Below are 288,358 nucleotides of genomic sequence, written 5' to 3'. Positions count from 1 at the left end.
GTGACTTCCACTCACAGAGTTACATCTGTATTTCGTGGATCTCTTTGCTAGCCTTATTTCTGTGGAATCTCAGAACAGATATTTCGGATCCCTTTGAAGGCTATAGGGCCAAAGGAAATATCCTCCGATAACAAAGAGAAAGAAGCTTTCTGAGAAACTTCTTTGTGTTCTGTGAAAACATCTCACAGAGTTACAGCTTTTCCCTCAAGAAGCCTTTCGCTAAGACAGTTCTTGTGGAATTGGCAAAGTGATATTTGGAAGCCCATATATGGCTATGGTGAAAAAGGAAATATCCTCAGATGAAATATGGAAAGAAGCTTTCTGAGAAACTGCTTAGTGTTCTGGTAATTCATCTCACAGAGTTACATCTGTATTTCGTGGATCTCTTTTCTAGCCTTATGTCTGTGGAATCTGAGAACAGATATTTCGGATCCCTTTGAAGGCTATAGGGCCAAAGGAAATATCCTCCGATAACAAAGAGAAAGAAGCTTTCTGAGAAACTTCTTTGTGTCCTGTGAAATCATCTCACAGAGTTACAGCTTTCCCCTCAAGAAGCCTTTCGTTAAGACAGTTCTTGTGGAATTGGCAAAGTGATATTTGGAAGCCCTTAGAGGGCTATGGGGAAAAAGGAAATATCCTCAGATGAAATCTGGAAAGAAGCTTTCTGAGAAACTGCTTAGTGTTCTGTTAATTCTCCTCACAGAGTTACATTTGTATTTCGTGGATTTCTTTGCTAGCCTTATTTCTGTGGAATCTCAGAACAGATATTTCGGATCCCTTTGAAGACTATAGGGCCAAAGGAAATATCCTCCGATAACAAAGAGAAAGAAGCTTTCTGAGAAACTTCTTTGTGTTCTGTGAAATCATCTCACAGAGTTACAGCTTTCCCCTCAAGAAGCCTTTCGCTAAGACAGTTCTTGTGGAAATGGCAAAGTGATATTTGGAAGCCCATAGAGGGCTATGGTGAAAAAGGAAATAGCCTCAGATGAAATCTGGAAAGAATCTTTCTGAGAAACTTCTCTGTGATGTGTGACTTCTGCTCACAGAGTTACATCTGTATTTCGTGGATCTCTTTGCTCGCCTTATTTCTGTGGAATCTGAGAACAGATATTTCGGATCCCATTGAAGACTGTAGGGCCAAAGGAAATATCCTCCGATAACAAAGAGAAAGAAGCTTTCTGAGAAACTTCTTTGTGTTCTGTGAAATCATCTCACAGAGTTACAGCTTTCTCCTCAAGAAGCCTTTCGCTAAGACAGTTCTTGTGGAATTGGCAAAGTGATATTTGGAAGCCCATAGAGGGCTATGTTGAAAAAGATCATATCCTCAAATGCAATCTGGAAAGAAGCTTTCTGAGGAACTGCTCTGTGATGTGTGACTTCCACTCACAGAGTTACATCTGTATTTCGTGGATCTCTTTGCTAGCCTTATGTCTGTGGAATCTCAGAACAGATATTTCGGATCCCTTTGAAGACTATAGGGCCAAAGGAAATATCCTCCGATAACAAAGAGAAAGAAGCTTTCTGAGAAACTTCTTTGTGTTCTGTGAAATCATCTCACAGAGTTACAGCTTTACCCTCAAGAAGCCTTTCGCTAAGACAGTTCTTGTGGAATTGGCAAAGTGATATTTGGAAGCCCATAGAGGACTATGGTGAAAAAGGAAATATCCGCAGATGAAATCTGGAAAGAAGCTATCTGAGAAACTGCTCTGCGATGTGTGACGTCCACTCACAGAGTTACATCGGTATTTAATGGATCTCTTTGCTAGCCTTATGTCTGTGGAATCTGAGAAGAGATACTTCCGATTCCTTTGAAGAGTATAGAGCCAAAGGAAATATCCTCCGATAACAAAGAAAAAGAAGCTTTCTGAGAAACTTCTTTGTGTTCTGTGAAATCATCTCACAGAGTTACAGCTTTCCCCTCAAAAAGCCTTTCGCTAAGACAGTTCTTGTGGAATTGGCAAAGTGATATTTGGAAGCCCATAGAGGGCTACGGTGAAAAAGGTAATATCCTCAGATGCAATCTGGAAAGAAGCTTTCTGAGAAACTGCTCTGTGATGTGTGACTTCCACTCACAGAGTTACATCTGTATTTCGTGGATCTCTTTGCTAGCCTTATTTCTGTGGAATCTGAGAACAGATATTTCGGATACCTTTGAACGCTATAGGGCCAAAGGAAATATCCTCCGACAACAAAGAGAAAGATGCTTTCTGAGAAACTTCTTTGTGTTCTGTGAAATCATCTCACAGAGTTACAGCTTTCCCCTCAAGAAGCCTTTCACTAAGACAGTTCTTGTGGAATTGGCAAAGTGATATTTGGAAGCCCATAGAGGGCTATGGTGAAAAAGGAAATATCCTCAGATGAAATCTGGAAAGAAGCTTTCTGAGAAACTGCTTAGTGTTCTGTAAAATCATCTCAGAGAGTTACATCTGCATTTCGTGGATCTCTTTGCTAGCCTTATTTCTGTGGAATCTGAGAACAGATATTTCGGATCCCTTTGAAGGCTATAGGGCCAAAGGAAATATCCTCCGATAACAAAGAGAAAGAAGCTTTCTGAGAAACTTCTTTGTGTTCTGTGAAAACATCTCACAGAGTTACAGCTTTCCCCTCAAGAAGCCTTTCGCTAAAACAGTTCTTGTGGAATTGGCAAAGTGATATTTGGAAGCCCTTAGAGGGCTATGGTGAAAAAGGAAATATCCTCAGATGAAATCTGGAAAGAAGCTTTCTGAGAAACTGCTCTGTGTTGTGTGACTTCCACTCACAGAGTTACATCTGTATTTCGTGGATCTCTTTGCTAGCCTTATTTCTGTGGAATCTGAGAAGAGATATTTTGGAATCCTTTGAAGACTATAGGGCCAAATGAAATAACCTCCGATAACAAAGAGAAAGAAGCTTTCTGAGAAACTTCTTTGTGTTCTGTGAAATCATCTCACAGAGTTACAGCTTTCTCCTCAAGAAGCCTTTCGCTAAGACAGTTCTTGTGGAATTGGCAAAGTGATATTTGGACGCCCATAGAGGGCTATGGTGAAAAAGGTCATATCCTCAAATGCAATCTGGAAAGAAGCTTTCTGAGGAACTGCTCTGTGATGTGTGACTTCCACTCACAGAGTTACATCTGTATTTCGTGGGTCTCTTTGCTAGCCTTATTTCTGTGGAATCTCAGAACAGATATTTCGGATCCCTTTGAAGACTATAGGGCCAAAGGAAATAGCCTCCGATAACAAAGAGAAAGAAGCTTTCTGAGAAACTTCTTTGTGTTCTGTGAAATCATCTCACAGAGTTACAGCTTTCCCCTCAAGAAGCCTTTCGCTAAGACAGTTCTTGTGGAATTGGCAAAGTGATATTTGGAAGCCCATAGAGGGCTACGGTGAAAAAGGTAATATCCTCAGATGCAATTTGGAAAGAAGCTTTCTGAGAAACTGCTCTGTGATGTGTGACTTCCACTCACAGAGTTTCATCTGAATTTCGTGGATCTCTTTGCTAGCCTTATTTCTGTGGAATCTGAGAACAGATATTTCGGATCCCTTTGAAGACTATAGGGCCAAAGGAAATATCCTCCGACAACAAAGAGAAAGAAGCTTTCTGAGAAACTTCTTTGTGTTCTGTGAAATCATCTCACAGAGTTACAGCTTTCCCCTCAAGAAGCCATTCACTAAGACAGTTCTTGTGAAATTGGCAAAGTGATATTTGGAAGCCCATAGAGGGATATGGTGAAAAAGGAAATATCCTCAGATGAAATCTGGAAAGAAGCTTTCTGAGAAACTGCTCTGTGATGTGTGACTTCCACTCACAGAGTTACATCTGTATTTCGTGGATCTCTTTGCTAGCCTTATTTCTGTGGAATCTGAGAAGAGATATTTCGGATCCCTTTGAAGACTATAGGGCCAAAGGAAATATCCTCCGATAACAAAGAGAAAGAAACTTTCTGAGAAACGTCTTTGTGTTCTGTGAAATCCTCTCACAGAGTTACAGCTTTCCCCTCAAGAAGCCTTTCGCTAAGACAGTTCTTGTGGAATTGAAAAAGTGATATTTGGAAGCCCATAGAGGGCTATGGTGAAAAAGGAAATATCCTCAGATGAAATCTGGAGAGAAGGTTTCTGAGAAACTGCTCTGTGATGTGTGACGTCCGCTCACAGAGTTACATCTGTATTTCGTGGATGTCTTTACTAGCCTTATTTCTGTGTAATCTGAGAAGAGATATTTTGGATTCCTTTGAAGACTATAGGGCCAAATGAAATAACTTCCGATAACAAAGAGAAAGAAGCTTTCTGAGAAACTTCCAGGTTTTCTGTGAAATCATCTCACAGAGTTACAGCTTTCCCCTCAAGAAGCCTTTCGCGAAGACAGTTTTTGTGGAATTGGCAAAAAGATATTTGGAAGCCCATAGAGGGCTATGGTGAAAAAGGAAATATCCTCACATGAAATCGGGAAAGAAGCTTTCTGAGAAACTGCTTAGTGTTCTGTTATTTAATCTCACAGAGTTACATCTATATTTCGTGGATCTCTTTGCTAGCCTTATCTGCGGAATCTGAGAACAGATATTTCGGATCCCTTTGAAGACTATAGGGTCAAAGGAAATATCCTCCAATAACAAAGAGAAAGAAGCTTTCTGAGAAACTTCTTTTTGTTCTGTGAAATCATCTCACAGACATACAGCTTTCCCCTCAAGAAGCCTTTCGCTAAGACAGTTCTTTTGGAATTGGCAAAGTGATATTTGGAAGCCCTTAGAGGGCTATGGTGAAAAAGGAAATATCCTCAGATGAAATCTGGAAAGAAGCTTTCTGAGAAACTGCTCTGTGATGTGTGACTTCCACTCACAGTGTTACATCTGTATTTCGTGGATCCATTTGCTAGCCTTATTTCTGTGGAATTTGAGAACAGATATTTCGGATCCCTTTGAAGACTATAGGGCCAAAGGAAATATCCTCCGATAACAAAGAGAAAGAAGCTTTCTGAGAAACTTCTTTCTGTTCTGTGAAATCATCTCACAGAGTTACAGCTTTCTCCTCAAGAAGCCTTTGGCTAAGACAGTTCTTGTGGAATTGGCAAAGGGATATTTGGAAGCCCATAGAGGGCTATGGTGAAAAAGGAAATATCCTCAGATGAAATCTGGAAAGAAGCTTTCTGAGAAACTGCTCTGTGATGTGTGACTTCCACTCACAGAGTTACATCTGTATTTCGTGGGTCTCTTTGCTAGCCTTATTTCTGTGGAATCTCAGAACAGATATTTCGGATCCCTTTGAAGACTATAGGGCCAAAGGAAATAGCCTCCGATAACAAAGAGAAAGAAGCTTTCTGAGAAACTTCTTTGTGTTCTGTGAAATCATCTCACAGAGTTACAGCTTTCCCCTCAAGAAGCCTTTCGCTAAGACAGTTCTTGTGGAATTGGCAAAGTGATATTTGGAAGCCCATAGAGGGCTACGGTGAAAAAGGTAATATCCTCAGATGCAATTTGGAAAGAAGCTTTCTGAGAAACTGCTCTGTGATGTGTGACTTCCACTCACAGAGTTTCATCTGAATTTCGTGGATCTCTTTGCTAGCCTTATTTCTGTGGAATCTGAGAACAGATATTTCGGATCCCTTTGAAGACTATAGGGCCAAAGGAAATATCCTCCGACAACAAAGAGAAAGAAGCTTTCTGAGAAACTTCTTTGTGTTCTGTGAAATCATCTCACAGAGTTACAGCTTTCCCCTCAAGAAGCCATTCACTAAGACAGTTCTTGTGAAATTGGCAAAGTGATATTTGGAAGCCCATAGAGGGATATGGTGAAAAAGGAAATATCCTCAGATGAAATCTGGAAAGAAGCTTTCTGAGAAACTGCTCTGTGATGTGTGACTTCCACTCACAGAGTTACATCTGTATTTCGTGGATCTCTTTGCTAGCCTTATTTCTGTGGAATCTGAGAAGAGATATTTCGGATCCCTTTGAAGACTATAGGGCCAAAGGAAATATCCTCCGATAACAAAGAGAAAGAAACTTTCTGAGAAACGTCTTTGTGTTCTGTGAAATCCTCTCACAGAGTTACAGCTTTCCCCTCAAGAAGCCTTTCGCTAAGACAGTTCTTGTGGAATTGAAAAAGTGATATTTGGAAGCCCATAGAGGGCTATGGTGAAAAAGGAAATATCCTCAGATGAAATCTGGAGAGAAGGTTTCTGAGAAACTGCTCTGTGATGTGTGACGTCCGCTCACAGAGTTACATCTGTATTTCGTGGATGTCTTTACTAGCCTTATTTCTGTGTAATCTGAGAAGAGATATTTTGGATTCCTTTGAAGACTATAGGGCCAAATGAAATAACTTCCGATAACAAAGAGAAAGAAGCTTTCTGAGAAACTTCCAGGTTTTCTGTGAAATCATCTCACAGAGTTACAGCTTTCCCCTCAAGAAGCCTTTCGCGAAGACAGTTTTTGTGGAATTGGCAAAAAGATATTTGGAAGCCCATAGAGGGCTATGGTGAAAAAGGAAATATCCTCACATGAAATCGGGAAAGAAGCTTTCTGAGAAACTGCTTAGTGTTCTGTTATTTAATCTCACAGAGTTACATCTATATTTCGTGGATCTCTTTGCTAGCCTTATCTGCGGAATCTGAGAACAGATATTTCGGATCCCTTTGAAGACTATAGGGTCAAAGGAAATATCCTCCAATAAGAAAGAGAAAGAAGCTTTCTGAGAAACTTCTTTTTGTTCTGTGAAATCATCTCACAGACATACAGCTTTCCCCTCAAGAAGCCTTTCGCTAAGACAGTTCTTTTGGAATTGGCAAAGTGATATTTGGAAGCCCTTAGAGGGCTATGGTGAAAAAGGAAATATCCTCAGATGAAATCTGGAAAGAAGCTTTCTGAGAAACTGCTCTGTGATGTGTGACTTCCACTCACAGTGTTACATCTGTATTTCGTGGATCCATTTGCTAGCCTTATTTCTGTGGAATTTGAGAACAGATATTTCGGATCCCTTTGAAGACTATAGGGCCAAAGGAAATATCCTCCGATAACAAAGAGAAAGAAGCTTTCTGAGAAACTTCTTTCTGTTCTGTGAAATCATCTCACAGAGTTACAGCTTTCTCCTCAAGAAGCCTTTGGCTAAGACAGTTCTTGTGGAATTGGCAAAGGGATATTTGGAAGCCCATAGAGGGCTATGGTGAAAAAGGAAATATCCTCAGATGAAATCTGGAAAGAAGCTTTCTGAGAAACTGCTCTGTGATGTGTGACTTCCACTCACAGAGTTACATCTGTATTTCTTGGATCTCTTTGCTAGCCTTATTTCTGTGGAATCTGAGAACAGATATTTCGGATCCCTTTGAAGACTACAGGGCCAAAGGAAATATCCTCCGATAACAAAGAGAAAAAAGCTTTCTACGAAACTTCTTTGTGTTCTGCGAAATCATCTCACAGAGTTACAGCTTTCCCCTCAAGAAGCCTTTCGCTAAGACAGTTCTTGTGGAATTGTCAAAGTGATATTTGGAAGCACTTAGAGGGCTATGGTGAAAAAGGAAATATCCTCAGATGAAATCTGGAAAGAAGCTTTCTGAGAAACTGCTCTGTGATGTATGACTTACACTCACAGAGTTACATCTGTATTTCGTGGATCCATTTGCTAGCCTTATTTCTGTGGAATTTGAGAACAGATATTTCGGATCCCTTTGAAGACTATAGGGCCAAAAGAAATATCCTCCGATAACAAAGAGAAAGAAGCTTTCTGAGAAACTTCTTTGTGTTCTGTGAAATCATCTCACAGAGTTACAGCGTTCCCCGTAAGAAGCCTTTCGTTAAGACAGTTCTTGTGGAATTGGCAAAGTGATATTTGGAAGCCCATAGAAGGCTATGGTGAAAAAGGAAATATCCTCAGATGAAACCTGGAAAGAAGCTTTCTGAGGAAACTGCTCTGTGATGTGTGACGTCCACTCACAGAGTTACATTTGTATTTCATGGATCTCTTTGCTAGCCTTATTTCTGTGGAATCTGAGAAGAGATATTTCCGATTCCTTTGAAGACTACAGGGCCAAAGGAAATATCCTATGATAACAAAGAGAAAAAAGATTTCTGAGAAACTGCTTAGTGTTCTGTGAAATCATCTCACAGAGTTACACCTTTCCCCTCAAGAAGCCTTTCGCTAAGACAGTTTTTGTGGATTTTGCAAAGTGATATTTGGAAGCCCATAGAGGGCTATGGTGAAAAAGGAAATATCCTCAGATGAAATCTGGAAAGAAGCTTTCTGAGAAACTGCTTAGTGTTCTGTTAATTCGTCTCACAGTGTTACATCTGTATTTCGTGGATCTCTTTGCTAGCCTTATTTCTGTGAAATCTGAGAACAGATATTTCGGATCCCTTTGAAGACTGTAGGGCCAAAGGAAATATCCTCCGATAACAAAGAGAAAGAAGCTTTCTGAGAAACTTCTTTGTGTTCTGTGAAATCATCTCACAGAGTTACAGCTTTCCCCTCAAGAAGCCTTTCGCTAAGACAGTTCTTGTGGAATTGGCAAAGTGATATTTTGGGAGCCCATAGATGGCTATGGTGAAAAAGGATATATCCTCAGATGAAATATGGAAAGAAGCTTTCTGAGAAACTGCTTAGTGTTCTGGTAATTCATCTCACAGAGTTACATCTGTATTTCGTAGATCTCTTTTTTAGCCTTATTTCTGTGGAATCTGAGAACAGATATTTCGGATCCCTTTGAAGGATATAGGGCCAAAGGAAATATCCTCCGATAACAAAGAGAAAGAAGCTTTCTGAGAAACTTCTTTGTGTCCTGTGAAATCATCTCACAGAGTTACAGCTTTCCCCTCAAGAAGCCTTTCGTTAAGACAGTTCTTGTGGAATTGGCAAAGTGATATTTGGAAGCCCTTAGAGGGCTATGGTGAAAAAGGAAATATCCTCAGATGAAATCTGGAAAGAAGCTTTCTGAGAAACTGCTCTGTGATGTGTGACTTCCTCTCACAGAGTTACATCTGTATTTCGTGGATCTCTTTGCTAGCCTTATTTCTGTGGAATTTGAGAACAGATATTTCGGATCCCTTTGAAGACTATAGGGCCAAAGGAAATATCCTCCGATAACAAAGAGAAAGAAGCTTTCTGAGAAACTTCGTTCTGTTCTGTGAAATCATCTCACAGAGTTATAACTTTTCCCTCTAGAAGCCTTTCGCTAAGACAGTTCTTGTGGAATTGGCAAAGTGATATTCGGAACCCCTAGAGGGCTAAGGTGAAAAAGAAAATATCCACAGATGAACTCTGGAAAGAAGCTTTCTGAAAAACTGCTTAGTGTTCTGTTAATTCATCTCACAGTGTTATATCTGTATTTCGTGGATCTCTTTGCTAGCCTTATTTCTGTGGAATCTGAGAACAGATATTTCGGATCCCTTTGAAGACTATAGGGCCAAAGGAAATATCCTCCGATAACAAAGAGAAAGAAGCTTTCTGAGAAACTTCTTTGTGTTCTGTGAAAACATCTCACAGAGTTACAGCTTTCCTCTCAAGAAGCCTTTCGCTAAGACAGTTCTTGTGGAATTGGCAAAGTGATATTTGGAAGCCCTTAGAGGGCTATGGTGAAAAAGGAAATATCCTCAGATGAAATCTGGAAAGAGGCTTTCTGAGAAACTGCTCTGTGTTGTGTGACTTCCACTCACAGAGTTACATCTGTATTTCGTGGATCTCTTTGCTAGCCTTATTTCTGAGGAATCTGAGAAGAGATATTTCGGATCCCTTTGAAGACTATAGGGCCAAAGGAAATATCCTCCGATAACAAAGAGAAAGGAGCTTTGTTAGAAACTTCTTTGTTTTCTGTGAAATCATCTCACACAGTTACAGCTTTCCCCTCAAGAAGCCTTTCGCTAAGACAGTTCTTGTGGAATTGGCAAAGTGATATTTGGAAGCCCATAGAGGGCTATGGTGAAAAAGGAAATATCCTCAGATGAAATCTGTAAAGAAGCTTTCTGAGAAACTGCTTAGTGTTCTGTTAATTCATCTCACAGAGTTACATGTGTATTTCGTGGATCTCTTTGCTAGCCTTATTCCGCTGGAATCTGAGAACAGATATTAAGTATCCCTTTGAAGACTACAGGGCCAAAGGAAATATCCTCCGATAACAAAGAGAAAGAAGCTTTCTGAGTAAATTCTTTGTGTTCTGTGAAATCATCTCACAGTGTTACAGCTTTCCCCTCAAGAAGACTTTCACTAAGACAGTTCTTGTGGAATTGGCAAAGGGATATTTGGAAGCCCATAGAGGGCTATGGTGAAAAAGGATATATCCTCAGATGAAATCTGGAAGGAAGCTTTCTGAGAAACTGCTTAGTGTTCTGTTAATTCACCTCACAGAGTTACATTTCTGTTTCGTGGATTTCTTTGCTAGCCTTATTTCTGTGGAATCTCAGAACAGATATTTCGGATCCCTTTGAAGACTATAGGGCCAAAGGAAATATCCTCCGATAACAAAGAGAAAGAAGCTTTCTGAGAAACTTCTTTGTGTTCTGTGAAATCATCTCACAGAGTTACAGCTTTCCCCTCAAGAAGCCTTTCGCTAAGACAGTTCTTGTGGAATTGGCAAAGTGATATTTGGAAGCCCCTAGAGGGCTATGGTGAAAAACGAAATATCCGCAGATGAAATCTGGAAAGAATCTTTCTGAGAAACTTCTCTGTGATGTGTGACTTCTGCTCACATAGTTACATCTGTATTTCGTGGATCTCTTTGCTCGCCTTATTTCTGTGGAATCTGAGAACAGATATTTCGGATCCCATTGAATGCTATAGGGCCAAAGGAAATATCCTCCGACAATAAAGAGAAAGAAGCTTTCTGAGAAACTTCTTTGTGTTCTGTGAAATCATCTCACAGAGTTACAGCTTTCCCCTCAAGAAGCCTTTCACTAAGACAGTTATTGAGGAATTGGCAAAGGGATATTTGGAAGCCCATAGAGGGCTATGGTGAAAAAGGAAATATCCTCAGATGAAATCTGGAAAGAAGCTTTCTGAGAAACTGCTTAGTGTTCTGTAAAATCATCTCAGAGAGTTACATCTGCATTTCGTGGATCTCTTTGCTAGCCTTATTTCTGTGGAATCTGAGAACAGATATTTCGGATCCCTTTGAAGGCTATAGGGCCAAAGGAAATATCCTCCGATAACAAAGAGAAAGAAGCTTTCTGAGAAACTTCTTTGTGTTCTGTGAAAACATCTCACAGAGTTACAGCTTTTCCCTCAAGAAGCCTTTCGCTAAGACAGTTCTTGTGGAATTGGCAAAGTGATATTTGGAAGCCCATAGAGGGCTATGGTGAAAAAGGAAATATCCTCAGATGAAATATGGAAAGAAGCTTTCTGAGAAACTGCTTAGTGTTCTGGTAATTCATCTCACAGAGTTACATCTGTATTTCGTGGATCTCTTTTCTAGCCTTATGTCTGTGGAATCTGAGAACAGATATTTCGGATCCCTTTGAAGGCTATAGGGCCAAAGGAAATATCCTCCGATAACAAAGAGAAAGAAGCTTTCTGAGAAACTTCTTTGTGTCCTGTGAAATCATCTCACAGAGTTACAGCTTTCCCCTCAAGAAGCCTTTCGTTAAGACAGTTCTTGTGGAATTGGCAAAGTGATATTTGGAAGCCCTTAGAGGGCTATGGTGAAAAAGGAAATATCCTCAGATGAAATCTGGAAAGAAGCTTTCTGAGAAACTGCTTAGTGTTCTGTTAATTCTCCTCACAGAGTTACATTTGTATTTCGTGGATTTCTTTGCTAGCCTTATTTCTGTGGAATCTCAGAACAGATATTTCGGATCCCTTTGAAGACTATAGGGCCAAAGGAAATATCCTCCGATAACAAAGAGAAAGAAGCTTTCTGAGAAACTTCTTTGTGTTCTGTGAAATCATCTCACAGAGTTACAGCTTTCCCCTCAAGAAGCCTTTAGCTAAGACAGTTCTTGTGGAAATGGCAAAGTGATATTTGGAAGCCCATAGAGGGCTATGGTGAAAAAGGAAATATCCTCAGATGAAATCTGGAAAGAATCTTTCTGAGAAACTTCTCTGTGATGTGTGACTTCTGCTCACAGAGTTACATCTATATTTCGTGGATCTCTTTGCTCGCCTTATTTCTGTGGAATCTGAGAACAGATATTTCGGATCCCATTGAAGACTGTAGGGCCAAAGGAAATATCCTCCGATAACAAAGAGAAAGAAGCTTTCTGAGAAACTTCTTTGTGTTCTGTGAAATCATCTCACAGAGTTACAGCTTTCTCCTCAAGAAGCCTTTCGCTAAGACAGTTCTTGTGGAATTGGCAAAGTGATATTTGGAAGCCCATAGAGGGCTATGGTGAAAAAGGTCATATCCTCAAATGCAATCTGGAAAGAAGCTTTCTGAGGAACTGCTCTGTGATGTGTGACTTCCACTCACAGAGTTACATCTGTATTTCGTGGATCTCTTTGCTAGCCTTATTTCTGTGGAATCTCAGAACAGATATTTCGGATCCCTTTGAAGACTATAGGGCCAAAGGAAATATCCTCCGATAACAAAGAGAAAGAAGCTTTCTGAGAAACTTCTTTGTGTTCTGTGAAATCATCTCTCAGAGTTACAACTTTCCCCTCAAGAAGCCTTTCGCTAAGACGGTTCTTGTGGAATTGGCAAAGTGATATTTGGAAGCCCATAGAGGGCTATGGTGAAAAAGGAAATATCCGCAGATGAAATCTGGAAAGAAGCTTTCTGAGAAACTGCTCTGCGATGTGTGACGTGCACTCACAGAGTTACATCGGTATTTAATGGATCTCTTTGCTAGCCTTATGTCTGTGGAATCTGAGAAGAGATACTTCCGATTCCTTTGAAGAGTATAGAGCCAAAGGAAATATCCTCCGATAACAAAGAGAAAGAAGCTTTCTGAGAAACTTCTTTGTGTTCTGTGAAATCATCTCACAGAGTTACAGCTTTCCCCTCAAAAAGCCTTCCGCTAAGACAGTTCTTGTGGAATTGGCAAAGTGATATTTGGAAGCCCATAGAGGGCTACGGTGAAAAAGGTAATATCCTCAGATGCAATCTGGAAAGAAGCTTTCTGAGAAACTGCTCTGTGATGTGTGACTTCCACTCACAGAGTTACATCTGTATTTCGTGGATCTCTTTGCTAGCCTTATTTCTGTGGAATCTGAGAACAGATATTTCGGATACCTTTGAATGCTATAGGGCCAAAGGAAATATCCTCCGACAACAAAGAGAAAGATGCTTTCTGAGAAACTTCTTTGTGTTCTGTGAAATCATCTCACAGAGATACAGCTTTCCCCTCAAGAAGCCTTTCACTAAGACAGTTCTTGTGGAATTGGCAAAGTGATATTTGGAAGCCCATAGAGGGCTATGGTGAAAAAGGAAATATCCTCAGATGAAATCTGGAAAGAAGCTTACTGAGAAACTGCTTAGTGTTCTGTAAAATCATCTCAGAGAGTTACATCTCTATTTCGTGGATCTCTTTGCTAGCCTTATTTCTGTGGAATCTGAGAACAGATATTTCGCATCCCTTTGAAGGCTATAGGGCCAAAGGAAATATCCTCCGATAACAAAGAGAAAGAAGCTTTCTGAGAAACTTCTTTGTGTTCTGTGAAAACATCTCACAGAGTTACAGCTTTCCCCTCAAGAAGCCTTTCGCTAAGACAGTTCTTGTGGAATTGGCAAAGTGATATTTGGAAGCCCATAGAGGGCTATGGTGAAAAAGGAAATATCCTCAGATGAAATCTGGAAAGAAGCTTTCTGAGAAACTGCTCTGTGTTGTGTGACTTCCACTCACAGAGTTACATCTGTATTTCGTGGATCTCTTTGCTAGCCTTATTTCTGTGGAATCTGAGAAGAGATATTTTGGAATCCTTTGAAGACTATAGGGCCAAATGAAATAACCTCCGATAACAAAGAGAAAGAAGCTTTCTGAGAAACTTCCTAGTGTTCTGTGAAATCATCTCACAGAGTTACAGCTTTCCCCTCAAGAAGCCTTTCGCGAAGACAGTTTTTGTGGAATTGGCAAAATGATATTTGGAAGCCCTTAGAGGGCTATGGTGAAAAAGGAAATATCCTCAGATGAAATCGGGAAAGAAGCTTTCTGAGAAACTGCTTAGTGTTCTGTTATTTCATCTCACAGAGTTACATCTGTATTTCGTGGATCCATTTGCTAGCCTTATTTCTGTGGAATTTGAGAACAGATATTTCGGATCCCTTTGAAGTCTATAGGGTCAAAGGAAATATCCTCCGATAACAAAGAGAAAGAATCTTTCTGAGAAACTTCTTTGTGATCTGTGAAATCATCTCACAGAGTTACAGCTTTCCCCTCAAGAAGCCTTTCGCTAAGAGAGTTCTTTTGGAATTGGCAAAGTGATATTTGGAAGCCCATAGAGGTCTATGATGAAAAAGGAAATATCCTCAGATGAAATTTGGAAAGAAGCTTTCTGAGAAACTACTCTGTGATGTGTGACTTCCACTCACAGTGTTACATCTGTATTTCTTGGATCTCTTTGCTAGCCTTATTTCTGGGGAATCTGAGAACAGATATTTCAGATCCCTTTGAAGACTATAGGGCCAAAGGAAATATCCTCCGATAACAAAGAGAAAGAAGCTTTCTGAGAAACTTCTTTCTGTTCTGTGAAATCATCTCACAGAGTTACAGCTTTCTCCTCAAGAAGCCTTTGGCTAAGACAGTTCTTGTGGAATTGGCAAAGGGATATTTGGAAGCCCATAGAGGGCTATGGTGAAAAAGGAAATATCCTCAGATGAAATCTGGAAAGAAGCTTTCTGAGAAACTGCTCTGTGATGTGTGACTTCCACTCACAGAGTTACATCTGTATTTCTTGGATCTCTTTGCTAGCCTTATTTCTGTGGAATCTGAGAACAGATATTTCGGATCCCTTTGAAGACTACAGGGCCAAAGGAAATATCCTCCGATAACAAAGAGAAAAAAGCTTTCTGCGAAACTTCTTTGTGTTCTGTGAAATCATCTCACAGAGTTACAGCTTTCCCCTCAAGAAGCCTTTCGCTAAGACAGTTCTTGTGGAATTGGCAAAGTGATATTTGGAAGCCCATAGAGGGCTATGGTGAAAAAGGATATATCCTCAGATGAAATTTGGAAAGAAGCTTTCTGAGAAACTGCTTAGTGTTCTGTTAATTCATCTCACAGAATTACATCTGTATTTCGTGGAACTCTTTGCTAGCCTTATTTCTGTGGAATCTGAGAACAGATATTTCGGATCCCTTTGAAGACTATAGGGCCAAAGGAAATATCCTCCGATAACAAAGAGAAAGAAGCTTTCTGAGAAACTTCTTTGTGTCCTGTGAAATCATCTCACAGAGTTACAGCCTTCCCCTCAAGAAGCCTTTCGTTAAGACAGTTCTTGTGGAATTGGCAAAGTGATATTTGGAAGCACTTAGAGGGCTATGGTGAAAAAGGAAATATCCTCAGATGAAATCTGGAAAGAAGCTTTCTGAGAAACTGCTCTGTGATGTATGACTTACACTCACAGAGTTACATCTGTATTTCGTGGATCCATTTGCTAGCCTTATTTCTGTGGAATTTGAGAATAGATATTTCGGATCCCTTTGAAGACTATAGGGCCAAAAGAAATATCCTCCGATAACAAAGAGAAAGAAGCTTTCTGAGAAACTTCTTTGTGTTCTGTGAAATCATCTCACAGAGTTACAGCGTTCCCCGTAAGAAGCCTTTCGTTAAGACAGTTCTTGTGGAATTGGCAAAGTGATATTTGGAAGCCCATAGAAGGCTATGGTGAAAAAGGAAATATCCTCAGGTGAAATCTGGAAAGAAGCTTTCTGAGGAAACTGCTCTGTGATGTGTGACGTCCACTCACAGAGTTACGTTTGTATTTCATGGATCTCTTTGCTAGCCTTATTTCTGTGGAACCTGAGAAGAGATATTTCCGATTCCATTGAAGACTACAGGGCCAAAGGAAATATCCTCCGATAACAAAGAGAAAGAAGATTTCTGAGAAACTGCTTAGTGTTCTGTGAAATCATCTCACAGAGTTACACCTTTCCCCTCAAGAAGCCTTTCGCTAAGACAGTTTTTGTGGATTTTGCAAAGTGATATTTGGAAGCCCATAGAGGGCTATGGTGAAAAAGGAAATATCCTCAGATGAAATCTGGAAAGAAGCTTTCTGAGAAACTGCTTAGTGTTCTGTTAATTCGTCTCACAGTGTTACATCTGTATTTCGTGGATCTCTTTGCTAGCCTTATTTCTGTGAAATCTGAGAACAGATATTTCGGATCCCTTTGAAGACTGTAGGGCCAAAGGAAATATCCTCCGATAACAAAGAGAAAGAAGCTTTCTGAGAAACTTCTTTGGGTTCTGTGAAATCATCTCACAGAGTTACAGCTTTCCCCTCAAGAAGCCTTTCGCTAAGACAGTTCTTGTGGAATTGGCAAAGTGATATTTTGGGAGCCCATAGAGGGCTATGGTGAAAAAGGATATATCCTCAGATGAAATATGGAAAGAATCTTTCTGAGAAACTGCTTAGTGTTCTGGTAATTCATCTCACAGAGTTACATCTGTATTTCGTAGATCTCTTTTTTAGCCTTATTTCTGTGGAATCTGAGAACAGATATTTCGGATCCCTTTGAAGGATATAGGGCCAAAGGAAATATCCTCCGATAACAAAGAGAAAGAAGGTTTCTGAGAAACTTCTTTGTGTCCTGTGAAATCATCTCACAGAGTTACAGCTTTCCCCTCAAGAAGCCTTTCGTTAAAACAGTTCTTGTGGAATTGGCAAATGATATTTGGAAGCCCTTAGAGGGCTATGGTGAAAAAGGAAATATCCTCAGATGAAATCTGGAAAGAAGCTTTCTGAGAAACTGCTCTGTGATGTGTGACTTCCTCTCACAGAGTTACATCTGTATTTCGTGGATCTCTTTGCTAGCCTTATTTCTGTGGAATTTGAGAACAGATATTTCGGATCCCTTTGAAGACTATAGGGCCAAAGGAAATAGCCTCCGATAACAAAGAGAAAGAAGCTTTCTGAGAAACTTCGTTCTGTTCTGTGAAATCATCTCACAGAGTTATAACTTTTCCCTCTAGAAGCCTTTCGCTAAGACAGTTCTTGTGGAATTGGCAATGTGATATTTGGAAGCCCTTAGAGGGCTATGGTGAAAAAGGAAATATCCTCAGATGAAATCTGGAAAGAAGCTTTCTGAGAAACTGCTTAGTGTTCTGTTAATTCATCTCAGAGAGTTCCCTCTGTATTTCGTGGATCTCTTTGCTAGCATTATTTCTGTGGAATCTGAGAACCGATATTTTGGATCCCTTTGAAGATTATAGGGCCAAACGAAATATCCTCAGATAGCAAAGAGAAAGAAGCTTTCTGAGAAACTTCTCTGTGTTCTGTGAAATCATCTCACAGGGTTACAGCTTTCCCCTAAAGAAGCCTTTCGCTAAGACAGTTTTTGTGGAATTGGCAAAGTGATATTTGGAAGCCCATAGAGGTCTATGGTGAAAAAGGAAATATCCTCAGATGAAATCTAGAAAGAAGCTTTCTGAGAAACTGCTCTGTGATTTGTGACTTCTTCTCACAGAGTTTCATCTGTATTTCGTGGATCTCTTTGCTAGCCTTATATCTGTGGAATCTGAGAACAGGTATTATGGATCCCTTTGAAGACTGTAAGGGCTAAAGGAAATATCCTCCGATAACAAAGAGAAAGAAGCTTACTGAGAAACTTCTTTGTGTTCTGTGAAATCATCTCAGAGATTTACAGCATTCCCCTCAAGAAGCCTTTCGCTAAGACAATTCTTGTGGAATTGGCGAAGTGATATTTGGAAGCCCATAGAGGGCTATGATGAAAAAGGAAATATCCTCAGATGATATCTGGAAAGAAACTTTCCGATAAATTTCTCTGTGGTGTCTGACTTCCACTCACTGAGTTACATCTGTATTTCGTGGATGTCTTTGCTAGCCTTATTTCTGTGGAATCTGAGAACAGATATTTCGGATCCCTTAGAAGACTATAGGGCCAAAGGAAATATCGTCCTATAACATAAAGAAAGAAGCTTTCTGAGAAACTTCTTTGTGTTCTGTGAAATCATCTCACAGAGTTACAACTTTTCATTCAAGAAGCCTTTGGCTAAGACAGTTCGTGTGGAATTGGCAAAGTGATATTTGGAAGCCCATAGAGGGCTATGGTGAAAAAGGAAATATCCTCAGATGAAATCAGAAAGAAGCTTTCTGAGAAACTGCTCTCTGATGTGTGACTTCCACTCACAGTGTTACATCTGTATTTATTGGATCTCTTTGCTAGCCTTATTTCTGGAGAATCTGAGAATAGATATTTCGGATCCCTTTGAAGACTATAGGGCCTAAGGAAATATCCTCCGATAACAAAGAGAAAGAAGCTTTCTGAGAAACTTCTTTGTGTTCTGTGAAATCATCTCACAGAGTTACAACTTTTCGCTCAAGAAGCCTTTGGCTAACACTGTTCTTGTGGAATTGGCAATGTGATATTTGGAAGCCCATGGAGGGCTATGGTGAAAAAGGAAATATCCTCAGATGAAATCTGGAAAGAACCTTTCTGAGAAACTGCTCTGTGTTGTGTGACTTCCACTCACAGAGTTACATCTGTATTTCGTGGATCTCTTTGCTAGCCTTATTTCTGTGGAATCTGAGAACAGATAATTCGGATACCTTTGAAGACTATAGGGCCAAAGGAAATAGCCTCCGGTAACAAAGAGAAAGAAGCTTTCTGAGAAACTTCTTTGTGTTCTGTGAAATCATCTCACAGAGTTACAGCTTTCACCTTAAGAAGCCATTCGCTAAGACAGTTCTTGTGGAATTGGCAAAGTGATATTTGGAAGCCCATAAGGGGCTATGGGGAAAAAGGAAATATCCTCAGATGAAATCTGGAAAGAAGCTTTCTGAGAAACTGCTCTGTGATTTGTGACTTCTTCTCACAGAGTTACATCTGTATTTCGTGGATCTCTTTGCTAGCCTTATATCTGTGGAATCTGAGAACAGGTATTATGGATCCCTTTGAAGACTGTAAGGGCTAAAGGAAATATCCTCCGATAACAAAGAGAAAGAAGCTTACTGAGAAACTTCTTTGTGTTCTGTGAAATCATCTCAGAGATTTACAGCATTCCCCTCAAGAAGCCTTTCGCTAAGACAATTCTTGTGGAATTGGCGAAGTGATATTTGGAAGCCCATAGAGGGCTATGATGAAAAAGGAAATATCCTCAGATGATATCTGGAAAGAAACTTTCCGATAAATTTCTCTGTGGTGTCTGACTTCCACTCACTGAGTTACATCTGTATTTCGTGGATGTCTTTGCTAGCCTTATTTCTGTGGAATCTGAGAACAGATATTTCGGATCCCTTAGAAGACTATAGGGCCAAAGGAAATATCGTCCTATAACATAAAGAAAGAAGCTTTCTGAGAAACTTCTTTGTGTTCTGTGAAATCATCTCACAGAGTTACAACTTTTCATTCAAGAAGCCTTTGGCTAAGACAGTTCGTGTGGAATTGGCAAAGTGATATTTGGAAGGATATAGAGGGCTATGGTGAAAAAGGAAATATCCTCAGATGAAATCTGCAAAGAAGGTTTCTGAGAAACTGCTCTTGATGTGTGACTTCCACTCACAGAGTTACATCTTTATTTCGTGGATCTCTTTGCTAGCCGTATTTCTGTGGACTCTAAGAACAGATAATTCGGATCCCTTTGAAGACTATAGGGCCAAAGGAAATATCCTCCGATAACAAAGAGAAAGAAGCTTTCTGAGAAACTTCTTAGTGTTCTGTGAAATCATCTCACAGAGTTACAGCTTTCCCCTCAAGAAGCCTTTCGCTAAGACAGTTCTTGTGGAATGGCAAAGTGATATTTGGAAGCCCATAGAGGTCTATGGTGAAAAAGGAAATATCCTCTGATGAAATCTGGAAAGAAGCTTTCTGAGAAACTGCTCTGTGATTTGTGACTTCTGCTCACAGAGTTACATCTGTATTTCGTGGATCTCTTTGCTAGCCTTATTTCTTTGGAATCTGAGAACAGGTATTACGGATCCCTTTGATGACTGTTAGGGCCAAAGGAAATATCCTCCGAAAACAAAGAGAAAGAAGCTTTCTGAGAAACTTCTTTGTGTTCTGTGAAATCATTTCACAGATTTACAGCATTCCCCTCAAGACGCCTTTCGCTAAGACAGTTCTTGTGGAATTGGCAAAGTGATATTTGGAAGCCCATAGAGGGCTATGGTGAAAAATGAAATATCCTCAGATGAAATCTGGAAGGAAGCTTTCTGATCAACTGCTTAGTGTTCTGTAAAATCATCTTAGAGAGTTACATCTGCATTTCGTGGATCTCTTTGCTAGCCTTATTTCTGTGGAATCTGAGAACATATATTTCGGATCCCTTTGAAGGCTATAGCGCCAAAGGAAATATCCTCCGATAACAAAGAGAAAGAAGCTTTCTGAGAAACTTCTTTGTGTTCTGTGAAATCATCTCACAGAGTTACAGCTTTCCCCTCAAGAAGCCTTTCGCTAAGACAGTTCTTGTGGAAATGGCAAAGTGATATTTGGAAGCTCATAGAGGGCTATGGTGAAAAAGGAAATATCCTCAGAGGAAATATGGAAAGAAGCTTTCTGAGAAACTGCTCTGTGATGTGTGACTTCCACTAACAGAGTTACATCTGTATTTCATGGATCTCTTTGCTAGCCGTATTTCTGTGGAATCTGAGAAGAGGTAATTCGGATCCCTTTGAAGACTATAGGGCCAAAGGAAATATCCTCCTATAACAAAGAGAAAGAAGCTTTCTGAGAAACTTCTTTGTGTTCTGTGAAATCATCTGACAGAGTTACAGCTTTCCCCTCAAGAAGCCTTTCGCTAAGACAGTTCTTGTGGAATTGGCAAAGTGATATTTGGAAGCCCATAGAGGGCTACGGTGAAAAAGGAAATATCCTCAGATGAAATCAGAAAGAAGCTTTCTGAGAAACTGCTCTCTGATGTGTGACTTCCACTCACAGTGTTACATCTGTATTTATTGGATCTCTTTGCTAGCCTTATTTCTGGGGAATCTGAGAATAGATATTTCGGATCCCTTTGAAGACTACAGGGCCTAAGGAAATATCCTCCGATAACAAAGAGAAAGAAGCTTTCTGAGAAACTTCTTTGTGTTCTGTGAAATCATCTCACAGAGTTACAACTTTTCGCTCAAGAAGCCTTTGGCTAACACAGTTCTTGTGGAATTGGCAATGTGATATTTGGAAGCCCATAGAGGGCTATGGTGAAAAAGGAAATATCCTCAGATGAAATCTGGAAAGAAGCTTTCTGAGAAACTGCTCTGTGTTGTGTGACTTCCACTCACAGAGTTACATCTGTATTTCGTGGATCTCTTTGCTAGCCTTATTTCTGTGGAATCTGAGAACAGATATTTCGGATACCTTTGAAGACTATAGGGCCAAAGGAAATAGCCTCCGGTAACAAAGAGAAAGAAGCTTTCTGAGAAACTTCTTTGTGTTCTGTGAAATCATCTCACAGAGTTACAGCTTTCACCTTAAGAAGCCTTTCGCTAAGACAGTTCTTGTGGAATTGGCAAAGTGATATTTGGAAGCCCATAAGGAGCTATGTGGAAAAAGGAAATATCCTCAGATGAAATCTGGAAAGAAGCTTTCTGAGAAACTGCTTAGTGTTCTGTTAATTAATCTCAGAGAGTTACATCTGTATTTCGTAGATCTCTTTGCTAGCCTTATTTCTGTGGAATCTGAGAGCAGATATTTTGGATCCCTTTGAAGACTACAGGGCCAAAGGAAATATCCTCCGATAACAAAGAGAAAAAAGCTTTCTGAGAAACTTCTTTGTGTTCTGTGAAATCATCTCACAGAGTTACAGCTTTCCCCTCAAGAAGCCTTTCCCTAAGACAGTTCTTGTGGAATTGGCAAAGTGATATTTGGAAGCCCATAGAGGGCTATGGTGAAAAAGGATATATCCTCAGATGAAATTTGGAAAGAAGCTTTCTGAGAAACTGCTTAGTGTTCTGTTAATTCATCTCACAGAGTTACATCTGTATTTCGTGGATCTCTTTGCTAGCCTTATTTCTGTGGAATCTGAGAACAGATATTTCGGATCCCGTTGAAGACTATAGGGCCAAACGAAATATCCTCCGATAACAAAGAGAAAGAAGCTTTCTGAGAAACTTCTTTGTGTCCTGTGAAATCATCTCACAGAGTTACAGCCTTCCCCTCAAGAAGCCTTTCGTTAACACAGTTCTTGTGGAATTGGCAAAGTGATATTTGGAAGCCCTTAGAGGGCTATGGTGAAAAAGGAAATATCCTCAGATGAAATCTGGAAAGAAGCTTTCTGAGAAACTGCTCTGTGATGTATGACTTTCACTCACAGAGTTACATCTGTATTTCGTGGATCCATTTGCTAGCCTTATTTCTGTGGAATTTGAGAACAGATATTTCGGATCCCTTTGAAGACTATAGGGCCAAAGGAAATATCCTCCGATAACAAAGAGAAAGAAGCTTTCTGAGAAACTTCTTTGTGTTCTGTGAAATCATCTCACAGAGTTACAGCGTTCCCCGTAAGAAGCCTTTCGTTAAGACAGTTCTTGTGGAATTGGCAAAGTGATATTTGGAAGCCCATAGAGGGCTATGGTGAAAACGGAAATATCCTCAGATGAAATCTGGAAAGAAGCTTTCTGAGGAAACTGCTCTGTGATGTGTGACTTCCACTCACAGAGTTACATTTGTATTTCATGGATCTCTTTGCTAGCCTTATTTCTGTGGAATCTGAGAAGAGATATTTCGGATCCCTTTGAAGACTATAGGGCCAAAGGAAATATCCTCCGATAACAAAGAGAAAGAAGCTTTGTGAGAAACTTCTTTGTGTTCTGTGAAATCATCTCACAGAGTTACAGCTTTCCCCTCAAGAAGCCTTTCGCTAAGACAGCTCTTGTGGAATTGGCAAAGTGATATTTGGAAGCCCACAGAGGGCTATGGTGAAAAAGGATATATCCTCAGATGAAATATGGAAAGAAGCTTTCTGAGAAACTGCTTAGTGTTCTCGTAATTCATCTCACAGAGTTACATCTGTATTTCGTGGATCTCTTTTCTAGCCTTATTTCTGTGGAATCTGAGAACAGATATTTCGGATCCCTTTGAAGGCTATAGGGCCAAAGGAAATATCCTCCGATAACAAAGAGAAAGAAGCTTTCTGAGAAACTTCTTTGTGTCCTGTGAAATCATCTCACAGAGTTACAGCTTTCCCCTCAAGAAGCCTTTCGCTAAGACAGTTCTTGTGGAATTGGCAAAGTGATATTTGGAAGCCCTTAGAGGGCTATGGTGAAAAAGGAAATATCCTCAGATGAAATCTGGAAAGAAGCTTTCTGAGAAACTGCTCTGTGATGTGTGACTTCCACTCATAGAGTTACATCTGTATTTCGTGGATCTCTTTGCTAGCCTTATTTCTGTGGAATTTGAGAACAGATATTTCGGATCCCATTGAAGACTAGAGGGCCAAAGGAAATATCCTCCGATAACAAAGAGAAAGAAGCTTTCTGAGAAACTTCGTTCTGTTCTGTGAAATCATCTCACAGAGTTATAACTTTTCCCCCTAGAAGTCTTTCGCTAAGACAGTTCTTGTGGAATAGGCAATGTGATATTTGGAAGCCCATAGAGGGCTATGGTGAAAAAGGAAATATCCTCAGATGAAATCTGGAAAGAAGCTTTCTGAGAAACTGCTTAGTGTTCTGTTAATTCATCTCAGAGAGTTCCCTCTGTATTTCGTGGATCTCTTTGCTAGCCTTATTTCTGTGGAATCTGAGAGCCGATATTTTGGATCCCTTTGAAGACTATAGGGCCAAAGGAAATATCCTCCGATAGCAAAAGAGAAAGAAGCTTTCTGAGAAACTTCTCTGTGTTCGGTGAAATCATCTCACAGGGTTACACCTTTCCCCTGAAGAAGCCTTTCGCTAAGACAGTTCTTGTGGAATTGGCAAAGTGATATTTGGAACCCCTAGAGGGCTAAGGTGAAAAAGAAAATATCCACAGATGTAATCTGGAAAGAAGCTTTCTGAAAAACTGCTTAGTGTTCTGTTAATTCATCTCACAGACTTACATCGGTATTTCGTGGATCTCTTTGCTGGCCTTATTTCTGTGGAATCTGAGTACAGATATTTCGGATCCCTTTGAAGACTATAGGGCCAAAGGAAATATCCTCCGATAACAAAGAGAAAGAAGCTTTCTGAGAAACTTCTTTGTGTTCTGTGAAATCATCGGACAGAGTTACAGCTTTCCCCTCAAGAAGCCTTTCGCTAAGACAGTTCTTGTGGAATTGGCAAAGTGATATTTGGAAGCCCATAGAGGGCTAGGGTGAAAAAGGAAATATCCTCAGATGAAATCTGGAAAGAAGCTTTCTGAGAAACTGTTCTGTGATGTGTGACTTCCACTCACAGAGTTACATCTGTATTTCGTAGATCTCTTTGCTAGCCTTATTTCTGTGGAATCTGAGAAGAGATATTTCGGATCCCTTTGAAGACTATAGGTCCAAAGGAAATATCCTCCGATAACAAAGAGAAAGAAGATTTCTGAGAAACTTCTTTGTGTTCTGTGAAATCATCTCACAGAGTTACAGCTTTCCCTCAAAAAGCCTTTCGCTAAGCCAGTTCTTGTGTAATTGGCATAGTGATATTTGGAAGCCCATGGAGGGCTATGGTGAAAATGGAAATATACTCAGATAAAATCTGGAAAGAAGTTTTCTGAGAAACTGCTCTGTGATGTGTGACTTCCACTCACATAGTTACATCTCTATTTTGTGGATCTCTTTGCTAGCCTTATTTCTGTGGAATCTGAGAACAGATATTTCGGATCCTTTTGAAGACTATAGGGCCAAAAGAAATATCCTCCGATAACAAAGAGAAAGAAGCTTTCTGAGAAACTTCTTTGTGTTCTGTGAAATCATCTCACAGAGTTACAGCTTTCCCCTCAAGAAGCCTTTCGCTAAGACAGTTCTTGTGGAATTGGCAAAGTTATATTTGGAAGCCCATAGAAGGCTACGGTGAAAAAGGAAATATCCTCAGATGAAATCTGGAAAGAAGGTTTGTGAGAAACTGCTCAATGTTCTGTTAATTCATCTCACAGAGTTACATCTGTATTTCGTGGATCTCTTTGCTAGCCTTATTTCTGAGGAATCTGAGAATAGATATTTCAGATTCCTTTGAAGACTATAGGGCCAAAGGAAATATCCTCCGATAACAAAGAGAAAGAAGCTTTCTGAGAAACTTCTTTGTGTTGTGTGAAATCATGTGACAGAATTACAGCTTTCCCCTCAAGAAGCCTTTCGCTAAGACAGTTCTTGGGGAATTGGCAAAGTGATATTTGGAAGCCCATAGAGGGCTATGGTGAAAAAGGAAATATCCTCAGATGAAATCTGGAAAGAAGCTTTCTGAGAAACTGCTTAGTGTTCCGCAAATTCATCTCAGAGAGTTACATCTGTATTTCGTGGATCTCTTTGCTAGCCTTATTTCTGTGGAATCTGATAAGAGATATTTCGGTCCGTTTGAAGACTATAGGGCCAAAGGAAATATCCTCCGATAACAAAGAGAAAGAAGCTCTCTGAGAAACTTCTTTGTGTTCTGTGAAAACATCTCACAGAGTGACAGCTTTCCCCTCAAGAAGCCTTTCGCTAAGACAGTTCTTGTGGAATTGGCAAAGTGATATTTGGAAGCCCGAAAGGGGCTATGGTGAAAAAGGAAATATCCTCAGATGAAATCTGGAAAGTAGCTTTCTGAGAAACTGCTCTGTGCTGTGTGACTTCCACTGACCGAATTACATCTGTATTTCGTGGATCTCTTTGCTAGCCTTATTTCTGTGGAATCTAGGAGCAGATATTTCGGATCCCTTTGAAGACTATAGGGCCAAAGGAAATATCCTACGATAACAAAGAGAAAGAAGCTTTCAGAGAAACTTCTTTGTGTTCTGTGAAATCATCTCACAGAGTTACAACTTTCCCCTCAAGAAGCATTTCGCTAAGACAGTTCTTGTGGAATTGGCAAAGTGATATTTGGAAGCCCGAAAGGGGCTATGGTGAAAAAAGAAATATCCTCAGATGAAATCTGGAAAGTAGCTTTCTGAGAAACTGCTCTGTGCTGTGTGACTTCCACTGACCGAATTACATCTGTATTTCGTGGATCTCTTTACTAGCCTTATTTCTGTGGAATCTGAGAACAGATATTTCGGATCCCATTGAAAACTATATGGCCAAAGGAAATATCCTCCGATAACAAATAGAAAGAAGCTTTCTGAGAAACTTCTTTGTGTTCTGTGAAATCATCTCACAGAGTTACAGGTTTCCCCTCAAGAAGCCTTTGGCTAAGACAGTTCTTGTGGAATTGGCAAAGTGATATTTGGAAGCCCATAGAGGGCTATGGTGAAAAAGGAAATATCCTCAGATGAAATCTGGAAAGAAGCTTTCTGAGAAACTGCTTAGTGTTCTGTTAATTCAGCTCACAGAGTTACATCTGTATTTCGTGGATCTCTTTGCTAGCCTTATTTCTGTGGAATCTGAGAAGAGATATTTCGGATCCCTTTGAAGACTATAGTGCCAAAGGAAATATCCTCCAATAACACAGAGAAAGAAGCTTTCTGAGAAACTTCTTTGTGTTCTGTGAAATCATCTCACAGAGTTACAGCTTTCCTCTCAAGAAGTCTTTCGCTGAAACAGTTCTTGTGGAATTGGCAAAGTGATATTTGGAAGCCCATAGAGGGCTATGGTGAAAAAGGAAATATCCTCAGATGAAATCTGGAAAGAAGCTTTCTGAGAAACTGCTCTGTGATGTGTGACTTCCACTCACAGAGTTACATCTGTATTTCGTGGATCTCTTTGCTAGCTTTATTTCTGTGAAATCTGAGAAGAGATATTTCGTTTCCCTTTGAAGACTATAGGGCCAAAGGAAATATCCTCCGATAAGAAAGAGAAAGAAGCTTCCTGAGAAACTTCTTTGTGTTCTGTGAAATCATCTCACAGAGTTACAGCTTTCCCTCAAGAAACCTTTCGCTAACACAGTTCTTGTGGAATTGGCAAAGTGATATTTGGAAACCCATAGAGGGCTATGGTGAAAAAGGAAGTATCCTCAGATGAAATCTGGAAAGAACCTTTCTGAGAAACCACTTAGTGTTCTGTTAATTCATCTCACAGAGTTACATCTGCGTTTCGTGGATCTCTTTGCTAGCCTTATTTCTGTGGAATCTGAGAACAGATATTTCGGATCCCTTTGATGACTATAGGGCCAAAGGAAATATCCTCCGATTACAAAGAGAAAGAAACTTTCTGAGAAACTTCTTTGTGTTCTGTGAAATCAACTCACAGAGTTACAGCTTTACCTTCAAGAAGCCTTTCGCTAAGACAGTTCTTGTGGAATTGGCAAAGTGATATTTGGAACCCCTAGAGGGCTATGGTGAAAAAGGAAATATCCTCAGATGAAATCTGGAAAGAAGCTTTGTGAGAAACTGCTTAGTGTTCTGTTAATTCATCTCACAGAGTTACATCTGTATTTTGTGGATCTCTTTGCTAGCCTTATTTCTGTGGAATCTGACAACAGATATTTTTGATCCCTTTGAAGACTATAGGGCCAAAGGAAATATCCTCCGATAACAAAGAGAAAGAAGCTTTCTGAGAAACTTCTTTGTGTTCTGTGAAATCATCTCACAGAGTTACATCTTTCCCCTCAAGAAGCCTTTCGCTAAGACAGTTCTTGTGAAATTGGCAAAGTGATATTTGGAAGCCCCTGGAGGGCTACGGTGGAAAAGGAAATATCCTCAGATGAAATCTGGAAAGAAGCTTTTTGAGAAACTGCTTAGTGTTCTGTTAATTAATCTCACAGAGTTAAATCTGTATTTCGTGGATCTCTTTGCTAGCCTTATTTCTGTGGAATCTCAGAATAGATATTTCGGATCCCTTTGAAGACTATAGGGCCAAAGAAAATATCCTCCGATAACAAAGAGAAAGAAGCTTTCGACAAACTTCTTTGTGTTCCGTGAAATCATCTCACAGAGTTACAGCTTTCCCCTCAAGAAGCCTTTCGCTAAGACAGTTCTTGTGGAATTGGCAAAGTGATATTTGGAAGCCCATAGAGGGCTATGGTGAAAAAGGAAATATCCTCAGATGAAATCTGGAAAGAAGCTTTCTGAGAAACTGCTCTGTGCTTTGTGACTTCCACAGACAGAGTTACATCTGTATTTCGTGGATCTCTTTGCTAGCCTTATTTCTGTGGAATCTGACAACAGATATTTCGGATCCCTTTGAAGACTATAGGGCCAAAGGAAATATCCTCCGATAACAAAGAGAAAGAAGCTTTCTGAGAAACTTCTTTGTGTTCTGTGAAATCATCTTACAGAGTTACAGCTTTCCCCTCAAAAAGCCTTTCGCTAAGACAGTTCTTGTGGAATTGGCAAAGTGATATTTGGAAGCCCTTAGAGGACTATGGTGAAAAAGGAAATATCCTCAGATGAAATATGGACAGAAGCTTTCTGAGAAACTGCTCTGTGATGTGTGACTTCCACTCACAGAGTTACATCTGTATTTCGTGGATCCCTTTGCTAGCCTTATTTCTGTGGAATCTGAGAACAGATATTTCGGATCCCTTTGAAGACTATAGGGCCAAAGAAAATATCCTCCGATAACAAAGAGTAAGAAGCTTTCTGAGAAACTTCTTTGTGTTCTGTGAAATCATCTCACAGAGTTACAGCTTTCCCCTCAAGAAGCCTTTCGCTAAGACAGTTCTTGTGGAATTGGCAAAGTGATATTTGGAAGCCCTTAGAGGGGTATGGTGAAAAAGGAAATATCCTCAGATGAAATCTGGAAAGAAGCTTTCTGAGAAACTGCTCTGTGATGTGTGACTTCCATTCACAAAGGTACATCTGTATTTCGTGGATCTCTTTGCTAGTCTTTTTTCTGTGGAAACTGAGAACAGATATTGCGGATCCCTTTGAAGACTATATGGCCAAAGGAAATATCCTCCGATAACAAAGAGAAAGAAGCTTTCTGAGAAACTTCTTTGTGTTCTGTGAAATCATCCCACAGAGTTACAACTTTCGCCTCAAGAAGTCTTTCGCTAAGACAGTTCTTGTGGAATTGGCAAAGTGATATTTGGAAGCCCATAGAGGGCTACGGTGAAAAAGGAAATATCCTCAGATGAAATCTGGAAAGAAGCTTTTTGAGAAACTGCTTAGTGTTCTGTTAATTCAACTCACAGAGTTTCATCTGTATTTCGTGGATTTCTTTGCTAGCCTTATTTCTGTGGAATCTGAGAACAGATATTTCGGATCCCTTTGAAGACTATAGGGTCAAAGGAAATATCCTCCGATAACAAAGAGAAGGAAACTATCTGAGAAATTTCTTTGTGTTCTGTGAAATCATCTTACAGAGTTACAGCTTTCCCTTCAAGAAGCCTTTCGCTAAGACAGTTATTGTGGAATTGGCAAAGTGGTATTTGGAAGCCCATAGAGGGCTATGGTAAAAAAGGAAATATCCACAGATGAAATCTGGAAAGAAGCTTTGTGAGAAACTGCTTAGTGTTCTGTTAATTCATCTCACAGAGTTACATCTGTATTACTTGGATCTCCTTGCTAGCCTTATTTCTGTGGAATCTGAGAACAGATATTTCGGATCCCTTTGAAGTCTATAGGGCCAAAGGAAATATCCTCCGATAACAAAGAGAAAGAAGCTTTCTGAGAAACTTCTTTGTGTTCTCTGAAATCATCTCACAGAGTTACAGCTTTCCCCTCAAGAAGCCTTTCGCTAAGACAGTTCTTGTGGAATTGGCAAAGTGATATTTGGAAGCCCATAGAGGGCTATGGTGAAAAAGGAAATATCCTCAGATGAAATCTGGAAAGAAGCTTTCTGAGAAACTTCACTGTGGTGTGTGACTTCCACTCACAGAGTTACATCTGTATTTCGTGGATCTCTTTGCTAGCCTTATTTCTGTGGAATCTGAGAACAGATATGTCGGATCCCTTTGAAGACTATAGGGCCAAAGGATATATCCTCCAATAACAAAGAGAAAGAAGCTTTCTGAGAAACTTCTTTGTGTTCTGTGAAATCATCTCACAGAGTTACAGCTTTCCAATCAAGGAGCCTTTCGCTAAGACAGTTCTTGTGGAATTGGCAAAGTGATATTTGGAAGCCCATAGAGGGCTATGGTGAAAAAGGAAATATCCTCAGATGAAATCTGGAAAGAAGCTTTTTGAGAAACTGCTTAGTGTTCTGTTAATTAATCTCACAGAGTTACATCTGTATTTCGTGGATCTCTTTGCTAGCGTTATTTCTGTGGAATCTGAGAATAGATATTTCGGATCCCTTTGAAGACAATAGGGCCAAAGGAAATATCCTCCAATAACAAAGAGAAAGAAGCTTTCGAGAAACTTCTTTGTGTTCTGTGAAAACATCAAACAGAGTTACAGCTTTCCCCTCAAGAAGCCTTTGGCTAAGACAGTTCTTGTGGAATTGGCAAAGTGATATTTGGAGGCCCATAGAGGGCTATGGTGAAAAAGGAAATATCCTCAGATGAAATCTGGAAAGAAGCTTTCTGAGAAACTGCTCTGTGATGTGTGACTTCCATTCACAAAGGTACATCTGTATTTCGTGGATCTCTTTGCTGGTCTTATTTCTGTGGAATCTGAGAACAGACATTGCGGATCCCTTTGAAGAATATAGGGCCAAACGAAATATCCTCCGATATCAAAGAGAAAGAAGCTTTCTGAGAAACTTCTTTGTGTTCTGTGAAATCATCTCACAGAGTTACAGCTTTCGCCTCAAGAAGCCTTTCGCTAAGACAGTTCTTGTGGAATTTGCAAAGTGATATTTGGAATCCCATAGAGGACTACGGTGAAAAAGGGAATATCCTCAGATGAAATCTGGAAAGAAGCTTTTTGAGAAACTGCTTAGTGTTCCGTTAATTCATCTCACAGAGTTACATCTGTATTTCGTGGATTTCTTTGCTAGCCTTATTTCTGTGGAATCTGAGAACAGATATTTCGGATCCCTTTGAAGACTATAGGGCCAAAGGAAATATCCTCCGATAAGAAAGAGAAAGAAGCTTTCTGAGAAACTTCTTTGTGTTCTGTGAAATCATCTCACAGAGTTACAGCTTTCCCCTTAAGAAGCCTTTCGCTAAGACAGTTCTTGTGGAATTGGCAAAGTGATATTTGGAAGCCCATAGAGAGCTATGTTGAAAAAGGAAATATCCTCAGATGAAATCTGGAAAGAAGCTTTCTGAGAAACTTCTTTGTGGTGTGTGACTTCCACACACAGAGTTACATCTGTATTTCGTGGATCTCTTTGCTAGCCTTATTTCTGTGGAATCTGAGAACAGATATTTCGGATCCCTTTGAAGACTATAGGGCCCAAGGCAATATCCTCCGATAACAAAGAGAAAGAAGCTTTCTGAGAAACTTCTTTGTGTTCTGTGAAATCATCTCACCGAGTTACAGCTTTCCCCTCAAGAAGCCTTTCACTAACACAGTTCTTGTGGAATTGGCAAAGGGATATTTGGAAGCCCATAGAGGCCTATGGTGAAAAAGGAAATATACTCAGATGGAATCTGGAAAGAAGCTTTCTGAGAAAGTGCTTAGTGTTCTGTTAATTCATCTCACAGAGTTACATCTATATTTCGTGGATCTCTTTGCTAGCCTTATTTCTGTGGAATCTGAGAACAGATATTTCGGATACCTTTGAAGACTATAGGACCAAGGAAATATCCTCCGATAACAAAGACAAAGAAGCTTTCTGAGAAAATTCTTGGTGTTCTGTGAAATCAACTCACAGAGTTACAGCTATTCCCTCTAGAAGCCTTTCGCTAAGACAGTTCTTGTGGAATTGGCAAAGGGATATTTGGGAGCCCATAGAGGCCTATGGTGAAAAAGGAAATATCCTCAGATGAAATCTGGAAAGAAGCTTTCTGAGAAACTGGTTAGTGTTCTGTTAATTCATCTCACAGAGTTACATCTGTATTTCGTGGATCTCTTTGCTAGCCTTATTTCTGTGGAATCTGAGAACAGATATTTCCGATCCCTTTGAAGAATAAAGGGCCAAAGGAAATATCCTCCGATAACAAAGAGAAAGAAGCTTTCTGAGAAACTTCTTTGTGTTCTGTGAAATCATCTTACAGAGTTACAGCTTTCCCCTCAAGAAGCCTTTCACTAAGACTGTTCTTGTGGAATTGGCAAAGGGATATTTGGAAGCCCGTAGAGGGCTATGGTGAAAAAGGAAATATCCTCAGATGGAATCTGGAAAGAAGCTTTCTGAGAAACTGGTTAGTGTTCCGTTAATTCATCTCACAGAGTTACATCTGTATTTCGTGTATCTCTTTGCTAGCCTTATTTCTGTGGAATCTGAGAACAGATATTTCGGATCCCTTTGAAGACTATAGGACCAAAGGAAATATCCTCCGATAACAAAGAGAAAGAAGCTTTCTGAGAAACTTCTTTGTGTTCTGTGAAATGATCTCACAGAGTTACAGCTTTCCCCTCAAGAAGCCTTTCGCTAAGACAGTTCTTGTGGAATTGGCAAAGTGATATTTGGAAGCCCATAGAGGGCTATGGTGAAAAAGGAAATATCCTCAGATGAAATCTGGAGAGATGCTATCTGAGAAACTGCTCTGTGATGTGTGACTTTCACTCACAGAGTTACATATCTATTTCGTGGATCTCTTTGCTAGCCTTATTTCTGTGGAATCTGAGAACAGATATTTCGAATCCCATTGAAGACTATAGGGCCCAAGGAAAAATCCTCCGATAACAAAGAGAAAGAAGCTTTCTGAGAAACTTCTTTGTGTTCTGTGAAATCATCTCACAGAGTTACAGCTTTCCCCTCAAGAAGCCTTTCGCTAAGACAGTTCTTGTGGAATTGGCAAAGTGATATTTGGAAGACCATAGAGGGCTATGGTGAAAAAGGAAATATCCTCAGATGAAATCTGGAAAGAAGCTTTCTGAGAAACTGCTTAGTGTTCTGTTAATTCACCTCACAGAGTTACATCTGTATTTCGTGGATCTCTTTGCTAGCCTTATTTCTGTGGAATCTGAGAACAGATATTTCGGATCCCTTCGAAGACTATAGGGCCAAAGGAAATATCCACCGATAACAAAGAGAAAGAAGCTTTCTGAGAAACTTCTTTGTGTTCTGTGAAATCATCTCACAGAGTTACAGCTTTCCCCTCAAGAAGCCTTTCGCTAAGACAGTTCTTGTGGAATTGGCAAAGGGATATTTGGAAGCCCATAGAGGCCTATGGTGAAAAAGGAAGTATCCTCAGATGGAGTCTGGAAAGAAGCTTTCTGAGAAACTGCTTAGTGTTCTGTTAATTCATCTCACAGAGTTACATCTCTATTTCGAGGATCTCTTTGCTAGCCTTATTTCTGTGGAATCTGAGAACAGATATTTCGGATCCCTTTGAAGACAATAGGGCCAAAGGAAATATCCTCCGATAACAAAGAGAAAGAAGCTTTCTGAGAAACTTCTTTGTGTTCTGTGAAATCATCTCACAGAGTTACAGCTTTCCCCTCAAGAAGCCTTTCGCTAAGACTGTTCTTGTGGAATTGGCAATGTGATATTTGGAAGCCCCTAGAGGGTTATGGTGAGAAACGATATATCCTCAGATGAAATCTGGAAAGGAGCTTTCTGAGAAACTGTTTAGTGTTCTGTTTATTCATCTCACAGAGTTACAGCTGTATTTCGTGGATTTCTTTGCTAGCCTTATTTCTGTGGAATCTGAGAACAGATATTTCGGATCCCTTTGAAGACTATAGGGCCAAAGGAAATATCCTCCGATAACAAAGAGAAAGAAGCTTTCTGAGAAACTTCTTTGTGTTCTGTGAAATCATCTCACAGAGTTACAGCTTTCCCCTCAAGAAGCCTTTCGCTAAGACTGTTCTTGTGGAATTGGAAAAGTGATATTTGGAAGCCCCCAGAGGGTTATGGTGAGAAACGAAATATCCTCAGATGAAATCTGGAAAGGAGCTTTCTGAGAAACTGTTTAGTGTTCTGTTAATTCATCTCACAGAGTTACAGCTGTATTTCGTGGATCTCTTTGCTAGCCTTATTTCTGTGGAATCTGAGAACAGATATTTCGGATCCCTTTGAAGACTATAGGGCCAAAGGATATATCCTCCGATAACAAAGAGAAAGAAGCTTTCTGAGAAACTTCTTTGTGTTCTGTGAAATCATCTCACAGAGTTACAGCTTTCCCCTCAAGAAGCCTTTCGCTAAGACAGTTCTTGTGGAATTGGCAAAGGGATATTTGGAAGCCCATGGAGGCCTAGGGTGAAAAAGGAAATATCCTGAGATGAAATCTGGAAAGAAGCTTTCTGAGAAACTGTTTAGTGTTCTGGTAATTCATCTCACAGAGTTACATCTGTATTTCCTGGATCTCTTTGCTAGCCTTATTTCTCTGGAATCTGAGAACAGATATTTCGGATCCCTTTGAAGACTATAGGGCAAAAGGAAATATCCTCCGATAACAAAGAGAAAGAAGCTTTCTGAGAAACTTCTTTGTGTTCTGTGAAATCATCTCACAGAGTTACAGCTTTCCCCTCAAGAAGCCTTTCGCTATGACAGTTCTTGTGGAATTGGCAAAGTGATATTTGGAAGCCCATAGAGGGTTTTGGTGAAAAAGGAAATATCCTCAGATGAAATCTGGAAAGAAGCTTTCTGAGAAACTGCTTAGTGTTCTGTTAATTCATCTCACAGAGTTACATCTGTATTTCGTGGATCTCTTTGCTAGCCTTATTTCTATGGAATCTGAGAACAGATATTTCGGATCCCTCTGAAGACTATAGGGCCAAAGGAAATATCCTCCGATAAGAAAGAGAAAGAAGCTTTCTGAGAAACTTCTTTGTGTTCTGTGAAATCATCTCACAGAGTTACAGCTTCCCCTCAAGAAGCCTTTCGCTAAGACAGTTCTTGTGGAATTGGCAAAGTGATATTTGGAAGCCCATAGAGGTCTACGTTGAAAAAGGAGATATCCTCAGATGAAGTCTGAAAAGAAGCTTTCTGAGAAACTGCACTGTGATGTGTGACTTCCACTCACAGAGTTACATCTGTATTTCGTGGATCTCTTTGCTAGCCTTATTTCTGTGGAATCTGAGAACAGATATTTCGGATCCCTTTGAAGGCTATAGGGCCCAAGGAAATATCCTCCGGTAACAAAGAGAAAGAAGCTTTCTGAAAAACTGCTTTGTGTTCTGTGAAATCATCTCACAGATTAACAGCTTTCCCCTCAAGAAGCCTTTCGCTAAGACAGTTTTGTGGAATTGGCAAAGAGAGATTTGGAAGCCCATAGAGGGCTATGGTGAAAAAGGAAATATCCTCAGATGAAATCTGGAAAGAAGCTTTCTCAGAAACTGCTCTGTGATGTGTGACTTCCACTCAAAGAGTTACATCTGTATTTCGTGGATCTCTTTCCTAGCCTTATTTCTGTGGAATCTGAGAACAGATATTTCGGATCCCTTTGAAGACTATAGGGCCAAAGGAAATATCCTCCGATAACAAAGAGACAGAAGCTTTCTGAGAAACTTCTTTGTGGTCTGTGAAATCATCTCACAGAGTTACAGCTTTCCCCTCAAGAAGCCTTTCGCTAAGACAGTTCTTGTGGAATTGGCAAAGGGATATTTGGAAGCCCATAGAGGGCTATGGTGAAAAAGGAAATATCCTCAGATGAAATCTGGAAAGAAGCTTTCTGAGAAACTGACTAGTGTTCTGTTAATTCATGTCACAGAGTTACATCTGTATTTCGTGGATCTCTTTGCTAGCCTTATTTCTGTGGAATCTGAGAACAGATATTTCGGATCCCTTTGAAGACTATAGGGCCAAAGGAAATATCCTCCGATAACAAAGAGAAAGAAGCTTTCTGAGAAACATCTTTGTGTTCTGTGAAATCATCTCACAGAGTTACAGCTTCCCCCTCAAGAAGCCTTTCGCTAAGACAGTTCTTGTGGAATTGGCAAAGTGATATTTGGAAGCCCATAGAGGGTTATGGTGAAAAAGGAAATATCCTCAGATGAAATCTGGAAAGAAGCTTTCTGAGAAACTGCTTAGTGTTCTGTTAATTCATCTCACAGAGTTACATCTGTATTTCGTGGATCTCTTTGCTAGCCTTATTTCTGTGGAATCTGAGAACAGATATTTCGGATCCCTTTGAAGACTATAGGGCCAAAGGAAATATCCTCCGATAACAAAGAGAAAGAAGCTTTCTGAGAAACTTCTTTGTGTTCTGTGAAATCGTCTCATAGAGTTACAGCTTTCCCCTCAAGAAGCCTTTCGCTAAGACAGTTCTTGTGGAATTGGCAAAGGGATATTTGGAAGGCCATAGAGGCCTACGGTGAAAAAGGAAATATCCTCAGATGCAATCTGGAAAGAAGCTTGCTTAGAAACTGCTTAGTGTTCTGTTAATTCATCTCACAGTGTTACATCTGTATTTCGTGGATGTCTTTGCTAGCCTTATTTCTGTGGAATCTGAGAACAGATATTTCGGAACGCTTTGAAGACAATAGGGCCAAAGGAAATATCCTGCGATAACAAAGAGAAAGAAGCTTTCTGAGAAACTGCTCTGTGATGTGTGACTTCCAATCACAGAGTTACATCTGTATTTCGTGGATCTCTTTGCTAGCCTTATTTCTGTGGAATCTGAGAACAGATATTTCGGTTCCCCTGGAAGAGTATAGGGCCAAAGGAAATATCCTCCAATAACAAAGAGAAAGAAGCTTTCTGAGAAACTTCTTTGTGTTCTGTGAAATCATCTCACAGAGTTACAGCTTTCCCCTCAAGAAACCTTTCGCTAAGACAGTTCGTGTGGAATTGGCAAAGGGATATTTGGGAGCCCATAGAGGCCTATGGTGAAAAAGGAAATATATTCAGATGAAATCTGGAAAGAAGCTTTCTGAGAAAGTGCTTAGTGTTCTGTTAATTCATCTCACAGAGTTACATCTCTATTTCGTGAATCTTTGCTAGCCTTATTTCTGTGGAATCTCAGAACAGATATTTCGGACCCTTTGAAGACTCTAGGGCCAAAGGAAATATCCTCCGATAACAAAGAGAAAGAAGCTTTCTGAGAAACTTCTTTGTGTTCTGTGAAATCATCTCACAGAGTTACAGCTTTCCCCTCAAGAAGCCTTTCGCTAAGACTGTTCTTGTGGAATTGGAAAAGTGATATTTGGAAGCCCCTAGAGGGTTATGGTGAGAAACGAAATATCCTAAGATGAAATCTGGAAAGGAGCTTTCTGAGAAACTGTTTAGTGTTCTGTTAATTCATCTCACAGAGTTACAGCTGTATTTCGTGGATCTCTTTGCTAGCCTTATTTCTGTGGAATCTGAGAACAGATATTTCGGATCCCTTTGAAGACTATAGGGCCAAAGGAAATATCCTACGATAACAAAGAGAAAGAAGCTTTCTGAGAAACTTCTTTGTGTTCTGTGAAATCATCTCACAGAGTTACAGCTTTCCCCTCAAGAAGCCTTTCGCTAAGACAGTTCTTGTGGAATTGGCAAAGGGGTATTTGGAAGCCCATGGAGGCCTAGGGTGAAAAAGGAAATATCCTGAGATGAAATCTGGAAAGAAGCTTTCTGAGAAACTGTTTAGTGTTCTGGTAATTCATCTCACAGAGTTACATCTGTATTTCCTGGATCTCTTTGCTAGCCTTATTTCTCTGGAATCTGAGAACAGATATTTCGGATCCCTTTGAAGACTATAGGGCAAAAGGAAATATCCTCCGATAACAAAGAGAAAGAAGCTTTCTGAGAAACTTCTTTGTGTTCTGTGAAATCATCTCACAGAGTTACAGCTTTCCCCTCAAGAAGCCTTTCGCTATGACAGTTCTTGTGGAATTGGCAAAGTGATATTAGGAAGCCCATAGAGGGTTTTGGTGAAAAAGGAAATATCCTCAGATGAAATCTGGAAAGAAGCTTTCTGAGAAACTGCTTAGTGTTCTGTTAATTCATCTCACAGAGTTACATCTGTATTTCGTGGATCTCTTTGCTAGCCTTATTTCTGTGGAATCTGAGAACAGATATTTCGGATCCCTCTGAAGACTATAGGGCCAAAGGAAATATCCTCCGATAAGAAAGAGAAAGAAGCTTTCTGAGAAACTTCTTTGTGTTCTGTGAAATCATCTCACAGAGTTACAGCTTCCCCTCAAGAAGCCTTTCGCTAAGACAGTTCTTGTGGAATTGGCAAAGTGATATTTGGAAGCCCATAGAGGTCTACGTTGAAAAAGGAGATATCCTCAGATGAAATCTGAAAAGAAGATTTCTGAGAAACTGCTCTGTGATGTGTGACTTCCACTCACAGAGTTACATCTGTATTTCGTGGATCTCTTTGCTAGCCTTATTTCTGTGGAATCTGAGAACAGATATTTCGGATCCCTTTGAAGACTATAGGGCCCAAGGAAATATCCTCCGGTAACAAAGAGAAAGAAGCTTTCTGAAAAACTGCTTTGTGTTCTGTGAAATCATCTCACAGATTAACAGCTTTCCCCTCAAGAAGCCTTTCGCTAAGACAGTTTTGTGGAATTGGCAAAGAGAGATTTGGAAGCCCATAGTGGGCTATGGTGAAAAAGGAAATATCCTCAGATGAAATCTGGAAAGAAGCTTTCTCAGAAACTGCTCTGTGATGTGTGACTTCCACTCAAAGAGTTACATCTGTATTTCGTGGATCTCTTTCCTAGCCTTATTTCTGTGGAATCTGAGAACAGATATTTCGGATCCCTTTGAAGACTATAGGGCCAAAGGAAATATCCTCCGATAACAAAGAGACAGAAGCTTTCTGAGAAACTTCTTTGTGGTCTGTGAAATCATCTCACAGAGTTACAGCTTTCCCCTCAAGAAGCCTTTCGCTAAGACAGTTCTTGTGGAATTGGCAAAGGGATATTTGGAGCCCTTAGAGGCCTATGGTGAAAAAGGAAATATCCTCACATGAAATCTGGAAAGAAGCTTTCTGAGAAACTGCTCTGTGATGGGTGACTTCCACTCACAGTGTTCCATCTGTATTTCGTGGATCTCTTTGCTAGCCTTATTTCTGTGGAATCTGAGAACAGATATTTCGGATCCCTTTGAAGACTATAGGGCCAAAGGAAATATCCTCCGATAACAAAGAGAAAGAAGCTTTCTGAGAAACTTCTTTGTGTTCTGTGAAATCATCTCACAGAGTTACAGCTTCCCCCTCAAGAAGCCTTTCGCTAAGACAGTTCTTGTGGAATTGGCAAAGTGATATTTGGAAGCCCATAGAGGGTTATGGTGAAAAAGGAAATATCCTCAGATGAAATCTGGAAAGAAGCTTTCTGAGAAACTGCTTAGTGTTCTGTTAATTCATCTCACAGAGTTACATCTGTATTTCGTGGATCTCTTTGCTAGCCTTATTTCTGTGGAATCTGAGAACAGATATTTCGGATCCCTTCGAAGACTATAGGGCCAAAGGAAATATCCTCCGATAACAAAGAGAAAGAAGCTTTCTGAGAAACTTCTTTGTGTTCTGTGAAATCGTCTCATAGAGTTACAGCTTTCCCCTCAAGAAGCCTTTCGCTAAGACAGTTCTTGTGGAATTGGCAAAGGGATATTTGGAAGGCCATAGAGGCCTACGGTGAAAAAGGAAATATCCTCAGATGAAATCTGGAAAGAAGCTTGCTTAGAAACTGCTTAGTGTTCTGTTAATTCATCTCACAGTGTTACATCTGTATTTCGTGGATGTCTTTGCTAGCCTTATTTCTGTGGAATCTGAGAACAGATATTTCGGATCGCTTTGAAGACAATAGGGCCAAAGGAAATATCCTGCGATAACAAAGAGAAAGAAGCTTTCTGAGAAACTGCTCTGTGATGTGTGACTTCCAATCACAGAGTTACATCTGTATTTCGTGGATCTCTTTGCTAGCCTTATTTCTGTGGAATCTGAGAACAGATATTTCGGTTCCCCTGGAAGAGTATAGGGCCAAAGGAAATATCCTCCAATAACAAAGAGAAAGAAGCTTTCTGAGAAACTTCTTTGTGTTCTGTGAAATCATCTCACAGAGTTACAGCTTTCCCCTCAAGAAACCTTTCGCTAAGACAGTTCGTGTGGAATTGGCAAAGGGATATTTGGGAGCCCATAGAGGCCTATGGTGAAAAAGGAAATATATTCAGATGAAATCTGGAAAGAAGCTTTCTGAGAAAGTGCTTAGTGTTCTGTTAATTCATCTCACAGAGTTACATCTCTATTTCGTGAATCTTTGCTAGCCTTATTTCTGTGGAATCTCAGAACAGATATTTCGGATCCCTTTGAAGACTCTAGGGCCAAAGGAAATATCCTCCGATAACAAAGAGAAAGAAGCTTTCTGAGAAACTTCTTTGTGTTCTGTGAAATCATCTCACAGAGTTACAGCTTTCCCCTCAAGAAGCCTTTCGCTAAGACTGTTCTTGTGGAATTGGAATAGTGATATTTGGAAGCCCCTAGAGGGTTATGGTGAGAAACGAAATATCCTCAGATGAAATCTGGAAAGGAGCTTTCTGAGAAACTGTTTAGTGTTCTGTTAATTCATCTCACAGAGTTACAGCTGTATTTCGTGGATCTCTTTGCTAGCCTTATTTCTGTGGAATCTGAGAACAGATATTTCGGATCCCTTTGAAGACTATAGGGCCAAAGGAAATATCCTCCAATAACAAAGAGAAAGAAGCTTTCTGAGAAACTTCTTTGTGTTCTGTGAAATCATCTCACAGAGTTACAGCTTTCCCCTCAAGAAGCCTTTCGCTAAGACAGTTCTTGTGGAATTGGCAAAGGGGTATTTGGAAGCCCATGGAGGCCTAGGGTGAAAAAGGAAATATCCTGAGATGAAATCTGGAAAGAAGCTTTCTGAGAAACTGTTTAGTGTTCTGGTAATTCATCTCACAGAGTTACATCTGTATTTCCTGGATCTCTTTGCTAGCCTTATTTCTCTGGAATCTGAGAACAGATATTTCGGATCCCTTTGAAGACTATAGGGCAAAAGGAAATATCCTCCGATAACAAAGAGAAAGAAGCTTTCTGAGAAACTTCTTTGTGTTCTGTGAAATCATCTCACAGAGTTACAGCTTTCCCCTCAAGAAGCCTTTCGCTATGACAGTTCTTGTGGAATTGGCAAAGTGATATTTGGAAGCCCATAGAGGGTTTTAGTGAAAAAGGAAATATCCTCAGATGAAATCTGGAAAGAAGCTTTCTGAGAAACTGCTTAGTGTTCTGTTAATTCATCTCACAGAGTTACATCTGTATTTCGTGGAACTCTTTGCTAGCCTTATTTCTGTGGAATCTGAGAACAGATATTTCGGATCCCTCTGAAGACTATAGGGCCAAAGGAAATATCCTCCGATAAGAAAGAGAAAGAAGCTTTCTGAGAAACTTCTTTGTGTTCTGTGAAATCATCTCACAGAGTTACAGCTTCCCCTCAAGAAGCCTTTCGCTAAGACAGTTCTTGTGGAATTGGCAGAGTGATATTTGGAAGCCCATAGAGGTCTACGTTGAAAAAGGAGATATCCTCAGATGAAATCTGAAAAGAAGCTTTCTGAGAAACTGCTCTGTGATGTGTGACTTCCACTCACAGAGTTACATCTGTATTTCGTGGATCTCTTTGCTAGCCTTATTTCTGTGGAATCTGAGAACAGATATTTCGGATCCCTTTGAAGACTATAGGGACCAAGGAAATATCCTCCGGTAACAAAGAGAAAGAAGCTTTCTGAAAAACTGCTTTGTGTTCTGTGAAATCATCTCACAGATTAACAGCTTTCCCCTCAAGAAGCCTTTCCCTAAGACAGTTTTGTGGAATTGGCAAAGTGAGATTTGGAAGCCCATAGAGGGCTATGGTGAAAAAGGAAATATCCTCAGATGAAATCTGGAAAGAAGCTTTCTCAGAAACTGCTCTGTGATGTGTGACTTCCACTCAAAGAGTTACATCTGTATTTCGTGGATCTCTTTCCTAGCCTTATTTCTGTGGAATCTGAGAACAGATATTTCGGATCCCTTTGAAGACTATAGGGCCAAAGGAAATATCCTCCGATAACAAAGAGACAGAAGCTTTCTGAGAAACTTCTTTGTGGTCTGTGAAATCATCTCACAGAGTTACAGCTTTCCCCTCAAGAAGCCTTTCGCTAAGACAGTTCTTGTGGAATTGGCAAAGGGATATTTGGAAGCCCTTAGAGGGCTATGGTGAAAAAGGAAATATCCTCAGATGAAATCTGGAAAGAAGCTTTCTGAGAAACTGCCTAGTGTTCTGTTAATTCATGTCACATAGTTACATCTGTATTTCGTGGATCTCTTTGCTAGCCTTATTTCTGTGGAATATGAGAACAGATATTTCGGATCCCTTTGAAGACTATAGGGCCAAAGGAAATATCCTCCGATAACAAAGAGAAAGAAGCTTTCTGAGAAACTTCTTTGTGTTCTGTGAAATCGTCTCATAGAGTTACAGCTTTCCCCTCAAGAAGCCTTTCGCTAAGACAGTTCTTGTGGAATTGGCAAAGGGATATTTGGAAGGCAATAGAGGCCTACGGTGAAAAAGGAAATATCCTCAGATGAAATCTGGAAAGAAGCTTGCTTAGAAACTGCTTAGTGTTCTGTTAATTCATCTCACAGTGTTACATCTGTATTTCGTGGATGTCTTTGCTAGCCTTATTTCTGTGGATTCTGAGAACAGATATTTCGGATCGCTTTGAAGACAATAGGGCCAAAGGTAATATCCTGCGATAACAAAGAGAAAGAAGCTTTCTGAGAAACTGCTCTGTGATGTGTGACTTCCAATCACAGAGTTACATCTGTATTTCGTGGATCTCTTTGCTAGCCTTATTTCTGTGGAATCTGAGAACAGATATTTCGGTTCCCCTGGAAGAGTATAGGGCCAAAGGAAATATCCTCCAATAACAAAGAGAAAGAAGCTTTCTGAGAAACTTCTTTGTGTTCTGTGAAATCATCTCACAGAGTTACAGCTTTCCCCTCAAGAAACCTTTCGCTAAGACAGTTCTTGTGGAATTGGCAAAGGGATATTTGGGAGCCCATAGAGGCCTATGGTGAAAAAGGAAATATATTCGGATGAAATCTGGAAAGAAGCTTTCTGAGAAAGTGCTTAGTGTTCTGTTAATTCATCTCACAGTGTTACATCTCTATTTCGTGAATCTTTGCTAGCCTTATTTCTGTGGAATCTGAGAACAGATATTTCGGATCCCTTTGAAGACTCTAGGGCCAAAGGAAATATCCTCCGATAACAAAGAGAAAGAAGCTTTCTGAGAAACTTCTTTGTGTTCTGTGAAATCATCTCACAGAGTTACAGCTTTCCCCTCAAGAATCCTTTCGCTATGACAGTTCTTGTGGAATTGGCAAAGTGATATTTGGAAGCCCATTGAGGGTTATGGTGAAAAAGGAAATAACCTCAGATGAAATCTGGAAAGAAGCTTTCTGAGAAACTGCTTAGTGTTCTGTTAATTCATCTCACAGAGTTACAGCTGTATTTCGTGGATCTCTTTCTAGCCTTATTTCTGTGGAATCTGAGAACAGATATTTCGGATCCTTTTGAAGACTATAGGGCCAAAGGAAATATCCTCCGATAACAAAGAGAAAGAAGCTTTCTGTGAAACTTCTTTGTGGTCTGTGAAATCATCTCACAGAGTTACAGCTTTCCCCTCAAGAAGCCTTTCGCTAAGACAGTTCTTGTGGAATTGGCAAAGTGATATTTGGAAGCCCATAGAGGCCTACGGTGAAAAAGGAAATATCCTCAGATGAAATCTGGAAAGAAGCTTTCTGAGAATCTGCTTAGTGTTCTTCTAATTCATCTCACAGAGTTACATCTGTATTTCGTGGATCTCTTTGGTAGCCTTATTTCTGTGGAATCTGAGAACAGATATTTCGGATCCCTTTGAAGACTATAGGGCCAAAGGAAATATCCTCCGATAACAGAGAGAAAGAAGCTTTCTGAGAAACTTCTTTGTGTTCTGTGAAATCATCTCACAGAGTTACAGCTTTCCCCTCAAGAAGCCTTTCGCTAAGACAGTTCTTGTGGAATTGGCAAAGGGATACTTTGAAGCCCATAGAGGCCTAGGGTGAAAAAGGAAATATCCTCAGAGGAAATCTGGAAAGAAGCTTTCTGAGAAACTGCTCTGTGATGTGTGACTTCCACTCACAGAGTTACATCTGTATTTCGTGGATCTCTTTGCTAGCCTTATTTCTGTGGAATCTGAGAACAGATATTTCGGATCCCTTTGAAGACTATAGGGCAAAAGGAAATATCCTCCGATAACAACGAGAAAGAAGCTTTCTGAGAAACTTCTTTGTGTTCTGTGAAATCATCTCACAGAGTTACAGCTTTCCCCTCAAGAAGCCTTTCGCTAAGACAGTTCTTGTGGAATTGGCAAAGTGATATTTGGAAGCCCTTAGAGTGTTATGGTGAAAAAGGAAATATCCTCAGATGAAATCTGGAAAGGAGCTTTCTGAGAAACTGCTTAGTGTTCTGTTAATTCATCTCACAGAGTTACAGCTGTATTTCGTGGATCTCTTTGCGAGCCTCATTTCTGTGGATTCTGAGAACAGATATTTCGGATCCCTTTGAAGACTATAGGGCCAAAGGAAATATCCTCCGATAACAAAGAGAAAGAAGCTTTCTGAGAAACTTCTTTGTGTTCTGTGAAATCATCTCACAGAGTTACAGCTTTCCCCTCAAGAAGCCTTTCGCTAAGACTGTTCTTGTGGAATTGGAAAAGTGATATTTGGAAGCCCCTAGAGGGTTATGGTGAGAAACGAAATATCCTCAGATGAAATCTGGAAAGGAGCTTTCTGAGAAACTGTTTAGTGTTCTGTTAATTCATCTCACAGAGTTACAGCTGTATTTCGTGGATCTCTTTGCTAGCCTTATTTCTGTGGAATCTGAGAACAGATATTTCGGATCCCTTTGAAGACTATAGGGCCAAAGGAAATATCCTCCGATAACAAAGAGAAAGAAGCTTTCTGAGAAACTTCTTTGTGTTCTGTGAAATCATCTCACAGAGTTACAGCTTTCCCCTCAAGAAGCCTTTCGCTAAGACAGTTCTTGTGGAATTGGCAAAGGGGTATTTGGAAGCCCATGGAGGCCTAGGGTGAAAAAGGAAATATCCTGAGATGAAATCTGGAAAGAAGCTTTCTGAGAAACTGTTTAGTGTTCTGGTAATTCATCTCACAGAGTTACATCTGTATTTCCTGGATTTCTTTGCTAGCCTTATTTCTCTGGAATCTGAGAACAGATATTTCGGATCCCTTTGAAGACTATAGGGCAAAAGGAAATATCCTCCGATAACAAAGAGAAAGAAGCTTTCTGAGAAACTTCTTTGTGTTCTGTGAAATCATCTCACAGAGTTACAGCTTTCCCCTCAAGAAGCCTTTCGCTATGACAGTTCTTGTGGAATTGGCAAAGTGATATTTGGAAGCCCATAGAGGGTTTTGGTGAAAAAGGAAATATCCTCAGATGAAATCTGGAAAGAAGCTTTCTGAGAAACTGCTTAGTGTTCTGTTAATTCATCTCACAGAGTTACATCTGTATTTCGTGGATCTCTTTGCTAGCCTTATTTCTGTGGAATCTGAGAACAGATATTTCGGATCCCTCTGAAGACTATAGGGCCAAAGGAAATATCCTCCGATAAGAAAGAGAAAGAAGCTTTCTGAGAAACTTCTTTGTGTTTTGTGAAATCATCTCACAGAGTTACAGCTTCCCCTCAAGAAGCCTTTCGCTAAGACAGTTCTTGTGGAATTGGCAAAGTGATATTTGGAAGCCCATAGAGGTCTACGTTGAAAAAGGAGATATCCTCAGATGAAATCTGAAAAGAAGCTTTCTGAGAAACTGCTCTGTGATGTGTGACTTCCACTCACAGCGTTACATCTGTATTTCGTGGATCTCTTTGCTAGCCTTATTTCTGTGGAATCTGAGAACAGATATTTCGGATCCCTTTGAAGACTATAGGGCCCAAGGAAATATCCTCCGGTAACAAAGAGAAAGAAGCTTTCTGAAAAACTGCTTTGTGTTCTGTGAAATCATCTCACAGATTAACAGCTTTCCCCTCAAGAAGCCTTTCGCTAAGACAGTTTTGTGGAATTGGCAAAGTGAGATTTGGAAGCCCATAGAGGGCTATGGTGAAAAAGGAAATATCCTCAGATGAAATCTGGAAAGAAGCTTTCTCAGAAACTGCTCTGTGATGTGTGACTTCCACTCAAAGAGTTACATCTGTATTTCGTGGATCTCTTTCCTAGCCTTATTTCTGTGGAATCTGAGAACAGATATTTCGGATCCCTTTGAAGACTATAGGGCCAAAGGAAATATCCTCCGATAACAAAGAGACAGAAGCTTTCTGAGAAACTTCTTTGTGGTCTGTGAAATCATCTCACAGAGTTACAGCTTTCCCCTCAAGAAGCCTTTCGCTAAGACAGTTCTTGTGGAATTGGCAAAGGGATATTTGGAAGCCCATAGAGGGCTATGGTGAAAAAGGAAATATCCTCAGATGAAATCTGGAAAGAAGCTTTCTGAGAAACTGCGCTGTGATCTGTGACTTCCACTCACAGAGTTACATCTGTATTTCGTGGATCTCTTTGCTAGCCTTATTTCTGTGGAATCTGAGAACAGATATTTCGGATCCCTTTGAAGACTATAGGGCAAAGGAAATATCCACCGATAACAAATAGAAAGAAGCATTCTGAGAAACTTCTTTGTGTTCTGTGAAATCATCTCACAGAGTTACAGCTTTCCCCTCAAGAAGCCTTTCGCTAAGGCAGTTCTTGTGGAATTGGCAAAGTGATATTTGGAAGCCCATAGAGGGCTATGGTGAAAAAGGAAATATCCTCAGATGAAATCTGGAAAGAAGCTTTCTGAGAAACTGCTTAGTGTTCTGTTAATTCATCTCACAGAGTTACATCTGTATTTCGTGGATCTCTTTGCTAGCCTTATTTCTGTGGAATCTGGGAACAGATATTTCGGATCCCTTTGAAGACTATAGCGCAAAAGGAAATATCCTCCGATAACAAAGAGAAAGATGCTTTCTGAGAAACTTCTTTGTGTTCTGTGAAATCATCTCACAGAGTTACAGCTTTCCCCTCAAGAAGCCTTTCGCTAAGACAGTTCTTGTGGAATTGGCAAAGTGATATTTGGAAGCCCATAGAGGCCTACGGTGAAAAAGGAAATATCCTCAGATGAAATCTGGAAAGAAGCTTTCTCAGAATCTGCTTAGTGTTCTTCTAATTCATCTCACAGAGTTACATCTGTATTTCGTGGATCTCTTTGCTAGCCTTATTTCTGTGGAATCTGAGAACAGATATTTTGGATCCCTTTGAAGACTATAGGGCCAAAGGAAATATCCTCCGATAACAGAGAGAAAGAAGCTTTCTGAGAAACTTCTTTGTGTTCTGTGAAATCATCTCACAGAGTTACAGCTTTCCCCTCAAGAAGCCTTTCGCTAAGACAGTTCTTGTGGAATTGGCAAAGGGATATTTTGAAGCCCATAGAGGCCTATGGTGAAAAAGGAAATATCCTCAGATGAAATCTGGAAAGAAGCTTTCTGAGAAACTGCTTAGTTTTCTGTTAATTCATCTCACGGAGTTACATCTGTATTTCGTGGATCTCTTTGCTAGCCTTATTTCTGTGGAATCTGAGAACAGATATTTCGGATCCCTTTGAAGACTATAGGGCCAAAGGAAATATCCTCCGATAACAAAGAGAAAGAAGCCTTCTGAGAAACTTCTTTGTGTTCTGTGAAATCATCTCACAGAGTTACAGCTTTCCCCTCAAGAAGCCTTTCGCTAAGACAGTTCTTGTGGAATTGGCAAAGTGATATTTGGAAGCCCATAGAGGGCAATGGTGAAAAAGGAAATATCCTCAGATGAAATCTGGAAAGAAGCTTTCTGAGAAACTGCTCTGTGATGTGTGACTTCCACTCACAGAGTTACATCTGTATTTCGTGGATCTCTTTGCTAGCCTTATTTCTGTGGAATCTGAGAACAGATATTTCGGATCCCTTTGAAGACTATAGGGCAAAAGGAAATATCCTCCGATAACAAAGAGAAAGAAGCTTTCTGAGAAACTTGTTTGTGTTCTGTGAAATCATCTCACAGAGTTACAGCTTTCCCCTCAAGAAGCCTTTCGCTAAGACAGTTCTTGTGGAATTGGCAAAGTGATATTTGGAAGCCCTTAGAGTGTTATGGTGAAAAAGGAAATATCCTCAGATGAAATCTGGAAAGGAGCTTTCTGAGAAACTGCTTAGTGTTCTGTTAATTCATCTCACAGAGTTACAGCTGTATTTCGTGGATCTCTTTGCGAGCCTCATTTCTGTGGATTCTGAGAACAGATATTTCGGATCCCTTTGAAGACTATAGGGCCAAAGGAAATATCCTCCGATAACAAAGCGATAGAAGCTTTCTGAGAAACTTCTTTGTGTTCTGTGAAATCATCTCACAGAGTTACAGCTTTCCCCTCAAGAAGCCTTTCGCTAAGACAGTTCTTGTGGAATTGGCAAAGGGATATTTGGAAGCCCATAGAGGCCTATGGTGGAAAAGGAAATATCCTCAGGTGGAATCTGGAAAGAAGATTTCTGAGAAACTGGTTAGTGTTCTGTTAATTCATTTCACAGAGTTACATCTGTATTTCGCGAATCTCTTTGCTCGTCTTATTTCTGTGGAATCTGAGAACAGATATTTCGGATCCCTTTGAAGACTATAGGACCAAAGGGAATATCCTCCGAAAACAAAGAGAAAGAAGCTTTCTGAGAAACTTCTTTGTGTTCTGTGAAATCATCTCACAGAGTTACAGCTTCCCCTCAAGAAGCCTTTCGCTAAGACAGTTCTTGTGGAATTGGCAAAGTGATATTTGGAAGCCCATAGAGGTCTACGGTGAAAAAGGAGATATCCTCAGATGAAATCTGAAAAGAAGCTTTCTGAGAAACTGCTCTGTGATTTGTGACGTCCACTCACAGAGATACATCTGTATTTCGTGGATCTCTTTGCTAGCCTTATTTCTGTGGAATCTGAGAACAGATATTTCGGATCCCTTTAAAGACTATAGGGCCAAAGGAAATATCCTCGGATAACAAAGAGAAAGAAGCTTTCTGAGAAACTTCTTTGTGTTCTTTGAAATCATCTCACAGAGTTACAGCTTTCCCCTCAAGAAGCCTTTCGCTAAGACAGTTCTTGTGGAATTGGCAAAGTGATATTTGGGAGCCCATAGAGGCCTACGGTGAAAAAGGAAATATATTCAGATGAAATCTGGAAAGAAGCTTTTTGAGAAACTGCTTAGTGTTCTGTTAATTCATCTCACAGAGTTACATCTGTATTTCGTGGATCTCTTTGCTAGCCTTATTTCTGTGGAATCTGAGAACAGATATTTCGGATCCCATTGAAGACTATAGGGCCAAAGGAAATTTCCTCCGATAACAAAGAGAAAGAAGCTTTCTGAGAAACTTCTTTGTGTTCTGTGAAATCATCTCACAGAGTTACAGCGTTACCCTCAAGAAGCCTTTCGCTAAGACAGTTCTTGTGGAATTGGCAAAGTGATATTTGGAAGCCCATAGAGGGCTATGGTGATAAAGGAAATACCCTCAGATGAAATCTGAAAAGAAGCTTTCTGGGAAACTGCCCTGTGATGTGTGACTTCCACTCACAGAGTTACATCTGTATTTCGTGGATCTCTTTGCTAGCCTTATTTCTGTGGAATCTGAGAACAGATATTTCTGATCCCTTTGAAGACTATTGGGCCAAAGGAAATATCCTCCGATAACAAAGAGAAAGAAGCTTCCTGAGAAACTTCTTTGTGATCTGTGAAATCATCTCACAGAGTTACAGCTTTCCCCTCAAGAAGCCTTTCGCTAAGACAGTTCTTGTGGAATTGGCAAACTGATATTTGGAAGCCCATTGAGGGCTATGGTGAAAAAGGAAATATCCTCTGATGAAATCTGGAAAGAAGCTTTCTGAGAAACTGCTCTGTGATGTGTGACTTCCACTCACAGAGTTACAACTCTATTTCGTGGATCTCTTTGCTAGCCTTATTTCTGTGGAATCTGAGAACAGATATTTCGGATCCGTTGGAAGACTATAGGGCCCAAGGAAATATCCTCCGATAACAAAGAGAAAAAAGCTTTCAAAGAAACTTCTTTGTGTTCTGTGAAATCATCTCACAGAGTTACAGCTTTCCCCTCAAGAAGCCTTTCGCTAAGACAGTTCTTGTGGAATTGGCAAACGGATATTTGGAAGCCCATGGAGGGTTATGGTGAAAAAGGAAACATCCTCAGATGAAATCTGGAAAGAAGCTTTCTGAGAAACTTCTTTGTGTTCTGTGAAATCATCACACAGAGTTACAGCTTTCCCCACAAGAAGCCTTTCGCTAATACAGTTCTTGTGGAATAGGCAACGTGATATTTGGAAGCCCATAGAGGACTATGGTGAAGAAGGAAATATCCTCAGATGAATTCTGGAAAGAAGCTTTCTGAGAAACTGCTTAGTGTTCTGTTAATTCATCTCACAGATTTACACCTGTATTTCGCGGATCTCTTTGCTAGCCTTATTTCTGTGGAATCTGAGAACAGATATTTCGGATCGCCTTAAAGACTATAGGGCCAAAGGAAATATCCTCCGATAACAAAGAGAAAGAAGCTTTCTGAGAAACTTCTTTGTGTTCTTTGAAATCATCTCACAGAGTTACAGCTTTCCCCTCAAGAAGCCTTTTGCTAAGACAATTCTTGTGGAATTGGCAAAGTGATATTTGGGAGCCCATAGAGGCCTACGGTGAAAAAGGAAATATATTCAGATGAAATCTGGAAAGAAGCTTTCTGAGAAACTGCTTAGTGTTCTGTTAATTCATCTCACAGAGTTACATCTGTATTTCGTGGATCTCTTTGCTAGCCTTATTTCTGTGGAATCTGAGAACAGATATTTCGGATCCCATTGAAGACTATAGGGCCAAAGGAAATTTCCTCCGATAACAAAGAGAAAGAAGCTTTCTGAGAAACTTCTTTGTGTTCTGTGAAATCATCTCACAGAGTTGCAGCGTTACCCTCAAGAAGCCTTTCGCTAAGACAGTTCTTGTGGAATTGGCAAAGTGATATTTGGAAGCCCATAGAGGGCTATGGTGACAAAGGAAATACCCTCAGATGAAATCTGGAAAGAAGCTTTTTGGGAAACTGCCCTGTGATGTGTGACTTCCACTCACAGAGTTACATCTGTATTTCGTGGATCTCTTTGCTAGCCTTATTTCTGTGGAATCTGAGAACAGATATTTCTGATCCCTTTGAAGACTATTGGGCCAAAGGAAATATCCTCCGATAACAAAGAGAAAGAAGCTTCCTGAGAAACTTCTTTGTGTTCTGTGAAATCTTCTCACAGAGTTACAGCTTTCCCCTCAAGAAGCCTTTCGCTAAGACAGTTCTTGTGTAATTGGCAAAGTGATATTTGGAAGCCCATTGAGGGCTATGGTGAAAAAGGAAATATCCTCTGATGAAATCTGGAAAGAAGCTTTCTGAGAAACTGCTCTGTGATGTGTGACTTACACTCACAGAGTTACATCTCTATTTCGTGGATCTCTTTGCTAGCCTTATTTCTGTGGAATCTGAGAACAGATATTTCGGATCCGTTGGAAGACTATAGGGCCCAAGGAAATATCCTCCGATAACAAAGAGAAAAAAGCTTTCAAAGAAACTTCTTTGTGTTCTGTGAAATCATCTCACAGAGTTACAGCTTTCCCCTCAAGAAGCCTTTCGCTAAGACAGTTCTTGTGGAATTTGCAAAGGGATATTTGGAAGCCCATGGAGGGTTATGGTGAAAAAGGAAACATCCTCAGATGAAATCTGGAAAGAAGCTTTCTGAGAAACTTCTTTGTGTTCTGTGAAATCATCACACAGAGTTACAGCTTTCCCCACAAGAAGCCTTTCGCTAATACAGTTCTTGTGGAATAGGCAAAGTGATATTTGGAAGCCCATAGAGGGCTATGGTGAAGAAGGAAATATCCTCAGATGAATTCTGGAAAGAAGCTTTCTGAGAAACTGCTTAGTGTTCTGTTAATTCATGTCACAGAGTTACATCTGTATTTCGTGTATCTCTTTGCTAGCCTTATTTCTGTGGAATCTGAGAAAAGATATTTCGGATCGCTTTGAAGACTATAGGGCCAAAGGAAATATCCTCCGATAACAAAGAGAAAGAAGCTTTCTGAGAAACTTCTTTGTGTTCTGTGAAATCATCTCACAGAGTTACAGCTGTCCCCTCAAGAAGCCTTTCGCTAAGACAGTTCTTGTGGAATTGGCAAAGGGATATTTGGGAACCCATAGATGCCTATGGTGAAAAAGGAAATATATTCAGATGAAATCTGGAAAGAAACTTTCTGAGAAACTGCTTAGTGTTCTGTTAATTCATCTCACAGTGTTACATCTCTTTTTCGTGGATCTCTTTGCTAGCCTTATTTCTGTGGAATCTGAGAACAGATATTTCGGATCCTTTTGAAGACTATAGGGCCAAAGGAAATATCCTCCAATAACAAAGAGAAAGAAGCTTTCTGAGAAACTTCTTTGTGTTCTGTGAAATCATCTCACAGAGTTACAGCTTTCCCCTCAAGAAGCCTTTCGCTAAGACATTTCTTGTGGAATTGGCAAAGAGATATTTGGAAGAACATAGAGGGCTATGGTGAAAAAGGAAATATCCTCAGATGAAATCTGGAAAGAAGCTTTCTGAGAAACTGCCCTGTGATGTGTGACTTCCACTCACAGAGTTAAATCTGTATTTCGTGGATCTCTTTGTTAGCCTTATTTCTGTGGAATCTGAGAACAGATATTTCGGATCCCTTTGAAGACTATAGGGCCCAAGGAAATATCCTCCGATAACAAAGAGAAAGAAGCTTTCTGAGAAACTTCTTTGTGTTCTGTGAAATCATCTCACAGAGTTACAGCTTTCCCCTCAAGAAGCCTTTCGCTAAGAAAGTTCTTGTGGAATTGGCAAAGTCATATTTGGAAGCCCATAGAGGGTAATGGTGAAAAAGGAAATATCCTCAGATGAAATCTGGAAAGAAGCTTTCTGAGAAACTGCTTAGTGTTCTGTTAATTCATCTCACAGAGTTACAGCTGTATTTCCTGGATCTCTTTGCTACCCTTATTTCTGTGGAATCTGAGAACAGATATTTCGGATCCCTTTGAAGACTATAGGGCCAAAGGAAATATCCTCCGATAACAAAGAGAAAGAAGCTTCCTGAGAAACTTCTTTGTGTTCTGTGAAATCATCTCACAGAGTTACAGCTTTCCCCTCAAGAAGCCTTTCGCTAAGACAGTTCTTGTGGAATTGGCAAACTGATATTTGGAAGCCCTTTGAGGGCTATGGTGAAAAAGGAAATATCCTCTGATGAAATCTGGAAAGAAGCTTTCTGAGAAACTGCGCTGTGATGTGTGACTTCCACTCACAGAGTTACATCTGTATTTCGTGGATCTCTTTGCTAGCCTTATTTCTGTGGAATCTGAGAACAGATATTTCGGATCCCATTGAAGACTATAGGGCCAAAGGAAATTTCCTCCGATAACAAAGAGAAAGAAGCTTTCTGAGAAACTTCTTTGTGTTCTGTGAAATCATCTCACAGAGTTGCAGCGTTACCCTCAAGAAGCCTTTCGCTAAGACAGTTCTTGTGGAATTGGCAAAGTGATATTTGGAAGCCCATAGAGGGCTATGGTGACAAGGGAAATACCCTCAGATGAAATCTGGAAAGAAGCTTTTTGGGAAACTGCCCTGTGATGTGTGACTTCCACTCACAGAGTTACATCTGTATTTCGTGGATCTCTTTGCTAGCCTTATTTCTGTGGAATCTGAGAACAGATATTTCTGATCCCTTTGAAGACTATTGGGCCAAAGGAAATATCCTCCGATAACAAAGAGAAAGAAGCTTCCTGAGAAACTTCTTTGTGTTCTGTGAAATCATCTCACAGAGTTACAGCTTTCCCCTCAAGAAGCCTTTCGCTAAGACAGTTCTTGTGTAATTGGCAAAGTGATATTTGGAAGCCCATTGAGGGCTATGGTGAAAAAGGAAATATCCTCTGATGAAATCTGGAAAGAAGCTTTCTGAGAAACTGCTCTGTGATGTGTGACTTACACTCACAGAGTTACATCTCTATTTCGTGGATCTCTTTGCTAGCCTTATTTCTGTGGAATCTGAGAACAGATATTTCGGATCCGTTGGAAGACTATAGGGCCCAAGGAAATATCCTCCGATAACAAAGAGAAAAAAGCTTTCAAAGAAACTTCTTTGTGTTCTGTGAAATCATCTCACAGAGTTACAGCTTTCCCCTCAAGAAGCCTTTCGCTAAGACAGTTCTTGTGGAATTGGCAAAGGGATATTTGGAAGCCCATGGAGGGTTATGGTGAAAAAGGAAACATCCTCAGATGAAATCTGGAAAGAAGCTTTCTGAGAAACTTCTTTGTGTTCTGTGAAATCATCACACAGAGTTACAGCTTTCCCCACAAGAAGCCTTTCGCTAATACAGTTCTTGTGGAATAGGCAAAGTGATATTTGGAAGCCCATAGAGGGCTATGGTGAAGAAGGAAATATCCTCAGATGAATTCTGGAAAGAAGCTTTCTGAGAAACTGCTTAGTGTTCTGTTAATTCATGTCACAGAGTTACATCTGTATTTCGTGTATCTCTTTGCTAGCCTTATTTCTGTGGAATCTGAGAAAAGATATTTCGGATCGCTTTGAAGACTATAGGGCCAAAGGAAATATCCTCCGATAACAAAGAGAAAGAAGCTTTCTGAGAAACTTCTTTGTGTTCTGTGAAATCATCTCACAGAGTTACAGCTGTCCCCTCAAGAAGCCTTTCGCTAAGACAGTTCTTGTGGAATTGGCAAAGGGATATTTGGGAGCCCATAGATGCCTATGGTGAAAAAGGAAATATATTCAGATGAAATCTGGAAAGAAACTTTCTGAGAAACTGCTTAGTGATCTGTTAATTCATCTCACAGTGTTACATCTCTTTTTCGTGGATCTCTTTGCTAGCCTTATTTCTGTGGAATCTGAGAACAGATATTTCGGATCCTTTTGAAGACTATAGGGCCAAAGGAAATATCCTCCAATAACAAAGAGAAAGAAGCTTTCTGAGAAACTTCTTTGTGTTCTGTGAAATCATCTCACAGAGTTACAGCTTTCCCCTCAAGAAGCCTTTCGCTAAGACAGTTCTTGTGGAATTGGCAAAGAGATATTTGGAAGAACATAGAGGGCTATGGTGAAAAAGGAAATATCCTCAGATGAAATCTGGAAAGAAGCTTTCTGAGAAACTGCCCTGTGATGTGTGACTTCCACTCACAGAGTTAAATCTGTATTTCGTGGATCTCTTTGTTAGCCTTATTTCTGTGGAATCTGAGAACAGATATTTCGGATCCCTTTGAAGACTATAGGGCCCAAGGAAATATCCTCCGATAACAAAGAGAAAGAAGCTTTCTGAGAAACTTCTTTGTGTTCTGTGAAATCATCTCACAGAGTTACAGCTTTCCCCTCAAGAAGCCTTTCGCTAAGAAAGTTCTTGTGGAATTGGCAAAGTCATATTTGGAAGCCCTTAGAGGGTAATGGTGAAAAAGGAAATATCCTCAGATGAAATCTGGAAAGAAGCTTTCTGAGAAACTGCTTAGTGTTCTGTTAATTCATCTCATAGAGTTACAGCTGTATTTCCTGGATCTCTTTGCTACCCTTATTTCTGTGGAATCTGAGAACAGATATTTCGGATCCCTTTGAAGACTATAGGGCCAAAGGAAATATCCTCCGATAACAAAGAGAAAGAAGCTTCCTGAGAAACTTCTTTGTGTTCTGTGAAATCATCTCACAGAGTTACAGCTTTCCCCTCAAGAAGCCTTTCGCTAAGACAGTTCTTGTGGAATTGGCAAAGTGATATTTGGAAGCCCATTGAGGGCTAAGGTGAAAAAGGAAATATCCTCTGATGAAATCTGGAAAGAAGCTTTCTGAGAAACTGCTCTGTGATGTGTGACTTCCACTCACAGAGTTACATCTGTATTTCGTGGATCTCTTTGCTAGCCTTATTTCTGTGGAATCTGAGAACAGATATTTCGGATCCCTTTGAAGACTATACGGCCAAATGAAATATCCTCGGATAAAAAAGAGAAAGTAGCTTTCTGAGAAACTTCTTTGTGTTCTGTGAAATCATCTCACAGAGTTACAGCTTTCCCCTCAAGAAGCCTTTCGCTAAGACAGTTCTTGTGGAATTGGCAAAGTGATATTTGGGAGCCCATAGAGGCCTACGGTGAAAAAGAAAATATATTCAGATGAAATCTGGAAAGAAGCTTTCTGAGAAACTGCTTAGTGTTCTGTTAATTCATCTCACAGAGTTACATCTCTATTTCGTGGATCTCTTTGCTAGCCTTATTTCTGTGGAATCTGAGAACAGATATTTCGGATCCCTTTGAAGACTATAGGGCCAAAGGAAATTTCCTCCGATAACAAAGAGAAAGAAGCTTTCTGAGAAACTTCTTTGTGTTCTGTGGAATCATCTCACAGAGTTACAGCTTTACCCCCAAGAAGCCTTTCGCTAAGACAGTTCTTGTGGAATTGGCAAAGTGATATTTGGAAGCCCATAGAGGGCTATGGTGACAAAGGAAATACCCTCAGATGAAATCTGGAAAGAAGCTTTCTGGGAAACTGCCCTGTGATGTGTGACTTCCACTCACAGAGTTACATCTGTATTTCGTGAATCTCTTTGCTAGCCTTATTTCTGTGGAATCTGAGAACAGATAATTCTGATCCCTTTGAAGACTATTGGGCCAAAGGAAATATCCTCCGATAACAAAGAGAAAGAAGCTTCCTGAGAAACTTCTTTGTGTTCCGTGAAATCATCTCACAGAGTTACAGCTTTCCCCTCAAGAAGCCTTTCGCTAAGACAGTTCTTGTGGAATTGGCAAACTGATATTTGGAAGCCCATTGAGGGCTATGGTGAAAAAGGAAATATCCTCTGATGAAATCTGGAAAGAAGCTTTCTGAGAAACTGCGCTGTGATGTGTGACTTCCACTCACAGAGTTACATCTGTATTTCGTGGATCTCTTTGCTAGCCTTATTTCTGTGGAATCTGAGAACAGATATTTCGGATCCGTTGGAAGACTATAGGGCCCAAGGAAATATCCTCCGACAACAAAGAGAAAATAGCTTTCAAAGAAACTTCTTTGTGTTCTGTGAAATCATCTCACAGAGTTACAGCTTTCCCCGCAAGAAGCCTTTCGCTAAGACAGTTCTTGTGGAATTGGCAAAGGGATATTTGGAAGCCCATAGATGCCTATGGTGAAAAAGGAAATATCCTCAGGTGGAATCTGGAAAGAAGCTTTCTGAGAAACTGGTTAGTGTTCTGTTAATTCATTTCACAGTGTTACATCTGTATTTCGCGAATCTCTTTGCTAGTGTTATTTCTGTGGAATCTGACAACAGATATTTCGGATCCCTTTGAAGACTATAGGACCAAAGTGAATATCCACCGAAAACAAAGAGAAAGAAGCTTTCTGAGAAACTTCTGTGTGTTCTGTGAAATCATCTCACAGAGTTACAGCTTCCCCTCAAGAAGCCTTTCGCTAAGACAGTTCTTGTGGAATTGGCAAAGTGATATTTGGAAGCCAATAGAGGGCTATGGTGAAAAAGGAGATATCCTCAGATGAAATCTGAAAAGAAGCTTTCTGAGAAACTGCTCTGTGATGTGTGACTTCCACTCACAGAGTTACATCTGTATTTTGTGGATGTCTTTGCGAGCCTTATTTCTGTGGAATCTGAGAACAGATATTTCGGATCGCTTTAAAGACAATAGGGCCAAAGGAAATATCCTCCGATAACAAAGAGAAGGAAGCTTTCTGAGAAACTTCTTTGTGTTCTGTGAAATCATCTCACAGAGTTACAACTTTCCCCTCAAGAAGCCTTTCGCTAAGACAGTTCTTGTGGTATTGGCAAAGTGATATTTGGAAGCCCATAAAGGACTATGGTGAAAAAGGAAATATCCTGAGATGAAATCTGGAAATAAGCTTTCTGAGAAACTGCTTAGTGTTCTGTTAATTCATCTCACAGAGTTTCATGTGTATTTCGTGGATCTCTTTGCTAGCCTTATTTCTGTGGAATCTGAGAACAGATATATCGGATACCTTTGAAGACTATAGGGCCAAAGGAAATATCCTCCGATAACAAAGAGAAAGAAGCTTTCTGAGAAACTTCTTGGTGTTCTGTGAAATCATCTCACACAGTTACAGCATTCCCCTCAAGAAGCCTTTCGCTAAGACAGTTCTTGTGGAATTGGCAAAGGGATATTTGGGAGCCCGTAGAGGCCTATGGTGAAAAAGGAAATATCCTCAGATAAAATCGGGAAAGTAGCTTTCTGAGAAACTGCTTAGTGTTCTGTTAATTCATCTCACAGTGTTACAGCTGTATTTCGTGGATCTCTTTGCTAGCCTTATTTCTGTGGAATCTGAGAACAGATATTTCGGATCCCTTTGAAGACTATAGGGCCAAAGAAAATATCCTCTGATAACAAAGAGAAAGAAGCTTTCTGAGAAACTTCTTTGTGTTCTGTGAAATCATCTCACAGAGTTACAGCTTTCCCCTCAAGAAGCCTTTCGCTAAGACAGTTCTTGTGGAATTGGCAAAGTGATATTTGGAAGCCCATAGAGGGCTATGGTGAAAAAGGAAATATCCTCAGATGAAATCTGGAAAGAAGCTTTCTGAGAAACTGCTTAGTGTTCTGTTAATTCATCTCACAGAATTACATCTGTATTTCGTGGATCTCTTTGCTAGCCTTATTTCTGTGGAATGTGAGAACAGATATTTCGGATCCCTTTGAAGACTATAGGGCCAAAGGAAATATCCTCCGATAACAAAGAGAAAGAAGCTTTCTGAGAAACTTCTTTGTGTTCTGTGAAATCATCTCACCGAGTTACAGCTTTCCCCTCAAGAAGCCTTTCGCTAAGACAGTTCTTGTGGAATTGGCAAAGTGATATTTGGAACCCCTTAGAGGGCTATGGTGAAAAAGGAAATATCCTCAGATGAAATCTGGAAAGAAGCTTTCTGAGAAACTGCTTAGTGTTCTGTTAATTCATCTCACAGAGTTACATCTGTATTTCGTGGATCTCTTTGCTAGCCTTATTTCTGTGGAATCTGAGAACAGATATTTCGGATCACTTTGAAGAATATAGGGCCAAAGGAAATATCCTCCGATAACAAAGAGAAAGAAGCTTTCTGAGAAACTTCTTTGTGTTCTGTGAAATCATCTCACAGAGTTACAGCTTTCCCCTCAAGAAGCCTTTCGCTAAGACAGTTCTTGTGGAATTGGCAAAGGGATATTTGGAAGCCCATACAGGCCTATGGTGAATAAGGAAATATCCTCAGATGGAATCTGGAAAGAAGCTTTCTGAGAAACTGGTTAGTGTTCTGTTAATTCATCTCACAGAGTTACATCTCTATTTCGAGGATCTCTTTGCTAGCCTTATTTCTGTGGAATCTGAGAACAGATATTTCGGAACCCTTTGAAGACTATAGGGCCAAAGGACATATCCTCCGATAACAAAGAGAAAGAAGCTTTCTGAGAAACATCTTTGTGTTCTGTGAAATCATCTCACAGAGTCACACCTTTCCCCTCAAGAAGCCTGGCGCTAAGACAGTTCTTGTGGAATTGGCAAAGTGATATTTGGAAGTCCATAGAGGGTTATGGTGAAAAAGGAAATATCCTCAGATGAAATCTGGAAAGAAGCTTTCTGATAAACTGCTTAGTGTTCTGTTAATTCATCTCACAGTGTTACATCTCTACTTCGTGGATCTCTTTGCTAGCCTTATTTCTGTGGAATCTGAGAATAGATATTTCGGATCCCTTTGAAGACTATAGGGCCAAAGGAAATATCCTCCGATAACAAAGAGAAAGAAGCTTTCTGAGAAACTTCTTTGTGTTCTGTGAAATCATCTCACAGAGTTACAGCTTTCCCCTCAAGAAGCCTTTCGCTAAGACAGTTCTTGTGGAATTGGCAAAGTGATGTTTGGAAGCCCATAGAGGGCTATGGTGACAAAGGTAATATCCTCAGATGAAATCTGGAAAGACGCTTTCTGAGAAACTGCCCTGTGATGTGTGACTTCCACTCACAGAGTTACATCTGTATTTCGTGGATCTCTTTGCTAGCCTTATTTCTGTGGAATCTGAGAAGAGATATTTCGGATCCCTTTGAAGACTATAGGGCCAAAGGAAATATCCTCCGATAACAAAGAGAAAGAAGCTTTCTGAGAAACTTCTTTGTGTTCTGTGAAATCATCTCACAGAGTTACAGCTTTCCCCTCAAGAAGCCTTTCGCTAAGACAGTTCTTGTGGAATTGGCAAAGTGATATTTGGAAGCCCATGGAGGGTTATGGTGAAAAAGGAAACATCCTCAGATGAAATCTGGAAAGAATCTTTCTGAGAAACTGCTTAGTGTTCTGTTAATTCATCTAACAGAGTTACATCTGTATTTCGTGGATCTCTTTGCTAGCCTTATTTCTGTGGAATCTGAGAACAGATATTTCGGATCCCTTTGAAGACTATAGGGCCAAAGGAAATATCCTCCGATAACAAAGAGAAAGAAGCTTTCTGAGTAACTTCTTTGTGTTCTGTGAAATCATCTCACAGAGTTACAGCTTTCCCCACAAGAAGCCTTTCGCTAATACAGTTCTTGTGGAATAGGCACAGTGATATTTGGAAGCCCATAGAGGGCTATGGTGAAGAAGGAAATATCCTCAGATGAATTCTGGAAAGAAGCTTTCTGAGAAACTGCTTAGTGTTCTGTTAATTCATGTCACAGAGTTACATCTGTATTTCGTGGATCTCTTTGCTAGCCTTATTTCTGTGGAATCTGAGAAAAGATATTTCGGATCGCTTTGAAGACTATAGGGCCAAAGGAAATATCCTCCGATAACAAAGAGAAAGAAGCTTTCTGAGAAACTTCTTTGTGTTCTGTGAAATCATCTCACAGAGTTACAGCTTTCCCCTCAAGAAGCCTTTCGCTAAGACAGTTCTTGTGGAATTGGCAAAGTGATATTTGGAAGCCCATAGAGGGCTATGGTGAAAAAGGAAATATCCTCAGATGAAATCTGGAAAGAAGCTTTCTGAGAAACTGCCCTGTGATGTGTGACTTCCACTCACAGAGTTAAATCTGTATTTCCTGGATCTCTTTGCTAGCCTTATTTCTGTGGAATCTGAGAACAGATATTTCGGATCCCTTTGAAGAATATAGGGCCAAAGGAAATATCCTCCGATAACAAAGAGAAAGAAGCTTTCTGAGAAACTTCTTTGTGTTCTGTGAAATCATCTCACAGAGTTACAGCTTTCCCCTCAAGAAGCCTTTCGCTAAGACAGTTCTTCTGGAATTGGCAAAGGGATATTTGGAAGCCCATAGAGGCCTAGGGTGAAAAACGATATATCCTCAGATGAAATCTGGAAAGAAGCTTTCTGAGAAACTGCTTAGTGTTCTGTTAATTCATCTCACAGAGTTACAGCTGTGTTTCGTGGATCTCTTTGCTAGCCTTATTTATGTGGAATCTGAGAACAGATATTTCGGATCCCTTTGAAGACTCTAGGGCCAAAGGAAATATCCTCCGATAACAAAGAGAAAGAAGCTTTCTGAGAAACTTCTTTGTGTTCTGTGAAATCATCTCACAGAGTTACAACTTTCCCCTCAAGAAGCCTTTCGCTAAGACAGTTCTTGTGGTATTGGCAAAGTGATATTTGGAAGCCCATAAAGGACTATGGTGAAAAAGGAAATATCCTGAGATGAAATCTGGAAATAAGCTTTCTGAGAAACTGCTTAGTGTTCTGTTAATTCATCTCACAGAGTTTCATGTGTATTTCGTGGATCTCTTTGCTAGCCTTATTTCTGTGGAATCTGAGGACAGATATATCGGATACCTTTGAAGACTATAGGGCCAAAGGAAATATCCTCCGATAACAAAGAGAAAGAAGCTTTCTGAGAAACTTCTTGGTGTTCTGTGAAATCATCTCACACAGTTACAGCATTCCCCTCAAGAAGCCTTTCGCTAAGACAGTTCTTGTGGAATTGGCAAAGGGATATTTGGGAGCCCGTAGAGGCCTATGGTGAAAAAGGAAATATCCTCAGATAAAATCGGGAAAGTAGCTTTCTGAGAAACTGCTTAGTGTTCTGTTAATTCATCTCACAGTGTTACAGCTGTATTTCGTGGATCTCTTTGCTAGCCTTATTTCTGTGGAATCTGAGAACAGATATTTCGGATCCCTTTGAAGACTATAGGGCCAAAGAAAATATCCTCTGATAACAAAGAGAAAGAAGCTTTCTGAGAAACTTCTTTGTGTTCTGTGAAATCATCTCACAGAGTTACAGCTTTCCCCTCAAGAAGCCTTTCGCTAAGACAGTTCTTGTGGAATTGGCAAAGTGATATTTGGAAGCCCATAGAGGGCTATGGTGAAAAAGGAAATATCCTCAGATGAAATCTGGAAAGAAGCTTTCTGAGAAACTGCTTAGTGTTCTGTTAATTCATCTCACAGAATTACATCTGTATTTCGTGGATCTCTTTGCTAGCCTTATTTCTGTGGAATGTGAGAACAGATATTTCGGATCCCTTTGAAGACTATAGGGCCAAAGGAAATATCCTCCGATAACAAAGAGAAAGAAGCTTTCTGAGAAACTTCTTTGTGTTCTGTGAAATCATCTCACCGAGTTACAGCTTTCCCCTCAAGAAGCCTTTCGCTAAGACAGTTCTTGTGGAATTGGCAAAGTGATATTTGGAACCCCTTAGAGGGCTATGGTGAAAAAGGAAATATCCTCAGATGAAATCTGGAAAGAAGCTTTCTGAGAAACTGCTTAGTGTTCTGTTAATTCATCTCACAGAGTTACATCTGTATTTCGTGGATCTCTTTGCTAGCCTTATTTCTGTGGAATCTGAGAACAGATATTTCGGATCACTTTGAAGAATATAGGGCCAAAGGAAATATCCTCCGATAACAAAGAGAAAGAAGCTTTCTGAGAAACTTCTTTGTGTTCTGTGAAATCATCTCACAGAGTTACAGCTTTCCCCTCAAGAAGCCTTTCGCTAAGACAGTTCTTGTGGAATTGGCAAAGGGATATTTGGAAGCCCATACAGGCCTATGGTGAATAAGGAAATATCCTCAGATGGAATCTGGAAAGAAGCTTTCTGAGAAACTGGTTAGTGTTCTGTTAATTCATCTCACAGAGTTACATCTCTATTTCGAGGATCTCTTTGCTAGCCTTATTTCTGTGGAATCTGAGAACAGATATTTCGGAACCCTTTGAAGACTATAGGGCCAAAGGACATATCCTCCGATAACAAAGAGAAAGAAGCTTTCTGAGAAACATCTTTGTGTTCTGTGAAATCATCTCACAGAGTCACACCTTTCCCCTCAAGAAGCCTGGCGCTAAGACAGTTCTTGTGGAATTGGCAAAGTGATATTTGGAAGTCCATAGAGGGTTATGGTGAAAAAGGAAATATCCTCAGATGAAATCTGGAAAGAAGCTTTCTGATAAACTGCTTAGTGTTCTGTTAATTCATCTCACAGTGTTACATCTCTACTTCGTGGATCTCTTTGCTAGCCTTATTTCTGTGGAATCTGAGAATAGATATTTCGGATCCCTTTGAAGACTATAGGGCCAAAGGAAATATCCTCCGATAACAAAGAGAAAGAAGCTTTCTGAGAAACTTCTTTGTGTTCTGTGAAATCATCTCACAGAGTTACAGCTTTCCCCTCAAGAAGCCTTTCGCTAAGACAGTTCTTGTGGAATTGGCAAAGTGATGTTTGGAAGCCCATAGAGGGCTATGGTGACAAAGGTAATATCCTCAGATGAAATCTGGAAAGACGCTTTCTGAGAAACTGCCCTGTGATGTGTGACTTCCACTCACAGAGTTACATCTGTATTTCGTGGATCTCTTTGCTAGCCTTATTTCTGTGGAATCTGAGAAGAGATATTTCGGATCCCTTTGAAGACTATAGGGCCAAAGGAAATATCCTCCGATAACAAAGAGAAAGAAGCTTTCTGAGAAACTTCTTTGTGTTCTGTGAAATCATCTCACAGAGTTACAGCTTTCCCCTCAAGAAGCCTTTCGCTAAGACAGTTCTTGTGGAATTGGCAAAGTGATATTTGGAAGCCCATGGAGGGTTATGGTGAAAAAGGAAACATCCTCAGATGAAATCTGGAAAGAATCTTTCTGAGAAACTGCTTAGTGTTCTGTTAATTCATCTAACAGAGTTACATCTGTATTTCGTGGATCTCTTTGCTAGCCTTATTTCTGTGGAATCTGAGAACAGATATTTCGGATCCCTTTGAAGACTATAGGGCCAAAGGAAATATCCTCCGATAACAAAGAGAAAGAAGCTTTCTGAGTAACTTCTTTGTGTTCTGTGAAATCATCTCACAGAGTTACAGCTTTCCCCACAAGAAGCCTTTCGCTAATACAGTTCTTGTGGAATAGGCACAGTGATATTTGGAAGCCCATAGAGGGCTATGGTGAAGAAGGAAATATCCTCAGATGAATTCTGGAAAGAAGCTTTCTGAGAAACTGCTTAGTGTTCTGTTAATTCATGTCACAGAGTTACATCTGTATTTCGTGGATCTCTTTGCTAGCCTTATTTCTGTGGAATCTGAGAAAAGATATTTCGGATCGCTTTGAAGACTATAGGGCCAAAGGAAATATCCTCCGATAACAAAGAGAAAGAAGCTTTCTGAGAAACTTCTTTGTGTTCTGTGAAATCATCTCACAGAGTTACAGCTTTCCCCTCAAGAAGCCTTTCGCTAAGACAGTTCTTGTGGAATTGGCAAAGTGATATTTGGAAGCCCATAGAGGGCTATGGTGAAAAAGGAAATATCCTCAGATGAAATCTGGAAAGAAGCTTTCTGAGAAACTGCCCTGTGATGTGTGACTTCCACTCACAGAGTTAAATCTGTATTTCCTGGATCTCTTTGCTAGCCTTATTTCTGTGGAATCTGAGAACAGATATTTCGGATCCCTTTGAAGAATATAGGGCCAAAGGAAATATCCTCCGATAACAAAGAGAAAGAAGCTTTCTGAGAAACTTCTTTGTGTTCTGTGAAATCATCTCACAGAGTTACAGCTTTCCCCTCAAGAAGCCTTTCGCTAAGACAGTTCTTCTGGAATTGGCAAAGGGATATTTGGAAGCCCATAGAGGCCTAGGGTGAAAAACGATATATCCTCAGATGAAATCTGGAAAGAAGCTTTCTGAGAAACTGCTTAGTGTTCTGTTAATTCATCTCACAGAGTTACAGCTGTGTTTCGTGGATCTCTTTGCTAGCCTTATTTATGTGGAATCTGAGAACAGATATTTCGGATCCCTTTGAAGACTCTAGGGCCAAAGGAAATATCCTCCGATAACAAAGAGAAAGAAGCTTTCTGAGAAACTTCTTTGTGTTCTGTGAAATCATCTCACAGAGTTACAGCTTTCCCCTCAAGAAGCCTTTCGTTAAGACAGTTCTTGTGGAATTGGCAAAGTGATATTTGGAAGCCCATAGAGGGCTATGGTGAAAAAGGAAATATCCTCAGATGAAATCTGGAAAGAAGCTTTCTGAGAAACTGCTTAGGGTTCTGTTAATTCATCTCACAGAGTTACATCTGTATTTCGTGGATCTCTTTGCTAGCCGTATTTCTGTGGAATCTGAGAACAGATATTTCGGATCCCTTTGAAGACTATAGGGTCAAAGGAATTATCCTCCAATAACAAAGAGAAAGAAGCTTTCTGAGAAACTTCCTTGTGTTCTGTGAAATCATCTCACAGAGTTGCAGCTTTCCCCTCAAGAAGCCTTTCGCTAAGACAGTTCTTGTGGAATTGGCAAAGGGATATTTGGGAGCCCATAGAGGCCTAAGGTGAAAAAGGAAATATATACAGATGAAATCTGGAAAGAGGCTTTCTGAGAAACTGCTTAGTGTTCTGTTAATTCATCTCACAGAGTTACATCTCTATTTCGTGGATCTCTTTGCTAGCCTTATTTCTGTGGAATCTGACCAAAGATATTTCGGATCCCTTTTAAGACTATAGGGCCAAAGGAAATATCCTCCGATAACAAAGAGAAAGAAGCTTTCTGAGATACTAGTTTGTGTTCTGTGAAATCATCTCACAGAGTTACAGCTTTACCCTCAAGAAGCCTTTCGCTAAGACACTTCTTGTGGAATTGGCAAAGTGATATTTGGAAGCCCATAGAGGGCTATGGTGACAAAGGAAATATCCTCAGATGAAATCTGGAAAGAAGCTTTCTGGGAAACTGCCCTGTGATGTGTGACTTCCACTCACAGAGTTACATCTGTATTTCGTGGATCTCTTTGCTAGCCTTATTTCTGTGGAATCTGAGAACAGATATTTCTGATCCCTTTGAAGACTATAGGGCCAAAGGAAATATCCTGCGATAACAAAGAGAAAGAAGCTTTCTGAGAAACTTCTTTGTGTTCTGTGAAATCATCTCACAGAGTTACAGCTTTCCCCTCCAGAAGCCTTTCGCTAAGACAGTTCTTGTGGAATTGGCAAAGTGATATTTGGAAGCCCATAGAGGGTTATGGTGAAAAATGAAATATCCTCATATGAAATCTGGAAAGAAGCTTTCTGAGAAACTGCTTAGTGTTCTGTTAATTCATCTCACAGAGTTACAGCTGTGTTTCGTGGATGTCTTTGCTAGCCTTATTTCTGTGGAATCTGAGAACAGATATTTCGGATCCCTTTGAAGACTATAGCGCTAAAGGAAATAACCTCCGATAACAAAGAGAAAGAAGCTTTCTGAGAAACTTCTTTGTGTTCTGTGAAATCATCTCACAGAGTTACAGCTTTCCCCTCCAGAAGCCTTTCGGGTAAGACAGTTCCTGTAGAATTGGCAAAGGGATATTTGGAAGCCCTTAGAGGCCTATGGTGAAAAAGGAAATATCCTCAGATGAAATCTGGAAAGAAGCTTTCTGAGAAACTGCTCTGTGATGTGTGACTTCCACTCACAGAGTTACATCTGTATTTCGTGGATCTCTTTGCTAGCCTTATTTCTGTGGAATCTGAGAACAGATATTTCGGATCCCTTTGAAGACTATAGGGCCAAAGGAAATATCCTCCGATAACAAAGAGAAAGAAGCTTTCAGAGAAAATTCTTTGTGTTCTGTGAAATCATCTCACAGAGTTACAGCTCTCCCCTCAAGAACCCCTTCGCTAAGACAGTTCTTGTGGAATTGGCAAAGGGATATTTGGGAGCCCATAGAGGCCTATGGTGAAAAAGGAAATATGCTCAGATGAAATCTGGAAAGAAGCTTTCTGAGAAACTGCTCTGTGATGTGTGACTTCCACTCACAGAGTTACATCTGTATTTCGTGGATCTCTTTGCTAGCCTTATTTCTGTGGAATCTGAGAACAGATATTTCGGATCCCTTTGAAGACTATAGGGCAAAAGGAAATATCCTCCGATAACAAAGAGAAAGAAGCTTTCTGAGAAACTTCTTTCTGTTCTGTGAAATCATCTCACAGAGTTACAGCTTTCCCCTCAAGAAGCCTTTCGCTAAGACAGTTCTTGTGGAATTGGCAAAGGGATATTTGGAAGCTCATAGAGGCCTATGGTGAAAAAGGAAATATCCTCAGATGGAATGTGGAAAGAAGCTTTCTGAGAAACTGCTTAGTGTTCTGTTAATTCATCTCGCAGATTTACATCTGTATTTCGCGGATCTCTTTGCTAGCCTTATTTCTGTGGAATCTGAGAACAGATATTTCGGATCCCTTTGAAGACTATAGGACCAAAGGGAATATCCTCCGATAACAAAGAGAAAGAAGCTTTCTGAGAAACTTCTTTGTGTTCTGTGAAATCATCTCACAGAGTTGCAGCTTCCCCTCAAGAAGCCTTTCGCTAAGACAGTTCTTGTGGAATTGACAAAGTGATATTTGGAAGCTCATAGAGGGCTATGGTGAAAAAGGAGATATCCTCAGATGAAATTTGAAAAGAAGGTTTCTGAGAAACTGCTCTGTGATGTGTGACTTCCACTCACAGAGTTACACCCGTATCTCGTGGATCTCTTTGCTAGCCTTATTTCTGTGGAATCTGAGAACAGATATTTCGGATCACTTTGAAGACTATAGGGCCAAAGAAAATATCCTCCGATAACAAAGAGAAAGAAGCTTTCTGAGAAACTTCTTTGTGTTCTGTGAAATCATCTCACAGAGTTACAGCTTTCCCCTCAAGAAGCCTTTCGCTAAGACAGTTCTTGTGGAATTGGCAAAGGGATATTTGGAAGCCCATAGAGGGCTATGGTGAAAAAGGAAATATCCTCAGATGAAATCTGGAAAGAAGCTTTCTGAGAAACTGCTTAGTGTTCTGTTAATTCATCTCACAGAATTACATCTGTATTTCGTGGATCTCTTTGCTAGCCTTATTTCTGTGGAATCTGAGAACAGATATTTCGGATCCCTTTGAAGACTATAGGGCCAAAGGAAATATCCTCCGATAACAAAGAGAAAGAAGCTTTCTGAGAAACTTCTTTGTGTTCTGTGAAATCATCTCACAGAGTTACAGCTTTCCCCTCAAGAAGCCTTTCGCTAAGACAGTTCTTGTGGAATTGGCAAAGGGATATTTGGAAGCCCATACAGGACTATGGTGAATAAGGAAATATCCTCAGATGGAATCTGGAAAGAAGCTTTCTGAGAAACTGGTTAGTGTTCTGTTAATTCATCTCACAGAGTTACATCTCTATTTCGAGGATCTCTTTGCTAGCCTTATTTCTGTGGAATCTGAGAAAAGATATTTCGGATCCCTTTGAAGACTATAGGACCAAAGGGAATATCCTCCGATAACAAAGAGAAAGAAGCTTTCTGAGAAACGTCTTTGTGTTCTGTGAAATCATCTCACCGAGTTACAGCTTTCCCCTCAAGAAGCCTTTCGCTAAGACAGTTCTTGTGGCATTGGCAAAGTGATATTTGGAAGCCCATAGAGGCCTACGGTGAAAAAGGAAATATCCTCAGATGAAATCTGGAAAGAAGCTTTCTCAGAAACTCCTCTGTGATGTGTGACTTCCACTCACACAGTTACATCTGTATTTCGTGGATCTCTTTGCTAGCCTTATTTCTGTGGAATCTGAGAATAGATATTTCGGATCCCATTGAAGACTACAGGGCCAAAGGAAATATCCTCCGATAACAAAGAGAAAGAAGCTTTCTGAGAAACTTCTTTGTGTTCTGTGAAATCATCTCACAGAGTTACAGCTTTCCCCTCAAGAAGCCTTTCGCTAAGACAGTTCTTCTGGAATTGGCAAAGTGATATTTGGAAGCCCTTAGAGGGCTATGGTGAAAAACGAAATATCCTCAGATGAAATCTGGAAAGAAACTTTCTGAGAAACTGCTCTGTGATGTGTGACTTCCACTCACAGAGTTACATCTGTATTTCGTGGATCTCTTTGCTAGCCTTATTTCTGTGGAATCTGAGAACAGATATTTCGGATCCCTTTGAAGACTATAGGGCCAAAGGAAATATCCTCCGATAACAAAGAGAAAGAAGCTTTCTGAGAAACTTCTTTGTGTTCTGTGAAATCATCTCACAGAGTTACAGCTTTCCCCTCAAGAACCCTTTCGCTAAGACAGTTCTTGTGGAATTGGCAAAGGGATATTTGGGAGCCCATAGAGGCCTATGGTGAAAAAGGAAATATGCTCAGATGAAATCTGGAAAGAAGCTTTCTGAGAAACTGCTTAGTGTTCTGTCGATTCATCTCACAGAGTTACATCTGTATTTCGTGGATCTCTTTGCTAGCGTTATTTCTGTGGAATCTGAGAACAGATATTTCGGATCCCTTTGAAGACTATAGGGCCAAAGGAAATATCCTCCGATAACAAAGAGAAAGAAGCTTTCTGAGAAACTTCTTTGTGTTCTGTGAAATCATCTCACAGAGTTACAGCTTTCCCCTCAACAAGCCTTTCGCTAAGACAGTTCTTGTGGAATTGGCAAAGGGATATTTGGAAGCTCATAGAGGCCTATGGTGAAAAAGGAAATATCCTCAGATGGAATCTGGAAAGAAGCTTTCTGAGAAACTGCTTAGTGTTCTGTTAATTCATCTCACAGATTTACATCTGTATTTCGCGGATCTCTTTGCTAGCCTTATTTCTGTGGAATCTGAGAACAGATATTTCGGATCTCTTTGAAGACTATAGGGCCAAAGGAAATATCCTCCGATAACAAAGAGAAAGAAGCTTTCTGAGAAACTTCTTTGTGTTCTGTGAAATCATCTCACAGAGTTACAGCTTTCCCCTCAAGAAGCCTTTCGCTAAGACAGTTCTTGTGGAATTGGCAAAGGGATATTTGGAAGCCCATAGAGGACTACGGTGAAAAAGGAAATATCCTCAGATGAAATCTGGAAAGAAGCTTTCTGAGAAACTGCTTAGTGTTCTGTTAATTCATCTCACAGAGTTACTTCTGTATTTCGTGGATCTCTTTGCTAGCCTTATTTCTGTGGAATCTGAGAACAGATATTTCGGATCGCTTTGAAGACTATAGGGCCAAAGGAAATATCCTCCGATAACAAAGAGAAAGAAGCTTTCTGAGAAACTTCTTTCTGTTCTGTGAAATCATCTCACAGAGTTACAGCTTTCCCCTCAAGAAGCCTTTCGCTAAGACAGTTCTTGTGGAATTGGCAAAGTGATATTTGGAAGCCCATAGAGGGCTATGGTGAAAAAGGAACTATCCTCAGATGAAATCTGGAAAGAAGCTTTCTGAGAAACTGCTCTGTGATGTGTGACTTCCACTCACAGAGTTACATCTGTATTTCGTGGATCTCTTTGCTAGCCTTATTTCTGTGGAATCTGAGAACAGATATTTCGGATCCCTTTGAAGACTATAGTGTCAAAGGAAATATCCTCCAATAACAAAGAGAAAGAAGCTTTCTGAGAAACTCCTTTGTGTTCTGTGAAATCATCTCACAGAGTTTCAGCTTTCCCCTCAAGAAGCCTTTCGCTAAGACAGTTCTTGTGGAATTGGCAAAGGGATATTTGGGAGCCCATAGAGGCCTAAGGTGAAAAAGGAAATATATTCAGATGAAATCTGGAAAGAGGCTTTCTGAGAAACTGCTTAGTGTTCTGTTAATTCATCTCACAGAGTTACATCTCTATTTCGTGGATCTCTTTGCTAGCCTTATTTCTGTGGAATCTGACCAAAGATATTTCGGATCCGTTTTAAGACTATAGGGCCAAAGGAAATATCCTCCGATAACAAAGAGAAAGAAGCTTTCTGAGAAACTACTTTGTGTTCTGTGAAATCATCTCACAGAGTTACAGCTTTACCCTCAAGAAGCCTTTCGCTAAGACAGTTCTTGTGGAATTGGCAAAGTGATATTTGGAAGCCCCTAGAGGGCTATGTTGACAAAGGAAATATCCTCAGATGAAATCTGGAAAGAAGCTTTCTGGGAAACTGCCCTGTGATGTGTGACTTCCACTCACAGAGTTACATCTGTATTTCGTGGATCTCTTTGCTAGCCTTATTTCTGTGGAATCTGAGAACAGATATTTCTGATCCCTTTGAAGACTATAGCGCTAAAGGAAATATCCTCCGATAACAAAGAGAAAGAAGCTTTCTGAGAAACTTCTTTGTGTTCTGTGAAATCATCTCACAGAGTTACAGCTTTCCCCTCCAGAAGCCTTTCGCTAAGACAGTTCTTGAGGAATTGGCAAAGGGATATTTGGAAGCCCTTAGAGGCCTATGGTGAAAAAGGAAATATCCTCAGATGAAATCTGGAAAGAAGCTTTCTGAGAAACTGCTCTGTGATGTGTGACTTCCACTCACAGAGTTACATCTGTATTTCGTGGATCTCTTTGCTAGCCTTATTTCTGTGGAATCTGAGAACAGATATTTCGGATCCCTTTGAAGACTATAGGGCCAAAGGAAATATCCTCCGATAACAAAGAGAAAGACGCTTTCTGAGAAACTTCTTTGTCTTCTGTGAAATCATCTCACAGCGTTACAGCTCTCCCCTCAAGAACCCTTTCGCTAAGACAGTTCTTGTGGAATTGGCAAAGGGATATTTGGAAGCCCTTAGAGGGCTATGGTGAAAAAGGAAATATCCTCAGATGAAATCTGGAAAGAAACTTTCTGAGAAACTGCTCTGTGATGTGTGACTTCCACTCACAGAGTTACATCTGTATTTCGTGGATCTCTTTGCTAGCCTTATTTCTGTGGAATCTGAGAACAGATATTTCGGATCCCTTTGAAGACTATAGGGCCAAAGGAAATATCCTCCGATAACAAAGAGAAAGAAGCTTTCTGAGAAACTTCTTTGTGTTCTGTGAAATCATCTCACAGAGTTACAGCTTTCCCCTCAAGAACCCTTTCGCTAAGACAGTTCTTGTGGAATTGGCAAAGGGATATTTGGGAGCCCATAGAGGCCTATGGTGAAAAAGGAAATATGCTCAGATGAAATCTGGAAAGAAGCTTTCTGAGAAACTGCTTAGTGTTCTGTTAATTCATCTCACAGAGTTACATCTGTATTTCGTGGATCTCTTTGCTAGCGTTATTTCTGTGGAATCTGAGAACAGATATTTCGGATCCCTTTGAAGACTATAGGGCCAAAGGAAATATCCTCCGATAACAAAGAGAAAGAAGCTTTCTGAGAAACTTCTTTGTGTTCTGTGAAATCATCTCACAGAGTTACAGCTTTCCCCTCAAGAAGCCTTTCGCTAAGACAGTTCTTGTGGAATTGGCAAAGGGATATTTGGAAGCTCATAGAGGCCTATGGTGAAAAAGGAAATATCCTCAGATGGAATCTGGAAAGAAGCTTTCTGAGAAACTGCTTAGTGTTCTGTTAATTCATCTCACAGAGTTACAGCTGTGTTTCGTGGATCTCTTTGCTAGCCTTATTTATGTGGAATCTGAGAACAGATATTTCGGATCCCTTTGAAGACTCTAGGGCCAAAGGAAATATCCTCCGATAACAAAGAGAAAGAAGCTTTCTGAGAAACTTCTTTGTGTTCTGTGAAATCATCTCACAGAGTTACAACTTTCCCCTCAAGAAGCCTTTCGCTAAGACAGTTCTTGTGGTATTGGCAAAGTGATATTTGGAAGCCCATAAAGGACTATGGTGAAAAAGGAAATATCCTGAGATGAAATCTGGAAATAAGCTTTCTGAGAAACTGCTTAGTGTTCTGTTAATTCATCTCACAGAGTTTCATGTGTATTTCGTGGATCTCTTTGCTAGCCTTATTTCTGTGGAATCTGAGAACAGATATATCGGATACCTTTGAAGACTATAGGGCCAAAGGAAATATCCTCCGATAACAAAGAGAAAGAAGCTTTCTGAGAAACTTCTTGGTGTTCTGTGAAATCATCTCACACAGTTACAGCATTCCCCTCAAGAAGCCTTTCGCTAAGACAGTTCTTGTGGAATTGGCAAAGGGATATTTGGGAGCCCGTAGAGGCCTATGGTGAAAAAGGAAATATCCTCAGATAAAATCGGGAAAGTAGCTTTCTGAGAAACTGCTTAGTGTTCTGTTAATTCATCTCACAGTGTTACAGCTGTATTTCGTGGATCTCTTTGCTAGCCTTATTTCTGTGGAATCTGAGAACAGATATTTCGGATCCCTTTGAAGACTATAGGGCCAAAGAAAATATCCTCTGATAACAAAGAGAAAGAAGCTTTCTGAGAAACTTCTTTGTGTTCTGTGAAATCATCTCACAGAGTTACAGCTTTCCCCTCAAGAAGCCTTTCGCTAAGACAGTTCTTGTGGAATTGGCAAAGTGATATTTGGAAGCCCATAGAGGGCTATGGTGAAAAAGGAAATATCCTCAGATGAAATCTGGAAAGAAGCTTTCTGAGAAACTGCTTAGTGTTCTGTTAATTCATCTCACAGAATTACATCTGTATTTCGTGGATCTCTTTGCTAGCCTTATTTCTGTGGAATGTGAGAACAGATATTTCGGATCCCTTTGAAGACTATAGGGCCAAAGGAAATATCCTCCGATAACAAAGAGAAAGAAGCTTTCTGAGAAACTTCTTTGTGTTCTGTGAAATCATCTCACCGAGTTACAGCTTTCCCCTCAAGAAGCCTTTCGCTAAGACAGTTCTTGTGGAATTGGCAAAGTGATATTTGGAACCCCTTAGAGGGCTATGGTGAAAAAGGAAATATCCTCAGATGAAATCTGGAAAGAAGCTTTCTGAGAAACTGCTTAGTGTTCTGTTAATTCATCTCACAGAGTTACATCTGTATTTCGTGGATCTCTTTGCTAGCCTTATTTCTGTGGAATCTGAGAACAGATATTTCGGATCACTTTGAAGAATATAGGGCCAAAGGAAATATCCTCCGATAACAAAGAGAAAGAAGCTTTCTGAGAAACTTCTTTGTGTTCTGTGAAATCATCTCACAGAGTTACAGCTTTCCCCTCAAGAAGCCTTTCGCTAAGACAGTTCTTGTGGAATTGGCAAAGGGATATTTGGAAGCCCATACAGGCCTATGGTGAATAAGGAAATATCCTCAGATGGAATCTGGAAAGAAGCTTTCTGAGAAACTGGTTAGTGTTCTGTTAATTCATCTCACAGAGTTACATCTCTATTTCGAGGATCTCTTTGCTAGCCTTATTTCTGTGGAATCTGAGAACAGATATTTCGGAACCCTTTGAAGACTATAGGGCCAAAGGACATATCCTCCGATAACAAAGAGAAAGAAGCTTTCTGAGAAACATCTTTGTGTTCTGTGAAATCATCTCACAGAGTCACACCTTTCCCCTCAAGAAGCCTGGCGCTAAGACAGTTCTTGTGGAATTGGCAAAGTGATATTTGGAAGTCCATAGAGGGTTATGGTGAAAAAGGAAATATCCTCAGATGAAATCTGGAAAGAAGCTTTCTGATAAACTGCTTAGTGTTCTGTTAATTCATCTCACAGTGTTACATCTCTACTTCGTGGATCTCTTTGCTAGCCTTATTTCTGTGGAATCTGAGAATAGATATTTCGGATCCCTTTGAAGACTATAGGGCCAAAGGAAATATCCTCCGATAACAAAGAGAAAGAAGCTTTCTGAGAAACTTCTTTGTGTTCTGTGAAATCATCTCACAGAGTTACAGCTTTCCCCTCAAGAAGCCTTTCGCTAAGACAGTTCTTGTGGAATTGGCAAAGTGATGTTTGGAAGCCCATAGAGGGCTATGGTGACAAAGGTAATATCCTCAGATGAAATCTGGAAAGACGCTTTCTGAGAAACTGCCCTGTGATGTGTGACTTCCACTCACAGAGTTACATCTGTATTTCGTGGATCTCTTTGCTAGCCTTATTTCTGTGGAATCTGAGAAGAGATATTTCGGATCCCTTTGAAGACTATAGGGCCAAAGGAAATATCCTCCGATAACAAAGAGAAAGAAGCTTTCTGAGAAACTTCTTTGTGTTCTGTGAAATCATCTCACAGAGTTACAGCTTTCCCCTCAAGAAGCCTTTCGCTAAGACAGTTCTTGTGGAATTGGCAAAGTGATATTTGGAAGCCCATGGAGGGTTATGGTGAAAAAGGAAACATCCTCAGATGAAATCTGGAAAGAATCTTTCTGAGAAACTGCTTAGTGTTCTGTTAATTCATCTAACAGAGTTACATCTGTATTTCGTGGATCTCTTTGCTAGCCTTATTTCTGTGGAATCTGAGAACAGATATTTCGGATCCCTTTGAAGACTATAGGGCCAAAGGAAATATCCTCCGATAACAAAGAGAAAGAAGCTTTCTGAGTAACTTCTTTGTGTTCTGTGAAATCATCTCACAGAGTTACAGCTTTCCCCACAAGAAGCCTTTCGCTAATACAGTTCTTGTGGAATAGGCACAGTGATATTTGGAAGCCCATAGAGGGCTATGGTGAAGAAGGAAATATCCTCAGATGAATTCTGGAAAGAAGCTTTCTGAGAAACTGCTTAGTGTTCTGTTAATTCATGTCACAGAGTTACATCTGTATTTCGTGGATCTCTTTGCTAGCCTTATTTCTGTGGAATCTGAGAAAAGATATTTCGGATCGCTTTGAAGACTATAGGGCCAAAGGAAATATCCTCCGATAACAAAGAGAAAGAAGCTTTCTGAGAAACTTCTTTGTGTTCTGTGAAATCATCTCACAGAGTTACAGCTTTCCCCTCAAGAAGCCTTTCGCTAAGACAGTTCTTGTGGAATTGGCAAAGTGATATTTGGAAGCCCATAGAGGGCTATGGTGAAAAAGGAAATATCCTCAGATGAAATCTGGAAAGAAGCTTTCTGAGAAACTGCCCTGTGATGTGTGACTTCCACTCACAGAGTTAAATCTGTATTTCCTGGATCTCTTTGCTAGCCTTATTTCTGTGGAATCTGAGAACAGATATTTCGGATCCCTTTGAAGAATATAGGGCCAAAGGAAATATCCTCCGATAACAAAGAGAAAGAAGCTTTCTGAGAAACTTCTTTGTGTTCTGTGAAATCATCTCACAGAGTTACAGCTTTCCCCTCAAGAAGCCTTTCGCTAAGACAGTTCTTCTGGAATTGGCAAAGGGATATTTGGAAGCCCATAGAGGCCTAGGGTGAAAAACGATATATCCTCAGATGAAATCTGGAAAGAAGCTTTCTGAGAAACTGCTTAGTGTTCTGTTAATTCATCTCACAGAGTTACAGCTGTGTTTCGTGGATCTCTTTGCTAGCCTTATTTATGTGGAATCTGAGAACAGATATTTCGGATCCCTTTGAAGACTCTAGGGCCAAAGGAAATATCCTCCGATAACAAAGAGAAAGAAGCTTTCTGAGAAACTTCTTTGTGTTCTGTGAAATCATCTCACAGAGTTACAGCTTTCCCCTCAAGAAGCCTTTCGTTAAGACAGTTCTTGTGGAATTGGCAAAGTGATATTTGGAAGCCCATAGAGGGCTATGGTGAAAAAGGAAATATCCTCAGATGAAATCTGGAAAGAAGCTTTCTGAGAAACTGCTTAGGGTTCTGTTAATTCATCTCACAGAGTTACATCTGTATTTCGTGGATCTCTTTGCTAGCCGTATTTCTGTGGAATCTGAGAACAGATATTTCGGATCCCTTTGAAGACTATAGGGTCAAAGGAATTATCCTCCAATAACAAAGAGAAAGAAGCTTTCTGAGAAACTTCCTTGTGTTCTGTGAAATCATCTCACAGAGTTGCAGCTTTCCCCTCAAGAAGCCTTTCGCTAATACAGTTCTTGTGGAATTGGCAAAGGGATATTTGGGAGCCCATAGAGGCCTAAGGTGAAAAAGGAAATATATACAGATGAAATCTGGAAAGAGGCTTTCTGAGAAACTGCTTAGTGTTCTGTTAATTCATCTCACAGAGTTACATCTCTATTTCGTGGATCTCTTTGCTAGCCTTATTTCTGTGGAATCTGACCAAAGATATTTCGGATCCCTTTTAAGACTATAGGGCCAAAGGAAATATCCTCCGATAACAAAGAGAAAGAAGCTTTCTGAGATACTAGTTTGTGTTCTGTGAAATCATCTCACAGAGTTACAGCTTTACCCTCAAGAAGCCTTTCGCTAAGACACTTCTTGTGGAATTGGCAAAGTGATATTTGGAAGCCCATAGAGGGCTATGGTGACAAAGGAAATATCCTCAGATGAAATCTGGAAAGAAGCTTTCTGGGAAACTGCCCTGTGATGTGTGACTTCCACTCACAGAGTTACATCTGTATTTCGTGGATCTCTTTGCTAGCCTTATTTCTGTGGAATCTGAGAACAGATATTTCTGATCCCTTTGAAGACTATAGGGCCAAAGGAAATATCCTGCGATAACAAAGAGAAAGAAGCTTTCTGAGAAACTTCTTTGTGTTCTGTGAAATCATCTCACAGAGTTACAGCTTTCCCCTCCAGAAGCCTTTCGCTAAGACAGTTCTTGTGGAATTGGCAAAGTGATATTTGGAAGCCCATAGAGGGTTATGGTGAAAAATGAAATATCCTCATATGAAATCTGGAAAGAAGCTTTCTGAGAAACTGCTTAGTGTTCTGTTAATTCATCTCACAGAGTTACAGCTGTGTTTCGTGGATGTCTTTGCTAGCCTTATTTCTGTGGAATCTGAGAACAGATATTTCGGATCCCTTTGAAGACTATAGCGCTAAAGGAAATAACCTCCGATAACAAAGAGAAAGAAGCTTTCTGAGAAACTTCTTTGTGTTCTGTGAAATCATCTCACAGAGTTACAGCTTTCCCCTCCAGAAGCCTTTCGGGTAAGACAGTTCCTGTAGAATTGGCAAAGGGATATTTGGAAGCCCTTAGAGGCCTATGGTGAAAAAGGAAATATCCTCAGATGAAATCTGGAAAGAAGCTTTCTGAGAAACTGCTCTGTGATGTGTGACTTCCACTCACAGAGTTACATCTGTATTTCGTGGATCTCTTTGCTAGCCTTATTTCTGTGGAATCTGAGAACAGATATTTCGGATCCCTTTGAAGACTATAGGGCCAAAGGAAATATCCTCCGATAACAAAGAGAAAGAAGCTTTCAGAGAAAATTCTTTGTGTTCTGTGAAATCATCTCACAGAGTTACAGCTCTCCCCTCAAGAACCCCTTCGCTAAGACAGTTCTTGTGGAATTGGCAAAGGGATATTTGGGAGCCCATAGAGGCCTATGGTGAAAAAGGAAATATGCTCAGATGAAATCTGGAAAGAAGCTTTCTGAGAAACTGCTCTGTGATGTGTGACTTCCACTCACAGAGTTACATCTGTATTTCGTGGATCTCTTTGCTAGCCTTATTTCTGTGGAATCTGAGAACAGATATTTCGGATCCCTTTGAAGACTATAGGGCAAAAGGAAATATCCTCCGATAACAAAGAGAAAGAAGCTTTCTGAGAAACTTCTTTCTGTTCTGTGAAATCATCTCACAGAGTTACAGCTTTCCCCTCAAGAAGCCTTTCGCTAAGACAGTTCTTGTGGAATTGGCAAAGGGATATTTGGAAGCTCATAGAGGCCTATGGTGAAAAAGGAAATATCCTCAGATGGAATGTGGAAAGAAGCTTTCTGAGAAACTGCTTAGTGTTCTGTTAATTCATCTCGCAGATTTACATCTGTATTTCGCGGATCTCTTTGCTAGCCTTATTTCTGTGGAATCTGAGAACAGATATTTCGGATCCCTTTGAAGACTATAGGACCAAAGGGAATATCCTCCGATAACAAAGAGAAAGAAGCTTTCTGAGAAACTTCTTTGTGTTCTGTGAAATCATCTCACAGAGTTGCAGCTTCCCCTCAAGAAGCCTTTCGCTAAGACAGTTCTTGTGGAATTGACAAAGTGATATTTGGAAGCTCATAGAGGGCTATGGTGAAAAAGGAGATATCCTCAGATGAAATTTGAAAAGAAGGTTTCTGAGAAACTGCTCTGTGATGTGTGACTTCCACTCACAGAGTTACACCCGTATCTCGTGGATCTCTTTGCTAGCCTTATTTCTGTGGAATCTGAGAACAGATATTTCGGATCACTTTGAAGACTATAGGGCCAAAGAAAATATCCTCCGATAACAAAGAGAAAGAAGCTTTCTGAGAAACTTCTTTGTGTTCTGTGAAATCATCTCACAGAGTTACAGCTTTCCCCTCAAGAAGCCTTTCGCTAAGACAGTTCTTGTGGAATTGGCAAAGGGATATTTGGAAGCCCATAGAGGGCTATGGTGAAAAAGGAAATATCCTCAGATGAAATCTGGAAAGAAGCTTTCTGAGAAACTGCTTAGTGTTCTGTTAATTCATCTCACAGAATTACATCTGTATTTCGTGGATCTCTTTGCTAGCCTTATTTCTGTGGAATCTGAGAACAGATATTTCGGATCCCTTTGAAGACTATAGGGCCAAAGGAAATATCCTCCGATAACAAAGAGAAAGAAGCTTTCTGAGAAACTTCTTTGTGTTCTGTGAAATCATCTCACAGAGTTACAGCTTTCCCCTCAAGAAGCCTTTCGCTAAGACAGTTCTTGTGGAATTGGCAAAGGGATATTTGGAAGCCCATACAGGACTATGGTGAATAAGGAAATATCCTCAGATGGAATCTGGAAAGAAGCTTTCTGAGAAACTGGTTAGTGTTCTGTTAATTCATCTCACAGAGTTACATCTCTATTTCGAGGATCTCTTTGCTAGCCTTATTTCTGTGGAATCTGAGAAAAGATATTTCGGATCCCTTTGAAGACTATAGGACCAAAGGGAATATCCTCCGATAACAAAGAGAAAGAAGCTTTCTGAGAAACGTCTTTGTGTTCTGTGAAATCATCTCACCGAGTTACAGCTTTCCCCTCAAGAAGCCTTTCGCTAAGACAGTTCTTGTGGCATTGGCAAAGTGATATTTGGAAGCCCATAGAGGCCTACGGTGAAAAAGGAAATATCCTCAGATGAAATCTGGAAAGAAGCTTTCTCAGAAACTCCTCTGTGATGTGTGACTTCCACTCACACAGTTACATCTGTATTTCGTGGATCTCTTTGCTAGCCTTATTTCTGTGGAATCTGAGAATAGATATTTCGGATCCCATTGAAGACTACAGGGCCAAAGGAAATATCCTCCGATAACAAAGAGAAAGAAGCTTTCTGAGAAACTTCTTTGTGTTCTGTGAAATCATCTCACAGAGTTACAGCTTTCCCCTCAAGAAGCCTTTCGCTAAGACAGTTCTTCTGGAATTGGCAAAGTGATATTTGGAAGCCCTTAGAGGGCTATGGTGAAAAACGAAATATCCTCAGATGAAATCTGGAAAGAAACTTTCTGAGAAACTGCTCTGTGATGTGTGACTTCCACTCACAGAGTTACATCTGTATTTCGTGGATCTCTTTGCTAGCCTTATTTCTGTGGAATCTGAGAACAGATATTTCGGATCCCTTTGAAGACTATAGGGCCAAAGGAAATATCCTCCGATAACAAAGAGAAAGAAGCTTTCTGAGAAACTTCTTTGTGTTCTGTGAAATCATCTCACAGAGTTACAGCTTTCCCCTCAAGAACCCTTTCGCTAAGACAGTTCTTGTGGAATTGGCAAAGGGATATTTGGGAGCCCATAGAGGCCTATGGTGAAAAAGGAAATATGCTCAGATGAAATCTGGAAAGAAGCTTTCTGAGAAACTGCTTAGTGTTCTGTCGATTCATCTCACAGAGTTACATCTGTATTTCGTGGATCTCTTTGCTAGCGTTATTTCTGTGGAATCTGAGAACAGATATTTCGGATCCCTTTGAAGACTATAGGGCCAAAGGAAATATCCTCCGATAACAAAGAGAAAGAAGCTTTCTGAGAAACTTCTTTGTGTTCTGTGAAATCATCTCACAGAGTTACAGCTTTCCCCTCAACAAGCCTTTCGCTAAGACAGTTCTTGTGGAATTGGCAAAGGGATATTTGGAAGCTCATAGAGGCCTATGGTGAAAAAGGAAATATCCTCAGATGGAATCTGGAAAGAAGCTTTCTGAGAAACTGCTTAGTGTTCTGTTAATTCATCTCACAGATTTACATCTGTATTTCGCGGATCTCTTTGCTAGCCTTATTTCTGTGGAATCTGAGAACAGATATTTCGGATCTCTTTGAAGACTATAGGGCCAAAGGAAATATCCTCCGATAACAAAGAGAAAGAAGCTTTCTGAGAAACTTCTTTGTGTTCTGTGAAATCATCTCACAGAGTTACAGCTTTCCCCTCAAGAAGCCTTTCGCTAAGACAGTTCTTGTGGAATTGGCAAAGGGATATTTGGAAGCCCATAGAGGACTACGGTGAAAAAGGAAATATCCTCAGATGAAATCTGGAAAGAAGCTTTCTGAGAAACTGCTTAGTGTTCTGTTAATTCATCTCACAGAGTTACTTCTGTATTTCGTGGATCTCTTTGCTAGCCTTATTTCTGTGGAATCTGAGAACAGATATTTCGGATCGCTTTGAAGACTATAGGGCCAAAGGAAATATCCTCCGATAACAAAGAGAAAGAAGCTTTCTGAGAAACTTCTTTCTGTTCTGTGAAATCATCTCACAGAGTTACAGCTTTCCCCTCAAGAAGCCTTTCGCTAAGACAGTTCTTGTGGAATTGGCAAAGTGATATTTGGAAGCCCATAGAGGGCTATGGTGAAAAAGGAACTATCCTCAGATGAAATCTGGAAAGAAGCTTTCTGAGAAACTGCTCTGTGATGTGTGACTTCCACTCACAGAGTTACATCTGTATTTCGTGGATCTCTTTGCTAGCCTTATTTCTGTGGAATCTGAGAACAGATATTTCGGATCCCTTTGAAGACTATAGTGTCAAAGGAAATATCCTCCAATAACAAAGAGAAAGAAGCTTTCTGAGAAACTCCTTTGTGTTCTGTGAAATCATCTCACAGAGTTTCAGCTTTCCCCTCAAGAAGCCTTTCGCTAAGACAGTTCTTGTGGAATTGGCAAAGGGATATTTGGGAGCCCATAGAGGCCTAAGGTGAAAAAGGAAATATATTCAGATGAAATCTGGAAAGAGGCTTTCTGAGAAACTGCTTAGTGTTCTGTTAATTCATCTCACAGAGTTACATCTCTATTTCGTGGATCTCTTTGCTAGCCTTATTTCTGTGGAATCTGACCAAAGATATTTCGGATCCGTTTTAAGACTATAGGGCCAAAGGAAATATCCTCCGATAACAAAGAGAAAGAAGCTTTCTGAGAAACTACTTTGTGTTCTGTGAAATCATCTCACAGAGTTACAGCTTTACCCTCAAGAAGCCTTTCGCTAAGACAGTTCTTGTGGAATTGGCAAAGTGATATTTGGAAGCCCCTAGAGGGCTATGTTGACAAAGGAAATATCCTCAGATGAAATCTGGAAAGAAGCTTTCTGGGAAACTGCCCTGTGATGTGTGACTTCCACTCACAGAGTTACATCTGTATTTCGTGGATCTCTTTGCTAGCCTTATTTCTGTGGAATCTGAGAACAGATATTTCTGATCCCTTTGAAGACTATAGCGCTAAAGGAAATATCCTCCGATAACAAAGAGAAAGAAGCTTTCTGAGAAACTTCTTTGTGTTCTGTGAAATCATCTCACAGAGTTACAGCTTTCCCCTCCAGAAGCCTTTCGCTAAGACAGTTCTTGAGGAATTGGCAAAGGGATATTTGGAAGCCCTTAGAGGCCTATGGTGAAAAAGGAAATATCCTCAGATGAAATCTGGAAAGAAGCTTTCTGAGAAACTGCTCTGTGATGTGTGACTTCCACTCACAGAGTTACATCTGTATTTCGTGGATCTCTTTGCTAGCCTTATTTCTGTGGAATCTGAGAACAGATATTTCGGATCCCTTTGAAGACTATAGGGCCAAAGGAAATATCCTCCGATAACAAAGAGAAAGAAGCTTTCTGAGAAACTTCTTTGTCTTCTGTGAAATCATCTCACAGCGTTACAGCTCTCCCCTCAAGAACCCTTTCGCTAAGACAGTTCTTGTGGAATTGGCAAAGGGATATTTGGAAGCCCTTAGAGGGCTATGGTGAAAAAGGAAATATCCTCAGATGAAATCTGGAAAGAAACTTTCTGAGAAACTGCTCTGTGATGTGTGACTTCCACTCACAGAGTTACATCTGTATTTCGTGGATCTCTTTGCTAGCCTTATTTCTGTGGAATCTGAGAACAGATATTTCGGATCCCTTTGAAGACTATAGGGCCAAAGGAAATATCCTCCGATAACAAAGAGAAAGAAGCTTTCTGAGAAACTTCTTTGTGTTCTGTGAAATCATCTCACAGAGTTACAGCTTTCCCCTCAAGAACCCTTTCGCTAAGACAGTTCTTGTGGAATTGGCAAAGGGATATTTGGGAGCCCATAGAGGCCTATGGTGAAAAAGGAAATATGCTCAGATGAAATCTGGAAAGAAGCTTTCTGAGAAACTGCTTAGTGTTCTGTTAATTCATCTCACAGAGTTACATCTGTATTTCGTGGATCTCTTTGCTAGCGTTATTTCTGTGGAATCTGAGAACAGATATTTCGGATCCCTTTGAAGACTATAGGGCCAAAGGAAATATCCTCCGATAACAAAGAGAAAGAAGCTTTCTGAGAAACTTCTTTGTGTTCTGTGAAATCATCTCACAGAGTTACAGCTTTCCCCTCAAGAAGCCTTTCGCTAAGACAGTTCTTGTGGAATTGGCAAAGGGATATTTGGAAGCTCATAGAGGCCTATGGTGAAAAAGGAAATATCCTCAGATGGAATCTGGAAAGAAGCTTTCTGAGAAACTGCTTAGTGTTCTGTTAATTCATCTCACAGATTTACATCTGTATTTCGCGGATCTCTTTGCTAGCCTTATTTCTGTGGAATCTGAGAACAGATATTTCGGATCTCTTTGAAGACTATAGGGCCAAAGGAAATATCCTCCGATAACAAAGAGAAAGAAGCTTTCTGAGAAACTTCTTTGTGTTCTGTGAAATCATCTCACAGAGTTACAGCTTTCCCCTCAGGAAGCCTTTCGCTAAGACAGTTCTTGTGGAATTGGCAAAGGGATATTTGGAAGCCCATAGAGGACTACGGTGAAAAAGGAAATATCCTCAGATGAAATCTGGAAAGAAGCTTTCTGAGAAACTGCTTAGTGTTCTGTTAATTCATCTCACAGAGTTACTTCTGTATTTCGTGGATCTCTTTGCTAGCCTTATTTCTGTGGAATCTGAGAACAGATATTTCGGATCGCTTTGAAGACTATAGGGCCAAAGGAAATATCCTCCGATAACAAAGAGAAAGAAGCTTTCTGAGAAACTTCTTTCTGTTCTGTGAAATCATCTCACAGAGTTACAGCTTTCCCCTCAAGAAGCCTTTCGCTAAGACAGTTCTTGTGGAATTGGCAAAGTGATATTTGGAAGCCCATAGAGGGCTATGGTGAAAAAGGAAATATCCTCAGATGAAATCTGGAAAGAAGCTTTCTGAGAAACTGCTCTGTGATGTGTGACTTCCACTCACAGAGTTACATCTGTATTTCGTGGATCTCTTTGCTAGCCTTATTTCTGTGGAATCTGAGAACAGATATTTCGGATCCCTTTGAAGACTATAGGGTCAAAGGAAATATCCTCCAATAACAAAGAGAAAGAAGCTTTCTGAGAAACTCCTTTGTGTTCTGTGAAATCATCTCACAGAGTTTCAGCTTTCCCCTCAAGAAGCCTTTCGCTAAGACAGTTCTTGTGGAATTGGCAAAGGGATATTTGGGAGCCCATAGAGGCCTAAGGTGAAAAAGGAAATATATTCAGATGAAATCTGGAAAGAGGCTTTCTGAGAAACTGCTTAGTGTTCTGTTAATTCATCTCACAGAGTTACATCTCTATTTCGTGGATCTCTTTGCTAGCCTTATTTCTGTGGAATCTGACCAAAGATATTTCGGATCCGTTTTAAGACTATAGGGCCAAAGGAAATATCCTCCGATAACAAAGAGAAAGATGCTTTCTGAGAAACTACTTTGTGTTCTGTGAAATCATCTCACAGAGTTACAGCTTTACCCTCAAGAAGCCTTTCGCTAAGACAGTTCTTGTGGAATTGGCAAAGTGATATTTGGAAGCCCATAGAGGGCTATGTTGACAAAGGAAATATCCTCAGATGAAATCTGGAAAGAAGCTTTCTGGGAAACTGCCCTGTGATGTGTGACTTCCACTCACAGAGTTAAATCTGTATTTCGTGGATCTCTTTGCTAGCCTTATTTCTGTGGAATCTGAGAACAGATATTTCGGATCCCTTTGAAGAATATAGGGCCAAAGGAAATATCCTCCGATAACAAAGAGAAAGAAGCTTTCTGAGAAACTTCTTTGTGTTCTGTGAAATCATCTCACAGAGTTACAGCTTTCCCCTCAAGAAGCCTTTCGCTAAGACAGTTCTTCTGGAATTGGCAAAGGGATATTTGGAAGCCCATAGAGGCCTAGGGTGAAAAACGATATATCCTCAGATGAAATCTGGAAAGAAGCTTTCTGAGAAACTGCTTAGTGTTCTGTTAATTCATCTCACAGAGTTACAGCTGTGTTTCGTGGATCTCTTTGCTAGCCTTATTTATGTGGAATCTGAGAACAGATATTTCGGATCCCTTTGAAGACTCTAGGGCCAAAGGAAATATCCTCCGATAACAAAGAGAAAGAAGCTTTCTGAGAAACTTCTTTGTGTTCTGTGAAATCATCTCACAGAGTTACAGCTTTCCCCTCAAGAAGCCTTTCGTTAAGACAGTTCTTGTGGAATTGGCAAAGTGATATTTGGAAGCCCATAGAGGGCTATGGTGAAAAAGGAAATATCCTCAGATGAAATCTGGAAAGAAGCTTTCTGAGAAACTGCTTAGGGTTCTGTTAATTCATCTCACAGAGTTACATCGGTATTTCGTGGATCTCTTTGCTAGCCTTATTTCTGTGGAATCTGAGAACAGATATTTCGGATCGCTTTGAAGACTATAGGGCCAAAGGAAATATCCTCGGATAACAAAGAGAAAGAAGCTTTCTGAGAAACTTCTTTGTGTTCTGTGAAATCATCTCACAGAGTTCCAGCTTTCCCCTCAAGAAGCCTTTGGCTAAGACAGTTCTTGTGGAATTGGCAAAGTGATATTTGGAAGCCCATAGAGGGCTATGGTGAAAAAGGAATTATCCTCAGATGAAATCTGGAAAGAAGCTTTCTGAGAAACTGCTCTGTGATGTGTGACTTCCACTCACAGAGTTACATCTGTATTTCGTGGATCTCTTTGCTAGCCTTATTTCTGTGGAATCTGAGAACAGATATTTCGGATCCCTTTGAAGACTATAGGGTCAAAGGAAATATCCTCCAATAACAAAGAGAAAGAAGCTTTCTGAGAAACTTCTTTGTGTTCTGTGAAATCATCTCACAGAGTTACAGCTTTCCCCTCAAGAAGCCTTTCTCTAAGACAGTTCTTGTGGAATTGGCAAAGGGATATTGGGAAGCCCATAGAGGGTTATGGTGAAAAAGGAAATATCCTCATATGAAATCTGGAAAGAAGCTTTCTGAGAAACTGCTTAGTTTTCTGTTAATTCATCTCACAGAGTTACAGCTGTGTTTCGTGGATCTCTTTGCTAGCCTTATTTCTGTGGAATCTGAGAACAGATATTTCGGATCCCTTTGAAGACTATACCGCTAAAGGAAATAACCTCCGATAACAAAGAGAAAGAAGCTTTCTGAGAAACTTCTTTGTGTTCTGTGAAATCATCTCACAGAGTTACAGCTTTCCCCTCCAGAACCCTTTCGCTAAGACAGTTCTTGTGGAATTGGCAAAGGGATATTTGGAGCCCTTAGAGGCCTATGGTGAAAAAGGAAATATCCTCACATGAAATCTGGAAAGAAGCTTTCTGAGAAACTGCTCTGTGATGTGTGACTTCCACTCACAGAGTTACATCTGTATTTCGTGGATCTCTTTGCTAGCCTTATTTCTGTGGAATCTGAGAACAGATATTTCGGATCCCTTTGAAGACTATAGGGTCAAAGGAAATATCCTCCGATAACAAAGAGAAAGAAGCTTTCTGAGAAACTTCTTTGTGTTCTGTGAAATCATCTCACAGAGTTACAGCTCTCCCCTCAAGAACCCCTTCGCTAACACAGTTCTTGTGGAATTGGCAAAGGGATATTTGGGAGCCCATAGAGGCCTATGGTGAAAAAGGAAATATGCTCAGATGAAATCTGGAAAGAAGCTTTCTGAGAAACTGCTCTGTGATGTGTGACTTCCACTCACAGAGTTACATCTGTATTTCGTGGATCTCTTTGCTAGCCTTATTTCTGTGGAATCTGAGAACAGATATTTCGGATCCCTTTGAAGACTATAGGGCAAAAGGAAATATCCTCCGATAACAAAGAGAAAGAAGCTTTCTGAGAAACTTCTTTGTGTTCTGTGAAATCATCTCACAGAGTTACAGCTTTCCCCTCAAGAAGCCTTTCGCTAAGACAGTTCTTGTGGAATTGGCAAAGGGATATTTGGGAGCCCATAGAGGCCTAAGGTGAAAAAGGAAATATATACAAATGAAATCTGGAAAGAGGCTTTCTGAGAAACTGCTTAGTGTTCTGTTAATTCATCTCACAGAGTTACATCTCTATTTCGTGGATCTCTTTGCTAGCCTTATTTCTGTGGAATCTGACCAAAGATATTTCGGATCCCTTTTAAGACTATAGGGCCAAAGGAAATATCCTCCGATAACAAAGAGAAAGAAGCTTTCTGAGAAACTACTTTGTGTTCTGTGAAATCATCTCACAGAGTTACAGCTTTACCCTCAAGAAGCCTTTCGCTAAGACACTTCTTGTGGAATTGGCAAAGTGATATTTGGAAGCCCATAGAGGGCTATGGTGACAAAGGAAATATCCTCAGATGAAATCTGGAAAGAAGCTTTCTGGGAAACTGCCCTGTGATGTGTGACTTCCACTCACAGAGTTACATCTGTATTACGTGGATCTCTTTGCTAGCCTTATTTCTGTGGAATCTGAGAACAGATATTTCTGATCCCTTTGAAGACTATAGGGCCAAAGGAAATATCCTGCGATAACAAAGAGAAAGAAGCTTTCTGAGAAACTTCTTTGTGTTCTGTGAAATCATCTCACAGAGTTACAGCTTTCCCCTCAAGAAGCCTTTCGCTAAGACAGTTCTTGTGGAATTGGCAAAGTGATATTTGGAAGCCCATAGAGGGTTATGGTGAAAAAGGAAATATCCTCATATGAAATCTGGAAAGAAGCTTTCTGAGAAACTGCTTAGTGTTCTGTTAATTCATCTCACAGAGTTACAGCTGTGTTTCGTGGATCTCTTTGCTAGCCTTATTTCTGTGGAATCTGAGAACAGATATTTCGGATCCCTTTGAAGACTATAGCGCTAAAGGAAATAACCTCCGATAAAAAGAGAAAGAAGCTTTCTGAGAAACTTCTTTGTGTTCTGTGAAATCATCTCACAGAGTTCCAGCTTTCCCCTCCAGAAGCCTTTCGCTAAGACAGTTCTTGTGGAATTGGCAAAGGGATATTTGGAAGCCCTTAGAGGCCTATGGTGAAAAAGGAAATATCCTCACATGAAATCTGGAAAGAAGCTTTCTGAGAAACTGCTCTGTGATATGTGACTTCCACTCACAGAGTTACATCTGTATTTCGTGGATCTCTTTGCTAGCCTTATTTCTGTGGAATCTGAGAACAGATATTTCGGATCCCTTTGAAGACTATAGGGCCAAAGGAAATATCCTCCGATAACAAAGAGAAAGAAGCTTTCTGAGAAACTTCTTTGTGTTCTGTGAAATCATCTCACAGAGTTACAGCTCTCCCCTCAAGAACCCCTTCGCTAACACAGTTCTTGTGGAATTGGCAAAGGGATATTTGGGAGCCCATAGAGGCCTATGGTGAAAAAGGAAATATGCTCAGATGAAATCTGGAAAGAAGCTTTCTGAGAAACTGCTCTGTGATGTGTGACTTCCACTCACAGAGTTACATCTGTATTTCGTGGATCTCTTTGCTAGCCTTATTTCTGTGGAATCTGAGAACAGATATTTCGGATCCCTTTGAAGACTATAGGGCAAAAGGAAATATCCTCCGATAACAAAGAGAAAGAAGCTTTCTGAGAAACTTCTTTGTGTTCTGTGAAATCATCTCACAGAGTTACAGCTTTCCCCACAAGAAGCCTTTCGCTAAGACAGTTCTTGTGGAATAGGCAAAGTGATATTTGGAAGCCCATAGAGGGCTATGGTGAAGAAGGAAATATCCTCAGATGAATTCTGGAAAGAAGCTTTCTGAGAAACTGCTTAGTGTTCTGTTAATTCATGTCACAGAGTTACATCTGTATTTCGTGGATCTCTTTGCTAGCCTTATTTCTGTGGAATCTGAGAAAAGATATTTCGGATCGCTTTGAAGACTATAGGGCCAAAGGAAATATCCTCCGATAACAAAGAGAAAGAAGCTTTCTGAGAAACTTCTTTGTGTTCTGTGAAATCATCTCACAGAGTTACAGCTTTCCCCTCAAGAAGCCTTTCGCTAAGACAGTTCTTGTGGAATTGGCAAAGTGATATTTGGAAGCCCATAGAGGGCTATGGTGAAAAAGGAAATATCCTCAGATGAAATCTGGAAAGAAGCTTTCTGAGAAACTGCCCTGTGATGTGTGACTTCCACTCACAGAGTTAAATCTGTATTTCGTGGATCTCTTTGCTAGCCTTATTTCTGTGGAATCTGAGAACAGATATTTCGGATCCCTTTGAAGAATATAGGGCCAAAGGAAATATCCTCCGATAACAAAGAGAAAGAAGCTTTCTGAGAAACTTCTTTGTGTTCTGTGAAATCATCTCACAGAGTTACAGCTTTCCCCTCAAGAAGCCTTTCGCTAAGACAGTTCTTCTGGAATTGGCAAAGGGATATTTGGAAGCCCATAGAGGCCTAGGGTGAAAAACGATATATCCTCAGATGAAATCTGGAAAGAAGCTTTCTGAGAAACTGCTTAGTGTTCTGTTAATTCATCTCACAGAGTTACAGCTGTGTTTCGTGGATCTCTTTGCTAGCCTTATTTCTGTGGAATCTGAGAACAGATATTTCGGATCCCTTTGAAGACTCTAGGGCCAAAGGAAATATCCTCCGATAACAAAGAGAAAGAAGCTTTCTGAGAAACTTCTTTGTGTTCTGTGAAATCATCTCACAGAGTTACAGCTTTCCCCTCAAGAAGCCTTTCGTTAAGACATTTCTTGTGGAATTGGCAAAGTGATATTTGGAAGCCCATAGAGGGCTATGGTGAAAAAGGAAATATCCTCAGATGAAATCTGGAAAGAAGCTTTCTGAGAAACTGCTTAGGGTTCTGTTAATTCATCTCACAGAGTTACATCGGTATTTCGTGGATCTCTTTGCTAGCCTTATTTCTGTGGAATCTGAGAACAGATATTTCGGATCGCTTTGAAGACTATAGGGCCAAAGGAAATATCCTCGGATAACAAAGAGAAAGAAGCTTTCTGAGAAACTTCTTTGTGTTCTGTGAAATCATCTCACAGAGTTACAGCTTTCCCCTCAAGAAGCCTTTCGCTAAGACAGTTCTTGTGGAATTGGCAAAGTGATATTTGGAAGCCCATAGAGGGCTATGGTGAAAAAGGAATTATCCTCAGATGAAATCTGGAAAGAAGCTTTCTGAGAAACTGCTCTGTGATGTGTGACTTCCACTCACAGAGTTACATCTGTATTTCGTGGATCTCTTTGCTAGCCTTATTTCTGTGGAATCTGAGAACAGATATTTCGGATCCCTTTGAAGACTATAGGGTCAAAGGAAATATCCTCCAATAACAAAGAGAAAGAAGCTTTCTGAGAAACTTCTTTGTGTTCTGTGAAATCATCTCACAGAGTTACAGCTTTCCCCTCAAGAAGCCTTTCGCTAAGACAGTTCTTGTGGATTTGGCAAAGGGATATTTGGAAGCCCATAGAGGGTTATGGTGAAAAAGGAAATATCCTCATATGAAATCTGGAAAGAAGCTTTCTGAGAAACTGCTTAGTTTTCTGTTAATTCATCTCACAGAGTTACAGCTGTGTTTCGTGGATCTCTTTGCTAGCCTTATTTCTGTGGAATCTGAGAACAGATATTTCGGATCCCTTTGAAGACTATAGCGCTAAAGGAAATAACCTCCGATAACAAAGAGAAAGAAGCTTTCTGAGAAACTTCTTTGTGTTCTGTGAAATCATCTCACAGAGTTACAGCTTTCCCCTCCAGAAGCCTTTCGCTAAGACAGTTCTTGTGGAATTGGCAAAGGGATATTTGGAGCCCTTAGAGGCCTATGGTGAAAAAGGAAATATCCTCACATGAAATCTGGAAAGAAGCTTTCTGAGAAACTGCTCTGTGATGTGTGACTTCCACTCACAGAGTTACATCTGTATTTCGTGGATCTCTTTGCTAGCCTTATTTCTGTGGAATCTGAGAACAGATATTTCGGATCCCTTTGAAGACTATAGGGCCAAAGGAAATATATTCCGATAACAAAGAGAAAGAAGCTTTCTGAGAAACTTCTTTGTGTTCTGTGAAATCATCTCACAGAGTTACAGCTCTCCGCTCAAGAACCCCTTCGCTAACACAGTTCTTGTGGAATTGGCAAAGGGATATTTGGGAGCCCATAAGGCCTATGGTGAAAAAGGAAATATGCTCAGATGAAATCTGGAAAGAAGCTTTCTGAGAAACTGCTCTGTGATGTGTGACTTCCACTCACAGAGTTACATCTGTATTTCGTGGATCTCTTTGCTAGCCTTATTTCTGTGGAATCTGAGAACAGATATTTCGGATCCCTTTGAAGACTATAGGGCAAAAGGAAATATCCTCCGATAACAAAGAGAAAGAAGCTTTCTGAGAAACTTCTTTGTGTTCTGTGAAATCATCTCACAGAGTTACAGCTTTCCCCTCAAGAAGCCTTTCGCTAAGACAGTTCTTGTGGAATTGGCAAAGGGATATTTGGGAGCACATAGAGGCCTAAGGTGAAAAAGGAAATATATACAGATGAAATCTGGAAAGAGGCTTTCTGAGAAACTGCTTAGTGTTCTGTTAATTCATCTCACAGAGTTACATCTCTATTTCGTGGATCTCTTTGCTAGCCTTATTTCTGTGGAATCTGACCAAAGATATTTCGGATCCCTTTTAAGACTATAGGGCCAAAGGAAATATCCTCCGATAACAAAGAGAAAGAAGCTTTCTGAGAAACTACTTTGTGTTCTGTGAAATCATCTCACAGAGTTACAGCTCTCCCCTCAAGAACCCCTTCGCTAACACAGTTCTTGTGGAATTGGCAAAGGGATATTTGGGAGCCCATAGAGGCCTATGGTGAAAAAGGAAATATGCTCAGATGAAATCTGGAAAGAAGCTTTCTGAGAAACTGCTCTGTGATGTGTGACTTCCACTCACAGAGTTACATCTGTATTTCGTGGATCTCTTTGCTAGCCTTATTTCTGTGGAATCTGAGAACAGATATTTCGGATCCCTTTGAAGACTATAGGGCAAAAGGAAATATCCTCCGATAACAAAGAGAAAGAAGCTTTCTGAGAAACTTCTTTGTGTTCTGTGAAATCATCTCACAGAGTTACAGCTTTCCCCACAAGAAGCCTTTCGCTAAGACAGTTCTTGTGGAATAGGCAAAGTGATATTTGGAAGCCCATAGAGGGCTATGGTGAAGAAGGAAATATCCTCAGATGAATTCTGGAAAGAAGCTTTCTGAGAAACTGCTTAGTGTTCTGTTAATTCATGTCACAGAGTTACATCTGTATTTCGTGGATCTCTTTGCTAGCCTTATTTCTGTGGAATCTGAGAAAAGATATTTCGGATCGCTTTGAAGACTATAGGGCCAAAGGAAATATCCTCCGATAACAAAGAGAAAGAAGCTTTCTGAGAAACTTCTTTGTGTTCTGTGAAATCATCTCACAGAGTTACAGCTTTCCCCTCAAGAAGCCTTTCGCTAAGGCAGTTCTTGTGGAATTGGCAAAGTGATATTTGGAAGCCCATAGAGGGCTATGGTGAAAAAGGAAATATCCTCAGATGAAATCTGGAAAGAAGCTTTCTGAGAAACTGCCCTGTGATGTGTGACTTCCACTCACAGAGTTAAATCTGTATTTCGTGGATCTCTTTGCTAGCCTTATTTCTGTGGAATCTGAGAACAGATATTTCGGATCCCTTTGAAGAATATAGGGCCAAAGGAAATATCCTCCGATAACAAAGAGAAAGAAGCTTTCTGAGAAACTTCTTTGTGTTCTGTGAAATCATCTCACAGAGTTACAGCTTTCCCCTCAAGAAGCCTTTCGCTAAGACAGTTCTTCTGGAATTGGCAAAGGGATATTTGGAAGCCCATAGAGGCCTAGGGTGAAAAACGATATATCCTCAGATGAAATCTGGAAAGAAGCTTTCTGAGAAACTGCTTAGTGTTCTGTTAATTCATCTCACAGAGTTACAGCTGTGTTTCGTGGATCTCTTTGCTAGCCTTATTTCTGTGGAATCTGAGAACAGATATTTCGGATCCCTTTGAAGACTCTAGGGCCAAAGGAAATATCCTCCGATAACAAAGAGAAAGAAGCTTTCTGAGAAACTTCTTTGTGTTCTGTGAAATCATCTCACAGAGTTACAGCTTTCCCCTCAAGAAGCCTTTCGTTAAGACAGTTCTTGTGGAATTGGCAAAGTGATATTTGGAAGCCCATAGAGGGCTATGGTGAAAAAGGAAATATCCTCAGATGAAATCTGGAAAGAAGCTTTCTGAGAAACTGCTTAGGGTTCTGTTAATTCATCTCACAGAGTTACATCGGTATTTCGTGGATCTCTTTGCTAGCCTTATTTCTGTGGAATCTGAGAACAGATATTTCGGATCGCTTTGAAGACTATAGGGCCAAAGGAAATATCCTCGGATAACAAAGAGAAAGAAGCTTTCTGAGAAACTTCTTTGTGTTCTGTGAAATCATCTCACAGAGTTACAGCTTTCCCCTCAAGAAGCCTTTCGCTAAGACAGTTCTTGTGGAATTGGCAAAGTGATATTTGGAAGCCCATAGAGGGCTATGGTGAAAAAGGAATTATCCTCAGATGAAATCTGGAAAGAAGCTTTCTGAGAAACTGCTCTGTGATGTGTGACTTCCACTCACAGAGTTACATCTGTATTTCGTGGATCTCTTTGCTAGCCTTATTTCTGTGGAATCTGAGAACAGATATTTCGGATCCCTTTGAAGACTATAGGGTCAAAGGAAATATCCTCCAATAACAAATAGAAAGAAGCTTTCTGAGAAACTTCTTTGTGTTCTGTGAAATCATCTCACAGAGTTACAGCTTTCCCCTCAAGAAGCCTTTCGCTAAGACAGTTCTTGTGGATTTGGCAAAGGGATATTTGGAAGCCCATAGAGGGTTATGGTGAAAAAGGAAATATCCTCATATGAAATCTGGAAAGAAGCTTTCTGAGAAACTGCTTAGTTTTCTGTTAATTCATCTCACAGAGTTACAGCTGTGTTTCGTGGATCTCTTTGCTAGCCTTATTTCTGTGGAATCTGAGAACAGATATTTCGGATCCCTTTGAAGACTATAGCGCTAAAGGAAATAACCTCCGATAACAAAGAGAAAGAAGCTTTCTGAGAAACTTCTTTGTGTTCTGTGAAATCATCTCACAGAGTTACAGCTTTCCCCTCCAGAAGCCTTTCGCTAAGACAGTTCTTGTGGAATTGGCAAAGGGATATTTGGAGCCCTTAGAGGCCTATGGTGAAAAAGGAAATATCCTCACATGAAATCTGGAAAGAAGCTTTCTGAGAAACTGCTCTGTGATGGGTGACTTCCACTCACAGTGTTCCATCTGTATTTCGTGGATCTCTTTGCTAGCCTTATTTCTGTGGAATCTGAGAACAGATATTTCGGATCCCTTTGAAGACTATAGGGCCAAAGGAAATATCCTCCGATAACAAAGAGAAAGAAGCTTTCTGAGAAACTTCTTTGTGTTCTGTGAAATCATCTCACAGAGTTACAGCTCTCCCCTCAAGAACCCCTTCGCTAACACAGTTCTTGTGGAATTGGCAAAGGGATATTTGGGAGCCCATAGAGGCCTATGGTGAAAAAGGAAATATGCTCAGATGAAATCTGGAAAGAAGCTTTCTGAGAAACTGCTCTGTGATGTGTGACTTCCACTCACAGAATTACATCTGTATTTCGTGGATCTCTTTGCTAGCCTTATTTCTGTGGAATCTGAGAATAGATATTTCGGATCCCTTTGAAGACTATAGGGCAAAAGGAAATATCCTCCGATAACAAAGAGAAAGAAGCTTTCTGAGAAACTTCTTTGTGTTCTGTGAAATCATCTCACAGAGTTACAGCTTTCCCCTCAAGAAGCCTTTCGCTAAGACAGTTCTTGTGGAATTGGCAAAGGGATATTTGGGAGCCCATAGAGGCCTAAGGTGAAAAAGGAAATATATACAGATGAAATCTGGAAAGAGGCTTTCTGAGAAACTGCTTAGTGTTCTGTTATTTCATCTCACAGAGTTACATCTCTATTTCGTGGATCTCTTTGCTAGCCTTATTTCTGTGGAATCTGACCAAAGATATTTCGGATCCCTTTTAAGACTATAGGGCCAAAGGAAATATCCTCCGATAACAAAGAGAAAGAAGCTTTCTGAGAAACTACTTTGTGTTCTGTGAAATCATCTCACAGAGTTACAGCTCTCCCCTCAAGAACCCCTTCGCTAACACAGTTCTTGTGGAATTGGCAAAGGGATATTTGGGAGCCCATAGAGGCCTATGGTGAAAAAGGAAATATGCTCAGATGAAATCTGGAAAGAAGCTTTCTGAGAAACTGCTCTGTGATGTGTGACTTCCACTCACAGAGTTACATCTGTATTTCGTGGATCTCTTTGCTAGCCTTATTTCTGTGGAATCTGAGAACAGATATTTCGGATCCCTTTGAAGACTATAGGGCAAAAGGAAATATCCTCCGATAACAAAGAGAAAGAAGCTTTCTGAGAAACTTCTTTGTGTTCTGTGAAATCATCTCACAGAGTTACAGCTTTCCCCACAAGAAGCCTTTCGCTAAGACAGTTCTTGTGGAATAGGCAAAGTGATATTTGGAAGCCCATAGAGGGCTATGGTGAAGAAGGAAATATCCTCAGATGAATTCTGGAAAGAAGCTTTCTGAGAAACTGCTTAGTGTTCTGTTAATTCATGTCACAGAGTTACATCTGTATTTCGTGGATCTCTTTGCTAGCCTTATTTCTGTGGAATCTGAGAAAAGATATTTCGGATCGCTTTGAAGACTATAGGGCCAAAGGAAATATCCTCCGATAACAAAGAGAAAGAAGCTTTCTGAGAAACTTCTTTGTGTTCTGTGAAATCATCTCACAGAGTTACAGCTTTCCCCTCAAGAAGCCTTTCGCTAAGACAGTTCTTCTGGAATTGGCAAAGGGATATTTGGAAGCCCATAGAGGCCTAGGTTGAAAAACGATATATCCTCAGATGAAATCTGGAAAGAAGCTTTCTGAGAAACTGCTTAGTGTTCTGTTAATTCATCTCACAGAGTTACAGCTGTGTTTCGTGGATCTCTTTGCTAGCCTTATTTCTGTGGAATCTGAGAACAGATATTTCGGATCCCTTTGAAGACTCTAGGGCCAAAGGAAATATCCTCCGATAACAAAGAGAAAGAAGCTTTCTGAGAAACTTCTTTGTGTTCTGTGAAATCATCTCACAGAGTTACAGCTTTCCCCTCAAGAAGCCTTTCGTTAAGACAGTTCTTGTGGAATTGGCAAAGTGATATTTGGAAGCCCATAGAGGGCTATGGTGAAAAAGGAAATATCCTCAGATGAAATCTGGAAAGAAGCTTTCTGAGAAACTGCTTAGGGTTCTGTTAATTCATCTCACAGAGTTACATCGGTATTTCGTGGATCTCTTTGCTAGCCTTATTTCTGTGGAATCTGAGAACAGATATTTCGGATCGCTTTGAAGACTATAGGGCCAAAGGAAATATCCTCGGATAACAAAGAGAAAGAAGCTTTCTGAGAAACTTCTTTGTGTTCTGTGAAATCATCTCACAGCGTTACAGCTTTCCCCTCAAGAAGCCTTTCGCTAAGACAGTTCTTGTGGAATTGGCAAAGTGATATTTGGAAGCCCATAGAGGGCTATGGTGAAAAAGGAATAATCCTCAGATGAAATCTGGAAAGAAGCTTTCTGAGAAACTGCTCTGTGATGTGTGACTTCCACTCACAGAGTTACATCTGTATTTCGTGGATCTCTTTGCTAGCCTTATTTCTGTGGAATCTGAGAACAGATATTTCGGATCCCTTTGAAGACTATAGGGTCAAAGGAAATATCCTCCAATAACAAAGAGAAAGAAGCTTTCTGAGAAACTTCTTTGTGTTCTGTGAAATCATCTCACAGAGTTACAGCTTTCCCCTCAAGAAGCCTTTCGCTAAGACAGTTCTTGTGGATTTGGCAAAGGGATATTTGGAAGCCCATAGAGGGTTATGGTGAAAAAGGAAATATCCTCATATGAAATCTGGAAAGAAGCTTTCTGAGAAACTGCTTAGTTTTCTGTTAATTCATCTCACAGAGTTACAGCTGTGTTTCGTGGATCTCTTTGCTAGCCTTATTTCTGTGGAATCTGAGAACAGATATTTCGGATCCCTTTGAAGACTATAGCGCTAAAGGAAATAACCTCCGATAACAAAGAGAAAGAAGCTTTCTGAGAAACTTCTTTGTGTTCTGTGAAATCATCTCACAGAGTTACAGCTTTCCCCTCCAGAAGCCTTTCGCTAAGACAGTTCTTGTGGAATTGGCAAAGGGATATTTGGAGCCCTTAGAGGCCTATGGTGAAAAAGGAAATATCCTCACATGAAATCTGGAAAGAAGCTTTCTGAGAAACTGCTCTGTGATGTGTGACTTCCACTCACAGAGTTCCATCTGTATTTCGTGGATCTCTTTGCTAGCCTTATTTCTGTGGAATCTGAGAACAGATATTTCGGATCCCTTTGAAGACTATAGGGCCAAAGGAAATATCCTCCGATAACAAAGAGAAAGAAGCTTTCTGAGAAACTTCTTTGTGTTCTGTGAAATCATCTCGCAGAGTTACAGCTCTCCCCTCAAGAACCCCTTCGCTAACACAGTTCTTGTGGAATTGGCAAAGGGATATTTGGGAGCCCATAGAGGCCTATGGTGAAAAAGGAAATATGCTCAGATGAAATCTGGAAAGAAGCTTTCTGAGAAACTGCTCTGTGATGTGTGACTTCCACTCACAGAGTTACATCTGTATTTCGTGGATCTCTTTGGTAGCCTTATTTCTGTGGAATCTGAGAACAGATATTTCGGATCCCTTTGAAGACTGTAGGGCAAAAGGAAATATCCTCCGATAACAAAGAGAAAGAAGCTTTCTGAGAAACTTCTTTGTGTTCTGTGAAATCATCTCACAGAGTTACAGCTTTCCCCTCAAGAAGCCTTTCGCTAAGACAGTTCTTGTGGAATTGGCAAAGGGATATTTGGGAGCCCATAGAGGCCTAAGGTGAAAAAGGAAATATATACAGATGAAATCTGGAAAGAGGCTTTCTGAGAAACTGCTTAGTGTTCTGTTAATTCATCTCACAGAGTTACATCTCTATTTCATGGATCTCTTTGCTAGCCTTATTTCTGTGGAATCTGACCAAAGATATTTCGGATCCCTTTTAAGACTATAGGGCCAAAGGAAATATCCTCCGATAACAAAGAGAAAGAAGCTTTCTGAGAAACTACTTAGTGTTCTGTGAAATCATCTCACAGAGTTACAGCTTTACCCTCAAGAAGCCTTTCGCTAAGACACTTCTTGTGGAATTGGCAAAGTGATATTTGGAAGCCCATAGAGGGCTATGGTGACAAAGGAAATATCCTCAGATGAAATCTGGAAAGAAGCTTTCTGGGAAACTGCCCTGTGATGTGTGACTTCCACTCACAGAGTTACATCTGTATTACGTGGATCTCTTTGCTAGCCTTATTTCTGTGGAATCTGAGAACAGATATTTCTGATCCCTTTGAAGACTATAGGGCCAAAGGAAATATCCTGCGATAACAAAGAGAAAGAAGCTTTCTGAGAAACTTCTTTGTGTTCTGTGAAATCATCTCACAGAGTTACAGCTTTCCCCTCAAGAAGCCTTTCGCTAAGACAGTTCTTGTGGAATTGGCAAAGTGATATTTGGAAGCCCATAGAGGGTTATGGTGAAAAAGGAAATATCCTCATATGAAATCTGGAAAGAAGCTTTCTGAGAAACTGCTTAGTGTTCTGTTAATTCATCTCACAGAGTTACAGCTGTGTTTCGTGGATCTCTTTGCTAGCCTTATTTCTGTGGAATCTGAGAACAGATATTTCGGATCCCTTTGAAGACTATAGCGCTAAAGGAAATAACCTCCGATAACAAAGAGAAAGAAGCTTTCTGAGAAACTTCTTTGTGTTCTGTGAAATCATCTCACAGAGTTACAGCTTTCCCCTCCAGAAGCCTTTCGCTAAGACAGTTCTTGTGGAATTGGCAAAGGGATATTTGGAAGCCCTTAGAGGCCTATGGTGAAAAAGGAAATATCCTCACATGAAATCTGGAAAGAAGCTTTCTGAGAAACTGCTCTGTGATGTCTGACTTCCACTCACAGAGTTACATCTGTATTTCGTGGATCTCTTTGCTAGCCTTATTTCTGTGGAATCTGAGAACAGATATTTCGGATCCCTTTGAAGACTATAGGGCCAAAGGAAATATCCTCCGATAACAAAGAGAAAGAAGCTTTCTGAGAAACTTCTTTGTGTTCTGTGAAATCATCTCACAGAGTTACAGCTTTCCCCTCAAGAAGCCTTTCGCTAAGACAGTTCTTGTGGAATTGGCAAAGGGATATTTGGAAGCTCATAGAGGCCTATGGTGAAAAAGGAAATATCCTCAGATGGAATCTGGAAAGAAGCTTTCTGAGAAACTGCTTAGTGTTCTGTTAATTCATCTCGTAGATTTACATCTGTATTTCGCGGATCTCTTTGCTAGCCTTATTTCTGTGGAATCTGAGAACAGATATTTCGGATCCCTTTGAAGACTATAGGACCAAAGGGAATATCCTCCGATAACAAAGAGAAAGAAGCTTTCTGAGAAACTTCTTTGTGTTCTGTGAAATCATCTCACAGAGTTACAGCTTTCCCCTCAAGAAGCCTTTCGCTAAGACAGTTCTTGTGGAATTGGCAAAGGGATATTTGGAAGCCCATAGAGGCCTATGGTGAAAAAGGAAATATCCTCAGATGGAATCTGGAAAGAAGCTTTCTGAGAAACTGGTTAGTGTTCTGTTAATTCATCTCACAGAGTTACATCTGTATTTCGTGGATCTCTTTGCTAGCCTTATTTCTGTGGAATCTGAGAACAGATATTTCGGATCCCTTTGAAGACTATAGGACCAAAGGGAATATCCTCCGATAACAAAGAGAAAGAAGCTTTCTGAGAAACTTCTTTGTGTTCTGTGAAATCATCTCACAGAGTTACAGCTTCCCCTCAAGAAGCCTTTCGCTAAGACAGCTCTTGTGGAATTGACAAAGTGATATTTGGAAGCTCATAGAGCGCTATGGTGAAAAAGGAGATATCCTCAGATGAAATTTGAAAAGAAGCTTTCTGAGAAACTGCTCTGTGATGTGTGACTTCCACTCACAGAGTTACACCCGTATTTCGTGGATCTCTTTGCTAGCCTTATTTCTGTGGAATCTGAGAACAGATATTTCGGATCACTTTGAAGACTATAGGGCCAAAGAATATATCCTCCGATAACAAAGAGAAAGAAGCTTTCTGAGAAACTTCTTTGTGTTCTGTGAAATCATCTCACAGAGTTACAGCTTTCCCCTCAAGAAGCCTTTCGCTAAGACAGTTCTTGTGGAATTGGCAAAGGGATATTTGGAAGCCCATAGAGGGCTATGGTGAAAAAGGAAATACCCTCAGATGAAATCTGGAAAGAAGCTTTCTGAGAAACTGCTTATGGTTCTGTTAATTCATCTCACAGAATTACATCTGTATTTCGTGGATCTCTTTGCTAGCCTTATTTCTGTGGAATCTGAGAACAGATATTTCGGATCCCTTTGAAGACTATAGGGCCAAAGGAAATATCCTCCGATAACAAAGAGAAAGAAGCTTTCTGAGAAACTTCTTTGTGTTCTGTGAAATCATCTCACCGAGTTACAGCTTTCCCCTCAAGCAGCCTTTCGCTAAGACAGTTCTTGTGGAATTGGCAAAGTGATATTTGGAAGCCCATAGAGGGCTATGGTGAAAAAGGAAATATCCTCAGATGAAATCTGGAAAGAAGCTTTCTGAGAAACTGCTTAGTGTTCTGTTAATTCATCTCACAGAGTTACATCTGTATTTCGTGGATCTCTTTGCTAGCCTTATTTCTGTGGAATCTGAGAACAGATATTTCGGATCCCTTTGAAGAATATAGGGCCAAAGGAAATATCCTCCGATAACAAAGAGAAAGAAGCTTTCTGAGAAACTTCTTTGTGTTCTGTGAAATCATCTCACAGAGTTACAGCTTTCCCCTCAAGAAGCCTTTCGCTAAGACAGTTCTTGTGGAATTGGCAAAGTGATATTTGGAAGCCCATAGAGGGTTATGGTGAAAAAGGAAATATCCTCATATGAAATCTGGAAAGAAGCTTTCTGAGAAACTGCATAGTGTTCTGTTAATTCATCTCACAGAGTTACAGCTGTGTTTCGTGGATCTCTTTGCTAGCCTTATTTCTGTGGAATCTGAGAACAGATATTTCGGATCCCTTTGAAGACTATAGCGCTAAAGGAAATAACCTCCGATAACAAAGAGAAAGAAGCTTTCTGAGAAACTTCTTTGTGTTCTGTGAAATCATCTCACAGAGTTACAGCTTTCCCCTCCAGAAGCCTTTCGCTAAGACAGTTCTTGTGGAATTGGCAAAGGGATATTTGGAAGCCCTTAGAGGCCTATGGTGAAAAAGGAAATATCCTCACATGAAATCTGGAAAGAAGCTTTCTGAGAAACTGCTCTGTGATGTCTGACTTCCACTCACAGAGTTACATCTGTATTTCGTGGATCTCTTTGCTAGCCTTATTTCTGTGGAATCTGAGAACAGATATTTCGGATCCCTTTGAAGACTATAGGGCCAAAGGAAATATCCTCCGATAACAAAGAGAAAGAAGCTTTCTGAGAAACTTCTTTGTGTTCTGTGAAATCATCTCACAGAGTTACAGCTTTCCCCTCAAGAAGCCTTTCGCTAAGACAGTTCTTGTGGAATTGGCAAAGGGATATTTGGAAGCTCATAGAGGCCTATGGTGAAAAAGGAAATATCCTCAGATGGAATCTGGAAAGAAGCTTTCTGAGAAACTGCTTAGTGTTCTGTTAATTCATCTCGTAGATTTACATCTGTATTTCGCGGATCTCTTTGCTAGCCTTATTTCTGTGGAATCTGAGAACAGATATTTCGGATCCCTTTGAAGACTATAGGACCAAAGGGAATATCCTCCGATAACAAAGAGAAAGAAGCTTTCTGAGAAACTTCTTTGTGTTCTGTGAAATCATCTCACAGAGTTACAGCTTTCCCCTCAAGAAGCCTTTCGCTAAGACAGTTCTTGTGGAATTGGCAAAGGGATATTTGGAAGCCCATAGAGGCCTATGGTGAAAAAGGAAATATCCTCAGATGGAATCTGGAAAGAAGCTTTCTGAGAAACTGGTTAGTGTTCTGTTAATTCATCTCACAGAGTTACATCTGTATTTCGTGGATCTCTTTGCTAGCCTTATTTCTGTGGAATCTGAGAACAGATATTTCGGATCCCTTTGAAGACTATAGGACCAAAGGGAATATCCTCCGATAACAAAGAGAAAGAAGCTTTCTGAGAAACTTCTTTGTGTTCTGTGAAATCATCTCACAGAGTTACAGCTTCCCCTCAAGAAGCCTTTCGCTAAGACAGCTCTTGTGGAATTGACAAAGTGATATTTGGAAGCTCATAGAGCGCTATGGTGAAAAAGGAGATATCCTCAGATGAAATTTGAAAAGAAGCTTTCTGAGAAACTGCTCTGTGATGTGTGACTTCCACTCACAGAGTTACACCCGTATTTCGTGGATCTCTTTGCTAGCCTTATTTCTGTGGAATCTGAGAACAGATATTTCGGATCACTTTGAAGACTATAGGGCCAAAGAAAATATCCTCCGATAACAAAGAGAAAGAAGCTTTCTGAGAAACTTCTTTGTGTTCTGTGAAATCATCTCACAGAGTTACAGCTTCCCCTCAAGCAGCCTTTCGCTAAGACAGTTCTTGTGGAATTGGCAAAGTGATATTTGGAAGCCCATAGAGGGCTATGGTGAAAAAGGAAATATCCTCATATGAAATCTGGAAAGAAGCTTTCTGAGAAACTGCTTAGTGTTCTGTTAATTCATCTCACAGAGTTACATCTGTATTTCGTGGATCTCTTTGCTAGCCTTATTTCTGTGGAATCTGAGAACAGATATTTCGGATCCCTTTGAAGAATATAGGGCCAAAGGAAATATCCTCCGATAACAAAGAGAAAGAAGCTTTCTGAGAAACTTCTTTGTGTTCTGTGAAATCATCTCACAGAGTTACAGCTTTCCCCTCAAGAAGCCTTTCGCTAAGACAGTTCTTGTGGAATTGGCAAAGGGATATTTGGAAGCCCATACAGGCCTATGGTGAATAAGGAAATATCCTCAGATGGAATCTGGAAAGAAGCTTTCTGAGAAACTGGTTAGTGTTCTGTTAATTCATCTCACAGAGTTACATCTCTATTTCGAGGATCTCTTTCTAGCCTTATTTCTGTGGAATCTGAGAAAAGATATTTCGGATCCCTTTGAAGACTATAGAACCAAAGGGAATATCCTCCGATAACAAAGAGAAAGAAGCTTTCTGAGAAACGTCTTTGTGTTCTGTGAAATCATCTCACCGAGTTACAGCTTTCCCCTCAAGAAGCCTTTCGCTAAGACAGTTCTTGTGGCATTGGCAAGGTGATATTTGGAAGCCCATAGAGGCCTACGGTGAAAAAGGAAATATCCTCAGATGAAATCTGGAAAGAAGCTTTCTCAGAAACTGCTCTGTGATGTGTGACTTCCACTCACACAGTTACATCTGTATTTCGTGGATCTCTTTGCTAGCCTTATTTCTGTGGAATCTGAGAACAGATATTTCGGATACCTTTGAAGACTATAGGGCCAAAGGAAATATCCTCCGATAAAAAAGAGAAAGAAGCTTTCTGAGAAACTTCTTTCTGTTCTGTGAAATCATCTGACAGAGTTACAGCTTTCCCCTCAAGAAGCCTTTCGCTAAGACAGTTCTTGTGGAATTGGCAAAGTGATATTTGGAAGCCCATTGAGGGCTATGGTGAAAGAGGAAATATCCTCAGATGAAATCTGGAAAGAAGCTTTCTGAGAAACTGCTCTGTGATGTGTGGCTTCCACTCACAGAGTTACATCTGTATTTCGTGGATCTCTTTGCTAGACTTATTTCTGTGGAATCTGAGAATAGATATTTCGGATCCCATTGAAGACTACAGGGCCAAAGGAAATATCCTCCGATAACAAAGAGAAAGAAGCTTTCTGAGAAACTTCTTTGTGTTCTGTGAAATCATCTCACAGAGTTACAGCTTTCCCCTCAAGAAGCCTTTCGCTAAGACAGTTCTTGTGGAATTGGCAAAGTGATATGTGGAAGCCCTTAGAGGGCTATGGTGAAAAAGGAAATATCCTCAGATGAAATCTGGAAAGAAACTTTCTGAGAAACTGCTCTGTGATGTGTGACTTCCACTCACAGAGTTACATCTGTATTTCGTGGATCTCTTTGCTAGCCTTATTTCTGTGGAATCTGAGAACAGATATTTCGGATCCCTTTGAAGACTATAGGGCCAAAGGAAATATCCTCCGATAACAAAGAGAAAGAAGCTTTCTGAGAAACTTCTTTGTGTTCTGTGAAATCATCTCACAGAGTTACAGCTTTCCCCTCAAGAACCCTTTCGCTAAGACAGTTCTTGTGGAATTGGCAAAGGGATATTTGGGAGCCCATAGAGGCCTATGGTGAAAAAGGAAATATGCTCAGATGAAATCTGGAAAGAAGCTTTCTGAGAAACTGCTTAGTGTTCTGTTAATTCATCTCACAGAGTTACATCTGTATTTCGTGGATCTCTTTGCTAGCGTTATTTCTGTGGAATCTGAGAACAGATATTTCGGATCCCTTTGAAGACTATAGGGCCAAAGGAAATATCCTCCGATAACAAAGAGAAAGAAGCTCTCTGAGAAACTTCTTTGTGTTCTGTGAAATCATCTCACAGAGTTACAGCTTTCCCCTCAAGAAGCCTTTCGCTAAGACAGTTCTTGTGGAATTGGCAAAGGGATATTTGGAAGCTCATAGAGGCCTATGGTGAAAAAGGAAATATCCTCAGATGGAATCTGGAAAGAAGCTTTCTGAGAAACTGCTTAGTGTTCTGTTAATTCATCTCACAGATTTACATCTGTATTTCGCGGATCTCTTTGCTAGCCTTATTTCTGTGGAATCTGAGAACAGATATTTCGGATCTCTTTGAAGACTATAGGGCCAAAGGAAATATCCTCCGATAACAAAGAGAAAGAAGCTTTCTGAGAAACTTCTTTGTGTTCTGTGAAATCATCTCACAGAGTTACAGCTTTCCCCTCAAGAAGCCTTTCGCTAAGACAGTTCTTGTGGAATTGGCAAAGTGATATTTGGAAGCCCATAGAGGGCTATGGTGAAAAAGGAAATATCCTCAGATGAAATCTGGAAAGAAGCTTTCTGAGAAACTGCTCTGTGATGTGTGACTTCCACTCAAAGAGTTACATCTGTACTTCGTGGATCTCTTTGCTAGCCTTATTTCTGTGGAATCTGAGAACAGATATTTCGGATCCCTTTGAAGACTATAGGGCCAAAGGAAATATCCTCCGATAACAAAGAGAAAGAAGCTTTCTGAGAAACTTCTTTGTGTTCTGTGAAATCATCTCACAGAGTTACAGCTTTCCCCTCAAGAAGCCTTTGGCTAAGACAGTTCTTGTGGAATTGGCAAAGTGATATTTGGAAGCCCATAGAGGGCTATGGTGAAAAAGCAAATATCCTCAGATGAAATCTGGAAAGAAGCTTTCTGAGAAACTGCTCTGTGATGTGTGACTTCCACTCACAGAGTTACATCTGTATTTCATGGATCTCTTTGCTAGCCTTATTTCTCTGGAATCTGAGACCAGATATTTCGGATCCCTTTGAAGACTATAGGGCCAAAGGAAATATCCTCCGATAACAAAGAGAAAGAAGCTTTCTGAGAAACTTCTTTGTGTTCTTGAAATCATCTCACAGAGTTACAGCTTTCCTATCAAGAAGCCTTTCGCTAAGACAGTTCTTGTGGAATTGGCAAAGTGATATTTGGAAGCCCATAGAGGGCTATGGTGAAAAAGGAAATATCCTCAGATGATATCTGGAAAGAAGCTTTCTGAGAAACTGCTCTGTGATGTGTGACTTCCACTCACAGAGTTACATCTGTATTTCGTGGATTTCTTTGTTAGACTTATTTCTGTGGAATCTGAGAATAGATATTTCGGATCCCATTGAAGACTACAGGGCCAAAGGAAATATCCTCCGATAACAAAGAGAAAGAAGCTTTCTGAGAAACTTCTTTGTTTTCTGTGAAATCATCTCACAGAGTTACAGCTTTCCCCTCAAGAAGCCTTTCGCTAAGACAGTTCTTGTGGAATTGGCAAAGTGATATTTGGAAGCCCTTAGAGGGCTATGGTGAAAAAGGAAATATCCTCAGATGAAATCTGGAAAGAAACTTTCTGAGAAACTGCTCTGTGATGTGTGACTTCCACTCACAGAGTTACATCTGTATTTCGTGGATCTCTTTGCTAGCCTTATTTCTGTGGAATCTGAGAACAGATATTTCGGATCCCTTTGATGACTATAGGGCCAAAGGAAATATCCTCCGATAACAAAGAGAAAGAAGCTTTCTGAGAAACTTCTTTGTGTTCTGTGAAATCATCTCACAGAGTTACAGCTTTCCCCTCAAGAACCCTTTCGGTAAGACAGTTCTTGTGGAATTGACAAAGGGATATTTGGGAGCCCATAGAGGCCTATGGTGAAAAAGGAAATATGCTCAGATGAAATCTGGAAAGAAGCTTTCTGCGAAACTGCTTAGTGTTCTGTTAATTCATCTCACAGAGTTACATCTGTATTTCGTTGATCTCTTTGCTAGCGTTATTTCTGTGGAATCTGAGAACAGATATTTCGGATCCCTTTGAAGACTATGGGGCCAAAGGAAATATCCTCCGATAACAAAGAGAAAGAAGCTTTCTGAGAAACTTCTTTGTGTTCTGTGAAATCATCTCACAGAGTTACAGCTTTCCCCTCAAGAAGACTTTCGCTAAGACAGTTCTTGTGGCATTGGCAAAGTGATATTTGGAAGCCCATAGAGGGCTGTGGTGAAAAAGGAAATATCCTCAGATGAAATCTGGAAAGAAGCTTTCTCAGAAACTGCTCTGTGATGTGTGACTTCCACTCACACAGTTACGTCTGTATTTCGTGGATTTCTTTGCTAGCCTTATTTCTGTGGAATCTGAGAACAGATATTTCGGATACCCTTGAAGACTATAGGGCCAAAGGAAATATCCTCTGATAACAAAGAGAAAGAAGCTTTCTGAGAAACTTCTTTGTGTTCTGTGAAATCATCTCACAGAGTTACAGCTTTCCCCTCAAGAAGCCTTTCGCTAAGACAGTTCTTTTGGAATTGGCAAAGTGATGTTTGGAAGTCCATAGAGGGTTATGGTGAAAAAGGAAATATCCTCAGATGAAATATGGAAAGAAGCTTTCTGAGAAACTGCTTAGTGTTCTGTTAATTCATCTCACAGAGTTACATATCTATTTCATGTATCTCTTTGCTAGCCTTATTTCTGTGGAATCTGAGAACAAATATTTCGGATCCCTTTGAAGACTATAGGGACAAAGGAAATATCCTCCGATAACAAAGAGAAAGAAGCTTTCTGAGGAACTTCTTTGTGTTCTGTGAAATCATCTCACAGAGTTACAGCTTCCTGCTCAAGAAGCCTTTCGCTAAGACAGTTCTTGTGGAATTGGCAAGGTGATATTTGGAAGCCCATAGAGGCCTATGGTGAAAAAGGAAATATCCTCAGATGAAATCTGGAAAGAAGCTTTCTGAGAAACTGCTTAGTGTTCTGTTAATTCATCTCACAGAGTTACATCTGTATTTCGTGGATCTCTTTGCTAGCCTTATTTCTGTGGAATCTGAGAACAGATATTTCGGATCGCTTTGAAGACTATAGGGCCAAAGGAAATATCCTCCGATTACAAAGAGAAAGAAGCTTTCTGAGAAACTTCTTTGTGTTCTGTGAAATCATCTCACAGAGTTACAGCTTTCCCCTCAAGAAGCCTTTCGCTAAGACAGTTCTTGTGGAATTGGCAAAGTGATATTTGGAAGCCCACAGAGGGCTATGGTGAAAAAGGAAATAACCTCAGATGAAATCTGGAAAGAAGCTTTCTGAGAAACTGCTCTGTGATGTGTGACTTCCACTCAAAGAGTTACATCTGTACTTCGTGGATCTCTTTGCTAGCCTTATTTCTGTGGAATCTGAGAACAGATATTTCGGATCCCTTTGAAGACTATAGGGCCAAAGGAAATATCCTCCGATAACAATGAGAAAGAAGCTTTCTGAGAAACTTCTTTGTGTTCTGTGAAATCATCTCACAGAGTTACAGCTTTCCCCTCAAGAAGCCTTTCGCTAAGACAGTTCTTGTGGAATTGGCAAAGTGATATTTGGAAGCCCATAGAGGGCTATGGTAAAAAAGGAAATATCCTCAGATGAAATCTGGAAAGAAGCTTTCTGAGAAACTGCTCTGTGATGTGTGACTTCCACTCACAGAGTTACATCTGTATTTCGTGGATCTCTTTGCTAGCCTTATTTCTGTGGATTCTGAGAACAGATACGTCGGATCCCTTTGAAGACTATAGGACCAAAGGAAATATCCTCCGATAACAAAGAGAAAGAAGCTTTTTGAGAAACTTCTTTGTGTTCTGTGAAATCATCTCACAGAGTTACAGCTTTCCCCTCAAGAAGCCTTTCGCTAAGACAGTTCTTGTGGAATTGGCAAAGGGATATTTGGAAGCCCATAGAGGGCTATGGTGAAAAAGGAAATATCCTCAGATGAAATCTGGAAAGAAGGTTTCTGAGAAACTGCTTAGTGTTCTGTTAATTCATCTCACAGAGTTACATCTGTATTTCGTGGATCTCTTTTCTAGCCTTATTTCTGTGGAATCTGAGAACAGATATTTCGGATCCCTTTGAAGACTATAGGGCCAAAGGAAATATCCTCCGATAACAAAGAGAAAGAACCTTTCTGAGAAACTTCTTTGTGTTCTGTGAAATCATCTCACAGAGTTACAGCTTTCCCCTCAAGAAGCCTTTCGCTAAGACAGTTCTTGTGGAATTGGCAAAGTGATATTTGGAAGCCCATAGAGGGCTATGGTGAAAAAGGAAATATCCTCAGATGAAATCTGGAAAGAAGCTTTCTGAGAAACTGCTTAGTGTTCTGTTAATTCATCTCACAGAGTTACATCTGTATTTCGTGGATCTCTTTGCTAGCCTTATTTCTGTGGAATCTGAGAACAGATATTTCGGATCCCTTTGAAGACTATAGGGCCAAAGGAAATATCCTCCGATAACAAAGAGAAATAAGCTTTCTGAGAAACTTCTTTGTGTTCTGTGTAATCATCTCACAGAGTTACAGCTTTCCCCTCAAGAAGCCTTTCGCTAAGACAGTTCTTGTGGAATTGGCAAAGTGATATTTGGAAGCCCATAGAGGGCTATGGTGAAAAAGGAAATATCCTCAGATGAAATCTGGAAAGAAGCTTTCTGAGAAACTGCTCTGTGATGTGTGACTTCCACTCACAGAGTTACATCTGTGTTTCGTGGATCTCTTTGCTAGCCTTATTTCTGTGGTATCTGAGAACAGATATTTCGGATCCCTTTGAAGACTATAGGGCCAAAGGAAATATCCTCCGATAACAAAGAGAAAGAAGCTTTCTTAGAAACTTCTTTGTGTTCTGTGAAATCATCTCACAGAGTTCTAGCTTTCCCCTCAAGAAGCCTTTCGCTAAGACAGTTCTTGTGGAATTGGCAAAGTGATATTAGGAAGTCCATAGAGGGTTATGGTGAAAAAGGAAATATCCTGAGATGAAATCTGGGAAGAAGCTTTCTGAGAAACTGCTTAGTGTTCTGTTAATTCATCTCACAGTGTTACATCTCTATTTCGTTGATCTCTTTGCTAGCCTTATATCTGTGTAATCTGAGAATAGATATTTCGGATCCCTTTGAAGACTATAGGGCCAAAGAAAATATCCTCCGATAAGAAAGAGAAAGAAGCTTTCTGAGAAACTTCTTTGTGTTCTGTGAAATCATCTCGCATAGTTACAGCTTTCCCCTCAAGAAGCCTTTCGCTAAGACAGTTCTTGTGGAATTGGCAAAGGGATATTTGGAAGCCCATAGAGGCCTATGGAGAAAAAGGAAATATCCTTAGATGAAATCTGGAAAGAAGCTTTCTGAGAAACTGCTTAGTGTTCTGTTAATTCATCTCACAGAGTTACATCTGTATTTCGCGGATCTCTTTGCTAGCCTTATTTCTGTGGAATCTGAGAACAGATATTTCGGATCCCTTTGAAGACTATAGGGCCAAAGGAAATATCCTCCGATAACAAAGAGGAAGAAGCTTTCTGAGAAACTTCTTTGTGTTTGTGAAATCATCTCACAGAGCTACAGCTTTCCCCTCAGGAAGCCTTTCGCTAAGACAGTTCTTGTGGAATTGGCAAAGGGATATTTGGAAGCCCAGAGAGGGCTATGGTGAAAAAGGAAATATCCTCAGATGAAATCTGGAAAGAAGCTTTCTGAGAAACTGCTTAGTGTTCTGTTAATTCATCTCACAGAGTTACATCTGTATTTCGTGGATCTCTTTGCTAGCCTTATTTCTGTGGAATCTGAGAACAGATATTTCGGATCCCTTTGAAGACTATAGGGCCAAAGGAAATATCCTCCGATAACAAAGAGAAAGAAGCTTTCTGAGAAACTTCTTTGTGTTCTGTGAAATCATCTCACATAGTTACAGCTTTCCCCTCAAGAAGCCTTTCGCTAAGACAGTTCTTGTGGAATTGGCAAAGGGATATTTGGAAGCCCATAGAGGCCTATGGTGAAAAAGGAAATATCCTCAGATGAAATCTGGAAAGAAGCTTTCTGAGAAACTGCTTAGTGTTCTGTTAATTCATCTCACAGAGTTACATCTGTATTTCGCGGATCTCTTTGCTAGCCTTATTTCTGTGGAATCTGAGAACAGATATTTCGGATCCCTTTGAAGACTATAGGGCCAAAGGAAATATCCTCCGATAACAAAGAGAAAGAAGCTTTCTGAGAAACTTCTTTGTGTTCTGTGAAATCATCTCACAGAGTTACAGCTTTCCCCTCAAGAAGCCTTTCGCTAAGACAGTTCTTGTGGAATTGGCAAAGGGATATTTGGAAGCCCATAGAGGCCTATGGTGAAAAAGGAAATATCCTCAGATGAAATCTGGAAAGAAGCTTTCTGAGAAACTGCTTAGTGTTCTGTTAATTCATCTCACAGAGTTACATCTGTATTTCGTGGATCTCTTTGCTAGCCTTATTTCTGTGGAATCTGAGAACAGATATTTCGGATCCCTTTGAAGACTATAGGGCCAAAGAAATATCCTCAGATAACAAAGAGAAAGAAGCTTTCTGAGAAACTTCTTTGTGTTCTGTGAAATCATCTCACAGAGTTACTGCTTTCCCCTCAAGAAGCCTTTCGCTAAGACAGTTCTTGTGGAATTGGCAAAGTGATATTTGGAAGCCCATAGAGGGCTATGGTGAAAAAGGAAATATCCTCAGATGGAATCTGGAAAGACGCTTTCTGTGAAACTGCTTAGAGTTCTGTTAATTCATCTAACAGAGTTACATCTGTATTTCGTGGATCTCTTTGCTAGCCTTATTTCTGTGGAATCTGAGAACAGATATTTCGGATCCCTTTGAAGACTATACGGCCAAAGGAAATATCCTCCGATAACAAAGAGAAAGAAGCTTTCTGAGAAACTTCTTTGTGTTCTGTGAAATCATCTCACAGAGTTACAGCTTTCCCCTCAAGAAGCCTTTCGCTAAGACAGTTCTTGTGGAATTGGCAAAGTGATATTTGGAAGCCCATAGAGGGCTATGGTGAAAAAGGAAATATCCTCAGATGAAATCTGGAAAGAAGCTTTCTGAGAAACTGCTCTGTGATGTGTGACTTCCACTCACAGAGTTACATCTGTGTTTCGTGGATCTCTTTGCTAGCCTTATTTCTGTGGTATCTGAGAACAGATATTTCGGATCCCTTTGAAGACTATAGGGCCAAAGGAAATATCCTCCGATAACAAAGAGAAAGAAGCTTTCTTAGAAACTTCTTTGTGTTCTGTGAAATCATCTCACAGAGTTCTAGCTTTCCCCTCAAGAAGCCTTTCGCTAAGACAGTTCTTGTGGAATTGGCAAAGTGATATTAGGAAGTCCATAGAGGGTTATGGTGAAAAAGGAAATATCCTGAGATGAAATCTGGGAAGAAGCTTTCTGAGAAACTGCTTAGTGTTCTGTTAATTCATCTCACAGTGTTACATCTCTATTTCGTTGATCTCTTTGCTAGCCTTATATCTGGGTAATCTGAGAATAGATATTTCGGATCCCTTTGAAGACTATAGGGCCAAAGAAAATATCCTCCGATAAGAAAGAGAAAGAAGCTTTCTGAGAAACTTCTTTGTGTTCTGTGAAATCATCTCACATAGTTACAGCTTTCCCCTCAAGAAGCCTTTCGCTAAGACAGTTCTTGTGGAATTGGCAAAGGGATATTTGGAAGCCCATAGAGGCCTATGGAGAAAAAGGAAATATCCTTAGATGAAATCTGGAAAGAAGCTTTCTGAGAAACTGCTTAGTGTTCTGTTAATTCATCTCACAGAGTTACATCTGTATTTCGCGGATCTCTTTGCTAGCCTTATTTCTGTGGAATCTGAGAACAGATATTTCGGATCCCTTTGAAGACTATAGGGCCAAAGGAAATATCCTCCGATAACAAAGAGGAAGAAGCTTTCTGAGAAACTTCTTTGTGTTTGTGAAATCATCTCACAGAGCTACAGCTTTCCCCTCAGGAAGCCTTTCGCTAAGACAGTTCTTGTGGAATTGGCAAAGGGATATTTGGAAGCCCAGAGAGGGCTATGGTGAAAAAGGAAATATCCTCAGATGAAATCTGGAAAGAAGCTTTCTGAGAATCTGCTTAGTGTTCTGTTAATTCATCTCACAGAGTTACATCTGTATTTCGTGGATCTCTTTGCTAGCCTTATTTCTGTGGAATCTGAGAACAGATATTTCGGATCCCTTTGAAGACTATAGGGCCAAAGGAAATATCCTCCGATAACAAAGAGAAAGAAGCTTTCTGAGAAACTTCTTTGTGTTCTGTGAAATCATCTCACATAGTTACAGCTTTCCCCTCAAGAAGCCTTTCGCTAAGACAGTTCTTGTGGAATTGGCAAAGGGATATTTGGAAGCCCATAGAGGCCTATGGTGAAAAAGGAAATATCCTCAGATGAAATCTGGAAAGAAGCTTTCTGAGAAACTGCTTAGTGTTCTGTTAATTCATCTCACAGAGTTACATCTGTATTTCGCGGATCTCTTTGCTAGCCTTATTTCTGTGGAATCTGAGAACAGATATTTCGGATCCCTTTGAAGACTATAGGGCCAAAGGAAATATCCTCCGATAACAAAGAGAAAGAAGCTTTCTGAGAAACTTCTTTGTGTTCTGTGAAATCATCTCACAGAGTTACAGCTTTCCCCTCAAGAAGCCTTTCGCTAAGACAGTTCTTGTGGAATTGGCAAAGGGATATTTGGAAGTCCATAGAGGCCTATGGTGAAAAAGGAAATATCCTCAGATGAAATCTGGAAAGAAGCTTTCTGAGAAACTGCTTAGAGTTCTGTTAATTCATCTCACAGAGTTACATCTGTATTTCGTGGATCTCTTTGCTAGCCTTATTTCTGTGGAATCTGAGAACAGATATTTCGGATCCCTTTGAAGACTATAGGGCCAAAGAAATATCCTCACATAACAAAGAGAAAGAAGCTTTCTGAGAAACTTCTTTGTGTTCTGTGAAATCATCTCACAGAGTTACAGCTTTCCCCTCAAGAAGCCTTTCGCTAAGACAGTTCTTGTGGAATTGGCAAAGTGATATTTGGAAGCCCATAGAGGGCTATGGTGAAAAAGGAAATATCCTCAGATGGAATCTGGAAAGACGCTTTCTGAGAAACTGCTTAGAGTTCTGTTAATTCATCTCACAGAGTTACATCTGTATTTCGTGGATCTCTTTGCTAGCCTTATTTCTGTGGAATCTGAGAACAGATATTTCGGATCCCTTTGAAGACTATAGGGCCAAAGGAAATATCCTCCGATAACAAAGAGAAAGAAGCTTTCTGAGAAACTTCTTTGTGTTCTGTGAAATCATCTCACAGAGTTACAGCATTCCCCTCAAGAAGCCTTTCGCTAAGACAGTTCTTGTGGAATTGGCAAAGGGATATTTGGGAGCCCATTGTGGCCTATGGTGAAAAAGGAAATATCGTTAGATGAAATCTGGAAAGAAGCTTTCTGAGAAACTGCTTAGTGTTCTGTTAATTCATCTCACAGAGTTACATCTGTATTTCGCGCATCTCTTTGCTAGCCTTATTTCTGTGGAATCTGAGAACAGATATTTCGGATCCCTTTGAAGACTATAATGCCAAAGGAAATATCCTCCGATAACAAAGAAAAAGAAGCTTTCTGAGAAACTTCTTTGTGTTCTGTGAAATCATCTCACAGAGTTACAGCTTTCCCCTCAAGAAGCCTTTCGCTAAGACAGTTCTTGTGGAATTGGCAAAGGGATATTTGGAAGCCCAGAGAGGGCTATGGTGAAAAAGGAAATATCCTCAGATGAAATCTGGAAAGAAGATTTCTGAGAAACTGCTTAGTGTTCTGTTAATTCATCTCACAGAGTTACATCTGTATTTCGTGGATCTCTTTGCTAGCCTTATTTCTGTGGAATCTGAGAACAGATATTTCGGATCCCTTTGAAGACTATAGGGCCAAAGGAAATATCCTCCGATAACAAAGAGAAAGAAGCTTTCTGAGAAACTTCTTTGTGTTTGTGAAATCATCTCACAGAGCTACAGCTTTCCCCTCAGGAAGCCTTTCGCTAAGACAGTTCTTGTGGAATTGGCAAAGGGATATTTGGAAGCCCAGAGAGGGCTATGGTGAAAAAGGAAATATCCTCAGATGAAATCTGGAAAGAAGCTTTCTGAGAAACTGCTTAGTGTTCTGTTAATTCATCTCACAGAATTACATCTGTATTTCGTGGATCTCTTTGCTAGCCTTATTTCTGTGGAATCTGAGAACAGATATTTCGGATCCCTTTGAAGACTATAGGGCCAAAGGAAATATCCTCCGATAACAAAGAGAAAGAAGCTTTCTGAGAAACTTCTTTGTGTTCTGTGAAATCATCTCCAAGAGTTACAGCTTTCCCCTCAAGAAGCCTTTTGCTAAGACAGTTCTTTTGGAATTGGCAAAGGGATATTTGGAAGCCCATAGAGGCCTATGGTGAAAAAGGAAATATGCTCAGATGGAATCTGGAAAGAAGCTTTCTGAGAAACATGTTCGTGTTCTGTTAATTCATCTCACAGAGTTACATCTGTATTTCGTGGATCTCTTTGCTAGCCTTATTTCTGTGGAATCTAAGAACAGATATTTCGGATCCCTTTGAAGACTATAGGAGCAAAGGGAATATCCTCCGATAACAAAGAGAAAGAAGCTTTCTGAGAAATTTCTTTGTGTTCTGTGAAATCACCTCACAGAGTTACAGCTTTCCCCTCAAGAAGCCCTTCGCTAGGACAGTTCTTGTGGAATTGGCAAAGTGATATTTGGAAGCCCATAGAGGGCTATGGTGAAAAAGGAAATATCCTCAGATGAAATCTGGAAAGAAGCTTTCTGAGAAACTGCTCTGTGATGTGTGAATTCCACTCACAGAGTTACATCTGTATTTCGTGGATCTCTCTGCTAGCCTTATTTCTGTGGAATCTGAGAACAGATATTTCAGATACCTTTGAAGACTATAGGGCCAAAGGAAATATCCTCCGATAACAAAGAGAAAGAAGCTTTCTGAGAAACTTCTTGGTGTTCTGTGAAATCATCTCACAGAGTTACAGATTTCCCCTCAAGAGCCTTTCGCTAAGACAGTTCTTGTGGAATTGGCAAAGGGATATTTGGGAGCCCATAGAGGCCGATGGTGAAAAAGGAAATATACTCAGATGAAATCTGGAAAGAAGCTTTCTGAGAAACTGCTTAGTGTTCTGTTAATTCGTCTCACAGAGTTACATCTGTATTTCGTGGATCTCTTTGCTAGCCTTATTTCTGTGGAATCTGAGAACAGATTTTTCGGATCCCTTTGAAGACTATAGGGCCAAAGGAAATATCCTCCGATAACAAAGAGAAAGAAGCTTTCTGAGAAACTTCTTTGTGTTCTGTGAAATCATCTCACAGAGTTACAGCTTTCCCCTCAAGAAGCCTTTCGCTATGACAGTTCTTGTGCAATTGGCCAAGTGATATTTGGAAGCCCATAGAGGGCTATGGTGAAAAAGGAAATATCCTCAGATGAAATCTGGAAAGAAGCTTTCAGAGAAACTGGTTAGTGTTCTCTTAATTCATCTCACAGAGTTACATCTCTATTTCGTGGATCTCTTTGCTAGCCTTATTTCTGTGGAATCTGAGAACAGATATTTCGGATACCTTTGAAGACTATAGGGCCAAAGGAAATATCCTCCGATAACAAAGGGAAAGAAGGTTTCTGAGAAACTTCTTTGTGTTCTGTGAAATCATCTCACAGAGTTACAGCTTTCCCCTCAAGAAGCCTTTCGCTAAGACAGTTCTTGTGGAATTGGCAAAGGGATATTTGGAAGCCCAGAGAGGGCTATGGTGAAAAAGGAAATATCCTCAGATGAAATCTGGAATGAAGCTTTCTGAGAAACTGCTTAGTGTTCTGTTAATTCATCTCACAGAGTTACATCTGTATTTCGTGGATCTCTTTGCTAGCCTTATTTCTGTGGAATCTGAGAACAGATATTTCGGATCCCTTTGAAGACTATAGGGCCAAAGGAAATATCCTCCGATAACAAAGAGAAAGAAGCTTTCTGAGAAACTTCTTTGTGTTCTGTGAAATCATCTCACAGAGTTACAGCTTTCCCCTCAAGAAGCCTTTCGCTAAGACAGTTCTTGTGGAATTGGCCAAGTGATATTTGGAAACCCATAGAGGGCTATGGTGAAAAAGGAAATATCCTCAGATGAAATCTGGAAAGAAGCTTTCAGAGAAACTGGTTAGTGTTCTCTTAATTCATCTCACAGAGTTACATCTCTATTTCGTGGATCTCTTTGCTAGCCTTATTTCTGTGGAATCTGAGAACAGATATTTCGGATACCTTTGAAGACTATAGGGCCAAAGGAAATATCCTCTGATAACAAAGAGAAAGAAGCTTTCTGAGAAACTTCTTTGTGTTCTGTGAAATCATCTCACAGAGTTACAGCTTTCCCCTCAAGAAGCCTTTCGCTAATACAGTTCTTGTGGAATTGGCAAAGGGATATTTGGGAGCCCATTGAGGCCTATGGTGAAAAAGGAAATATCCTTAGATGAAATCTGGAAAGAAGCTTTCTGAGAAACTGCTCTGTGATGTGTGACTTCCACTCACAGAGTTACATCTGTATTTCGTGGATCTCTTTGCTAGCCTTATTTCTGTGGAATCTGAGAACAGATATTTCGGATCCCTTTGAAAACTATAGGGCCAAAGAAATATCCTCCGATAACAAAGAGAAAGAAGCTTTCTGAGAAACTTCTTTGTGTTCTGTGAAATCATCTCACAGAGTTACAGCTTTCCCCACAAGAAGCCTTTCGATAAGACAGTTCTTGTGGAATTGGCAAAGTGATATTTGGAAGCCCATAGAGGGCTACGGTGAAAAAGGAAATATCCTCAGATGGAATCTGGAAAGAAGCTTTCTGAGAAACTGGTTGGTGTTCCGTTAATTCATCTCACAGAGTTACATCTGTATTTCGTGGATCTCTCTGCTAGCTTTATTTCTGTGGAATCTGAGAACAGATATTTCGGATCCCTTTGAAGACTGTAGGGCCAAAGGAAATATCCTCCGATAACAAAGAGAAAGAAGCTTTCTGAGAAACTTCTTTGTGTTCTGTGAAATCATTTCACAGAGTTACATCTTTCCCCTCAAGAAGCCTTTCGCTAAGACAGTTCTTGTGGAATTGGCAAGGTGATATTTGGAAGCCCATAGAGGGCTATGGTGAAAAAGGAAATATCCTCAGATGAAATCTGGAAAGAAGCTTTCTGAGAAACTGGTCTGTGATGTGTGACTTCCACTCACGGAGTTACATCTGTATTTCGTGGATCCCTTTGCTAGCCTTATTTCTGTGGAATCTGAGAACAGATATTTCGGATCCCTTTGAAGACTATAGGGCCAAATGAAATATCCTCCGATAACAAAGAGAAAGAAGCTGTCTGAGAAACTGCTTTGTGTTCTGTGAAATCATCTCACAGAGTTACAGCTTTCCCCTCAAGAAGCCTTTCGCTAAGACAGTTCTTGTGGAATTGGCAAAGGGATATTTGGAAGCCCATAGAGGCCTATGGTGAAAAAGGAAATATCCTCAGATGAAATCTGGAAAGAAGCTTTCTGAGAAACTGCTTAGTGTTCTGTTAATTCATCTCACAGAGTTACATCTGTATTTCGTGGATCTCTTTGCTAGCCTTATTTCTGTGGAATCTGAGAACAGATATTTCGGATCCCTTTGAAGACTATAGGGCCAAAGGAAATATCCTCCGATAACAAAGAGAAAGAAGCTTTCTGAGAAACTTCTTTGTGTTCTGTGAAATCATCTCAAAGAGTTACAGCTTTCCCCTCAAGAAGCCTTTCGTTAAGACAGTTCTTGTGGAATTGGCAAAGTGATATTTGGAAGCCCTTAGAGGGCTATGGTGAAAAAGGAAATATCCTCAGATGAAATCTGGAAAGAAGCTTTCTGAGAAACTGCTTAGTGTTCTGTTAATTCATCTCACAGAGTTACATCTCTATTTCGAGGATCTCTTTGCTAGCCTTATTTCTGTGGAATCTGAGAACAGATATTTCGGATCCCTTTGAAGACTATAGGACCAAAGGGATTATCCTCCGATAACAAAGAGAAAGAAGCTTTCTGAGAAACTTCTTTGTGTTCTGTGAAATCATCTCACAGAGTTACAGCTTTCCCCTCAAGAAGCCTTTCACTAAGACAGTTCTTGTGGAATTGGCAAAGGGATATTTGGAAGCCCATAGAGGGCTATGGTGAAAAAGGAATTATCCTCAGATGGAATCTGGAAAGAAGCTTTCTGAGAAACTGGTTGGTGTTCCGTTAATTCATCTCACAGAGTTACATCTGTATTTCGTGGATCTCTTTGCTAGCCTTATTTCTGTGGAATCTGAGAACAGATATTTCGGATCCCTTTGAAGACTGTAGGGCCAAAGGAAATATCCTCCGATAACAAAGAGAAAGAAGCTTTCTGAGAAACTTCTTTGTGTTCTGTGAAATCATCTCACAGAGTTACATCTTTCCCCTCCTGAAGCCTTTCGCTAAGACAGTTCTTGTGGAATTGGCAAGGTGATATTTGGAAGCCCATAGAGGGCTATGGTGAAAAAGAAAATATCCTCAGATGAAATCTGGAAAGAAGCTTTCTGAGAAACTGGTCTGTGATGTGTGACTTCCACTCACAGAGTTACATCTGTATTTCGTGGATCCCTTTGCTAGCCTTATTTCTGTGGAATCTGAGAACAGATATTTCGGATCCCTTTGAAGACTATAGGGCCAAAGGAAATATCCTCCGATAACAAAGAGAAAGAAGCTTTCTGAGAAACTTCTTTGTGTTCTGTGAAATCATCTCACAGAGTTGCAGCTTTCCCCTCAAGAAGCCTTTAGCTAAGACAGTTCTTGTGGAATTGGCAAAGGGATATTTGGAAGCCCATAGTGGCCTATGGTGAAAAACGAAATATCCTCAGATGAAATCTGGAAAGAAGATTTCTGAGAAACTGCTTAGTGTTCTGTTAATTCATCTCACAGAGTTACATCTGTATTTCGTGGATCTCTTTGCTAGCCTTATTTCTGTGGAATCTGAGAACAGATATTTCGGATCCCTTTGAAGACTATAGGGCCAAAGGAAATATCCTCCGATAACAAAGAGAAAGAAGCTTTCTGAGAAACTTCTTTGTGTTCTGTGAAATCATCTCAAAGAGTTACAGCTCTCCCCTCAAGAAGCCTTTCGTTAAGACAGTTCTTGTGGAATTGGCAAAGTGATATTTGGAAGCCCATAGAGGGCTATGGTGAAAAAGGAAATATCCTCAGATGAAATCTGGAAAGAAGCTTTCTGAGAAACTGCTTAGTGTTCTGTTAATTCGTCTCACAGAGTTACATCTCTATTTCGTGGATCTCTTTGCTAGCCTTATTTCTGTGGAATCTGAGAACAGATATTTCCGATCCCTTTGAAGACTATAGGGCAAAAGGAAATATCCTCCGATAACAAAGAGAAAGAAGCTTTCTGAGAAACTTCTTTGTGTTCTGTGAAATCATCTCACAGAGTTACAGCTTTCCCCTCAAGAAGCCTTTCGCTAAGACAGTTCTTGTGGAATTGGCAAAGTGATATTTGGAAGCCCATAGAGGGCTATGGTGAAAAAGGAAATATCCTCAGGAGAAATCTGGAAAGAAGCTTTCTGAGAAACTGCTTAGTGTTCTGTTAATTCATCTCACAGAGTTACAGCTGTATTTCGTGGATCTCTTTGCTAGCCTTATTTCTGTGGAATCTGAGAACAGATATTTCGGATCCCTTTGAAGTCTATAGGGCCAAAGGAAATATCCTCCGATAACAAAGAGAAAGAAGCTTTCTGAGAAACTTCTTTGTGTTCTGTGAAATCATCTCACAGAGTTACAGCTTTCCCCTCAAGAAGCCTTTTGCTAAGACAGTTCTTGTGGAATTGGCAAAGGGTTATTCGAAAGCCCATACAGGCCTATAGTGAAAAAGGAAATATCCTCCGATGGAATCTGGAAAGAAGCTTTCTGAGAAACTGGTTAGTGTTCTGTTAATTCATCTCACAGAGTTACATCTCTATTTCGAGGATCTCTTTGCTAGCCTTATTTCTGTGGAATCTGAGAAGAGATATTTCGGATCCCTTTGAAGACTATAGGACCAAAGGGAATATCCTCCGATAACAAAGAGAAAGAAGCTTTCTGAGAAACTTCTTTGTGTTCTGTGAAATCATCTCACAGAGTTACAGCTTTCCCCTCAAGAAGCCTTTCGCTAAGACAGTTCCTGTGGAATTGGCAAAGTGATATTTGGAAGCCCATAGAGGGCTATGGTGAAAAAGGAAATATCCTCAGATGAAATCTGGAAAGAAGCTTTCTGAGAAACTGCTCTGTGATGTGTGACTTCCACTCACAGAGTTACATCTGTATTTCGTGGATCTCTTTGCTAGCCTTATTTCTGTGGAATCTGAGAACAGATATTTCGGATCGCTTTGAAGACTATAGGGCCAAAGGAAATATCCTCCGATAACAAAGAGAAAGAAGCTTTCTGAGAAACTTCTTTGTGTTCTGTGAAATCATCTCACAGAGATACAGCTTTCCCCTCAAGAAGCCTTTCGCTAAGACAGTTTTTGTGGAATTGGCAAAGTGATATTAGGAAGCCCATAGAGGGCTATGGTGAAAAAGGAAATATCCTCAGATGAAATCTGGAAAGAAGCTTTCTGAGAAACTGCTCTGTGATGTGTGACTTCCACTCACAGAGTTACATCTGTATTTCGTGGATCTCTTTGCTAGCCTTATTTCTGTGGAATCTGAGTACAGATATTTCGGATCCCTTTGAAGACTATAGGGCCAAAGGAAATATCCTCCGATAAAAAAGAGAAAGAAGCTTCCTGAGAAACTTGTTTGTGTTCTGTGAAATCATCTCACAGAGTTACAGCTTTCCCCTCAAGAAGCCTTTCGCTAAGACAGTTCTTGTGGAATTGGCAAAGTGATATTTGGAAGCCCATAGAGGGCTATGGTGAAAAAGGAAATATCCTCAGATGAAATCTGGAAAGAAGCTTTCTGAGAAACTGGTCTGTCATGTGTGACTTCCACTCACAGAGTTACATCTGTATTTCGTGGATCTCTTTGCTAGCCTTATTTCTGTGGAATCTGAGAACAGATATTTCGGATCCCTTTGAAGACTATAGGGCCAAAGGAAATATCCTCCGATAACAAAGAGAAAGAAGCTTTCTGAGAAACTTCTTTGTGTTCTGTGAAATCATCTCACAGAGTTACAGCTTTCCCCTCAAGAAGCCTTTCGCTAAGGCAGTTCTTGTGGAATTGGCAAAGTGATATTTGGAAGCCCATAGAGGGCTATGGTGAAAAAGGAAATATCCTCAGATGAAATCTGGAAAGAAGCTTTTTGAGAAACTGCTTAGTGTTCTGTTAATTCATCTCACAGAGTTACATCTGTATTTCGTGGTTCTCTTTGCTAGCCTTATTTCTGTGGAATCTGAGAACAGATATTTAGGATCCCTTTGAAGACTAAAGCGCAAAAGGAAATGTCCTCCGATAACAAAGAAAAAGAAGCTTTCTGAGAAACTTCTTTGTGTTCTGTGAAATCATCTCACAGAGTTACAGCTTTCCCCTCAAGAAGCCTTTAGCTAAGACAGTTCTTGTGGAATTGGCAAAGTGATATTTGGAAGCCCATAGTGGGTTATGGTGAAAAAGGAAATATCCTCAGATGAAATCTGGAAAGAAGCTTTCTGAGAAACTGCTTAGTGTTCTGTTAATTCATCTCACAGAGTTACAGCTGTATTTCGTGGATCTCTTTGTTAGCCTTAATTCTGTGGAATCTGAGAACAGATATTTCGGATCCCTTTGAAGACTATAGGGCCAAAGGAAATATCCTCCGATAACAAAGAGAAAGAAGCTTTCTGAGAAACTTCTTTGTGTTCTGTGAAATCATCTCACAGAGTTACAGCTTTCCCCTCAAGAAGCCTTTCGCTAAGACAGTTCTTGTGGAATTGGCAAAGGGATATTTGGAAGCCCATAGAGGCCTAGGGTGAAAAAGGAAATATCCTCAGATGAAATCTGGAAAGAAGCTTTCTGAGAAACTGGTTCGTGTTCTGTTAATTCATCTCACAGAGTTACATCTGTATTTCGTGGATCTCTTTGCTAGCCTTATTTCTGTGGAATCTGAGAACAGATATTTCGGATCCCTTTGAAGACTATAGGGCAAAAGGAAATATCCTCCGATAACAAAGAGAAAGAAGCTTTCTGAGAAACTTCTTTGTGATCTGTGAAATCATCTCACAGAGTTACAGCTTTCCCCTCAAGAAGCCTTTCGCTAAGACAGTTCTTGTGGAATTGGCAAAGTGATATTTGGAAGCTGATAGAGGGCTATGGTGAAAAAGGAAATATCCTCAGATGAAATCTGGAAAGAAGTTTCTGAGAAACTGCTCTGTGATGTGTGACTTCCACTCACAGAGTTACATCTGTATTTCGTGGATCTCTTTGCTGGCCTTATTTCTGTGGAATCTGAGAACATATATTTCGGATCCCTTTGAAGACTATAGGACCAAAGGGAATATCCTCCGATAACAAAGAGAAAGAAGCTTTCTGAGAAACTTCTTTGTGTTCTGTGAAATCATCTCACAGAGTTAGAGCTTTCCCCTCAAGAAGCCTTTCGCTAAGACAGTTCTTGTGGAATTGGCAAAGGGATATTTGGAGGCCATAGAGGGCTATGGTGAAAAAGGAAATATCCTCAGATGGAATCTGGAAAGAAGCTTTCAGAGAAACTGGTTAGTGTTCTGTTAATTCATCTCACAGAGTTACATCTCTATTTCGTGGATCTCTTTGCTAGCCTTATTTCTGTGGAATCTAAGAACAGATATTTCGGATCCCTTTGAAGACTATAGGACCAAAGGGAATATCCTCCGATAACAAAGAGAAAGAAGCTTTCTGAGAAACTTCTTTGTGTTCTGTGAAATCATCTCACAGAGTAGCAGCTTTCCCCTCAAGAAGCCTTTCGCTAAGACAGTTCTTGTGGAATTGGCAAAGTGATATTTGGAAGCCCATAGAGGCCTATGGTAAAAAAGGAAATATCCTTAGATGGAATCTGGAAAGAAGCTTTCTGAGAAACTGCTCTATGATGTGTGACTTCCACTCACAGAGTTACATCTGTATTTCGTGGATCTCTTTGTTAGCCTTATTTCTGTGGAATCTGAGAATAGATATTTCGGATCCCATTGAAGACTACTGGGCCAAAGGAAATATCCTCCGATAACAAAGAGAAAGAAGCTTTCTGAGAAACTTCATTGTGTTCTGTGAAATCATCTCACAGAGTTACAGCTTTCCCCTCAAGAAGCCTTTCGCTAAGACAGTTCTTGTGGAATTGGCAAAGTGATATTTGGAAGCCCAAGAGGGCTATGGTGAAAAAGGAAATATCCTCAGATGAAATCTGGAAAGAAGCTTTCTGAGAAACTGCTCTGTGATGTGTGACTTCCACTCACAGAGTTACATCTGTATTTCGTGGATCTCTTTGCTAGCCTTATTTCTGTGGAATCTGAGAACAGATATTTCGGATCCCTTTGAAGACTATAGGGCCAAAGGAAATATCCTCCGATAACAAAGAGAAAGAAGCTTTCTGAGAAACTTCTTTGTGTTCTGTGAAATCATCTCACAGAGTTACAGCTTTCCCCTCAAGAAGCCTTTCGCTAAGACAGTTCTTGTGGAATTGGCAAAGTGATATTTGGAAGCCCATAGAGGGCTATGGTGAAAAAGGAAATATCCTCAGATGAAATCTGGAAAGAAGCTTTCTGAGAAACTGCTCTGTGATGTGTGACTTCCACTCACAGAGTTACATCTGTATTTCGTGGATCTCTTTGCTAGCCTTATTTCTGTGGAATCTGAGAACAGATATTTCGGATCCCTTTGAAGTCTATAGGGCCAAAGGAAATATCCTCCGATAACAAAGAGAAAGAAGCTTTCTGAGAAACTTATTTGTGTTCTGTGAAATCATCTCACAGAGTTACAGCTTTCCTATCAAGAAGCCTTTCGCTAAGACAGTTCTTGTGGAATTGGCAAAGGGATATTTGGAAGCCCATAGACGGTTATGGTGAAAAAGGAAATATCCTCAGATGAAATCTGGAAAGAAGCTTTCTGAGAAACTGCTTAGTGTTCTGTTAATTCATCTCACAGAGTTACAGCTGTATTTCGTGGATCTCTTTGCTAGCCTTATTTCTGTGGAATCTGAGAACAGATATTTCGGATCCCTTTGAAGACTATAGGGCCAAAGAAATATCCTCCGATAACAAAGAGAAAGAATCTTTCTGAGAAACTTCTTTGTGTTCTGTGAAATCATCTCACAGAGTTACAGCTTTCCCCTCAAGAAGCCTTTCGCTAAGACAGTTCTTGTGGAATTGGCAAAGTGATATTTGGAAGCCCATAGAGGGCTATGGTGAAAAAGGAAATATCCTCAGATGGAATCTGGAAAGACGCTTTCTGAGAAACTGCTTAGAGTTCTGTTAATTCATCTCACAGAGTTACATCTGTATTTCGTGGATCTCTTTGCTAGCCTTATTTCTGTGGAATCTGAGAACAGATATTTCGGATCCCTTTGAAGACTATAGGGCCAAAGGAAATATCCTCCGATAACAAAGAGAAAGAAGCTTTCTGAGAAACTTCTTTGTGTTCTGTGAAATCATCTCACAGAGTTACAGCTTTCCCCTCCAGAAGCCTTTCGCTAAGACAGTTCTTGTGGAATTGGCCAAGTGATATTTGGAAACCCATAGAGGGCTATGGTGAAAAAGGAAATATCCTCAGATGAAATCTGGAAAGAAGCTTTCAGAGAAACTGGTTAGTGTTCTCTTAATTCATCTCACAGAGTTACATCTCTATTTAGTGGATCTCTTTGCTAGCCTTATTTCTGTGGAATCTGAGAACAGATATTTCGGATCCCTTTGAAGACTATAGGGCCAAAGGACATATCCTCCGATAACAAAGAGAAAGAAGCTTTCTGAGAAACTTCTTTGTGTTCTGTGAAATCATCTCACAGAGTTACAGCTTTCCACTCAAGAAGACTTTCGCTAAGACAGTTCTTGCGGAATTGGCAAAGGGATATTTGGAAGCCCATAGAGGCCTATGGTGAAAAAGGAAATATGCTCAGATGGAATCTGGAAAGAAGCTTTCTGAGAAACTGGTTCGTGTTCTGTTAATTCATCTCACAGAGTTACATCTGTATTTCGTGGATCTCTTTGCTAGCCTTATTTTTGTGGAATCTGAGAACAGATATTTCGGATCCCTTTGAAGACTATAGGAGCAAAGGGAATATCCTCCGATAACAAAGAGAAAGAAGCTTTCTGAGAAACTTCTTTGTGTTCTGTGAAATCACCTCACAGAGTTACAGCTTTCCCCTCAAGAAGCCTTTCGCTAAGACAGTTCTTGTGGAATTGGCAAAGTGATATTTGGAAGCCCATAGAGGGCTATGGTGAAAAAGGAAATATCCTCAGATGAAATCTGGAAAGAAGCTTTCTGAGAAACTGCTCTGTGATGTGTGAATTCCACTCACAGAGTTACATCTGTATTTCGTGGATCTCTTTGCTAGCCTTATTTCTGTGGAATTTGAGAACAGATATTTCAGATACCTTTGAAGACTATAGGGCCAAAGGAAATATCCTCCGATAACAAAGAGAAAGAAGCTTTCTGAGAAACTTCTTGGTGTTCTGTGAAATCATCTCACAGAGTTACAGCTTTCCCCTCAAGAGCCTTTCGCTAAGACAGTTCTCGTGGAATTGGCAAAGGGATATTTGGGAGCCCATAGAGGCCGATGGTGAAAAAGGAAATATCCTCAGATGAAATCTGGAAAGAAGCTTTCTGAGAAACTGCTTAGTGTTCTGTTAATTCGTCTCACAGAGTTACATCTGTATTTCGTGGATCTCTTTGCTAGCCTTATTTCTGTGGAATCTGAGAACAGATATTTCGGATCCCTTTGAAGACTATAGGGCCAAAGGAAATATCCTCCGATAACAAAGAGAAAGAAGCTTTCTGAGAAACTTCTTTGTGTTCTGTGAAATCATCTCACAGAGTTACAGCTTTCCCCTCAAGAAGCCTTTCACTAAGACAGTTCTTGTGTAATTGGCAAAGGGATATTTGGAAGCCCATAGAGGGCTACGGTGAAAAAGGAAATATCCTCAGATGGAATCAGGAAAGACGCTTTCTGAGAAACTGCTTAGTGTTCTGTTAATTCATCTCACAGAGTTACATCTGTATTTCGTGGATCTCTTTGCTAGCCTTATTTCTGTGGAATCTGAGAACAGATATTTCGGATCCCTTTGAAGACTATAGGGCCAAAGGAAATATCCTCCGATAACAAAGAGAAAGAAGCTTTCTGTGAAACTTCTTTGTGTTCTGTGAAATCATCTCACAGAGTTACAGCTTTCCCCTCAAGAAGCCTTTCGCTAAGACAGTTCTTGTGGAATTGGCCAAGTGATATTTGGAAGCCCATAGAGGGCTATGGTGAAAAGGAAATATCCTCAGATGAAATCTGGAAAGAAGCTTTCAGAGAAACTGGTTAGTGTTCTCTTAATTCATCTCACAGAGTTACATCTCTATTTCGTGGATCTCTTTGCTAGCCTTATTTCTGTGGAATCTGAGAACAGATATTTCGGATCCCTTTGAAGACTGTAGGGCCAAAGGAAATATCCTCCGATAACAAAGAGAAAGAAGCCTTCTGAGAAACTTCTTCGTGTTCTGTGAAATCATCTCACAGAGTTACATCTTTCCCCTCAAGAAGCCTTTCGCTAAGACAGTTCTTGTGGAATTGGCAAGGTGATATTTGGAAGCCCTTAGAGGGCTATGGTGAAAAACGAAATATCCTCAGATGAAATCTGGAAAGAAGCTTTCTGAGAAACTGGTCTGTGATGTGTGACTTCCACTCACAGAGTTACATCTGTATTTCGTGGATCCCTTTGCTAGCCTTATTTCTGTGGAATCTGAGAACAGATATTTCGGATCCCTTTGAAGACTATAGGGCCAAAGGAAATGTCCTCCGATAACAAAGAGAAAGAAGCTTTCTGAGAAACTTCTTCGTGTTCTGTGAAATCATCTCACAGAGTTACAGCTTTCCCCTCAAGAAGCCTTTCGCTAAGACAGTTCTTGTGGAATTGGCAAAGTGATATTAGGAAGTCCATAGAGGCCTATGGTGAAAAAGGAAACATCCTGACATGAAATCTGGAAAGAAGCTTTCTGAGAAACTGCTTAGTGTTCTGTTAATTCATCTCACAGTGTTACATATCTATTTCGTTGATCTCTTTGCTAGCCTTATATCTGTGGAATCTGAGAATAGATATTTCGGATCCCTTTGAAGACTATAGGGCCAAAGAAAATATCCTCCGATAACAAAGAGAAAGAAGCTTTCTGAGAAACTTCTTTGTGTTCTGTGAAATCATCTCACATAGTTACAGCTTTCCCCTCAAGAAGCCTTTCGCTAAGACAGTTCTTGTGGAATTGGCAAAGGGATATTTGGAAGCCCAGAGAGGCCTATGGTGAAAAAGGAAATATCCTCAGATGAAATCTGGAAAGAAGCTTTCTGAGAAACTGCTAAGTGTTCTGTTAATTCATCTCACAGAGTTACATCTGTATTTCGTGGATCTCTTTGCTAGCCTTATTTCTGTGGAATCTGAGAAAAGATATTTCGGATCCCTTTGAAGACTATAGGGCCAAAGAAATATCCTCCGATAACAAAGAGAAAGAAGCTTTCTGAGAAACTTCTTTGTGTTCTGTGAAATCATCTCACAGAGTTACAGCTTTCCCCACAAGAAGCCTTTCGATAAGACAGTTCTTGTGGAATTGGCATAGTGATATTTGGAAGCCCATAGAGGGCTACGGTGAAAAAGGAAATATCCTCAGATGGAATCAGGAAAGACGCTTTCTGAGAAACTGCTTAGTGTTCTGTTAATTCATCTCACAGAGTTACATCTGTATTTCGTGGATCTCTTTGCTAGCCTTATTTCTGTGGAATCTGAGAACAGATATTTCGGATCCCTTTGAAGACTATAGGGCCAAAGGAAATATCCTCCGATAACAAAGAGAAAGAAGCTTTCTGAGAAACTTCTTTGTGTTCTGTGAAATCATCTCACAGAGTTACAGCTTTCCCCTCAAGAAGCCTTTCGCTAAGACAGTTCTTGTGGAATTGGAAAAGTGATATTTGGAAGCCCATAGAGGGCTATGGTGAAAAAGGAAATATCCTCAGATGAAATCTGGAAAGAAGCTTTCAGAGAAACTGGTTAGTGTTCTCTTAATTCATCTCACAGTGTTACATCTCTATTTCGTGGATCTCTTTGCTAGCCTTATTTCTGTGGAATCTGAGAACAGATATTTCGGATCCCTTTGAAGACTAGAGGGCCAAAGGAAATATCCTCCGATAACAAAGGGAAAGAAGCTTTCTGAGAAACTTCTTTGTGTTCTGTGAAATCATCTCACAGAGTTACAGCTTTCCCCTCAAGACGCCTTTCGCTAAGACAGTTCTTGTGGAATTGGCAAAGGGATATTTGGAAGCCCATAGAGGGCTATGGTGAAAAAGGATATATCCTCAGATGAAATCTGGAAAGAAGCTTTCTGAGAAACTGCTTAGTGTTCTGTTAATTCATCTCACAGAGTTACAGCTGTATTTCGTGGATCTCTTTGCTAGCCTTATTTCTGTGGAATCTGAGAACAGATATTTCGGATCCCTTTGAAGACTATAGGGCCAAAGGAAATATCCTCCGATAACAAAGAGAAAGAAGCTTTCTGAGAAACTTCTTTGTGTTCTGTGAAATCATCTCACAGTGTTACAGCTTTCCCCTCAAGAAGCCTTTTGCTAAGACAGTTCTTGTGGAATTGGCAAAGGGTTATTCGAAAGCCCATACAGGCCTATAGTGAAAAAGGAAATATCCTCCGATGGAATCTGGAAAGAAGCTTTCTGAGAAACTGGTTAGTGATCTGTTAATTCATCTCACAGAGTTACATCTCTATTTCGAGGATCTCTTTGCTAGCCTTATTTCTGTGGAATCTGAGAACAGATATTTCGGATCCCTTTGAAGACTATAGGACCAAAGGGAATATCCTCCGATAACAAAGAGAAAGAAGCTTTCTGAGAAACTTCTTTGTGTTCTGTGAAATCATCTCACAGAGTTACAGCTTTCCCCTCAGGAAGCCTTTCGCTAAGACAGTTCCTGTGGAATTGGCAAAGTGATATTTGGAAGCCCATAGAGGGCTATGGTGAAAAAGGAAATATCCTCAGATGAAATCTGGAAAGAAGCTTTCTGAGAAACTGCTCTGTGATGTGTGACTTCCACTCACAGAGTTACATCTGTATTTCGTGGATCTCTTTGCTAGCCTTATTTCTGTGGAATCTGAGAACAGATATTTCGGATCCCTTTGAAGACTATAGGGCTAAAGGAAATATCCTCCGATAACAAAGAGAAAGAAGCTTTCTGAGAAACTTCTTTGTGTTCTGTGAAATCATCTCACAGAGTTACAGCTTTCCTATCAAGAAGCCTTTCGCTAAGACAGTTCTTGTGGAATTGGCAAAGTGATATTTGGAAGCCCATAGAGGGTTATGGTGAAAAAGGAAATATCCTCAGATGAAATCTGGAAAGAAGCTTTCTGAGAAACTGCTTAGTGTTCTGTTAATTCATCTCACAGAGTTACAGCTGTATTTCGTGGATCTCTTTGCTAGCCTTATTTCTGTGGAATCTGAGAACAGATATTTCGGATCCCTTTGAAGACTATAGGGCCAAAGGAAATATCCTCCGATAACAAAGAGAAAGAAGCTTTCTGAGAAACTTCTTTGTGTTCTGTGAAATCATCTCACAGAGTTACAGCTTTCCCCTCAAGAAGCCTTTCGCTAAGGCAGTTCTTGTGGAATTGGCAAAGTGATATTTGGAAGCCCCTAGAGGGCTATGGTGAAAAAGGAAATATCCTCAGATGAAATCTGGAAAGAAGCTTTTTGAGAAACTGCTTAGTGTTCTGTTAATTCATCTCACAGAGTTACATCTGTATTTCGTGGTTCTCTTTGCTAGCCTTATTTCTGTGGAATCTGAGAACAGATATTTAGGATCCCTTTGAAGACTATAGCGCAAAAGGAAATCCCCGATAACAAAGAGAAAGAAGCTTTCTGAGAAACTTCTTTGTGTTCTGTGAAATCATCTCACAGAGTTACAGCTTTACCCTCAAGAAGCCTTTGGCTAAGACAGTTCTTGTGGAATTGGCAAAGGGATATTTGGAAGCTCATAGAGGCCTATGGTGAAAAAGGAAATATCCTCAGACGGAATCTGGAAAGAAGCTTTCTGAGAAACTGGTTGGTGTTCTGTTAATTCATCTCACAGAGTTACATCTGTATTTCGCGGATCTCTTTGCTAGCCTTATTTCTGTGGAATCTGAGAACATATATTTCGGATCCCTTTGAAGACTATAGGACCAAAGGGAATATCCTCCGATAACAAAGAGAAAGAAGCTTTCTGAGAAACTTCTTTGTGTTCTGTGAAATCATCTCACAGAGTTAGAGCTTTCCCCTCAAGAAGCCTTTCGCTAAGACAGTTCTTGTGGAATTGGCAAAGGGATATTTGGAAGCCCATAGAGGGCTATGGTGAAAAAGGAAATATCCTCAGATGGAATCTGGAAAGAAGCTTTCAGAGAAACTGGTTGGTGTTCCGTTAATTCATCTCACAGAGTTACATCTGTATTTCGTGGATCTCTTTGCTAGCCTTATTTCTGTGGAATCTGAGAACAGATATTTCGGATTCCTTTGAAGACTGTAGGGCCAAAGGAAATATCCTCCGATAACAAAGAGAAAGAAGCTTTCTGAGAAACTTCTTTGTGTTCTGTGAAATCATCTCACAGAGTTACATCTTTCCCCTCAAGAAGCCTTTCGCTAAGACAGTTCTTGTGGAATTGGCAAGGTGATATTTGGAAGCCCATAGAGGGCTATGGTGAAAAAGGAAATATCCTCAGATGAAATCTGGAAAGAAGCTTTCTGAGAAACTGGTCTGTGATGTGTGACTTCCACTCACAGAGTTACATCTGTATTTCGTGGATCCCTTTGCTAGCCTTATTTCTGTGGAATCTGAGAACAGATATTTCGGATCCCTTTGAAGACTATAGGGCCAAAGGAAATATCCTCCGATAACAAAGAGAAAGAAGCTTTCTGAGAAACTTCTTTGTGTTCTGTGAAATCATCTCACAGAGTTACAGCTTTCCCCTCAAGAAGCCTTTCGCTAAGACAGTTCTTGTGGAATTGGCAAAGGGATATTTGGAAGCCCATAGAGGGCTATGGTGAAAAAGGAGATATCCTCAGATGAAATCTGGAAAGAAGCTTTCTGAGAAACTGCTTAGTGTTCTGTTAATTCATCTCACAGAGTTACATCTCTATTTCGAGGATCTCTTTGCTAGCCTTATTTCTGTGGAATCTGAGAACAGATATTTCGGATCCCTTTGAAGACTATAGGACCAAAGGGAATATCCTCCGATAACAAAGAGAAAGAAGCTTTCTGAGAAACTTCTTTGTGTTCTGTGAAATCATCTCACAGAGTTACAGCTTTCCCCTCAAGAAGACTTTCGCTAAGACAGTTCCTGTGGAATTGGCAAAGTGATATTTGGAAGCCCATAGAGGGCTATGGTGAAAAAGGAAATATCCTCAGATGAAATCTGGAAAGAAGCTTTCTGAGAAACTGCTCTGTGATGTGTGACTTCCACTCACAGAGTTACATCTGTATTTCGTGGATCTCTTTGCTAGCCTTATTTCTGTGGAATCTGAGTACAGATATTTCGGATCCCTTTGAAGACTATAGGGCCAAAGGAAATATCCTCCGATAACAAAGAGAAAGAAGCTTCCTGAGAAACTTGTTTGTGTTCTGTGAAATCATCTCACAGAGTTACAGCTTTCCCCTCAAGAAGCCTTTCGCTAAGACAGTTCTTGTGGAATTGGCAAAGTGATATTTGGAAGCCCATAGAGGGCTATGGTGAAAAAGGAAATATCCTCAGATGAAATCTGGAAAGAAGCTTTCTGAGAAACTGCTTAGTGTTCTGTTAATTCATCTCACAGAGTTACATCTGTATTTCGTGGATCTCTTTGCTAGCCTTATTTCTGTGGAATCTGAGAACAGATATTTCGGATCCCTTTGAAGACTATAGGGCCAAAGGAAATATCCTCCGATAACAAAGAGAAAGAAGCTTTCTGAGAGACTTCTTTGTGTTCTGTGAAATCATCTCACAGAGTTACAGCTTTCCCCTCAAGAAGCCTTTCGCTAAGACAGTTCTTGCGGAATTGGCAAAGGGATATTTGGAAGCCCATAGAGGCCGATGGTGAAAAAGGAAATATGCTCAGATGGAATCTGGAAAGAAGCTTTCTGAGAAACTGGTTCGTGTTCTGTTAATTCATCTCACAGAGTTACATCTGTATTTCGTGGATCTCTTTGCTAGCCTTATTTCTGTGGAATCTAAGAACAGATATTTCGGATCCCTTTGAAGACTATAGGAGCAAAGGGAATATCCTCCGATAACAAAGAGAAAGAAGCTTTCTGAGAAACTTCTTTGTGTTCTGTGAAATCACCTCACAGAGTTACAGCTTTCCCCTCAAGAAGCCTTTCGCTAAGACAATTCTTGTGGAATTGGCAAAGTGATATTTGGAAGCCCATAGAGGGCTATGGTGAAAAAGGAAATATCCTCAGATGAAATCTGGAAAGAAGCTTTCTGAGAAACTGCTCTGTGATGTGTGAATTCCAAACACAGAGTTACATCTGTATTTCGTGGATCTCTTTGCTAGCCTTATTTCTGTGGAATCTGAGAACAGATATTTCAGATACCTTTGAAGACTATAGGGCCAAAGGAAATATCCTCCGATAACAAAGAGAAAGAAGCTTTCTGAGAAACTACTTGGTGTTCTGTGAAATCATCTGACAGAGTTACAGATTTCCCCTCAAGAGCCTTTCGCTAAGACAGTTCTTGTGGAATTGGCAAAGGGATATTTGGGAGCCCATAGAGGCCGATGGTGAAAAAGGAAATATCCTCAGATGAAATCTGGAAAGAAGCTTTCTGAGAAACTGCTTAGTGTTCTGTTAATTCGTCTCACAGAGTTACATCTGTATTTCGTGGATCTCTTTGCTAGCCTTATTTCTGTGGAATCTGAGAACAGATATTTCGGATCCCGTTGAAGACTATAGGGCCAAAGGAAATATCCTCCGATAACAAAGAGAAAGAAGCTTTCTGAGAAACTTCTTTGTGTTCTGTGAAATCATCTCACAGAGTTACAGCTTTCCCCTCAAGAAGCCTTTCACTAAGACAGTTCTTGTGGAATTGGCAAAGGGATATTTGGAAGCCCATAGAGGGCTATGGTGAAAAAGGAATTATCCTCAGATGGAATCTGGAAAGAAGCTTTCTGAGAAACTGGTTGGTGTTCCGTTAATTCATCTCACAGAGTTACATCTGTATTTCGTGGATCTCTTTGCTAGCCTTATTTCTGTGGAATCTGAGAACAGATATTTCGGATCCCTTTGAAGACTGTAGGGCCAAAGGAAATATCCTCCGATAACAAAGAGAAAGAAGCCTTCTGAGAAACTTCTTTGTGTTCTGTGAAATCATCTCACAGAGTTACATCTTTCCCCTCAAGAAGCCTTTCGCTAAGACAGTTCTTGTGGAATTGGCAAGGTGATATTTGGAAGCCCTTAGAGGGCTATGGTGAAAAACGAAATATCCTCAGATGAAATCTGGAAAGAAGCTTTCTGAGAAACTGCTCTGTGATGTGTGACTTCCACTCACAGAGTTACATCTGTATTTCGATGATCTCTTTGCTAGCCTTATTTCTGTGGTATCTGAGAACAGATATTTCGGATCCCTTTGAAGACTATAGGGCCAAAGGAAATATCCTCCGATAACAAAGAGAAAGAAGCTTTCTGAGAAACTTCTTTGTGTTCTGTGAAATCATCTCACAGAGTTCCAGCTTTCCCCTCAAGAAGCCTTTGGCTAAGACAGTTCTTGTGGAATTGGCAAAGTGATATTAGGAAGTCCATAGAGGGTTATGGTGAAAAAGGAATCATCCTGACATGAAATCTGGAAAGAAGCTTTCTGAGAAACTGCTTAGTGTTCTGTTAATTCATCTCACAGTGTTACATCTCTATTTCGTTGATCTCTTTGCTAGCCTTATATCTGTGGAATCTGAGAATAGATATTTCGGATCCCTTTGAAGACTATAGGGCCAAAGGAAATATCCTCCGATAACAAAGAGAAAGAAGCTTTCTGAGAAACTTCTTTGTGTTCTGTGAAATCATCTCACAGAGTTACAGCTTTCCCCTCAAGAAGTCTTTCACTAAGACAGTTCTTGTGGAATTGGCAAAGGCATATTTGGAAGCCCATAGAGGGCTATGGTGAAAAAGGAATTATCCTCAGATGGAATCTGGAAAGAAGCTTTCTGAGAAACTGGTTGGTGTTCCGTTAATTCATCTCACAGAGTTACATCTGTATTTCGTGGATCTCTTTGCTAGCCTTATTTCTGTGGAATCTGAGAACAGATATTTCGGATCCCTTTGAAGACTGTAGGGCCAAAGGAAATATCCTCCGATAACAAAGAGAAAGAAGCCTTCTGAGAAACTTCTTTGTGTTCTGTGAAATCATCTCACAGCGTTACATCTTTCACCTCAAGAAGCCTTTCGCTAAGACAGTTCTTGTGGAATTGGCAAGGTGATATTTGGAAGCCCTTAGAGGGCTACGGTGAAAAGCGAAATATCCTCATATGAAATCTCGAAAGAAGCTTTCTGAGAAACTGGTCTGTGATGTGTGACTTCCAGTCCCAGAGTTACATCTGTATTTCGTGGATCCCTTTGCTAGCCTTATTTCTGTGGAATCTGAGAACAGATATTTCGGATCCCTTTGAAGACTATAGGGCCAAAGGAAATATCCTCCGATAACAAAGAGAAAGAAGCTTTCTGAGAAACTTCTTTGTGTTCTGTGAAATCATCTCACAGAGTTACAGCTTTCCCCTCAAGAAGCCTTTCGCTAAGACAGTTCTTGTGGAATTGGCAAAGGGATATTTGGAAGCCCAGAGAGGGCTATGGTGAAAAAGGAAATATCCTCAGATGAAATCTGGAAAGAAGCTTTCTGAGAAACTGCTTAGTGTTCTGTTAATTCATCTCACAGAGTTACATCTGTATTTCGTGGATCTCTTTGCTAGCCTTATTTCTGTGGAATCTGAGAACAGATATTTCGGATCCCTTTGAAGACTATAGGGCCAAAGGAAATATCCTCCGATAACAAAGAGAAAGAAGCTTTCTGAGAAACTTCTTTGTGTTCTGTGAAATCATCTCACAGAGTTACAGCTTTCCCCTCAAGAAGCCTTTCGCTAGGACAGTTCTTGTGGATTTGGCAAAGTGATATTTGGAAGCCCTAGAGGGCTATGGTGAAAAAGGAAATATCCTCAGATGAAATCTGGAAAGAAGCTTTCTGAGAAACTGCTCTGTGATGTGTGACTTCCACTCACAGAGTTACATCTGTATTTCGTGGATCTCTTTGCTAGCCTTATTTCTGTGGTATCTGAGAACAGATATTTCGGATCCCTTTGAAGACTATAGGGCCAAAGGAAATATCCTCCGATAACAAAGAGAAAGAAGCTTTCTGAGAAACTTCTTTGTGTTCTGTGAAATCATCTCACAGAGTTACAGCATTCCCCTCAAGAACCCTTTCGCTAATACAGTTCTTGTGGAATTGGCAAAGGGATATTTGGGAGCCCATTCAGGCCTATGGTGAAAAAGGAAATATCCTTAGATGAAATCTGGAAAGAAGCTTTCTGAGAAACTGCTTAGTGTTCTGTTAATTCATCTCACAGAGTTACATCTGTATTTCGCGGATCTCTTTGCTAGCCTTATTTCTGTGGAATCTGAGAACAGATATTTCGGATCCCTTTGAAGACTATAGGGTCAAAGGAAATATCCTCCGATAACAAAGAGAAAGAAGCTTTCTGAGAAACTTCTTTGTGTTCTGTGAAATCATCTCACAGAGTTAGAGCTTTCCCCTCAAGAAGCCTTTCGCTAAGACAGTTCTTGTGGAATTGGCAAAGGGATATTTGCAAGCCCAGAGAGGGCTATGGTGAAAAAGGAAATATCCTCAGATGAAATCTGGAAAGAAGCTTTCTGAGAAACTGCTTAGTGTTCTGTTAATTCATCTCACAGAGTTACATCTGTATTTCGTGGATCTCTTTGCTAGCCTTATTTCTGTGGAATCTCAGAACAGATATTTCGGATCCCTTTGAAGACTATAGGGCCAAAGGAAATATCCTCCGATAACAAAGAGAAAGAAGCTTTCTGAGAAACTTCTTTGTGTTCTGTGAAATCATCTCACAGAGTTACAGCTTTCCCCTCAAGAAGCCTTTCGCTAAGACAGTTCTTGTGGATTTCGCAAAGTGATATTTGGAAGCCCTTAGAGGGCTATGGTGAAAAAGGAAATATCCTCAGATGAAATCTGGAAAGAAGCTTTCTGAGAAACTGCTTAGTGTTCTGTTAATTCATCTCACAGAGTTACATCTGTATTTCGTGGATCTCTTTGCTAGCCTTATTTCTGTGGAATCTCAGAACAGATATTTCGGATCCCTTTGAAGACTATAGGGCCAAAGGAAATATCCTCCGATAACAAAGAGAAAGAAGCTTTTTGAGAAACTTCTTTGTGTTCTGTGAAATCATCTCACAGAGTTACAGCTTTCCCCTCAAGAAGCCTTTCGCTAAGACAGTTCTTGCGGAATTGGCAAAGGGATATTTGGAAGCCCATAGAGGCCTATGGTGAAAAAGGAAATATGCTCAGATGGAATCTGGAAAGAAGCTTTCTGAGAAACTGGTTCGTGTTCTGTTAATTCATCTCACAGAGTTACATCTGTATTTCGTGGATCTCTTTGCTAGCCTTATTTCTGTGGAATCTGAGAACAGATATTTCGGATCCCTTTGAAGACTATAGGAGCAAAGGGAATATCCTCCGATAACAAAGAGAAAGAAGCTTTCTGAGAAACTTCTTTGTGTTCTGTGAAATCACCTCACAGAGTTACAGCTTTCCCCTCAAGAAGCCTTTCGCTAAGACAGTTCTTGTGGAATTGGCAAAGTGATATTTGGAAGCCCATAGAAGGCTATGGTGAAAAAGGAAATATCCTCAGATGAAATCTGGAAAGAAGCTTTCTGAGAAACTGCTCTGTGATGTGTGAATTCCACTCACAGAGTTACATCTGTATTTCGTGGATCTCTTTGCTAGCCTTATTTCTGTGGAATCTGAGAACAGATATTTCGGATCTCTTTGAAGAGTATAGGGCCAAAGGAAATATCCTCCGATAACAAAGAGAAAGAAGCTTTCTGAGAAACTTCTTTGTGTTCTGTGAAATCATCTCACAGAGTTACAGCTTTCCCCTCAAGAAGCCTTTCACTAAGACAGTTCTTGTGGAATTGGCAAAGGGATATTTGGAAGCCCATAGAGGGCTATGGTGAAAAAGGAATTATCCTCAGATGGAATCTGGAAGGAAGATTTCTGAGAAACTGGTTGGTGTTCCGTTAATTCATCTCACAGAGTTACATCTGTATTTCGTGGATCTCTTTGCTAGCCTTATTTCTGTGGAATCTGAGAACAGATATTTCGGATCCCTTTGAAGAGTATAGGGCCAAAGGAAATATCCTCCGATAACAAAGAGAAAGAAGCTTTCTGAGAAACTTCTTTGTGTTCTGTGAAATCATCTCACAGAGTTACAGCTTTCCCCTCAAGAAGCCTTTCACTAAGACAGTTCTTGTGGAATTGGCAAAGGGATATTTGGAAGCCCATAGAGGGCTATGGTGAAAAAGGAATTATCCTCAGATGGAATCTGGAAGGAAGATTTCTGAGAAACTGGTTGGTGTTCCGTTAATTCATCTCACAGAGTTACATCTGTATTTCGTGGATCTCTTTGCTAGCCTTATTTCTGTGGAATCTGAGAACAGATATTTCGGATCCCTTTGAAGACTGTAGGGCCAAAGGAAATATCCTCCGATAACAAAGAGAAAGAATATTTCTGAGAAACTTCTTTGAGTTCTTTGAAATCATCTCACAGAGTTACATCTTTCCCCTCAAGAAGCCTTTCGCTAAGACAGTTCTTGTGGAATTGGCAAGGTGATATTTGGAAGCCCAGAGAGGGCTATGGTGAAAAAGGAAATATCCTCAGATGAAATCTGGAAAGAAGCTTTCTGAGAAACTGCTTAGTGTTCTGTTAATTCATCTCACAGAGTTACATCTGTATTTCGTGGATCTCTTTTCTAGCCTTATTTCTGTGGAATCTGAGAACAGATATTTCGGATCCCTTTGAAGACTATAGGGCCAAAGGAAATATCCTCCGATAACAAAGAGAAAGAAGCTTTCTGAGAAACTTCTTTGTGTTCTGTGAAATCACCTCACAGAGATACAGCTTTCCCCTCAAGAAGCCTTTCGCTAACACAGTTCTTGTGGAATTGGCAAAGTGATATTTGGAAGCCCATAGAGGGCTATGGTGAAAAAGGAAATATCCTCAGATGAAATCTGGAAAGAAGCTTTCTGAGAAACTGCTCTGTGATGTGTGAATTCCACTCACAGAATAACATCTGTATTTCGTGGATCTCTTTGCTAGCCTTATTTCTGTGGAATCTGAGAACAGATATTTCAGATACCTTTGAAGACTAAAGGGCCAAAGGAAATATCCTCCGATAAAAAAGAGAAAGAAGCTTTCTGAGAAACTTCTTGGTGTTCTGTGAAATCATCTCACAGAGTTACAGCTTTCCCCTCAAGAGCCTTTCGCTAAGACAGTTCTTGTGGAATTGGCAAAGGGATATTTGGGAGCCCATAGAGGCCGATGGTGAAAAAGGAAATATCCTCAGATGAAATCTGGAAAGAAGCTTTCTGAGAAACTGCTTAGTGTTCTGTTAATTCGTCTCACAGAGTTACATCTGTATTTCGTGGATCTCTTTGCTAGCCTTATTTCTGTGGAATCTGAGAACAGATATTTCGGATCCCTTTGAAGACTATAGGGCCAAAGGAAATATCCTCCGATAACAAAGAGAAAGAAGCTTTCTGAGAAACTTCTTTGTGTTCTGTGAAATCATCTCACAGAGTTACAGCTTTCCCCTCAAGAAGCCTTTCACTAAGACAGTTCTTGTGGAATTGGCAAAGGGATATTTGGAAGCCCATAGAGGGCTATGGCGAAAAAGGAATTATCTTCAGATGGAATCTGGAAAGAAGCTTTCTGAGAAACTGGTTGGTCTTCCGTTAATTCATCTCACAGAGTTACATCTGTATTTCGTGGATCTCTTTGCTAGCCTTATTTCTGTGGAATCTGAGAACAGATATTTCGGATCCCTTTGAAGACTGTAGGGCCAAAGGAAATATCCTCCGATAACAAAGAGAAAGAAGCTTTCTGAGAAACTTCTTTGTGTTCTGTGAAATCATCTCACAGAGTTACATCTTTCCCCTCAAGAAGCCTTTCGCTAAGACAGTTCTTGTGGAATTGGCAAGGTGATATTTGGAAGCCCATAGAGGGCTATGGTGAAAAAGGAAATATCCTCAGATGAAATCTGGAAAGAAGCTTTCTGAGAAACTGGTCTGTGAAGTGTGACTTCCACTCACAGAGTTACATCTGTATTTCGTGGATCCCTTTGCTAGCCTTATTTCTGTGGAATCTGAGAACAGATATTTCGGATCCCTTTGAAGACTATAGGGCCAAAGGAAATATCCTCCGATAACAAAGAGAAAGAAGCTTTCTGAGAAACTTCTTTGTGTTCTGTGAAATCATCTCACAGAGTTACAGCTTTCCCCTCAAGAAGCCTTTCGCTAAGACAGTTCTTGTGGAATTGGCAAAGGGATATTTGGAAGCCCATAGAGGCCTATGGTGAAAAAGGAAATATCCTCAGATGAAATCTGGAAATAAGCTTTCTGAGAAACTGCTTAGTGTTCTGTTAATTCATCTCACAGAGTTACATCTGTATTTCGTGGATCTCTTTGCTAGCCTTATTTCTGTGGAATCTGAGAACAGATATTTCGGATCCCTTTGAAGACTATAGGGCCAAAGGAAATATCCTCCGATAACAAAGAGAAAGAAGCTTTCTGAGAAACTTCTTTGTGTTCTGTGAAATCATCTCAAAGAGTTACAGCTTTCCCCTGAAGAAGCCTTTCGTTAAGACAGTTCTCGTGGAATTGGCAAAGTGATATTTGGAAGCCCATAGAGGGCTATGGTGAAAAAGGAAATATCCTCAGATGAAATCTGGAAAGAAGCTTTCTGAGAAACTGCTCTGTGATGTGTGACTTCCACTCAGAGAGTTACATCTGTATTTCGTGAATCTCTTTGCTAGCCTTATTTCTGTGGAATCTGAGTACAGATATTTCGGATCCCTTTGAAGACTATAGGGCCAAAGGAAATATCCTCCGATAACAAAGAGAAAGAAGCTTTCTGAGAAACTTCTTTGTGTTCTGTGAAATCATCTCACAGAGTTACAGCTTTCCCCTCAAGAAGCCTTTCGCTAAGACAGTTCTTGTGGAATTGGCAAAGTGATATTTGGAAGCCCATAGAGGGCTATGGTGAAAAAGGAAATATCCTCAGATGAAATCTGGAAAGAAGCTTTCTGAGAAACTGCTCTGTGATGTGTGACTTCCACTCACAGAGTTACATCTGTATTTCGTGGAACTCTTTGCTAGCCTTATTTCTGTGGAATCTGAGAACAGATATTTCGGATCCCTTTGAAGACTATAGGTCCAAAGGAAATATCCTCCGATAACAAAGAGAAAGAAGCTTTCTGAGAAACTTCTTTGTGTTCTGTGAAATCATCTCACAGAGTTACAGCTTTCCCCTCAAGAAGCCTTTCGCTAAGACAGTTCTTGTGGAATTGGCAAAGTGATATTTGGAAGCCCATAGAGGGTTATGGTGAAAAAGGAAATATCCTCAGATGAAATCTGGAAAGAAGCTTTCTGAGAAACTGCTTAGTGTTCTGTTAATTCATCTCACAGAGTTACAGCTGTATTTCGTGGATCTCTTTGCTAGCCTTATTTCTGTGGAATCTGAGAACTGATATTTCGGATCCCTTTGAAGACTATAGGGCCAAAGGAAATATCCTCCGATAACAAAGAGAAAGAAGCTTTCTGAGAAACTTCTTTGTGTCCTGTGAAATCATCTCACAGAGTTACAGCTTTCCCCTCAAGAAGCCTTTCACTAAGGCAGTTCTTGTGGAATTGGCAAAGTGATATTTGGAAGCCCATAGAGGGCTACGGTGAAAAAGGAAATATCCTCAGATGAAATCTGGAAAGAAGCTTTTTGAGAAACTGCTTAGTGTTCTGTTAATTCATCTCACAGAGTTACATCTGTATTTCGTGGTTCTCTTTGCTAGCCTTATTTCTGTGGAATCTGAGAACAGATATTTAGGATCCCTTTGAAGACTATAGCGCAAAAGGAAATGTCCTCCGATAACAAAGAGAAAGAAGCTTTCTGAGAAACTTCTTTGTGTTCTGTGAAATCATCTCACAGAGTTACAGCTTTCCCCTCAAGAAGCCTTTAGCTAAGACAGTTCTTGTGGAATTGGCAAAGTGATATTTGGAAGCCCATAGTGGGTTATGGTGAAAAAGGAAATATCCTCAGATGAAATCTGGAAAGAAGCTTTCTGAGTAACTGCTTAGTGTTCTGTTAATTCATCTCACAGAGTTACAGCTGTATTTCGTGGATCTCTTTGCTAGCCTTATTTCTGTGGAATCTGAGAACAGATATTTCGGATCCCTTTGAAGACTATAGGGCCAAAGGGAATATCCTCCGATAACAAAGAGAAAGAAGCTTTCTGAGAAACTTCTTTGTGTTCTGTGAAATCATCTCACAGAGTTACAGCTTTCCCCTCAAGAAGCCTTTCGCTAAGACAGTTCTTGTGGAATTGGCAAAGTGATATTTGGAAGCCCATAGAGGGCTATGGTGAAAAAGGAAATATCCTCAGATGAAATCTGGAAAGAAGCTTTCTGAGAAACTGCTTAGTGTTCTGTTAATTCATCTCACAGAGTTACATCTGTATTTCGTGGATCTCTTTGCTAGCTTATTTCTGTGGAATCTGAGAACATATATTTCGGATCCCTTTGAAGACTATAGGACCAAAGGGAATATCCTCCGATAACAAAGAGAAAGAAGCTTTCTGAGAAACTTCTTTGTGTTCTCTGAAATCATCTCACAGAGTTACAGCTTTCCCCTCAAGAAGCCTTTCGCTAAGACAGTTCTTGTGGAATTGGCAAAGTGATATTTGGAAGCTGATAAAGGGCTATGGTGAAAAAGGAAATATCCTCAGATGAAATCTGGAAAGAAGTTTCTGAGAAACTGCTCTGTGATGTGTGACTTCCACTCACAGAGTTACATCTGTATTTCGTGGATCTCTTTGCTAGCCTTATTTCTGTGGAATCTGAGAACAGATATTTCGGATCCATTTGAAGACTATAGGGCCCAAGGAAATATCCTCCGATAACAAAGAGAAAGAAGCTTTCTGAGAAACTTCTTTGTGTTCTGTGAAATCATCTCACAGAGTTACAGCTTTCCCCTCAAGAAGCCTTTCGCCATGACAGTTCTTGTGGAATTGGCAAAGGGATATTTGCAAGCTCATAGAGGCCTATGGTGAAAAAGGAAATATCCTCAGATGGAATCTGGAAAGAAGCTTTCTGAGAAACTGGTTGGTGTTCTGTTAATTCATCTCACAGAGTTACATCTGTATTTCGCGGATCTCTTTGCTAGCCTTATTTCTGTGGAATCTGAGAACATATATTTCGGATCCCTTTGAAGACTATAGGACTAAAGGGAATATCCTCCGATAACAAAGAGAAAGAAGCTTTCTGAGAAACTTCTTTGTGTTCTGTGAAATCATCTCACAGAGTTAGAGCTTTCCCCTCAAGAAGCCTTTCGCTAAGACAGTTCTTGTGGAATTGGCAAAGGGATATTTGGAAGCCCATAGAGGGCTATGGTGAAAAAGGAAATATCCTCAGATGGAATCTGGAAAGAAGCTTTCAGAGAAACTGCTTAGTGTTCTGTTAATTCATCTCACAGAGTTACATCTCTATTTCGTGGATCTCTTTGCTAGCCTTATTTCTGTGGAATCTAAGAACAGATATTTCGGATCCCTTTGAAGACTATAGGACCAAAGGGAATATCCTCCGATAACAAAGAGAAAGAAGCTTTCTGAGAAACTTCTTTGTGTTCTGTGAAATCATCTCACAGAGTAGCAGCTTTCCCCTCAAGAAGCCTTTCGCTAAGACAGTTCTTGTGGAATTGGCAAAGTGATATTTGGAAGCCCGTAGAGGCCTATGGTAAAAAAGGAAATATCCTCAGATGGAATCTGGAAAGAAGCTTTCTGAGAAACTGCTCTATGATGTGTGACTTCCACTCACAGAGTTACATCTGTATTTCGTGGATCTCTTTGCTAGCCTTATTTCTGTGGAATCTGAGAACAGATATTTCGGATCCCTTTGAAGACTATAGGGCCAAAGGAAATATCCTCCGATAACAAAGAGAAAGAAGCTTTCTGAGAAACTTCTTTGTGTTCTGTGAAATCATCTCACAGAGTTACAGCTTTCCCCTCAAGAAGCCTTTCGCTAAGACAGTTCTTGTGGAATTGGAAAAGGGATATTTGGAAGCCCATAGAGGCCTAGGGTGAAAAAGGAAATATCCTCAGATGAAATCTGGAAAGAAGTTTTCTGAGAAACTGGTTCGTGTTCTGTTAATTCATCTCAGAGTTACATCTGTATTTCGTGGATCTCTTTGCTAGCCTTATTTCTGTGGAATCTGAGAACAGATATTTCGGATCCCTTTGAAGACTATAGGGCAAAAGGAAATATCCTCCGATAACAAAGAGAAAGAAGCTTTCTGGGAAACTTCTTTGTGTTCTGTGAAATCATCTCACAGAGTTACAGCTTTCCCCTCAAGAAGCCTTTCGCTAAGACAGTTCTTGTGGAATTGGCAAAGTGATATTTGGAAGCTGATAGAGGGCTATGGTGAAAAAGGAAATATCCTCAGATGAAATCTGGAAAGAAGCTTTCTGAGAAACTGCTCTGTGATGTGTGAGTTCTACTCACAGAGTTACATCTGTATTTCGTGGATCCCTTTGCTAGCCTTATTTCTGTGGAATCTGAGAACAGATATTTCGGATCCCTTTGAAGACTATAGGGCCAAAGGAAATATCCTCCGATAACAAAGGGAAAGAAGCTTTCTGAGAAACTTCTTTGTGTTCTGTGAAATTATCTCACAGAGTTACAGCTTTCCTATCAAGAAGCCTTTCGCTAAGACAGTTCTTGTGGAACTGGCAAAGTGATATTTGGAAGCCCATAGAGGGTTATGGTGAAAAAGGAAATATCCTCAGATGAAATCTGGAAAGAAGCTTTCTGAGAAACTGCTTAGTGTTCTGTTAATTCATCTCACAGAGTTACATCTGTATTTCGTGGATCTCTTTGCTAGCCTTATTTCTGTGGAATCTGAGAACAGATATTTCGGATCCCTTTGAAGACTATAGGGCCAAAGGAAATATCCTCCGATAACAAAGAGAAAGAAGCTTTCTGAGAAACTTCTTTGTGTTCTGTGAAATCATCTCACAGAGTTACAGCTTTCCTATCAAGAAGCCTTTCGCTAAGGCAGTTCTTGTGGAATTGGCAAAGTGATATTTGGAAGCCCATAGAGGGCTATGGTGAAAAAGGAAATATCCTCAGATGAAATCTGGAAAGAAGCTTTTTGAGAAACTGCTTAGTGTTCTGTTAATTCATCTCACAGAGTTACATCTGTATTTCGTGGTTCTCTTTGCTAGCCTTATTTCTGTGGAATCTGAGAACAGATATTTAGGATCCCTTTGAAGACTATAGCGCAAAAGGAAATGTCCTCCGATAACAAAGAGAAAGAAGCTTTCTGAGAAACTTCTTTGTGTTCTGTGAAATCATCTCACAGAGTTACAGCTTTCCCCTCAAGAAGCCTTTAGCTAAGACAGTTCTTGTGGAATTGGCAAAGTGATATTTGGAAGCCCATAGTGGGTTATGGTGAAAAAGGAAATATCCTCAGATGAAATCTGGAAAGAAGCTTTCTGAGTAACTGCTTAGTGTTCTGTTAATTCATCTCACAGAGTTACAGCTGTATTTCGTGGATCTCTTTGCTAGCCTTATTTCTGTGGAATCTGAGAACAGATATTTCGGATCCCTTTGAAGACTATAGGGCCAAAGGAAATATCCTCCGATAACAAAGAGAAAGAAGCATTCTGAGAAACTTCTTTGTGTTCTGTGAAATCATCTCACAGAGTTACAGCTTTCCCCTCAAGAAGCCTTTCGCTAAGACAGTTCTTGTGGAATTGGCAAAGGGATATTTGGAAGCCCATAGAGGCCTAGGGTGAAAAAGGAAATATCCTCAGATGAAATCTGGAAAGAAGTTTTCTGAGAAACTGGTTCGTGTTCTGTTAATTCATCTCAGAGTTACATCTGTATTTCGTGGATCTCTTTGCTAGCCTTATTTCTGTGGAATCTGAGAACAGATATTTCGGATCCCTTTGAAGACTATAGGGCAAAAGGAAATATCCTCCGATAACAAAGAGAAAGAAGCTTTCTGGGAAACTTCTTTGTGTTCTGTGAAATCATCTCACAGAGTTACAGCTTTCCCCTCAAGAAGCCTTTCGCTAAGACAGTTCTTGTGGAATTGGCAAAGTGATATTTGGAAGCTGATAGAGGGCTATGGTGAAAAAGGAAATATCCTCAGATGAAATCTGGAAAGAAGCTTTCTGAGAAACTGCTCTGTGATGTGTGAGTTCCACTCACAGAGTTACATCTGTATTTCGTGGATCCCTTTGCTAGCCTTATTTCTGTGGAATCTGAGAACAGATATTTCGGATCCCTTTGAAGACTATAGGGCCAAAGGAAATATCCTCCGATAACAAAGGGAAAGAAGCTTTCTGAGAAACTTCTTTGTGTTCTGTGAAATTATCTCACAGAGTTACAGCTTTCCTATCAAGAAGCCTTTCGCTAAGACAGTTCTTGTGGAACTGGCAAAGTGATATTTGGAAGCCCATAGAGGGTTATGGTGAAAAAGGAAATATCCTCAGATGAAATCTGGAAAGAAGCTTTCTGAGAAACTGCTTAGTGTTCTGTTAATTCATCTCACAGAGTTACAGCTGTATTTCGTGGATCTCTTTGCTAGCCTTATTTCTGTGGAATCTGAGAACAGATATTTCGGATCCCTTTGAAGACTATAGGGCCAAAGGAAATATCCTCCGATAACAAAGAGAAAGAAGCTTTCTGAGAAACTTCTTTGTGTTCTGTGAAATCATCTCACAGAGTTACAGCTTTCCCCTCAAGAAGCCTTTCGCTAAGGCAGTTCTTGTGGAATTGGCAAAGTGATATTTGGAAGCCCATAGAGGGCTATGGTGAAAAAGGAAATATCCTCAGATGAAATCTGGAAAGAAGCTTTTTGAGAAACTGCTTAGTGTTCTGTTAATTCATCTCACAGAGTTACATCTGTATTTCGTGGTTCTCTTTGCTAGCCTTATTTCTGTGGAATCTGAGAACAGATATTTAGGATCCCTTTGAAGACTATAGCGCAAAAGGAAATGTCCTCCGATAACAAAGAGAAAGAAGCTTTCTGAGAAACTTCTTTGTGTTCTGTGAAATCATCTCACAGAGTTACAGCTTTCCCCTCAAGAAGCCTTTTGCTAAGACAGTTCTTGTGGAATTGGCAAAGGGATATTTGGAAGCCCATACAGGCCTATAGTGAAAAAGGAAATATCCTCAGATGGAATCTGGAAAGAAGCTTTCAGAGAAACTGGTTAGTGTTCTGTTAATTCATCTCACAGAGTTACATCTCTATTTCGAGGATCTCTTTGCTAGCCTTATTTCTGTGGAATCTGAGAACAGATATTTCGGATCCTTTTGAAGACTATAGGACCAAAGGGAATATCCTCCGATAACAAAGAGAAAGAAGCTTTCTGAGAAACTTCTTTGTGTTCTGTGAAATCATCTCACAGAGTTACAGCTTTCCCCTCAAGAAGCCTTTCGCTAAGACAGTTCTTGTGGAATTGGCAAAGTGATATTTGGAAGCCCATAGAGGGCTATGGTGAAAAAGGAAATATCCTCAGATGAAATCTGGAAAGAAGCTTTCTGAGAAACTGCTCTGTGATGTGTGACTTCCACTCACAGAGTTACATCTGTATTTCGTGGATCTCTTTGCTAGCCTTATTTCTGTGGTATCTGAGAACAGATATTTCGGATCCCTTTGAAGACTATAGGGCCAAAGGAAATATCCTCCGATAACAAAGAGAAAGAAGCTTTCTGAGAAACTTCTTTGTGTTCTGTGAAATCATCTCACAGAGTTCCAGCTTTCCCCTCAAGAAGCCTTTGGCTAAGACAGTTCTTGTGGAATTGGCAAAGTGATATTTGGAAGCCCATAGAGGGCTATGGTGAAAAAGGAAATATCCTCAGATCGAATCTGGAAAGACGCTTTCTGAGAAACTGCTTAGTGTTCTGTTAATTCATCTCACAGAGTTACATCTGTATTTCGTGGATCTCTTTGCTAGCCTTATTTCTGTGGAATCTGAGAACAGATATTTCGGATCCCTTTGAAGACTATAGGGCCCAAGGAAATATCCTCCGATAACAAAGAGAAAGAAGCTTTCTGAGAAACTTCTTTGTGTTCTGTGAAATCATCTCAGAGTTACAGCTTTCCCCTCAAGAAGCCTTTCGCTAAGACAGTTCTTGTGGAATTGGCAAAGTGATATTTGGAAGCCCATAGAGGGCTATGGTGAAAAAGGAAATATCCTCAGATGAAATCTGGAAAGAAGCTTTCTGAGAAACTGCTTAGTGTTCTGTTAATTCATCTCACAGAGTTACATCTGTATTTCGTGGATCTCTTTGCTAGCCTTCTTTCTGTGGAATCTGAGAACAGATATTTCGGATCCCTTTGAAGACTATAGGGCCAAAGGAAATATCCTCCGATAACAAAGAGAAAGAAGCTTTCTGAGAAACTTCTTTGTGTTCTGTGAAATCATCTCACAGAGTTACAGCTTTCCCCTCAAGAAGCCTTTTGCTAAGACAGTTCTTGTGGAATTGGCAAAGGGATATTTGGAAGCCCATGCAGGCCTATAGTGAAAAAGGAAATATCCTCAGATGGAATCTGGAAAGAAGCTTTCAGAGAAACTGGTTAGTGTTCTGTTAATTCATCTCACAGAGTTACATCTCTATTTCGAGGATCTCTTTGCTAGCCTTATTTCTGTGGAATCTGAGAACAGATATTTCGGATCCTTTTGAAGACTATAGGACCAAAGGGAATATCCTCCGATAACAAAGAGAAAGAAGCTTTCTGAGAAACTTCTTTGTGTTCTGTGAAATCATCTCACAGAGTTACAGCTTTCCCCTCAAGAAGCCTTTCGCTAAGACAGTTCTTGTGGAATTGGCAAAGTGATATTTGGAAGCCCATAGAGGGCTATGGTGAAAAAGGAAATATCCTCAGATGAAATCTGGAAAGAAGCTTTCTGAGAAACTGCTCTGTGATGTGTGACTTCCACTCACAGAGTTACATCTGTATTTCGTGGATCTCTTTGCTAGCCTTATTTCTGTGGTATCTGAGAACAGATATTTCGGATCCCTTTGAAGACTATAGGGCCAAAGGAAATATCCTCCGATAACAAAGAGAAAGAAGCTTTCTGAGAAACTTCTTTGTGTTCTGTGAAATCATCTCACAGAGTTCCAGCTTTCCCCTCAAGAAGCCTTTGGCTAAGACAGTTCTTGTGGAATTGGCAAAGTGATATTAGGAAGTCCATATAGGGTTATGGTGAAAAAGGAAATATCCTGAGATGAAATCTGGAAAGAAGCTTTCTGAGAAACTGCTTAGTGTTTTGTTAATTCATCTCACAGTGTTACGTCTCTATTTCGTTGATCTCTTTGCTAGCCTTATATCTGTGGAATCTGAGAATAGATATTTCGGATCCCTTTGAAGACTATAGGGCCAAAGAAAATATCCTCCGATAACAAAGAGAAAGAAGCTTTCTGAGAAACTTCTTTGTGTTCTGTGAAATCATCTCACAGAGTTACAGCTTTCCCCACAAGAAGCCTTTCGATAAGACAGTTCTTGTGGAATTGGCAAAGTGATATTTGGAAGCCCATAGAGGGCTATGGTGAAAAAGGAAATATCCTCAGATGAAATCTGGAAAGAAGCTTTCTGAGAAACTGCTTAGTGTTCTGTTAATTCATCTCACAGAGTTACATCTGTATTTCGTGGATCTCTTTGCTAGCTTATTTCTGTGGAATCTGAGAACATATATTTCGGATCCCTTTGAAGACTATAGGACCAAAGGGAATATCCTCCGATAACAAAGAGAAAGAAGCTTTCTGAGAAACTTCTTTGTGTTCTCTGAAATCATCTCACAGAGTTACAGCTTTCCCCTCAAGAAGCCTTTCGCTAAGACAGTTCTTGTGGAATTGGCAAAGTGATATTTGGAAGCTGATAAAGGGCTATGGTGAAAAAGGAAATATCCTCAGATGAAATCTGGAAAGAAGTTTCTGAGAAACTGCTCTGTGATGTGTGACTTCCACTCACAGAGTTACATCTGTATTTCGTGGATCTCTTTGCTAGCCTTATTTCTGTGGAATCTGAGAACAGATATTTCGGATCCATTTGAAGACTATAGGGCCCAAGGAAATATCCTCCGATAACAAAGAGAAAGAAGCTTTCTGAGAAACTTCTTTGTGTTCTGTGAAATCATCTCACAGAGTTACAGCTTTCCCCTCAAGAAGCCTTTCGCCATGACAGTTCTTGTGGAATTGGCAAAGGGATATTTGCAAGCTCATAGAGGCCTATGGTGAAAAAGGAAATATCCTCAGATGGAATCTGGAAAGAAGCTTTCTGAGAAACTGGTTGGTGTTCTGTTAATTCATCTCACAGAGTTACATCTGTATTTCGCGGATCTCTTTGCTAGCCTTATTTCTGTGGAATCTGAGAACATATATTTCGGATCCCTTTGAAGACTATAGGACTAAAGGGAATATCCTCCGATAACAAAGAGAAAGAAGCTTTCTGAGAAACTTCTTTGTGTTCTGTGAAATCATCTCACAGAGTTAGAGCTTTCCCCTCAAGAAGCCTTTCGCTAAGACAGTTCTTGTGGAATTGGCAAAGGGATATTTGGAAGCCCATAGAGGGCTATGGTGAAAAAGGAAATATCCTCAGATGGAATCTGGAAAGAAGCTTTCAGAGAAACTGCTTAGTGTTCTGTTAATTCATCTCACAGAGTTACATCTCTATTTCGTGGATCTCTTTGCTAGCCTTATTTCTGTGGAATCTAAGAACAGATATTTCGGATCCCTTTGAAGACTATAGGACCAAAGGGAATATCCTCCGATAACAAAGAGAAAGAAGCTTTCTGAGAAACTTCTTTGTGTTCTGTGAAATCATCTCACAGAGTAGCAGCTTTCCCCTCAAGAAGCCTTTCGCTAAGACAGTTCTTGTGGAATTGGCAAAGTGATATTTGGAAGCCCGTAGAGGCCTATGGTAAAAAAGGAAATATCCTCAGATGGAATCTGGAAAGAAGCTTTCTGAGAAACTGCTCTATGATGTGTGACTTCCACTCACAGAGTTACATCTGTATTTCGTGGATCTCTTTGCTAGCCTTATTTCTGTGGAATCTGAGAACAGATATTTCGGATCCCTTTGAAGACTATAGGGCCAAAGGAAATATCCTCCGATAACAAAGAGAAAGAAGCTTTCTGAGAAACTTCTTTGTGTTCTGTGAAATCATCTCACAGAGTTACAGCTTTCCCCTCAAGAAGCCTTTCGCTAAGACAGTTCTTGTGGAATTGGAAAAGGGATATTTGGAAGCCCATAGAGGCCTAGGGTGAAAAAGGAAATATCCTCAGATGAAATCTGGAAAGAAGTTTTCTGAGAAACTGGTTCGTGTTCTGTTAATTCATCTCAGAGTTACATCTGTATTTCGTGGATCTCTTTGCTAGCCTTATTTCTGTGGAATCTGAGAACAGATATTTCGGATCCCTTTGAAGACTATAGGGCAAAAGGAAATATCCTCCGATAACAAAGAGAAAGAAGCTTTCTGGGAAACTTCTTTGTGTTCTGTGAAATCATCTCACAGAGTTACAGCTTTCCCCTCAAGAAGCCTTTCGCTAAGACAGTTCTTGTGGAATTGGCAAAGTGATATTTGGAAGCTGATAGAGGGCTATGGTGAAAAAGGAAATATCCTCAGATGAAATCTGGAAAGAAGCTTTCTGAGAAACTGCTCTGTGATGTGTGAGTTCTACTCACAGAGTTACATCTGTATTTCGTGGATCCCTTTGCTAGCCTTATTTCTGTGGAATCTGAGAACAGATATTTCGGATCCCTTTGAAGACTATAGGGCCAAAGGAAATATCCTCCGATAACAAAGGGAAAGAAGCTTTCTGAGAAACTTCTTTGTGTTCTGTGAAATTATCTCACAGAGTTACAGCTTTCCTATCAAGAAGCCTTTCGCTAAGACAGTTCTTGTGGAACTGGCAAAGTGATATTTGGAAGCCCATAGAGGGTTATGGTGTAAAAGGAAATATCCTCAGATGAAATCTGGAAAGAAGCTTTCTGAGAAACTGCTTAGTGTTCTGTTAATTCATCTCACAGAGTTACATCTGTATTTCGTGGATCTCTTTGCTAGCCTTATTTCTGTGGAATCTGAGAACAGATATTTCGGATCCCTTTGAAGACTATAGGGCCAAAGGAAATATCCTCCGATAACAAAGAGAAAGAAGCTTTCTGAGAAACTTCTTTGTGTTCTGTGAAATCATCTCACAGAGTTACAGCTTTCCTATCAAGAAGCCTTTCGCTAAGGCAGTTCTTGTGGAATTGGCAAAGTGATATTTGGAAGCCCATAGAGGGCTATGGTGAAAAAGGAAATATCCTCAGATGAAATCTGGAAAGAAGCTTTTTGAGAAACTGCTTAGTGTTCTGTTAATTCATCTCACAGAGTTACATCTGTATTTCGTGGTTCTCTTTGCTAGCCTTATTTCTGTGGAATCTGAGAACAGATATTTAGGATCCCTTTGAAGACTATAGCGCAAAAGGAAATGTCCTCCGATAACAAAGAGAAAGAAGCTTTCTGAGAAACTTCTTTGTGTTCTGTGAAATCATCTCACAGAGTTACAGCTTTCCCCTCAAGAAGCCTTTAGCTAAGACAGTTCTTGTGGAATTGGCAAAGTGATATTTGGAAGCCCATTGTGGGTTATGGTGAAAAAGGAAATATCCTCAGATGAAATCTGGAAAGAAGCTTTCTGAGTAACTGCTTAGTGTTCTGTTAATTCATCTCACAGAGTTACAGCTGTATTTCGTGGATCTCTTTGCTAGCCTTATTTCTGTGGAATCTGAGAACAGATATTTCGGATCCCTTTGAAGACTATAGGGCCAAAGGAAATATCCTCCGATAACAAAGAGAAAGAAGCATTCTGAGAAACTTCTTTGTGTTCTGTGAAATCATCTCACAGAGTTACAGCTTTCCCCTCAAGAAGCCTTTCGCTAAGACAGTTCTTGTGGAATTGGCAAAGGGATATTTGGAAGCCCATAGAGGCCTAGGGTGAAAAAGGAAATATCCTCAGATGAAATCTGGAAAGAAGTTTTCTGAGAAACTGGTTCGTGTTCTGTTAATTCATCTCAGAGTTACATCTGTATTTCGTGGATCTCTTTGCTAGCCTTATTTCTGTGGAATCTGAGAACAGATATTTCGGATCCCTTTGAAGACTATAGGGCAAAAGGAAATATCCTCCGATAACAAAGAGAAAGAAGCTTTCTGGGAAACTTCTTTGTGTTCTGTGAAATCATCTCACAGAGTTACAGCTTTCCCCTCAAGAAGCCTTTCGCTAAGACAGTTCTTGTGGAATTGGCCAAGTGATATTTGGAAGCCCATAGAGGGCTATGGTGAAAAAGGAAATATCCTCAGATGAAATCTGGAAAGAAGCTTTCTGAGAAACTGCTCTGTGATGTGTGAGTTCCACTCACAGAGTTACATCTGTATTTCGTGGATCCCTTTGCTAGCCTTATTTCTGTGGAATCTGAGAACAGATATTTCGGATCCCTTTGAAGACTATAGGGCCAAAGGAAATATCCTCCGATAACAAAGGGAAAGAAGCTTTCTGAGAAACTTCTTTGTGTTCTGTGAAATTATCTCACAGAGTTACAGCTTTCCTATCAAGAAGCCTTTCGCTAAGACAGTTCTTGTGGAACTGGCAAAGTGATATTTGGAAGCCCATAGAGGGTTATGGTGAAAAAGGAAATATCCTCAGATGAAATCTGGAAAGAAGCTTTCTGAGAAACTGCTTAGTGTTCTGTTAATTCATCTCACAGAGTTACAGCTGTATTTCGTGGATCTCTTTGCTAGCCTTATTTCTGTGGAATCTGAGAACAGATATTTCGGATCCCTTTGAAGACTATAGGGCCAAAGGAAATATCCTCCGATAACAAAGAGAAAGAAGCTTTCTGAGAAACTTCTTTGTGTTCTGTGAAATCATCTCACAGAGTTACAGCTTTCCCCTCAAGAAGCCTTTCGCTAAGGCAGTTCTTGTGGAATTGGCAAAGTGATATTTGGAAGCCCATAGAGGGCTATGGTGAAAAAGGAAATATCCTCAGATGAAATCTGGAAAGAAGCTTTTTGAGAAACTGCTTAGTGTTCTGTTAATTCATCTCACAGAGTTACATCTGTATTTCGTGGTTCTCTTTGCTAGCCTTATTTCTGTGGAATCTGAGAACAGATATTTAGGATCCCTTTGAAGACTATAGCGCAAAAGGAAATGTCCTCCGATAACAAAGAGAAAGAAGCTTTCTGAGAAACTTCTTTGTGTTCTGTGAAATCATCTCACAGAGTTACAGCTTTCCCCTCAAGAAGCCTTTTGCTAAGACAGTTCTTGTGGAATTGGCAAAGGGATATTTGGAAGCCCATACAGGCCTATAGTGAAAAAGGAAATATCCTCAGATGGAATCTGGAAAGAAGCTTTCAGAGAAACTGGTTAGTGTTCTGTTAATTCATCTCACAGAGTTACATCTCTATTTCGAGGATCTCTTTGCTAGCCTTATTTCTGTGGAATCTGAAAACAGATATTTCGGATCCTTTTGAAGACTATAGGACCAAAGGGAATATCCTCCGATAACAAAGAGAAAGAAGCTTTCTGAGAAACTTCTTTGTGTTCTGTGAAATCATCTCACAGAGTTACAGCTTTCCCCTCAAGAAGCCTTTCGCTAAGACAGTTCTTGTGGAATTGGCAAAGTGATATTTGGAAGCCCATAGAGGGCTATGGTGAAAAAGGAAATATCCTCAGATGAAATCTGGAAAGAAGCTTTCTGAGAAACTGCTCTGTGATGTGTGACTTCCACTCACAGAGTTACATCTGTATTTCGTGGATCTCTTTGCTAGCCTTATTTCTGTGGTATCTGAGAACAGATATTTCGGATCCCTTTGAAGACTATAGGGCCAAAGGAAATATCCTCCGATAACAAAGAGAAAGAAGCTTTCTGAGAAACTTCTTTGTGTTCTGTGAAATCATCTCACAGAGTTCCAGCTTTCCCCTCAAGAAGCCTTTGGCTAAGACAGTTCTTGTGGAATTGGCAAAGTGATATTTGGAAGCCCATAGAGGGCTATGGTGAAAAAGGAAATATCCTCAGATCGAATCTGGAAAGACGCTTTCTGAGAAACTGCTTAGTGTTCTGTTAATTCATCTCACAGAGTTACATCTGTATTTCGTGGATCTCTTTGCTAGCCTTATTTCTGTGGAATCTGAGAACAGATATTTCGGATCCCTTTGAAGACTATAGGGCCCAAGGAAATATCCTCCGATAACAAAGAGAAAGAAGCTTTCTGAGAAACTTCTTTGTGTTCTGTGAAATCATCTCAGAGTTACAGCTTTCCCCTCAAGAAGCCTTTCGCTAAGACAGTTCTTGTGGAATTGGCAAAGTGATATTTGGAAGCCCATAGAGGGCTATGGTGAAAAAGGAAATATCCTCAGATGAAATCTGGAAAGAAGCTTTCTGAGAAACTGCTTAGTGTTCTGTTAATTCATCTCACAGAGTTACATCTGTATTTCGTGGATCTCTTTGCTAGCCTTCTTTCTGTGGAATCTGAGAACAGATATTTCGGATCCCTTTGAAGACTATAGGGCCAAAGGAAATATCCTCCGATAACAAAGAGAAAGAAGCTTTCTGAGAAACTTCTTTGTGTTCTGTGAAATCATCTCACAGAGTTACAGCTTTCCCCTCAAGAAGCCTTTTGCTAAGACAGTTCTTGTGGAATTGGCAAAGGGATATTTGGAAGCCCATGCAGGCCTATAGTGAAAAAGGAAATATCCTCAGATGGAATCTGGAAAGAAGCTTTCAGAGAAACTGGTTAGTGTTCTGTTAATTCATCTCACAGAGTTACATCTCTATTTCGAGGATCTCTTTGCTAGCCTTATTTCTGTGGAATCTGAGAACAGATATTTCGGATCCTTTTGAAGACTATAGGACCAAAGGGAATATCCTCCGATAACAAAGAGAAAGAAGCTTTCTGAGAAACTTCTTTGTGTTCTGTGAAATCATCTCACAGAGTTACAGCTTTCCCCTCAAGAAGCCTTTCGCTAAGACAGTTCTTGTGGAATTGGCAAAGTGATATTTGGAAGCCCATAGAGGGCTATGGTGAAAAAGGAAATATCCTCAGATGAAATCTGGAAAGAAGCTTTCTGAGAAACTGCTCTGTGATGTGTGACTTCCACTCACAGAGTTACATCTGTATTTCGTGGATCTCTTTGCTAGCCTTATTTCTGTGGTATCTGAGAACAGATATTTCGGATCCCTTTGAAGACTATAGGGCCAAAGGAAATATCCTCCGATAACAAAGAGAAAGAAGCTTTCTGAGAAACTTCTTTGTGTTCTGTGAAATCATCTCACAGAGTTCCAGCTTTCCCCTCAAGAAGCCTTTGGCTAAGACAGTTCTTGTGGAATTGGCAAAGTGATATTAGGAAGTCCATATAGGGTTATGGTGAAAAAGGAAATATCCTGAGATGAAATCTGGAAAGAAGCTTTCTGAGAAACTGCTTAGTGTTTTGTTAATTCATCTCACAGTGTTACGTCTCTATTTCGTTGATCTCTTTGCTAGCCTTATATCTGTGGAATCTGAGAATAGATATTTCGGATCCCTTTGAAGACTATAGGGCCAAAGAAAATATCCTCCGATAACAAAGAGAAAGAAGCTTTCTGAGAAACTTCTTTGTGTTCTGTGAAATCATCTCACAGAGTTACAGCTTTCCCCACAAGAAGCCTTTCGATAAGACAGTTCTTGTGGAATTGGCAAAGTGATATTTGGAAGCCCATAGAGGGCTATGGTGAAAAAGGAAATATCCTCAGATGAAATCTGGAAAGAAGCTTTCTGAGAAACTGCTTAGTGTTCTGTTAATTCATCTCACAGAGTTACATCTGTATTTCGTGGATCTCTTTGCTAGCTTATTTCTGTGGAATCTGAGAACATATATTTCGGATCCCTTTGAAGACTATAGGACCAAAGGGAATATCCTCCGATAACAAAGAGAAAGAAGCTTTCTGAGAAACTTCTTTGTGTTCTCTGAAATCATCTCACAGAGTTACAGCTTTCCCCTCAAGAAGCCTTTCGCTAAGACAGTTCTTGTGGAATTGGCAAAGTGATATTTGGAAGCTGATAAAGGGCTATGGTGAAAAAGGAAATATCCTCAGATGAAATCTGGAAAGAAGTTTCTGAGAAACTGCTCTGTGATGTGTGACTTCCACTCACAGAGTTACATCTGTATTTCGTGGATCTCTTTGCTAGCCTTATTTCTGTGGAATCTGAGAACAGATATTTCGGATCCATTTGAAGACTATAGGGCCCAAGGAAATATCCTCCGATAACAAAGAGAAAGAAGCTTTCTGAGAAACTTCTTTGTGTTCTGTGAAATCATCTCACAGAGTTACAGCTTTCCCCTCAAGAAACCTTTCGCCATGACAGTTCTTGTGGAATTGGCAAAGGGATATTTGCAAGCTCATAGAGGCCTATGGTGAAAAAGGAAATATCCTCAGATGGAATCTGGAAAGAAGCTTTCTGAGAAACTGGTTGGTGTTCTGTTAATTCATCTCACAGAGTTACATCTGTATTTCGCGGATCTCTTTGCTAGCCTTATTTCTGTGGAATCTGAGAACATATATTTCGGATCCCTTTGAAGACTATAGGACTAAAGGGAATATCCTCCGATAACAAAGAGAAAGAAGCTTTCTGAGAAACTTCTTTGTGTTCTGTGAAATCATCTCACAGAGTTAGAGCTTTCCCCTCAAGAAGCCTTTCGCTAAGACAGTTCTTGTGGAATTGGCAAAGGGATATTTGGAAGCCCATAGAGGGCTATGGTGAAAAAGGAAATATCCTCAGATGGAATCTGGAAAGAAGCTTTCAGAGAAACTGCTTAGTGTTCTGTTAATTCATCTCACAGAGTTACATCTCTATTTCGTGGATCTCTTTGCTAGCCTTATTTCTGTGGAATCTAAGAACAGATATTTCGGATCCCTTTGAAGACTATAGGACCAAAGGGAATATCCTCCGATAACAAAGAGAAAGAAGCTTTCTGAGAAACTTCTTTGTGTTCTGTGAAATCATCTCACAGAGTAGCAGCTTTCCCCTCAAGAAGCCTTTCGCTAAGACAGTTCTTGTGGAATTGGCAAAGTGATATTTGGAAGCCCGTAGAGGCCTATGGTAAAAAAGGAAATATCCTCAGATGGAATCTGGAAAGAAGCTTTCTGAGAAACTGCTCTATGATGTGTGACTTCCACTCACAGAGTTACATCTGTATTTCGTGGATCTCTTTGCTAGCCTTATTTCTGTGGAATCTGAGAACAGATATTTCGGATCCCTTTGAAGACTATAGGGCCAAAGGAAATATCCTCCGATAACAAAGAGAAAGAAGCTTTCTGAGAAACTTCTTTGTGTTCTGTGAAATCATCTCACAGAGTTACAGCTTTCCCCTCAAGAAGCCTTTCGCTAAGACAGTTCTTGTGGAATTGGAAAAGGGATATTTGGAAGCCCATAGAGGCCTAGGGTGAAAAAGGAAATATCCTCAGATGAAATCTGGAAAGAAGTTTTCTGAGAAACTGGTTCGTGTTCTGTTAATTCATCTCAGAGTTACATCTGTATTTCGTGGATCTCTTTGCTAGCCTTATTTCTGTGGAATCTGAGAACAGATATTTCGGATCCCTTTGAAGACTATAGGGCAAAAGGAAATATCCTCCGATAACAAAGAGAAAGAAGCTTTCTGGGAAACTTCTTTGTGTTCTGTGAAATCATCTCACAGAGTTACAGGTTTCCCCTCAAGAAGCCTTTCGCTAAGACAGTTCTTGTGGAATTGGCAAAGTGATATTTGGAAGCTGATAGAGGGCTATGGTGAAAAAGGAAATATCCTCAGATGAAATCTGGAAAGAAGCTTTCTGAGAAACTGCTCTGTGATGTGTGAGTTCTACTCACAGAGTTACATCTGTATTTCGTGGATCCCTTTGCTAGCCTTATTTCTGTGGAATCTGAGAACAGATATTTCGGATCCCTTTGAAGACTATAGGGCCAAAGGAAATATCCTCCGATAACAAAGGGAAAGAAGCTTTCTGAGAAACTTCTTTGTGTTCTGTGAAATTATCTCACAGAGTTACAGCTTTCCTATCAAGAAGCCTTTCGCTAAGACAGTTCTTGTGGAACTGGCAAAGTGATATTTGGAAGCCCATAGAGGGTTATGGTGAAAAAGGAAATATCCTCAGATGAAATCTGGAAAGAAGCTTTCTGAGAAACTGCTTAGTGTTCTGTTAATTCATCTCACAGAGTTACATCTGTATTTCGTGGATCTCTTTGCTAGCCTTATTTCTGTGGAATCTGAGAACAGATATTTCGGATCCCTTTGAAGACTATAGGGCCAAAGGAAATATCCTCCGATAACAAAGAGAAAGAAGCTTTCTGAGAAACTTCTTTGTGTTCTGTGAAATCATCTCACAGAGTTACAGCTTTCCTATCAAGAAGCCTTTCGCTAAGGCAGTTCTTGTGGAATTGGCAAAGTGATATTTGGAAGCCCATAGAGGGCTATGGTGAAAAAGGAAATATCCTCAGATGAAATCTGGAAAGAAGCTTTTTGAGAAACTGCTTAGTGTTCTGTTAATTCATCTCACAGAGTTACATCTGTATTTCGTGGTTCTCTTTGCTAGCCTTATTTCTGTGGAATCTGAGAACAGATATTTAGGATCCCTTTGAAGACTATAGCGCAAAAGGAAATGTCCTCCGATAACAAAGAGAAAGAAGCTTTCTGAGAAACTTCTTTGTGTTCTGTGAAATCATCTCACAGAGTTACAGCTTTCCCCTCAAGAAGCCTTTAGCTAAGACAGTTCTTGTGGAATTGGCAAAGTGATATTTGGAAGCCCATAGTGGGTTATGGTGAAAAAGGAAATATCCTCAGATGAAATCTGGAAAGAAGCTTTCTGAGTAACTGCTTAGTGTTCTGTTAATTCATCTCACAGAGTTACAGCTGTATTTCGTGGATCTCTTTGCTAGCCTTATTTCTGTGGAATCTGAGAACAGATATTTCGGATCCCTTTGAAGACTATAGGGCCAAAGGAAATATCCTCCGATAACAAAGAGAAAGAAGCATTCTGAGAAACTTCTTTGTGTTCTGTGAAATCATCTCACAGAGTTACAGCTTTCCCCTCAAGAAGCCTTTCGCTAAGACAGTTCTTGTGGAATTGGCAAAGGGATATTTGGAAGCCCATAGAGGCCTAGGGTGAAAAAGGAAATATCCTCAGATGAAATCTGGAAAGAAGTTTTCTGAGAAACTGGTTCGTGTTCTGTTAATTCATCTCAGAGTTACATCTGTATTTCGTGGATCTCTTTGCTAGCCTTATTTCTGTGGAATCAGAGAACAGATATTTCGGATCCCTTTGAAGACTATAGGGCAAAAGGAAATATCCTCCGATAACAAAGAGAAAGAAGCTTTCTGGGAAACTTCTTTGTGTTCTGTGAAATCATCTCACAGAGTTACAGCTTTCCCCTCAAGAAGCCTTTCGCTAAGACAGTTCTTGTGGAATTGGCAAAGTGATATTTGGAAGCTGATAGAGGGCTATGGTGAAAAAGGAAATATCCTCAGATGAAATCTGGAAAGAAGCTTTCTGAGAAACTGCTCTGTGATGTGTGAGTTCCACTCACAGAGTTACATCTGTATTTCGTGGATCCCTTTGCTAGCCTTATTTCTGTGGAATCTGAGAACAGATATTTCGGATCCCTTTGAAGACTATAGGGCCAAAGGAAATATCCTCCGATAACAAAGGGAAAGAAGCTTTCTGAGAAACTTCTTTGTGTTCTGTGAAATTATCTCACAGAGTTACAGCTTTCCTATCAAGAAGCCTTTCGCTAAGACAGTTCTTGTGGAACTGGCAAAGTGATATTTGGAAGCCCATAGAGGGTTATGGTGAAAAAGGAAATATCCTCAGATGAAATCTGGAAAGAAGCTTTCTGAGAAACTGCTTAGTGTTCTGTTAATTCATCTCACAGAGTTACAGCTGTATTTCGTGGATCTCTTTGCTAGCCTTATTTCTGTGGAATCTGAGAACAGATATTTCGGATCCCTTTGAAGACTATAGGGCCAAAGGAAATATCCTCCGATAACAAAGAGAAAGAAGCTTTCTGAGAAACTTCTTTGTGTTCTGTGAAATCATCTCACAGAGTTACAGCTTTCCCCTCAAGAAGCCTTTCGCTAAGGCAGTTCTTGTGGAATTGGCAAAGTGATATTTGGAAGCCCATAGAGGGCTATGGTGAAAAAGGAAATATCCTCAGATGAAATCTGGAAAGAAGCTTTTTGAGAAACTGCTTAGTGTTCTGTTAATTCATCTCACAGAGTTACATCTGTATTTCGTGGTTCTCTTTGCTAGCCTTATTTCTGTGGAATCTGAGAACAGATATTTAGGATCCCTTTGAAGACTATAGCGCAAAAGGAAATGTCCTCCGATAACAAAGAGAAAGAAGCTTTCTGAGAAACTTCTTTGTGTTCTGTGAAATCATCTCACAGAGTTACAGCTTTCCCCTCAAGAAGCCTTTTGCTAAGACAGTTCTTGTGGAATTGGCAAAGGGATATTTGGAAGCCCATACAGGCCTATAGTGAAAAAGGAAATATCCTCAGATGGAATCTGGAAAGAAGCTTTCAGAGAAACTGGTTAGTGTTCTGTTAATTCATCTCACAGAGTTACATCTCTATTTCGAGGATCTCTTTGCTAGCCTTATTTCTGTGGAATCTGAGAACAGATATTTCGGATCCTTTTGAAGACTATAGGACCAAAGGGAATATCCTCCGATAACAAAGAGAAAGAAGCTTTCTGAGAAACTTCTTTGTGTTCTGTGAAATCATCTCACAGAGTTACAGCTTTCCCCTCAAGAAGCCTTTCGCTAAGACAGTTCTTGTGGAATTGGCAAAGTGATATTTGGAAGCCCATAGAGGGCTATGGTGAAAAAGGAAATATCCTCAGATGAAATCTGGAAAGAAGCTTTCTGAGAAACTGCTCTGTGATGTGTGACTTCCACTCACAGAGTTACATCTGTATTTCGTGGATCTCTTTGCTAGCCTTATTTCTGTGGTATCTGAGAACAGATATTTCGGATCCCTTTGAAGACTATAGGGCCAAAGGAAATATCCTCCGATAACAAAGACAAAGAAGCTTTCTGAGAAACTACTTTGTGTTCTGTGAAATCATCTCACAGAGTTCCAGCTTTCCCCTCAAGAAGCCTTTGGCTAAGACAGTTCTTGTGGAATTGGCAAAGTGATATTTGGAAGCCCATAGAGGGCTATGGTGAAAAAGGAAATATCCTCAGATCGAATCTGGAAAGACGCTTTCTGAGAAACTGCTTAGTGTTCTGTTAATTCATCTCACAGAGTTACATCTGTATTTCGTGGATCTCTTTGCTAGCCTTATTTCTGTGGAATCTGAGAACAGATATTTCGGATCCCTTTGAAGACTATAGGGCCCAAGGAAATATCCTCCGATAACAAAGAGAAAGAAGCTTTCTGAGAAACTTCTTTGTGTTCTGTGAAATCATCTCAGAGTTACAGCTTTCCCCTCAAGAAGCCTTTCGCTAAGACAGTTCTTGTGGAATTGGCAAAGTGATATTTGGAAGCCCATAGAGGGCTATGGTGAAAAAGGAAATATCCTCAGATGAAATCTGGAAAGAAGCTTTCTGAGAAACTGCTTAGTGTTCTGTTAATTCATCTCACAGAGTTACATCTGTATTTCGTGGATCTCTTTGCTAGCCTTCTTTCTGTGGAATCTGAGAACAGATATTTCGGATCCCTTTGAAGACTATAGGGCCAAAGGAAATATCCTCCGATAACAAAGAGAAAGAAGCTTTCTGAGAAACTTCTTTGTGTTCTGTGAAATCATCTCACAGAGTTACAGCTTTCCCCTCAAGAAGCCTTTTGCTAAGACAGTTCTTGTGGAATTGGCAAAGGGATATTTGGAAGCCCATGCAGGCCTATAGTGAAAAAGGAAATATCCTCAGATGGAATCTGGAAGAAGCTTTCAGAGAAACTGGTTAGTGTTCTGTTAATTCATCTCACAGAGTTACATCTCTATTTCGAGGATCTCTTTGCTAGCCTTATTTCTGTGGAATCTGAGAACAGATATTTCGGATCCTTTTGAAGACTATAGGACCAAAGGGAATATCCTCCGATAACAAAGAGAAAGAAGCTTTCTGAGAAACTTCTTTGTGTTCTGTGAAATCATCTCACAGAGTTACAGCTTTCCCCTCAAGAAGCCTTTCGCTAAGACAGTTCTTGTGGAATTGGCAAAGTGATATTTGGAAGCCCATAGAGGGCTATGGTGAAAAAGGAAATATCCTCAGATGAAATCTGGAAAGAAGCTTTCTGAGAAACTGCTCTGTGATGTGTGACTTCCACTCACAGAGTTACATCTGTATTTCGTGGATCTCTTTGCTAGCCTTATTTCTGTGGTATCTGAGAACAGATATTTCGGATCCCTTTGAAGACTATAGGGCCAAAGGAAATATCCTCCGATAACAAAGAGAAAGAAGCTTTCTGAGAAACTTCTTTGTGTTCTGTGAAATCATCTCACAGAGTTCCAGCTTTCCCCTCAAGAAGCCTTTGGCTAAGACAGTTCTTGTGGAATTGGCAAAGTGATATTAGGAAGTCCATATAGGGTTATGGTGAAAAAGGAAATATCCTGAGATGAAATCTGGAAAGAAGCTTTCTGAGAAACTGCTTAGTGTTTTGTTAATTCATCTCACAGTGTTACGTCTCTATTTCGTTGATCTCTTTGCTAGCCTTATATCTGTGGAATCTGAGAATAGATATTTCGGATCCCTTTGAAGACTATAGGGCCAAAGAAAATATCCTCCGATAACAAAGAGAAAGAAGCTTTCTGAGAAACTTCTTTGTGTTCTGTGAAATCATCTCACAGAGTTACAGCTTTCCCCACAAGAAGCCTTTCGATAAGACAGTTCTTGTGGAATTGGCAAAGTGATATTTGGAAGCCCATAGAGGGCTATGGTGAAAAAGGAAATATCCTCAGATCGAATCTGGAAAGACGCTTTCTGAGAAACTGCTTAGTGTTCTGTTAATTCATCTCACAGAGTTACATCTGTATTTCGTGGATCTCTTTGCTAGCCTTATTTCTGTGGAATCTGAGAACAGATATTTCGGATCCCTTTGAAGACTATAGGGCCCAAGGAAATATCCTCCGATAACAAAGAGAAAGAAGCTTTCTGAGAAACTTCTTTGTGTTCTGTGAAATCATCTCACAGAGTTACAGCTTTCCCCTCAAGAAGCCTTTCGCTAAGACAGTTCTTGTGGAATTGGCCAAGTGATATTTGGAAGCCCATAGAGGGCTATTGTGAAAAAGGAAATATCCTCAGATGAAATCTGGAAAGAAGCTTTCAGAGAAACTGGTTAGTGTTCTCTTATTTCATCTCACAGAGTTACATCTCTATTTCGTGGATCTCTTTGCTAGCCTTATTTCTGTGGAATCTGAGAACAGATATTTCGGATACCTTTGAAGACTATAGGGCCAAAGGAAATATCCTCCGATAACAAAGAGAAAGAAGCTTTCTGAGAAACTTCTTTGTGTTCTGTGAAATCATCTCACAGAGTTACAGCTTTCCCCTCAAGAAGCCTTTCGCTAATACAGTTCTTGTGGAATTGGCAAAGGGATATTTGGGAGCCCTTTGAGGCCTATGGTGAAAAAGGAAATATCCTTAGATGAAATCTGGAAAGAAGCTTTCTGAGAAACTGCTTAGTGTTCTGTTAATTCATCTCACAGAGTTACATCTGTATTTCGCGGATCTCTTTGCTAGCCATATTTCTGTGGAATCTGAGAACAGATATTTCGGATCCCTTTGAAGACTATAGGGCCAAAGGAAATATCCTCCGATAACAAAGAGAAAGAAGCTTTCTGAGAAACTTCTTTGTGTTCTGTGAAATCATCTCACAGAGTTCCAGCTTTCCCCTCAAGAAGCCTTTCGTTAAGACAGTTCTTGTGTTATTGGCAAAGTGATATTAGGAAGTCCATAGAGGGTTATGGTGAAAAAGGAAATATCCTTAGATGAAATCTGGAAAGAAGCTTTCTGAGAAACTGCTTAGTGTTCTGTTAATTCATCTCACAGTGTTACATCTCTATTTCGTTGATCTCTTTGCTAGCCTTATATCTGTGGAATCTGAGAATAGATATTTCGGATCCCTTTGAAGACTATAGGGCCAAAGAAAATATCCTCCGATAACAAAGAGAAAGAAGCTTTCTGAGAAACTTCTTTGTGTTCTGTGAAATCATCTCACAGAGTTACAGCTTTCCCCTCAAGAAGCCTTTCGCTAAGTCAGTTCTTGTGGAATTGGCAAAGGGATATTTGGAAGCCCATAGAGGCCTATGGTGAAAAAGGAAATATCCTCAGATGAAATCTGGAAAGAAGCTTTCTGAGAAACTGCCCTGTGATGTGTGACTTCCACTCACAGAGTTACATCTGTATTTCGTGGATCTCTTTGCTAGCCTTATTTCTGTGGAATCTGAGAACAGATATTTCGGATCCCTTTGAAGACTATAGGGCCAAAGGAAATATCCTCCGATAACAAAGAGAAAGAAGCTCTCTGAGAAACTTCTTTGTGTTCTGTGAAATCATCTCACAGAGTTACAGCTTTCCCCTCAAGAAGCCTTTCGCTAAGACAGTTCTTGTGGAATTGGCAAAGGGATATTTGGAAGCCCATAGAGGGTTATGGTGGAAAAGGAAATATCCTCAGATGGAATCTGGAAAGAAGCTTTCTGAGAAACTGGTTGGTGTTCTGTTAATTCATCTCACAGAGTTACATCTGTATTTCGCGGATCTCTTTGCTAGCCTTATTTCTGTGGAATCTGAGAACATATATTTCGGATCCCTTTGAAGACTATAGGACCAAAGGGAATATCCTCCGATAACAAAGAGAAAGAAGCTTTCTGAGAAACTTCTTTGTGTTCTGTGAAATCATCTCACAGAGTTAGAGCTTTCCCCTCAAGAAGCCTTTCGCTAAGACAGTTCTTGTGGAATTGGCAAAGGGATATTTGGAAGCCCATAGAGGGCTATGGTGAAAAAGGAAATATCCTCAGATGGAATCTGGAAAGAAGCTTTCAGAGAAACTGCTTAGTGTTCTGTTAATTCATCTCACAGAGTTACATCTCTATTTCGTGGATCTCTTTGCTAGCCTTATTTCTGTGGAATCTGAGAACAGATATTTCGGATCCCTTTGAAGACTATAGGGCCAAAGGAAATATCCTCCGATAACAAAGAGAAAGAAGCTTTCTGAGAAACTTCTTTGTGTTCTGTGAAATCATCTCACAGAGTTACAGCTTTCCCCTCAAGAAGCCTTTCGCTAAGACAGTTCTTGTGGAATTGGCAAAGTGATATTTGGAAGCCCATAGAGGGCTATGGTGAAAAAGGAAATATCCTCAGATGAAATCTGGAAAGAAGCTTTCTGAGAAACTGCTCTGTGATGTGTGACTTCCACTCACAGAGTTACATCTGTATTTCGTGGATCTCTTTGCTAGCCTTATTTCTGTGGTATCTGAGAACAGATATTTCGGATCCCTTTGAAGACTATAGGGCCAAAGGAAATATCCTCCGATAACAAAGAGAAAGAAGCTTTCTGAGAAACTTCTTTGTGTTCTGTGAAATCATCTCACAGAGTTCCAGCTTTCCCCTCAAGAAGCCTTTGGCTAAGACAGTTCTTGTGGAATTGGCAAAGTGATATTAGGAAGTCCATATAGGGTTATGGTGAAAAAGGAAATATCCTGAGATGAAATCTGGAAAGAAGCTTTCTGAGAAACTGCTTAGTGTTTTGTTAATTCATCTCACAGTGTTACGTCTCTATTTCGTTGATCTCTTTGCTAGCCTTATATCTGTGGAATCTGAGAATAGATATTTCGGATCCCTTTGAAGACTATAGGGCCAAAGAAAATATCCTCCGATAACAAAGAGAAAGAAGCTTTCTGAGAAACTTCTTTGTGTTCTGTGAAATCATCTCACAGAGTTACAGCTTTCCCCACAAGAAGCCTTTCGATAAGACAGTTCTTGTGGAATTGGCAAAGTGATATTTGGAAGCCCATAGAGGGCTATGGTGAAAAAGGAAATATCCTCAGATCGAATCTGGAAAGACGCTTTCTGAGAAACTGCTTAGTGTTCTGTTAATTCATCTCACAGAGTTACATCTGTATTTCGTGGATCTCTTTGCTAGCCTTATTTCTGTGGAATCTGAGAACAGATATTTCGGATCCCTTTGAAGACTATAGGGCCAAAGGAAATATCCTCCATTAACAAAGAGAAAGAAGCTTTCTGAGAAACTTCTTTGTGTTCTGTGAAATCATCTCACAGAGTTACAGCTTTCCCCTCAAGAAGCCTTTCGCTAAGACAGTTCTTGTGGAATTGGCAAAGGGATATTTGGCAGCCCGTAGAGGCCTATGGTGAAAAAGGAAATATCCTCAGATGAAATCTGGAAAGAAGCTTTCTGAGAAACTGCTTAGGGTTCTGTTAATTCATCTCACAGAGTTACAGCTGTATTTCGTGGATCTCTTTGCTAGCCTTATTTCTGTGGAATCTGAGAACAGATATTTCGGATCCCTTTGAAGACTATAGGGACCAAGGAAATATCCTCCGATAACAAAGAGAAAGAAGCTTTCTGAGAAACTTCTTTGTGTTCTGTGAAATCATCTCACAGAGTTACAGCTTTCTCCTCAATAAGCCTTTCGCTAAGACAGTTCTTGTGGAATTGGCAAAGGGATATTTGGAAGCCCATAGAGGGCTATGGTGAAAAAGGAAATATCTTCAGATGAAATCTGGAAAGAAGCTTTCTGAGAAACTGCTTAGTGTTCTGTTAATTCATCTCACAGAGTTACATCTGTATTTCGTGGATCTCTTTGCTAGCCTTATTTCTGTGGAATCTGAGAACAGATATTTCGGATCCCTTTGAAGACTATAGGGCCAAAGGAAATATCCTCCGATAACAAAGAGAAAGAAGCTTTCTGAGAAACTTCTTTGTGTTCTGTGAAATCATCTCACAGAGTTACAGCTTTCCCCTCAAGAAGCCTTTCACTAAGACAGTTCTTGTGGAATTGGCAAAGTGATATTTGGAAGCCCATAGAGGGCTACGGTGAAAAAGGAAATATCCTCAGATGAAATCTGGAAAGAAGCTTTCTGAGAAACTGCTCTGTGATGTGTGACTTCCACTCACAGAGTTACATCTGTATTTCGCTGATATCTTTGCTAGCCTTATTTCTGTGGAATCTGAGAACAGATATTTCGGATCCCTTTGAAGACTATAGGGCCAAAGGAAATATCCTCCGATAACAAAGAGAAAGAAGCTTTCTGAGAAACTTCTTTGTGTTCTGTGAAATCATCTCACAGAGTTACAGCTTTCCCCTCAAGAAGCCTTTCGCTAAGACAGTTCTTGTGGAATTGGCAAAGGGATATTTGGGAGCCCATAAAGGCCTATGGTGAAAAAGGAAATATCCTCAGATGAAATCTGGAAAGAAGCTTTCTGAGAAACTGCTTAGTGTTCTGTAAATTCATCTCACCGAGTTACATCTGTATTTCGTGGATCTCTTTGCTAGCCTTATTTCTGGGGAATCTGAGAACAGATATTTCGGATCCCTCTGAAGACTATAGGGCCAAAGGAAATAGCCTCCGATAACAAAGAGAAAGAAGCTTTCTGAGAAACTTCTTTGTGTTCTGTGAAATCATCTCACAGAGTTACAGCTTTCCCCTCAAGAAGCCTTTCGCTATGACAGTTCTTGTGGAATTGGCAATGTGATATTTGGACGCCCATAGAGGGTTATGGTGAAAAAGGAAATATCCTCAGATGAAATCTGGAAAGAAGCTTTCTGAGAAACTGCTTAGGGTTCTGTTAATTCATCTCACAGAGTTACATCTGTATTTCGTGGATCTCTTTGCTAGCCTTATTTCTGTGGAATCTGAGAACAGATATTTCGGATCCCTTTGAAGACTATTGGGCCAAAGGAAATATCCTCCGATAACAAAGAGAAAGAAGCTTTCTGAGAAACTTCTTTGTGTTCTGTGAAATGATCTCACAGAGTTACAGCTTTCCCCTCAAGAAGCCTTTCGCTAAGACAGTTCTTTTGGAATTGGCCAAGTGATATTTGGAAGCCCATAGAGGGCTATGGTGAAAAAGGAAATATCCTCAGATGAAATCTGGAAAGATGCTTTCTGAGAAATTGCTGTGTGATGTGTGACTTCCACTCACAGAGTTACATCTGTATTTCCTGGATCTCTTTGCTAGCCTTATTTCTGTGGAATCTGAGAACAGATATTTCGGATCCCATTGAAGACTACAGGGCCAAAGGAAATATCCTCCGATAACAAAGAGAAAGAAGCTTTCTGAGAAACTTCTTTGTGTTCTGTGAAATCATCTCACAGAGTTACAGCTTTCCCCTCAAGAAGCCTTTCGCTAAGACAGTTCTTGTGGAATTGGCAAAGTGATATTTGGAAGCCCATAGAGGGCTATGGTGAAAAAGGAAATATCCTCAGATGAAATCTGGAAAGAAGCTTTCTGAGAAACTGCTTAGTGTTCTGTTAATTCATCTCACAGAGTTACATCTGTATTTGGTGGATCTCTTTGCTAGCCTTCTTTCTGTGGAATCTGAGAACAGATATTTCGGATCCCTTTGAAGACTATAGGGCCAAAGGAAGTATCCTCCGATAACAAAGAGAAAGAAGCTTTCTGAGAAACTTCTTTGTGTTCTGTGAAATCATCTCACAGAGTTACAGCTTTCCCCTCAAGAAGCCTTTTGCTAAGACAGTTCTTGTGGAATTGGCAAAGGGATATTTGGAAGCCCATACAGGCCTATAGTGAAAAAGGAAATATCCTCAGATGGAATCTGGAAAGAAGCTTTCAGAGAAACTGGTTAGTGTTCTGTTAATTCATCTCACAGAGTTACATCTCTATTTCGAGGATCTCTTTGCTAGCCTTATTTCTGTGGAATCTGAGAACAGATATTTCGGATCCTTTTGAAGACTATAGGACCAAAGGGAATATCCTCCGATAACAAAGAGAAAGAAGCTTTCTCAGAAACTTCTTTGTGTACTGTGAAATCATCTCACAGAGTTACAGCTTTCCCCTCAAGAAGCCTTTCGCTAAGACAGTTCTTGTGGAATTGGCAAAGTGATATTTGGAAGCCCATAGAGGGCTATGGTGAAATAGGAAATATCCTCAGATGAAATCTGGAAAGAAGCTTTCTGAGAAACTGCTCTGTGATGTGTGACTTCCACTCACAGAGTTACATCTGTATTTCGTGGATCTCTTTGCTAGCCTTATTTCTGTGGTATCTGAGAACAGATATTTCGGATCCCTTTGAAGACTATAGGGCCAAAGGAAATATCCTCCGATAACAAAGAGAAAGAAGCTTTCTGAGAAACTTCTTTGTGTTCTGTGAAATCATCTCACAGAGTTCCAGCTTTCCCCTCAAGAAGCCTTTGGCTAAGACAGTTCTTGTGGAATTGGCAAAGTGATATTAGGAAGTCCATATAGGGTTATGGTGAAAAAGGAAATATCCTGAGATGAAATCTGGAAAGAAGCTTTCTGAGAAACTGCTTAGTGTTTTGTTAATTCATCTCACAGTGTTACGTCTCTATTTCGTTGATCTCTTTGCTAGCCTTATATCTGTGGAATCTGAGAATAGATATTTCGGATCCCTTTGAAGACTATAGGGCCAAAGAAAATATCCTCCGATAACAAAGAGAAAGAAGCTTTCTGAGAAACTTCTTTGTGTTCTGTGAAATCATCTCACAGAGTTACAGCTTTCCCCACAAGAAGCCTTTCGATAAGACAGTTCTTGTGGAATTGGCAAAGTGATATTTGGAAGCCCATAGAGGGCTATGGTGAAAAAGGAAATATCCTCAGATCGAATCTGGAAAGACGCTTTCTGAGAAACTGCTTAGTGTTCTGTTAATTCATCTCACAGAGTTACATCTGTATTTCGTGGATCTCTTTGCTAGCCTTATTTCTGTGGAATCTGAGAACAGATATTTCGGATCCCTTTGAAGACTATAGGGCCCAAGGAAATATCCTCCGATAACAAAGAGAAAGAAGCTTTCTGAGAAACTTCTTTGTGTTCTGTGAAATCATCTCACATAGTTACAGCTTTCCCCTCAAGAAGCCTTTCGCTAAGACAGTTCTTGTGGAATTGGCCAAGTGATATTTGGAAGCCCATAGAGGGCTATGGTGAAAAAGGAAATATCCTCAGATGAAATCTGGAAAGAAGCTTTCAGAGAAACTGGTTAGTGTTCTCTTATTTCATCTCACAGAGTTACATCTCTATTTCGTGGATCTCTTTGCTAGCCTTATTTCTGTGGAATCTGAGAACAGATATTTCGGATACCTTTGAAGACTATAGGGCCAAAGGAAATATCCTCCGATAACAAAGAGAAAGAAGCTTTCTGAGAAACTTCTTTGTGTTCTGTGAAATCATCTCACAGAGTTACAGCTTTCCCCTCAAGAAGCCTTTCGCTAATACAGTTCTTGTGGAATTGGCAAAGGGATATTTGGGAGCCCTTTGAGGCCTATGGTGAAAAAGGAAATATCCTTAGATGAAATCTGGAAAGAAGCTTTCTGAGAAACTGCTTAGTGTTCTGTTAATTCATCTCACAGAGTTACATCTGTATTTCGCGGATCTCTTTGCTAGCCTTATTTCTGTGGAATCTGAGAACAGATATTTCGGATCCCTTTGAAGACTATAGGGCCAAAGGAAATATCCTCCGATAACAAAGAGAAAGAAGCTTTCTGAGAAACTTCTTTGTGTTCTGTGAAATCATCTCACAGAGTTCCAGCTTTCCCCTCAAGAAGCCTTTCGTTAAGACAGTTCTTGTGTTATTGGCAAAGTGATATTAGGAAGTCCATAGAGGGTTATGGTGAAAAAGGAAATATCCTTAGATGAAATCTGGAAAGAAGCTTTCTGAGAAACTGCTTAGTGTTCTGTTAATTCATCTCACAGTGTTACATCTCTATTTCGTTGATCTCTTTGCTAGCCTTATATCTGTGGAATCTGAGAATAGATATTTCGGATCCCTTTGAAGACTATAGGGCCAAAGAAAATATCCTCCGATAACAAAGAGAAAGAAGCTTTCTGAGAAACTTCTTTGTGTTCTGTGAAATCATCTCACATAGTTACAGCTTTCCCCTCAAGAAGCCTTTCGCTAAGTCAGTTCTTGTGGAATTGGCAAAGGGATATTTGGAAGCCCATAGAGGCCTATGGTGAAAAAGGAAATATCCTCAGATGAAATCTGGAAAGAAGCTTTCTGAGAAACTGCCCTGTGATGTGTGACTTCCACTCACAGAGTTACATCTGTATTTCGTGGATCTCTTTGCTAGCCTTATTTCTGTGGAATCTGAGAACAGATATTTCGGATCCCTTTGAAGACTATAGGGCCAAAGGAAATATCCTCCGATAACAAAGAGAAAGAAGCTCTCTGAGAAACTTCTTTGTGTTCTGTGAAATCATCTCACAGAGTTACAGCTTTCCCCTCAAGAAGCCTTTCGCTAAGACAGTTCTTGTGGAATTGGCAAAGGGATATTTGGAAGCCCATAGAGGCCTATGGTGGAAAAGGAAATATCCTCAGATGAAATCTGGAAAGAAGCTTTCTGAGAAACTGCTTAGTGTTCTGTTAATTCATCTCACAGAGTTACATCTGTATTTCGTGGATCTCTTTGCTAGCCTTATTTCTGTGGAATCTGAGAACAGATATTTCGGATCCCTTTGAAGACTATAGGGCCCAAGGAAATATCCTCCGATAACAAAGAGAAAGAAGCTTTCTGAGAAACTTCTTTGTGTTCTGTGAAATCATCTCAGAGTTACAGCTTACCCCTCAAGAAGCCTTTCGCTAAGACAGTTCTTGTGGAATTGGCAAAGTGATATTTGGAAGCCCATAGAGGGCTATGGTGAAAAAGGAAATATCCTCAGATGAAATCTGGAAAGAAGCTTTCTGAGAAACTGCTTAGTGTTCTGTTAATTCATCTCACAGAGTTACATCTGTATTTCGTGGATCTCTTTGCTAGCCTTCTTTCTGTGGAATCTGAGAACAGATATTTCGGATCCCTTTGAAGACTATAGGGCCAAAGGAAATATCCTCCGATAACAAAGAGAAAGAAGCTTTCTGAGAAACTTCTTTGTGTTCTGTGAAATCATCTCACAGAGTTACAGCTTTCCCCTCAAGAAGCCTTTTGCTAAGACAGTTCTTGTGGAATTGGCAAAGGGATATTTGGAAGCCCATACAGGCCTATAGTGAAAAAGGAAATATCCTCAGATGGAATCTGGAAAGAAGCTTTCAGAGAAACTGGTTAGTGTTCTGTTAATTCATCTCACAGAGTTACATCTCTATTTCGAGGATCTCTTTGCTAGCCTTATTTCTGTGGAATCTGAGAACAGATATTTCGGATCCCTTTGAAGACTATAGGACCAAAGGGAATATCCTCCGATAACAAAGAGAAAGAAGCTTTCTGAGAAACTTCTTTGTGTTCTGTGAAATCATCTCACAGAGTTACAGCTTTCCCCTCAAGAAGCCTTTCGCTAAGACAGTTCTTGTGGAATTGGCAAAGTGATATTTGGAAGCCCATAGAGGGCTATGGTGAAAAAGGAAATATCCTCAGATGAAATCTGGAAAGAAGCTTTCTGAGAAACTGCTCTGTGATGTGTGACTTCCACTCACAGAGTTACATCTGTATTTCGTGGATCTCTTTGCTAGCCTTATTTCTGTGGTATCTGAGAACAGATATTTCGGATCCCTTTGAAGACTATAGGGCCAAAGGAAATATCCTCCGATAACAAAGAGAAAGAAGCTTTCTGAGAAACTTCTTTGTGTTCTGTGAAATCATCTCACAGAGTTCCAGCTTTCCCCTCAAGAAGCCTTTGGCTAAGACAGTTCTTGTGGAATTGGCAAAGTGATATTAGGAAGTCCATATAGGGTTATGGTGAAAAAGGAAATATCCTGAGATGAAATCTGGAAAGAAGCTTTCTGAGAAACTGCTTAGTGTTTTGTTAATTCATCTCACAGTGTTACGTCTCTATTTCGTTGATCTCTTTGCTAGCCTTATATCTGTGGAATCTGAGAATAGATATTTCGGATCCCTTTGAAGACTATAGGGCCAAAGAAAATATCCTCCGATAACAAAGAGAAAGAAGCTTTCTGAGAAACTTCTTTGTGTTCTGTGAAATCATCTCACAGAGTTACAGCTTTCCCCACAAGAAGCCTTTCGATAAGACAGTTCTTGTGGAATTGGCAAAGTGATATTTGGAAGCCCATAGAGGGCTATGGTGAAAAAGGAAATATCCTCAGATCGAATCTGGAAAGACGCTTTCTGAGAAACTGCTTAGTGTTCTGTTAATTCATCTCACAGAGTTACATCTGTATTTCGTGGATCTCTTTGCTAGCCTTATTTCTGTGGAATCTGAGAACAGATATTTCGGATCCCTTTGAAGACTATAGGGCCAAAGGAAATATCCTCCATTAACAAAGAGAAAGAAGCTTTCTGAGAAACTTCTTTGTGTTCTGTGAAATCATCTCACAGAGTTACAGCTTTCCCCTCAAGAAGCCTTTCGCTAAGACAGTTCTTGTGGAATTGGCAAAGGGATATTTGGCAGCCCATAGAGGCCTATGGTGAAAAAGGAAATATCCTCAGATGAAATCTGGAAAGAAGCTTTCTGAGAAACTGCTTAGGGTTCTGTTAATTCATCTCACAGAGTTACAGCTGTATTTCGTGGATCTCTTTGCTAGCCTTATTTCTGTGGAATCTGAGAACAGATATTTCGGATCCCTTTGAAGACTATAGGGCCCAAGGAAATATCCTCCGATAACAAAGAGAAAGAAGCTTTCTGAGAAACTTCTTTGTGTTCTGTGAAATCATCTCACAGAGTTACAGCTTTCCCCTCAATAAGCCTTTCGCTAAGACAGTTCTTGTGGAATTGGCAAAGGGATATTTGGAAGCCCATAGAGGGCTATGGTGAAAAAGGAAATATCCTCAGATGAAATCTGGAAAGAAGCTTTCTGAGAAACTGCTTAGTGTTCTGTTAATTCATCTCACAGAGTTACATCTGTATTTCGTGGATCTCTTTGCTAGCCTTATTTCTGTGGAATCTGAGAACAGATATTTCGGATCCCTTTGAAGACTATAGGGCCAAAGGAAATATCCTCCGATAACAAAGAGAAAGAAGCTTTCTGAGAAACTTCTTTGTGTTCTGTGAAATCATCTCACAGAGTTACAGCTTTCCCCTCAAGAAGCCTTTCACTAAGACAGTTCTTGTGGAATTGGCAAAGTGATATTTGGAAGCCCATAGAGGGCTACGGTGAAAAAGGAAATATCCTCAGATGAAATCTGGAAAGAAGCTTTCTGAGAAACTGCTCTGTGATGTGTGACTTCCACTCACAGAGTTACATCTGTATTTCGCTGATATCTTTGCTAGCCTTATTTCTGTGGAATCTGAGAACAGATATTTCGGATCCCTTTGAAGACTATAGGGCCAAAGGAAATATCCTCCGATAACAAAGAGAAAGAAGCTTTCTGAGAAACTTCTTTGTGTTCTGTGAAATCATCTCACAGAGTTACAGCTTTCCCCTCAAGAAGCCTTTCGCTAAGACAGTTCTTGTGGAATTGGCAAAGGGATATTTGGGAGCCCATAAAGGCCTATGGTGAAAAAGGAAATATCCTCAGATGAAATCTGGAAAGAAGCTTTCTGAGAAACTGCTTAGTGTTCTGTAAATTCATCTCACCGTGTTACATCTGTATTTCGTGGATCTCTTTGCTAGCCTTATTTCTGGGGAATCTGAGAACAGATATTTCGGATCCCTCTGAAGACTATAGGGCCAAAGGAAATAGCCTCCGATAACAAAGAGAAAGAAGCTTTCTGAGAAACTTCTTTGTGTTCTGTGAAATCATCTCACAGAGTTACAGCTTTCCCCTCAAGAAGCCTTTCGCTATGACAGTTCTTGTGGAATTGGCAATGTGATATTTGGACGCCCATAGAGGGTTATGGTGAAAAAGGAAATATCCTCAGATGAAATCTGGAAAGAAGCTTTCTGAGAAACTGCTTAGGGTTCTGTTAATTCATCTCACAGAGTTACATCTGTATTTCGTGGATCTCTTTGCTAGCCTTATTTCTGTGGAATCTGAGAACAGATATTTCGGATCCCTTTGAAGACTATTGGGCCAAAGGAAATATCCTCCGATAACAAAGAGAAAGAAGCTTTCTGAGAAACTTCTTTGTGTTCTGTGAAATGATCTCACAGAGTTACAGCTTTCCCCTCAAGAAGCCTTTCGCTAAGACAGTTCTTGTGGAATTGGCCAAGTGATATTTGGAAGCCCATAGAGGGCTATGGTGAAAAAGGAAATATCCTCAGATGAAATCTGGAAAGATGCTTTCTGAGAAATTGCTGTGTGATGTGTGACTTCCACTCACAGAGTTACATCTGTATTTCCTGGATCTCTTTGCTAGCCTTATTTCTGTGGAATCTGAGAACAGATATTTCGGATCCCTTTGAAGACTATAGGGCCAAAGGAAATATCCTCCGATAACAAAGAGAAAGAAGCTTTCTGAGAAACTTCTTTGTGTTCTGTGAAATCATCTCACAGAGTTACAGCTTTCCCCTCAAGAAGCCTTTCGCTAAGACAGTTCTTGTGGAATTGGCAAAGTGATATTTGGAAGTCCTTAGAGGGTTATGGTGAAAAAGGAAATATCCTCAGATGAAATCTGGAAAGAAGCTTTCTGAGAAACTGCTTAGTGTTCTGTTAATTCATCGCACAGAGTTACATCTGTATTTCGTGGATCTCTTTGCTAGCCTTATTTCTGTGGAATCTGAGAACAGATATTTCGGATCCCTTTGAAGACTATAGGGCCAAAGGAAATATCCTCCGATAACAAAGAGAAAGAAGCTCTCTGAGAAACTTCTTTGTGTTCTGTGAAATCATCTCACAGAGTTACAGCTTTCCCCTCAAGAAGCCTTTCGCTAAGACAGTTCTTGTGGAATTGGCAAAGGGATATTTGGAAGTCCATAGAGGGTTATGGTGAAAAAGGAAATATCCTCAGATGAAATCTGGAAAGAAGCTTTCTGAGAAACTGCTTAGTGTTCTGTTAATTCATCTCACAGTGTTACATCTCTATTTCGTTGATCTCTTTGCTAGCCTTATATCTGTGGAATCTGAGAATAGATATTTCGGATCCCTTTGAAGACTATAGGGCCAAAGAAAATATCCTCCGATAACAAAGAGAAAGAAGCTTTCTGAGAAACTTCTTTGTGTTCTGTGAAATCATCTCACATAGTTACAGCTTTCCCCTCAAGAAGCCTTTCGCTAAGTCAGTTCTTGTGGAATTGGCAAAGGGATATTTGGAAGCCCATAGAGGCCTATGGTGAAAAAGGAAATATCCTCAGATGAAATCTGGAAAGAAGCTTTCTGAGAAACTGCCCTGTGATGTGTGACTTCCACTCACAGAGTTACATCTGTATTTCGTGGATCTCTTTGCTAGCCTTATTTCTGTGGAATCTGAGAACAGATATTTCGGATCCCTTTGAAGACTATAGGGCCAAAGAAATATCCTCCGATAACAAAGAGAAAGAAGCTTTCTGAGAAACTTCTTTGTGTTCTGTGAAATCATCTCACAGAGTTACAGCTTTCCCCACAAGAAGCCTTTCGATAAGACAGTTCTTGTGGAATTGGCAAAGTGATATTTGGAAGCCCATAGAGGTCTACGTTGAAAAAGGAAATATCCTCAGATGGAATCTGGAAAGACGCTTTCTGAGAAACTGCTTATTGTTCTGTTAATTCATCTCACAGAGTTACATCTGTATTTCGTGGATCTCTTTGCTAGCCTTATTTCTGTGGAATCTGACAACAGATATTTCGGATCCCGTTGAAGACTATAGGGCAAAAGGAAATATCCTCCGATAACAAAGAGAAAGAAGCTTTCTGAGAAACTTCTTTGTGTTCTGTGAAATCATCTCACAGAGTTACAGCTTTCCCCTCAAGAAGCCTTTCGCTAAGACAGTTCTTGTGGAATTGGCAAAGTGATATTTGGAAGCCCATAGAGGGCTATGGTGAAAAAGGAAATATCCTCAGATGAAATCTGGAAAGAAGCTTTCTGAGAAACTGCTTAGTGTTCTGTTAATTCGTCTCACAGGGTTACATCTGTATTTCGTGGATCTCTTTGCTAGCCTTATTTCTGTGGAATCTGAGAACAGATATTTCGGATCCCTTTGAAGACTATACGGCCAAAGGAAATATCCTCCGATAACAAAGAGAAAGAAGCTTTCTGAGAAACTTCTTTGTGTTCTGTGAAATCATCTCACAGAGTTACAGCTTTCCCCTCAATAAGCCTTTCACTAAGACAGTTCTTGTGGAATTGGCAAAGTGATATTTGGAAGCCCATAGAGGGCTATGGTGAAAAAGGAAATATCCTCAGATGAAATCTGGAAAGATGCTTTCTGAGAAATTGCTCTGTGATGTGTGACTTCCACTCACAGAGTTACATCTGTATTTCGTGGATCTCTTTGCTAGCCTTATTTCTGTGGAATCTGAGAACAGATATTTCGGATCCCTTTGAAGACTATAGGGCCAAAGGAAATATCCTCCGATAACAAAGAGAAAGAAGCTTTCTGAGAAACTTCTTTGTTTTCTGTGAAATCATCTCACAGAGTTACAGCTTTCCCCTCAAGAAGCCTTTCGCTAAGACAGTTCTTGTGGAATTGGCAAAGTGATATTTGGAAGCCCATAGAGGCCTAGGGTGAAAAAGGAAATATCCTCAGATGAAATCTGGAAAGAAGCTTTCTGAGAAACTGCTTACTGTTCTGTTAATTCATCGCACAGAGTTACATCTGTATTTCGTGGATCTCTTTGCTAGCCTTATTTCTGTGGAATCTGAGAACAGATATTTCGGATCCCTTTGAAGACTATAGGGCCAAAGGAAATATCCTCCGATAACAAAGAGAAAGAAGCTCTCTGAGAAACTTCTTTGTGTTCTGTGAAATCATCTCACAGAGTTACAGCTTTCCCCTCAAGAAGCCTTTCGCTAAGACAGTTCTTGTGGAATTGGCAAAGGGATATTTGGAAGCCCATAGAGGGTTATGGTGGAAAAGGAAATATCCTCAGATGAAATCTGGAAAGAAGCTTTCTGAGAAACTGCTTAGTGTTCTGTTAATTTATCTCACAGATTTACAGCTGTATTTCGTGGATCTCTTTGCTAGCCTTATTTCTGTGGAATCTGAGAACAGATATTTCGGATCCCTTTGAAGACTATAGGGCCCAAGGAAATATCCTCCGATAACAAAGAGAAAGAAGCTTTCTGAGAAACTTCTTTGTGTTCTGTGAAATCATCTCAGAGTTACAGCTTTCCCCTCAAGAAGCCTTTCGCTAAGACAGTTCTTGTGGAATTGGCAAAGTGATATTTGGAAGCCCATAGAGGGCTATGGTGAAAAAGGAAATATCCTCAGATGAAATCTGGAAAGAAGCTTTCTGAGAAACTGCTTAGTGTTCTGTTAATTCATCTCACAGAGTTACATCTGTATTTCGTGGATCTCTTTGCTAGCCTTATTTCTGTGGAATCTGAGAAGAGATATTTCGGATTCCTTTGAAGACTATAGGGCCAAAGGAAATATCCTCCGATAACAAAGAGAAAGAAGCTTTCTGAGAAACTTCTTTGTGTTCTGTGAAATCATCTCACAGAGTTACAGCTTTCCCCTCAAGAAGCCTTTCGCTAAGACAGTTCTTGTGAAATTGGCAAAGGGATATTTGGGAGCCCATAGAGGCCTATGGTGAAAAAGGAAATATCCTCAGATGAAATCTGGAAAGAAGCTTTCTGAGAAACTGCTTAGTGTTCTGTTAATTCATCTCACAGAGTTACATCTGTATTTCGTGGATCTCTTTGCTAGCCTTATTTCTGTGGAATCTGAGAACAGATATTTCGGATCCCTTAGAAGACTATAGGGCCAAAGGAAATATCCTCCATTAACAAAGAGAAAGAAGCTTTCTGAGAAACTTCTTTGTGTTCTGTGAAATCATCTCACAGAGTTACAGCTTTCCCCTCAAGAAGCCTTTCGCTAAGACAGTTCTTGTGGAATTGGCAAAGGGATATTTGGGAGCCCATAGAGGCCTATGGTGAAAAAGGAAATATCCTCAGACGAAATCTGGAAAGAAGCTTTCTGAGAAACTGCTTAGGGTTCTGTTAATTCATCTCACAGAGTTACAGCTGTATTTCGTGGATCTCTTTGCTAGCCTTATTTCTGTGGAATCTGAGAACAGATATTTCGGATCCCTTTGAAGACAATAGGGCCCAAGGAAATATCCTCCGATAACAAAGAGAAAGAAGCTTTCTGAGAAACTTCTTTGTGTTCTGTGAAATCATCTCACAGAGTTACAGCTTTCCCCTCAAGAAGCCTTTCGCTAAGACAGTTCTTGTGGAATTGGCAAAGTGATATTTGGAAGCCCATAGAGGGCTATGGTGAAAAAGAAAATATCCTCAGATGAAATCTGGAAAGAAGCTTTCTGAGAAACTGCTCTGTGATGTGTGACTTCCACTCACAGAGTTACATCTGTATTTCGCTGATATCTTTGCTAGCCTTATTTCTGTGGAATCTGAGAACAGATATTTCGGATCCCTTTGAAGACTATAGGGCCAAAGGAAATATCCTCCGATAACAAAGAGAAAGAAGCTTTCTGAGAAACTTCTTTGTGTTCTGTGAAATCATCTCACAGAGTTACAGCTTTCCCCTCAAGAAGCCTTTCGCTAAGACAGTTCTTGTGGAATTGGCAAAGTGATATTTGGAAGTCCTTAGAGGGTTATGGTGAAAAAGGAAATATCCTCAGATGAAATCTGGAAAGAAGCTTTCTGAGAAACTGCTTAGTGTTCTGTTAATTCATCGCACAGAGTTACATCTGTATTTCGTGGATCTCTTTGCTAGCCTTATTTCTGTGGAATCTGAGAACAGATATTTCGGATCCCTTTGAAGACTATAGGGCCAAAGGAAATATCCTCCGATAACAAAGAGAAAGAAGCTCTCTGAGAAACTTCTTTGTGTTCTGTGAAATCATCTCACAGAGTTACAGCTTTCCCCTCAAGAAGCCTTTCGCTAAGACAGTTCTTGTGGAATTGGCAAAGGGATATTTGGAAGCCCATAGAGGGTTATGGTGAAAAAGGAAATATCCTCAGATGAAATCTGGAAAGAAGCTTTCTGAGAAACTGCTTAGTGTTCTGTTAATTCATCTCACAGATTTACAGCTGTATTTCGTGGATCTCTTTGCTAGCCTTATTTCTGTGGAATCTGAGAACAGATATTTCGGATCCCTTTGAAGACTATAGGGCCCAAGGAAATATCCTCCGATAACAAAGAGAAAGAAGCTTTCTGAGAAACTTCTTTGTGTTCTGTGAAATCATCTCACAGAGTTACAGCTTTCCCTTCAAGAAGCCTTTCGCTAAGACAGTTCTTGTGGAATTGGCAAAGTGATATTTGGAAGCCCATAGAGGGCTATGGTGAAAAAGGAAATGTCCTCAGATGAAATCTGGAAAGAAGCTTTCTGAGAAACTGCTTAGGGTTCTGTTAATTCATCTCAGAGTTACATCTGTATTTCGTCGATCTCTTTGCTAGCCTTATTTCTGTGGAATCTGACAACAGATATTTCGGATCCCTTTGAAGACTATAGGGCCAAAGGAAATATCCTCCGATAACAAAGAGAAAGAAGTTTTCTGAGAAACTTCTTTGTGTTCTGTGAAATCATCTCACAGAGTTACAGCTTTCCCCTCAAGAAGCCTTTCGCTAAGACAGTTCTTGTGGAATTGGCAAAGGGATATTTGGAAGCCCATAGAGGGTTATGGTGGAAAAGGAAATATCCTCAGATGAAATCTGGAAAGAAGCTTTCTGAGAAACTGCTTAGTGTTCTGTTAATTCATCTCACAGATTTACAGCTGTATTTCGTGGATCTCTTTGCTAGCCTTATTTCTGTGGAATCTGAGAACAGATATTTCGGATCCCTTTGAAGACTATAGGGCCCAAGGAAATATCCTCCGATAACAAAGAGAAAGAAGCTTTCTGAGAAACTTCTTTGTGTTCTGTGAAATCATCTCAGAGTTATAGCTTTCCCCTCAAGAAGCCTTTCGCTAAGACAGTTCTTGTGGAATTGGCAAAGTGATATTTGGAAGCCCATAGAGGGCTATGGTGAAAAAGGAAATATCCTCAGATGAAATCTGGAAAGAAGCTTTCTGAGAAACTGCTTAGTGTTCTGTTAATTCATCTCACAGAGTTACATCTGTATTTCGTGGATCTCTTTGCTAGCCTTATTTCTGTGGAATCTGAGAAGAGATATTTCGGATTCCTTTGAAGACTATAGGGCCAAAGGAAATATCCTCCGATAACAAAGAGAAAGAAGCTTTCTGAGAAACTTCTTTGTGTTCTGTGAAATCATCTCACAGAGTTACAGCTTTCCCCTCAAGAAGCCTTTCGCTAAGACAGTTCTTGTGAAATTGGCAAAGGGATATTTGGGAGCCCATAGAGGCCTATGGTGAAAAAGGAAATATCCTCAGATGAAATCTGGAAAGAAGCTTTCTGAGAAACTGCTTAGTGTTCTGTTAATTCATCTCACAGAGTTACATCTGTATTTCGTGGATCTCTTTGCTAGCCTTATTTCTGTGGAATCTGAGAACAGATATTTCGGATCCCTTAGAAGACTATAGGGCCAAAGGAAATATCCTCCATTAACAAAGAGAAAGAAGCTTTCTGAGAAACTTCTTTGTGTTCTGTGAAATCATCTCACAGAGTTACAGCTTTCCCCTCAAGAAGCCTTTCGCTAAAACAGTTCTTGTGGAATTGGCAAAGGGATATTTGGGAGCCCATAGAGGCCTATGGTGAAAAAGGAAATATCCTCAGACGAAATCTGGAAAGAAGCTTTCTGAGAAACTGCTTAGGGTTCTGTTAATTCATCTCACAGAGTTACAGCTGTATTTCGTGGATCTCTTTGCTAGCCTTATTTCTGTGGAATCTGAGAACAGATATTTCGGATCCCTTTGAAGACAATAGGGCCCAAGGAAATATCCTCCGATAACAAAGAGAAAGAAGCTTTCTGAGAAACTTCTTTGTGTTCTGTGAAATCATCTCACAGAGTTACAGCTTTCCCCTCAAGAAGCCTTTCGCTAAGACAGTTCTTGTGGAATTGGCAAAGTGATATTTGGAAGCCCATAGAGGGCTATGGTGAAAAAGAAAATATCCTCAGATGAAATCTGGAAAGAAGCTTTCTGAGAAACTGCTCTGTGATGTGTGACTTCCACTCACAGAGTTACATCTGTATTTCGCTGATATCTTTGCTAGCCTTATTTCTGTGGAATCTGAGAACAGATATTTCGGATCCCTTTGAAGACTATAGGGCCAAAGGAAATATCCTCCGATAACAAAGAGAAAGAAGCTTTCTGAGAAACTTCTTTGTGTTCTGTGAAATCATCTCACAGAGTTACAGCTTTCCCCTCAAGAAGCCTTTCGCTAAGACAGTTCTTGTGGAATTGGCAAAGTGATATTTGGAAGTCCTTAGAGGGTTATGGTGAAAAAAGAAATATCCTCAGATGAAATCTGGAAAGAAGCTTTCTGAGAAACTGCTTAGTGTTCTGTTAATTCATCGCACAGAGTTACATCTGTATTTCGTGGATCTCTTTGCTAGCCTTATTTCTGTGGAATCTGAGAACAGATATTTCGGATCCCTTTGAAGACTATAGGGCCAAAGGAAATATCCTCCGATAACAAAGAGAAAGAAGCTCTCTGAGAAACTTCTTTGTGTTCTGTGAAATCATCTCACAGAGTTACAGCTTTCCCCTCAAGAAGCCTTTCGCTAAGACAGTTCTTGTGGAATTGGCAAAGGGATATTTGGAAGCCCATAGAGGGTTATGGTGAAAAAGGAAATATCCTCAGATGAAATCTGGAAAGAAGCTTTCTGAGAAACTGCTTAGTGTTCTGTTAATTCATCTCACAGATTTACAGCTGTATTTCGTGGATCTCTTTGCTAGCCTTATTTCTGTGGAATCTGAGAACAGATATTTCGGATCCCTTTGAAGACTATAGGGCCCAAGGAAATATCCTCCGATAACAAAGAGAAAGAAGCTTTCTGAGAAACTTCTTTGTGTTCTGTGAAATCATCTCACAGAGTTACAGCTTTCCCTTCAAGAAGCCTTTCGCTAAGACAGTTCTTGTGGAATTGGCAAAGTGATATTTGGAAGCCCATAGAGGGCTATGGTGAAAAAGGAAATGTCCTCAGATGAAATCTGGAAAGAAGCTTTCTGAGAAACTGCTTAGGGTTCTGTTAATTCATCTCAGAGTTACATCTGTATTTCGTCGATCTCTTTGCTAGCCTTATTTCTGTGGAATCTGAGAACAGATATTTCGGATCCCTTTGAAGACTATAGGGCCAAAGGAAATATCCTCCGATAACAAAGAGAAAGAAGTTTTCTGAGAAACTTCTTTGTGTTCTGTGAAATCATCTCACAGAGTTACAGCTTTCCCCTCAAGAAGCCTTTCGCTAAGACAGTTCTTGTGAAATTGGCAAAGGGATATTTGGAAGCCCATCGAGGCCTATGGTGAAAAAGGAAATATCCTCAGATGAAATCTGGAAAGAAGCTTTCTGAGAAACTGCTTAGTGTTCGGTTAATTCATCTCACAGAGTTACATCTGTATTTCGTGGATCCCTTTGCTAGCCTTATTTCTGTGGAATCTCAGAACAGATATTTCGGATCCCTTTGAAGACTATAGGACCAAAGGGAATATCCTCCGATAACAAAGAGAAAGAAGCTTTCTGAGAAACTTCTTTGTGTTCTGTGAAATCATCTAACAGAGTTACAGCTTTCCCTTCAAGAAGCCTTTCGCTAAGACAGTTCTTGTGGAATTGGCAAAGGGATATTTGGAAGCCCGTAGAGGGCTATGGTGAAAAAGGAAATATCCTCAGATGAAATCTGGAAAGAAGCTTTCTGAGAAACTGCTTAGTGTTCTGTTAATTCATCTCACAGAGTTACATCTGTATTTCGTGGATCTCTTTGCTAGGCTTATTTCTGTCGAATCTGAGAAGAGATATTTCTGATCCCTTTGAAGACTATAGGGCCAAAGGAAATATCCTCCGATAACAAAGAGAAAGAAGCTTTCTGAGAAACTTCGTTGTGTTCTGTGAAATCATCTCACAGAGTTACAGCTTTCCCCTCAAGAAGCCTTTCACTAAGACAGTTCTTGTGGAATTGGCAAAGTGATATTTGGAAGCCCATAGAGGGCTATGGTGAAAAAGGAAATATCCTCAGATGAAATCGTGAAAGAAGCTTTCTGAGAAACTGCTCTGTGATGTGTGACTTCCACTCACAGAGTTACATCTGTATTTCGTGGATCTCTTTGCTAGCCTTATTTCTGTGGAATCTGAGAACAGATATTTCCGATCCCTTTGAAGACTATAGGGCCAAACGAAATATCCTCCGATAACAAAGAGAAAGAAGATTTCTGAGAAACTTCTTTGTGTTCTGTGAAATCATCTCACAGAGTTACAGCTTTCCCCTCAAGAAGCCTTTCGCTAAGACAGTTCTTCTGGAATTGGCAAAGGGATATTTGGAAGCCATAGAGGGGTATGGTGAAAAAGGAAATGTCCTCAGATGAAATCTGGAAAGAAGCTTTCTGAGAAACTGCTTAGGGTTCTGTTAATTCATCTCACAGAGTTACATCTGTATTTCGTGGATCTCTTTGCTAGGCTTATTTCTGTGGAATCTGAGAACAGATATTTCGGATCCCTTTGAAGACTATAGGGCCAAAGGAAATATCCTCCGATAACAAAGACAAAGAAGTTTTCTGAGAAACTTCTTTGTGTTCTGTGAAATCATCTCACAGAGTTACAGCTTTCCCCTCAAGAAGCCTTTCGCTAAGACAGTTCTTGTGGAATTGGCAAAGGGATATTTGGAAGCCCATAGAGGGTTATGGTGGAAAAGGAAATATCCTCAGATGAAATCTGGAAAGAAGCTTTCTGAGAAACTGCTTAGTGTTCTGTTAATTCATCTCACAGAGTTACATCTGTATTTCGTGGATCTCTTTGCTAGCCTTATTTCTGTGGAATCTCAGAACAGATATTTCGGATCCCTTTGAAGACTATAGGGCCAAAGGGAATATCCTCCGATAACAAATAGAAAGAAGCTTTCTGAGAAACTTCTTTGTGTTCTGTGAAATCATCTAACAGAGTTACAGCTTTCCCTTCAAGAAGCCTTTCGCTAAGACAGTTCTTGTGGAATTGGCAAAGGGATATTTGGAAGCCCGTAGAGGGCTATGGAGAAAAAGGAAATATCCTCAGATGAAATCTGGAAAGAAGCTTTCTGAGAAACTGCTTAGTGTTCTGTTAATTCATCTCACAGAGTTACATCTGTATTTCGTGGATCTCTTTGCTAGGCTTATTTCTGTCGAATCTGAGAAGAGATATTTCGGATCCCTTTGAAGACTATAGGGCCAAAGGAAATAACCTCCGATAACAAAGAGAAAGAAGCTTTCTGAGAAACTTCGTTGTGTTCTGTGAAATCATCTCACAGAGTTACAGCTTTCCCCTCAAGAAGCCTTTCACTAAGACAGTTCTTGTGGAATTGGCAAAGTGATATTTGGAAGCCCATAGAGGGCTATGGTGAAAAAGGAAATATCCTCAGATGAAATCTGGAAAGAAGCTTTCTGAGAAACTGCTCTGTGATGTGTGACTTCCACTCACAGAGTTACATCTGTATTTCGTGGATCTCTTTGCTAGCCTTATTTCTGTGGAATCTGAGAACAGATATTTCGGATCCCTTTGAAGACTATAGGGCCAAAGGAAATATCCTCCGATAACAAAGAGAAAGAAGCTTTCTGAGAAACTTCTTTGTGTTCTGTGAAATCATCTCACAGAGTTACAGCTTTCCCCTCAAGAAGCCTTTCGCTAAGACAGTTCTTGTGGAATTGGCAAAGTGATATTTGGAAGCCCATAGAGGCCTATGGTGAAAAAGGAAATATCCTCAGATGAAATCTGGAAAGAAGCTTTCTGAGAAACTGCTCTGTGATGTGTGACTTCCACTCACAGAGTTACATCTGTATTTCGCTGATCTCTTTGCTAGCCTTATTTCTGTGGAATCTGAGAACAGATATTTCGGATCCCTTTGAAGACTATAGGGCCAAAGGAAATATCCTCCGATAACAAAGAGAAAGAAGCTTTCTGAGAAACTTCTTTGTGTTCTGTGAAATCATCTCACAGAGTTACAGCTTTCCCCTCAAGAAGCCTTTCGCTAAGACAGTTCTTGTGGAATTGGCAAAGGGATATTTGGGAGCCCATAAAGGCCTATGGTGAAAAAGGAAATATCCTCAGATGAAATCTGGATAGAAGCTTTCTGAGAAACTGCTTAGTGTTCTGTAAATTCATCTCACCGAGTTACATCTGTATTTCCTGGATCTCTTTGCTATCCTTATTTCTGTGGAATCTGAGAACAGATATTTCGGATCCCTTTGAAGACTATAGGGCCAAAGGAAATATCCTCCGATAACAAAGAGAAAGAAGCTTTCTGAGAAACTTCTTTGTGTTCTGTGAAATAATCTCACAGAGTTACAGCTTTCCCCTCAAGAAGCCTTTCGCTAAGACAGTTCTTGTGGAATTGGCAAAGGGATATTTGGGAGCCCATAAAGGCCTATGGTGAAAAAGGAAATATCCTCAGATGAAATCTGGAAAGAAGCTTTCTGAGAAACTGCTTAGTGTTCTGTAAATTCATCTCACCAGGTTACATCTGTATTTCGTGGATCTCTTTGCTAGCCTTATTTCTGTGGAATCTGAGAACAGATATTTCGGATCCCTTTGAAGACTATAGGGCCAAAGGAAATAGCCTCCGATAACAAAGAGAAAGAAGCTTTCTGAGAAACTTCTTTGTGTTCTGTGAAATCATCTCACAGAGTTACAGCTTTCCCCTCAAGAAGCCTTTCGCTAAGGCAGTTCTTGTGGAATTGGCAAAGTGATATTTGGAAGTCCATAGAGGGTTACGGTGAAAAAGGAAATATCCTCAGATGAAATCTGGAAAGAAGCTTTCTGAGAAACTGCTTAGTGTTCTGTTAATTCATCTCACAGAGTTACATCTGTATTCGTGGATCTCTTTGCTAGCCTTATTTCTGTGGAATCTGAGAACAGATATTTCGGATACCTTTGAAGACTATAGGGCCAAAGGAAATATCCTCCGATAACAAAGAGAAAGAAGCTTTCTGAGAAACTTCTTTGTGTTCTCTGAAATCACCTCACAGAGTTACAGCTTTCTCCTCAAGAAGCCTTTCGCTAAGACAGTTCTTGTGGAATTGGCAAAGTGATATTTGGAAGCCCATAGAGGCCTATGGTGATAAAGGAAATATCCTCAGATGAAATCTGGAAAGAAGCTTTCTGAGAAACTGCTTAGTGTTCTGTTAATTCATCTCACAGAGTTACATCTGTATTTCGTGGATCTCTTTGCTAGCCTTATTTCTGTGGAATCTGAGAACAGATATTTCGGATCTCTTTGAAGACTATAGGGCCAAAGGAAATATCCTCCGATAACAAAGAGAAAGAAGCTTTCTGAGAAACTTCTTTGTGTTCTGTGAAATCATCTCACAGAGTTACAGCTTTCCCCTCAAGAAGCCTTTCGCTAAGACAGTTCTTGTGGAATTGGCAAAGGGATATTTGGAAGCCCATAGAGGCCTAGGGTGAAAAAGGAAATATCCTCAGATGAAATCTGGAAAGAAGCTTTCGGAGAAACTGCTTAGTGTTCTGTTAATTCATCGCACAGAGTTACATCTGTATTTCGTGGATGTCTTTGCTAGCCTAATTTCTGTGGAATCTGAGAACAGATATTTCGGATCCCTTTGAAGACTATAGGGCCAAAGGAAATATCCTCCGATAACAAAGAGAAAGAAGGTTTCTGAGAAACTGCTTTGTGTTCTGTGAAATCATCTCACAGAGTTACAGCTTTCCCCTCAAGAAGCCTTTCGCTAAGACAGTTCTTGTGGAATTGGGAAATTGATATTTGGAAGCCCATAGAGGGCTATGGTGAAAAAGGAAATATCCTCAGATGGAATCTGGAAAGAAGCTTTCTGAGAAACTGGTTTGTGTTCTGTTAATTCATCTCACAGAGTTACATCTGTATTTCCTGGTTCCCTTGCTAGCCTTATTTCTGTGCAATCTGAGAACAGATATTTCGGATCCCTTTGAAGACTATAGGGCCAAAGGAAATATCCTCCGATAACAAAGAGAAAGAAGCTTTCTCAGAAACTTCTTTGTGTTCTGTGAAATCATCTCACAGAGTTACAGCTTTCCCCTCAAGAAGCCTTTCGCTAAGACAGTTCTTGTGGAATTGGCAAAGGGATATTTGGGAGCCCATAGAGGCCTATGGTGAAAAAGGAAATATCCTCAGATGAAATCTGGAAAGAAGCTTTCTGAGAAACTGCTTAGTGTTCTGTAAATTCATCTCACCGAGTTACATCTGTATTTCGTGGATCTCTTTGCTAGCCTTATTTCTGTGGAATCTGAGAACAGATATTTCGGATCCCTTTGAAGACTATAGGGCCAAAGGAAATATCCTCCGATAACAAAGAGAAAGAAGCTTTCTGTGAAACTTCTTTGTGTTCTGTGAAATCATCTCACAGAGTTACAGCTTTCCCCTCAAGAAGCCTTTCGCTATGACAGTTCTTGTGGAATTGGCAATGTGATATTTGGAAGCCCATAGAGGGTTATGGTGAAGAAGGAAATATCCTCAGATGAAATCTGGAAAGATGCTTTCGGAGAAACTGCTTAGGGTTCTGTTAATTCATCTCACAGAGTTACAGCTGTATTTCGTGGATCTTTTTGCTAGCCTTATTTCTGTGGAATCTGAGAACATATATTTCGGATCCCTTTGAAGCCTATAGGGCCAAAGGAAATATCCTCCGATAACAAAGAGAAAGAAGCTTTCTGAGAAACTTCTTTGTGTTCTGTGAAATCATCTCACAGAGTTACAGCTTTGCCCTCAAGAAGCCTTTCGCTAAGGCAGTTCTTGTGAAATTGGCAAAGGGATATTTGGAAGCCCATAGAGGGCTATGGTGAAAAAGGAAATATCCTCAGATGAAATCTGGAAAGAAGCTTTCTGAGAAACTGCTTAGTGTTCTGTTAATTCATCTCACAGAGTTACATCTGTATTTCGTGGATCTCTTTGCTAGGCTTATTTCTGTGGAATCTGAGAACAGATATTTCGGATCCCTTTGAAGACTATAGGACCAAAGGGAATATCCTCCGATAACAAAGAGAAAGAAGCTTTCTGAGAAACTTCTTTGTGTTCTGTGAAATCATCTCACAGAGTTACAGCTTTCCCCTCAAGAAGCCTTTCGCTAAGCAGTTCTTGTGGAATTGGGAAAAGGGATATTTGGAAGCCCGTAGAGGGCTATGGTGAAAAAGGAAATATCCTCAGATGAAATCTGGAAAGAAGCTTTCTGAGAAACTGCTTAGTGTTCTGTTAATTCATCTCACAGAGTTACATCTGTATTTCGTGGATCTCTTTGCTAGGCTTATTTCTGTGGAATCTGAGAAGAGATATTTCGGATCCCTTTGAAGACTATAGGGCCAAAGGATATATCCTCCGATAACAAAGTGAAAGAAGCTTTCTGAGAAACTTCTTTGTGTTCTGTGAAATCATCTCACAGAGTTACAGCTTTCCCCTCAAGAAGCCTTTCGCTAAGGCAGTTCTTGTGGAATTGGCAAAGTGATATTGGGAAGTCCATAGAGGGTTACGGTGAAAAAGGAAATATCCTCAGATGAAATCTGGAAAGAAGCTTTCTGAGAAACTGCTTAGTGTTCTGTTAATTCATCTCACAGAGTTACATCTGTATATCCTGGATCTCTTTGCTAGCCTTATTTCTGTGGAATCTGAGAACAGATATTTCGGATCCCTTTGAAGACTATAGGGCCAAAGGAAATATCCTCCGATAACAAAGAGAAAGATGGTTTCTGAGAAACTGCTTTGTGTTCTGTGAAATCATCTCACAGAGTTACAGCTTTCCCCTCAAGAAGCCTTTCGCTAAGACAGTTCTTGTGGAATTGGGAAAGTGATATTTGGAAGCCCATAGAGGGCTATGGTGAAAAAGGAAATATCCTCAGATGGAATCTGGAAAGAAGCTTTCTGAGAAACTGGTTAGTGTTCTGTTAACTCATCTCACAGAGTTACATCTGTATTTCGTGGATCTCTTTGCTAGCCTTATTTCTGTGGAATCTGAGAACAGATATTTCGGATCCCTTTGAAGACTATAGGGCCAAAGGAAATATCCTCCGATAACAAAGAGAAAGAAGCTTTCTGAGAAACTTCTTTGTGTTCTGTGAAATCATCTCACAGAGTTACAGCTTTCCCCTCAAGAAGCCTTTCGCTAAGACAGTTCTTGTGGAATTGGCAAAGGGATATTTGGGAGCCCTTAGAGGCCTATGGTGAAAAAGGAAATATCCTCAGATGAAATCTGGAAAGAAGCTTTCTGAGAAACTGCTTAGTGTTCTGTAAATTCATCTCACCGAGTTACATCTGTATTTCGTGGATCTCTTTGCTAGCCTTATTTCTGTGGAATCTGAGAACAGATATTTCGGATCCCTTTGAAGACTATAGGGCCAAAGGAAATATCCTCCGATAACAAAGAGAAAGAAGCTTTCTGAGAAACTTCTTTGTGTTCTGTGAAATCATCTCACAGAGTTACAGCTTTCCCCTCAAGAAGCCTTTCGCTATGACAGTTCTTGTGGAATTGGCAATGTGATATTTGGAAGCCCATAGAGGGTTATGGTGAAAAAGGAAATATCCTCAGATGAAATCTGGAAAGATGCTTTCGGAGAAACTGCTTAGTGTTCTGTTAATTCATCTCACAGAGTTACATCTGTATTTCGTGGATCTCTTTGCTAGCCTTATTTCTGTGGAATCTGAGAACAGATATTTCGGATCCCTTTGAAGACTATAGGGCCAAAGGAAATATCCTCCGATAACAAAGAGAAAGAAGCTTTCTGAGAAACTTCTTTGTGTTCTGTGAAATCATCTCACAGAGTTACAGCTTTCCCCTCAAGAAGCCTTTCGCTAAGACAGTTCTTGTGGAATTGGCAAAGTGATATTTGGAAGGCCATAGAGGGCTATGGTGAAAAAGGAAATATCCTCAGATGAAATCTGGAAAGAAGCTTTCTGAGAAACTGCTCTGTGATGTGTGACTTCCACTCACATGGTTACATCTGTATTTCGCTGATCTCTTTGCTAGCCTTATTTCTGTGGAATCTGAGAACAGATATTTCGGATCCCTTTGAAGACTATAGGGCCAAAGAAAATATCCTCCGATAACAAAGAGAAAGAAGCTTTCTGAGAAACTTCTTTGTGTTCTGTGAAATCATCTCACAGAGTTACAGCTTTCCCCTCAAGAAGCCTTTCGCTAAGACAGTTCTTGTGGAATTGGCAAAGGGATATTTGGGAGCCCATAAAGGCCTATGGTGAAAAAGGAAATATCCTCAGATGAAATCTGGAAAGAAGCTTTCTGAGAAACTGCTTAGTGTTCTGTAAATTCATCTCACCGAGTTACATCTGTATTTCGTGGATCTCTTTGCTAGCCTTATTTCTGTGGAATCTGAGAACAGATATTTCGGATCCCTTTGAAGACTATAGGGCCAAAGGAAATAGCCTCCGATAACAAAGAGAAAGAAGCTTTCTGAGAAACTTCTTTGTGTTCTGTGAAATCATCTCACAGAGTTACAGCTTTCCCCTCAAGAAGCCTTTCGCTATGACAGTTCTTGTGGAATTGGCAATGTGATATTTGGAAGCCCATGGAGGGTTATGGTGGAAAAGGAAATATCCTCAGATGAAATCTGGAAAGAAGCTTTCTGAGAAACTGCTTAGGGTTCTGTTAATTCATCTCACAGAGTTACATCTGTATTTCGTGGATCTCTTTGCTAGCCTTATTTCTGTGGAATCTGAGAACAGATATTTCGGATCCCTTTGAAGAGTATAGGGCCAAAGGAAATATCCTCCGATAACAAAGAGAAAGAAGCTTTCTGAGAAACTTCTTTGTGTTCTGTGAAATCATCTCACAGAGTTACAGCTTTGCCCTCTAGAAGCCTTTCGCTAAGGCAGTTCTTGTGAAATTGGCAAAGGGATATTTGGAAGCCCATAGAGGCCTATGGTGAAAAAGGAAATATCCTCAGATGAAATCTGGAAAGAAGCTTTCTGAGAAACTGCTTAGTGTTCTGTTAATTCATCTCACAGAGTTACATCTGTATTTCGTGGATCTCTTTGCTAGGCTTATTTCTGTGGAATCTGAGAAGAGATATTTCGGATCCTTTTGAAGACTATAGGGCCAAAGGAAATATCCTCCGATAACAAAGAGAAAGAAGCTTTCTGAGAAACTTCTTTGTGTTCTGTGAAATCATCTCACAGAGTTACAGCTTTCCCCTCAAGAAGCCTTTCGCTAAGACAGTTCTTGTGGAATTGGCAAAGTGATATTTGGAAGTCCATAGAGGGTTATGGGAAAAAGGAAATATCCTCAGATGAAATCTGGAAAGAAGCTTTCTGAGAAACTGCTTAGTGTTCTGTTAATTCATCTCACAGAGTTACATATCTATTTCGTGGATCTCTTTGCTAGCCTTATTTCTGTGGAATCTGAGAACAGATATTTCGGATCCCTTTGAAGACTATAGGGACAAAGGAAATATCCTCCGATAAGAAAGAAAAAGAAGGTTTCTGAGGAACTTCTTTGTGTTCTGTGAAATCACCTCACAGAGTTACAGCTTTCTCCTCAAGAAGCCTTTCGCTAAGACAGTTCTTGTGGAATTGGCAAAGTGATATTTGGAAGCCCATAGAGGCCTATGGTGAAAAAGGAAATATCCTCAGATGAAATCTGGAAAGAAGCTTTCTGAGAAACTGCTTACTGTTCTGTTAATTCATCTCACAGAGTTACATCTGTATTTCGTGGATCTCTTTGCTAGCCTTATTTCTGTGGAATCTGAGAACAGATATTTCGGATCTCTTTGAAGACTATAGGGCCAAAGGAAATATCCTCAGATAACAAAGAGAAAGAAGCTTTCTGAGAAACTTCTTTGTGTTCTGTGAAATCATCTCACAGAGATACAGCTTTCGCCTCAAGAAGCCTTTCGATAAGACAGTTCTTGTGGAATTGGCAAAGGGATATTTGGAAGCCCATAGAGGCCTAGGGTGAAAAAGGAAATATCCTCAGGTGAAATCTGGAAAGAAGCTTTCTGAGAAACTGCTTAGTGTTCTGTTAATTCATCGCACAGAGTTACATCTGTATTTCGTGGATGTCTTTGCTAGCCTTATTTCTGTGGAATCTGAGAACAGATATTTCGGATCCCTTTGAAGACAATAGGGCCAAAGGAAATATCCTCCGATAACAAAGAGAAAGAAGCTCTCTAAGAAACTTCTTTGTGTTCTGTGAAATCATCTCACAGAGTTACATCTTTCCCCTCAAGAAGCCTTTCGCTAAGACAGTTCTTGTGGAATTGGCAAAGGGATATTTGGAAGCCCATAGAGGGTTATGGTGAAAAAGGAAATATCCTCAGATGAAATCTGGAAAGAAGCTTTCTGAGAAACTGCTTAGTGTTCTGTTAATTCATCTCACAGATTTACAGCTGTATTTCGTGGATCTCTTTGCTAGCCTTATTTCTGTGGAATCTGAGAACAGATATTTCGGATCCCTTTGAAGACTATAGGGCCAAAGGAAATATCCTCTGATAACAAAGAGAAAGAAGCTTTCTGAGAAACTTCTTTGTGTTCTGTGAAATCATCTCACAGAGTTACAGCTTTCCCCTCAAGAAGCCTTTCGCTAAGACAGTTCTTGTGGAATTGGCAAAGGGATATTTGGAAGCCCATAGAGGCCTAGGGTGAAAAAGGAAATATCCTCAGATGAAATCTGGAAAGAAGCTTTCTGAGAAACTGCTTAGTGTACTGTTAATTCATCGCACAGAGTTACATCTGTATTTCGTGGATGTCTTTGCTAGCCTTATTTCTGTGGAATCTGAGAACAGATATTTCGGATCCCTTTGAAGACTATAGGGCCAAAGGAAATATCCTCCGATAACAAAGAGAAAGAAGCTCTCTGAGAAACTTCTTTGTGTTCTGTGAAATCATCTCACAGAGTTAAAGCTTTCCCCTCAAGAATCCTTTCGCTAAGACAGTTCTTGTGGAATTGGCAAAGGGATATTTGGAAGCCCATAGAGGGTTATGGTGAAAAAGGAAATATCCTCAGATGAAATCTGGAAAGAAGCTTTCTGAGAAACTGCTTAGTGTTCTGTTAATTCATCTCACAGATTTACAGCTGTATTTCGTGGATCTCTTTGCTAGCCTTATTTCTGTGGAATCTGAGAACAGATATTTCGGATCCATTTGAAGACTATAGGGCCCAAGGAAATATCCTCGGATAACAAAGAGAAAGAAGCTTTCTGAGAAACTTCTTTGTGTTCTGTGAAATCATCTCACAGAGTTACAGCTTTCCCCTCAAGAAGCCTTTCGCTAAGACAGTTCTTGTGGAATTGGCAAAGTGATATTTGGAAGCCCATAGAGGGCTATGGTGAAAAAGGAAATATCCTCAGATGAAATCTGGAAAGAAGCTTTCTGAGAAACTGCTTAGTGTTCTGTTAATTCATCTCACAGAGTTACATCTGTATTTCGTGGATCTCTTTGCTAGCCTTATTTCTGTGGAATCTGAGAACAGATATTTCGGATCCCTTTGAAGAATATAGGGCCAAAGGAAATATCCTCCGATAACAAAGAGAAAGAAGCTTTCTGAGAAACTTCTTTGTGTTCTGTGAAATCATCTCACAGAGTTACAGCTTTCCCCTCAAGAAGCCTTTCGCTAAGACAGTTCTTGTGGAATTGGCAAAGTGATATTTGGAAGCCCATAGAGGCCTATGGTGAAAAAGGAAATATCCTCAGATGAAATCTGGAAAGAAGCTTTCTGAGAAACTGCTTAGTGTTCTGTTAATTCATCTCACAGAGTTACATCTGTATTTCGTGGATCTCTTTGCTAGCCTTATTTCTGTGGAATCTCAGAACAGATATTTCGGATCCCTTTGAAGACTATAGGACCAAAGGGAATATCCTCCGATAACAAAGAGAAAGAAGCTTTCTGAGAAACTTCTTTGTGTTCTGTGAAATCACCTCACAGAGTCACAGCTTTCCCTTCAAGAAGCCTTTCGCTAAGACAGTTCTTGTGGAATTGGCAAAGGGATATTTGGAAGCCCGTAGAGGGCTATGGTGAAAAAGGAAATATCCTCAGATGAAATCTGGAAAGAAGCTTTCTGCGAAACTGCTTAGTGTTCTGTTAATTCATCTCCCAGAGTTACATCTGTATTTCGTGGATCTCTTTGCTAGGCTTATTTCTGTGGAATCTGAGAAGAGATATTTAGGATCCCTTTGAAGACTATAGGGCCAAAGGAAATATGCTCCGATATAAAAAGAGAAAGAAGCTTTCTGAGAAACTTCTTTGTGTTCTGTGAAATCATCTCACAGAGTTACAGCTTTCCCCTCAAGAAGCCTTTCGCTAAGACAGTTCTTGTGGAATTGGCAAAGTGATATTTGGAAGCACATAGAGGGCTAAGGTGAAAAAGGAAATATCCTCAGATGAAATCTGGAAAGAAGCTTTCTGAGAAACTGCTCTGTGATGTGTGACTTCCACTCACAGAGTTACATCTGTATTTCGTGGATCTCTTTGCTAGCCTTATTTCTGTGGAATCTGAGAACAGATATTTCGGATCCCTTTGAAGACTATAGGGCCAAAGGAAATATCCTCCGATAACAAAGAGAAAGAAGCTTTCTGAGAAACTTCTTTGTGTTCTGTGAAATCATCTCACAGAGTTACAGCTTTCCCCTCAAGAAGCCTTTCGCTTAGACAGTTCTTGTGGAATTGGCAAAGTGATATTTGGAAGCCCATAGAGGGCTATGGTGAAAAAGGAAATATCCTCAGATGAAATCTGGAAAGAAGCTTTCTGAGAAACTGCTTAGTGTTCTGTTAATTCATCTCACAGAGTTACATCTGTATTTCGTGGATCTCTTTGCTAGCCTTATTTCTGTGGAATCTGAGAACAGATATTTCGGATCCCTTTGAAGACTATAGGGCCAAAGGAAATATCCTCCGATAACAAAGAGAAAGAAGCTTTCTGAGAAACTTCTTTGTGTTCTGTGAAATCATCTCACAGAGTTACAGCTTTCCCCTCAAGAAGCCTTTCGTTAAGACAGTTCTTGTGTTATTGGCAAAGTGATATTAGGAAGTCCATAGAGGGTTATGGTGAAAAAGGAAATATCCTCAGATGGAATCTGGAAAGAAGCTTTCTGAGAAACTGCTTAGTGTTCTGTTAATTCATCTCACAGAGTTACATCTATATTTCGTGGATCTCTTGCTAGCCTTATTTCTGTGTGATCTGAGAACAGATATTTCGGATCCCTTTGAAGACTATAGGGCCAAAGGAAATATCCTATGATAACAAAGAGAAAGAAGCTTTCTGAGAAACTTCTTTGTGTTCTGTGAAATCATCTCACAGAGTTACAGCTTTCCCCTCAAGAAGCCTTTCGCTATGACAGTTCTTGTGGAATTGGCAATGTGATATTTGGAAGCCCATAGAGGGTTATGGTGAAAAAGGAAATATCCTCAGATGAAATCTGGAAAGATGCTTTCGGAGAAAGTGCTTAGGGTTCTGTTAATTGATCTCACAGAGTTACATCTGTATTTCGTGGATCTCTTTGCTAGCCTTATTTCTGTGGAATCTGAGAACAGATATTTCGGATCCCTTTGAAGACTATGGGGCCAAAGGAAATATCCTCCGATAACAAAGAGAAAGAAGCTTTCTGAGAAACTTCTTTGTGTTCTGTGAAATCATCTCACAGAGTTACAGCTTTCCCCTCATGAAGCCTTTCGCTAAGACAGTTCTTGTGGAATTGGCAAAGTGATATTTGGAAGCCCATAGAGGGCTATGGTGAAAAAGGAAATATCCTCAGATGAAATCTGGAAAGAAGCTATCTGAGAAACTGCTCTGTGATGTGTGACTTCCACTCACAGAGTTACATCTGTATTTCGCTGATCTCTTTGCTAGCCTTATTTCTGTGGAATCTGAGAACAGATATTTCGGATCCCTTTGAAGACTATAGGGCCAAAGGAAATATCCTCCGATAACAAAGAGAAAGAAGCTTTCTGAGAAACTTCTTTGTGTTCTGTGAAATCATCTCACAGAGTCACAGCTTTCCCCTCAAGAAGCCTTTCGCTAAGACAGTTCTTGTGGAATTGGCAAAGGGATATTTGGGAGCCCATAAAGGCCTATGGTGAAAAAGGAAATATCCTCAGATGAAATCTGGAAAGAAGCTTTCTGAGAAACTGCTTAGTGTTTTGTAAATTCATCTCACCGATTTACATCTGTATTTCGTGGATCTCTTTGCTAGCCTTATTTCTGTGGAATCAGAGCAGATATTTCGGATCCCTTTGAAGACTATAGGGCCAAAGGAAATATCCTCCGATAACAAAGAGAAAGAAGCTTTCTGAGAAACTTCTTTGTGTTCTGTGAAATCATCTCACAGAATTACAGCTTTCCCCTCAAGAAACCTTTCGCTATGACAGTTCTTGTGGAATTGGCAATGTGATATTTGGAAGCCCATAGAGGGTTATGGTGAAAAAGGAAATATCCTCAGATGAAATCTGGAAAGAAGCTTTCTGAGAAACTGCTTAGGGTTCTGTTAATTCATCTCACAGAGTTACATCTGTATTTCGTGGATCTCTTTGCTAGCCTTATTTCTGTGGAATCTGAGAACAGATATTTCGGATCCCTTTGAAGACTATAGGGCCAAAGGAAATATCCTCCGATAACAAAGAGAAAGAAGCTTTCTGAGAAACTTCTTTGTGTTCTGTGAAATCATCTCACAGCGTTACAGCTTTCCCCTCAAGAAGCCTTTCGCTAAGACAGTTCTTGTGGAATTGGCAAAGTGATATTTGGAAGCCCATAGAGGGCTATGGTGAAAAAGGAAATATCCTCAGATGATATCTGGAAAGAAGCTTTCTGAGAAACTGCTCTGTGATGTGTGACTTCCACTCACAGAGTTACATCTGTATTTCGCTGATCTCTTTGCTAGCCTTATTTCTGTGGAATCTGAGAACAGATATTTCGGATCCCTTTGAAGACTATAGGGCCAAAGGAAATATCCTCCGATAACAAAGAGAAAGAAGCTTTCTGAGAAACTTCTTTGTGTTCTGTGAAATCATCTCACAGAGTTACAGCTTTCCCCTCAAGAAGCCTTTCGCTATGACAGTTCTTGTGGAATTGGCAATGTGATATTTGGAAGCCCATAGAGGGTTATGGTGAAAAAGGAAATATCCTCAGATGAAATCTGGAAAGAAGCTTTCTGAGAAACTGCTTAGGGTTCTGTTAATTCATCTCACAGAGTTACATCTGTATTTCGTGGATCTCTTTGCTAGCCTTATTTCTGTGGAATCTGAGAACAGATATTTCGGATTCCTTTGAAGACTATAGGGCCAAAGGAAATATCCTCCGATAACAAAGAGAAAGAAGCTTTCTGAGAAACTTCTTTGTGTTCTGTGAAATCATCTCACAGAGTTACAGCTTTCCCTTCAAGAAGCCTTTCGCTAAGACAGTTCTTGTGGAATTGGCAAAGTGATATTTGGAAGTCCTTAGAGGGTTATGGTGAAAAAGGAAATATCCTCAGATGAAATCTGGAAAGAAGCTTTCTGAGAAACTGCTTAGTGTTCTGTTAATTCATCTCACAGAGTTACATATCTATTTCGTGGATCTCTTTGCTAGCCTTATTTCTGTGGAATCTGAGAACAGATGTTTCGGATCCCTTTGAAGACTATAGGGACAAAGGAAATATCCTCCGATAACAAAGAGAAAGAAGCTTTCTGAGGAACCTCTTTGTGTTCTGTGAAATCATCTCACAGAGTTACAGCTTTCTCCTCAAGAAGCCTTTCGCTAAGACAGTTCTTGTGGAATTGGCAAAGTGATATTCGGAAGCCCATAGAGGCCTATGGTGAAAAAGGAAATATCCTCAGATGAAATCTGGAAAGAAGCTTTCTGAGAAACTGCTTAGTGTTCTGTTAATTCATCTCACAGAGTTACATCTGTATTTCGTGGATCTCTTTGCTAGCCTTATTTCTGTGGAATCTGAGAACAGATATTTCGGATCTCTTTGAAGACTATAGGGCCAAAGGAAATATCCTCCGATAACAAAGAGAAAGAAGCTTTCTGAGAAACTTCTTTGTGTTCTGTGAAATCATCTCACAGAGTTACAGCTTTCCCCTCAAGAAGCCTTTCGCTAAGACAGTTCTTGTGGAATTGGCAAAGTGATATTTGGAAGTCCATAGAGGGTTATGGTGAAAAAGGAAATATCCTCAGATGAAATCTGGAAAGAAGCTTTCTGAGAAACTGCTTAGTGTTCTGTTAATTCATCTCACAGAGTTACATCTGTATTTCCTGGATCTCTTTGCTAGCCTTATTTCTGTGGAATCTGAGAACAGATATTTCGGATCCCTTTGAAGACTATAGGGCCAAAGGAAATATCCTCCGATAACAAAGAGAAAGATGGTTTCTGAGAAACTGCTTTGTGTTCTGTGAAATCATCTCACAGAGTTACAGCTTTCCCCTCAAGAAGCCTTTCGCTAAGACAGTTCTTGTGGAATTGGGAAAGTGATATTTGGAAGCCCATAGAGGGCTATGGTGAAAAAGGAAATATCCTCAGATGGAATCTGGAAAGAAGCTTTCTGAGAAACTGGTTAGTGTTCTGTTAACTCATCTCACAGAGTTACATCTGTATTTCGTGGATCTCTTTGCTAGCCTTATTTCTGTGGAATCTGAGAACAGATATTTCGGATCCCTTTGAAGACTATAGGGCCAAAGGAAATATCCTCCGATAACAAAGAGAAAGAAGCTTTCTGAGAAACTTCTTTGTGTTCTGTGAAATCATCTCACAGAGTTACAGCTTTCCCCTCAAGAAGCCTTTCGCTAAGACAGTTCTTGTGGAATTGGCAAAGGGATATTTGGGAGCCCTTAGAGGCCTATGGTGAAAAAGGAAATATCCTCAGATGAAATCTGGAAAGAAGCTTTCTGAGAAACTGCTTAGTGTTCTGTAAATTCATCTCACCGAGTTACATCTGTATTTCGTGGATCTCTTTGCTAGCCTTATTTCTGTGGAATCTGAGAACAGATATTTCGGATCCCTTTGAAGACTATAGGGCCAAAGGAAATATCCTCCGATAACAAAGAGAAAGAAGCTTTCTGAGAAACTTCTTTGTGTTCTGTGAAATCATCTCACAGAGTTACAGCTTTCCCCTCAAGAAGCCTTTCGCTATGACAGTTCTTGTGGAATTGGCAATGTGATATTTGGAAGCCCATAGAGGGTTATGGTGAAAAAGGAAATATCCTCAGATGAAATCTGGAAAGATGCTTTCGGAGAAACTGCTTAGTGTTCTGTTAATTCATCTCACAGAGTTACATCTGTATTTCGTGGATCTCTTTGCTAGCCTTATTTCTGTGGAATCTGAGAACAGATATTTCGGATCCCTTTGAAGACTATAGGGCCAAAGGAAATATCCTCCGATAACAAAGAGAAAGAAGCTTTCTGAGAAACTTCTTTGTGTTCTGTGAAATCATCTCACAGAGTTACAGCTTTCCCCTCAAGAAGCCTTTCGCTAAGACAGTTCTTGTGGAATTGGCAAAGTGATATTTGGAAGGCCATAGAGGGCTATGGTGAAAAAGGAAATATCCTCAGATGAAATCTGGAAAGAAGCTTTCTGAGAAACTGCTCTGTGATGTGTGACTTCCACTCACATGGTTACATCTGTATTTCGCTGATCTCTTTGCTAGCCTTATTTCTGTGGAATCTGAGAACAGATATTTCGGATCCCTTTGAAGACTATAGGGCCAAAGAAAATATCCTCCGATAACAAAGAGAAAGAAGCTTTCTGAGAAACTTCTTTGTGTTCTGTGAAATCATCTCACAGAGTTACAGCTTTCCCCTCAAGAAGCCTTTCGCTAAGACAGTTCTTGTGGAATTGGCAAAGGGATATTTGGGAGCCCATAAAGGCCTATGGTGAAAAAGGAAATATCCTCAGATGAAATCTGGAAAGAAGCTTTCTGAGAAACTGCTTAGTGTTCTGTAAATTCATCTCACCGAGTTACATCTGTATTTCGTGGATCTCTTTGCTAGCCTTATTTCTGTGGAATCTGAGAACAGATATTTCGGATCCCTTTGAAGACTATAGGGCCAAAGGAAATAGCCTCCGATAACAAAGAGAAAGAAGCTTTCTGAGAAACTTCTTTGTGTTCTGTGAAATCATCTCACAGAGTTACAGCTTTCCCCTCAAGAAGCCTTTCGCTATGACAGTTCTTGTGGAATTGGCAATGTGATATTTGGAAGCCCATGGAGGGTTATGGTGGAAAAGGAAATATCCTCAGATGAAATCTGGAAAGAAGCTTTCTGAGAAACTGCTTAGGGTTCTGTTAATTCATCTCACAGAGTTACATCTGTATTTCGTGAATCTCTTTGCTAGCCTTATTTCTGTGGAATCTGAGAACAGATATTTCGGATCCCTTTGAAGAGTATAGGGCCAAAGGAAATATCCTCCGATAACAAAGAGAAAGAAGCTTTCTGAGAAACTTCTTTGTGTTCTGTGAAATCATCTCACAGAGTTACAGCTTTGCCCTCTAGAAGCCTTTCGCTAAGGCAGTTCTTGTGAAATTGGCAAAGGGATATTTGGAAGCCCATAGAGGCCTATGGTGAAAAAGGAAATATCCTCAGATGAAATCTGGAAAGAAGCTTTCTGAGAAACTGCTTAGTGTTCTGTTAATTCATCTCACAGAGTTACATCTGTATTTCGTGGATCTCTTTGCTAGGCTTATTTCTGTGGAATCTGAGAAGAGATATTTCGGATCCTTTTGAAGACTATAGGGCCAAAGGAAATATCCTCCGATAACAAAGAGAAAGAAGCTTTCTGAGAAACTTCTTTGTGTTCTGTGAAATCATCTCACAGAGTTACAGCTTTCCCCTCAAGAAGCCTTTCGCTAAGACAGTTCTTGTGGAATTGGCAAAGTGATATTTGGAAGTCCATAGAGGGTTATGGGAAAAAGGAAATATCCTCAGATGAAATCTGGAAAGAAGCTTTCTGAGAAACTGCTTAGTGTTCTGTTAATTCATCTCACAGAGTTACATATCTATTTCGTGGATCTCTTTGCTAGCCTTATTTCTGTGGAATCTGAGAACAGATATTTCGGATCCCTTTGAAGACTATAGGGACAAAGGAAATATCCTCCGATAACAAAGAAAAAGAAGGTTTCTGAGGAACTTCTTTGTGTTCTGTGAAATCACCTCACAGAGTTACAGCTTTCTCCTCAAGAAGCCTTTCGCTAAGACAGTTCTTGTGGAATTGGCAAAGTGATATTTGGAAGCCCATAGAGGCCTATGGTGAAAAAGGAAATATCCTCAGATGAAATCTGGAAAGAAGCTTTCTGAGAAACTGCTTACTGTTCTGTTAATTCATCTCACAGAGTTACATCTGTATTTCGTGGATCTCTTTGCTAGCCTTATTTCTGTGGAATCTGAGAACAGATATTTCGGATCTCTTTGAAGACTATAGGGCCAAAGGAAATATCCTCAGATAACAAAGAGAAAGAAGCTTTCTGAGAAACTTCTTTGTGTTCTGTGAAATCATCTCACAGAGATACAGCTTTCCCCTCAAGAAGCCTTTCGATAAGACAGTTCTTGTGGAATTGGCAAAGGGATATTTGGAAGCCCATAGAGGCCTAGGGTGAAAAAGGAAATATCCTCAGGTGAAATCTGGAAAGAAGCTTTCTGAGAAACTGCTTAGTGTTCTGTTAATTCATCGCACAGAGTTACATCTGTATTTCGTGGATGTCTTTGCTAGCCTTATTTCTGTGGAATCTGAGAACAGATATTTCGGATCCCTTTGAAGACAATAGGGCCAAAGGAAATATCCTCCGATAACAAAGAGAAAGAAGCTCTCTAAGAAACTTCTTTGTGTTCTGTGAAATCATCTCACAGAGTTACATCTTTCCCCTCAAGAAGCCTTTCGCTAAGACAGTTCTTGTGGAATTGGCAAAGGGATATTTGGAAGCCCATAGAGGGTTATGGTGAAAAAGGAAATATCCTCAGATGAAATCTGGAAAGAAGCTTTCTGAGAAACTGCTTAGTGTTCTGTTAATTCATCTCACAGATTTACAGCTGTATTTCGTGGATCTCTTTGCTAGCCTTATTTCTGTGGAATCTGAGAACAGATATTTCGGATCCCTTTGAAGACTATAGGGCCAAAGGAAATATCCTCTGATAACAAAGAGAAAGAAGCTTTCTGAGAAACTTCTTTGTGTTCTGTGAAATCATCTCACAGAGTTACAGCTTTCCCCTCAAGAAGCCTTTCGCTAAGACAGTTCTTGTGGAATTGGCAAAGGGATATTTGGAAGCCCATAGAGGCCTAGGGTGAAAAAGGAAATATCCTCAGATGAAATCTGGAAAGAAGCTTTCTGAGAAACTGCTTAGTGTACTGTTAATTCATCGCACAGAGTTACATCTGTATTTCGTGGATGTCTTTGCTAGCCTTATTTCTGTGGAATCTGAGAACAGATATTTCGGATCCCTTTGAAGACTATAGGGCCAAAGGAAATATCCTCCGATAACAAAGAGAAAGAAGCTCTCTGAGAAACTTCTTTGTGTTCTGTGAAATCATCTCACAGAGTTAAAGCTTTCCCCTCAAGAATCCTTTCGCTAAGACAGTTCTTGTGGAATTGGCAAAGGGATATTTGGAAGCCCATAGAGGGTTATGGTGAAAAAGGAAATATCCTCAGATGAAATCTGGAAAGAAGCTTTCTGAGAAACTGCTTAGTGTTCTGTTAATTCATCTCACAGATTTACAGCTGTATTTCGTGGATCTCTTTGCTAGCCTTATTTCTGTGGAATCTGAGAACAGATATTTCGGATCCATTTGAAGACTATAGGGCCCAAGGAAATATCCTCGGATAACAAAGAGAAAGAAGCTTTCTGAGAAACTTCTTTGTGTTCTGTGAAATCATCTCACAGAGTTACAGCTTTCCCCTCAAGAAGCCTTTCGCTAAGACAGTTCTTGTGGAATTGGCAAAGTGATATTTGGAAGCCCATAGAGGGCTATGGTGAAAAAGGAAATATCCTCAGATGAAATCTGGAAAGAAGCTTTCTGAGAAACTGCTTAGTGTTCTGTTAATTCATCTCACAGAGTTACATCTGTATTTCGTGGATCTCTTTGCTAGCCTTATTTCTGTGGAATCTGAGAACAGATATTTCGGATCCCTTTGAAGAATATAGGGCCAAAGGAAATATCCTCCGATAACAAAGAGAAAGAAGCTTTCTGAGAAACTTCTTTGTGTTCTGTGAAATCATCTCACAGAGTTACAGCTTTCCCCTCAAGAAGCCTTTCGCTAAGACAGTTCTTGTGGAATTGGCAAAGTGATATTTGGAAGCCCATAGAGGCCTATGGTGAAAAAGGAAATATCCTCAGATGAAATCTGGAAAGAAGCTTTCTGAGAAACTGCTTAGTGTTCTGTTAATTCATCTCACAGAGTTACATCTGTATTTCGTGGATCTCTTTGCTAGCCTTATTTCTGTGGAATCTCAGAACAGATATTTCGGATCCCTTTGAAGACTATAGGACCAAAGGGAATATCCTCCGATAACAAAGAGAAAGAAGCTTTCTGAGAAACTTCTTTGTGTTCTGTGAAATCACCTCACAGAGTCACAGCTTTCCCTTCAAGAAGCCTTTCGCTAAGACAGTTCTTGTGGAATTGGCAAAGGGATATTTGGAAGCCCGTAGAGGGCTATGGTGAAAAAGGAAATATCCTCAGATGAAATCTGGAAAGAAGCTTTCTGCGAAACTGCTTAGTGTTCTGTTAATTCATCTCCCAGAGTTACATCTGTATTTCGTGGATCTCTTTGCTAGGCTTATTTCTGTGGAATCTGAGAAGAGATATTTAGGATCCCTTTGAAGACTATAGGGCCAAAGGAAATATGCTCCGATATAAAAAGAGAAAGAAGCTTTCTGAGAAACTTCTTTGTGTTCTGTGAAATCATCTCACAGAGTTACAGCTTTCCCCTCAAGAAGCCTTTCGCTAAGACAGTTCTTGTGGAATTGGCAAAGTGATATTTGGAAGCACATAGAGGGCTAAGGTGAAAAAGGAAATATCCTCAGATGAAATCTGGAAAGAAGCTTTCTGAGAAACTGCTCTGTGATGTGTGACTTCCACTCACAGAGTTACATCTGTATTTCGTGGATCTCTTTGCTAGCCTTATTTCTGTGGAATCTGAGAACAGATATTTCGGATCCCTTTGAAGACTATAGGGCCAAAGGAAATATCCTCCGATAACAAAGAGAAAGAAGCTTTCTGAGAAACTTCTTTGTGTTCTGTGAAATCATCTCACAGAGTTACAGCTTTCCCCTCAAGAAGCCTTTCGCTTAGACAGTTCTTGTGGAATTGGCAAAGTGATATTTGGAAGCCCATAGAGGGCTATGGTGAAAAAGGAAATATCCTCAGATGAAATCTGGAAAGAAGCTTTCTGAGAAACTGCTTAGTGTTCTGTTAATTCATCTCACAGAGTTACATCTGTATTTCGTGGATCTCTTTGCTAGCCTTATTTCTGTGGAATCTGAGAACAGATATTTCGGATCCCTTTGAAGACTATAGGGCCAAAGGAAATATCCTCCGATAACAAAGAGAAAGAAGCTTTCTGAGAAACTTCTTTGTGTTCTGTGAAATCATCTCACAGAGTTCCAGCTTTCCCCTCAAGAAGCCTTTCGTTAAGACAGTTCTTGTGTTATTGGCAAAGTGATATTAGGAAGTCCATAGAGGGTTATGGTGAAAAAGGAAATATCCTCAGATGGAATCTGGAAAGAAGCTTTCTGAGAAACTGCTTAGTGTTCTGTTAATTCATCTCACAGAGTTACATCTATATTTCGTGGATCTCTTGCTAGCCTTATTTCTGTGTGATCTGAGAACAGATATTTCGGATCCCTTTGAAGACTATAGGGCCAAAGGAAATATCCTATGATAACAAAGAGAAAGAAGCTTTCTGAGAAACTTCTTTGTGTTCTGTGAAATCATCTCACAGAGTTACAGCTTTCCCCTCAAGAAGCCTTTCGCTATGACAGTTCTTGTGGAATTGGCAATGTGATATTTGGAAGCCCATAGAGGGTTATGGTGAAAAAGGAAATATCCTCAGATGAAATCTGGAAAGATGCTTTCGGAGAAAGTGCTTAGGGTTCTGTTAATTGATCTCACAGAGTTACATCTGTATTTCGTGGATCTCTTTGCTAGCCTTATTTCTGTGGAATCTGAGAACAGATATTTCGGATCCCTTTGAAGACTATGGGGCCAAAGGAAATATCCTCCGATAACAAAGAGAAAGAAGCTTTCTGAGAAACTTCTTTGTGTTCTGTGAAATCATCTCACAGAGTTACAGCTTTCCCCTCATGAAGCCTTTCGCTAAGACAGTTCTTGTGGAATTGGCAAAGTGATATTTGGAAGCCCATAGAGGGCTATGGTGAAAAAGGAAATATCCTCAGATGAAATCTGGAAAGAAGCTATCTGAGAAACTGCTCTGTGATGTGTGACTTCCACTCACAGAGTTACATCTGTATTTCGCTGATCTCTTTGCTAGCCTTATTTCTGTGGAATCTGAGAACAGATATTTCGGATCCCTTTGAAGACTATAGGGCCAAAGGAAATATCCTCCGATAACAAAGAGAAAGAAGCTTTCTGAGAAACTTCTTTGTGTTCTGTGAAATCATCTCACAGAGTCACAGCTTTCCCCTCAAGAAGCCTTTCGCTAAGACAGTTCTTGTGGAATTGGCAAAGGGATATTTGGGAGCCCATAAAGGCCTATGGTGAAAAAGGAAATATCCTCAGATGAAATCTGGAAAGAAGCTTTCTGAGAAACTGCTTAGTGTTTTGTAAATTCATCTCACCGATTTACATCTGTATTTCGTGGATCTCTTTGCTAGCCTTATTTCTGTGGAATCAGAGCAGATATTTCGGATCCCTTTGAAGACTATAGGGCCAAAGGAAATATCCTCCGATAACAAAGAGAAAGAAGCTTTCTGAGAAACTTCTTTGTGTTCTGTGAAATCATCTCACAGAATTACAGCTTTCCCCTCAAGAAACCTTTCGCTATGACAGTTCTTGTGGAATTGGCAATGTGATATTTGGAAGCCCATAGAGGGTTATGGTGAAAAAGGAAATATCCTCAGATGAAATCTGGAAAGAAGCTTTCTGAGAAACTGCTTAGGGTTCTGTTAATTCATCTCACAGAGTTACATCTGTATTTCGTGGATCTCTTTGCTAGCCTTATTTCTGTGGAATCTGAGAACAGATATTTCGGATCCCTTTGAAGACTATAGGGCCAAAGGAAATATCCTCCGATAACAAAGAGAAAGAAGCTTTCTGAGAAACTTCTTTGTGTTCTGTGAAATCATCTCACAGCGTTACAGCTTTCCCCTCAAGAAGCCTTTCGCTAAGACAGTTCTTGTGGAATTGGCAAAGTGATATTTGGAAGCCCATAGAGGGCTATGGTGAAAAAGGAAATATCCTCAGATGATATCTGGAAAGAAGCTTTCTGAGAAACTGCTCTGTGATGTGTGACTTCCACTCACAGAGTTACATCTGTATTTCGCTGATCTCTTTGCTAGCCTTATTTCTGTGGAATCTGAGAACAGATATTTCGGATCCCTTTGAAGACTATAGGGCCAAAGGAAATATCCTCCGATAACAAAGAGAAAGAAGCTTTCTGAGAAACTTCTTTGTGTTCTGTGAAATCATCTCACAGAGTTACAGCTTTCCCCTCAAGAAGCCTTTCGCTATGACAGTTCTTGTGGAATTGGCAATGTGATATTTGGAAGCCCATAGAGGGTTATGGTGAAAAAGGAAATATCCTCAGATGAAATCTGGAAAGAAGCTTTCTGAGAAACTGCTTAGGGTTCTGTTAATTCATCTCACAGAATTACATCTGTATTTCGTGGATCTCTTTGCTAGCCTTATTTCTGTGGAATCTGAGAACAGATATTTCGGATCCCTTTGAAGACTATAGGGCCAAAGGAAATATCCTCCGATAACAAAGAGAAAGAAGCTTTCTGAGAAACTTCTTTGTGTTCTGTGAAATCATCTCACAGAGTTACAGCTTTCCCTTCAAGAAGCCTTTCGCTAAGACAGTTCTTGTGGAATTGGCAAAGTGATATTTGGAAGTCCATAGAGGGTTATGGTGAAAAAGGAAATATCCTCAGATGAAATCTGGAAAGAAGCTTTCTGAGAAACTGCTTAGTGTTCTGTTAATTCATCTCACAGAGTTACATATCTATTTCGTGGATCTCTTTGCTAGCCTTATTTCTGTGGAATCTGAGAACAGATGTTTCGGATCCCTTTGAAGACTATAGGGACAAAGGAAATATCCTCCGATAACAAAGAGAAAGAAGCTTTCTGAGGAACCTCTTTGTGTTCTGTGAAATCATCTCACAGAGTTACAGCTTTCTCCTCAAGAAGCCTTTCGCTAAGACAGTTCTTGTGGAATTGGCAAAGTGATATTCGGAAGCCCATAGAGGCCTATGGTGAAAAAGGAAATATCCTCAGATGAAATCTGGAAAGAAGCTTTCTGAGAAACTGCTTAGTGTTCTGTTAATTCATCTCACAGAGTTACATCTGTATTTCGTGGATCTCTTTGCTAGCCTTATTTCTGTGGAATCTGAGAACAGATATTTCGGATCTCTTTGAAGACTATAGGGCCAAAGGAAATATCCTCCGATAACAAAGAGAAAGAAGCTTTCTGAGAAACTTCTTTGTGTTCTGTGAAATCATCTCACAGAGTTACAGCTTTCCCCTCAAGAAGCCTTTCGCTAAGACAGTTCTTGTGGAATTGGCAAAGGGATATTTGGAAGCCCATAGAGGACTACGGTGAAAAAGGAAATATCCTCAGATGAAATCTGGAGAGAAGCTTTCTGAGAAACTGCTTAGTGTTCTGTTAATTCATCTCACAGAGTTACTTCTGTATTTCGTGGATCTCTTTGCTAGCCTTATTTCTGTGGAATCTGAGAACAGATATTATGGATCGCTTTGAAGACTATAGGGCCAAAGGAAATATCCTCCGATAACAAAGAGAAAGAAGCTTTCTGAGAAAGTTCTTTGTGTTCTGTGAAATCATCTCACAGAGTTACAGCTTTCCCCTCAAGAAGCCTTTCGCTAAGACAGTTCTTGTGGAATTGGCAAAGTGATATTTGGAAGCCCATAGAGGGCTATGGTGAAAAAGGAAATATCCTCAGATGAAATCTGGAAAGAAGCTTTCTGAGAAACTGCTCTGTGATGTGTGACTTCCACTCACAGAGTTACATCTGTATTTCGTGGATCTCTTTGCTAGCCTTATTTCTGTGGAATCTGAGAACAGATATTTCGGATCCCTTTGAAGACTATAGGGCCAAAGGAAATATCCTCCGATAACAAAGAGAAAGACGCTTTCTGAGAAACTTCTTTGTGTTCTGTGAAATCATCTCACAGAGTTAGAGCTTTCCCCTCAAGAAGCCTTTCGCTAAGACAGTTCTTGTGGAATTGGCAAAGTGATATTTGGAAGCCCATAGAGGGCTATGGTGAAAAAGGAAATATCCTCAGATGAAATCTGGAAAGAAGCTTTCTGAGAAACTGCTCTGTGATGTGTGACTTCCACTCACAGAGTTACATCTGTATTTCGTGGATCTCTTTGCTAGCCTTATTTCTGTGGAATCTGAGAACAGATATTTCGGATCCCTTTGAAGACTATAGGGCCAAAGGAAATATCCTCCGATAACAAAGAGAAAGAAGCTTTCTGAGAAACTTCTTTGTGTTCTGTGAAATCATCTCACAGAGTTACAGCTTTGCCCTCTAGAAGCCTTTCGCTAAGGCAGTTCTTGTGAAATTGGCAAAGGGATATTTGGAAGCCCATAGAGGCCTATGGTGAAAAAGGAAATATCCTCAGATGAAATCCGGAAAGAAGCTTTCTGAGAAACTGCTTAGTGTTCTGTTAATTCATCTCACAGAGTTACATCTGTATTTCGTGGATCTCTTTGCTAGCCTTATTTCTGTGGAATCTGAGAACAGATATTTCGGATACCTTTGAAGACTATAGGACCAAAGGGAATATCCTCCGATAACAAAGAGAAAGAAGCTTTCTGAGAAACTTCTTTGTGTTCTGTGAAATCATCTCACAGAGTTACAGCTTTCCCCTCAAGAAGCCTTTCGCTAAGACAGTTCTTGTGGAATTGGCAAAGGGATATTTGTAAGCCCGTAGAGGGCTATGGTGAAAAAGGAAATATCCTCAGATGAAATCTGGAAAGAAGCTTTCTGAGAAACTGCTTAGTGTTCTGTTAATTCATCTCACAGAGTTACATATCTATTTCGTGGATCTCTTTGCTAACCTTATTTCTGTGGAATCTGAGAACAGATGTTTCGGATCCCTTTGAAGACTAAAGGGACAAAGGAAATATCCTCCGATAACAAAGAGAAAGAAGCTTTCTGAGGAACCTCTTTGTGTTCTGTGAAATCATCTCACAGAGTTACAGCTTTCTCCTCAAGAAGCCTTTCGCTAAGACAGTTCTTGTGGAATTGGCAAAGTGATATTCGGAAGCCCATAGAGGCCTATGGTGAAAAAGGAAATATCCTCAGATGAAATCTGGAAAGAAGCTTTCTGAGAAACTGCTTAGTGTTCTGTTAATTCATCTCACAGAGTTACATCTGTATTTCGTGGATCTCTTTGCTAGCCTTATTTCTGTGGAATCTGAGAACAGATATTTCGGATCTCTTTGAAGACTATAGGGCCAAAGGAAATATCCTCCGATAACAAAGAGAAAGAAGCTTTCTGAGAAACTTCTTTGTGTTCTGTGAAATCATCTCACAGAGTTACAGCTTTCCCCTCAAGAAGCCTTTCGCTAAGACAGTTCTTGTGGAATTGGCAAAGGGATATTTGGAAGCCCATAGAGGACTACGGTGAAAAAGGAAATATCCTCAGATGAAATCTGGAGAGAAGCTTTCTGAGAAACTGCTTAGTGTTCTGTTAATTCATCTCACAGAGTTACTTCTGTATTTCGTGGATCTCTTTGCTAGCCTTATTTCTGTGGAATCTGAGAACAGATATTATGGATCGCTTTGAAGACTATAGGGCCAAAGGAAATATCCTCCGATAACAAAGAGAAAGAAGCTTTCTGAGAAACTTCTTTGTGTTCTGTGAAATCATCTCACAGAGTTACAGCTTTCCCCTCAAGAAGCCTTTCGCTAAGACAGTTCTTGTGGAATTGGCAAAGTGATATTTGGAAGCCCATAGAGGGCTATGGTGAAAAAGGAAATATCCTCAGATGAAATCTGGAAAGCAGCTTTCTGAGAAACTGCTCTGTGATGTGTGACTTCCACTCACAGAGTTACATCTGTATTTCGTGGATCTCTTTGCTAGCCTTATTTCTGTGGAATCTGAGAACAGATATTTCGGATCCCTTTGAAGACTATAGGGCCAAAGGAAATATCCTCCGATAACAAAGAGAAAGACGCTTTCTGAGAAACTTCTTTGTGTTCTGTGAAATCATCTCACAGAGTTAGAGCTTTCCCCTCAAGAAGCCTTTCGCTAAGACAGTTCTTGTGGAATTGGCAAAGTGATATTTGGAAGCCCTTAGAGGGCTATGGTGAAAAAGGAAATATCCTCAGATGAAATCTGGAAAGAAGCTTTCTGAGAAACTGCTCTGTGATGTGTGACTTCCACTCACAGAGTTACATCTGTATTTCGTGGATCTCTTTGCTAGCCTTATTTCTGTGGAATCTGAGAACAGATATTTCGGATCCCTTTGAAGACTATAGGGCCAAAGGAAATATCCTCCGATAACAAAGAGAAAGAAGCTTTCTGAGAAACTTCTTTGTGTTCTGCGAAATCATCTCACAGAGTTACAGCTTTGCCCTCTAGAAGCCTTTCGCTAAGGCAGTTCTTGTGAAATTGGCAAAGGGATATTTGGAAGCCCATAGAGGCCTATGGTGAAAAAGGAAATATCCTCAGATGAAATCCGGAAAGAAGCTTTCTGAGAAACTGCTTAGTGTTCTGTTAATTCATCTCACAGAGTTACATCTGTATTTCGTGGATCTCTTTGCTAGCCTTATTTCTGTGGAATCTGAGAACAGATATTTCGGATCCCTTTGAAGACTATAGGGCCAAAGGGAATATCCTCCGATAACAAAGAGAAAGAAGCTTTCTGAGAAACTTCTTTGTGTTCTGTGAAATCATCTCACAGAGTTACAGCTTTCCCCTCAAGAAGCCTTTCGCTAAGACAGTTCTTGTGGAATTGGCAAAGGGATATTTGTAAGCCCGTAGAGGGCTATGGTGAAAAAGGAAATATCCTCAGATGAAATCTGGAAAGAAGCTTTCTGAGAAACTGCTTAGTGTTCTGTTAATTCATCTCACAGAGTTACATCTGTATTTCGTGGATCTCTTTGCTAGGCTTATTTCTGTGGAATCTGAGAAGAGATATTTCGGATCCTTTTGAAGACTATAGGGCCAAAGGAAATATCCTCCGATAACAAAGAGAAAGAAGCTTTCTGAGAAACTTCTTTGTGTTCTGTGAAATCATCTCACAGAGTTACAGCTTTCCCCTCAAGAAGCCTTTCGCTAAGACAGTTCTTGTGGAATTGGCAAAGGGATATTTGGAAGCCCATAGAGGCCTAGGGTGAAAAAGGAAATATCCTCAGGTGAAATCTGGAAAGAAGCTTTCTGAGAAACTGCTTAGTGTTCTGTTAATTCATCGCACAGAGTTACATCTGTATTTCGTGGATGTCTTTGCTAGCCTTATTTCTGTGGAATCTGAGAACAGATATTTCAGATCCCTTTGAAGACAATAGGGCCAAAGGAAATATCCTCCGATAACAAAGAGAAAGAAGCTCTCTGAGAAACTTCTTTGTGTTCTGTGAAATCATCTCACAGAGTTACATCTTTCCCCTCAAGAAGCCTTTCGCTAAGACAGTTCTTGTGGAATTGGCAAAGGGATATTTGGAAGCCCATAGAGGGTTATGGTGAAAAAGGAAATATCCTCAGATGAAATCTGGAAAGAAGCTTTCTGAGAAACTGCTTAGTGTTCTGTTAATTCATCTCACAGATTTACAGCTGTATTTCGTGGATCTCTTTGCTAGCCTTATTTCTGTGGAATCTGAGAACAGATATTTCGGATCCCTTTGAAGACTATAGGGCCAAAGGAAATATCCTCCGATAACAAAGAGAAAGAAGCTTTCTGAGAAACTTCTTTGTGTTCTGTGAAATCATCTCACAGAGTTACAGCTTTCCCCTCAAGAAGCCTTTCGCTTAGACAGTTCTTGTGGAATTGGCAAAGTGATATTTGGAAGCCCATAGAGGGCTATGGTGAAAAAGGAAATATCCTCAGATGAAATCTGGAAAGAATCTTTCTGAGAAACTGCTTAGTGTTCTGTTAATTCATCTCACAGAGTTACATCTGTATTTCGTGGATCTCTTTGCTAGCCTTATTTCTGTGGAATCTGAGAACAGATATTTCGGATCCCTTTGAAGACTATAGGGCCAAAGGAAATATCCTCCGATAACAAAGAGAAAGAAGCTTTCTGAGAAACTTCTTTGTGTTCTGTGAAATCATCTCACAGAGTTCCAGCTTTCCCCTCAAGAAGCCTTTCGTTAAGACAGTTCTTGTGTTATTAGCAAAGTGATATTAGGAAGTCCATAGAGGTTTATGGTGAAAAAGGAAATATCCTCAGATGGAATCTGGAAAGAAGCTTTCTGAGAAACTGCTTAGTGTTCTGTTAATTCATCTCACAGAGTTACATCTATATTTCGTGGATCTCTTGCTAGCCTTATTTCTGTGTGATCTGAGAACAGATATTTCGGATCCCTTTGAAGACTATAGGGCCAAAGGAAATATCCTATGATAACAAAGAGAAAGAAGCTTTCTGAGAAACTTCTTTGTGTTCTGTGAAATCATCTCACAGAGTTACAGCTTTCCCCTCAAGAAGCCTTTCGCTAAGACAGTTCTTGTGGAATTGGCAAAGGGATATTTGGGAGCCCATAGAGGCCTATGGTGAAAAAGGAAATATCCTCAGATGAAATCTGGAAAGAAGCTTTCTGAGAAACTGCTTAGTGTTCTGTAAATTCATCTCACCGAGTTACATCTGTATTTCGTGGATCTCTTTGCTAGCCTTATTTCTGTGGAATCTGAGAACAGATATTTCGGATCCCTTTGAAGACTATAGGGCCAAAGGAAATATCCTCCGATAACAAAGAGAAAGAAGCTTTCTGAGAAACTTCTTTGTGTTCTGTGAAATCATCTCACAGAGTTACAGCTTTCCCCTCAAGAAGCCTTTCGCTATGACAGTTCTTGTGGAATTGGCAATGTGATATTTGGAAGCCCATAGAGGGCTATGGTGAAAAAGGAAATATCCTCAGATGAAATCTGGAAAGATGCTTTCGGAGAAACTGCTTAGGGTTCTGTTAATTCATCTCACAGAGTTACATCTGTATTTCGTGGATCTCTTTGCTAGCCTTATTTCTGTGGAATCTGAGAACAGATATTTCGGATCCCTTTGAAGACTATGGGGCCAAAGGAAATATCCTCCTTAACAAAGAGAAAGAAGCTTTCTGAGAAACTTCTTTGTGTTCTGTGAAATCATCTCACAGAGTTACAGCTTTCCCCTCAAGAAGCCTTTCGTTAAGACAGTTCTTGTGTTATTGGCAAAGTGATATTAGGAAGTCCATAGAGGTTTATGGTGAAAAAGGAAATATCCTCAGATGGAATCTGGAAAGAAGCTTTCTGAGAAACTGCTTAGTGTTCTGTTAATTCATCTCACAGAGTTACATCTATATTTCGTGGATCTCTTGCTAGCCTTATTTCTGTGTGATCTGAGAACAGATATTTCGGATCCCTTTGAAGACTATAGGGCCAAAGGAAATATCCTATGATAACAAAGAGAAAGAAGCTTTCTGAGAAAGTTCTTTGTGTTCTGTGAAATCATCTCACAGAGTTACAGCTTTCCCCTCAAGAAGCCATTCGCTAAGACAGTTCTTGTGGAATTGGCAAAGGGATATTTGGGAGCCCATAGAGGCCTATGGTGAAAAAGGAAATATCCTTAGATGAAATCTGGAAAGAAGCTTTCTGAGAAACTGCTTAGTGTTCTGTAAATTCATCTCACCGAGTTACATCTGTATTTCGTGGATCTCTTTGCTAGCCTTATTTCTGTGGAATCTGAGAACAGATATTTCGGATCCCTTTGAAGACTATAGGGCCAAAGGAAATATCCTCCGATAACAAAGAGAAAGAAGCTTTCTGAGAAACTTCTTTGTGTTCTGTGAAATCATCTCACAGAGTTACAGCTTTCCCCTCAAGAAGCCTTTCGCTATGACAGTTCTTGTGGAATTGGCAATGTGATATTTGGAAGCCCATAGAGGGCTATGGTGAAAAAGGAAATATCCTCAGATGAAATCTGGAAAGATGCTTTCGGAGAAACTGCTTAGGGTTCTGTTAATTCATCTCACAGAGTTACATCTGTATTTCGTGGATCTCTTTGCTAGCCTTATTTCTGTGGAATCTGAGAACAGATATTTCGGATCCCTTTGAAGACTATGGGGCCAAAGGAAATATCCTCCTTAACAAAGAGAAAGAAGCTTTCTGAGAAACTTCTTTGTGTTCTGTGAAATCATCTCACAGAGTTACAGCTTTCCCCTCATGAAGCCTTTCGCTAAGACAGTTCTTGTGGAATTTGCAAAGTGATATTTGGAAGCCCATAGAGGGCTATGGTGAAAAAGGAAGTATCCACAGATGAAATCTGGAAAGAAGCTATCTGAGAAACTGCTCTGTGATGTGTGACTTCCACTCACAGAGTTACATCTGTATTTCGCTGATCTCTTTGCTAGCCTTATTTCTGTGGAATCTGAGAACAGCTATTTCGGATCCCTTTGAAGACTATAGTGCCAAAGGAAATATCCTCCGATAACAAAGAGAAAGAAGCTTTCTGAGAAACTTCTTTCTTTTCTGTGAAATCATCTCACAGAGTCACAGCTTTCCCCTCAAGAAGCCTTTCGCTAAGACAGTTCTTGTGGAATTGGCAAAGGGATATTTGGGAGCCCATAAAGGCCTATGGTGAAAAAGGAAATATCCTCAGATGAAATCTGGAAAGAAGCTTTCTGAGAAACTGCTTAGTGTTCTGTAAATTCATCTCACCGATTTACATCTGTATTTCGTGGATCTCTTTGCTAGCCTTATTTCTGTGGAATCTGAGAACAGATATTTCGGATCCCTTTGAAGACTATAGGGCCAAAGGAAATATCCTCCGATAACAAAGAGAAAGAAGCTTTCTGAGAAACTTCTTTGTGTTCTGTGAAATCATCTCACAGAGTTACAGCTTTCCCCTCAAGAAACCTTTCGCTATGACAGTTCTTGTGGAATTGGCAATGTGATATTTGGAAGCCCATAGAGGGTTATGGTGAAAAAGGAAATATCCTCAGATGAAATCTGGAAAGAAGCTTTCTGAGAAACTGCTTAGGGTTCTGTTAATTCATCTCACAGAGTTACATCTGTATTTCGTGGATCTCTTTGCTAGCCTTATTTCTGTGGAATCTGAGAACAGATATTTCGGATCCCTTTGAAGACTCTAGGGCCAAAGGAAATATCCTCCGATAACAAAGAGAAAGAAGCTTTCTGAGAAACTTCTTTGTGTTCTGTGAAATCATCTCACAGCGTTACAGCTTTCCCCTCAAGAAGCCTTTCGCTAAGACAGTTCTTGTGGAATTGGCAAAGTGATATTTGGAAGCCCATAGAGGGCTATGGTGAAAAAGGAAATATCCTCAGATGAAATCTGGAAAGAAGCTTTCTGAGAAACTGCTCTGTGATGTGTGACTTCCACTCACAGAGTTACATCTGTATTTCGCTGATCTCTTTGCTAGCCTTATTTCTGTGGAATCTGAGAACAGATATTTCGGATCCCTTTGAAGACTATAGGGCCAAAGGAAATATCCTCCGATAACAAAGAGAAAGAAGCTTTCTGAGAAACTTCTTTGTGTTCTGTGAAATCATCTCACAGAGTTACAGCTTTCCCCTCAAGAAGCCTTTCGCTATGACAGTTCTTGTGGAATTGGCAATGTGATATTTGGAAGCCCATAGAGGGTTATGGTGAAAAAGGAAATATCCTCAGATGAAATCTGGAAAGAAGCTTTCTGAGAAACTGCTTAGGGTTCTGTTAATTCATCTCACAGAGTTACATCTGTATTTCGTGGATCTCTTTGCTAGCCTTATTTCTGTGGAATCTGAGAACAGATATTTCGGATCCCTTTGAAGACTATAGGGCCAAAGGAAATATCCTCCGATAACAAAGAGAAAGAAGCTTTCTGAGAAACTTCTTTGTGTTCTGTGAAATCATCTCACAGAGTCACAGCTTTCCCCTCAAGAAGCCTTTCGCTAAGACAGTTCTTGTGGAATTGGCAAAGTGATATTTGGAAGTCCATAGAGGGTTATGGTGAAAAAGGAAATATCCTCAGATGAATTCTGGAAAGAAGCTTTCTGAGAAACTGCTTAGTGTTCTGTTAATTCATCTCACAGAGTTACATATCTATTTCGTGGATCTCTTTGCTAGCCTTATTTCTGTGGAATCTGAGAACAGATGTTTCGGATCCCTTTGAAGACTATAGGGACAAAGGAAATATCCTCCGATAACAAAGAGAAAGAAGCTTTCTGAGGAACTTCTTTGTGTTCTGTGAAATCATCTCACAGAGTTACAGCTTTCTCCTCAAGAAGCCTTTCGCTAAGACAGTTCTTGTGGAATTGTCAAAGTGATATTCGGAAGCCCATAGAGGCCTATGGAGAAAAAGGAAATATCCTCAGATGAAATCTGGAAAGAAGCTTTCTGAGAAACTGCTTAGTGTTCTGTTAATTCATCTCACAGAGTTACATCTGTATTTCGTGGATCTCTTTGCTAGCCTTATTTCTGTGGAATCTGAGAACAGATATTTCGGATCTCTTTGAAGACTATAGGGCCAAAGGAAATATCCTCAGATAACAAAGAGAAAGAAGCTTTCTGAGAAACTTCTTTGTGTTCTGTGAAATCATCTCACAGAGATACAGCTTTCCCTTCAAGAAGCCTTTCGATAAGACAGTTCTTGTGGAATTGGCAAAGGGATATTTGGAAGCCCATAGAGGCCTAGGGTGAAAAAGGAAATATCCTCAGGTGAAATCTGGAAAGAAGCTTTCTGAGAAACTGCTTAGTGTTCTGTTAATTCATCGCACAGAGTTACATCTGTATTTCGTGGATGTCTTTGCTAGCCTTATTTCTGTGGAATCTGAGAACAGATATTTCGGATCCCTTTGAAGACAATAGGGCCAAAGGAAATATCCTCCGATAACAAAGAGAAAGAAGCTCTCTAAGAAACTTCTTTGTGTTCTGTGAAATCATCTCACAGAGTTACATCTTTCCCCTCAAGAAGCCTTTCGCTAAGACAGTTCTTGTGGAATTGGCAAAGGGATATTTGGAAGCCCATAGAGGGTTATGGTGAAAAAGGAAATATCCTCAGATGAAATCTGGAAAGAAGCTTTCTGAGAAACTGCTTAGTGTTCTGTTAATTCATCTCACAGATTTACAGCTGTATTTCGTGGATCTCTTTGCTAGCCTTATTTCTGTGGAATCTGAGAACAGATATTTCGGATCCCTTTGAAGACTATAGGGCCAAAGGAAATATCCTCTGATAACAAAGAGAAAGAAGCTTTCTGAGAAACTTCTTTGTGTTCTGTGAAATCATCTCACAGAGTTACAGCTTTCCCCTCAAGAAGCCTTTCGCTAAGACAGTTCTTGTGGAATTGGCAAAGGGATATTTGGAAGCCCATAGAGGCCTAGGGTGAAAAAGGAAATATCCTCAGATGAAATCTGGAAAGAAGCTTTCTGAGAAACTGCTTAGTGTACTGTTAATTCATCGCACAGAGTTACATCTGTATTTCGTGGATGTCTTTGCTAGCCTTATTTCTGTGGAATCTGAGAACAGATATTTCGGATCCCTTTGAAGACTATAGGGCCAAAGGAAATATCCTCCGATAACAAAGAGAAAGAAGCTCTCTGAGAAACTTCTTTGTGTTCTGTGAAATCATCTCACAGAGTTAAAGCTTTCCCCTCAAGAATCCTTTCGCTAAGACAGTTCTTGTGGAATTGGCAAAGGGATATTTGGAAGCCCATAGAGGGTTATGGTGAAAAAGGAAATATCCTCAGATGAAATCTGGAAAGAAGCTTTCTGAGAAACTGCTTAGTGTTCTGTTAATTCATCTCACAGATTTACAGCTGTATTTCGTGGATCTCTTTGCTAGCCTTATTTCTGTGGAATCTGAGAACAGATATTTCGGATCCATTTGAAGACTATAGGGCCCAAGGAAATATCCTCGGATAACAAAGAGAAAGAAGCTTTCTGAGAAACTTCTTTGTGTTCTGTGAAATCATCTCACAGAGTTACAGCTTTCCCCTTAAGAAGCCTTTCGCTAAGACAGTTCTTGTGGAATTGGCAAAGTGATATTTGGAAGCCCATAGAGGGCTATGGTGAAAAAGGAAATATCCTCAGATGAAATCTGGAAAGAAGCTTTCTGAGAAACTGCTTAGTGTTCTGTTAATTCATCTCACAGAGTTACATCTGTATTTCGTGGATCTCTTTGCTAGCCTTATTTCTGTGGAATCTGAGAACAGATATTTCGGATCCCTTTGAAGAATATAGGGCCAAAGGAAATATCCTCCGATAACAAAGAGAAAGAAGCTTTCTGAGAAACTTCTTTGTGTTCTGTGAAATCATCTCACAGAGTTACAGCTTTCCCCTCAAGAAGCCTTTCGCTAAGACAGTTCTTGTGGAATTGGCAAAGTGATATTTGGAAGCCCATAGAGGCCTATGGTGAAAAAGGAAATATCCTCAGATGAAATCTGGAAAGAAGCTTTCTGAGAAACTGCTTAGTGTTCTGTTAATTCATCTCACAGAGTTACATCTGTATTTCGTGGATCTCTTTGCTAGCCTTATTTCTGTGGAATCTCAGAACAGATATTTCGGATCCCTTTGAAGACTATAGGACCAAAGGGAATATCCTCCGATAACAAAGAGAAAGAAGCTTTCTGAGAAACTTCTTTGTGTTCTGTGAAATCACCTCACAGAGTCACAGCTTTCCCTTCAAGAAGCCTTTCGCTAAGACAGTTCTTGTGGAATTGGCAAAGGGATATTTGGAAGCCCGTAGAGGGCTATGGTGAAAAAGGAAATATCCTCAGATGAAATCTGGAAAGAAGCTTTCTGCGAAACTGCTTAGTGTTCTGTTAATTCATCTCCCAGAGTTACATCTGTATTTCGTGGATCTCTTTGCTAGGCTTATTTCTGTGGAATCTGAGAAGAGATATTTAGGATCCCTTTGAAGACTATAGGGCCAAAGGAAATATGCTCCGATATAAAAAGAGAAAGAAGCTTTCTGAGAAACTTCTTTGTGTTCTGTGAAATCATCTCACAGAGTTACAGCTTTCCCCTCAAGAAGCCTTTCGCTAAGACAGTTCTTGTGGAATTGGCAAAGTGATATTTGGAAGCACATAGAGGGCTAAGGTGAAAAAGGAAATATCCTCAGATGAAATCTGGAAAGAAGCTTTCTGAGAAACTGCTCTGTGATGTGTGACTTCCACTCACAGAGTTACATCTGTATTTCGTGGATCTCTTTGCTAGCCTTATTTCTGTGGAATCTGAGAACAGATATTTCGGATCCCTTTGAAGACTATAGGGCCAAAGGAAATATCCTCCGATAACAAAGAGAAAGAAGCTTTCTGAGAAACTTCTTTGTGTTCTGTGAAATCATCTCACAGAGTTACAGCTTTCCCCTCAAGAAGCCTTTCGCTTAGACAGTTCTTGTGGAATTGGCAAAGGGATATTTGGGAGCCCATAAAGGCCTATGGTGAAAAAGGAAATATCCTCAGATGAAATCTGGAAAGAAGCTTTCTGAGAAACTGCTTAGTGTTTTGTAAATTCATCTCACCGATTTACATCTGTATTTCGTGGATCTCTTTGCTAGCCTTATTTCTGTGGAATCAGAGCAGATATTTCGGATCCCTTTGAAGACTATAGGGCCAAAGGAAATATCCTCCGATAACAAAGAGAAAGAAGCTTTCTGAGAAACTTCTTTGTGTTCTGTGAAATCATCTCACAGAATTACAGCTTTCCCCTCAAGAAACCTTTCGCTATGACAGTTCTTGTGGAATTGGCAATGTGATATTTGGAAGCCCATAGAGGGTTATGGTGAAAAAGGAAATATCCTCAGATGAAATCTGGAAAGAAGCTTTCTGAGAAACTGCTTAGGGTTCTGTTAATTCATCTCACAGAGTTACATCTGTATTTCGTGGATCTCTTTGCTAGCCTTATTTCTGTGGAATCTGAGAACAGATATTTCGGATCCCTTTGAAGACTATAGGGCCAAAGGAAATATCCTCCGATAACAAAGAGAAAGAAGCTTTCTGAGAAACTTCTTTGTGTTCTGTGAAATCATCTCACAGCGTTACAGCTTTCCCCTCAAGAAGCCTTTCGCTAAGACAGTTCTTGTGGAATTGGCAAAGTGATATTTGGAAGCCCATAGAGGGCTATGGTGAAAAAGGAAATATCCTCAGATGATATCTGGAAAGAAGCTTTCTGAGAAACTGCTCTGTGATGTGTGACTTCCACTCACAGAGTTACATCTGTATTTCGCTGATCTCTTTGCTAGCCTTATTTCTGTGGAATCTGAGAACAGATATTTCGGATCCCTTTGAAGACTATAGGGCCAAAGGAAATATCCTCCGATAACAAAGAGAAAGAAGCTTTCTGAGAAACTTCTTTGTGTTCTGTGAAATCATCTCACAGAGTTACAGCTTTCCCCTCAAGAAGCCTTTCGCTATGACAGTTCTTGTGGAATTGGCAATGTGATATTTGGAAGCCCATAGAGGGTTATGGTGAAAAAGGAAATATCCTCAGATGAAATCTGGAAAGAAGCTTTCTGAGAAACTGCTTAGGGTTCTGTTAATTCATCTCACAGAATTACATCTGTATTTCGTGGATCTCTTTGCTAGCCTTATTTCTGTGGAATCTGAGAACAGATATTTCGGATCCCTTTGAAGACTATAGGGCCAAAGGAAATATCCTCCGATAACAAAGAGAAAGAAGCTTTCTGAGAAACTTCTTTGTGTTCTGTGAAATCATCTCACAGAGTTACAGCTTTCCCTTCAAGAAGCCTTTCGCTAAGACAGTTCTTGTGGAATTGGCAAAGTGATATTTGGAAGTCCATAGAGGGTTATGGTGAAAAAGGAAATATCCTCAGATGAAATCTGGAAAGAAGCTTTCTGAGAAACTGCTTAGTGTTCTGTTAATTCATCTCACAGAGTTACATATCTATTTCGTGGATCTCTTTGCTAGCCTTATTTCTGTGGAATCTGAGAACAGATGTTTCGGATCCCTTTGAAGACTATAGGGACAAAGGAAATATCCTCCGATAACAAAGAGAAAGAAGCTTTCTGAGGAACCTCTTTGTGTTCTGTGAAATCATCTCACAGAGTTACAGCTTTCTCCTCAAGAAGCCTTTCGCTAAGACAGTTCTTGTGGAATTGGCAAAGTGATATTCGGAAGCCCATAGAGGCCTATGGTGAAAAAGGAAATATCCTCAGATGAAATCTGGAAAGAAGCTTTCTGAGAAACTGCTTAGTGTTCTGTTAATTCATCTCACAGAGTTACATCTGTATTTCGTGGATCTCTTTGCTAGCCTTATTTCTGTGGAATCTGAGAACAGATATTTCGGATCTCTTTGAAGACTATAGGGCCAAAGGAAATATCCTCCGATAACAAAGAGAAAGAAGCTTTCTGAGAAACTTCTTTGTGTTCTGTGAAATCATCTCACAGAGTTACAGCTTTCCCCTCAAGAAGCCTTTCGCTAAGACAGTTCTTGTGGAATTGGCAAAGGGATATTTGGAAGCCCATAGAGGACTACGGTGAAAAAGGAAATATCCTCAGATGAAATCTGGAGAGAAGCTTTCTGAGAAACTGCTTAGTGTTCTGTTAATTCATCTCACAGAGTTACTTCTGTATTTCGTGGATCTCTTTGCTAGCCTTATTTCTGTGGAATCTGAGAACAGATATTATGGATCGCTTTGAAGACTATAGGGCCAAAGGAAATATCCTCCGATAACAAAGAGAAAGAAGCTTTCTGAGAAAGTTCTTTGTGTTCTGTGAAATCATCTCACAGAGTTACAGCTTTCCCCTCAAGAAGCCTTTCGCTAAGACAGTTCTTGTGGAATTGGCAAAGTGATATTTGGAAGCCCATAGAGGGCTATGGTGAAAAAGGAAATATCCTCAGATGAAATCTGGAAAGAAGCTTTCTGAGAAACTGCTCTGTGATGTGTGACTTCCACTCACAGAGTTACATCTGTATTTCGTGGATCTCTTTGCTAGCCTTATTTCTGTGGAATCTGAGAACAGATATTTCGGATCCCTTTGAAGACTATAGGGCCAAAGGAAATATCCTCCGATAACAAAGAGAAAGACGCTTTCTGAGAAACTTCTTTGTGTTCTGTGAAATCATCTCACAGAGTTAGAGCTTTCCCCTCAAGAAGCCTTTCGCTAAGACAGTTCTTGTGGAATTGGCAAAGTGATATTTGGAAGCCCATAGAGGGCTATGGTGAAAAAGGAAATATCCTCAGATGAAATCTGGAAAGAAGCTTTCTGAGAAACTGCTCTGTGATGTGTGACTTCCACTCACAGAGTTACATCTGTATTTCGTGGATCTCTTTGCTAGCCTTATTTCTGTGGAATCTGAGAACAGATATTTCGGATCCCTTTGAAGACTATAGGGCCAAAGGAAATATCCTCCGATAACAAAGAGAAAGAAGCTTTCTGAGAAACTTCTTTGTGTTCTGTGAAATCATCTCACAGAGTTACAGCTTTGCCCTCTAGAAGCCTTTCGCTAAGGCAGTTCTTGTGAAATTGGCAAAGGGATATTTGGAAGCCCATAGAGGCCTATGGTGAAAAAGGAAATATCCTCAGATGAAATCCGGAAAGAAGCTTTCTGAGAAACTGCTTAGTGTTCTGTTAATTCATCTCACAGAGTTACATCTGTATTTCGTGGATCTCTTTGCTAGCCTTATTTCTGTGGAATCTGAGAACAGATATTTCGGATACCTTTGAAGACTATAGGACCAAAGGGAATATCCTCCGATAACAAAGAGAAAGAAGCTTTCTGAGAAACTTCTTTGTGTTCTGTGAAATCATCTCACAGAGTTACAGCTTTCCCCTCAAGAAGCCTTTCGCTAAGACAGTTCTTGTGGAATTGGCAAAGGGATATTTGTAAGCCCGTAGAGGGCTATGGTGAAAAAGGAAATATCCTCAGATGAAATCTGGAAAGAAGCTTTCTGAGAAACTGCTTAGTGTTCTGTTAATTCATCTCACAGAGTTACATATCTATTTCGTGGATCTCTTTGCTAACCTTATTTCTGTGGAATCTGAGAACAGATGTTTCGGATCCCTTTGAAGACTATAGGGACAAAGGAAATATCCTCCGATAACAAAGAGAAAGAAGCTTTCTGAGGAACCTCTTTGTGTTCTGTGAAATCATCTCACAGAGTTACAGCTTTCTCCTCAAGAAGCCTTTCGCTAAGACAGTTCTTGTGGAATTGGCAAAGTGATATTCGGAAGCCCATAGAGGCCTATGGTGAAAAAGGAAATATCCTCAGATGAAATCTGGAAAGAAGCTTTCTGAGAAACTGCTTAGTGTTCTGTTAATTCATCTCACAGAGTTACATCTGTATTTCGTGGATCTCTTTGCTAGCCTTATTTCTGTGGAATCTGAGAACAGATATTTCGGATCTCTTTGAAGACTATAGGGCCAAAGGAAATATCCTCCGATAACAAAGAGAAAGAAGCTTTCTGAGAAACTTCTTTGTGTTCTGTGAAATCATCTCACAGAGTTACAGCTTTCCCCTCAAGAAGCCTTTCGCTAAGACAGTTCTTGTGGAATTGGCAAAGGGATATTTGGAAGCCCATAGAGGACTACGGTGAAAAAGGAAATATCCTCAGATGAAATCTGGAGAGAAGCTTTCTGAGAAACTGCTTAGTGTTCTGTTAATTCATCTCACAGAGTTACTTCTGTATTTCGTGGATCTCTTTGCTAGCCTTATTTCTGTGGAATCTGAGAACAGATATTATGGATCGCTTTGAAGACTATAGGGCCAAAGGAAATATCCTCCGATAACAAAGAGAAAGAAGCTTTCTGAGAAACTTCTTTGTGTTCTGTGAAATCATCTCACAGAGTTACAGCTTTCCCCTCAAGAAGCCTTTCGCTAAGACAGTTCTTGTGGAATTGGCAAAGTGATATTTGGAAGCCCATAGAGGGCTATGGTGAAAAAGGAAATATCCTCAGATGAAATCTGGAAAGAAGCTTTCTGAGAAACTGCTCTGTGATGTGTGACTTCCACTCACAGAGTTACATCTGTATTTCGTGGATCTCTTTGCTAGCCTTATTTCTGTGGAATCTGAGAACAGATATTTCGGATCCCTTTGAAGACTATAGGGCCAAAGGAAATATCCTCCGATAACAAAGAGAAAGACGCTTTCTGAGAAACTTCTTTGTGTTCTGTGAAATCATCTCACAGAGTTAGAGCTTTCCCCTCAAGAAGCCTTTCGCTAAGACAGTTCTTGTGGAATTGGCAAAGTGATATTTGGAAGCCCTTAGAGGGCTATGGTGAAAAAGGAAATATCCTCAGATGAAATCTGGAAAGAAGCTTTCTGAGAAACTGCTCTGTGATGTGTGACTTCCACTCACAGAGTTACATCTGTATTTCGTGGATCTCTTTGCTAGCCTTATTTCTGTGGAATCTGAGAACAGATATTTCGGATCCCTTTGAAGACTATAGGGCCAAAGGAAATATCCTCCGATAACAAAGAGAAAGAAGCTTTCTGAGAAACTTCTTTGTGTTCTGCGAAATCATCTCACAGAGTTACAGCTTTGCCCTCTAGAAGCCTTTCGCTAAGGCAGTTCTTGTGAAATTGGCAAAGGGATATTTGGAAGCCCATAGAGGCCTATGGTGAAAAAGGAAATATCCTCAGATGAAATCCGGAAAGAAGCTTTCTGAGAAACTGCTTAGTGTTCTGTTAATTCATCTCACAGAGTTACATCTGTATTTCGTGGATCTCTTTGCTAGCCTTATTTCTGTGGAATCTGAGAACAGATATTTCGGATCCCTTTGAAGACTATAGGGCCAAAGGGAATATCCTCCGATAACAAAGAGAAAGAAGCTTTCTGAGAAACTTCTTTGTGTTCTGTGAAATCATCTCACAGAGTTACAGCTTTCCCCTCAAGAAGCCTTTCGCTAAGACAGTTCTTGTGGAATTGGCAAAGGGATATTTGTAAGCCCGTAGAGGGCTATGGTGAAAAAGGAAATATCCTCAGATGAAATCTGGAAAGAAGCTTTCTGAGAAACTGCTTAGTGTTCTGTTAATTCATCTCACAGAGTTACATCTGTATTTCGTGGATCTCTTTGCTAGGCTTATTTCTGTGGAATCTGAGAAGAGATATTTCGGATCCTTTTGAAGACTATAGGGCCAAAGGAAATATCCTCCGATAACAAAGAGAAAGAAGCTTTCTGAGAAACTTCTTTGTGTTCTGTGAAATCATCTCACAGAGTTACAGCTTTCCCCTCAAGAAGCCTTTCGCTAAGACAGTTCTTGTGGAATTGGCAAAGGGATATTTGGAAGCCCATAGAGGCCTAGGGTGAAAAAGGAAATATCCTCAGGTGAAATCTGGAAAGAAGCTTTCTGAGAAACTGCTTAGTGTTCTGTTAATTCATCGCACAGAGTTACATCTGTATTTCGTGGATGTCTTTGCTAGCCTTATTTCTGTGGAATCTGAGAACAGATATTTCAGATCCCTTTGAAGACAATAGGGCCAAAGGAAATATCCTCCGATAACAAAGAGAAAGAAGCTCTCTGAGAAACTTCTTTGTGTTCTGTGAAATCATCTCACAGAGTTACATCTTTCCCCTCAAGAAGCCTTTCGCTAAGACAGTTCTTGTGGAATTGGCAAAGGGATATTTGGAAGCCCATAGAGGGTTATGGTGAAAAAGGAAATATCCTCAGATGAAATCTGGAAAGAAGCTTTCTGAGAAACTGCTTAGTGTTCTGTTAATTCATCTCACAGATTTACAGCTGTATTTCGTGGATCTCTTTGCTAGCCTTATTTCTGTGGAATCTGAGAACAGATATTTCGGATCCCTTTGAAGACTATAGGGCCAAAGGAAATATCCTCCGATAACAAAGAGAAAGAAGCTTTCTGAGAAACTTCTTTGTGTTCTGTGAAATCATCTCACAGAGTTACAGCTTTCCCCTCAAGAAGCCTTTCGCTTAGACAGTTCTTGTGGAATTGGCAAAGTGATATTTGGAAGCCCATAGAGGGCTATGGTGAAAAAGGAAATATCCTCAGATGAAATCTGGAAAGAATCTTTCTGAGAAACTGCTTAGTGTTCTGTTAATTCATCTCACAGAGTTACATCTGTATTTCGTGGATCTCTTTGCTAGCCTTATTTCTGTGGAATCTGAGAACAGATATTTCGGATCCCTTTGAAGACTATAGGGCCAAAGGAAATATCCTCCGATAACAAAGAGAAAGAAGCTTTCTGAGAAACTTCTTTGTGTTCTGTGAAATCATCTCACAGAGTTCCAGCTTTCCCCTCAAGAAGCCTTTCGTTAAGACAGTTCTTGTGTTATTAGCAAAGTGATATTAGGAAGTCCATAGAGGTTTATGGTGAAAAAGGAAATATCCTCAGATGGAATCTGGAAAGAAGCTTTCTGAGAAACTGCTTAGTGTTCTGTTAATTCATCTCACAGAGTTACATCTATATTTCGTGGATCTCTTGCTAGCCTTATTTCTGTGTGATCTGAGAACAGATATTTCGGATCCCTTTGAAGACTATAGGGCCAAAGGAAATATCCTATGATAACAAAGAGAAAGAAGCTTTCTGAGAAACTTCTTTGTGTTCTGTGAAATCATCTCACAGAGTTACAGCTTTCCCCTCAAGAAGCCTTTCGCTAAGACAGTTCTTGTGGAATTGGCAAAGGGATATTTGGGAGCCCATAGAGGCCTATGGTGAAAAAGGAAATATCCTCAGATGAAATCTGGAAAGAAGCTTTCTGAGAAACTGCTTAGTGTTCTGTAAATTCATCTCACCGAGTTACATCTGTATTTCGTGGATCTCTTTGCTAGCCTTATTTCTGTGGAATCTGAGAACAGATATTTCGGATCCCTTTGAAGACTATAGGGCCAAAGGAAATATCCTCCGATAACAAAGAGAAAGAAGCTTTCTGAGAAACTTCTTTGTGTTCTGTGAAATCATCTCACAGAGTTACAGCTTTCCCCTCAAGAAGCCTTTCGCTATGACAGTTCTTGTGGAATTGGCAATGTGATATTTGGAAGCCCATAGAGGGCTATGGTGAAAAAGGAAATATCCTCAGATGAAATCTGGAAAGATGCTTTCGGAGAAACTGCTTAGGGTTCTGTTAATTCATCTCACAGAGTTACATCTGTATTTCGTGGATCTCTTTGCTAGCCTTATTTCTGTGGAATCTGAGAACAGATATTTCGGATCCCTTTGAAGACTATGGGGCCAAAGGAAATATCCTCCTTAACAAAGAGAAAGAAGCTTTCTGAGAAACTTCTTTGTGTTCTGTGAAATCATCTCACAGAGTTACAGCTTTCCCCTCAAGAAGCCTTTCGTTAAGACAGTTCTTGTGTTATTGGCAAAGTGATATTAGGAAGTCCATAGAGGTTTATGGTGAAAAAGGAAATATCCTCAGATGGAATCTGGAAAGAAGCTTTCTGAGAAACTGCTTAGTGTTCTGTTAATTCATCTCACAGAGTTACATCTATATTTCGTGGATCTCTTGCTAGCCTTATTTCTGTGTGATCTGAGAACAGATATTTCGGATCCCTTTGAAGACTATAGGGCCAAAGGAAATATCCTATGATAACAAAGAGAAAGAAGCTTTCTGAGAAAGTTCTTTGTGTTCTGTGAAATCATCTCACAGAGTTACAGCTTTCCCCTCAAGAAGCCATTCGCTAAGACAGTTCTTGTGGAATTGGCAAAGGGATATTTGGGAGCCCATAGAGGCCTATGGTGAAAAAGGAAATATCCTCAGATGAAATCTGGAAAGAAGCTTTCTGAGAAACTGCTTAGTGTTCTGTAAATTCATCTCACCGAGTTACATCTGTATTTCGTGGATCTCTTTGCTAGCCTTATTTCTGTGGAATCTGAGAACAGATATTTCGGATCCCTTTGAAGACTATAGGGCCAAAGGAAATATCCTCCGATAACAAAGAGAAAGAAGCTTTCTGAGAAACTTCTTTGTGTTCTGTGAAATCATCTCACAGAGTTACAGCTTTCCCCTCAAGAAGCCTTTCGCTATGACAGTTCTTGTGGAATTGGCAATGTGATATTTGGAAGCCCATAGAGGGCTATGGTGAAAAAGGAAATATCCTCAGATGAAATCTGGAAAGATGCTTTCGGAGAAACTGCTTAGGGTTCTGTTAATTCATCTCACAGAGTTACATCTGTATTTCGTGGATCTCTTTGCTAGCCTTATTTCTGTGGAATCTGAGAACAGATATTTCGGATCCCTTTGAAGACTATGGGGCCAAAGGAAATATCCTCCTTAACAAAGAGAAAGAAGCTTTCTGAGAAACTTCTTTGTGTTCTGTGAAATCATCTCACAGAGTTACAGCTTTCCCCTCATGAAGCCTTTCGCTAAGACAGTTCTTGTGGAATTTGCAAAGTGATATTTGGAAGCCCATAGAGGGCTATGGTGAAAAAGGAAGTATCCACAGATGAAATCTGGAAAGAAGCTATCTGAGAAACTGCTCTGTGATGTGTGACTTCCACTCACAGAGTTACATCTGTATTTCGCTGATCTCTTTGCTAGCCTTATTTCTGTGGAATCTGAGAACAGCTATTTCGGATCCCTTTGAAGACTATAGTGCCAAAGGAAATATCCTCCGATAACAAAGAGAAAGAAGCTTTCTGAGAAACTTCTTTCTTTTCTGTGAAATCATCTCACAGAGTCACAGCTTTCCCCTCAAGAAGCCTTTCGCTAAGACAGTTCTTGTGGAATTCGCAAAGGGATATTTGGGAGCCCATAAAGGCCTATGGTGAAAAAGGAAATATCCTCAGATGAAATCTGGAAAGAAGCTTTCTGAGAAACTGCTTAGTGTTCTGTAAATTCATCTCACCGATTTACATCTGTATTTCGTGGATCTCTTTGCTAGCCTTATTTCTGTTGAATCTGAGAACAGATATTTCGGATCCCTTTGAAGACTATAGGGCCAAAGGAAATATCCTCCGATAACAAAGAGAAAGAAGCTTTCTGAGAAACTTCTTTGTGTTCTGTGAAATCATCTCACAGAGTTACAGCTTTCCCCTCAAGAAACCTTTCGCTATGACAGTTCTTGTGGAATTGGCAATGTGATATTTGGAAGCCCATAGAGGGTTATGGTGAAAAAGGAAATATCCTCAGATGAAATCTGGAAAGAAGCTTTCTGAGAAACTGCTTAGGGTTCTGTTAATTCATCTCACAGAGTTACATCTGTATTTCGTGGATCTCTTTGCTAGCCTTATTTCTGTGGAATCTGAGAACAGATATTTCGGATCCCTTTGAAGACTCTAGGGCCAAAGGAAATATCCTCCGATAACAAAGAGAAAGAAGCTTTCTGAGAAACTTCTTTGTGTTCTGTGAAATCATCTCACAGCGTTACAGCTTTCCCCTCAAGAAGCCTTTCGCTAAGACAGTTCTTGTGGAATTGGCAAAGTGATATTTGGAAGCCCATAGAGGGCTATGGTGAAAAAGGAAATATCCTCAGATGAAATCTGGAAAGAAGCTTTCTGAGAAACTGCTCTGTGATGTGTGACTTCCACTCACAGAGTTACATCTGTATTTCGCTGATCTCTTTGCTAGCCTTATTTCTGTGGAATCTGAGAACAGATATTTCGGATCCCTTTGAAGACTATAGGGCCAAAGGAAATATCCTCCGATAACAAAGAGAAAGAAGCTTTCTGAGAAACTTCTTTGTGTTCTGTGAAATCATCTCACAGAGTTACAGCTTTCCCCTCAAGAAGCCTTTCGCTATGACAGTTCTTGTGGAATTGGCAATGTGATATTTGGAAGCCCATAGAGGGTTATGGTGAAAAAGGAAATATCCTCAGATGAAATCTGGAAAGAAGCTTTCTGAGAAACTGCTTAGGGTTCTGTTAATTCATCTCACAGAGTTACATCTGTATTTCGTGGATCTCTTTGCTAGCCTTATTTCTGTGGAATCTGAGAACAGATATTTCGGATCCCTTTGAAGACTATAGGGCCAAAGGAAATATCCTCCGATAACAAAGAGAAAGAAGCTTTCTGAGAAACTTCTTTGTGTTCTGTGAAATCATCTCACAGAGTCACAGCTTTCCCCTCAAGAAGCCTTTCGCTAAGACAGTTCTTGTGGAATTGGCAAAGTGATATTTGGAAGTCCATAGAGGGTTATGGTGAAAAAGGAAATATCCTCAGATGAATTCTGGAAAGAAGCTTTCTGAGAAACTGCTTAGTGTTCTGTTAATTCATCTCACAGAGTTACATATCTATTTCGTGGATCTCTTTGCTAGCCTTATTTCTGTGGAATCTGAGAACAGATGTTTCGGATCCCTTTGAAGACTATAGGGACAAAGGAAATATCCTCCGATAACAAAGAGAAAGAAGCTTTCTGAGGAACTTCTTTGTGTTCTGTGAAATCATCTCACAGAGTTACAGCTTTCTCCTCAAGAAGCCTTTCGCTAAGACAGTTCTTGTGGAATTGTCAAAGTGATATTCGGAAGCCCATAGAGGCCTATGGAGAAAAAGGAAATATCCTCAGATGAAATCTGGAAAGAAGCTTTCTGAGAAACTGCTTAGTGTTCTGTTAATTCATCTCACAGAGTTACATCTGTATTTCGTGGATCTCTTTGCTAGCCTTATTTCTGTGGAATCTGAGAACAGATATTTCGGATCTCTTTGAAGACTATAGGGCCAAAGGAAATATCCTCCGATAACAAAGAGAAAGAAGCTTTCTGAGAAACTTCTTTGTGTTCTGTGAAATCATCTCACAGAGTTACAGCTTTCCCCTCAAGAAGCCTTTCGCTAAGACAGTTCTTGTGGAATTGGCAAAGGGATATTTGGAAGCCCATAGAGGACTACGGTGAAAAAGGAAATATCCTCAGATGAAATCTGGAGAGAAGCTTTCTGAGAAACTGCTTAGTGTTCTGTTAATTCATCTCACAGAGTTACTTCTGTATTTCGTGGATCTCTTTGCTAGCCTTATTTCTGTGGAATCTGAGAACAGATATTATGGATCGCTTTGAAGACTATAGGGCCAAAGGAAATATCCTCCGATAACAAAGAGAAAGAAGCTTTCTGAGAAACTTCTTTGTGTTCTGTGAAATCATCTCCCAGAGTTACAGCTTTCCCCTCAAGAAGCCTTTCGCTAAGACAGTTCTTGTGGAATTGGCAAAGTGATATTTGGAAGCCCATAGAGGGCTATGGTGAAAAAGGAAATATCCTCAGATGAAATCTGGAAAGAAGCTTTCTGAGAAACTGCTCTGTGATGTGTGACTTCCACTCACAGAGTTACATCTGTATTTCGTGGATCTCTTTGCTAGCCTTATTTCTGTGGAATCTGAGAACAGATATTTCGGATCCCTTTGAAGACTATAGGGCCAAAGGAAATATCCTCCGATAACAAAGAGAAAGACGCTTTCTGAGAAACTTCTTTGTGTTCTGTGAAATCATCTCACAGAGTTACAGCTTTCCCCTCAAGAAGCCTTTCGCTAAGACAGTTCTTGTGGAATTGGCAAAGTGATATTTGGAAGCCCATAGAGGGCTATGGTGAAAAAGGAAATATCCTCAGATGAAATCTGGAAAGAAGTTTTCTGAGAAACTGCTCTGTGATGTGTGACTTCCACTCACAGAGTTACATCTGTATTTCGTGGATCTCTTTGCTAGCCTTATTTCTGTGGAATCTGAGAACAGATATTTCGGATCCCTTTGAAGACTATAGGGCCAAAGGAAATATCCTCCGATAACAAAGAGAAAGAAGCTTTCTGAGAAACTTCTTTGTGTTCTGTGAAATCATCTCACAGAGTTACAGCTTTCCTATCAAGAAGCCTTTCGCTAAGACAGTTCTTGTGGAATTGGCAAAGTGATATTTGGAAGCCCATAGAGGGTTATGGTGAAAAAGGAAATATCCTCAGATGAAATCTGGAAAGAAGCTTTCTGAGAAACTGCTTAGAGTTCTGTTAATTCATCTCACAGAGTTACAGCTGTATTTCGTGGATCTCTTTGCTAGCCTTATTTCTGTGGAATCTGAGAACAGATATTTCGGATCCCTTTGAAGACTATAGGGCCAAAGGAAATATCCTCCGATAACAAAGAGAAAGAAGCTTTCTGAGAAACTTCTTTGTGTTCTGTGAAATCATCTCACAGAGTTACAGCTTTCCCCCCAAGAAGCCTTTCGCTAAGACAGTTCTTGTGGAATTGGCAAAGGGATATTTGGAAGCCCATAGAGGCCTAGGGTGAAAAAGGAAATATCCTCAGATGAAATCTGGAAAGAAGATTTCTGAGAAACTGCTTAGTGTTCTGTTAATTCATCTCACAGAGTTACATCTGTATTTCGTGGATATCTTTGCTAGCCTTATTTCTGTGGAATCTGAGAACAGATATTTCGGATCCCTTTGAAGACTATAGGGCAAAAGGAAATATCCTCCGATAACAAAGAGAAAGAAGCTTTCTGGGAAACTTCTTTGTGTTCTGTGAAATCATCTCACAGAGTAGCAGCTTTCCCCTCAAGAAGCCTTTCGCTAAGACAGTTCTTGTGGAATTGGCAAAGTGATATTTGGAAGCCCATAGAGGGCTATGGTGAAAAAGGAAATATCCTCAGATGAAATCTGGAAAGAAGTTTCTGAGAAACTGCTCTGTGATGTGTGACTTCGACTCACAGAGTTACATCTGTATTTCGTGGATCTCTTTGCTAGCCTTATTTCTGTGGAATCTGAGAACAGATATTTCGGATCCCTTTGAAGACTATAGGGCCAAAGGAAATATCCTCCGATAACAAAGAGAAAGAAGCTTTCTGAGAAACTTCTTTGTGTTCTGTGAAATCATCTCACAGAGTTACAGCTTTCCCCTCCAGAAGCCTTTCGCTAAGACAGTTCTTGTGGAATTGGCAAAGTGATATTTGGAAGCCCATAGTGGGCTATGGTGAAAAAGGAAATATCCTCAGATGGAATCTGGAAAGAAGCTTTCTGAGAAACTGCTTAGTGTTCTGTTAATTCATCTCACAGAGTTACATCTATATTTCGTGGATCTCTTTGCTAGCCTTATTTCTGTGTGATCTGAGAACAGATATTTCGGATCCCTTTGAAGACTATGGGGCCAAAGGAAATATCCTATGATAACAAAGAGAAAGAAGCTTTCTGAGAAACTTCTTTGTGTTCTGTGAAATCATCTCACAGAGTTACAGCTTTCCCCTCAAGAAGCCTTTCGCTAAGACAGTTCTTGTGGAATTGGCAAAGGGATATTTGGGAGCCCATAGAGGCCTATGGTGAAAAAGGAAATATCCTCAGATGAAATCTGGAAAGAAGCTTTCTGAGAAACTGCTTAGTGTTCTGTAAATTCACCTCACCGAGTTACATCTGTATTTCGTGGATCTCTTTGCTAGCCTTATTTCTGTGGAATCTGAGAACAGATATTTCGGATCCCTTTGAAGACTATAGGGCCAAAGGAAATATCCTCCGATAACAAAGAGAAAGAAGCTTTCTGAGAAACTTCTTTGTGTTCTGTGAAATCATCTCACAGAGTTACAGCTTTCCCCTGAAGAAGCCTTTCGCTATGACAGTTCTTGTGGAATTGGCAATGTGATATTTGGAAGCCCATAGAGGGTTATGGTGAAAAAGGAAATATCCTCAGATGAAATCTGGAAAGATGCTTTCGGAGAAACTGCTTAGTGTTCTGTTAATTCATCTCACAGAGTTACATCTGTATTTCGTGGATCTCTTTGCTAGCCTTATTTCTGTGGAATCTGAGAACAGATATTTCGGATCCCTTTGAAGACTATGGGGCCAAAGGAAATATCCTCCTTAACAAAGAGAAAGAAGCTTTCTGAGAAACTTCTTTGTGTTCTGTGAAATAATCTCACAGAGTTACAGCTTTCCCCTCATGAAGCCTTTCGCTAAGACAGTTCTTGTGGAATTGGCAAAGTGATATTTGGAAGCCCATAGAGGGCTATGGTGAAAAAGGAAATATCCTCAGATGAAATCTGGAAAGAAGCTTTCTGAGAAACTGCTCTGTGATGTGTGACTTCCACTCACAGAGTTACATCTGTATTTCGCTGATCTCTTTGCTAGCCTTATTTCTGTGGAATCTGAGAACAGATATTTCGGATCCCTTTGAAGACTATAGGGCCAAAGGAAATATCCTCCGATAACAAAGAGAAAGAAGCTTTCTGAGAAACTTCTTTGTGTTCTGTGAAATCATCTCACAGAGTTACAGCTTTCCCCTCAAGAAGCCTTTCGCTAAGACAGTTCTTGTGGAATTGGCAAAGTGATATTTGGAAGTCCATAGATGGTTATGGTGAAAAAGGAAATATCCTCAGATGAAATCTGGAAAGAAGCTTTCTGAGAAACTGCTTAGTGTTCTGTTAATTCATCTCACAGAGTTACATATCTATTTCGTGGATCTCTTTGCTAGCCTTATTTCTGTGGAATCTGAGAACAGATGTTTCGGATCCCTTTGAAGACTATAGGGACAAAGGAAATATCCTCCGATAACAAAGAGAAAGAAGCTTTCTGAGGAACTTCTTTGTGTTCTGTGAAATCATCTCACAGAGTTACAGCTTTCTCCTCAAGAAGCCTTTCGCTAAGACAGTTCTTGTGGAATTGGCAAAGTGATATTCGGAAGCCCATAGAGGCCTATGGTGAAAAAGGAAATATCCTCAGATGAAATCTGGAAAGAAGCTTTCTGAGAAACTGCTTAGTGTTCTGTTAATTCATCTCACAGAGTTACATCTGTATTTCGTGGATCTCTTTGCTAGCCTTATTTCTGTGGAATCTGAGAACAGATATTTCGGATCCCTTTGAAGACTATAGGGCCAAAGGAAATATCCTCCGATAACAAAGAGAAAGACGCTTTCTGAGAAACTTCTTTGTGTTCTGTGAAATCATCTCACAGAGTTACAGCTTTCCCCTCAAGAAGCCTTTCGCTAAGACAGTTCTTGTGGAATTGGCAAAGTGATATTTGGAAGCCCATAGAGGGCTATGGTGAAAAAGGAAATATCCTCAGATGAAATCTGGAAAGAAGCTTTCTGAGAAACTGCTCTGTGATGTGTGACTTCCACTCACAGAGTTACATCTGTATTTCGTGGATCTCTTTGCTAGCCTTATTTCTGTGGAATCTGAGAACAGATATTTCGGATCCCTTTGAAGACTATAGGGCCAAAGGAAATATCCTCCGATAACAAAGAGAAAGAAGCTTTCTGAGAAACTTCTTTGTGTTCTGTGAAATCATCTCACAGAGTCACAGCTTTCCCCTCAAGAAGCCTTTCGCTAAGGCAGTTCTTGTGGAATTGGCAAAGTGATATTTGGAAGCCCATAGAGGGCTATGGTGAAAAAGGAAATATCCTCAGATGAAATCTGGAAAGAAGCTTTTTGAGAAACTGCTTAGTGTTCTGTTAATTCAACTCACAGAGTTACATCTGTATTTCGTGGATCTCTTTGCTAGCCTTATTTCTGTGGAATCTGAGAACAGATATTTAGGATCCCTTTGAAGACTATAGCGCAAAAAGAAATGTCCGTCGATAACAAAGAGAAAGAAGCTTTCTGAGAAACTTCTTTGTGTTCTGTGAAATCATCTCACAGAGTTACAGCTTTCCCCTCAAGAAGCCTTTCGCTAAGACAGTTCTTGTGGAATTGGCAAAGTGATATTTGGAAGCCCATAGTGGGTTATGGTGAAAAAGGAAATATCCTCAGATGAAATCTGGAAAGAAGCTTTCTGAGAAACTGCTTAGTGTTCTGTTAATTCATCTCACAGAGTTACAGCTGTATTTCGTGGATCTCTTTGCTAGCCTTATTTCTGTGGAATCTGAGAACAGATATTTCGGTTCCCTTTGAAGACTATAGGGCCAAAGGAAATATCCTCCGATAACAAAGAGAAAGAAGCTTTCTGAGAAACTTCTTTGTGTTCTGTGAAATCATCTCACAGAGTTACAGCTTTCCCCTCAAGAAGCCTTTCGCTAAGACAGTTCTTGTGGAATTGGCAAAGGGATATTTGGAAGCCCATAGAGGCCTATGGTGAAAAAGGAAATATCCTCAGATGAAATCTGGAAAGAAGCTTTCTGAGTAACTGCTTAGTGTTCTGTTAATTCATCTCACAGAGTTACATCTGTATTTCGTGGATCTCTTTGCTAGCCTTATTTCTGTGGAATCTGAGAACAGATATTTCGGATCCCTTTGAAGACTATAGGGCAAAAGGAAATATCCTCCGATAACAAAGAGAAAGAAGCTTTCTGGGAAACTTCTTTGTGTTCTGTGAAATCATCTCACAGAGTTACAGCTTTCCCCTCAAGAAGACTTTCGCTAAGACAGTTCTTGTGGAATTGGCAAAGTGATATTTGGAAGCCCATAGAGGGCTATGGTGAAAAAGGAAATATCCTCAGATGAAATCTGGAAAGAAGTTTCTGAGAAACTGCTCTGTGATGTGTGACTTCGACTCACAGAGTTACATCTGTATTTCGTGGATCTCTTTGCTAGCCTTATTTCTGTGGAATCTGAGAACAGATATTTCGTATCCATTTGAAGACTATAGGGACCAAGGAAATATCCTCCGATAACAAAGAGAAAGAAGCTTTCTGAGAAACTTCTTTGTGTTCTGTGATATCATCTCACAGAGTTACAGCTTTCCCCTCAAGAAGCCTTTCGCCATGACAGTTCTTGTGGAATTGGCAAAGGGATATTTGTAAGCTCATAGAGGCCTATGGTGAAAAAGGAAATATCCTCAGATGGAATCTGGAAAGAAGATTTCTGAGAAACTGGTTGGGGTTCTGTTAATTCATCTCACAGAGTTACATCTGTATTTCGCGGATCTCTTTGCTAGCCTTATTTCTGTGGAATCTGAGAACATATATTTCGGATCCCTTTGAAGACTATAGGACCAAAGGGAATATCCTCCGATATCAAAGAGAAAGAAGCTTTCTGAGAAACTTCTTTGTGTTCTGTGAAATCATCTCACAGAGTTAGAGCTTTCCCCTCAAGAAGCCTTTCGCTAAGACAGTTCTTGTGGAATTGGCAAAGGGATATTTGGAAGCCCATAGAGGGCTATGGTGAAAAAGGAAATATCCTCAGATGGAATCTGGAAAGAAGCTTTCAGAGAAACTGGTTAGTGTTCTGTTAATTCATCTCACAGAGTTACATCTCTATTTCGTGGATCTCTTTGCTAGCCTTATTTCTGTGGAATCTAAGAACAGATATTTTGGATCCCTTTGAAGACTATAGGACCAAAGGGAATATCCTCCGATAACATAGAGAAAGAAGCTTTCTGAGAAACTTCTTTGTGTTCTGTGAAATCATCTCACAGAGTAGCAGCTTCCCCTCAAGAAGCCTTTCGCTAAGACAGTTCTTGTGGAATTGGCAAAGTGATATTTGGAAGCCCATAGAGGGCTATGGTGTAAAAGGATATATCCTGAGATGAAATCTGGAAAGAAGCTTTCTGGAAACTGCTTAGTGTTCTGTTATTTTATCTCACAGAGTTACATCTGTATTTCGTGAATCTCTTTGCTAGCCTTATTTCTGTGGAATCTGAGAACATATATTTCGGATCCCTTTGAAGACTATAGGGCCAAAGGAAATATCCTCCGATAACAAAGAGAAAGAAGCTTTCTGAGAAACTTCTTTGTGTTCTGTGAAATCATCTCACAGAGTTACAGCTTTCCCCTCAAGAAGCCTTTCGCTAAGACAGTTCTTGTGGAATTGGCAAAGTGATATTTGGAAGCCCATAGAGGCCTATGGTGAAAAAGGAAATATCCTCAGATGGAATCTGGAAAGAAGCTTTCTGAGAAACTGCTCTATGATGTGTGACTTCCACTCACAGAGTTACATCTGTATTTCGTGGATCTCTTTGTTAGCCTTATTTCTGTGGAATCTGAGAATAGATATTTCGGATCCCATTGAAGACTACAGGGCCAAAGGAAATATCCTCCGATAACAAAGAGAAAGAAGCTTTCTGAGAAACTTCTTTGTGTTCTGTGAAATCATCTCACAGAGTTACAGCTTTCCCCTCAAGAAGCCTTTCGCTAAGACAGTTCTTGTGGAATTGGCAAAGTGATATTTGGAAGCCCATAGAGGGCTATGGTGAAAAAGGAAATATCCTCAGATCAAATCTGGAAAGAAGCTTTCTGAGAAACTCCTCTGTGATGTGTGAGTTCCACTCACAGAGTTACATCTGTATTTCGTGGATCTCTTTGCTAGCCTTATTTTTGTGGAATCTGAGAACAGATATTTCGGATACTTTTGAAGACTATAGGGCCAAAGGAAATATCCTCCGATAACAAAGAGAAAGAAGCTTTCTGAGAAACTTCTTTGTGTTCTTTGAAATCATCTCACAGAGTTACAGCTTTCCTCTCAAGAAGCCTTTCGCTAAGACAGTTCTTGTGGAATTGGCAAAGTGATATTTGGAAGCCCATAGAGGGCTATGGTGAAAAAGAAAATATCCTCAGATGAAATCTGGAAAGAAGCTTTCTGAGAAACTGCTTAGTGTTCTGTTAATTCATCTCACAGAGTTATATCTGTATTTCGTGGATCTCTTTGCTAGCCTTATTTCTGTGGAATCTGAGAAGAGATATTTCGGATCCCTTTGAAGACTATAGGGCCAAAGGAAATATCCTCCGATAACAAAGAGAAAGAAGCTTTCTGAGAAACTTCTTTGTGTTCTGTGAAATCATCTCACAGAGTTACAGCTTTCCCCTCAAGAAGCCTTTCGCTAAGACAGTTCTTGTGGAATTGGCAAAGTGATATTTGGAAGCCCATAGAGGGCTATGGTGAAAAAGGAAATATCCTCAGATGAAATCTGGAAAGAAGCTTTCTGAGAAACTGCTTAGTGTTCTGTTAATTCATCTCACAGAGTTACATCTGTATTTCGTGGATCTCTTTGCTAGCCTTATTTCTGTGGAATCTGAGAACAGATATTTCGGATCCCTTTGAAGACTATAGGGCCAAAGGAAATATCCTCCGATAACAAAGAGAAAGAAGCTTTCTGAGAAACTTCTTTGTGTTCTGTGAAATCATCTCACAGAGTTACAGCTTTCCCCTCAAGAAGCCTTTTGCTAAGACAGTTCTTGTGGAATTGGCAAAGTGATATTTGGAAGCCCATACAGGCCTATAGTGAAAAAGGAAATATCCTCACATGGAATCTGGAAAGAAGCTTTCTGAGAAACTGGTTAGTGTTCTGTTAATTCATCTCACAGAGTTACATCTCTATTTCGAGGATCTCTTTGCTAGCCTTATTTCTGTGGAATCTGAGAACAGATATTTCGGATCCCTTTGAAGACTATAGGACCAAAGGGAATATCCTCCGATAACAAAGAGAAAGAAGCTTTCTGAGAAACTTCTTTGTGTTCTGTGAAATCATCTCACAGAGTTACAGCTTTCCCCTCAAGAAGCCTTTCGCTAAGACAGTTCTTGTGGAATTGGCAAAGTGATATTTGGAAGCCCATAGAGGGCTATGGTGAAAAAGGAAATATCCTCAGATGAAATCTGGAAAGAAACTTTCTGAGAAACTGCTCTGTGATGTGTGACTTCCACTCACAGAGTTACATCTGTATTTCGTGGATCTCTTTGCTAGCCTTATTTCTGTGGTATCTGAGAACAGATATTTCGGATCCCTTTGAAGACTATAGGGCCAAAGGAAATATCCTCCGATAACAAAGAGAAAGAAGCTTTCTGAGAAACTTCTTTGCGTTCTGAGAAATCATCTCACAGAGTTCCAGCTTTCCCCTCAAGAAGCCTTTGGCTAAGACAGTTCTTGTGGAATTGGGAAAGTGATATTAGGAAGTCCATAGAGGGTTATGGTGAAAAAGGAATATCCTGAGATGAAATCTGGAAAGAAGCTTTCTGAGAAACTGCTTAGTGTTCTGTTAATTCATCTCACAGTGTTACATCTCTATTTCGTTGATCTCTTTGCTTGCCTTATATCTGTGGAATCTGAGAATAGATATTTCGGATCACTTTGAAGACTATACGGCCAAAGAAAATATCCTCCGATAACAAAGAGAAAGAAGCTTTCTGAGAAACTTCTTTGTGTTCAGTGAAATCATCTCACATAGTTACAGCTTTCCCCTCAAGAAGCCTTTCGCTAAGACAGTTCATGTGGAATTGGCAAAGGGATATTTGGAAGCCCATAGAGGCCTATGGTGAAAAAGGAAATATCCTCAGATGAAATCTCTAAAGAAGCTTTCTGAGAAACTGCTTAGTGTTCTGTTAATTCATCGCACAGAGTTACATCTGTATTTCGTGGATCTCTTTGCTAGCCTTATTTCTGTGGAATCTGAGAACAGATATTTCGGATCCCTTTGAAGACTATAGGGTCAAAGAAATATCCTCCGATAACAAAGAGAAAGAAGCTTTCTGAGAAACTTCTTTGTGTTCTGTGAAATCATCTCACAGAGTTACAGCTTTCCCCACAAGAAGCCTTTCGATAAGACGGTTCTTGTGGAATTGGCAAAGTGATATTTGGAAGCCCATAGAGGGCTATGGTGAAAAAGGAAATATCCTCAGATGGAATCTGGAAAGACGCTTTCTGAGAAACTGCTTAGTGTTCTGTTAATTCATCTCACAGAGTTACATCTGTATTTCGTGGATCTCTTTGCTAGCCTTATTTCTGTGGAATCTGAGAACAGATATTTCGGATCCCTTTGAAGACTATAGGGCCAAAGGAAATATCCTCCGATAACAAAGAGAAAGAAGCTTTCTGAGAAACTTCTTTGTGTTCTGTGAAATCATCTCACAGAGTTACAGCTTTCCCCTCAAGAAGCCTTTCGCTAAGACAGTTCTTGTGGAATTGGCAAAGTGATATTTGGAAGCCCATAGAGGGCTATGGTGAAAAAGGAAATATCCTCAGATGAAATCTGGAAAGAAGCTTTCTGAGAAACTGCTCTGTGATGTGTGACTTCCACTCACAGAGTTACATCTGTATTTCGCTGATCTCTTTGCTAGCCTTATTTCTGTGGAATCTGAGAACAGATATTTCGGATCCCTTTGAAGACTATAGGGCCAAAGGAAATATCCTCCGATAACAAAGAGAAAGAAGCTTTCTGAGAAACTTCTTTGTGTTCTGTGAAATCATCTCACAGAGTCACAGCTTTCCCCTCAAGAAGCCTTTCGCTAAGACAGTTCTTGTGGAATTGGCAAAGGGATATTTGGGAGCCCATAAAGGCCTATGGTGAAAAAGGAAATATCCTCAGATGAAATCTGGAAAGAAGCTTTCTGAGAAACTGCTTAGTGTTCTGTAAATTCATCTCACCGATTTACATCTGTATTTCGTGGATCTCTTTGCTAGCCTTATTTCTGTGAAAATTGAGAACAGATATTTCGGATCCCTTTGAAGACTATAGGGCCAAAGGAAATATCCTCCGATAACAAAGAGAAAGAAGCTTTCTGAGAAACTTCTTTGTGTTCTGTGAAATCGTCTCACAGAGTTACAGCTTTCCCCTCAAGAAGCCTTTCGCTATGATAGTTCTTGTGGAATTGGCAATGTGATATTTGGAAGCCCATAGACGGTTATGGTGAAAAAGGAAATATCCTCAGATGAAATCTGGAAAGAAGCTTTCTGAGAAACTGCTTAGGGTTCTGTTAATTCATCTCACAGAGTTACATCTGTATTTCGTGGATCTCTTTGCTAGCCTTATTTCTGTGGAATCTGAGAACAGATATTTCGGATCCCTTTGAAGACTATAGGGCCAAAGGAAATATCCTCCGATAACAAAGAGAAAGAAGCTTTCTGAGAAACTTCTTTGTGTTCTGTGAAATCATCTCACAGAGTTACAGCTTTCCCCTCAAGAAGCCTTTCGCTAAGACAGTTCTTGTGGAATTGGCCAAGTGATATTTGGAAGCCCATAGAGGGCTATGGTGAAAAAGGAAATATCCTCAGATGAAATCTGGAAAGAAGCTTTCTGAGAAACTGCTCTGTGATGTGTGACTTCCACTCACAGAGTTACATCTGTATTTCGCTGATCTCTTTGCTAGCCTTATTTCTGTGGAATCTGAGAACAGATATTTCGGATCCCTTTGAAGACTATAGGGCCAAAGGAAATATCCTCCGATAACAAAGAGAAAGAAGCTTTCTGAGAAACTTCTTTGTGTTCTGTGAAATCATCTCACAGAGTTACAGCTTTCCCCTCAAGAAGCCTTTCGCTATGACAGTTCTTGTGGAATTGGCAATGTGATATTTGGAAGCCCATAGAGGGTTATGGTGAAAAAGGAAATATCCTCAGATGAAATCTGGAAAGAAGCTTTCTGAGAAACTGCTTAGTGTTCTGCTAATTCATCTCACAGAGTTACATCTGTATTTCGTGGATCTCTTTGCTAGCCTTATTTCTGTGGAATCCGAGAACAGATATTTCGGATCTCTTTGAAGACTATAGGGCCAAAGGAAATATCCTCCGATAACAAAGATAAAGAAGCTTTCTGAGAAACTGCTTTGTGTTCTGTGAAATCATCTCACAGAGTTACAGCTTTCCCCTCAAGAAGCCTTTCGCTAAGACAGTTCTTGTGGAATTGGCAAAGGGATATTTGGAAGCCCATAGAGGACTACGGTGAAAAAGGAAATATCCTCAGATGAAATCTGGAGAGAAGCTTTCTGAGAAACTGCTTACTGTTCTGTTAATTCATCTCACAGAGTTACTTCTGTATTTCGTGGATCTCTTTGCTAGCCTTATTTCTGTGGAATCTGAGAACAGATATTATGGATCGCTTTGAAGACTATAGGGCCCATGGAAATATCCTCCGATAACAAAGAGAAAGAAGCTTTCTGAGAAACTTCTTTGTGTTCTATGAAATCATCTCACAGAGTTACAGCTTTCCCCTCAAGAAGCCTTTCGCTAAGACAGTTCTTGTGGAATTGGCAAAGTGATATTTGGAAGCCCATAGAGGGCTATGGTGAAAAAGGAAATTCCTCAGATGAAATCTGGAAAGAAGCTTTCTGAGAAACTGCTCTGTGATGTGTGACTTCCACTCACAGAGTTACATCTGTATTTCGTGGATCTCTTTGCTAGCCTTATTTCTGTGGAATCTGAGAACAGATATTTCGGATCCCTTTGAAGACTATAGGGCCAAAGGAAATATCCTCCGATAACAAAGAGAAAGACGCTTTCTGAGAAACTTCTTTGTGTTCTGTGAAATCATCTCACAGAGTTACAACTTTCCCCTCAAGAAGCCTTTCGCTAAGACAGTTCTTGTGGAATTGGCAAAGTGATATTTGGAAGCCCATAGAGGGCTATGGTGAAAAAGGAAGTATCCTCAGATGAAATCTGGAAAGAAGCTTTCTGAGAAACTGCTCTGTGATGTGTGACTTCCACTCACAGAGTTACATCTGTATTTCGTGGATCTCTTTGCTAGCCTTATTTCTGTGGAATCTGAGAACAGATATTTCGGATCCCTTTGAAGACTATAGGGCCAAAGGAAATATCCTCCGATAACAAAGAGAAAGAAGCTTTCTGAGAAACTTCTTTGTGTTCTGTGAAATCATCTCACAGAGTTACAGCTTTCCCCTCAAGAAGCCTTTCGTTAAGGCAGTTCTTGTGGAATTGGCAAAGTGATATTTGGAAGCCCATAGAGGGCTATGGTGAAAAAGGAAATATCCTCAGATGAAATCTGGAAAGAAGCTTTTTGAGAAACTGCTTAGTGTTCTGTTAATTCATCTCACAGCGTTACATCTGTATTTCGTGGATCTCTTTGCTAGCCTTATTTCTGTGGAATCTGAGAACAGATATTTAGGATCCCTTTGAAGACTATAGCGCAAAAGGAAATGTCCGTCGATAACAAAGAGAAAGAAGCTTTCTGAGAAACTTCTTTGTGTTCTGTGAAATCATCTCACAGAGTTACAGCTTTCCCCTCAAGAAGCCTTTAGCTAAGACAGTTCTTGTGGAATTGGCAAAGTGATATTTGGAAGCCCATAGTGGGTTATGGTGAAAAAGGAAATATCCTCAGATGAAATCTGGAAAGAAGCTTTCTGAGAAACTGCTTAGTGTTCTGTTAATTCATCTCACAGAGTTACAGCTGTATTTCGTGGATCTCTTTGCTAGCCTTATTTCTGTGGAATCTGAGAACAGATATTTCGGATCCCTTTGAAGACTATAGGGCCAAAGGAAATATCCTCCGATAACAAAGAGAAAGAAGCTTTCTGAGAAACTTCTTTGTGTTCTGTGAAATCATCTCACAGAGTTACAGCTTTCCCCTCAAGAAGCCTTTCGCTAAGACAGTTCTTGTGGAATTCGCAAAGGGATATTTGGAAGCCCATAGAGGCCTAGGGTGAAAAAGGAAATATCCTCAGATGAAATCTGGAAAGAAGCTTTCTGAGAAACTGCTTAGTGTTCTGTTAATTCATCTCACAGAGTTACATCTGTATTTCGTGGATCTCTTTGCTAGCCTTATTTCTGTGGAATCTGAGAACAGATATTTCGGATCCCTTTGAAGACTATAGGGCAAAAGGAAATATCCTCCGATAACAAAGAGAAAGAAGCTTTCTGGGAATCTTCTTTGTGTTCTGTGAAATCATCTCACAGAGTTACAGCTTTCCCCTCAAGAAGACTTTCGCTAAGACAGTTCTTGTGGAATTGGCAAAGTGATATTTGGAAGCCCATAGAGGGCTATGGTGAAAAAGGAAATATCCTCAGATGAAATCTGGAAAGAAGTTTCTGAGAAACTGCTCTGTGATGTGTGACTTCGACTCACAGAGTTACATCTGTATTTCGTGGATCTCTTTGCTAGCCTTATTTCTGTGGAATCTGAGAACAGATATTTCGGATCCATTTGAAGACTATAGGGACCAAGGAAATATCCTCCGATAACAAAGAGAAAGAAGCTTTCTGAGAAACTTCTTTGTGTTCTGTGATATCATCACACAGAGTTACAGCTTTCCCCTCAGGAAGCCTTTCGCCATGACAGTTCTTGTGGAATTGGCAAAGGGATATTTGGAAGCTCATACAGGCCTATGGTGAAAAAGGAAATATCCTCAGATGGAATCTGGAAAGAAGATTTCTGAGAAACTGGTTGGGGTTCTGTTAATTCATCTCACAGAGTTACATCTGTATTTCGCGGATCTCTTTGCTAGCCTTATTTCTGTGGAATCTGAGAACATATATTTCGGATCCCTTTGAAGACTATAGGACCAAAGGGAATATCCTCCGATATCAAAGAGAAAGAAGCTTTCTGAGAAACTTCTTTGTGTTCTGTGAAATCATCTCACAGAGTTAGAGGTTTCCCCTCAAGAAGCCTTTCGCTAAGACAGTTCTTGTGGAATTGGTAAAGGGATATTTGGAAGCCCATAGAGGGCTATGGTGAAAAAGGAAATATCCTCAGATGGAATCTGGAAAGAAGCTTTCAGAGAAACTGGTTAGTGTTCTGTTAATTCATCTCACAGAGTTACATCTCTATTTCGTGGATCTCTTTGCTAGCCTTATTTCTGTGGAATCTAAGAACAGATATTTTGGATCCCTTTGAAGACTATAGGACCAAAGGGAATATCCTCCGATAACAAAGAGAAAGAAGCTTTCTGAGAAACTTCTTTGTGTTCTGTGAAATCATCTCACAGAGTAGCAGCTTCCCCTCAAGAAGCCTTTCGCTAAGACAGTTCTTGTGGAATTGGCAAAGTGATATTTGGAAGCCCATAGAGGGCTACGGTGTAAAAGGATATATCCTGAGATGAAATCTGGAAAGAAGCTTTCTGGAAACTGCTTAGTGTTCTGTTATTTTATCTCACAGAGTTACATCTGTATTTCGTGAATCTCTTTGCTAGCCTTATTTCTGTGGAATCTGAGAACAGATATTTCGGATCCCTTTGAAGACTATAGGGCCAAAGGAAATATCCTCCGATAACAAAGAGAAAGAAGCTTTCTGAGAAACTTCTTTGTGTTCTGTGAAATCATCTCACAGAGTTACAGCTTTCCTCTCAAGAAGCCTTTCGCTAAGACAGTTCTTGTGGAATTGGCAAAGTGATATTTGGAAGCCCATAGAGGGCTATGGTGAAAAAGGAAATATCCTCAGATGGAATCTGGAAAGAAGCTTTCTGAGAAACTGCTCTATGATGTGTGACTTCCACTCACAGAGTTACATCTGTATTTCGTGGATCTCTTTGTTAGCCTTATTTCTGTGGAATCTGAGAATAGATATTTCGGATCCCATTGAAGACTACAGGGCCAAAGGAAATATCCTCCGATAACAAAGAGAAAGAAGCTTTCTGAGAAACTTCTTTGTGTTCTGTTAAATCATCTCACAGAGTTACAGCTTTCCCCTCAAGAAGCCTTTCGCTAAGACAGTTCTTGTGGAATTGGCAAAGTGATATTTGGAAGTCCATAGAGGGCTATGGTGAAAAAGGAAATATCCTCAGATCAAATCTGGAAAGAAGCTTTCTGAGAAACTGCTCTGTGATGTGTGAGTTCCACTCACAGAGTTACATCTGTATTTCGTGGATCTCTTTGCTAGCCTTATTTCTGTGGAATCTGAGAACAGATATTTCGGATCCTTTTGAAGACTATAGGGCCAAAGGAAATATCCTCCGATAACAAAGAGAAAGAAGCTTTCTGAGAAACTTCTTTGTGTTCTGTGAAATCATCTCACAGAGTTACAGCTTTCCCCTCAAGAAGCCTTTCGCTAAGACAGTTCTTGTGGAATTGGCAAAGTGATATTTGGAAGCCCATAGAGGGCTATGGTGAAAAAGAAAATATCCTCAGATGAAATCTGGAAAGAAGCTTTCTGAGAAACTGCTTAGTGTTCTGTTAATTCATCTCACAGAGTTACATCTGTATTTCGTGGATCTCTTTGCTAGCCTTATTTCTGTGGAATCTGAGAACAGATATTTCGGATCCCTTTGAAGACTATAGGGCCAAAGGAAATATCCTCCGATAACAAAGAGAAAGACGCTTTCTGAGAAACTTCTTTGTGTTCTGTGAAATCATCTCACAGAGTTACAGCTTTCCCCTCAAGAAGCCTTTCGCTAAGACAGTTCTTGTGGAATTGGCAAAGTGATATTTGGAAGCCCATAGAGGGCTATGGTGAAAAAGGAAATATCCTCAGATGAAATCTGGAAAGAAGCTTTCTGAGAAACTGCTCTGTGATGTGTGACTTCCACTCACAGAGTTACATCTGTATTTCGTGGATCTCTTTGCTAGCCTTATTTCTGTGGAATCTGAGAACAGATATTTCGGATCCCTTTGAAGACTATAGGGCCAAAGGAAATATCCTCCGATAACAAAGAGAAAGAAGCTTTCTGAGAAACTTCTTTGTGTTCTGTGAAATCATCTCACAGAGTTACAGCTTTCCCCTCAAGAAGCCTTTCGCTAAGGCAGTTCTTGTGGAATTGGCAAAGTGATATTTGGAAGCCCATAGAGGGCTATGGTGAAAAAGGAAATATCCTCAGATGAAATCTGGATAGAAGCTTTTTGAGAAACTGCTTAGTGTTCTGTTAATTCATCTCACAGAGTTACATCTGTATTTCGTGGATCTCTTTGCTAGCCTTATTTCTGTGGAATCTGAGAACAGATATTTAGGATCCCTTTGAAGACTATAGCGCAAAACGAAATGTCCGTCGATAACAAAGAGAAAGAAGCTTTCTGAGAAACTTCTTTGTGTTCTGTGAAATCATCTCACAGAGTTACAGCTTTCCCCTCAAGAAGCCTTTAGCTAAGACAGTTCTTGTGGAATTGGCAAAGTGATATTTGGAAGCCCATAGTGGGTTATGGTGAAAAAGGAAATATCCTCAGATGAAATCTGGAAAGAAGCTTTCTGAGAAACTGCTTAGTGTTCTGTTAATTCATCTCACAGAGTTACATCTGTACTTCGTGGATCTCTTTGCTAGCCTTATTTCTGTGGAATCTGAGAACAGATATTTCGGATCCCTTTGAAGACTATAGGGCCAAAGGAAATATCCTCCGATAACAAAGAGAAAGAAGCTTTCTGAGAAACTTCTTTGTGTTCTGTGAAATCATCTCACAGAGTTACAGCTTTCCCCTCAAGAAGCCTTTCGCTAAGACAGTTCTTGTGGAATTCGCAAAGGGATATTTGGAAGCCCATAGAGGCCTAGGGTGAAAAAGGAAATATCCTCAGATGAAATCTGGAAAGAAGCTTTCTGAGAAACTGCTTAGTGTTCTGTTAATTCATCTCACAGAGTTACATCTGTATTTCGTGGATCTCTTTGCTAGCCTTATTTCTGTGGAATCTGAGAACAGATATTTCGGATCCCTTTGAAGACTATAGGGCAAAAGGAAATATCCTCCGATAACAAAGAGAAAGAAGCTTTCTGGGAAACTTCTTTGTGTTCTGTGAAATCATCTCACAGAGTTACAGCTTTCCCCTCAAGAAGCCTTTCGCTAAGACAGTTCTTGTGGAATTGGCAAAGTGATATTTGGAAGCCCATAGAGGGCTATGGTGAAAAAGGAAATATCCTCAGATGAAATCTGGAAAGAAGCTTTCTGAGAAACTGCTCTGTGATGTGTGACTTCCACTCACAGAGTTACATCTGTATTTCGTGGATCTCTTTGCTAGCCTTATTTCTGTGGAATATGAGAACAGATATTTCGGATCCCTTTGAAGACTATAGGGCAAAAGGAAATATCCTCCGATAACAAAGAGAAAGAAGCTTTCTGGGAAACTTCTTTGTGTTCTGTGAAATCATCTCACAGAGTTACAGCTTTCCCCTCAAGAAGACTTTCGCTAAGACAGTTCTTGTGGAATTGGCAAAGTGATATTTGGAAGCCCATAGAGGGCTATGGTGAAAAAGGAAATATCCTCAGATGAAATCTGGAAAGAAGTTTCTGAGAAACTGCTCTGTGATGTGTGACTTCCACTCACAGAGTTACATCTGTATTTCGTGGATCTCTTTGCTAGCCTTATTTCTGTGGAATCTGAGAACAGATATTTCGGATCCATTTGAAGACTATAGGGACCAAGGAAATATCCTCCGATAACAAAGAGAAAGAAGCTTTCTGAGAAACTTCTTTGTGTTATGTGATATCATCTCACAGAGTTACAGCTTTCCCCTCAAGAAGCCTTTCGCCATGACAGTTCTTGTGGAATTGGCAAAGGGATATTTGGAAGCTCATAGAGGCCTATGGTGAAAAAGGAAATATCCTCAGATGGAATCTGGAAAGTAGATTTCTGAGAAACTGGTTGGTGTTCTGTTAATTCATCTCACAGAGTTACATCTGTATTTCGCGGATCTCTTTGCTAGCCTTATTTCTGTGGAATCTGAGAACATATATTTCGGATCCCTTTGAAGACTATAGGACCAAAGGGAATATCCTCCGATTACAAAGAGAAAGAAGCTTTCTGAGAAACTTCTTTGTGTTCTGTGAAATCATCTCACAGAGTTAGAGCTTTCCCCTCAAGAAGCTTTTCGCTAAGACAGTTCTTGTGGAATTGGCAAAGGGATATTTGGAAGCCCATAGAGGGCTATGGTGAAAAAGGAAATATCCTGAGATGGAATCTGGAAAGAAGCTTTCAGAGAAACTGGTTAGTGTTCTGTTAATTCATCACACAGAGTTACATCTCTATTTCGTGGATCTCTTTGCTAGCCTTATTTCTGTGGAATCTAAGAACAGATATTTTGGATCCCTTTGAAGACTATAGGACCAAAGGGAATATCCTCCGATAACAAAGAGAAAGAAGCTTTCTGAGAAACTTCTTTGTGTTCTGTGAAATCATCTCACAGAGTAGCAGCTTCCCCTCAAGAAGCCTTTGGCTAAGACAGTTCTTGTGGAATTGGCAAAGTGATATTTGGAAGCCCATAGAGGGCTATGGTGTAAAATGAAATATCCTGAGATGAAATCTGGAAAGAAGCTTTCTGGAAACAGCTTAGTGTTCTGTTATTTTATCTCACAGAGTTACATCTGTATTTCGTGAATCTCTTTGCTAGCCTTATTTCTGTGGAATCTGGGAACAGATATTTCGGATCCCTTTGAAGACTATAGGGCCAAAGGAAATATCCTCCGATAACAAAGAGAAAGAAGCTTTCTGAGAAACTTCTTTGTGTTCTGTGAAATCATCTCAGAGAGTTACAGCTTTCCCCTCAAGAAGCCTTTCGCTAAGACAGTTCTTGTGGAATTGGCAAAGTGATATTTGGAAGCCCATAGACGCCTATGTTGAAAAAGGAAATATCCTCAGATGGAATCTGGAAAGAAGCTTTCTGAGAAACTGCTCTGTGATGTGTGACTTCCACTCACAGAGTTACATCTGTATTTCGTGGATCTTTTTGTTAGCCTTATTTCTGTGGAATCTAAGAATAGATATTTCGGATCCCATTGAAGACTACAGGGCCAAAGGAAATATCCTCCGATAACAAAGAGAAAGAAGCTTTCTGAGAAACTTCTTTGTGTTCTGTGAAATCATCTCACAGAGTTACAGCTTTCCCCTCAAGAAGCCTTTCGCTAAGACAGTTCTTGTGGAATTGGCAAAGTGATATTTGGAAGCCCATAGAGGGCTATGGTGAAAAAGGAAATATCCTCAGATCAAATCTGAAAAGAAGCTTTCTGAGAAACTGCTTAGGGTTCTGTTAATTCATCTCACAGAGTTACATCTGTATTTCGTGGATCTCTTTGCTAGCCTTATTTCTGTGGAATCTGAGAACAGATATTTCGGATCCCTTTGAAGACTATAGGGCCAAAGGAAATATCCTCCGATAACAAAGAGAAAGAAGCTTTCTGAGAAACTTCTTTGTGTTCTGTGAAATCATCTCACAGAGTTACAGCTTTCCCCTCAAGAAGCCTTTCGCTAAGACAGTTCTTGTGGAATTGGCAAAGTGATATTTGGAAGTCCATAGAGGGTTATGGTGAAAAAGGAAATATCCTCAGATGAAATCTGGAGAGAAGCTTTCTGAGAAACTGCTTAGTGTTCTGTTAATTCATCTCACAGAGTTACTTCTGTATTTCGTGGATCTCTTTGCTAGCCTTATTTCTGTGGAATCTGAGAACAGATATTATGGATCGCTTTGAAGACTATAGGGCCAAAGGAAATATCCTCCGATAACAAAGAGAAAGAAGCTTTCTGAGAAACTTCTTTGTGTTCTGTGAAATCATCTCACAGAGTTACAGCTTTCCCCTCAAGAAGCCTTTCGCTAAGACAGTTCTTGTGGAATTGGCAAAGTGATATTTGGAAGCCCATAGAGGGCTATGGAGAAAAAGGAAATATCCTCAGATGAAATCTGGAAAGAAGCTTTCTGAGAAACTGCTCTGTGATGTGTGACTTCCACTCACAGAGTTACATCTGTATTTCGTGGATCTCTTTGCTAGCCTTATTTCTGTGGAATCTGAGAACAGATATTTCGGATCCCTTTGAAGACTATAGGGCCAAAGGAAATATCCTCCGATAACAAAGAGATAGACGCTTTCTGAGAAACTTCTTTGTGTTCTGTGAAATCATCTGACAGAGTTACAGCTCTCCCCTCAAGAAGCCTTTCGCCAAGACAGTTCTTGTGGAATTGGCAAAGTGATATTTGGAAGCCCATAGAGGGCTATGGTGAAAAAGGAAATATCCTCTGATGAAATCTGGAAAGAAGCTTTTTGAGAAACTGCTTAGTGTTCTGTTAATTCATCTCACAGGGTTACATCTGTATTTCGTGGATCTCTTTGCTAGCCTTATTTCTGTGGAATCTGAGAACAGATATTTAGGATCCCTTTGAAGACTATAGCGCAAAAGGAAATGTCCGTCGATAACAAAGAGAAAGAAGCTTTCTGAGAAACTTCTTTGTGTTCTGTGAAATCATCTCACAGAGTTACAGCGTTCCCCTCAAGAAGCCTTTAGCTAAGACAGTTCTTGTGGAATTGGCAAAGTGATATTGGGAAGCCCATAGTGGGTTATGGTGAAAAAGGAAATATCCTCAGATGAAATCTGGAAAGAAGCTTTCTGAGAAACTGCTTAGTGTTCTGTTAATTCATCTCACAGAGTTACAGCTGTATTTCGTGGATCTCTTTGCTAGCCTTATTTCTGTGGAATCTGAGAACAGATATTTCGGATCCCTTTGAAGACTATAGGGCCAAAGGAAATATCCTCCGATAACAAAGAGAAAGAAGCTTTCTGAGAAACTTCTTTGTGTTCTGTGAAATCATATAACAGAGTTACAGCTTTCCCCTCAAGAAGCCTTTCGCTAAGACAGTTCTTGCGGAATTTTCAAAGGGATATTTGGAAGCCCATAGAGGCCTAGGGTGAAAAAGGAAATATCCTCAGATGAAATCTGGAAAGAAGCTTTCTGAGAAACTGCTTAGTTTTCTGTTAATTCATCTCACAGAGTTACATCTGTATTTCGTGGATCTCTTTGCTAGCCTTATTTCTGTGGAATCTGAGAACAGATATTTCGGATCACTTTGAAGACTATAGGGCCCAAGGAAATATCCTCCGATAACAAAGAGAAAGAAGCTTTCTGGGAAACTTCTTTGTGTTCTGTGAAATCATCTCACAGAGTTACAGCTTTCCCCTCAAGAAGACTTTCGCTAAGACAGTTCTTGTGGAATTGGCAAAGTGATATTTGGAAGCCCATAGAGGGCTATGGTGAAAAAGGAAATATCCTCAGATGAAATCTGGAAAGAAGTTTCTGAGAAACTGCTCTGTGATGTGTGACTTCGACTCACAGAGTTACATCTGTATTTCGTGGATCTCTTTGCTAGCCTTATTTCTGTGGAATCTGAGAACAGATATTTCGGATCCATTTGAAGACTATAGGGACCAAGGAAATATCCTCCGATAACAAAGAGAAAGAAGCTTTCTGAGAAACTTCTTTGTGTTCTGTGATATCATCTCACAGAGTTACAGCTTTCCCCTCAAGAAGCCTTTCGCCATGACAGTTCTTGTGGAATTGGCAAAGGGATATTTGGAAGCTCATCGAGGCCTATGGTGAAAAAGGAAATATCCTCAGATGGAATCTGGAAAGAAGATTTCTGAGAAACTGGTTGGCGTTCTGTTAATTCATCTCACAGAGTTACATCTGTATTTCGCGGATCTCTTTGCTAGCCTTATTTCTGTGGAATCTGAGAACATATATTTCGGATCCCTTTGAAGACTATAGGACCAAAGGGAATATCCTCCGATATCAAAGAGAAAGAAGCTTTCTGAGAAACTTCTTTGTGTTCTGTGAAATCATCTCACAGAGTTAGAGCTTTCCCCTCAAGAAGCCTTTCGCTAAGACAGTTCTTGTGGAATTGGCAAAGGGATATTTGGAAGCCCATAGAGGGCTATGGTGAAAAAGGAAATATCCTCAGATGGAATCTGGAAAGAAGCTTTCAGAGAAACTGGTTAGTGTTCTGTTAATTCATCTCACAGAGTTACATCTCTATTTCGTGGATGTCTTTGCTAGCCTTATTTCTGTGGAATCTAAGAACAGATATTTTGGATCCCTTTGAAGACTATAGGACCAAAGGGAATATCCTCCGATAACAAAGAGAAAGAAGCTTTCTGAGAAACTTCTTTGTGTTCTGTGAAATCATCTCACAGAGTTACAGCTTTCCCCTCAAGAAGCCTTTCGCTAAGACAGTTCTTGTGGAATTGGCAAAGTGATATTTGGAAGCCCATAGACGGCTATGGTGAAAAAGAAAATATCCTCAGATGAAATCTGGAAAGAAGCTTTCTGAGAAACTGCTTAGTGTTCTGTTAATTCATCTCACAGAGTTACATCTGTATTTCGTGGATCTCTTTGCTAGCCTTATTTCTGTGGAATCTGAGAAGAGATATTTCGGATCCCTTTGAAGACTATAGGGCCAAAGGAAATATCCTCCGATAACAAAGAGAAAGAAGCTTTCTGAGAAACTTCTTTGTGTTCTGTGAAATCATCTCACAGAGTTACAGCTTTCCCCTCAAGAAGCCTTTCGCTAAGACAGTTCTTGTGGAATTGGCAAAGTGATATTTGGAAGCCCATAGAGGGCTATGGTGAAAAAGGAAATATCCTCAGATGAAATCTGGAAAGAAGCTTTCTGAGAAACTGCTTAGTGTTCTGTTAATTCATCTCACAGAGTTACATCTGTATTTCGTGGATCTCTTTGCTAGCCTTATTTCTGTGGTATCTGAGAACAGATATTTCGGATCCCTTTGAAGACTATAGGGCCAAAGGAAATATCCTCCGATAACAAAGAGAAAGAAGCTTTCTGAGAAACTTCTTTGTGTTCTGTGAAATCATCTCACAGAGTTACAGCTTTCCCCTCAAGAAGCCTTTTGCTAAGACAGTTCTTGTGGAATTGGCAAAGTGATATTTGGAAGCCCATACAGGCCTATAGTGAAAAAGGAAATATCCTCAGATGGAATCTGGAAAGAAGCTTTCTGAGAAACTGGTTAGTGTTCTGTTAATTCATCTCACAGAGTTACATCTCTATTTCGAGGATCTCTTTGCTAGCCTTATTTCTGTGGAATCTGAGAACAGATATTTCGGATCCCTTTGAAGACTATAGGACCAAAGGGAATATCCTCCGATAACAAAGAGAAAGAAGCTTTCTGAGAAACTTCTTTGTGTTCTGTGAAATCATCTCACAGAGTTACAGCTTTCCCCTCAAGAAGCCTTTCGCTAAGACAGTTCTTGTGGAATTGGCAAAGTGATATTTGGAAGCCCATAGAGGGCTATGGTGAAAAAGGAAATATCCTCACATGAAATCTGGAAAGAAGCTTTCTGAGAAACTGCTCTGTGATGTGTGACTTCCACTCACAGAGTTACATCTGTATTTCGTGGATCTCTTTGCTAGCCTTATTTCTGTGGAATCTGAGAACAGATATTTCGGATCCTTTTGAAGACTATAGGGCTAAAGGAAATATCCTCCGATAACAAAGAGAAAGAAGCTTTCTGAGAAACTTCTTTGTGTTCTGTGAAATCATCTCACAGAGTTACAGCTTTCCCCTCAAGAAGCCTTTCGCTAAGACAGTTATTGTGGAATTGGCAAAGTGATATTTTGAAGCCCATAGAGGGCTATGGTGAAAAAGAAAATATCCTCAGATGAAATCTGGAAAGAAGCTTTCTGAGAAACTGCTTAGGGTTCTGTTAATTCATCTCACAGAGTTACATCTGTATTTCGTGGATCTCTTTGCTAGCCTTATTTCTGTGGAATCTGAGAACAGATATTTCGGATCCCTTTGAAGACTATAGGGCCAAAGGAAATATCCTCCGATAACAAAGAGAAAGAAGCTTTCTGAGAAACTTCTTTGTGTTCTGTGAAATCATCTCACAGAGTTACAGCTTTCCCCTCAAGAAGCCTTTCGCTAAGACAGTTCTTGTGGAATTGGCAAAGTGATATTTGGAAGTCCATAGAGGGTTATGGTGAAAAAGGAAATATCCTCAGATGAAATCTGGAGAGAAGCTTTCTGAGAAACTGCTTAGTGTTCTGTTAATTCATCTCACAGAGTTACTTCTTTATATCGTGGATCTCTTTGCTAGCCTTATTTCTGTGGAATCTGAGAACAGATATTATGGATCGCTTTGAAGACTATAGGGCCAAAGGAAATATCCTCCGATAACAAAGAGAAAGAAGCTTTCTGAGAAACTTCTTTGTGTTCTGTGAAATCATCTCACAGAGTTACAGCTTTCCCCTCAAGAAGCCTTTCGCTGAGACAGTTATTGTGGAATTGGCAAAGTGATATTTGGAAGCCGATAGAGGGCTATGGAGAAAAAGGAAATATCCTCAGATGAAATCTGGAAAGAAGCTTTCTGAGAAACTGCTCTGTGATGTGTGACTTCCACTCACAGAGTTACATCTGTATTTCGTGGATCTCTTTGCTAGCCTTATTTCTGTGGAATCTGAGAACAGATATTTCGGATCCCTTTGAAGACTATAGGGCCAAAGGAAATATCCTCCGATAACAAAGAGAAAGACGCTTTCTGAGAAACTTCTTTGTGTTCTGTGAAATCATCTCACAGAGTTACAGCTTTCCCCTCAAGAAGCCTTTCGCTAAGACAGTTCTTGTGGAATTGGCAAAGTGATATTTGGAAGCCCATAGAGGGCTATGGTGAAAAAGGAAATATCCTCAGATGAAATCTGGAAAGAAGTTTCTGAGAAACTGCTCTGTGATGTGTGACTTCGACTCACAGAGTTACATCTGTATTTCGTGGATCTCTTTGCTAGCCTTATTTCTGTGGAATCTGAGAACAGATATTTCGGATCCATTTGAAGACTATAGGGACCAAGGAAATATCCTCCGATAACAAAGAGAAAGAAGCTTTCTGAGAAACTTCTTTGTGTTCTGTGATATCATCTCACAGAGTTACAGCTTTCCCCTCAAGAAGCCTTTCGCCATGACAGTTCTTGTGGAATTGGCAAAGGGATATTTGGAAGCTCATCGAGGCCTATGGTGAAAAAGGAAATATCCTCAGATGGAATCTGGAAAGAAGATTTCTGAGAAACTGGTTGGGGTTCTGTTAATTCATCTCACAGAGTTACATCTGTATTTCGCGGATCTCTTTGCTAGCCTTATTTCTGTGGAATCTGAGAACATATATTTCGGATCCCTTTGAAGACTATAGGACCAAAGGGAATATCCTCCGATATCAAAGAGAAAGAAGCTTTCTGAGAAACTTCTTTGTGTTCTGTGAAATCATCTCACAGAGTTAGAGCTTTCCCCTCAAGAAGCCTTTCGCTAAGACAGTTCTTGTGGAATTGGCAAAGGGATATTTGGAAGCCCATAGAGGGCTATGGTGAAAAAGGAAATATCCTCAGATGGAATCTGGAAAGAAGCTTTCAGAGAAACTGGTTAGTGTTCTGTTAATTCATCTCACAGAGTTACATCTCTATTTCGTGGATCTCTTTGCTAGCCTTATTTCTGTGGAATCTAAGAACAGATATTTTGGATCCCTTTGAAGACTATAGGACCAAAGGGAATATTCTCCGATAACAAAGAGAAAGAAGCTTTCTGAGAAACTTCTTTGTGTTCTGTGAAATCATCTCACAGAGTTACAGCTTTCCCCTCAAGAAGCCTTTCGCTAAGACAGTTCTTGTGGAATTGGCAAAGTGACATTTGGAAGCCCATAGAGGGCTATGGTGAAAAAGAAAATATCCTCAGATGAAATCTGGAAAGAAGCTTTCTGAGAAACTGCTTAGTGTTCTGTTAATTCATCTCACAGAGTTACATCTGTATTTCGTGGATCTCTTTGCTAGCCTTATTTCTGTGGAATCTGAGAAGAGATATTTCGGATCCCTTTGAAGACTATAGGGCCAAAGGAAATATCCTCCGATAACAAAGAGAAAGAAGCTTTCTGAGAAACTTCTTTGTGTTCTGTGAAATCATCTCACAGAGTTACAGCTTTCCCCTCAAGAAGCCTTTCGCTAAGACAGTTCTTGTGGAATTGGCAAAGTGATATTTGGAAGCCCATAGAGGGCTATGGTGAAAAAGGAAATATCCTCAGATGAAATCTGGAAAGAAGCTTTCTGAGAAACTGCTCTGTGATGTGTGAGTTCCACTCACAGAGTTACATCTGTATTTCGTGGATCTCTTTGCTAGCCTTATTTCTGTGGAATCTGAGAACAGATATTTCGGATCCCTTTGAAGACTATAGGGCCAAAGGAAATATCCTCCGATAACAAAGAGAAAGAAGCTTTCTGAGAAACTTCTTTGTGTTCTGTGAAATCGTCTCACAGAGTTGCAGCTTTCCCCTCAAGAAGCCTTTCGCTAAGACAGTTCTTGTGGAGTTGGCCAAGTGATATTTGGAAGCCCTTAGAGGGCTATGGTGAAAAAGGAAATATCCTCAGATGAAATCTGGAAAGAAGCTTTCAGAGAAACTGGTTAGTGTTCTGTTAATTCATATCACAGAGTTACATCTCTATTTCGTGGATCTCTTTGCTAGCCTTATTTCTGTGGAATCTGAGAACAGATATTTCGGATCCCTTTGAAGACTATAGGGCCAAAGGAAATATCCTCCGATAACAAAGAGAAAGAAGCTTTCTGAGAAACTTCTTTGTGTTCTGTGAAATCATCTCACAGAGTTACAGCTTTCCCCTCAAGAAGCCTTTCGCTAATACAGTTCTTGTGGAATTGGCAATGGGATATTTGGGAGCCCATTGAGGCCTATGGTGAAAAAGGAAATATCCTTAGATGAAATCTGGAAAGAAGCTTTCTGAGAAACTGCTTAGTGTTCTGTTAATTCATCTCACAGAGTTACATCTGTATTTCGCGGATCTCTTTGCTAGCCTTATTTCTGTGGAATCTGAGAACAGATATTTCGGAACCCTTTGAAGACTATAGGGCCAAAGGAAATATCCTCCGATAACAAAGAGAAAGAAGCTTTCTGAGAAACTTCTTTGTGTTCTGTGAAATCATCTCACAGAGTTACAGCTTTCCCCTCAAGAAGCCTTTCGCTAAGACAGTTCTTGTGGAATTGGCAAAGGGATATTTGGAAGCCCAGTGAGGGCTATGGTGAAAAAGGAAATATCCTCAGATGAAATCTGGAAAGAAGCTTTCTGAGAAACTGCTTAGTGTTCTGTTAATTCATCTCACAGAGTTACATCTGTATTTCGTGGATCTCTTTGCTAGCCTTATTTCTGTGGAATCTGAGAACAGGTATTTCGGATCCCTTTGAAGACTATAGGGCCAAAGGAAATATCCTCCGATAACAAAGAGAAAGAAGCTTTCTGAGAAACTTCTTTGTGTTCTGTGAAATCATCTCACAGAGTTACAGCTTTCCCCTCAATAAGCCTTTCGCTAAGACAGTTCTTGTGGATTTGGCAAACTGATATTTGGAAGCCCTTAGAGGCCTATGGTGAAAAAGGAAATATCCTCAGATGAAATCTGGAAAGAAGCTTTCTGAGAAACTGCTTAGTGTTCTGTTAATTCATCTCACAGAGTTACATCTGTATTTCGTGGATCTCTTTGCTAGCCTTATTTCTGTGGAATCTGAGAACAGATATTTCGGATCCTTTTGAAGACTATAGGGCCAAAGGAAATATCCTCCGATAACAAAGAGAAAGAAGCTTTTTTAAGAAACTTCTTTGTGTTCTGTGAAATCATCTCACAGAGTTACAGCTTTCCCCTCAAGAAGCCTTTCGCTAAGACAGTTCTTGCGGAATTGGCAAAGGGATATTTGGAAGCCCATAGAGGCCTATGGTGAAAAATTAAATATGCTCAGATGAAATCTGGAAAGAAGCTTTCTGAGAAACTGGTTGGTGTTCTGTTAATTCATCTCACAGAGTTACATCTGTATTTCGTGGATCTGTTTGCTAGCCCTATTTCTGTGGAATCTGAAAACAGATATTTCGGATCCCTTTGAAGACTATAGGAGCAAAGGGAATATCCTCCGATAACAAAGAGAAAGAAGCTTTCTGAGAAACTTCTTTGTTTTCTGTGAAATCACCTCACAGAGTTACAGCTTTCCCCTCAAGAAGCCTTTCGCTAAGACAGTTCTTGTGGAATTGGCAAAGTGATATTTGGAAGCCCATAGAGGGCTATGGTGAAAAAGGAAATATCCTCAGATGAAATCTGGAAAGAAGCTTTCTGAGAAACTGCTCTGTGATGTGTGAATTCCACTCACAGAGTTACATCTGTATTTCGTGGATCTCTTTGCTAGCCTTATTTCTGTGGAATCTGAGAACAGATATTTCAGATACCTTTGAAGACTATAGGGCCAAAGGAAATATCCTCCGATAACAAAGAGAAAGAAGCTTTCTGAGAAACTTCTTTGTGTTCTGTGAAATCATCTCACAGAGTTACAGCTTTCCCCTCAAGAGCCTTTCGCTAAGACAGTTCTTGTGGAATTGGCAAAGGGATATTTGGGAGCCCATAGAGGCTGATAGTGAAAAAGGAAATATCCTCAGATGAAATCTGGAAAGAAGCTTTCTGAGAAACTGCTTAGTGTTCTGTTAATTCGTCTCACAGAGTTACATCTGTTTTTCGTGGATCTCTTTGCTAGCCTTATTTCTGTGGAATCTGAGAACAGATATTTCGGATCCCTTTGAAGACTATAGGGCCAAAGGAAATATCCTCCGATAACAAAGAGAAAGAATGTTTCTGAGAAACTTCTTTGTGTTCTGTGAAATCATCTCACAGAGTTACAGCTTTCCCCTCAAGAAGCCTTTAACTAAGACAGTTCTTGTGGAATTGGCAAAGGGATATTTGGAAGCCCATAGAGGGCTATGGTGAAAAAGGAATTATCCTCAGATGGAATCTGGAAAGAAGCTTTCTGAGAAACTGGTTGGTGTTCCGTTAATTCATCTCACAGAGTTACATCTGTATTTCGTGGATCTCTTTGCTAGCCTTATTTCTGTGGAATCTGAGAACAGATATTTCGGATCCCTTTGAAGACTGTAGGGCCAAACGAAATATCCTCCGATAACAAAGAGAAAGAAGCTTTCTGAGAAACTTCTTTGTGTTCTGTGAAATCATCTCACAGAGTTACATCGTTCCCCTCAAGAAGCCTTTCGCTAAGACAGTTCTTGTGGAATTGGCAAGGTGATATTTGGAAGCCCATAGAGGGCTATGGTGAAAAACGAAATATCCTCAGATGAAATCTGGAAAGAAGCTTTCTGAGAGACTGGTCTGTGATGTGTGACTTCCACTCACAGAGTTACATCTGTATTTCGTGGATCCCTTTGCTAGCCTTATTTCTGTGGAATCTGAGAACAGATATTTCGGATCCCTTTGAAGACTATAGGGCCAAAGGAAATATCCTCCGATAACAAAGAGAAAGAAGCTTTCTGAGAAACTTCTTTGTGTTCTGTGAAATCATCTCACAGAGTTACAGCTTTCCCCTCAAGAAGCCTTTCGCTAAGACAGTTCTTGTGGAATTGGCAAAGGGATATTTGGAAGCCCATAGAGGCCTATGGTGAAAAAGGAAATATCCTCTGATGAAATCTGGAAAGAAGCTTTCTGAGAAACTGCTTAGTGTTCTGTTAATTCATCCCACAGAGTTACATCTGTATTTCGTGGATCTCTTTGCTAGCCTTATTTCTGTGGAATCTGAGAACAGATATTTCGGATCCCTTTGAAGACTATAGGGCCAAAGGAAATATCCTCCGATAACAAAGAGGAAGAAGCTTTCTGAGAAACTTCTTTGTGTTCTGTGAAATCATCTCAAAGAGTTACAGCTTTGCCCTCAAGAAGCCTTTCGTTAAGACAGTTCTTGTGGAATTGGCAAAGTGATATTTGGAAGCCCATAGAGGGCTATGGTGAAAAAGGAAATATCCTCAGATGAAAAATCGAAAGAAGCTTTCTGAGAAACTGCTTAGTGTTCTGTTAATTCATCTCACAGAGTTACATCTCTGTTTCGTGGATCTCTTTGCTAGCCTTATTTCTGTGGAATCTGAGAACAGATATTTCCGATCCCTTTGAAGACTACAGGGCAAAAGGAAATATCCTCCGATAACAAAGAGAAAGAAGCTTACTGAGAAACTTCTTTGTGTTCTGTGAAATCATATCACAGAGTTACAGCTTTCCCCTCAAGAAGCCTTTCGCTAAGACAGTTCTTGTGGAATTGGCAAAGTGATATTTGAAAGCCCATAGAGGGCTATGGTGAAAAAGGAAATATCCTCAGATGAAATCTGGAAAGAAGCTTTCTGTGAAACTGCTTAGTGTTCTGTTAATTCATCTCACAGAGTTACAGCTGTAGTTCGTGGATCTCTTTGCTAGCCTTATTTCTGTGGAATCTGAGAACAGATATTTCGGATCCCTTTGAAGACTATAGGGCCAAAGGAAATATCCTCCGATAACAAAGAGAAAGAAGCTTTCTGAGAAACTTCTTTGTGTTCTGTGAAATCATCTCACAGAGTTACAGCTTTCCCCTCAAGAAGCCTTTTGCTAAGACAGTTCTTGTGGAATTGGGAAAGGGATATTCGGAAGCCCATACAGGCCTATAGTGAAAAAGGAAATATCCTCCGATGGAATCTGGAAAGAAGCTTTCTGAGAAACTGGTTAGTGTTCTGTTAGTTCATCTCACAGAGTTACATCTCTATTTCGAGGATCTCTTTGCTAGCCTTATTTCTGTGGAATCTGAGAACAGATATTTCGGATCCCTTTGAAGATTATAGGGCCAAAGGAAATATCCTCCGATAACAAAGAGAAAGAAGCTTTCTGAGAAACTTCTTGGTGTTCTGTGAAATCATCTCACAGAGTTACAGCTTTCCCCTCAAGAGCCTTTCGCTAAGACAGTTCTTGTGGAATTGGCAAAGGGATATTTGGGAGCCCATAGAGGCCTACGGTGAAAAAGGAAATATCCTCAGATGAAATCAGGAAAGAAGCTTTCTGAGAAACTGCTTAGTGTTCTGTTAATTCATCTCACAGAGTTACATCTGTATTTCGTGGATCTCTTTGCTAGCCTTATTTCTGTGGAATCTGAGAACAGATATTTCGGATCCCTTTGAAGACTATAGGGCCAAAGGAAATATCCTCCGATAACAAAGAGAAAGAAGCTTTCTGAGAAACTTCTTTGTGTTCTGTGAAATCATCTCACAGAGTTACAGCTTTCCCCTCAAGAAGCCTTTCACTAAGACAGTTCTTGTGGAATTGGCAAAGGGATATTTGGAAGCCCATAGATTGCTATGGTGAAAAAGGAATTATCCTCAGATGGAATCTGGAAAGAAGCTTTCTGAGAAACTGGTTAGTGTTCCGTAAATTCATCTCACAGAGTTACATCTGTATTTCGTGGATCTCTTTGCTAGCCTTATTTCTGTGGAATCTGAGAACAGATATTTCGGATCCCTTTGAAGACTGTAGGGCCAAAGGAAATATCCTCCGATAACAAAGAGAAAGAAGCTTTCTGAGAAACTTCTTTGTGTTCTGTGAAATCATCTCACAGAGTTACATCTTTCCCCTCAAGAAGCCTTTCGCTAAGATAGTTCTTGTGGAATTGGCAAGGTGATATTTGGAAGCCCATAGTGGGCTATGGTGAAAAACGAAATATCCTCAGATGAAATCAGGAAAGAAGCTTTCTGAGAAACTGGTCTGTGATGTGTGACTTCCACTCACAGAGTTACATCTGTATTACGTGGATCCCTTTGCTAGCCTTATTTCTGTGGAATCTGAGAACAGATATTTCGGATCCCTTTGAAGACTATAGGGCCCAAGGAAATATCCTCCGATAACAAAGAGAAAGAAGCTTTCTGAGAAACTTCTTTGTGTTCTGTGAAATCATCTCACAGAGTTACAGCTTTCTCCTCAAGAAGCCTTTCATTAAGACAGTTCTTGTGGAATTGGTAAAGTGATATTTGGAAGCGCATAGAGGGCTATGGTGAAAAAGGAAATATCCTCAGATGAAATCTGGAAAGAAGCTTTCTGAGAAACTGCTTAGTGTTCTGTTAATTCATCTCACAGAGTTACATCTGTACTTCGTGGATCTCTTTGCTAGCCTTATTTTTGTGGAATCTGAGAACAGATATTTCGGATCCCTTTGAAGACTATAGGGCAAAAGGAAATATCCTCCGATAACAAAGAGAAAGAAGCTTTCTGAGAAACTTCTTTGTGTTCTGTGAAATCATCTCACAGAGTTACAGCTTTCCCCTCAAGAAGCCTTTCCCTAAGACAGTTCTTGTGGAATTGGCAAAGTGATATTTGGAAGCCCATAGAGGGTTATGGTGAAAAAGGAAATATCCTCAGATGAAATCTGCAAAGAAGCTTTCTGAGAAACTGCTTAGTGTTCTGTTAATTCATCTCACAGAGTTACAGCTGTATTTCCTGGATTACTTTGCTAGCCTTATTTCTGTGGAATCTGAGAACAGATATTTCGGATCCCTTTGAAGGCTATAGGGTCAAAGGAAATATCCTCCGATAACAAAGAGAAAGAAGCTTTCTGAGAAACTTCTTTCTGTTCTGTGAAATCACCTCACAGAGTTACAGCTTTCCCCTCAAGAAGCCTTTCGCTAAGACAGTTCTTGTGGAATTGGCAAAGTGATATTTGGAAGCCCATAGAGGCCTAGGGTGAAAAAGGAAATATCCTCAGATGAAATCTGGAAAGAAGCTTTCTGAGAAACTGCTTAGTGTTCTGTTAATTCATTGCACAGAGTTACATCTGTATTTCGTGGATCTCTTTGCTAGCCTTATTTCAGTGGAATCTGAGAACAGATATTTCGGATCCCTTTGAAGACTATAGGGCCAAAGGAAATATCCTCCGATAACAAAGAGAAAGAAGCTTTCTGAGAAACTTCTTTGTGTTCTGTGAAATCATCTCACAGAGTTACAGCTTTCCCCTCAAGAAGCCTTTCGCTAAGACAGTCCTTGTGGAATTGGCAAAGGGATATTTGGAAGCCCATAGAGGGTTATGGTGAAAAAGGAAATATCCTCAGATGAAATATGGAAGGAAGCTTTCTGAGAAACTGCTTAGTGTTCTGTTAATTCATCTTACAGAGTTACATCTGTATTTCGTGGATCTCTTTGCTAGCCTTATTTCTGTGGAATCTGAGAACAGATATTTCGGATCCCTTTGAAGACTATAGGGCCCAAGGAAATATCCTCCGATAACAAAGAGAAAGAAGCTTTCTGAGAAACTTCTTTGTGTTCTGTGAAATCATCTCACAGAGTTACAGCTTTCCCCTCAAGAAGCCTTTCGCTAAGACAGTTCTTGTGGAATTGGCAAAGTGATATTTGGAAGCCCATAGAGGCCTAGGGTGAAAAAGGAAATATCCTCAGATGAAATCTGGAAAGAAGCTTTCTGAGAAACTGCTTAGTGTTCTGTTAATTCATTGCACAGAGTTACATCTGTATTTCGTGGATCTCTTTGCTAGCCTTATTTCAGTGGAATCTGAGAACAGATATTTCGGATCCCTTTGAAGACTATAGGGCCAAAGGAAATATCCTCCGATAACAAAGAGAAAGAAGCTTTCTGAGAAACTTCTTTGTGTTCTGTGAAATCATCTCACAGAGTTACAGCTTTCCCCTCAAGAAGCCTTTCGCTAAGACAGTTCTTGTGGAATTGGCAAAGGGATATTTGGAAGCCCATAGAGGGTTATGGTGAAAAAGGAAATATCCTCAGATGAAATATGGAAGGAAGCTTTCTGAGAAACTGCTTAGTGTTCTGTAATTTCATCTCACAGAGTTACATCTGTATTTCGTGGATCTCTTTGCTAGCCTTATTTCTGTGGAATCTGAGAACAGATATTTCGGATCCCTTTGAAGACTATGGGACCAAAGAAAATATCCTCCGATAACAAAGAGAAAGAAGCTTTCTGAGAAACTTCTTTGTGTTCTGTGAAATCATCTCACAGAGTTACAGCTTTCCCCTCAAGAAGCCTTTCACTAATACAGTTCTTGTGGAATTGGCAAAGTGATATTTGGAAGCCCATAGAGGGCTATGGTGAAAAAGGAAATATCCTCAGATGAAATCTGGAAAGAAGCTTTCTGAGAAACTGCTTAGTGTTCTGTTAATTCATCTCACAGTGTTACATCTGTATTTCGTGGATCTCTTTGCTAGCCTTATTTCTGTGGAATCTGAGAACAGATATTTCGAATCCCTTTGAAGACTATAGGGCCAAAGGAAATATCCTCCGATAACAAAGAGAAAGAAGCTTTCTGAGAAACTTCTTTGTGTTCTGTGAAATCATCTCACAGAGTTACAGCTTTCCCCTCAAGAAGCCTTTCACTAAGACAGTTCTTGTTGAATTGGCAAAGTGATATTTGGAAGCCCATAGAGGGCTATGGTGAAAAAGGAAATATCCTCAGATGAAATATGGAAAGATGCTTTCTCAGAAATTGCTCTGTGATGTGTGACTTCCACTCACAGAGTTACATCTGTATTTCGTGGATCTCTTTGCTAGCCTTATTTCTGTGGAATCTGAGAACAGATATTTCGGATCTCTTTGAAGACTATAGGGCCAAAGGAAATATCCTCCGATAACAAAGAGAAAGAAGCTTTCTGAGAAACTTCTTTGTGTTCTGTGAAATCATCTCACAGAGTTACAGCTTTCCCCTCAAGAAGCCTTTCGCTAAGACAGTTCTTGTGGAATTGGCAAAGGGATATTTGGAAGCCCATAGAGGACTACGGTGAAAAAGGAAATATCCTCAGATGAAATCTGGAGAGAAGCTTTCTGAGAAACTGCTTACTGTTCTGTTAATTCATTTCACAGAGTTACTTCTGTATTTCGTGGATCTATTTGCTAGCCTTATTTCTGTGGAATCTGAGAACAGATATTATGGATCGCTTTGAAGACTATAGGGCCCATGGAAATATCCTCCGATAACAAAGAGAAAGAAGCTTTCTGAGAAACTTCTTTGTGTTCTATGAAATCATCTCACAGAGTTACAGCTTTCCCCTCAAGAAGCCTTTCGTTAAGACAGTTCTTGTGGAATTGGCAAAGTGATATTTGGAAGCCCATAGAGGGCTAGGGTGAAAAAGGAAATATCCTCAGATGAAATCTGGAAAGAAGCTTTCTGAGAAACTGCTCTGTGATGTGTGACTTCCACTCACAGAGTTACATCTGTATTTCGTGGATCTCTTTGCTAGCCTTATTTCTGTGGAATCTGAGAACAGATATTTCGGATCCCTTTGAAGACAATAGGGCAAAAGGAAATATCCTCCGATAACAAAGAGAAAGAAGCTTTCTGGGAAACTTCTTTGTGTTCTGTGAAATCATCTCACAGAGTTACAGCTTTCCCCTCAAGAAGACTTTCGCTAAGACAGTTCTTGTGGAATTGGCCAAGTGATATTTGGAAGCCCATAGAGGGCTATGGTGAAAAAGGAAATATCCTCAGATGAAATCTGGAAAGAAGCTTTCTGAGAAACTGCTCTGTGATGTGTGACTTCCACTCACAGAGTTACATCTGTATTTCGCTGATCTCTTTGCTAGCCTTATTTCTGTGGAATCTGAGAACAGATATTTCGGATCCCTTTGAAGACTATAGGGCCAAAGGAAATATCCTCCGATAACAAAGAGAAAGAAGCTTTCTGAGAAACTTCTTTGTGTTCTGTGAAATCATCTCACAGAGTTACAGCTTTCCCCTCAAGAAGCCTTTCGCTATGACAGTTCTTGTGGAACTGGCAATGTGATATTTGGAAGGCCATAGAGGGTTATGGTGAAAAAGGAAATATCCTCAGATGAAATCTGGAAAGAAGCTTTCTGAGAAACTGCTTAGTGTTCTGTTAATTCATCTCACAGAGTTACATCTGTATTTCGTGGATCTCTTTGCTAGCCTTATTTCTGTGGAATCTGAGAACAGATATTTCGGATCCCTTTGAAGACTATAGGGCCAAAGGAAATATCCTCCGATAACAAAGAGAAAGAAGCTTTCTGAGAAACTTCTTTGTGTTCTGTGAAATCATCTCACAGAGTTACAGCTTTCCCCTCAAGAAGCCTTTCGCTAAGACAGTTCTTGTGGAATTGGCAAAGTGATATTTGGAAGTCCATAGAGGGTTATGGTGAAAAAGGAAATATCCTCAGATGAAATCTGGAAAGAAGCTTTCTGAGAAACTGCTTAGTGTTCTGTTAATTCATCTCACAGAGTTACATATCTATTTCGTGGATCTCTTTGCTAGCCTTATTTCTGCGGAATCTGAGAACAGATGTTTCGGATCCCTTTGAAGACTATAGGGACAAAGGAAATATCCTCCGCTAACAAAGAGAAAGAAGCTTTCTGAGGAACTTCTTTGTGTTCTGTGAAATCATCTCACAGAGTTACAGCTTTCCCCTCAAGAAGCCTTTCGCTAAGACAGTTCTTGTGGAATTGGCAAAGTGATATTTGGAAGCCCATAGAGGGTAATGGTGAAAAAGGAAATATCCTCAGATGAAATCTGGAAAGAAGCTTTCTGAGAAACTGCTTAGTGTTCTGTTAATTCATCTCACAGAGTTACATCTGTATTTCGTGGATCTCTTTGCTAGCCTTATTTCTGTGGAATCCGAGAACAGATATTTCGGATCTCTTTGAAGACTATAGGGCCAAAGGAAATATCCTCCGATAACAAAGAGAAAGAAGCTTTCTGAGAAACTTCTTTGTGTTCTGTGAAATCATCTCACAGAGTTACAGCTTTCCCCTCAAGAAGCCTTTCGCTAAGACAGTTCTTGTGGAATTGGCAAAGGGATATTTGGAAGCCCATAGAGGACTACGGTGAAAAAGGAAATATCCTCAGATGAAATCTGGAGAGAAGCTTTCTGAGAAACTGCTTACTGTTCTGTTAATTCATCTCACAGAGTTACTTCTGTATTTCGTGGATCTCTTTGCTAGCCTTATTTCTGTGGAATCTGAGAACAGATATTATGGATCGCTTTGAAGACTATAGGGCCCATGGAAATATCCTCCGATAACAAAGAGAAAGAAGCTTTCTGAGAAACTTCTTTGTGTTCTATGAAATCATCTCACAGAGTTACAGCTTTCCCCTCAAGAAGCCTTTCGCTAAGACAGTTCTTGTGGAATTGGCAAAGTGATATTTGGAAGCCCATTGAGGGCTAGGGTGAAAAAGGAAATATCCTCAGATGAAATCTGGAAAGAAGCTTTCTGAGAAACTGCTCTGTGATGTGTGACTTCCACTCACAGAGTTACATCTGTATTTCGTGGATCTCTTTGCTAGCCTTATTTCTGTGGAATCTGAGAACAGATATTTCGGATCCCTTTGAAGACTATAGGGCAAAAGGAAATATCCTCCGATAACAAAGAGAAAGAAGCTTTCTGGGAAACTTCTTTGTTTTCTGTGAAATCATCTCACAGAGTTACAGCTTTCCCCTCAAGAAGACTTTCGCTAAGACAGTTCTTGTGGAATTGGCAAAGTGATATTTGGAAGCCCATAGAGGGCTATGGTGAAAAAGGAAATATCCTCAGATGAAATCTGGAAAGAAGTTTCTGAGAAACTGCTCTGTGATGTGTGACTTCCACTCACAGAGTTACATCTGTATTTCGTGGATCTCTTTGCTAGCCTTATTTCTGTGGAATCTGAGAACAGATATTTCGGATCCATTTGAAGACTATAGGGACCAAGGAAATATCCTCCGATAACAAAGAGAAAGAAGCTTTCTGAGAAACTTCTTTGTGTTCTGTGATATCATCTCACAGAGTTACAGCTTTCCCCTCAAGAAGCCTTTCGCCATGACAGTTCTTGTGGAATTGGCAAAGGGATATTTGGAAGCTCATAGAGGCCTATGGTGAAAAAGGAAATATCCTCAGATGTAATCTGGAAAGTAGATTTCTGAGAAACTGGTTGGTGTTCTGTTAATTCATCTCACAGAGTTACATCTGTATTTCGCGGATCTCTTTGCTAGCCTTATTTCTGTGGAATCTGAGAACATACATTTCGGATCCCTTTGAAGACTATAGGACCAAAGGGAATATCCTCCGACTACAAAGAGAAAGAAGCTTTCTGAGAAACTTCTTTGTGTTCTGTGAAATCATCTCACAGAGTTAGAGCTTTCCCCTCAAGAAGCTTTTCGCTAAGACAGTTCGTGTGGAATTGGCATAGGGATATTTGGAAGCCCATAGAGGGCTATGGTGAAAAAGGAAATAACCTCAGATGGAATCTGGAAAGAAGATTTCAGAGAAACTGGTTAGTGTTCTGTTAATTCATCTCACAGAGTTACATCTGTATTTCGTGGATCTCTTTGCTAGCCTTATTTCTGTGGAATCTAAGAACAGATATTTTGGATCCCTTTGAAGACTATAGGACCAAAGGGAATATCCTCCGATAACAAAGAGAAAGAAGCTTTCTGAGAAACTTCTTTGTGTTCTGTGAAATCATCTCACAGAGTAGCAGCTTCCCCTCAAGAAGCCTTTCGCTAAGACAGTTCTTGTGGAATTGGCAAAGTGATATTTGGAAGCCCATAGAGGGCTACGGTGTAAAAGGAAATATACTGAGATGAAATCTGGAAAGAAGCTTTCTGGAAACTGCTTAGTGTTCTGTTATTTTATCTCACAGTGTTACATCTGTATTTCGTGAATCTCTTTGCTAGCCTTATTTCTGTGGAATCTGAGAACAGATATTTCGGATCCCTTTGAAGACTGTAGGGCCAAAGGAAATATCCTCCGATAACAAAGAGAAAGAAGCTTTCTGAGAAACTTCTTTGTGTTCTGTGAAATCATCTCACAGAGTTACAGCTTTCCCCTCAAGAAGCCTTTCGCTAAGACAGTTCTTGTGGAATTGGCAAAGTGATATTTGGAAGCCCATAGAGGCCTATGGTGAAAAAGGAAATATCCTCAGATGGAATCTGGAAAGAAGCTTTCTGAGAAACTGCTCTATGATGTGTGACTTCCACTCACAGAGTTACATCTGTATTTCGTGGATCTCTTTGTTAGCCTTATTTCTGTGGAATCTGAGAATAGATATTTCGGATCCCATTGAAGACTACAGGGCCAAAGGAAATATCCTCCGATAACAAAGAGAAAGAAGCTTTCTGAGAAACTTCTTTGTGTTCTGTGAAATCATCTCACAGAGTTACAGCTTTCCCCTCAAGAAGCCTTTCGCTAAGACAGTTCTTGTGGAATTGGCAAAGTGATATTTGGAAGCCCATTGAGGGCTATGGTGAAAAAGGAAATATCCTCAGATCAAATCTGGAAAGAAGCTTTCTGAGAAACTGCTCTGTGATGTGTGAGTTCCACTCACAGAGTTACATCTGTATTTCGTGGATCTCTTTGCTAGCCTTATTTCTGTGGAATCTGAGAACAGATATTTCGGATCCCTTTGAAGACTATAGGGCCAAAGGAAATATCCTCCGATAACAAAGAGAAAGAAGCTTTCTGAGAAACTTCTTTGTGTTCTGTGAAATCGTCTCACAGAGTTACAGCTTTCCCCTCAAGAAGCCTTTCGCTAAGACAGTTCTTGTGGAGTTGGCCAAGTGATATTTGGAAGCCCTTAGAGGGCTATGGTGAAAAAGGAAATATCCTCAGATGAAATCTGGAAAGAAGCTTTCAGAGAAACTGGTTAGTGTTCTGTTAATTCATATCACAGAGTTACATCTCTATTTCGTGGATCTCTTTGCTAGCCTTATTTCTGTGGAATCTGAGAACAGATATTTCGGATCCCTTTGAAGACTATAGGGCCAAAGGAAATATCCTCCGATAACAAAGAGAAAGAAGCTTTCTGAGAAACTTCTTTGTGTTCTGTGAAATCATCTCACAGAGTTACAGCTTTCCCCTCAAGAAGCCTTTCGCTAATACAGTTCTTGTGGAATTGGCAAAGGGATATTTGGGAGCCCATTGAGGCCTATGGTGAAAAAGGAAATATCCTTAGATGAAATCTGGAAAGAAGCTTTCTGAGAAACTGCTTAGTGTTCTGTTAATTCATCTCACAGAGTTACATCTGTATTTCGTGGATCTCTTTGCTAGCCTTATTTCTGTGGAATCTGAGAACAGGTATTTCGGATCCCTTTGAAGACTATAGGGCCAAAGGAAATATCCTCCGATAACAAAGAGAAAGAAGCTTTCTGAGAAACTTCTTTGTGTTCTGTGAAATCATCTCACAGAGTTACAGCTTTCCCCTCAAGAAGCCTTTCGCTAAGACAGTTCTTGTGGATTTGGCAAAGTGATATTTGGAAGCCCTTAGAGGGCTATGGTGAAAAAGGAAATATCCTCAGATGAAATCTGGAAAGAAGCTTTCTGAGAAACTGCTTAGTGTTCTGTTAATTCATCTCACAGAGTTACATCTGTATTTCGTGGATCTCTTTGCTAGCCTTATTTCTGTGGAATCTGAGAACAGATATTTCGGATCCTTTTGAAGACTATAGGGCCAAAGGAAATATCCTCCGATAACAAAGAGAAAGAAGCTTTTGTAAGAAACTTCTTTGTGTTCTGTGAAATCATCTCACAGAGTTACAGCTTTCCCCTCAAGAAGCCTTTCGCTAAGACAGTTCTTGCGGAATTGGCAAAGGGATATTTGGAAGCCCATAGAGGCCTATGGTGAAAAAGGAAATATCCTCTGATGAAATCTGGAAAGAAGCTTTCTGAGAAACTGGTTGGTGTTCTGTTAATTCATCTCACAGAGTTACATCTGTATTTCGTGGATCTCTTTGCTAGCCCTATTTCTGTGGAATCTGAAAACAGATATTTCGGATCCCTTTGAAGACTATAGGAGCAAAGGGAATATCCTCCGATAACAAAGAGAAAGAAGCTTTCTGAGAAACTTCTTTGTGTTCTGTGAAATCACCTCACAGAGTTACAGCTTTCCCCTCAAGAAGCCTTTCGCTAAGACAGTTCTTGTGGAATTGGCAAAGTGATATTTGGAAGCCCATAGAGGGCTATGGTGAAAAAGGAAATATCCTCAGATGAAATCTGGAAAGAAGCTTTCTGAGAAACTGCTCTGTGATGTGTGAATTCCACTCACAGAGTTACATCTGTATTTCGTGGATCTCTTTGCTAGCCTTATTTCTGTGGAATCTGAGAACAGATATTTCAGATACCTTTGAAGACTATAGGGCCAAAGGAAATATCCTCCGATAACAAAGAGAAAGAAGCTTTCTGAGAAACTTCTTTGTGTTCTGTGAAATCATCTCACAGAGTTACAGCTTTCCCCTCAAGAGCCTTTCGCTAAGACAGTTCTTGTGGAATTGGCAAAGGGATATTTGGGAGCCCATAGAGGCTGATAGTGAAAAAGGAAATATCCTCAGATGATATCTGGAAAGAAGCTTTCTGAGAAACTGCTTAGTGTTCTGTTAATTCGTCTCACAGAGTTACATCTGTTTTTCGTGGATCTCTTTGCTAGCCTTATTTCTGTGGAATCTGAGAACAGATATTTCGGATCCCTTTGAAGACTATAGGGCCAAAGGAAATATCCTCCGATAACAAAGAGAAAGAATGTTTCTGAGAAACTTCTTTGTGTTCTGTGAAATCATCTCACAGAGTTACAGCTTTCCCCTCAAGAAGCCTTTCACTAAGACAGTTCTTGTGGAATTGGCAAAGGGATATTTGGAAGCCCATAGAGGGCTATGGTGAAAAAGGAATTATCCTCAGATGGAATCTGGAAAGAAGCTTTCTGAGAAACTGGTTGGTGTTCCGTAAATTCATCTCACAGAGTTACATCTGTATTTCGTGGATCTCTTTGCTAGCCTTATTTCTGTGGAATCTGAGAACAGATATTTCGGATCCCTTTGAAGACTGTAGGGCCAAACGAAATATCCTCCGATAACAAAGAGAAAGAAGCTTTCTGAGAAACTTCTTTGTGTTCTGTGAAATCATCTCACAGAGTTACATCGTTCCCCTCAAGAAGCCTTTCGCTAAGACAGTTCTTGTGGAATTGGCAAGGTGATATTTGGAAGCCCATAGAGGGCTATGGTGAAAAACGAAATATCCTCAGATGAAATCTGGAAAGAAGCTTTCTGAGAAACTGGTCTGTGATGTGTGACTTCCACTCACAGAGTTACATCTGTATTTCGTGGATCCCTTTGCTAGCCTTATTTCTGTGGAATCTGAGAACAGATATTTCGGATCCCTTTGAAGACTATAGGGCCAAAGGAAATAGCCTCCGATAACAAAGAGAAAGAAGCTTTCTGAGAAACTTCTTTGTGTTCTGTGAAATCATCTCACAGAGTTACAGCTTTCCCCTCAAGAAGCCTTTCGCTAAGACAGTTCTTGTGGAATTGGCAAAGGGATATTTGGAAGCCGATAGAGGCCTATGGTGAAAAAGGAAATATCCTCAGATGAAATCTGGAAAGAAGCTTTCTGAGAAACTGCTTAGTGTTCTGTTAATTCATCCCACAGAGTTACATCTGTATTTCGTGGATCTCTTTGCTAGCCTTATTTCTGTGGAATCTGAGAACAGATATTTCGGATCCCTTTGAAGACTATAGGGCCAAAGGAAATATCCTCCGATAACAAAGAGGAAGAAGCTTTCTGAGAAACTTCTTTGTGTTCTGTGAAATCATCTCAAAGAGTTACAGCTTTGCCCTCAAGAAGCCTTTCGTTAAGACAGTTCTTGTGGAATTGGCAAAGTGATATTTGGAAGCCCATAGAGGGCTATGGTGAAAAAGGAAATATCCTCAGATGAAAAATCGAAAGAAGCTTTCTGAGAAACTGCTTAGTGTTCTGTTAATTCATCTCACAGAGTTACATCTCTGTTTCGTGGATCTCTTTGCTAGCCTTATTTCTGTGGAATCTGAGAACAGATATTTCGGATCCCTTTGAAGATTATAGGGCCAAAGGAAATATCCTCCGATAACAAAGAGAAAGAAGCTTACTGAGAAACTTCTTTGTGTTCTGTGAAATCATATCACAGAGTTACAGCTTTCCCCTCAAGAAGCCTTTCGCTAAGACAGTTCTTGTGGAATTGGCAAAGTGATATTTGGAAGCCCATAGAGGGCTATGGTGAAAAAGGAAATATCCTCAGATGAAATCTGGAAAGAAGCTTTCTGTGAAACTGCTTAGTGTTCTGTTAATTCATCTCACAGAGTTACAGCTGTAGTTCGTGGATCTCTTTGCTAGCCTTATTTCTGTGGAATCTGAGAACAGATATTTCGGATCCCTTTGAAGACTATAGGGCCAAAGGAAATATCCTCCGATAACAAAGAGAAAGAAGCTTTCTGAGAAACTTCTTTGTGTTCTGTGAAATCATCTCACAGAGTTACAGCTTTCCCCTCAAGAAGCCTTTTGCTAAGACAGTTCTTGTGGAATTGGCAAAGGGATATTCGGAAGCCCATACAGGCCTATAGTGAAAAAGGAAATATCCTCCGATGGAATCTGGAAAGAAGCTTTCTGAGAAACTGGTTAGTGTTCTGTTAATTCATCTCACAGAGTTACATCTCTATTTCGAGGATCTCTTTGCTAGCCTTATTTCTGTGGAATCTGAGAACAGATATTTCGGATCCCTTTGAAGATTATAGGGCCAAAGGAAATATCCTCCGATAACAAAGAGAAAGAAGCTTTCTGAGAAACTTCTTGGTGTTCTGTGAAATCATCTCACAGAGTTACAGCTTTCCCCTCAAGAGCCTTTCGCTAAGACAGTTCTTGTGGAATTGGCAAAGGGATATTTGGGAGCCCATAGAGGCCTACGGTGAAAAAGGAAATATCCTCAGATGAAATCAGGAAAGAAGCTTTCTGAGAAACTGCTTAGTGTTCTGTTAATTCATCTCACAGAGTTACATCTGTATTTCGTGGATCTCTTTGCTAGCCTTATTTCTGTGGAATCTGAGAACAGATATTTCGGATCCCTTTGAAGACTATAGGGCCAAAGGAAATATCCTCCGATAACAAAGAGAAAGAAGCTTTCTGAGAAACTTCTTTGTGTTCTGTGAAATCATCTCACAGAGTTACAGCTTTCCCCTCAAGAAGCCTTTCACTAAGACAGTTCTTGTGGAATTGGCAAAGGGATATTTGGAAGCCCATAGATTGCTATGGTGAAAAAGGAATTATCCTCAGATGGAATCTGGAAAGAAGCTTTCTGAGAAACTGGTTAGTGTTCCGTAAATTCATCTCACAGAGTTACATCTGTATTTCGTGGATCTCTTTGCTAGCCTTATTTCTGTGGAATCTGAGAACAGATATTTCGGATCCCTTTGAAGACTGTAGGGCCAAAGGAAATATCCTCCGATAACAAAGAGAAAGAAGCTTTCTGAGAAACTTCTTTGTGTTCTGTGAAATCATCTCACAGAGTTACATCTTTCCCCTCAAGAAGCCTTTCGCTAAGATAGTTCTTGTGGAATTGGCAAGGTGATATTTGGAAGCCCATAGTGGGCTATGGTGAAAAACGAAATATCCTCAGATGAAATCAGGAAAGAAGCTTTCTGAGAAACTGGTCTGTGATGTGTGATTTCCACTCACAGAGTTACATCTGTATTACGTGGATCCCTTTGCTAGCCTTATTTCTGTGGAATCTGAGAACAGATATTTCGGATCCCTTTGAAGACTATAGGGCAAAAGGAAATATCCTCCGATAACAAAGAGAAAGAAGCTTTCTGAGAAACTTCTTTGTGTTCTGTGAAATCATCTCACAGAGTTACAGCTTTCCCCTCAAGAAGCCTTTCCCTAAGACAGTTCTTGTGGAATTGGCAAAGTGATATTTGGAAGCCCATAGAGGGTTATGGTGAAAAAGGAAATATCCTCAGATGAAATCTGCAAAGAAGCTTTCTGAGAAACTGCTTAGTGTTCTGTTAATTCATCTCACAGAGTTACAGCTGTATTTCCTGGATTACTTTGCTAGCCTTATTTCTGTGGAATCTGAGAACAGATATTTCGGATCCCTTTGAAGGCTATAGGGTCAAAGGAAATATCCTCCGATAACAAAGAGAAAGAAGGTTTCTGAGAAACTTCTTTCTGTTCTGTGAAATCATCTCACAGAGTTACAGCTTTCCCCTCAAGAAGCCTTTCGCTAAGACAGTTCTTGTGGAATTGGCAAAGTGATATTTGGAAGCCCATAGAGGCCTAGGGTGAAAAAGGAAATATCCTCAGATGAAATCTGGAAAGAAGCTTTCTGAGAAACTGCTTAGTGTTCTGTTAATTCATTGCACAGAGTTACATCTGTATTTCGTGGATCTCTTTGCTAGCCTTATTTCAGTGGAATCTGAGAACAGATATTTCGGATCCCTTTGAAGACTATAGGGCCAAAGGAAATATCCTCCGATAACAAAGAGAAAGAAGCTTTCTGAGAAACTTCTTTGTGTTCTGTGAAATCATCTCACAGAGTTACAGCTTTCCCCTCAAGAAGCCTTTCGCTAAGACAGTCCTTGTGGAATTGGCAAAGGGATATTTGGAAGCCCATAGAGGGTTATGGTGAAAAAGGAAATATCCTCAGATGAAATATGGAAGGAAGCTTTCTGAGAAACTGCTTAGTGTTCTGTTAATTCATCTCACAGAGTTACATCTGTATTTCGTGGATCTCTTTGCTAGCCTTATTTCTGTGGAATCTGAGAACAGATATTTCGGATCCCTTTGAAGACTATAGGGCCCAAGGAAATATCCTCCGATAACAAAGAGAAAGAAGCTTTCTGAGAAACTTCTTTGTGTTCTGTGAAATCATCTCACAGAGTTACAGCTTTCTCCTCAAGAAGCCTTTCATTAAGACAGTTCTTGTGGAATTGGTAAAGTGATATTTGGAAGCCCATAGAGGGCTATGGTGAAAAAGGAAACATCCTCAGATGAAATCTGGAAAGAAGCTTTCTGAGAAACTGCTTAGTGTTCTGTTAATTCATCTCACAGAGTTACATCTGTACTTCGTGGATCTCTTTGCTAGCCTTATTTCTGTGGAATCTGAGAACAGATATTTCGGATCCCTTTGAAGACTATAGGGCAAAAGGAAATATCCTCCGATAACAAAGAGAAAGAAGCTTTCTGAGAAACTTCTTTGTGTTCTGTGAAATCATCTCACAGAGTTACAGCTTTCCCCTCAAGAAGCCTTTCGCTAAGACAGTTCTTGTGGAATTGGCAAAGTGATATTTGGAAGCCCATAGAGGCCTAGGGTGAAAAAGGAAATATCCTCAGATGAAACCTGGAAAGAAGCTTTCTGAGAAACTGCTTAGTGTTCTGTTAATTCATTGCACAGAGTTACATCTGTATTTCGTGGATCTCTTTGCTAGCCTTATTTCAGTGGAATCTGAGAACAGATATTTCGGATCCCTTTGAAGACTATAGGGCCAAAGGAAATATCCTCCGATAACAAAGAGAAAGAAGCTTTCTGAGAAACATCTTTGTGTTCTGTGAAATCATCTCACAGAGTTACAGCTTTCCCCTCAAGAAGCCTTTCGCTAAGACAGTTCTTGTGGAATTGGCAAAGGGATATTTGGAAGCCCATAGAGGGTTATGGTGAAAAAGGAAATATCCTCAGATGAAATATGGAAGGAAGCTTTCTGAGAAACTGCTTAGTGTTCTGTAATTTCATCTCACAGATTTACATCTGTATTTCGTGGATCTCTTTCCTAGCCTTATTTCTGTGGAATCTGAGAACAGATATTTCGGATCCCTTTGAAGACTATGGGACCAAAGAAAATATCCTCCGATAACAAAGAGAAAGAAGCTTTCTGAGAAACTTCTTTGTGTTCTGTGAAATCATCTCACAGAGTTACAGCTTTCCCCTCAAGAAGCCTTTCACTAATACAGTTCTTGTGGAATTGGCAAAGTGATATTTGGAAGCCCATAGAGGGCTATGGTGAAAAAGGAAATATCCTCAGATGAAATCTGGAAAGAAGCTTTCTGAGAAACTGCTTAGTGTTCTGTTAATTCATCTCACAGTGTTACATCTGTATTTCGTGGATCTCTTTGCTAGCCTTATTTCTGTGGAATCTGAGAACAGATATTTCGAATCCCTTTGAAGACTATAGGGCCAAAGGAAATATCCTCCGATAACAAAGAGAAAGAAGCTTTCTGAGAAACTTCTTTGTGTTCTGTGAAATCATCTCACAGAGTTACAGCTTTCCCCTCAAGAAGCCTTTCACTAAGACAGTTCTTGTTGAATTGGCAAAGTGATATTTGGAAGCCCATAGAGGGCTATGGTGAAAAAGGAAATATCCTCAGATGAAATCTGGAAAGATGCTTTCTCAGAAATTGCTCTGTGATGTGTGACTTCCACTCACAGAGTTACATCTGTATTTCGTGGATCTCTTTGCTAGCCTTATTTCTGTGGAATCTGAGAACAGATATTTCGGATCCCTTTGAAGACTATAGGGCCAAAGGAAATATCCTCCGATAACAAAGAGAAAGAAGCTTTCTGAGAAACTTCTTTGTGTTCTGTGAAATCATCTCACAGAGTTACAGCTTTCCCCTCAAGAAGCCGTTCGCTAAGACAGTTCTTGTGAAATTGGCAAAGGGATATTTGGAAGCCCATAGAGGCCTAGGGTGAAAAAGGAAATATCCTCAGATGAAATCTGGAAAGAAGCTTTCTGAGAAACTGCTTAGTGTTCTGTTAATTCATCGCACAGAGTTACATCTGTATTTCGTGGATCTCTTTGCTAGCCTTATTTCTGTGGAATCTGAGAACAGATATTTCGGATCCCTTTGAAGGCTATAGGGCCAAAGGAAATATCCTCCGATAACAAAGAGAAAGAAGCTTTCTGAGAAACTTCTTTGTGTTCTGTGAAATCATCTCACAGAGTTACAGCTTTCCCCTCAAGAAGCCTTTCGCTAAGACAGTTCTTGTGGAATTGGCAAAGGGATATTTGGAAGCCCATAGAGGGTTATGGTGAAAAAGGAAATATCCTCAGATGAAATCTGGAAAGAAGCTTTCTGAGAAACTGCTTAGTGTTCTGTTAATTCATCTCACAGATTTACAGCTGTATTTCGTGGATCTCTTTGCTAGCCTTTTTTCTGTGGAATCTGAGAACAGATATTTCAGATCCCTTTGAAGACTATAGGGCCAAAGGAAATATCCTCCGTTAACAAAGAGAAAGAAGCTTTCTGAGAAACTTCTTTGTGTTCTGTGAAATCATCTCACAGAGTTACAGCTTTCCCCTCAAGAAGCCTTTCGCTAAGACAGTTCTTGTGGAATTGGCAAAGTGATATTTGGAAGCCCATAGAGGGCTATGGTGAAAAAGGAAATATCCTCAGATGAAATCTGGAAAGAAGCTTTCTGAGAAACTGCTTAGTGTTCTGTTAATTCATCTCACAGAGTTACATCTGTATTTGGTGGATCTCTTTGCTAGCCTTATTTCTGTGGAATCTGAGAACAGATATTTCGGATCCCTTTGAAGACTATAGGGCCAAAGGAAATATAGTCCGATAACAAAGAGAAAGAAGCTTTCTGAGAAACTTCTTTGTGTTCTGTGAAATCATCTCACAGAGTTACAGCGTTCCCTTCAAGAAGCCTTTCGCTAAGACAGTTCTTGTGGAATTGGCAAAGGGATATTTGGAAGCCCGTAGAGGGCTATGGTGAAAAAGGAAATATCCTCAGATGAAATCTGGAAAGAAGCTTTCTGAGAAACTGCTTAGTGTTCTGTTAATTCATCTCACAGAGTTACATCTGTATTTCGTGGATCTCTTTGCTAGCCTTATTTCTGTGGAATCTGAGAACAGATATTTCGGATCCCTTTGAAGACTATAGGGCAAAAGGAAATATCCTCCGATAACAAAGAGAAAGAAGCTTTCTGAGAAACTTCTTTGTGTTCTGTGAAATCATCTCACAGAGTTACAGCGTTCCCTTCAAGAAGCCTTTCGCTAAGACAGTTCTTGTGGAATTGGCAAAGGGATATTTGGAAGCCCGTAGAGGGCTATGGTGAAAAAGGAAATATCCTCAGATGAAATCTGGAAAGAAGCTTTCTGAGAAACTGCTTAGTGTTCTGTTAATTCATCTCACAGAGTTACATCTGTATTTCGTGGATCTCTTTGCTAGCCTTATTTCTGTGGAATCTGAGAACAGATATTTCGGATCCCTTTGAAGACTATAGGGCCAAAGGAAATATAGTCCGATAACAAAGAGAAAGAAGCTTTCTGAGAAACTTCTTCGTGTTCTGTGAAATCATCTCACAGAGTTACAGCGTTCCCTGCAAGAAGCCTCTCGCTAAGACAGTTCTTGTGGAATTGGCAAAGGGATATTTGGAAGCCCGTAGAGGGCTATGGTGAAAAAGGAAATATCCTCAGATGAAATCTGGAAAGAAGCTTTCTGAGAAACTGCTTAGTGTTCTGTTAATTCATCTCACAGAGTTACATCTGTATTTCGTGGATCTCTTTGCTAGCCTTATTTCTGTGGAATCTGAGAAGAGATATTTCGGATCCCTTTGAAGACTATAGGGCCAAAGGAAATATCCTCCGATAACAAAGAGAAAGAAGCTTTCTGAGAAACTTCTTTGTGTTCTGTGAAATCATCTCACAGAGTTACAGCTTTCCCCTCAAGAAGCCTTTCACTAAGACAGTTCTTGTGGAATTGGCAAAGTGATATTTGGAAGCCCATAGAGGGCTATGGTGAAAAAGGAAATATCCTCAGATGAAATCTGGAAAGAAGCTTTCTGAGAAACTGCTCTGTGATGTGTGACTTCCACTCACAGAGTTACATCTGTATTTCGTGGATCTATTTGCTAGCCTTATTTCTGTGGAATCTGAGAACAGATATTTCGGATCCCTTTGAAGACTATAGGACCAAAGGAAATATCCTCCGATAACAAAGAGGAAGAAGCTTTCTGAGAAACTTCTTTGTGTTCTGTGAAATCATCTCAAAGAGTTACAGCTTTGCCCTCAAGAAGCCTTTCGTTAAGAAAGTTCTTGTGGAATTGGCAAAGTGATATTTGGAAGCCCATAGAGGGCTATGGTGAAAAAGGAAATATCCTCAGATGAAAAATCGAAAGAAGCTTTCTGAGAAACTGCTTAGTGTTCTGTTAATTCATCTCACAGAGTTACATCTCTGTTTCGTGGATCTCTTTGCTAGCCTTATTTCTGTGGAATCTGAGAACAGATATTTCCGATCCCTTTGAAGACTACAGGGCAAAAGGAAATATCCTCCGATAACAAAGAGAAAGAAGCTTACTGAGAAACTTCTTTGTGTTCTGTGAAATCATATCACAGAGTTACAGCTTTCCCCTCAAGAAGCCTTTCGCTAAGACAGTTCTTGTGGAATTGGCAAAGTGATATTTGGAAGCCCATAGAGGGCTATGGTGAAAAAGGAAATATCCTCAGATGAAATCTGGAAAGAAGCTTTCTGTGAAACTGCTTAGTGTTCTGTTAATTCATCTCACAGAGTTACAGCTGTAGTTCGTGGATCTCTTTGCTAGCCTTATTTCTGTGGAATCTGAGAACAGATATTTCGGATCCCTTTGAAGACTATAGGGCCAAAGGAAATATCCTCCGATAACAAAGAGAAAGAAGCTTTCTGAGAAACTTCTTTGTGTTCTGTGAAATCATCTCACAGAGTTACAGCTTTCCCCTCAAGAAGCCTTTCACTAAGACAGTTCTTGTGGAATTGGCAAAGGGATATTTGGAAGCCCATAGATTGCTATGGTGAAAAAGGAATTATCCTCTGATGGAATCTGGAAAGAAGCTTTCTGAGAAACTGGTTAGTGTTCCGTAAATTCATCTCACAGAGTTACATCTGTATTTCGTGGATCTCTTTGCTAGCCTTATTTCTGTGGAATCTGAGAACAGATATTTCGGATCCCTTTGAAGACTGTAGGACCAAAGGAAATATCCTCCGATAACAAAGAGAAAGAAGCTTTCTGAGAAACTTCTTTGTGTTCTGTGAAATCATCTCACAGAGTTACATCTTTCCCCTCAAGAAGCCTTTCGCTAAGATAGTTCTTGTGGAATTGGCAAGGTGATATTTGGAAGCCCATAGTGGGCTACGGTGAAAAACGAAATATCCTCAGATGAAATCAGGAAAGAAGCTTTCTGAGAAACTGGTCTGTGATGTGTGACTTCCACTCACAGAGTTACATCTGTATTACGTGGATCCCTTTGCTAGCCTTATTTCTGTGGAATCTGAGAACAGATATTTCGGATCCCTTTGAAGACTATAGGGCCCAAGGAAATATCCTCCGATAACAAAGAGAAAGAAGCTTTCTGAGAAACTTCTTTGTGTTCTGTGAAATCATCTCACAGAGTTACAGCTTTCTCCTCAAGAAGCCTTTCATTAAGACAGTTCTTGTGGAATTGGTAAAGTGATATTTGGAAGCCCATAGAGGGCTATGGCGAAAAAGGAAATATCCTCAGATGAAATCTGGAAAGAAGCTTTCTGAGAAACTGCTTAGTGTTCTGTTAATTCATCTCACAGAGTTACATCTGTACTTCGTGGATCTCTTTGCTAGCCTTATTTCTGTGGAATCTGAGAACAGATATTTCGGATCCCTTTGAAGACTATAGGGAAAAAGGAAATATCCTCCGATAACAAAGAGAAAGAAGCTTTCTGAGAAACTTCTTTGTGTTCTGTGAAATCATCTCACAGAGTTACAGCTTTCCCCTCAAGAAGCCTTTCCCTAAGACAGTTCTTGTGGAATTGGCAAAGTGATATTTGGAAGCCCATAGAGGGTTATGGTGAAAAAGGAAATATCCTCAGATGAAATCTGCAAAGAAGCTTTCTGAGAAACTGCTTAGTGTTCTGTTAATTCATCTCACAGAGTTACAGCTATATTTCCTGGATTACTTTGCTAGCCTTATTTCTGTGGAATCTGAGAACAGATATTTCGGATCCCTTTGAAGGCTATAGGGTCAAAGGAAATATCCTCCGATAACAAAGAGAAAGAAGGTTTCTGAGAAACTTCTTTCTGTTCTGTGAAATCATCTCACAGAGTTACAGCTTTTCCCTCAAGAAGCCTTTCGCTAAGACAGTTCTTGTGGAATTGGCAAAGTGATATTTGGAAGCCCATAGAGGCCTAGGGTGAAAAAGGAAATATCCTCAGATGAAATCTGGAAAGAAGCTTTCTGAGAAACTGCTTAGTGTTCTGTTAATTCATTGCACAGAGTTACATCTGTATTTCGTGGATCTCTTTGCTAGCCTTATTTCAGTGGAATCTGAGAACAGATATTTCGGATCCCTTTGAAGACTATAGGGCCAAAGGAAATATCCTCCGATAACAAAGAGAAAGAAGCTTTCTGAGAAACTTCTTTGTGTTCTGTGAAATCATCTCACAGAGTTACAGCTTTCCCCTCAAGAAGCCTTTCGCTAAGACAGTCCTTGTGGAATTGGCAAAGGGATATTTGGAAGCCCATAGAGGGTTATGGTGAAAAAGGAAATATCCTCAGATGAAATATGGAAGGAAGCTTTCTGAGAAACTGCTTAGTGTTCTGTTAATTCATCTCACAGAGTTACATCTGTATTTCGTGGATCTCTTTGCTAGCCTTATTTCTGTGGAATCTGAGAACAGATATTTCGGATCCCTTTGAAGACTATAGGGCCCAAGGAAATTTCCTCCGATAACAAAGAGAAAGAAGCTTTCTGAGAAACTTCTTTGTGTTCTGTGAAATCATCTCACAGAGTTACAGCTTTCTCCTCAAGAAGCCTTTCATTAAGACAGTTCTTGTGGAATTGGTAAAGTGATATTTGGAAGCCCATAGAGGGCTATGGTGAAAAAGGAAATATCCTCAGATGAAATCTGGAAAGAAGCTTTCTGAGAAACTGCTTAGTGTTCTGTTAATTCATCTCACAGAGTTACATCTGTACTTCGTGGATCTCTTTGCTAGCCTTATTTCTGTGGAATCTGAGAACAGATATTTCGGATCCCTTTGAAGACTATAGGGCAAAAGGAAATATCCTCCGATAACAAAGAGAAAGAAGCTTTCTGAGAAACTTCTTTGTGTTCTGTGAAATCATCTCACAGAGTTACAGCTTTACCCTCAAGAAGCCTTTCCCTAAGACAGTTCTTGTGGAATTGGCAAAGTGATATTTGGAAGCCCATAGAGGGTTATGGTGAAAAAGGAAATATCCTCAGATGAAATCTGCAAAGAAGCTTTCTGAGAAACTGCTTAGTGTTCTGTTAATTCATCTCACAGAGTTACAGCTGTATTTCCTGGATTACTTTGCTAGCCTTGTTTCTGTGGAATCTGAGAACAGATATTTCGGATCCCTTTGAAGGCTATAGGGTCAAAGGAAATATCCTCCGATAACAAAGAGAAAGAAGGTTTCTGAGAAACTTCTTTCTGTTCTGTGAAATCATCTCACAGAGTTACAGCTTTCCCCTCAAGAAGCCTTTCGCTAAGACAGTTCTTGTGGAATTGGCAAAGTGATATTTGGAAGCCCATAGAGGCCTAGGGTGAAAAAGGAAATATCCTCAGATGAAATCTGGAAAGAAGCTTTCTGAGAAACTGCTTAGTGTTCTGTTAATTCATTGCACAGAGTTACATCTGTATTTCGTGGATCTCTTTGCTAGCCTTATTTCAGTGGAATCTGAGAACAGATATTTCGGATCCCTTTGAAGACTATAGGGCCAAAGGAAATATCCTCCGATAACAAAGAGAAAGAAGCTTTCTGAGAAACTTCTTTGTGTTCTGTGAAATCATCTCACAGAGTTACAGCTTTCCCCTCAAGAAGCCTTTCGCTAAGACAGTCCTTGTGGAATTGGCAAAGGGATATTTGGAAGCCCATAGAGGGTTATGGTGAAAAAGGAAATATCCTCAGATGAAATATGGAAGGAAGCTTTCTGAGAAACTGCTTAGTGTTCTGTAATTTCATCTCACAGAGTTACATCTGTATTTCGTGGATCTCTTTGCTAGCCTTATTTCTGTGGAATCTGAGAACAGATATTTCGGATCCCTTTGAAGACTATGGGACCAAAGAAAATATCCTCCGATAACAAAGAGAAAGAAGCTTTCTGAGAAACTTCTTTGTGTTCTGTGAAATCATCTCACAGAGTTACAGCTTTCCCCTCAAGAAGCCTTTCACTAATACAGTTCTTGTGGAATTGGCAAAGTGATATTTGGAAGCCCATAGAGGGCTATGGTGAAAAAGGAAATATCCTCAGATGAAATCTGGAAAGAAGCTTTCTGAGAAACTGCTTAGTGTTCTGTTAATTCATCTCACAGTGTTACATCTGTA

Source organism: Macaca mulatta, chromosome 17 (genome assembly GCF_049350105.2).
Source record: "Macaca mulatta isolate MMU2019108-1 chromosome 17, T2T-MMU8v2.0, whole genome shotgun sequence".
NCBI lineage: Eukaryota > Metazoa > Chordata > Mammalia > Primates > Cercopithecidae > Macaca > Macaca mulatta.
Note: the sequence above shows the minus strand (reverse complement) of the source record.